Source organism: Myxocyprinus asiaticus, chromosome 2, assembly GCF_019703515.2.
Source record: "Myxocyprinus asiaticus isolate MX2 ecotype Aquarium Trade chromosome 2, UBuf_Myxa_2, whole genome shotgun sequence".
Classification (NCBI taxonomy): domain Eukaryota; kingdom Metazoa; phylum Chordata; class Actinopteri; order Cypriniformes; family Catostomidae; genus Myxocyprinus; species Myxocyprinus asiaticus.
This window is the reverse complement of record NC_059345.1, coordinates 17,223,740-17,512,097: the sequence shown is the minus strand read 5'-3', so window position 1 is coordinate 17,512,097 and position 288,358 is coordinate 17,223,740. Positions and strand designations below refer to the sequence as shown.

Below are 288,358 nucleotides of genomic sequence, written 5' to 3'. Positions count from 1 at the left end.
TAAACTTTCACCCCAAAAACACAAATACCAGATATCACACACTGTAATTAACACACTACTTTTTGGAAGCAAGGGACCCACAAAATTATCATATTAAGATTTGTTTTAAAACACATAAACCCATTTATTCTGACTTCTGATTTCATGCACATAGATAAATACTACTTTTCAAAATACTCGAAACCATATGTTCTTCCTTATGTTTGCATGCACATAGATAAATACTCTTTTCTTTTCATGGGTTACCCCACATCTCTGCCGGGCAGTCCCTCCTTCTTCACATTCACAGGTATTGTAGTCGAGGTCCCCTGATTCTTAAGTGATTACATTTTAAAAGCTCACACTGCACCACAATTCTGACCCCAATGATAATAATTAAGGTGTGATAAAACAGATTAAACTACGAGCACCTAGTTAAGACGATTGACGTGAATATAAAACTGACAACTTACCCCAAACAGGAGCGCTGGGTCTCCGCTAAAGGATGCGGGCTATGTTCCCCTGTCTGCGCGAGAGGAACAGCAGTGGCAGGCAGAGTAGGCAGTGCACGCGGGATCATCTTCAATCCATCACATTACGTCATTCCGCGCACACTGGTCTTTTCTCCTTCGCTTAACCGCCGAACGTCTCCATGACAACGCGCATAGTGAATACGCACGCTTCCATCTAGCGGCAGACTGTGCTACAGGAATAAGATTTTTTATTTTAATTTTAATTTTTAATAGACGTTAGTTATATCACACCAGTGGTGGAAAAGGTACTCAGTTTTCATACTTAATAAAAGTACAGATACCAAACAAATGTATTACTGAAGTTAAAGTAAAAAGTACATGGTTTTAAAGATACTTAAGTATTAAAAAGTAAAATGACTACAAATTCATATCTAATAAACTGGACCTATTTTTAAAACCATATAATTGAGTCTCATATATGAACTTTTATAGTTTATATATTCTCTCCCATTTTTAAATGCTTGTGTTTCTATTGTTTATTTTTATGTATTTTTTTATTTATTTTATTGTCATTTATTATTATTTTTTCTAGGGAAAAAGGGCCTATCTAGGGACCTGAGATGTAAAATATCATACGCTATAATCTCTAAGTACAATGCATCTTTTTTTTTTTTTTTTTTTTTTTTTTTTATGAAATTATGTTCTTGTTCTGTCCCTGTACAAATATATCTTTAAAAATAAATAAATACATAGTTCAGTGTACAATAAGTAAAGCTGAGTCGCAGGTGGATAAGGACTGGGCATTTTATTCATAAAATAAGCCATAGTTCATGTTAATGAACATGAATATGAACAGAATATAATCAATTCAAACAACACTGTCAATAATTTTATTATGTAGCTATTACTTTAAAATATTTACTTATTCTGTCCCTGAGCAATTTTGAGTTAAAGTTACCTTTTAAAAAGGTAATTACTAAATTACAAGCCATTAACAATAGGGCCCAACAAAACTAAGTATTACTTTTATTACAAAATATAATTATCAGTATTAAACAACATTTGAACGTATACACCAGTGTAAATAAATGTAAACACATTCACGTAAATAAATTAATCAAAAACAATGGTGAACACAACATTGAACTAAATATTCAGCATCTCTAAAGTAATTTAATATTATAATGGTATATTTTATTTATATATTAATATATTACTATTATAAAATGTATTTTATATACATGTACAAAAAAATTCACGTTCACAAAAATTACACTGACAATATTTTTTTTTCAAGCTTAAAAAAATAAGTTTTTAATTTTTTTATTTATTACATTGTTAGTGTCAGTATTTCTGTATTCTGTTTTGTTGTGAATATGAACAAATAAATGTTAAAATAATCTTGATTAGAACTAAATCCCTGGTTAATCGCAGCTTCTTGCATGAGAGTGCATTTGAAACTGGGGGGGGGGGAGGTGGGTACCACGTACACCCTGGAAAAAGTCTTGACATATTGTCTGACCCTTGATCAAGATTTTACCTCCCAGCCCCACTGTTGTAGTAGTCGTCGTAAGTCTAACTCCTCCCCCAGTCTAGGATCCTCCAGCTGTGATTGGTGGAGATACTTACGGGGCGGGGCGTGATGTAGCGCGATGTGTCCAGTATCTAGGCGGGATGAATGGTCAGACTGATCAAATCAACTTTTTACTATGTTGGCTGGTTGCATTAAACTTTTCTTCAGCTGTGCTTCGAAAGCAGCCTCTTTCCTTACATTCATCCACGTTTACGTTGATTTAGAGTCTAGAGTGTAGAGATGTAGAATTGCGAAATATTTGCCTGTCCTACGGAAATACAAGCACGTCTGGATTTGAGCTGAGTAGTATGTGGAAGTGACACATCTTTGTTTGGGTGAGTATTGTTTATATTTTGTCATGTTTTGTAGTTTTAGTACACGGAGGGATATGTTACGAAGGGTTGGTTGGTAGCTGTAAGCTTGTGGACTTGCTGGTTTCAAGCATGTTTGGCTTAAAAAAAAAAAAAAAAAAATTAAAAAAAACTATATGGTTGGTTAAATTCATCGAAAGCAAAAATTTCTCCGTTGTTATGTATTTTATTTTAAGCAATATTATCAATTTAAGCCACACGACCAGATTGGCGGCTTTTTGGGGACTTGAACCCGCGCTAACTGACTATGAAACAACCAATTTTTAGTGCTATGAACAAATATGACTGTGTTCTTTCTATAAATACACCCAAATATTCTGATATAAGTATATGTTTGGACAATTATTTGGTAATGGTTGTACAAATGTTAATTATATAGCATGTAAGCAAATGTGAACTGTAGGTCCCTATACAGGTTGGTACTTAGGTCAAATTAATGTGTGACGTGAAACTGTGCTGTTGAAAGTGGTTTAAGTAAATAGTGTATTTATTTTAACTCTGAATTATGCAAAATGCGTGACCATTAGATGGTTTTAAACTCTTTTATCAGTTGCATTAAAGTTAGCCTAGTAAGTTCCGGGTTGACTCATTTGGAGTTGAGATTCCGCACCAAGATTTCAAAAAGTGTGGAGGCGCGCGGGACTTGGTGAAGTCCCGCCTCCCAGCGCCGCGCTCATTGGCCACTGTCCGTTGGGGGCGTGTTATTTTAGAAATTCTCCGTCAGGATTCGATGGAACGCTCGTCAGTTATCGCTAAGCGCACAAAATCAATACTGGAATTTTAAATCAAAATATATATTTTTTTATTTATGCGGATTTCTGAAAATCTGTTAAATCACAAAATTCAGTTTTAGCTGAGCCACACGTTGATAAGTGTTACAGCTGAAAAATCTTCATGATGCTGTCTCCAAGATTGTATAATGCTGTAAAGAAACGGTAGGGCTCATTAATTCATTGTAAATAATATTGCTGATGGGCGTTAAATGTTGTAACATTGCATTGTGTGTTTGATTCCTTAGGTGGAAGATGAACAGTACATTACCAGACGGTCATAAGGTGGTCAAGAAACCTTTAAACAGTCCACTCAAGGCAAGATCAGCAAATGAAAATGTCAGTTACGCTGTTTTTGTGTAAACAAATGTCATTTTGTCTTATCAAATGAATAGGATGTGTTTACTTTGAAGAACATACAGTACGTCAGTGCTTTTTCCTTAAATAGTGCAAACGTAATATCCAATGTGTTTTCTGTGAAATAGGGGCATGTTTTTGTGGAACCACAAACACCATTAAAAAACTCAGGGAAATCTACATCTGAAGCTGTGTTACTGGAGAGCCATAAGACCATGGGACCTCTGACAACACCCACTAAGGGCCATGAGGCACAATCAAGCGAACCCTGGACGCCCACATCCAACCTGAAGATGCTCATCAGTGCAGCCAGCCCTGAGATTCGCAACCGTGAGAAAGAATGTGCTGTGGACAGCAGTGAATCTGAAAACTCACAGGTATCAGTAAAAGTCAACAGAAGAGATTTAATTACACTTAAATAGTAAATCAGTACTACTTTCCAGGTGACTTAGGGTAAAGAGACTTGTTTAAGGACATAGTGATCTATTTGGTAGTGCACCTGCAACCAAGATTAAAGGAATAGTTCACCCAAAAATGAAAGTTCTCTCATCGTTTACTCACCTTCATGCCATCTCAGATGTTTATGACTTTCTTTCTTCTGCAGAATTTAAGTTAAGATTTTTAGAAGAATATCTCAGCTCTGTAGGTCCATACAATGCAAGTGAATGGTGACCAAAAAGGACATAAAGGCAGCATAAAAGTAATCCATAAGACTCCAGTGGTTTAATCCATATCTTCTGAAGCAATCCAGTTGGTTTTGGGTAAGAACAGACCAAAATGTAACCCCTTTTTCACTTTACATATTTTCATTGCAGTCTCTAGGCACAATCATGATTTCAAGCTCGATTACACTTACTGGTGCTTGACGCATGCACAGATCACTAGATGGCGCTATAGGAAGTGTAGTCGAGCTGGAAATCATGATCGCTAAGAAGACTGCTGTCAAGATGTACAGTGAAAAATAAGTTATATTTTGGTCTGTTCTCACCCAAAACCAACTGGATCGCTTCAGAAGACATTGATTTAACCACTGGAGTCTTATGGATAACTTTTATGCTGACATTATCTCCTTCTTGGAGCTTTTGGATTTCTGATCACCATTCACTTGCATTGTATGGACCTGCAGAGCTGAAATATTCTTCTAAATATCTTTGTTTATGTTCAGCAGAAGAAAGAAAGTCATACGCATCTTGGATGGCAATGCTCATTTGCCTGTCCATGTGTTTAAATATTTGTTATCCTTTGTCACACAGGAGCCTGAGCAAGGGGAGGAGGTAGAAAAGCTTCAAATAAGTCGTAAAGACAAAAGCCTGGGTTTGCTGTGTTTCAAATTTCTGGCAAGGTACCCAAACTACCCCAATCCTGCTGTAAACAACAACATCTGCCTTGACGATGTGGCAGCCGAACTGAGTAAGTTGCTCAAAACACAACTACAGTTAATGCATTCGTAATCAAATTATGTTTTGTTTGATCAATCCTAATTGCTGCTATTGTCTCTACCCTTTAAGATGTGGAACGTCGTCGCATCTATGATATCATGAATGTCCTTGAAAGTCTAAGCATGGTCAGCCGACTGGCTAAGAACTGCTACACCTGGCATGGGCGGGCGAAACTCGCACAGACACTTGCTGTACTCAGACGAGCCGGCAAAGAGAACCGCTATGAACAACTGTTGCAACAGATCCGTCAAAGGAGCTTAGAGCAAGAAGAGAGGGAGTTCGACTTGGATGGAGAGGAAAAGGAAAATGAAGAAATGGCCAGTTTTGATATGGATGGAGACTCTGGTCAAGCAGAGCTTTCGGGAACAGATCCTAAAGCAGGTGTGTGAATGTGACATTCTGGCTGGCCCTCTGCCTGAAGCAGTCATTTCCAATGAGTACTGTTGTATTACAAAAGATAGTAGAAATGACTTATTTTGTGGTGTCACTGGAGCACAGAACACAAATGTATTGACTTTGTCCTTTTCTGTAGCAGCAGCAAACAGTCGGAAGGACAAATCTCTGAGAGTGATGAGTCAGAAGTTTGTCATGTTGTTCCTGGTGTCCAGCCCTCCTGTGGTTAGTCTGGAGATTGCTGCCAAGATCCTCATCGGAGAGGACCAGGTGGTGGATCAGGACAAAAACAAGTTCAAAAGTGAGTGCTGTTCTCAGCATGATATGTATTAAAGTTGTACCCTAAATAACACTTTGGAATTTGTACTTATGGTGAAAGTGTTATAATTATTCATGGAGATATTATTTTATTTGGTGGTTAAAAATCAACTACAAACGAAGCACTTAAAGGGATAGTTCAAACAAAAATGAAAATTCTCTCATTTATTCAACCTTATTCCATCCCAGATGTGTATGACTTTCTTTCATCTGCTAAACACAAAGATTTTTAGAAGAATATCTCAGCTCTGCAGGTCCATGCAATGCAAGTGAATGGGTACCAAAACTCTGAAGGTCTAAAAAGCATATAAATGCATCATAAAAGTAATCCATAAGACTCCAGTGGTTAAATCTATATCTTCTGAAGCGATATAAGTGTGGGTGAGAAACAGATCAATATTTAAGTCCTATTTTTACAATCAATCCCCACTTTCATTTTCACTTTTACTTTCACATTCTTTTGCTTTTGTTTATGGCAATTAGCATTCTTCGTGCATATCACAACCTGTTAGGCAGGGAGGAGAATTTACAGTAAAAAATGACTTAAATATTGATCTGTTTCTCAACCACACCTATCATATCAATTCTAAAGATATGCATTTAACTACTGGAGTCTTATGGATTACTTTTATGTGGCCTTTATGTGTTTTTTGGAGCTTCAAATTTCTGGTCACCATTCACTTGCAGTGTATGGACCTACAGAGCTGAGATATTCTTCTAAAAATCTTTGTGTTCAGCAGAAGAAAGAAAGTCATATGCATCTGGGATGGCATAAGGGTGAGTAAATGATGAGATCATTTTTGGGAGAACTATCCCTTTAAGTACAGTTAATCATTAAAAATGGATTTAAAGAACCTAAAAAACATTAGTAACTAAAACACATCTGTATTTTTACTGAAAGCCTTATTCTTTTTTTTTCTGTTGCCAGCTAAGATCCGCAGACTTTATGACATCGCAAATGTTTTGAGCAGCCTAGAGCTGATAAAGAAAGTGCACGTGACTGAGGATAGAGGTAGAAAGCCTGCTTTTAAGTGGACCGGGCCAAGTGACTTGCCATCTCCAAAGGGTTAGTGTTCCATACACCATTATAATCCTTTTCTGTTGTTTATGAAATCTGGCCTGATCACAATCAAAATTATTTTGCTTTAATCAATATGTACTTCTAAAAAATACACTTCTCACTTGAGGTCCTTATTCCTTTAATAAAAAAAAATTGTGTGGTAGGTTGGTGTTCCATCATTTATTGTTTGTTTGTTTGTTTATATTTGTTTTCTCACAGATCTAAAGATCTCCACTTCATCAGCATCAAGGCCTCTGGATTCTCGTTCCTCCATAGACAATTGTGCTAAAAATTTATTTTCCTCCCCTGGAACAAAACGAGGTTTCACTCGCCATCATTCCTTGGTCAAACTGGTCAAGAGCATTCAGGATGACCGCAGAAAAATTAATTCTGCACCATCTAGTCCCAATAAAATGACAGGTGAACCAGTTTACTGTCAATGTACCTTTAAAGAACAGTGACAAGGATGGTTAGATTTGATCTTTGTTCAATAACTACTATTAAATTTTGTTCTTGTTTTCAACATATTTAGCTGCATATTGTACAGTACTAATACAAAAACATTAACATTAAATACAAATGTTGCTTTAAAACAAAAATGGACCTGAAAGAGCACAAAGCACTCAGCATTAGCAATTTAAAGTCAAAACATTACTAGATTCTTTTTTATTTTACTGCAAAAACTAAAGTTTTTACCCTGAAAACTTAAGGTGATTCTGCAAATGGTGTGTTCTGTGCAAGCAAAATGGCCCACCTTGCTGCCATCTGCAAAAGGCATCTAGATGAGCAGTCCATGTAAGTAAACTTGTGTTCCTTAAAAAAAAGATAAAAAGAACAATGAAGTATCTATTTGAGTGATCAACACTATTGCATTGATTACAGAGACATCCATAGGCAATCTAAGAGGGAGGTGGCAGACTCACAGAATGGAAGCCCTTCAGTATCGTCTATACTATCTAAATCCACATCTGCTCATGAACATCAGCATAATGGACCTTCAGGAATGCAGATCCCATTTCTGCCTGTAGGGGCGATCCCATCCCTTCCTACCAAGTGCACCCCCGTCATCCCTGTTCTGATACCTCAGCACCAGACAGGCGGATCATATGCTGTTTACATGCACTCCACCTCTCTCAGACCACCACCCACCAGCCTAGCTGTTCGCTCAATGACATTTGAGAGCCCAGGGAGCACAAACACAAAAACATCACCCCCTACCGTGAGTAGTGCTGACCAAACCCTCTACTCATCATCACAAGACCAAGAATCAACAAGTCCCTCGAACCGTAAACGAGCATGTGAAGAAAAGGGCTTAGAGGGGAGTCCATCCAAAGTCCAACGGACAGAGCCAAAGGTAAGTTTATGTGAATTATTTGTATAACAGTATATAAGAAATGTAAAGTTAAAGTGTTAAACAAGGTGAACCTGTTAAACCAAACATTGGAAGAGATTGAAAAGGGTGGTAGAACTGTTTGGAGAACCTGTTTGCGTACAGTCATTATTTTTGCAAATAATTTTTGGCAGCACAGAAATTACACACTTTACTTTGAACATATTAAAGTACTTCAATTGAAAAATGAGTAATCATTTGAACAAGCTTTTAAGCCAGATTGCTAGTATACAGTTTGCCCAAAACAAATAGTCAGAAATGAAATTCATCAGGGTGTGAAATTGACACCCACCAAATATCTGTACTTTTTGTGCAGCAGAGGGTAGTTTTGCTTATCTAACAGCCAATGTGAGATGTACACTCACTGAGCACTTTATTAGGAACACCTGTACACCTACTTATTCATGTGATTATAATCAGCCAATCATGTGGCAGCAGTGCAATGCTTAAAATCACGCAGATATGGGTCAGGAGCTTCAGTTAATTTTCACATCAACCATCAGAATGGGCAAAAAATGTGATCTCAGTGATTTGGACCGTGGCATGATTGTTGGAGCCAGACGGGCTGGTTTGAGTGTTTCTGTAACTGATGATCTCCTGGGATTTTCACGAGCAACAATCTCTAGAGTTTACTCAGAATGGGACCAAAAATATCCTGAGAGTGGCAGTTCTGCGGATGGAAACACCTTGTTGATTAGAGAGGTCAACGGAGAATTGCCAGACTGGCTCGAGCTGACAGAAAGGCTACGGTAACTCAGATAACCACTCTGTACAATTGTAGTGAGCAGAATAGCATCTCAGAATGTACAACACATCGAACCTTGAGGCGGATGGGCTAAAACGGCAAGACCTCGTCGGGCACTTTATTAGAACCATTATATTCCTATTAAAGTGCTTAGTGAGTGTATGTAGTATATATTGATTTATGTTTTATAGTTGAATTGGAAATATAAAAACAACTGTTTCAATTGGGCAAAAAAGTTATTTTCCACCCTGAACTTCTTAGCTACGCATTTTATAGTCTGTAGCAGCCAGGTTGACCCTTTCTGCTGTTGTATCCTTTTAAAGAGCGCTTCTCCAAAGCTGTGTGAGATTCTCCAAGCTCGTCTGATGGCCCGAAGAGGTGCTTTTCTCTCTAACCGTCCATCCCCGAGAGTCCTGCATCTGGAGTTCTCCAAACCCTCTGAGAACCATTCTTCCTCGTTGCCCGCCAGCGCAGCACCTCTGGAGCACAGCGTGGAACCCTTCCTGGAGAAGGAGGACAAGGTTCAGACCTCAGACAATGAGAGAGGACTGACCCCTGTCAGAACAGCACAATCACAGGTCCAGAAAGTCAGCGTTCCATTGCAGGATGTGGTGCTGCCATCTGGACCCATACATACAGCGGTAGGAATAGCACTGCATGTTCTTGAATTCAGAAAAAACTGTACAGCACCATGTCCAATTAATCTTTTGAATCCTCAGGTAACTTGGTGGTTTAGATGTGATATTTTCTTTATAGTCTTGGCTTTAATTCTTCTTGTTTGTTTCTCAGACTTTGATCCCTGCAGGTTATTTGATTCCAATCTCCCAGCAGTCTTTTGTGAGCTTCAGAGATGTGCAGTGCTCCACTGGAGAGAGCTCCAAAGCCTCCACTCCAACTTATAATGTCTACCAGACCCCAACAGCAGGTATGCTAGTGCCCATTTTGCTTGCTGCCCATTAAGGGTGTCTCAAATCAGTAACTTATGATGTTTAATTTCATTTAGAATCCTGTTTATGTTGATATCTACCCATGTAGCCCAAGAAGTATGCAACCTGGACAGTGTCATCTTTGCTTATAGGCAAATCTTTTGAGCCACTCACCTGAGCCATAAATGCAAAACTTTTAGAAGCCAAGGGAAACGGGAAAAAACTATTTGACACTGTTTAGAGCCCTCCAAAACAATCAGTCACTGACAAAATATCTAATATAATATAATGAAACATTTACAATTTTTGAATATTTTGCTTTCAAAAACATTATTTTGTTAGAATAAGTGACTACTTTTTAATGGGCGTCAATGGAGAAACAAAGGTCTTGCCTGCATAACTTCTCTTCCTCACTCTTTATTTCCATTTAGATCTATTTGTGTAAAGCCTTTTCTGTAATGAATTAAATGATTACCCATATTTCTTTCCTTCATAGGTTCCAGACCCGTTCTTCCTCAAGAAGTCACTCCCACCCATCTCCCTATTCATCGGATACCTACCGTCTCTCCATTCTCTTCTCATGGCCATCGTATCCACAGCCCCAGTCCTACCATTCTCAACTTCACCCTGCAGAACCTAGGTCTTATCCCTGGCACCACCACACAAAACTCTATTACAGAGCGGGCCAGCCCCTTGCCATCCCCTCACCCAGGCCGGCCACCACGGGGCATGATATTTGTGAAGCCCCTCTCTCCTGCTCAAGCTCTGCAGCCAGCCTCAATACACGGGCAGCCCGTCTCCTTCAGCATACCCCAGGTAAGACCACTGTAAATGCTAGGGATGTGCTAATACTGTATGTAAAATTGGTAGCATAATGATAACAAATATAAAATGGATAGTTCTGGTCCTGGATACTTATTGGTCAACAGCCTTGCTTTATTCATGATAAATCACAGCACTGAGCTCTTCACAGAACTTCTATTTGTATCACTCTGCAGCACCCATAGCAGGGTATCCGCAGGTCCTTAAAACGTCTTAAAAAGTTAAAATTTAAGGACATAAAAAGTCTTAAATAAATTACAAGAAGTCTTAAATTTCAGTTGCTGAGGTCTTACATTTTGGGGCGTGAATAGAGGAAACGCTTAAAACAGCAGAATCAAAATAATCCCTCTCTCTCGTGTATCCATCAGTTAGCAGCTGACACTTGAGTTTAGTGCTAGCGCATGCAGGGAAGCGCATTTTTACTAAACTTACGATGTTACACATGTATAAACCTTCATAAACCTGTTAATCCGGAATGCAAATGCCGTTATTCTGCGTCTGTAAAACACTATTACTCCTGCTTGATATCTCCATCTCTCTAGAGCTCCATCTGACATATACAGGTATTTTCTCTGCCATCTGAATGTCAATTAAAAAAAAAAAGTAATAATATACAAAACAATAATAATATAATTATATAAATATAATATTTGTACATAATCTGTTTTCAATATATATCATAACTAATTATGCAGCACAGTTCTCTTTCATAATTTAATCTGTTAACATTTTCAATACATTTTGTCAACTTTAAATGGCCATCTTTAAGGTAGCTGACAAGTTTAGACTTTTAATTGAGAGATTTCACACGAAAATGTAAATTGTCACCACTTACCTTCATGCTGTTGCAAACCTGCATGACTTTCTTATTTCAGTGGATATCAAAAGGAGATATTAGGGAGTTTCAGTCACCATTCACTTTCATTGAATGAAAAAAATATGCAGTGATAGTGAATGAGACTAAACGTTTTGCTTAACATCTCCTTTTTTTGTTCCATGGCAGAGAAAAATTCATACAGTCTCAGGGGTGAGCAGTGATGACAGAAATGTCATTTTTAAATGAACTGCCCTTTAACTACCTGTTAAAGTATTTGTTAAAGGTATCTGCCAAGAAAAAAATATATAAATGTTATTCAGCACATGCTAGACCTGATTCATAGCAGTGCCATCTTTGATTTTTAACGGGAATGACAATGAGGCTGTGAGGGATAGATGTACAGCCTCTTCAATGGGCTGTACTGCAGTTTAAAGTGTTCTTAGATCATTCCGTGTACAAAACATTGAAAAAATTATTTTTCAAGGACACTCAGTAGACAAAACTCCAGACAGACAACGAGTTGTGAAAAATCAGATGGGATCTAGGAGCTTTTTACGTCTTTATACCGTGCATGCCTTTGAAGAGATGGTAAGTCTATCCTTCACAGCTTCATTTCCATTCCAATTAAAAATCAAACATGGCGCTCCTGTGAATAAGGTCTATAGACCCAATCCTCTTGTTTACAAAAATGTCAGTGCATGCGCAGTAAGTGGTTGCAGAAAGCCCGCTGACTGTTGTGTTAGATTTGACAGATTAGATGATTAAACGAAAGTATGACACAAAACCATCATAAATACAAACATATTCTTATCGATACAATTACTATAATGAAATGAGTTAATAACAAACATGTGATCATGTTCACTATAAATTTTTGCTGCAAAGTTGTGAGTTGAAATGATCTCCTCAGTCCAGTCAACTCTGTTGATGGCTTGAAGATTATGTGCAAAATGACAAACTGTCAAACTGTTAAAGACCAAATTTTAATCATATATTTGTTATTTATTAATTTAAACATGTTTCAACTAGGGCTGTCACGATTATAAAATTTGGCTTATATTTGGATTATAAAAGTTGTCAAAAATTTTTTTTATTTATTATGACGATTACCGGTAATTGTCGATGATTTAATTGCCTTTCAAATTGTCATACTTCTTAAGGTGTATGTGTGCTTTATCCATCTTAAAAAGTAATTTATTTATATTTAACTTGTAATCATATAATAAAATAGGGATATAACATTTCCATTAAAGCTTTAAATACTAACCAATTATATTTTAAATATCAAACTATTTCCAGATACTTAAAATATGTATCTTGGTCAACTTTAGTCTTGTTCCATTTTACATTTCCACTGTTTTTATTTTTTAATATTTTTGGAACCCAGCCTATTATACAGTATACTGTCCTAAATTCTTCACTTTCACAAGTTATTTTTAGTGTCTCAGAATAATCCCACAATTTCTCATAAAGGAAGACATTTGAGATTATGTGTGTATTTCAAAATATGTGTGCATTTGTTTTCTTCATTCTATCATTTCCACAGAAATAGCGTAAGCAGGCATGTCCTCTCTGTCACTGCGTGCATCGACCAAAAACATTTGCCACGCAAACGTTAAATTAAAGTGAAACAGGAGCGCTTTGCATCCACTATCAGAATCCTTACCTATATTTTTGCGGGAGTTTGCCGCAAACCATTGCGGAGAGCACGTGCCTCAGAGCACTTTAAGAGTGGTTAAAGGGATAGTTCACCCAAAAATGAAAATTCTCTCATCATTAACTCACCCTCTTGCCATCCCAGATGTGTATGACTTTCTTTCTTCTGCTGAACACAAACAAAGATTTTTAGAAGAATACCTCAGCTCTGTAGGTCCATACAATGCAAGTGAATGGTGACCAGAACTTTGGACAGAAAGGCAGCCCAAAAGTAACCCATATGACTCCGGTAGTTAAATGCATATCTTCAGAAACTATGAAAGTAGAATGCGAATTGCCAAAAACAAAAGAAGAAGAATGTGGAAGTAAAAGTGAAAGTGGAGATTTATTGTAAAAAAAAAAAAAAAAAAAAAAGGACTTAAATATTGATCTTTTTCTCACCCACATCTATGAAACTATCCACTAAAGGCATTCACTGATATAGAACTTCTGGCAGATGCCAATAATTATTTTTATCAAAGGCAGATAACCAATATGATGTAAATCTTGATGTCTAGATTAATTACATTTATCTAGCGTCTCACATGGCATCAAAGTAATACTGTATAATGTAGACAGAATAGATAACTATCTTCTTCCAAAGCCAGGCATCGAAACTGTTTACATTGAAATAAGACCTAATTTTGGCAGTCAATAATAAAAAAAATCATCAATATATGTCATCAGAATATCAAGCATTCCTAACAAATGCAATGTGTAGTATGCACCTATGTTTTTCTAAATCAAGTCAGTATGACATTTCAAGTCAGTTTTGCTATTGCTTGATAAGAATTGAGTTAATCTTTGACTGGTAAACAAAACAAACCCTAACCTAATATCCAGGTCAGTTTCTCAGACCCTCCCTGAGTTTCTGTAAATAGTCCTTTTTTTATTTTTTATGACCATTTGCATATTTGTTCTCATTCCTCCAGGCTTTAGTAACCACGCCCAAAGGCAGTCAACCTCTCCAGCAGAGTTTCTTCCACACCCCGGTCTCCTTCCCTACTGTAACCAACACTACAGTACCAAGAAACATCTACATCCCTCAGAGAAAGCTTGATGTAAGTTCAGAAGATACCTGAGGAGATGACTGAGGACAACCACACCTGCAGACCTAATGCTGCTAAAAAACAGTTCGTCTGTTTGAGCCATTATGTGTGTATCTTTTGATCAGTTTTTATGTTTCCCTTTTTATTATTTTACTATAGGGTCTGCATTAACTTCTTGTGTATCTGTGGTTCTTAATGCTTTTCATGGTGCTGAGACTTTGAGGAAGCCAGGACAGCATGCAAACATGGTGCTACTCTTTAACAGGAAGGCAATTGAGGGTTTATCGAGGAAAAAAATAAAAGCACAATCGAGGTGGCCTTTTTAAATGAGGTATTGCCTAAAAAAATGCTGTAAATGGATGGTTACAAAAGAATGAATGAACAAAACATGGTGCAAAAATTTGTATTAAATGTTAACAGGAAATCTAATTTCAGGGCTTCTAGGAATTGCCAAACCTTTAAATGTTTATAAGTACCACAGAATATTAAACTGACATAATTTGGCATTATGTTAAAATGTATTAATATGGGAGAATGTTGTTAAATTGAAGGTGTTATGAAATGTTGTAGATGTATTTTATGTTAATGAAATGTAGTAATATTACAATCTGCACATCATTTATATGAGCTGTCTCCTGTACAATGTGGTTTCTGTGTAATAAAGATAAATTAATGTGCACTAAAGATGCGTTTACTTTTGTCTGTCACTGTTTTCTATTTACCGTTAATGGCATAAATAAGGGAATTGCCCTCACCTGACTTTTCAAATCATCTATTCCCTAAAATTTCCTAACATTCCCAAATAACACAGCACTTGCATTGAGAAGTCTGATTAGTTTTAACGATTTGGTTCGTTCCAATGAACCGGTTAAAACTGGATTAATTTGAATCGTTTAGGAGTCACCATTGTAAAATAAATGCAATACTGATGTTGAATTTTGTATTATTGTAATATGACACTCACCTTTTATTCCCAAAGTTCTACTTGACATGTAAGTAATTGACAAAAGTTTTGCATGTTGTTTCAAAAGAACGATTCAAATATTAATCAGATGATATGCTTGAGCTGTGGCTCGACTACTATCTTATGCTGACGCACCACATTTAACGTCTTCCTGTGGAATAGTTTCAAATGTTTTATTTTTTTAATATAATGAAATTAATGGTATTGAAGACATAAATTAAACCACTGGAGTCATATGGATTACTTTTATGCTGCCTTTATATGCTTTTTGGACCTTCAGTAATCTGGTCACCATTCACTTGCATTGTACGGACCTGCAGAGCTGAGGTATTTTTCTAAAAATCAAAAGAAAGAAAGCCATACACATCTGGGGTGGCATGAGGGTGAGTAAATGATGATAGAATTTTAATTTTGGGGTGAACTATCTCTTTAAGAGTTCCATTCATTCAGAAATGTCGATTAAGCCATTAACTGATTAGGTAGTAAGTCAGCTGCATAGGTAGGTTGAAAATGGATAGTTTAAAAATCACTTTCATGTGTGGAAGAGAACAACGTAAACATTCTTCCATCTTTTGTATTCTGCAGAAGAATGTCATACAGGAGCAGTGTTGGGTGTAATGCTTTACTAAGTAATTAATTACTGTAATTTAATGACTTTTTCATTGAAGGGATTACTCTTAATTTTTCAGTAATTTAATTACAGTTACTTCTGATGTAGTTGTGTTAAATACTGTATAGACCATAGAACAATATATAAAACAATAGTGAATTTAAAATCGAAATTTAACATCTAATGTTAAAATGTATGTTTTCTAATTTAATGCAGCCTCCTTAAATTCTTTGGCCAGTTCATGAATAATTGATTTGATTTTACATGATTTATTTGAAAGAATTAAAAGAACAATTTCATGTCTATCCTTGTATTTTTCATCTGGTCGAGGTTGATAAGGGTTTTAGAAAGTAATTAGTAATAAGTAATGCAATTACTTTTCAGACAGAGTAATTAGTACAGTAATCTAATTACATTGTAGAAGATGTAATTAGTAGTTAGTAATTAATTACTTTTTAGAGTTACTAACCCAACACTGTACAGGAGGAATGATAGTGAGTGTTGATAGAATTTTCCTTTTGGGGCAAACTAACCCTTTATTGGAAATTATGGACTTGCTTGTGAAGGCCTTTTGGTAATCATCAAAAACTTGATTTAATTTTCTATCAGTATAATTCAATTTGCCATTGTTTTCCTGTCAAATTATTTTAATGTATTCCTCTGACCAAATAAAACCAGGTATATATAGCATGATTCTGTTTGGGATGTATTTAACCAATCAAAAACACACTAAACAATAAAACAAAAATCAAAATAAACAACTGGCTGAGTATACTTCTTTAATGTGTACACAAACACAGTCATGTCATGTGAAAATTAATTGCGTTTATTCATGTTTTATATCTGGGATCTCTGAGGGTGCAAATATAAGTAATGTAAAATAAATAAAATGTAAAAAAAGTTTAGATAAGATTAAGAAGTCTTTAACCTGGGCTGCTTCCCAAAAGCATCGCAAGGTTAAGTTGATCTTAGAGACCATTGGCACCAGTGGTTTCTATGATCTGCTTAGGCTTACGATGCTTTTGGGAAATGCTGCCCTGATATGTTAAGTGGCCTGTTAAAATGACCTTCCAGTCTCTTAGACCCTAAAAAAAACATAAGAGTTAAACTCACTGGAACACTCAAGCATTTTAAGAGCTAAACAAATGTTTTGGTGCTTGTAGTATAACCCACTTATGGATTGAATATCACTGTAATTGCATTTCATTTGTGTACTGTCAGCAGTTAATTTAAGAGCATGGCTTCATTTAAGTGTCAGCACGCCCCCCAGCTCCTTTCCAGTATATAAAGATCACTCAAAGAGGGTCAAAAATGGACATTGTCAGGTACCCTGAGCTTCACAGAGGTGAAACCATTATTTTCAGAAGATGTCTTACATAACCCGTGACTAAGTAAGTAGAATATAAACCTTTACATTTTAATGTCTTTCCATGGCTTGTTAACATGCTATTTATTGCATTTGCAAATATTTTTCATATTAGTGTTTTTTGAAATAAGCCTATTATAAAGTTATTCTTGAAGAATTCATCAGGATTGTAGTGTTGTGAAATAGAGAATGTGAAGCTTTGTGAAGAGTAACGATGATTGGGTAATACCTCTAATAAGTTTCAAATTATATAATGTAATTAACAAATCAATATTTAATGTACATTCAAATAGTAAAAGAATTCACGAAACATTGATTTATATATTCATATATATTCTTATTGATACACATGAACTAATACTCTGTTATGCATCACATAATGTTTGTAAATCAATGTTTAATGGAAGTTATTATATTATATATCATACAAGTATTATCGTTTATGTGAAAGTGTTACTGATTATTGTTATTTAACTAGCAGTCTTGACATTGATATGCTTTATTTTATCCGTACAAAATAGAGATCAGCAAATTAATTTAAACATATACAAAGAATATAATAACAATAAAATAGAGGAAGTTCATATTTAGATTCTTTTAGTGAGACTACACAGCAGACACCTATATACTTACATACGTGTAACCCAGCGGCAGTGTCATCATTAAAAGATCTATTTCTAGACCCTTATCATTACATTCCACACTAGTGAGGTGATACTCTGCCTGCTCAAAGAGAAGAGATAGAAAAAGATTAAAATGACTCATTACTTTGAGATAGGATACATCTATTTTTATATCTGACCATAAGATATATAAAGGAAGGTAGTCAGCATTTCTCCTAAGTATTTAACATTTTTAAAGATAAATGGCAGGTTGTTTTCCACAGTAAAAATTGTTAATGAGCTAATTCTTACACTCATCCCCTCAGGTCAATGTCTTTGGCATTTTGGCATAGCCTAACTGTCTTTCTCCCATCCCTGTAAATTTCAGATTCATTTCCCCAGCCAAGGATGCCAAATTGGGGTGGAGGAGCCAAATGTGCAGCCTGTGAGAAGACGGTTTACCATGCTGAGGAAATACAGTGCAATAGCCGGAGCTTCCACAAAACCTGCTTTATTTGCAGTAAGTCTGCAAGAGGTTTCGGGGTATTAATGAGGAACATGACAGTGAAAGAAACACCATTTGCTCAGCATTGGGCAGTGTGTTGAAAATGTGTTACTGTATATTGAAATGAACATTAACCAAGATTAATAATTGCTGTAAAAGTATTGTTCATTGTTAGTTCATGTTAACTAAAGTAGTTAAGTAATGTTAACAAATGAAAACTTATTGCAGATTTTTAACTAGACATATTTCAGAATTACTAATTTATACCAGATCACAACAGAACATGAACTGATTTGTGTTTAAATATATTAAATTAAATATATACAGGTGCATCTCAATAAATTAGAATGTCGTGGAAAAGTTCATTTATTTCAGTAATTCAACTCAAATTGTGAAACTCGTGTATTAAATAAATTCAATGCACACAGACTGAAGTAGTTTAAGTCTTTGGTTCTTTTAATTGTGATGATTTTAGCTCACATTTAACAAAAACCCACCAATTCACTATCTCAAAAAATTAGAATATGGTGACATGCCAATCAGCTAATCAACTCAAAACACCTGCAAAGGTTTCCTGAGCCTTCAAAATTGTCTCTCAGTTTGGTTCACTAGGCTACACAATCATGGGGAAGACTGCTGATCTGACAGTTGTCCAGAAGACAATCATTGACACCCTTCACAAGGAGGGTAAGCCACAAACATTCATTGCCAAAGAAGCTGGCTGTTCACAGAGTGCTGTCTCCAAGCATGTTAACAGAAAGTTGAGTGGAAGGAAAAAGTGTGGAAGAAAAAGATGCACAACCAACCGAGAAAACCGCAGCCTTATGATTGTCAAGCAAAATCGATTCAAGAATTTGGGTGAACTTCACAAGGAATGGACTGAGGCTGGGGTCAAGGCATCAAGAGCCACCACACACAGACATGTCAAGGAATTTGGCTACAGTTGTCATATTCCTCTTGTTAAGCAACTCCTGAACCACAGACAACGTCAAAGGCGTCTTACCTGGGCTAAGGAGAAGAAGAACTGGACTGTTGCCCAGTGTTCCAAAGTCCTCTTTTCAGATGAGAGCAAGTTTTGTATTTCATTTGGAAACCAAGGTCCTAGAGTCTGGAGGAAGGGTGGAGAAGCTCATAGCCCAAGTTGCTTGAAGTCCAGTGCTGTTTCCACAGTCTGTGATGATTTGGGGTGCAATGTCATCTGCTGGTGTAGGTCCATTGTGTTTTTTGAAAACCAAAGTCACTGCACCCGTTTACCAAGACATTTTGGAGCACTTCATGCTTCCTTCTGCTGACCAGCTTTTTAAAGATGCTGATTTCATTTTCCAGCAGGATTTGGCACCTGCCCACACTGCCAAAAGCACCAAAAGTTGGTTAAATGACCATGGTGTTGGTGTGCTTGACTGGCCAGCAAACTCACCAGACCTGAACCCCATAGAGAATCTATGGGGTATTGTCAAGAGGAAAATGAGAAACAAGAGACCAAAAAATGCAGATGAGCTGAAGGACACTGTCAAAGAAACCTGGGCTTCCATACCACCTCAGCAGTGCCACAAACAGATCACCTCCATGCCACGCCGAATTGAGGCAGTAATTAAAGCAAAAGGAGCCCCTACCAAGTATTGAGTACATATACAGTAAATGAACATACTTTCCAGAAGGCCAATAATTCACTAAAAATGTTTTTTTTATTGGTCTTATGATGTATTCTAATTTTTTGAGATAGTGAATTGGTGGGTTTTTGTTAAATGTGAGCCAAAATCATCACAATTAAAAGAACCAAAGACTTAAACTACTTCAGTCTGTGTGCATTGAATTTATTTAATACACGAGTTTCACAATTTGAGTTGAATTACTGAAATAAATGAACTTTTCCACGACATTCTAATTTATTGAGATGCACCTGTATATTAATTCATTCAATTCGGTCTAACCTGATGTTTACCAAACATTTAAATTTTACCTGGAGTAACCAAACATTTACATTTTCTTTCCAGTGGGACCATTATTTTATTTGGCTTAGATTAGAGTCAGCATGAAATCAAAATGTACCTTATTTACTTTCTTAATACACGTTCGTGGTCTCTGTAATCTTTCATCAGAATCACTTGGTAGCACACTTTCCATTTCCCCTTTCTCTCTTCACTTTCCAATCACGAAAAGGGCATAATAATAATCATTAAAAAAAATAATAATACATGAGCCTGATGAACTGTTATGTGTGGCACAACAGCCATATGGTAACCAGTCCATGAATTCAAAATGTCATCAAAAGCAAGTTTTAGTTGTACAAATGTTGCTCAGTCATCAAACAGCCTCTTTCAGTAATACATCATTAATCCTTTAAGGGCTGGGCCATGCCAAGAGGGTGACGATAGTTTGTTTAAGACTGGTAACACTCTAGTTGAGTTAACACTCCTGCATTTAGCTGCCAATCTAGGGCCTCTTTCCATCTGCTGTAGATGGCATAGGGCAAAAGTGCTTTGGTCTCCCAGTGCCTCTTGTCCATCCAGCCCAAAATTAGACTCAAAGCTTAGCTCCCATGAGCCTCTTGAGCTGCTTTGGCTGACAGTGGAGCAGCTGGCAAACACAGACAGGAGATGACAGCCCTCTGGAGGAGCTATGAGATCATAGCCCAACTCTAGACTCTCTTTATCTCTTGCAGTAGATTAAAGACTTTGCTCTTTTAGATTTTATATTAGTTTTAAGGTGTACTAAGTCATTTTTGTTCAATGTTTCCAGGTCAATAGGCAGTGGACTTTGACTTTATACTGACACCTATTCATTTGGATCAAAAACAACTTTTCAGCTACAGATGGCATTGTAGAAACCCCCTTTTATTTTCACCTATGGTTAATCTTTTTTGTTTGCCAGTGAAAGTGTCCGACAATAGGGGGTTAACCGAGTGAGAAGTATTCTGTTGGTCATGTAATCTCAACATCACATGTCGTGATTTTTATCATCTTTTTCTCAGCTCATTATTTGATCGGACAAAAAATGGAAAATAAACATCTATTTCCAAGATGTTAACTGGATGTATTCACAGAATTAAACATGCACATAATGATGTCATGTAACAAACAGTGTTGGGTAAGTTACTTAAAAATAGTAATCCACTACAAATGACTAATTATTTCTCTAAAATTGTAATCAGATTACTTTACTAATTACTTCATTGGAAAATTAATCACATTACTAATTACTTTTACTAAAATTCTAAATAACGTCTATATTTCTTTCTTGTTCATTGTTACACACAAGGCAAACACTTAGCGCCTCACATTTCTCCTTCACAATGACTCGTTATGGGGCTATAATTCAAGTATATTATACATAAATAATATATTAGAAATAAGCATAACCCTATAATGTACTTAAAATTAATTCAATTATTTGAGAGTCAGTAACTGTAATCTGATTACAAGAATTTAAGAAATTACACTACTTTTTTTTTTTTTTACTAAAAAGTAATTAGATTGCAGTAATTACTTTGTAATTGTATTACACCCAACACTAGTGACAAAATATGTAGCATACTGCTACATGTTTGAGGTGTTTATGGTTGTATCATATAGTATGTGTACATACTACTTAAAAAAAATAGTAGGAAGTATACAATAATTACTGCCCAGTATGCTGTATAGTAAGCAGTAGGCCAGTATTACATTTTGAACAGCTACATGCTCTTTCAAAAGTACTATTCATTTCCTTGGGAGTAAAATATTTTTTAATGTGGAAAAAAGTACTGTACATTAAACAAAATTTATTTAATCAAGGGACAAAACCTGAGCAAGCAGTTACTTGGGGATTTTAATTTTCATAGATGCTAATTTATAATGAATATGACTTACTGTTACCATGTCAATTTCTTATTAATACTTATTTCTTATGGAAAAACTATGGGATTGTTTAAAGTCATTTTACTCAGTCTTTTCAGTCATATATTTAAACAATCAAAACTGTTTCTATTTTGTAGTGGTTTGTCGTAAAGGTCTGGACAGCACAACAGTTGCAGCACATGAGTCTGAGATTTACTGCAAATCCTGCTATGGCAAGAAATACGGTCCGAAAGGCTATGGGTACGGTCAGGGTGCTGGAGCATTGAGTTCTGACCCGGTGGATAATGAAGAACTCCAGCCTCAAGAGTATGTCGAAGAGAAAGTACCAGTAACATATTCTAAGACAATATAATAACCAATTCATGCTAAATAAGATCAGATCAATAGGCAGAAAGAGAAATATTAAATAAAAAATCATTATTGAGGAAGTAAAGACATGAAAATCACTTTTATTGCTCCTGTTCTGATATCTTTGAAAATGGTAGTGAATAAAGTTTTATTTATATATATATATATATATATATATATATATATATATATATATATATATATATATATATATATATATATATACACTCACCGACCTTTGATAGGTACACATGTAAGCCTACTTATTCATGCGATTATCTAATCAGTCAATCATGTGGCAGCAGTGAAGTGCATAAAATCATGCAGATACGGGTCAAGAGTTTCAGTTAATGTTCACATCAACCATCAGAATGGGGAAAAATGTGATCTGTCTGGCACCAACAATCATGGCATGATTGTTGGTGCCAGACAGGCTGGTTTAAGTATTTCTGTAACTGCTGATCTCCTGGCATTTTCACGTGCAACAGTCTCTATAGTTTGCTCAGACTGGTGCTAAAAGCGAAAAACATCCAGTGAGTGGCAGTTCTGTGGATGGAAACTCTTTGATGATGAGAGAGGTCAATTGCCAGACTGGTTCGAGCTGACAGAAAGGCTACCATAACTTAGATAACCACTCTGTCCAATTGTAGTGAGCAGAATAGCACCTCAAAATGCATAACATGTCGAACCTTGAGGCAGATGGGCTACAATAGCAGAAGACCATGTCGGGTTCACCTTCTGTCAGCCAAGAACAGAAAGCTGAGGCTGCAGTGGGCACAAGCCTACAAAAACTGGACAGTTAAAGACTCGACAAACATAGTCTGGTCTGATGAATCTCGATTTCTGTTGAGGTACACAGATGGTAGGCCAATTGCAGCCTCAGCTTTCTACAATTTCTACAATTGTACAGAGTGGTAATCTGAGTTATGGTAGCCTTTCTGTCAGCTCTCTCATTAACAAGGTGTTTCTGTCCACAGAACTGCCACTCACTGGATGTTTTTTGTTTTTGGCACAATTCTGAGTAAACTCTAGAGACTGTTGTGCGTGAAAATCCCAGGAGATCAGCAGTTACAGAAATAATCAAATCGGCCCATCTGGCACCAACAAATATGCCACGGTCAAAATCCCTGAGATAATTTTTTTTACCTATTCTGATGGTTGATGTGAAAATTAACTGAAGCTCCTGACCTGTGTCTGCATGATTTTATGCATTGCACTGCTGCCACAAGATTGGCTGATAAGATAATCACATGAATGAGTAGGTGTACCTAATGAAGTGGTCGGTGAGTGTTTATATATATATATATATATATATATACATACAGGTGCATCTCAATAAATTAGAATGTCGTGGAAAAGTTCATTTATTTCAGTAATTCAACTCAAATTGTGAAACTCGTGTATTAAATAAATTCAATGCACACAGACTGAAGTAGTTTAAGTCTTTGGTTCTTTTAATTGTGATGATTTTGGCTCACATTTAACAAAAACCCACCAATTCACTATCTCAAAAAATTAGAATACATCATAAGACCAATAAAAAAAACATTTTTAGTGAATTGTTGGCCTTCTGGAAAGTATGTTCATTTACTGTATATGTACTCAATACTTGGTAGGGGCTCCTTTTGCTTTAATTACTGCCTCAATTCGGCGTGGCATGGAGGTGATCAGTTTGTGGCACTGCTGAGGTGGTATGGAAGCCCAGGTTTCTTTGACAGTGGCCTTCAGCTCATCTGCATTTTTTGGTCTCTTGTTTCTCATTTTCCTCTTGACAATACCCCATAGATTCTCTATGGGGTTCAGTTCTGGTGAGTTTGCTGGCCAGTCAAGCACACCAACACCATGGTCATTTAACCAACTTTTGGTGCTTTTGGCAGTGTGGGCAGGTGCCAAATCCTGCTGGAAAATGAAATCAGCATCTCTAAAAAGCTGGTCAGCAGAAGGAAGCATGAAGTGCTCCAAAATGTCTTGGTAAACGGGTGCAGTGACTTTGGTTTTCAAAAAACACAATGGACCAACACCAGCAGATGACATTGCACCCCAAATCCTCACAGACTGTGGAAACTTAACACTGGACTTCAAGCAACTTGGGCTATGAGCTTCTCCACCCTTCCTCCAGACTCTAGGACCTTGGTTTCCAAATGAAATACAAAACTTGCTCTCATCTGAAAAGAGGACTTTGGACCACTGGGCAACAGTCCAGTTCTTCTTCTCCTTAGTCCAGGTAAGATGCCTCTGACGTTGTCTGTGGTTCAGGAGTGGCTTAACAAGAGGAATATGACAACTGTAGCCAAATTCCTTGACATGTCTGTGTGTGGTGGCTCTTGATGCCTTGACCCCAGCCTCAGTCCATTCCTTGTGAAGTTCACCCAAATTCTTGAATCGATTTTGCTGGACAATCATAAGGCTGCGGTTCTCTCGGTTGGTTGTGCATCTTTTTCTTCCACACTTTTTCCTTCCACTCAACTTTCTGTTAACATGCTTGGAGACAGCACTCTGTGAACAGCCAGCTTCTTTGGCAATGAATGTTTGTGGCTTACCCTCCTTGTAAAGGGTGTCAATGATTGTCTTCTGGACAACTGTCAGATCAGCAGTCTTCCCCATGATTGTGTAGCCTAGTGAACCAAACTGAGAGACCACTTTGAAGGCTCAGGAAAACTTTGCAGGTGTTTTGAGTTGATTAGCTGATTGGCATGTCAAAATATTCTAATTTTTTGAGATAGTGAATTGGTGGGTTTTTGTTAAATGTGAGCCAAAATCATCACAATTAAAAGAACCAAAGACTTAAACTACTTCAGTCTGTGTGCATTGAATTTATTTAATACACGAGTTTCACAATTTGAGTTGAATTACTGAAATAAATGAACTTTTCCACAACATTCTAATTTATTGAGATGCACCTGTATATACATACACTACTGATCTAAAGTTTAGAAACACATACTCATTCATTATTATATATATATATATATATATATATATATATATATATATATATATATATATATATATATATATATATATATATATTTTTTTTTTTTTTTTTTTTTTTTCATTTTAGAATAATAGTAAAGTCATCAAAACTATGGAATAACATAAATGGGACTATGGGAATTATGTTGTGACTACACAAAATCCAAAATATATCAAAACTGTGTTATATTTTAGCATCTTCAAAGTAGTCACCCTTTGCCTAGAATTTGCAGACATGCACTCTTGACATTTTCTCAACCAACTTCTTGAGGTATCACCCTGGGATGCTTTTTAAACAGTATTGAAGGAGTTCCCATCTATGTTGGGCACTTACTGGCTGCTTTTATTTATTATTTGGTCCAACTTATCAATTTCAAAAACTTTTTTTTTTAATTAAATTTTAGTTTTATAATGAAATAAATTAATATGGTGGCACAATTATATTTTTGTCTACAAAACTAATAAACATTTAAGCATACGCCTTCAGATCAAAAGATTTTTAAGATCATGAGAAACATTTCAGTCAAGTGTTTCAAACGTATTGACCGGTAGTGTGTGTATATATGTGTGTGTATATATATATATATATATATATATATATATATATATACTGATCAGCCACAACATTAAAATCACCTGCCTAATGTTGTGTAGGTCCCCCTCATGCTGCCAAAACAGCACCAACCCGCATCTCAGAATAGCATTCTGAGATGATATTCTTCTCACCACAATTGTACAGAGTGGTTATCTGAGTTACCGTAGACTTTTTCAGTTCAAACCAGTCTGGCCATTCTCTGTTGACCTCTCTCATCAACTTGGCGTTTCCGTCTGCAGAACTGCCACTCATTGGAGGTTTTTTTGTTTTTAGCACCATTCTGAGTAAACTCTACAGACTGTTGTGTGTGAAAATCCCAGGAGATCAGCAGTTACATAAATACTCAAACTGGCCCGTCTGGCACCAACAATCATCCATGCGATTATATATTCATCCAATCGTGTGGCAGCAGTGCAGTGCATAAAATCTTGCAGATATGGGTCAGGAGCTTCAGTTAATTATCACATCAACCATCAGAATGGGGAAAAATTTGATCTCAGTGATTTGGAGCATGGCATGATTGTTGGTGCCAGACGGGCTGGTTTGAGTATTTCTGTATCTGCTGATCTCCTGGGATTTTCACGCACAACAGTCTCTAGAGTTTACTCAGACTGGTGCCAAAAGGAAAAACATCCAGTGAGTGGCAGTTCTGTGGACGGAAACGCTTTGTTGATGAGAGAGGTCAATTGCCAGACTGGTTTGAGCTGACAGAAAGGCTACCATAACTCAGATTACCGCTCTGTACAATTGTGGTGAGAAGAATATCATTTCAGAATGCCATTCTAAGATGCGGGTTGGCGCTGTTTTGGCGGCATGAGGGGGGGCCTACATGATACTAAGCAGATGGTTTTAATGTTGTGGCTGATTGGTGTAATCTATCTATCTATCTATCTATCTATCTATCTATATATATATATATATATATATATATATATATATATATATATATATATATATATATATACTGTATATATTTGTTGAAATTACAAACAAAATGAAAATGTTTCCTTTCAAATAATAATAAGAATTCAAAACCACTATGGTGAATACATCATCTGAGATGAGTAACTATTAAATAAAACAATTATTTTAGTTCAAACCATTTTGACCATTCAAACATCAGCACTTTCAAGAAATGTGTTTTTCTATTGATCAAATTGATGATTGAGCTTTAGTATGAACACAGCCATGTGTTTATGATGTTGTTGATTTATTGCTGTTTTGTGTAAGTTTTGTGTTTTTTTGAAGGCCCAAACCACCTCGTCCCTCGTCCGCTAACTCAAACCCAAACAAGTTTGCACAGACGTTTGGGAGCACAGATCGTTGTCCACGCTGTTCCAAAGCTGTATATGCAGCAGAGAAGATCATGGGTGCTGGAAAGGTAATGACTAGACCCAGAGAGTGTTTGGCAACAAGAAAATCCCTACTTTGAAATTATCCGCCCATAGACATCCAGACTTTTTTTGGGAAGCCCCGCTCTTCCCCCACCCCCCCATGTTTTGTGGAATATCTCAGGCTCTGAATGGACTATAAATGTGATATTGATGTCAGTTGAAAGCAAAGAACCTCCATTTGTAGGCCTATCATAGGACGTAATTAAACACTCAATATAAACAGATTTTAAGAGAACTGTTCTCATTCTCAGCACTCCTGCAATATGCTACTGTCAAACATGCTGTGTAAAGCATTTTTCACTACAGTAATTTATCAATCTGTTACTGGCTCTGATTCAACAGGCCTGGCACAAAACCTGCTTCCGCTGTTTATTGTGTGGGAAAAGCCTTGAATCCACCACAGTGACTGATAAAGATGGAGAGTTGTACTGCAAAGGTACCACCAATCACATCAGACTATGCCACCTCAATGCAAAGTCTCATAAATATCACTTAACCAATTGATAGACCGTCTGTTTCAGATAGGCCTATTTACTGCTTAATTGTTCAACTGCCTTTATAGTCCACCTAATGCAATCAATAACTTAAATACTGTACTAGTGATTAAACTCTAAATGATGCTCATTTAATGTACTGGATCTAGTGGAAGCAACCTGCTGACCGCATCTGATCATGCCAACACTAATTAGCATTAATAATAATTAAGATGTGGGGGATAAAGAGTTATCTATATTCAGGTTTTCCACACCTTTTGACCAATGAATTTCTAGTTGTTCCTTATTACTGGATGAATATAATTTATAGAGACTGCTCTCAGAAAGAGAATGATTTATTTTAGAGCCGAGCATAACTGGAAAAATATATTCATATATTCAGTATAGAAATTTCTATGACTTTAAAAGCTTACCAGGCCTGAAATTTAAATTTTAATGGTCCCATATATTTTCAGGTATACAGTACATGACCATGGGAACCTTAAGATGCTGAAATATATACTACTAGTCAAACTTTAGTCGCTTGTACTTTATTTGTAGATTTGAAAGACAACATTTGAAACTTTATTGACCTGTTTCTATCATTCTTTTCAGTTTGCTATGCCAAAAACTTTGGTCCAAAGGGGTGAGGCTTGGGGAACCCAGGAGTGGTCGAGGAGAATTAATGAAAAGTTTAGACCAGCATGTGCAGTTTTCACTAGCTGATGTTTTGTACTTAAACTTGTTCCTCTGGTGATGCTTTGCACTGAGTAATGCATACAACTTATATATTACAAATATTGTATATCAATTCAGTCTATTGTAACTTTACATCTTATGTCATAGCATAAAAACATAATGATGACATTAAGGATTGTATATGTGATTAAAGACAATTGACCATCTGAAAAGGGTGTAATAGTTTTGTTTTAAAAGAAGACCCTGAAGGCATTATACTCACCGACTACATTTACAAGATGTAAAACATCTGTCAATTTAAAAAAAGTTAAACAAAACAATGATGCTTTACTGGTCATTATCACTTATTTCTGTGCATTTCATTTATTGCAGGCTACTTTGATAAGAAAACATCTCTTAAAGGGATAGTTCACCCAGAAATGAAAATGCTCTCATCATTTATTCAACCTCATGCCACCCCAGATGTGTATGACTTTCTTTCTTCTGCTGAACACAAACAAAGATTTTAAGAAGGTAATTTCAGCTCTGTAGTTCCACACAATGCAAGTGAATGGTGACCAACATTTTGAAACTCCAAAAAGCACATAAAGGCAGCATAAAAGCAATCTATATGACTCCAGTGGTTTAATCCATGTCTTCTGAAGTAACCTAATCAGTTTTGGGTGAGAACAGACCAAAATGTAACTCCTTTTTTACTTTATATCTTGTAATTGCAGTCTCTAGGCACGATCATGACTTCAAGCTCGATTACAGTTCCTAGCGCCATCTGCGTCTGCTTCCAGCACTAGAAAGTGTAATCGAGCTTGAAAACATTTTCACTATAAAACTTCACATCAGCAGTCTCCTTAGCGATCATGATTACAAGCTCGATTACAGTTCCTAGTGCCATCTGCGCCTGCTTCAAGCACTAGAAAGTGTAATCAAGCTTGAAAACATCATGCCTAGAGAGTGCAAATGCAAGATATACAGTGAAAGAGGAGTTACATTTTGGTTTGCTCTCACTCAAAATCTATAAGATTGTTTAAGAAGACATTGATTAAACCACTGGAGTCTTATGGATTACTTTTATGCTGCTTTATGTATTTTTTTGAGCTTCAAAGTTTCGGCGATCATTCACTTGCATTGTAGTTGGATATATTCTTCCAAAAATATTTGATTGTTTTCTACAGAAGAAAGTCACACATCTGGGATGGCATGAGGGTGACTAAATGAGAGATTTTTAATTTTTGGGTGAACTATTCTTTTACAAATGTAAATGTAAACAGTTTTTAGCCCATTCAGGATTCATGAATATGGTGATGTTTGAGGCCACGTTTAATTGCATTGGCCTTCATAGGACTGAGAAACTGGCACATAAAAAGCACATTATAATTAATAATCTATAGTTTAAAGGCACAGACGATATACAGTCATCTGAATGGGAATTTCGCTGTGCAAAAGTAAACGTGACTGTGCCTTAAAAGTCTACACACAATAAAGTGCAAATTTTCACAGCAACAAGATGTGTAAATGAAACAATGCATCCCTATAGAGCTCTCTATAGAGCCACTCTGTGTGGAAAACAATCTGTGTGCAAAGAAACAATATTTTTTTGTCACGTTGGTCATTGTTAGCGAAGTGAAAACTCTCTAACCAATTAGAATATACTTTTAAAAACCCAAATATACATCAATCTGACCATCAAATTACAAAAGAAGTCTGATTTATTTAAAATCACGGAACAGTTTAAAGAAAAGTACATTTCCCTTGATGAAATATTAATTAATAAATGAAAAGATGAGGAATAGTATTTGAGAACTGCAGTCGATGCAGTCACACACGGTTTTGCACTATACAGTGGTTATAAGACTTAAGAAATAAAATAAAAAACTGATATTGAAAAAATCCTACTGATTGCTCTGGATAGGTATGGTGGGAAATCGTTATCCTAATAGCTCAAAATTATTCAATTTTAATTGTTCTGTACAGCTGGTATGTATTAATTAATAGCATCAATGTATTGGTAGCTCTGGAGTGTGGAGATACATCTGGTCATTAAAGTTTCAAGTAATATTAAATGTATCTTGATTCATGGTGTAGAAAAGAGATGTACGTTTCTCAAAATTTGTCCAGGAAATATGTTTTTCAGCTGAAGTTTCATATCAGCTACTAAATTCAGCATTTTTGTGTAATAGCCATTTCTAGTAGAGCTTTAGTAGCAGTTAATTCACAGATTTTCAAAGCTCTTTTACAATAGTGTAAGTACCATAAAAAATATTTCAGTTAAAAATATACCAGTATACATATAAACATGTTTTAATCCTCTTGTATAACTTAAAAGTTGTAAGGCAAATCTAACCTTCATAAGCGTAATTTACATTACATATATACTATATTTCGGCCAAATATAAAAGGTAGATGTTCTTGAAAAAAAAAACAAAAAAAGACAAGTCATCAGTCAATTCTCCATTTCCATCATTTAAAAGGCATTAAACTCAAATCAATGGCTCTGTGGCTGGGTCAAAGTGTCCTGAAGGAGACGTTTGCTCTCCTTGAGTGGGTGACTGGACAGTAAGGGTCAAACAGCATCCAGACCGCTGAACATGGGATGTTCTCTGCCATGACCCATAGGAAACTGCTGAGTCCAGTCTAGCACCACTGGCTTACATAAACCACAGCATCGCCACTGGAAGAAGTTCACCAAGTTCCTCACCACTCCAAGACTACAAGGAAAAAAGAGAGGAATGTTATGGCAGAAGAGCTACTGTAAATACATTTTCAGATTTATTATCAGTAAATGAACCATGACATTATAAAACGACCTAATGCATGACCTATTGTTTTGCCCTCAGAAGTGTAACCACTGTAACAACAGTTGAGGACCTGTGTATTTCTTTGAAACTTTTGGGGAGAGGTGATAGCATTATACTTAAATGCAGCAATTCCAGTTTTAGCTAAACTGATTATGTAAAAAATACAGTTGAGCGGAGATTACCACGTCTCTACAGACACATTGGAGAAAGAATTGCCATCGGCTAGTACATTTTTGTTTTTACTTGCCCGACTTTTGTCGACATGTATGCAAAATGCAACTGAAAAAGATATTAAGCAAACTGGGAAGGGTGCATCTTCATATATACAGTATATATAGTATTCATAAGACTTATTATGCTATAGTATGTAAGAGTGTATATTTTATTTTAGATTTCGCTTTTCATCATTTTAATCACATTTTAACTTTTCAAAAATTGACAAATTTCACATTCTGTTAATTTATATGATCTAATGAAATTGCATTTATAATAATGATACAAGCTGTTGTCACTGTTTGAAATTTAATACACATTTTAACTAAATATTAACAAGGCTGAAACCTAAAAATGAAAAAGAATTAATTGAGATCCCCAAATTTTCCACTTCTTAATAAGTGATTGAACAGTACTGACTGGCATTTTCAAGGCTTTGGATATCTTTTTATATCCTTTTCCATATTTATAAAGTTCCATTACCTTGTTACGCAGGTCTTTTGACAGTACTTTTCTGCTCCCCATGGCTCAGTATCTAGCCTGCTCAGTGCATCCACATGAGAGCTAACAAACTCATTGACTATTTATACACAGACACTAATTGCAATTTAAAAAGCCACAGGTGTGGGAAATTAACCTTCAATTGCCATTTAAACCTGTGTGTGTCACCTTGTGTGTCTGTAACAAGGCCAAACATTCAAGGGTATGTAAACTTTTGAACAGGGACATTTGGGTGATTTCGGTTATCATTATGATTTAAAAAGGAGCCAAACAACTATGTGATAATAAATGGCTTCATGTGATCACTATCCTTAAATAAAAGACAGTTTTTTGCATGATCAGTCATATTTTCAAAATCAATGCCAAAATTTCACAATTTCTTCCAGGGTATGCAAACTTTTGAGCCCAACTGTATACTGTATATACAAATGGTAGTAGATCCCCCATAGTCCCCTACTTTGGTTGTCTTTGGGCCACAATGTCCTCATTCTTGCCCAGTTCGGTGACTTTTTGACTGTTGATTTGAAATTAAAATTTTTACTGCAAATATATATCGGCCCCAAATATCGGTTATCGGTCTCCTGGATTGCTAATAATCGTTATCGGCCCTGAAAAAAAACCACGTCGGTCGACTCCTAGTAGCCATGCTGTAAAACAGAGAATGCTGTGAAAACAGTCCATGGAAAAGTTTAAGCCAGTGGTTCCCAACCCTGTCCCTGGAGCACCCCCAACACTGCACATTTTGTATATCTCCATTTTCTGACACACCCAATTCAGGTCTTGGAGTCTCCACTAACGAGCGGATGAATTGAATCAGGTGTGTTTGATTAGTGAGATATCCCAAATGTGTAGTGTTAGGGGGCCTCCATGAACAGAGCAGGGAACCACTGGTTTAAGAAAAATCTGAGTTAATTAAATGCAATGTACTGTACCCTTTCGAAAACAAAGTTCATGGCAAATTTGCGGCAAACTTACGGCAAATTGTCTATTGTTGCCAAAGGTTTTCCAGAAGTTCACCACTACCGGCGAAGAGCTGCAAACTTCTGGCAAACATTTGCAGCGAATCAAAAGCTCATTAGCATGTGAAAATAATGAGCGGCAAATTTGCTGCAAGTTTGCAGCTAGTTTAGATTTTTTGTTAGGGTAAATGTAACTATGGCATATCATGGCTCATCTGAAGCAATGGCGACACCGCAATCCACAACAACTCAGAACCCACTGAAGCCAAATAAGGTACATTTCCTAAGAGTCCGTGCTCTTGTGATACAACACAGTGAAAGGATCTCGATGCTACATTTCTTCTTCGCCTCTACACAACTCAATCTCTGGCAAGTAAAATCTGAATATTTACTATCAAGTGGCTCATAACAGAGATGTTTTAGTTGCATAGTACTAAATTTGGTTGCATATGCAAGTGATTAACAAAGTAGAAGGCTGATTACGTGTACATGTACAAGAGAGCATGCTGGTCTACAGTCTAACACTTTTTCATAATATAAATTAGAACATTTCCAACTACTCAAACACAAACACTGGAAAAAGCTCTAAATCTAAATTTGATAATTACTCAAATTTAAACAGAGATTATGTACACTCACATGAGATGAAGACTCATGTCATATCGGTCTTAGAAACAAAGCCTCATTATTGTACATATAGTGCTGGGAACACATTTATGAGTGCCGCCATGTTGCGAATGTTTGAATTGAATGTTTTCACAAGCAGAAAATAAACAAATCATGGCTGACAACAAATAGGACATTTCTACAATGGAACTGGTAACTAAGAATTTCTGCTTTTGCGTGACGCTGAATTTACACCACAAGGTGTCAGCACAACATAAAGGAATTACTGAGTGAAGCTTTAAGTTCTTTTTGTAGGAGCATTGTTGTAAACCTACATTGGTTTCAACTAGTTAAGATATTCTTTATCTTACTTGAATGGGTTTTGTCTGAGAGAGGAGGCTTGAGGAAGTTTCCTTTGTCTGTGCGTAAGGTTCGCTCTCTCGGCTGTCGTCAGACCAAGAAAAGCAATCTGAGGGGGAAAAAAAAGTAGAAATCTTAAGTATGTTTAGTCTGAATTAATGTAATGTGTTTATCCACACATGAATATTCTTCAGTGTTTAACCACATGAAAACACCTTAAGAAATTCTGTCTCCTGCTGAAGCACTTCAGGTCATTGAGTTTAAAGCCTTCCTGTCAAGTGCATTATTCACACTTTTTTTATTTATTGTAAGACACATTATTTGTATCTGTTCATCATTCAAAGCTGCTGTAAGGTTTTTCTCCTAGGAGGGTTTTTGAGAACTAGGGATGCAAAATACAATGGTAACAATATCAGTAATGGCTAATTTTGGTATTGGTATGGTTAGGTCACAATTGGAAGAATTTCAATTCAAACCGTATGCTCTTTTTCTATGCCAGGTTTCAAAAATACACGCTGTCAAGAACTCTGCACATGCGTCAAGCTTGGGGAGGTGTAATCGAGCTTTAACTAATATTAGCCAAGGAAATGTCAAGATTTATAGTGGAAAAATGAGTTATATTTTGGCCCGTTTCTCACCCAAAACCTATTGTATTGCTTCACAAGACATGGATTAAACCACTCAAGTCGTATGGATTCCTTTTATGATATCTTTATGTCTTTTTTGGATCTAGAAAGTGTTGGACCCCATGGACAAACCCCCTCATATATCCTTCAACAACAAAAAAAAATCTATGTTTGTGTTCCGCAGAAGAAAGAAAATTTTACGAGTTTGAGACAGCATAAGGGAGAGTACATGATGAGAGAATTATCATTTTTGGGTGAACTATTCTTTTAAGGTAACTACAAATTAAACCCATATTGAAGGGGCTGTGGTTTACCTGCCAGAGCTGCAACACAAGTAGGATGGAGGCCCAGGAGGTGTTCAAGAAAGCAAAGCAGAAAATGTAGAGCACCCAGGGAGAGCATCCCATTAGATTGGTTAACGTCCCCCATACGCCCTCCTCAGAGTAGTGTAGCGGGCAGTGTTTCGACCAGTCTACACACACATGCGCACACACACTTTATTTTTTATTTAACATTTTCTTCTGGACAGACTAAAAATGCCAGACATTATTGTAAATACATCAATTTTAATATGCTAACACATGTTTTGGTGACTTACACATAATACTGCCATAGAACATCCAGATGCAGTGGAAGTTCAGAGCCACCAAGAACAGCACAAAGAACGGGTGATTTCTGGCCCCTGTGAGAAAACACAAGAAAGAGGGATAAGTGAAGAGAGGAGAAATAGGCACATGCCAAACAACTCGCAGCTTGTGCACATTACCTATGCAGCCATTGATCCAAATGGAGTGGTGATCTTGTTTAGCGACACAGGAATTGCAGGCAAAGCAATGACTGGCTCTCATTGGCTTCCTCATCTGCAAAACAAAGACTATAAAAAGCAGTTCTAATATGCTGATTTGAGGGACAAACCTCTAAGAAACAGTACAATTTTTTAATATTATAGCATTGAGATAACTTACCATACATGAAGTACAAAATATCCGGGGATCCAAACAACCTGCCTCTGCCAAAACCACAATATTCTACAAAGACACAAATAAACCAGTATGAGAACGGAAAGAGTGTACACTACATACACCAACAGGAATCAAACAATCATTACCATTGCTTTTTTCTATTCCAGTTTACTATAGAGATTTGATTTTATGGCACTGCTAATATTGCTGGATTCTTTATTATTAATCTATTGTGTTATTCCTAATTTTTAAGTTACTTTAGATGAAAGTGTCTGTGAAATAAAAAGGATATATGTAAAGAGGCTCTGGCAATTCAGACCAATAAGAGCATACTGATCTCAACAGTTACACATAGAAATAGCAAGAATACCAATACTAAAGGGATAGGTGAGTAAATGAAAATTAGCTAATTTACTCTCATACCATCCCAGATGTGTATCACCTTCTTTCTTCTGCTGAACACAAACAATTATTTTAGATGAATATTTCAACTCTTATGATCTTCACAATGCAAGTGAATGGATACCAACATTTTGAAGCTCCTAAACCACATAAAGTCAGCATAAAAGTAATCCATATGACTTCGGCGATATGATAATTGTGGGTAAGAAACAGATCAATCTCTACTTTTATTTTCACATTCTTCTTCTTTTGTTTTTGGCGATTTGCATTTTTTGTGCATATCGCCACTTACTGGTGAGGGAGGATAATTTATAGTAAAAAAGGACTTTGATCTGTTACTCACCCACACTTATCATATCACTTCTGAAGGTATGGATTTAACAACTGGAGTCTTATGGATTACTTGTACGCTGCCTTTATGGGCATTTTGGAACTTCAAAGTTTTGGTACCCATTCACTTGCATTGTAAGGACCTACAGAGCTAAAATATACTTCTAAAAATCTTTGTGTTCAGCAGAAGAAGAAAAAAATGTCATTCACATCTGGGATGGCATGAGGGTGAATAAATGATGAGAGAATTTTCATTTTTTGGGAGAATTATCCCTTTAATGTCTACCCTACATATACAGTGGGGTTTCAAAAATCTGAGTCCACTTATGCAAATGCTTCTATTTTGCATTTTTCCAACTGCTTTTCCCCCCATTAAAATTATATTATCAGTATAACAATTTAAGTGAGAAGTTAAATAGAAAAATGTACATGAATGCTATAATTTACATATAGTTAACATGGTCAATGTCACAAATATGCTTATTTGATTAGTGACCTAGACATAGTACTACATATTGTTTTTTATTCAGAAACCCCACTGTCACATCTCATAATAAACAAACTGTTCAAAAATGTAGAATCTAACTGTAAAAATATTTTGTATAAACAAATCGTAATAATCTTTATGACACCTTGCCCTAGTTATTTGTAATTTAATTTAGTAAAGATTCAAATTGTTGTTAACACAAACAAGTGACAATCTCACAAAAAAACTGTGACAGCAAACAAACAAACCAATAAGAATCTCACTACAATCAACTGACAGTAGCAAAACGGCAGCCAATCACAGACAATGTCAGTCATTACCTTTTTCTTCTCCTCCTCAGTTGCCCTGACAATGCCAGGGTCTGTCCTACAGGAGCGCAGGTAATAATAGAGCAGAGCTGTTATGTTCACTGTGAAGAGCATCTGGACTGTAGCGCTGGGGTCATGTGAACAGCACTTATGTTAAGGCCATTATGAAAACCCAACAGATATAAATTGCATTTCTTCATAGGATTAATTTGACTCTTTTCTTTCTCATTAATGAGATAAGAGTAGAGATCCAATTCTTTTAACAAAATAAAAGCAAAACTGATATAAAAATCAGTGTGACGTAGTGGTTATGCATGCACTTACTGTGTTTCTGCTAGTTCACATTAGATACTATATTTGAGACCCACGTTCAGAAAATGTAATGCCAACTTTACACAAGACATAGTTGGTGTATGTACATATAAAAATCACTAAATCACTTTTTATACACAAAAATGCCATGAATATTTGTGATTCTGTACAGAATAAACCTGTTTATTCATCATAAGAGGAAATGATTTCATCATATCTAAATCTACAAGATTAATATTTTATCTTAGCAGAAGGTAAAGTTACAATGGCGACAATTAGCGATAATTAACTTCATAAAGCATCAACCCCCTGTAATGCACTAAACCTGCCCCCGGCCCCTCATTTCCTTAATTATTCTGTCATTAGGATTAATCTGCATTGTCTTGTAATCAGGAAGACATGCGTGTAAAATGAATGTATTTGTTTGCGAGATGTTTTGCATGTTGAATATGCCATGGCTGACATGAATACAAGATTGTGGTGTCTGGGTATTATAAAAGGATATCAGGCAAAAACCACAAGCCCCAGGTGACTACCATCCAGAAGACAGACGCCATGAGACTTGTCGAGGGAATCAAGGACTGTACTGCCACAGTCGCCAGCTGCCTGAAAAGTCAAACCACACAAATGGAAAAGCTTTGTTATGGCACTTCTCATAGTGGAAATAACAGATCTTCCAAATTTTCCCTGGACTCTGTGCCAACCTGAACTTTACCCTACAGACAATTAAAAGCTCACTCTCAGTTCTTCTTTTCTGCGCTTACAGTGCCCTCTTGTGGAGGTAAAAAAATCAAGGTCACTGCAAACTCAATTAGTTGCCCAGTTAAAATGTTTGCATTCAACAGACGTACCCAAAGAAAATTAAATCACCAGATTTCAGAAATAAAATTACTATCTCAAATAAAATCTCTGATGAACATTAAACTAGATTTTTTATTTTACAGAAATGCTTGCCTAGGGTGTTGCTTTGCAATTGTTAAGGTATTCTTTCTAGTGGGTTGCTAGGGTGTTTTGTGTTTAGGCACCAAATTAATTGATAAGGCCTATTTATACTAAATGCAAAATTGTGGTATGAAAAACATGCACAACAAGCCTTTAAAACAAAACATTGCGTGTCTATGAACATAAAATAAAAATAAATTTTAATAAATTAATAAAATTAAAAAATAAATTTTAATAAATTTAATAAATAAATACATTTTAATAAAAATAAAAATTATGAAAGAAAAAAAAAAAAAAAAAAAACATACTGCCATGATCTGTTGTTTATTATTTGGTGGCTGAAAGATTAATTCAGTTGTTCAAACATTTTCAGACAATTATGAAAACTCAGCATTGTATTTGGTTTGAATAGTTTTGGTGTCAAAAAAAGCTGTGAACATTTTATAGTGCCTGTCTGTGTTGTTTTGTCATAGAATTTAGCCCTATTTGGACGGGATTAGTTTTACAGGACATATGTCTGTAAAGTAATTATTGCTGTGGACGTCTGTAATGTTTACCATTGATTTGCACTGGATAAACAATGTCTGTATAAATAGCAGAGATGCATGTGTTTATTGCATTTACACACTGCCCTTCAGATGTAACTGACCAATCAGAAAATGTATAGCTGTGCTGATTAATTATGTAGGAAATATTAACCATGATCATATCTGTTATTATTAGAAATTGATTGGAATATCTGGCTAAATACAACATACCTGGTGACATAGTGAGCCTGTAATCCTATATTACACTTTTGAAAATTAAAAATATGGACAATCCCTTCGCATTATGTAATTGGATTTGTCCCTTCGGAATACACTGTATGTTCCAAAATGCAGGGCTCAACAAAACTGCTAATTTCTCTCTCTTTTACGTAGCTAAATAAGAGTAGAAAAGGAGTACAGCATAAAAAGCTTGAGAAAAACATGCATCAGTCCAAATGCAACAAACAGCATTATCTGAAATTGTGAAGCGAGTCTTACATTTTCTGGCGTCTTCTCTTGACCAAACATCCACTTCAGACACTCGGACAACTTAAGAGACTGCGATATTTAAAGGGCCGATTTACAGGCTTTTTACCAACATGTCAATTCACACGGGATTAATATTACTAGGGGTTGTTTTTACAGGACGTTTTATAGTACGTAAAACATGCTGCAATTTTTACCGGTGTTGTGTCCAACTCTGTTTCCCCGTCGGGATCTGTTTCCCCCCCAGCAGATCTGTATGGGGGGAAAAGTATCTGATGGTAACATTCTCTGCTGTCAGAATGCGTTCCCCCATGCACAAACCTAAGCCTAACCCTTCCCTACCCTACCTTACCCTACACTACCCTAACCACAACCCCATACCCTATCGGGGCTGGGGGAAACAGATTCCGATGGGGAACACAATTTGATACAACACCAGCACTGAAATGCACAGTCCATAAAAAGTCCTGAAAAATAACTGATATGACCGTTTCGCACAGAATAAAAATTACTGAGAAGCTCTGGTAATTACATGACCCCACGTCCACATGTAAAACTAATCCTGTCCAAATAGGGCTTTTGTATGAACAAGTTTCTAATCCAGGTAGCTATATATTAAGCGGTACATTAAGAGTGCTTTCCCACTTGGTTCAATTGCTTGGACCGAACAAGTGTTCATTTCCTCCCCCCTCCCCCTGCTGGTCTCTGCTCACATCATATTTTTTGGGTCCGAACTGTGGTCCGATTACGTCATCAACGTAAGTACAAGTGGCAGCTGTTTACTACTGTAACTAGTCAACAACTCAAGAAGACATCAGCTTCGCTGTGTTATTGAAGTATTCATCTCTTTGGATTTACCACCAAAACTTTACATGCGCAAAACAACAGTTATGTTTGTCTGCCACGGATGCATTGAATGTGCAATGATGTGAAGAATATTAGCGTTTGTCTGCCGTGAGCCAGCGGATGCGTTGCAAGAGTGAAGAATGTGAGCTGCTCTCTGAAGGTGATTTATTTGGACACAAGCTGGTATGAGAAATTAATTAAACCATAATAATTGCGATCGGGAGCCTGCAAAGACGTGAATTATACGTCATCAATAAGGGTTCACTTCCCTGATTTAGTACAATTGCATTCATATTTGCAGTGAACCGCACCGGAGTTCACATGAACCATACCCCAGACCACCTTTCCAAGTGGATTCGGGTGCGGTGCGCAGGTGCGCACCTGAGTTCGGAAAACAGCGTTCACACCCTACAAATGAACCGAACTTTGACGTCATTCAAACTCAGGTACGCACCGAAAGTGCTAGTGTGAAAGCACCCTAAAACAAACATTAAAAAAATAATCATAAATATCTTTACTATATACTCTGTCTCAAAGAACTTGCAAGAATCATCATTTATTTTAATTATTTAAATATGTACATGTTCAGTTTTTTGCAGATAGAGTTAAAATAGACAAATTTTTACATGTATAAATCACTGATACAAATATATGTATACATGCATTAAAATAAGTGAACATGCTGTAATTAAAGGATTGGCTAAATCCTTTTTAGTTTTCCAGTGGACATTTTTACTAATAGGATTAAATGGGCATATTCAATTCATATCAAGCTTTAATGGCAAGATAAACTCAATAGTTCATTGCCAATGCATTATTAGACACTATACATACAGATGCAAAACTAAGTTTAAAGTTTAATTTGCTGAAGTTTAAAATCCCAAAACTATCATTTTCTCTGGCTGCCATTCAGGCTCTATCACACACACGCTGGGTCTCTCTCATTCGGTTTCGCTTCTAAAACTGGTTCAGATGACATTGAGAGTGTGTTTTCGGGCGATGCGAAGAGATACAGTATGGCAGCTTGCCCATATCTCTCCTACACCTGGCTCACCACTTGCGGGTGAAGTCTCCATTCTACGTACAGTAAATCCAATACTGCATTTATTACAGTATGCCCTGGACATGCATCGCACATAATAAGCATACACTGCTCCACACAATCAGTTCCTGTCCTAGGATGTGGAGTTGAGTGTGTAGTCTCTGGAAATTAATTTATGCCAATTTTAGCCACAGGATGTGGGGGAAAACATTAGTGAAGTTTTAGAAAAAATGGATACGGCAGTAATTGCGTTAATTTTAACGTGTTAAACAGTCTACTATTAATCGCAGAAATTAACATGATAAATTTCCCTTCCTAATTTTAATGTATTTAAAAATTAGTTTTTTTTTTCTCTCTCAAATTTTCTACGGACTCCCTTGCATCCCTTTGGGTTTGTGAACCCCAGTTTAGAATCTTTAATCAGTTATTTCATATACTGTGACATAGTAATATTTTGAGTGAATAAAAAGATTTAGTCCCACTTTATATTAGGTTTCTTTAAAGGGGTCATGAAATAAAATTTTCCTTGATATTTAGAAATATAAGAGGTAACTGTACTATTAAAAACATATTGCAAATTTCAGAACTCAACTTCCTCCCCAGTCTAAAAAGAAAATTTATAGTTGCCACCCTGCTGAAACGTCTCATTTTGAAATCAGTCTGTTCATGATGTAATGAAACATTGCTCATTTGTATTTATACATTTACACATGAACTAGATGGATGTCTTTGACCGTTTCTATGTGTTTCCAGTAGGGATGTGTGCTACGACTAATTTGACTCATTTAAACGGAAGTTTTGTAACCGACTAGTTGACTGGTCTAAAGAGAAACCAACCTTCAGAAAACAGTAAAAAAAAAAAAAAATTGTTTATGCGACCCATTTAAAATACTTAATCTATTCCAAATCCGATGCAAAATTCCACAGAAAAGGGGCATTTATCTGCGACGTGCTCGCCTTGAATTATGATCATTGTACATTAACTATAGAACATGACACGCATTCACTGAATCAACGTGAGTGAATAATTAACAGGTATATTTATTGAAAACAATTGAATGAATAGTGCAGGATCAATGGAACAACCATTAAAAGCCTGTTCTAAACGGAAATCACCAAGTAAATGTTACTTAACATATTAAAACAGTCAGGACATTTTTGAAATTAATTAACAGGTAGACTAAGCCAAACCTATGAGAGAGAAAAAATGCGCTGAAAAGTTGCACGTATTTCACGACGTGCGATCGTGCATTAGCCATTGATCTAATATGACAGCTGTTCTGTAAAGAATGTCAACCAGTAACAGTAAAAAAAAAAAAAAAAAAAAATTGCTATAGGATAGAAAAAAATAGGCCTGTGATGTAGCCTACAATAAACCTAATGTATTCTAAACATGACGTGCACAAAGAATAAAAGATAGTTTAACCCGTTCAGCAGTCGGCTCCTTGTTGAAAATAGCCTTCTTAATCAGCAGATTAAAAAATGGCATACCTAGCCTAAAACAGTTATTCTCTAGGCTACTTACTCAAAAGCATAATTTTTTGGATGAGCAAAATTAACCTGTCGACATGGTCCCGGTGAAAGACGGGACTTGACTCACCTGAGGCGGCTATCCTGCGCTTGAAAAAGCCCGCTCAGCGGAAAAATAACGTACAAGCATGCACAGATTTAAAGAAGACTCAAATGTGAAAACATCCATAGGGACTTTCAAACGTTTGGAAAGCCGATTCCCGCACCACCGAAGTGATTTCATTACTACTTTGCTGAGTTCACTTGTCTAGCGAGAGGACATTTTCCTGCGCGTGCCAAGAGTGAGAGAGGGACTGTTATTGAAGAATGGAGCAGTTAAAAACACTTGTAATGTTGAGGGGCTTGTTCATTCTCTACCGATTGAGTTTGCTGAATTTGAGCGACTGCATGGTGTTAGCCAATCGTAACAGTGGTTGTTTTCGTTAAAGTTTTAAAGAGGCGCTTAGGCCAAAACTGAGCATTTAAGACAGAGGGTCAAAAACAGGGTGGAAAATGATCATATACAACTAAATTGTGACTGTTTTGGTGCAAAAAACTTGTATAACATTATCATTGGCCACAGGGAAGATAATACAATTTTAAAAAATAGCACTTCATCACCCCTTTAACTACTATGTACTAACATTAAAATACATACAATACTATGTACATATTGTTTAACTAAATGTTTTCCTGCAAAATTCTGCAAACAAATCACATTTGCTGCTACCGAGGTTGAAGTACGGGTGGGTTTAGGAGTAGGGTTTAGATTAGGGTTGGGCTAGGGTTAGGTTTAGGATTAGGGGTAAGGTAAACAGTGTAACTACAGATGTAATTAAATGCAGGTAATTTAAATGCAAGTACTATGCAACAACACGTATGTACATAAATGGTACATCGTATCAAATGCTTAAGTACATAGTAGTTAAAGACATGTAATATAAAGTGGGTTCATATCTTTGGTTGCAACAGAACATTTATATGCAGAACAATTGAAGTCAACAATCAGGAATCCTTCTGTTCAGGGTAAAGTGTGTGTGTTAGTTAGCATATTTGCTGACCTTGAAGTGAGGTTGATCACGGCCATAATACAAGCGAGTAACACTCCCTTCAGTAACCAAGACTCTGTCTTCATGTCCAATATGGCACCGATGGCACCGACCACAACAACACTAATTAGACACTGTAGATAGACCTGAAACAAACAAACACTCATAATATCAACACACTTTATAACACATTCATCCTCTGAATAATGAAGTCTTTTCAACTGCAATGAAAGTCTAAAACCAGGGTTACAGTGGAGGAGGAATGTGGGTCAAAGAATAAGTGGAATGTTACTTTCTTGTTTCATAAAAGTCTATAAAAATGGAGAATTCTCCAGGGACAAACACACATTATGTGAATGTGAAATTGCCTGCTGTTGTTTCTGAAAGCTTAATTCAAGGTTAAATGCAGCCCTGGGATTTCAAGTATCTAACTCACATCTTTCTTAATAAGGTTTGTGAAAGCGGTGTGTGTGTTAAGAGTGTTTGCATGGAACTTTGGAGTAACTGATTTAAATCCAAGCCATAAAAAAATGGGAATCGTATGAGATGCGACAACTGATGTTACGGGATTAATGGGGCGAAACATCCGTGATAGGTGGCTCCTGGCTGATGACCCCGTAGGCAGGCAGTAATGCCCAGCAGGTTTAAACATTTACCTGTGCATCAGGGGCCGGTTGCACCAGCTATACGTAAATTAAAACTTGGCATAAATGGACACTAATTCACAATTTATGCACTACATAATATGTGAGCATTGCACCATTAAACTTAGGTAGGATTAGTTAGGTAACCCTATGTATAAACTAAATATTTACGGAAGCCTCTGACTAGGAGTAATGGATGGAATAAAAAAGCAGACTCATTTAATGACATCAATGAGCTCATGTTTTGGTTGACAGGCTTCAGTCCTTTCGACATATATGATGAAGTTGGCATTTACACTAATTTACATTTACGGGAGAAAACATTATGTAAAAACCTTACCTCTTCAGCATGAAACCGATCTAACGGTGCACTTTCCTGTGTATGCCTCAAGGTGTCAAGTTTCAGCATATACTAAATAGATATTAAAATGAATAAATGTCTATTTTTCCAGCCTGTTGTATTAGTATTTATTTATCATCCCTTATTAATTTTATATACAGCTATTGAATATTGTTATATACATAGGCTAAATATACCATTAATTAAATCTTGTTTTATTATGTATCATATTTCAATGGAGATATAATTTATTACAGCTAACAGTAATGTGAGCAAACAAGGTTTAAACAAGTTCAAAGTGAAATTCACGGCTGTTTAACACCTCTGTGTACAAATTTCAAGGCTGCTTACTGGATAAATACAGGTAAATGTCATATTATGCGACTACGCATTACTTTACAGAGAGCTTATGAACTACTAGTTAAGTCTTGCCTTAAGAACAGGTGGTGCAACCAAATTAAGCACTGACTTAGTTACAAACTAACTAGTAGTTACCAAGCCCTTAGCATGAACTTTACATCTCAACTTAAGTGAGACCTTACGCACAGCTGGTGCAACCCTACCCTGATGAACACTGTGCAGTATATACAGTATACTGCCTACTATTTTTGAAAGCAGTATGTGTATGTGAACAAGTGCGGATTCTGCAAAGTTTCAAATTGTATTTTTTGACAACGTGATGACTTCACTTTGCATGCTTAATTTAGCTAACAGCGTAGTTACAGTATCATCTCTGAAAAAATATTTGAATTCCAATTTAAATGTGTCAAGTAACAGATGTTAAAAACTGTGGCTGATCGGCTCATTCATTCCAAACTGAAAATGGAGGTTCAAGTCAAGCACACTGCATTCATTCAGATAATCTGCATATTGTGTACAGTATACATATTACATGATGAAGAAATAGGAGTAGTATAGTAGTATGTTATTCTAAACATATTCAAAATTTTACCAAAAAGTATTTTTATTTCATTCAAAGTAATTTACAGTGACTGGTAATGAATCTACTTAGACCGGAATATACACAAACACATTATTCAAATAAATACAAAAAAGTTAATTAGAAAAATACTCTAGATACAAAGTATATAATGAAGGTCATAAAATAAAAATGAGATTTTTTTTAAATGTATGTGTGTGTGTGTGTATTTAAACTTGATATTGGAATAATCGGATTTTAAATATGTACTTTGGTAATACTGAGCCAGGCATCAAGTTGAACTTGTTGGTGTAAGCTCGTCCAAGCGTGAATACCTTATATTTATTGAGCACTTTCAGACATGCGGAGTTGGCTCTGATTCTTTCGGTCTTCACTACGTTGAGCATGTGAATGAGCAGAGGGCTGTGCACCTGGTGCGCAAGGTCGATGGGAGTGTGACCCTGAAAATAACAAAAAAATGTCAGCAAAAATCCAGAGACAAGGTAACACTCAACATACATGAATGTCTGAGTATGACCTGAGCACATCGCTCTAGGACCAGTTTGACAGCTATGGGGAAACAATGCTCTTTTGTTCTGCTGGGCCAAATATCACCATTAAAGCTTTGGATTTAGTGAGTGGAACTGTAATAGCATGTAATGAGCCATTTAATGTCTACATGGAATGAATTTGCAGAGTACTTTCAGAAAGGAATGAACAGTTATTGGTCACAATTAATCTGAAAATGTGATAACATTCTCCAGTTTTGAAACGAGTTACCTTTTCTGCTGATGTAACCAAGGCAATGCAGGCAGGGAAAATGAATATTATCCAACAAAGTTTCTAAATTTTCTAAAGAAAACGTGAGTGGTGTTTGCATGTGTAAAATAGAGATGTGCACGCATAGTCGATATTCAGTTAACTGTTCGACTGTATTCGAATACCAAAATCACTATTCGGTTATTCTACACAAGCAATAAAGTTCTTCAACCTGATCGGAGCCCGACGGTACCTGAACTGTCAAACTGTCGGGTTAAGGCCAGGCTCAGGACAGTTTTTCCAAGTATAGGGTGAGTTAGGGGCTGTTCACAAATGTTTTTGCATGCATTTGCTCTATGTAAATGCAGTACACAGAGCGTCCTCAACTTACAATTAGCTTAGCTGAAACAAGAAGGCCTTCATAGGACAAATGGAAACATAATGTATCATGGTTGCTATGACAGCACGCATAGCTATCAACCGGCACAAGCACTCTGAGTGAGAAAGGAATTTCTGAGGTAAACTTTAGGAGAGTTATATCACAGCAGTGCCCAACCGGTCGCTTGCAATCTACCAGTCGCTCGAGATCTACAAGTCACTCACGTTATCCCTGTGATTCAATTGCAAGATGGTTTGGCCAAAATATTAAAAAGCGATCTTATCCTACAAATGTTAATCATAAACATTTTAATAAACACAGATGATCACCTCCATTTAAGATTATCGCCTCATCAACCCGTGGTCATCTCTAAACACAGGTGTAAAGCGGGTCCTAAAGCATTCTGTGATCAGATCACAAAAAACACATATGGAGTCAAAATCGCATGTGACCACATTGCATTTGAGGTGTGAAACGCAATCCATCCTGAATGAATCCTGGACAGCAGCGAAGTGCATCCACTCACCTGTCAATACACCGCTGTACTAGAACAAGAGTATAAACTTTACCGGTTACGTTAAGTTTTTTTAAAACGAAATAATCGTCCGAATATCATCACAATTAAAAGAACCAAAGACTTAAACTACTTCAGTCTGTGTGCATTGAATTTATTTAATACACAAGTTTCACAATTTGAGTTGAATTACTGAAATAAATGAACTTTTCCACGACATTCTAATTTATTGAGATGCACCTGTATATGTATTCGGACAGATTTTCTTCAGTGTGTCTAAGACACACCCATGATGAGCACACATATCTGAAGCTCTGGTTAATACAGGTACTCTACTCAAATAACAGAGAATTCTGCTTGAAATATTGCGTTTGTGCTTTGATCAACTTTCAGCTGCATCTTGGGGAAATTGTGCTTTTTCTTTTTTTTTTTGCTTTCTTTGTCTTTCATGACTTTTTTGCAGTTTATTATCTTGCAGTAACACACTGAGATTGTGATTGATCTATGTCATCATGAAATCAGAGACCCTCCCCTCGAAATCCGAACACAAGTGCTCACAGGAGTCACATTTGAGATGTATGGTAATACCAGGTGGAAACAGCAATGCGTCTCGGCCGAACACTTGTGATCGGATCACCGAAAACGCATCTTAATAAAAGGTGGAAACAGGGTCAATGTGACTGTTACAGTGTTACACATGATTCCAGATTGTTTCACCTGGCAAAGTTTCAGCGCTTGATAAACGGCAAGTTGATGTTTTTTTTTTTTTTTTTAGCTCTGGTGTGCAGACAATAATCCACAAGTTAACTGCTAAACATTTAAAAACCAAAGCATCCCAAAGAGGCTAATAACCCGCAGCACTGTAACTCCACGTACATAACAATACTAGTGTTCAATGCCTCACGAAAATGTGAACCTCCCTGGGCAGAGCACATATGAGGTTTAGCAATAAATTACGTATTTTCCATTAGATTTCCATGACTGTTTGATTATTTTTTATGACTTTCATAGATTTGAAGATCTATGTATTGTGCTATTTAGGCTCATGGCTAAATGTGCACTTTATTTCCTGCTATTTTGAGTATCGTTTGACTCATATCCATTGATACCCCACTCACCAAAATAACCAAATAACTATTCGTGAATCATTGTGGTTAACCGAATATTACAAACGGTTACCATGCACATTCCTAGTGTAAAACTCTTATCTCTTATCAGACGCTTTTATCCAAAGCGACTTACAGTGCACTTATTACAGGGACAATCCCCCTGGAGCAAACTGGAGTTAAGTGCCTTGCTCAAGGACACAATGGTGATGGCTTTGGGGATTGAACCAGCAACCTTCTGATTATCAGTTATGTACTAGTGTGTTGCAAGGTGGTTAATAGGCTGTTGTTAGGGTGTTCTGGGAAGTTGCTAGGTGGTTATTAGGGTGTTCTGGGTGGTTGCTTGGGCATTGCTAGGTTGCTGATCAGGTGTTCTAGGTGGTTGCCTACATGCCCAAGTCAAAAGAGCCCACCCCATAATATTCTGGTTCCTAGATATGGCACAGGTCCCTCCTTCAATGCAAGTCTATGGGACTTTTTATGCCGTTTTATCGTCTGCCAAATTAAAATCGTAAGACCAATCGCTTAGAAAAGAAATAGCACACCTCTCCTCAACAAGCTACACAATTTAAGGTATAAAAAAAACAAGTCCCGCCCTACATTATTTCCAGCTAAAAATTTTGTTTCAATTGGAAATAAGTCACATTATGGAAGTTAAAGCTGAAAAGTATCACTTCTTCAGTGTTAAAATACTCTCCTATCACAGCCTAATAAGCAGAGACAACTTAAGTAAGCCATTCGTAGGCTCATTTTCTCAAACTGTAAACACTAATAAAAATGTCTGTTTTGAGAGGCCCATCCAGCGCGACACAACAACACTGACTCAGCCAATGGCATCAGTTGGGGGTGGGAATATCTGTTTCTTCGTTCAACAGCAGACAGGGGGCGTTCTCAAAAAACTGTTTGAAAACAATGAGATTTTTGCAATTCTGTTCAGTGGTGCATAAATTACACACTTCAGCTTTGAATGCATTATTACCGATAATAATTCAAACTGTAATGTTGCTTTTGACCACCCAGACACTTCTAAAATCTGGGTTGGAATTTTATCATGCCTAGTTTCTCTCTAGTGCTATTCTTAATCACATCAACACAAATGATTCATTCCCATCAGTGTACACTTACATTGGCATTTTCCAGGTCCACACTGGCTCCAGCCTCCAACAGGATGTTGGCTGAATCTACATTGCCAGCCAGCACAGCACAGTGTAAAGGGGAGTTTCTGTTCACTTTATCAACAGCATTCACTGAAGCGTTGCACTTCAGCAAGAAGTTTGTGGGTTCAGGTCTGTATTAAAGAAAACCACAGGGACAAAGTGTGAAAAGAGAGAAACATCACGGAAGGAAAACCACAGCTCTCGAGATAAAAACACTTCAAGCTGCATCTATTATACTAGTGATTCTCAATCCGTTTACTTCAGGACCCAGATTGAGTGGCTACCCAACAAAGTACTAAAATTGTTTATTGTACAAAAGTAATCAAAAATTTCCTTAAAATCAATCACTGAAATTATTAAATGACAATGACCTGCATAGGCTGAACGATATGCACAATGTTATCATTTATTATGGCTAATTATTTATTATATGAAGTCTACTGAGTCAATCAGAAGATTTACCCAATGATTTTTTGTGCTGCCAACATCAATGAAGTCTGTCCATTTATGTCTGGGTAATCCACTTCCTAAAACAATGTCAAAACAACAAGTGGATTCAATACAAGAAAGCGTTTTTCACATTTTCATTGTTAACCATGCAAGTATCTAGGGGATAGTTCTCCCAGAAATTTTAATTCTGTCATCATTCACTCAGTCATGTTGTTCCAAACCTGTTTGACTTTCTCTCTTCCGTGGAACAAAAAAGGAGATGTTATCAGCTTCAGTCACCATTCACTTTCATCGTATGGTAAAAAGATTAAAGAGGCTTTCATTCTGATAACATCTCCTTTTGTGTTTCACAGAAGAAAGCAATTCAATCAGATTTGGAACACCACGAGTGTGATTCCCAATGTGCTTTTAAGTCCTCGTGGTCACGTAGTGATTCGCCTCAATCCGGGTGGCGGAGGACGAATCCCAGTTGTCTCCGCATCTGAGATCTTCAACCCGCGCATCTTATCATGTGGCTTGTTGAGCGCTTTGCCACGGAGACATAGAGTGTGTGGAGGCTTCACGCCATCCACCGTGGCAACCACACTCAACTCACCACGCGCCCCACCGAGAACAAACCACATTATAGTGATCACGAGGAGGTTAGCCCATGTGAATCTACCCTCCCTAGCAACCGGGCCATTTTGGTTGCTTAGGAGACCTGGCTGGAGTCACTCAGCACGCCCTGGGATTCGAACTAGCGAACTCCAGGGGTGGTAGCCAGCGTCTTTACCACTGAGCTACCCAGGACCCTATGTTCCGGTGTTTATGCTGTCATGGCAACACAGTTGTAGAATTTAAAACTTCTTTACACAGAAGATGTTAGTAAGTGATTTTTTTCACACTAAAATCATGTTAACATGCTTATTGTTAATGGCTTGTGGCTATACTTTTGAAACAGTGAGCATTTTAATGTTTACAAATTGGCCCCATTCACTTCCATTGTAAGTAGTGCTGGGCGATATGGCCAAAAATATTATCACAATATTCTTTTTCATATCGTTCAATATCGATATTTACCACGATATATGAATTTCCAAGTTGGCAGAGGAAAAGAAGAAAAAAAATCCTAAACAGTCAAAATAGTCTATACAAAACTGCATTGGAGGCTCAGAGACAGCCAAAGCAGTGGTGTCTGAGGAAACTTCTACCAAAATATTAAAACATTTATAGAGTTTATCAATTAAGTGCAGTTGGATATGAATGTTAACACATCATCTGTTCATTTTTAAGCATAATGATAGCATATCATTTTTACATTCAAATTATTTTTATATTTCGTTACATTCAGATACCCAAGTATGAGGGCATAGAAGCCCTTGTGACTGAGGAATGATACTGTATAGGGGATCAGGGGTATCCCCTGAGAGAAAATTTAGAAAATGTAAAAGTCTGAATGGACCGTTTTTATATTTTCTTTAAAGTGAGAAAGACTAGACTACAAACTAGATATTTTATTGTATTTCCTTGTCATCCATGCCAGAGATGATGACATCTGATTAATTTCAAAAAATCAGAACAGAAATCTATTTGTTTATTATTAAAGGCTCATAACATGCGGATTAAAAAAAGCTAAATTTAGAAGGAAAAAAAAACGTTTTGGTCAAAAAGCGCTCTGGAACCACGTTATCTTATGCGGTGCCTCATGTCTACTCACATGTTGGGAAAAGAGGCAACACGTGCAGTGCGGGACAGGGCATAAATGAAGCGCGTTTGGTGCAAGAGAAAAACATTCAAGAATACAGCGCAGAAAAATCAGATATGGTATACACAGCACTGTTGTTTTGTCACACTGCTCACTAGAGACGATGTGAGTCTTGCAGTCACCGTGGTCCAGATTGACTGATTCCATCCGGACCACGGTGACCGCAAGGCAGCTAACGTTAGCAACTTCATACAGTCTGAGAAAGCCTGCTTGCATTTTGCACCCGATTGTCTAGATGTAGAACACAAGCTAAATGTCGAAAATTACATAAAAGCTTATCATCAATATCGTGGATTTTTATATCAAGATATGAAGATCGCCCAGCCCTAATTGTAAGCGCCTCGCTTTAACCAAGATTTTCGCTTTTTTTTAAGGAAAGAAGCGACAAGTCAAAATTAATTTTTGTGGTAATCAACATAATGACACAAATGCTTTCGATTGAGCTTAACTTGTATTGAACACAGAATATTCCTGTAAAATGACAATGTTTGTGGCACCTGTCCTTTGGCCATAAGGTAAGCAGCGATGGGCATATGCTGAAAGAGCACAGCCAAATGGAGGCCACGATACCCCTCTCCATCTGCTAATGACGGGTCAGCTCCATAACGCATGAGCTGAATGACCATAGACAAATGACCCTGTCTGTTCAGAGATAAGGGAGAACAATGTCAGGAGATATAAAAACAGAATTCAAAATCTCAACATTTCAAGTTAAGAACAGAATACAGCATTTTCTAGTACACCAAGGTTTTGTTTTTTTTTGTTTTTTGACCTGATGCAAGTTATGGTATTTTTTATTTTTACAAAAACTGTACAAAGCACATTTAATTGGTAATTGGGTGAGAAATTAATCATGATTAAGTAGTTAATCATATTGAGACTGCATTCCATGCTTTTGCCAATTGCTTTAGTCTATATCTGGGTCATTTTATAACAAATTTAGCATTTCCAACATATTGTACCTTATATGACATAATTCACCTCATTGTTTAAATGAAGGATTTATCTGATACTTACCGTATGGCCCAATGGAGTGGTGTAGAATTGAGGTCACCACCTAGTTGGTCTATGATGGCACCTTTAGATATATAGTATCTATGACAAAAATCAGAACAAATTACAATACAAATTAGAAAAATGTAAACATTTAATGAACTTTTACATTTATAACACCTTAAACATAATTTATAGTCTTGAACTTGTCCATGAAAAATCCATTTAACAAAAGAAACCCATCTTACTTGACGATATCTGCTCGATTATTGATTGCGGCCCAATGGAGCAGCGTAACATTCTCTTTATCAGGTTGTCTGACGTCATAGCCAGCCTCTATAAGCTCTTTACACCTCTCAAGAGCACCATACCTACAATTTCAAAGCACCACAATGGATAGATTAGTTTATTTTTGCATCAGAATTGACTTCCAAATATTTGTACAGCCCCATACACTCAAGTTTCCATGCATGAACATGAGATCTGTGTTTTCCAATGAGAATAACCTATTTGTGCAAGTGAGACAACAGATGAATAACAAAACTAAGGCTTGGGTTAATGGAAACCTAGCTATTACAAAAGCACCATGCAATGCTGTATTTGAACTTGTCTATATCAAACATTTTGTCTCTTCTACACCGGAAATATCAATGTTATGTTTACACAATTTCTTTACTCACTGCTCAGCATCATTACAGCTAGATCTCAGAATAGATTGACAAAGGAAGTGTGAAATTGCCTGAAATGTCATAACTCACACAAATACCTTACAATCTACAGCTGTGACCATATACATTAGAGGTCGACCGATAGTGGATTTTGAAAATACCATTTACTAAGGTGGTGGAAAAGGCCGCTAATTTTTTTAAAAATCAATTTATAGAATGATAAAAAAAATGTGTTGTCTTTCCTTACTATAAAGGGCACATACATTGAGGCTCCAAGAGTCCAAAATAAATAAAAAAATAAAATAAAAAAAGCAGTTAATTGTACAACCAAAATCTCCATAATAACTAGAAAAATTCAGATTTGGTGCACTGCTTTAAAAAAGTCTGAAATACACCGGGGACTCTTATTTTGAAATGACAGAGACTTGGCTAATTTACGATGCTCTATATGCAAGTATTTACCAAATGATGCTTTTTACTGCCTATATTTTCACCAGATGAAAAGACTATATGTATTTATTTACCAGATACTTATAATTGATGAGGAATAAAAAAAAAATTAGGGAAAAAAATAAACTATGGATATGGATAGTTCTAAAAAGTAACTATCGGCACCGATTAATTGGTAAAACCGATATATCGGTCTACCTCCAATATACATGGCTAGTTTAAGTCTTTCATCATCAACATTTTAGGTTAAAACGTACATGAATGTTTAAGAGAAAGTGTATATCTTAGGTCCTGTAACTTGTTACCATTTCTTTTGTGTTTTTCCACAATTTTTATCCAAGATTTTGACTACACTAGTTCATTGTAAATGGTCCTGCAGTGTGGCAAATACATTTTTAAAAGTACAAATGTCCCATGTGGTCTCTCAATTAATATGAGCTCATAAGCTGCATGCATAATAATTGAAACAAATCATGTCACATCGCAGGACATGTCAACTACCCATTTCAAAAGTATCTTTACAACATCATGGCCAGTTAAATATTCCCCTCTCATTATAAAACTATATACCACTGCATCGATTTCATCTTACTGTGTTGCCTTGACGATGTCCCAGGAGCTGCTGTCCTCGGGGTGTGAAAACTTCCTTGGCTGTTGCGTTGGATCAATAGGTCCAGGAATGATTGGGCCATGGAAGCTGGGCATGAAACCACCAAATCCAGGACCTCCATGCCCATGGCTGTGGCCAGTGCCATGTTCATGACAACTGTCACCCATATGACCATGGGAGTGGCACTACAAAATATGACAATACCCATCTAAAAGTTAACTGCCCAAACACAAAGATAGGATACTGACTATATGAAATATGATTATTTTAAACCAGACATTCATTACAAACCCTTAGGCTTCTGACAATGACAATTTCTCTTTTATTATCAGTTGTTATCTTTAAACGTCCTTGCTTTTCGTTCAATTAAACTATTCCAGTACTATACTGAAGTGGAAAAGTGAACATATTATCTAGTACCCTCTATTGCCCCTGCTGACACTTTAGAGGGTTTACGGTGCATGGCAGAAACAAAGCTACTGCACTGCTGCTGTATCAGTTCATATACAGTATGTTGTCAGTAGTCAACACCGACTGGTGCAGCATGTTTTGCTCATTGGTCATGTTAATAGAACCCCCCTATGATCTAAAAACTGCAGTAAATCCATAAGCATGTTCAATAATTAGCCACTTTATGGTCAATTATAGCGGATTAACCCCAATGATTACCAGTCTAACAAGTCTTACAATCATAATAACATCTGCTTCATATTACAATGTGACTTAGCTCGTCTCTAAATCTTTTTACTAATCGATTTGTCAGAATATCTTGTGTATCTGGAATGACTGACCGTTCAGCTCGACTTAGACACACACACAAACACAAATGTGATCAGTTAGCATTATAGGCTAAGTTAGCTTCACGTGTCTGTTTACACTGATCAATCCGACGAAACTAGAATATAAATATTTTTTTCCCCCACTTACGGCGTCTCTTTCGTTCCAGTCCATCACTTATGTGTGAGGTTATCCGTGAGTGATCATGAAAAATTGATCATCAACTGAAGTCGGTCGTGCATCCACTCAAGTGCATCTTCCACTTCCTGGATACGAGTGACGAATCGAGCGCTCTGATTGGTACGTTTGTTTCTATGACGTTGCTCAGGTTTACCTTATTTGGCGCGTTCACGCCCGACGAAGGAAGCTCACGTGAAATGTCGGTTATCACAGGATCAATTTATCTTACATGTCATTTACCTGTTCAACATGATGTTCCAGTTCAGTTTGTGAAACCTTGAGAAAGTTTATTGTGAAAATAACTTGAGAAACATGAGAAATGCATATAATGAATATAATTCAATATTATGGTCCAGTAACCTAAATACCAAAGCATGGTATTACCATCTGATACCATTACATACCATGGTACAGCCACATTAAATTTTTTTGTATGGGCAATTGGTTACATTCACTATTTACTTTTGGTTTTTTTGTGGTTAACTTCTTCTCTCACATATTTAGAAGCATATTTTGCATGTACATCACTCTTGCGTTTGCAGGTTCCTGAAAATCCCTCTCACGTGTTTAAAAATATAGGCCTACATAAAAATATATAACATTTTTGTTGATATTTAAGACATAAAGATCAATTTGTGTTATATATATACTTGCTGTAAATCAGGGGCATAGCTACAGGGAGGGCAGTGGGCAGCCGCTAAGAGACCCAGTGCTAACATTCAGAGCGGCCTCACAGTTGATTTCTGCTATTATCATATTTATCAGCAAAAAAATATTGATTATATAACTTTTTTTTTCTTTCTATAAAATGATTAACAAAGGGGAAGGGTTAAAGGAATAGTTCACCCAAAAATGAAAATTCTCTCATCATTTACTCACTCTCATGCCATCCCAGATGTGTATTACATTTTTATGCTGAACACAAATATAAGAATATTTCAGCTATTTAGGTCCCCACTATACAACAAAAATTTTAAGCTCCAAATGCACATAAAGGCAGCATAAAAGTAATCTCCAGTGACTCCAGTGGTTAAAACCATGTTTTCAGAAGCTATATGATTAGTGTAGGTGAAAAACATCAATATTTAAGGCCTCTATTACAATCAATCTCCTCTTTCACTTTCACATTCTTCTTCTTTTGTTTTTGGCGATTTGCTTTCTTTGTACATATTGATCTGTTTCTCACATGGGTATGGACTTATCAAATCACTTCTGAAAATATAGATTTAACCACTGGAGTCTTATATGTTACTTTTATGTGGCCTTTATGTTCTTTTTGGAGCTTCAGAATTTTGGTCACCTATTCACTTGCATTGTGAGGACTTACAGAGCTGAAATATTCTTCTAAAAATCTTTGTTTGTTTTCAGCAGAGGAACGAAAGTCATACACATCTGGGATGGCATGAGAGTGAGTAAATGATGAGAGAATTTTCATTTTGGGGGTAAACTATCCCTTTAAGTGGGTTTTCTGTCCAACAAATGACTACTACATGCTGAAAAGCAGGTACCCCTCCTATTACCGTTGACTGTTCATTATTTGAATGACTTCTCACAAACAGTATGTCCTTTTGAGATCATATCAGCAAGAGTGAGATACTGAGATAATGTTAAATTTAATGGGTGTATGAATGCTCCATCAAGGAAACATGTGAGGGTGCAGAATGTTAGCATATTTGAGTGAAATATTCTTCTCTACTGGAATGCACGACCAAGTGATCACAAGATGGCAGTATTTCCTATAAGTTACTAATGGCAACTCCTCAACCAGGAAAACCTCTTACAGCATTTGTTGCCAGTAGCAGTACAATTGATTATGTTGCCACAGATCAATCAAATCCTAAAGAGGTCCATCACTTAACACTCCTGTGAATTACTGTGTCTACACTACAGTGCTTTGTGGATTGTGTACAACTGAACTAAGAATAGTGACAATCCATTACAACAGGAGCTATTGCAGGCCCGAAAGGAATCTGCGCATGCAGAACTCTGCAGCCTCTGTCATTCACAAAAGATCTACACATCCCCCCAGCATGTTTGTTTATTAAATATTTTTGCTAATTTGGGTATGCTTTCAGCTAGCAATAAAGTACTCAGCGCCATGTAACACATATTATGTGTTTAAATACATTCAGCTGATTTTCCCTCAAAATCAGCACAGAAAAAGTCACCAGATTCCATCTTGACTTAGGAAGTGTTAGAAGAACAGTTAATATATCCATCCATCCATTCATTTGTTCCAGTTTTTCTGTTAGCATTCCCATTCATCTCAGTGGCAGTTGCTTGGCTGGCACATGACCCCCGGAAGTGAGGGCTGCCATCTTTGCTCATAGGCATTCAGTTCTGACACCATGTGTCATGTGAATGATCACTCGACAAAGGCAGAAAATACATAAAAGTAAATTTTTGCTCTTTTAAGAAAATATAGGTCACTGCGGAAACAAAAATGGGCATTTTCCAATCTGTGGGTGTTTTCAAACCGGGATGGGCGTTTTTCAACTATACAATGAAAGTAGGGAATCTCAGTGTAGTAATCAGTGGACGTTTTCAAACCAGGATGGGCATTTCTCAACTATCCAATGAAAGCAGTGAATCTCAATGTAGTTATCAGTGGGCATTTCCAAACCAAGATGGGTGTTTCTCAACTATCCAATAAAAGTAGGGAATCTAAAAGTATTAATCAGTGGGCTTTTCCAAACCAGGATGGGTGTTTCTCAACTATCCAATGAAAGTAGGGAATCATAATGTAGTAATCAATGGGCGTTTCCAAACCAGGATTGCTGTTTCTCAACTATCCAATGAAAGCAGGGAATCTCAGTGTAGTAGGCAAATCATTTAAAATCGTTGAAAAACACTCATCCCAGTTTGAAAACACCCACTGATTAGGAAACGCCCATTTCTGTTCTGCAGAGAACAAGTCTATTTTTAAGGGCCCTCCAAAAAACAATCAGTTACTGGAAAATCATATACAGTTATACATTGAAATACTTTAATTTATATTTGTATAAGTAATACTTACTAATTTACATGTGAATGATCACTCGTCAAAGGCAGTACATACAAAAGTCAACTTCGTTCTTTTAAGAAAGTATAGGTCTCTGCAGAAAAATAATGGCCGTTTCCCAATCTGTGGGCGTTTTCAAACAGGGATGGGCGTTTTTCAACTATCCACTGAAAGTAGGGAATCTTAATATAGTAATCAGTGGGTGTTTCCAAACCAGGATGGGCATTTCTCAACTATCCAATTAAAGTAGAGAATTTCAATGTAGTAATCAGTAGTCGTTTCCAAACCAGGAAGATCGTTAATGAAAGTAGGGAATCTCAATGTAGTAGGCAAATTGTGTAAAGCAATTGAAATATGCTCATCCCAGTTTGAAAACGCCCACTGATTGGGAAACACCCATTTTTGTTCTGCAGCAACACAAGTTGACTTTTAAGAGCCCTCCAAATAACAATCAGTTATTGGAAAAACGTATACAATTATATATTGAAATACTTTATTTATACTATATTTGTATAAGTAATACTAATTTATATTTTGCTTGGAAAAAAAAATGTCAGAAAACATGATTATTTTTGAGTGGCCATCAAAGGGGAAACATGCTTCTATCTGTCTGTCAGTCTGTCTGTCTGATCTGATATTTACATTCACAGTTTATTGATATTGAGTTCACAGTCAAATTCTTGGCTTGAATGAACTAGAATTAATAGGCATCTTAATAAACTTCGTCATGATGTAGATTTGAGAAGTTAAGAATGGTAGTAAGTCTACATACATACAGCTCATTAATACCTGTGGAAGACCAACAGTTTATTAGTATAATTAATTTAATCAACGGGGGCTTGTTCTCTCTTTCTCTCTTTTTTTCCAGGGCTGAGAGCCTCATTAACAGTAATGTATGCAACTGAGTGTTCAAACCATTGTGAAATGTATCTCTGAAGTCAAGGCCCTTTTGTCATAAAGAATACTGTATATGTATTATGGATTTACTGTATATGAGTCTTAAGAAAGCAGCCATGTCTATATGACAAAACGCTCACAGATACAACTATGATGTACAGTACCATATTAGTTTCCTTCGGCACACATCCCTTCCCTTCCCAATCATCTAATCCTCCCAAAACCAGCACAGTTCATGCATCTCATTAGTATTTAATGGCAGTACAGAGGGGTTAAAGAGAGTCTGCAGGCATGATGCTCTGGCTTTCTCTCCATCTGTTTAGGGCTCTCACATGAGCATGTGCTGCAGGGGAGCTGATGAACTAATGAGATAAAACAAAATAGTGTGTGCCGCTGCGCCACACTTTGAAATTTCTATGTTCCATCACACCTTTCCCTCTTTCACTTTGCTTACTACTACTGATTTCTATTGCCTGTTTACTTTGTAAGTCAAAAAATCTCTATTCACAAACAAAAAGTACCAAAAAGTAGCATGTTATTATCATATTTTTTGGACATGTACCATGGTAGTATCATGATATTCCTTGAAGAAAATTGCATCTGACACCATCACTGTACCATTGTTCCACCACAGTACTTTTTTGAAAGGATTCTTATTTGCTTTCAATATACATAGTGACTGATTGCTTACTTTTTCCTTTACATTCTCCCATTCTCTCTCCCTGACTCACCTGACTTTAGCCAGTGTTGCACAGGTCATTCCAAAACAGGGGCGGACTGGGAAAAGAAACCGGCCTGGGATTTTACAAAGAATTGTTGTCATTTTCTGCATATCGCTGCCCCCTTCAGCATATCGCGGTGCCGTTTTGTGGCCCATTCTGCATAACGTGGCGGCCCATTTCAGCTTATGCCCATTCGGCCCCGTTTCGCAGCCGGCCCTTTGGGAAAAGTCCCAGTTCTCCCGATGGCCAGTCTGCCCCTGCTCCAAAATGAACCCATTCAAGCTTGTCCTCTGGTTCATACCATCTCTCTTTTCTAGATCGTCCCTCATTGACTCTCTTTCAGTAACCCACACTAATTTTCACTTTTCTATACCTCTTTTTTCGTTGTTACTGTTGCTATTGCTGTTTATTATTTTAACATGTAATACATGTCACATGCACAGTACATGTAAGGTGTAACCTTCCTTGTAAAGAATACAATTCTTTTCACTGTAATACTCAAACTCAAACTTCAAACAGAATGCTAGTGAAAATCTTGAGAAATACGGTGTCTTTGTGTAAAATAGGCACTCTGCTAAGAGAAGGAATTTAGTTATTTATGGAGACACAAACAAACAAACCAAACAGATTAACCCACATGCACATAACGATCCGTCTCGGCTTAGTGTTTGTGTATATACATGTTCTCGATGGCTGATGTATCATCCCTCTTTCATTCATACTTCAACATAATGAGCCTGGTGATCCATTTTATGTGGATTGGAGTTCGGTGTGGGCTGTGCTGGTTAGATAAAAAGGGACACACATAACTCTGGGCAATTTGCCCAGACATCAAAATCAATACATGAAGGCCATTTGCTATGGACTTGAAAATAAAGAATGTCAAGTCCTCCCTAAACTACAATAAGGATTTAAGTTTAAGTGTCCCCCCCCCCCCCCCCACCAGATTATCACAACATAGGTAGATAAACTGATTATGAAACTTGTATATGAGGCGCCGAGTCAAGATCACCTTAAGACCAAAACTAATCCATTCCAAATCTAAAGAGCAAAAGATCAAATAAATTAATGTGACTCATTATCTATTGACAGCAGTGTTTTTGTTTTATAAAAAAGGTATTTGATGAAAGGCAAATATTCAAATTTAAAAGATTTTTATAAGGTGAAAGAATTTAAACAGTAAAACTGATGTAGGCAAGGGGGAAACAGATGTAAACAGGTGTAAATGGGTGCAGAATAGAATCAAAAGCAATCCGGTTACTAGTTACAAACATGTTGCTATACCTACATTTTTGCAAAATTATTTTTACGTGGCTCATTGTACGTATTCGGACACTTTCCTGGTGCAGTGAACACTTGAGGTGCTACAACAATAATGATTTTTATTCTCTTACACAAATCACGAGTAGGACAAACATGTAAAAAATTTTTGTGAAATGTCACTTTAGGGCTTCTGCTCAAAAAAGGTATAGTGCAAAGATAGCAGTTTCAACAACTCTTCTTCGGTGCTTTTTGCAGACAAAATAGCTTTCAGTGCATTAGTGCCACCAAATGCATTGGTGTAGTAGCAGTGGCTCTGGACATGTGGCCCAAAAGCTTATATCTTATTGGTCAGCAAGTTTTTATCAATAAACTATGAAGAAAATTTGATGCACTCACCTAAAAAAAAAAGACTCTGTCCAGTCATCAGGCGGATATTCCTCCCCTGTGTGAATAACTTGAAAATCTTGTTTGTGCTAAATATTCATGGGGAATATTGGCATTTAGAGTAACTATGTTGTGTAACCAGAAACCATCTGTTTACTCTCAAGAAACTGTCCAAAAATTGTAACAAGAAAAATAAAATGCTCATTATTGTTCATAAGAAATTCAAAGCCATCAATTTGTTTCTTTCTATCTTCTTTTGCTTCTTTCTATCAGGTCGCTTCTTTCTATCGTGTACTATATAGTTCCCTTTCAAATCGATCATTTCGATGCTGCGTCATTGCTGATGCTAAGGGTAATCCCCGTAGGTGTAACCAATCTCTGAAACTCTTAAAATCTCGCCAATTTTAACTGTCAGATAGATATTTGTGCTCCGCCTCCTTGCGCATATCATCTGGTATATAGACGGTGACACACAGCAATATCTCCTCAGAATGTAAACAATTTTGACCTGATTTTATGAAGCAGCTCATGAGAATCTAGAATAGAATTTAGAATATTTCACATCACCCTTAGGGATAAATAAATAATCTACAAATAAAATACCTTATAAAATGGCACTCCTATTGATACCAGAAACTGAAAAACGAATTGTAATCCAGCTGAATGTTCAGTTAATGAATGTAGGCCATCAGCATTCTCTGCTGCAGACATGGTTGTGGGGAGAAGGGCAGTAAAGCTCATTCATCAATCCATTAAAGAAGGTAGTATTCACTGGTATTTCAGCACGTCCATCAAGAAGACATCAACTCCCAGAAGACAACCGCTCTATCTCTCTTCACTAAGGAGAGAGCCCTTGACTCTAAAAGGTTCCAGTATGCCAAAAATTACTATTGACATTTCAATTTGGGCTGGATTTTTCAGACCAACTTCCCCCTCCTCTACACCCCCCAGAGAAAGGAAGGACATTTACATTTGAATAAGCCAGACAAAAACATGCAGACATTTGCATGTGCAGCACTTCATGCCGTCCATTCACTGGTTGCAATCTCTGACTGACAGTGTCAAAAAAATTAGATGCCTCAACATTATGATGCTTTATTAGCTGTGTGTTTTTTCATTACTACTCTTCTCACTTAACTGACCAAGCACTGTATTTTCCACATTTGTTCAAGCATTTGGTTGCTGTTTCACTGAAAAAATTAGTTAATGCATCCCTCATTTCTGGTCAACTCAATATGACAAAACTTTGTTGCAGGGATCAGATTAATGAAGCTAAAGGGGAAAAAATGCATTTCCCCAAGTACATTGAAAATGACATTTCTGCCAGTATTGATTTAAAGGAAGTATTTCCTGAGCTGTTTGGGAAAAGAAAACATCACATATGTTCTGTGATGCTAATAAGCTGCAATAGTCTGCTATGAGACCTCTTGGTGTGAGAGATGTTGGCTAAGAGCTAAAAATAAAACTTTGATATTTGGCTGAAATGTCACATTAACAGTTCTTGAAATTAAGAAGCAAACCACGTGTTAGGAATAAAGTTGGATATTGTAATACAAAGGCTTTGATTTGTATGATTAACTGCAGGTTAGTCTTAGATGGCCAGAATTTTATAATTAGCATTAAAGGGATAGTTCACCCAAAAATTGATTATTTACTCTCCCTCATGTCATCCCAGATGTGTGTGACTTTTTTCTTCTGCTGAACACAAATTAAGATTTTTTAGAAGAATATTTCAGCCCTGCAGTTCCTCACAATGGAAATACGGTGAATGGGTACCAACATTTTGAAGCTACAAAATGCATATAAAGGCAGCAGAAAAGTAATCCATAAGACTCCAGTGGTGAAATCTATTTCTTCAGAAGCAATATGATAAGTGCTGATGAGAAACATATTAATATTTAAGTCAATTTTTACCATAAAATTTCCTCCCTGCCCAGTAGGTGGCAATATGCACGAAGAATGCAAATCGCCAAAAACAAAAGAAGAAGAATGTGAAAGTGGAGATTGATAGTAACAGTTTGTTTAGTATTACGTGCCGTTTAGGGGCGGATGTATCTGAAATAGTTGATTACACAGTAATAGACTGGAATGGAAAATTATCAAATAATTTCAAATAATTGCACAGCATCATCGGTTCCCAAACGACTGTATAGAACACTGCAAAATGTGTGGAAATGTGTGCAGACTTTGTAAACAGAATTAATGTCCGTCCAAAAGTTAAAAAAAAAAGTAAAAGTAGTGATTATTTTACTGAAATAAGACAAAAAGCAAATCCAGTAAGCTTCCAGGTTTCAGTGAGTGCTTTACAGCCAATCAGATTAAAGTGAAGTGACAATCAATCAATCTATCTATCTATCTATCTATCTATCTACAACAAAAGTGGAGGAATTATTTAGCTATTCACTAAATCATTGGCTCACAACAGATTTAAACCACTTACATCAATCAAAAAATGCTCATAGTAAAGTACACTTACATGAACAAAAGCCAAAGCCTCTTTGCCAAAGCTAACACCCTTTTATGCATGCTAATATGGTACGGCTATGGAATGTTAGCCTGCTAAACCACAAGACACACTTGTTTAACACTGACACCTGTTTAAATAGTAAGTAATGTCTAATGCCCGCTTAATCTCCTTATGGATCTCTCACATACCATTTAAAGGTCTTCTCACTAAATTTCTCCTTCTCATACCCTGGTCAAGAGTATGTGTACACTGGGGGCAACAGTAGATACATTTCTATGCATCTTCATTTATGCTGTTCTCTTGTTACCACAGGGCGTAAGTAAAGAAGCTCTTCTTATTTTATGTTATGCATTTGGTAGTTTAGCATTCATAGGAGCCTGAGATACAAAGAGAGAAGAAAAAAAGCAAAGTGCACTGATTATTCGAGTTTTACACAGAGTCTCGAGGCTTAAAGCGCTTTTTTTCCATTATGAAGCTGCATTAATGCTCTGCGTTTGGGTAATTAGCAGAAAGTCAATTCCCATTACTGGTTAGGGCTATTGACCAGCTGCTTACTTTAATAAAAAGGCATGTCCCCCACATTTAGAGCGGCAAAGAATCAATACCCAGGATGCATTAAAAGAACCTGCCTCCTGACAACAGGGCAGCCAACCCATAACACAAGAGCCTTGCACTCTCTAACATTCATCTATTCAATCTACAGCGTGCCCTCTCTGAGGAAGTGAACTCTTAACTCCAGCTTTCAGTCATTTATTAATTCATTTCTTTTTCCATTTCATGTCTTTCTTTCTTTTCTCTTCAATCTCTTATTATACTGCACCTTTTCTAACCTTGTAGAGAGCAGCCCTTGAAAAAAGGACATTGTGGTGACATATAGAGGACAAAAAAGTAAAAAATCTATTTGAAAAAAATTGTCATGGCTCCTAAATATTGTAGGTCTTCTTTGGGGCTTTTGTTAGATTGTTGGAAAATTCTGTATTTTCATGTATAGCTCAGAAAGTAAGGGGAAAAGAACAGGCATTGAAGTCAAGAGTGCTCTGGTGCAGGCCTTGTCTTTGACCTCAGTTCAGCCATGTCAGCTCTCTGAAAGATTTATCATATTAATGTGGGTATGACATTGATAGGATATTGGTCTTGGCAGACTAGATCTGCCACAGTGCCACGGAGAAGAACAGGGCTACTGCTAGAACATACACAGACATACTGAGTTAAACATGTTGACATGCTGCTGCACAATTAGACAAAATGCAAGACATGCTGCATCGAGCATGTAAGACATGCTGCTGCACAAATACATACAATCCCCATGTAGCAAACTGGTGAACAAATCAAGTCCCCATGCTGACAGCATGCTGGAAAGAGACATTGGCATCATCACGATGGGATGTGGCAGGTGCTAAGTGCCTTCAACATAGAGGAAAGGCTGGTTTTGCTGATCCAAGCACTGTATAAGAACGTAAGCAGCGCCGTCCTCCTAAACTACAAAACTACAGTCGGCGTCCACAAAAGATGTATATTATCCCCCACACTTTTCAAACTGTTTCTGGAAAACATCATGCAGGAAACCCTGCAGGACCACCGCACCTCTATCGCTATTGGTGGTAGGCTCATCTGCAACTTGTGTTTCCCTGATGACATTGGCCTTATGGGCGAAAGCAACGACTGCAAGATCTGACAACATGTCTTGTTGAGAGAGCAGAGGCCTATGGCATGGAAGTTAGCTCGGAGAAATCCAAAGTAATGGTCAAAAGCACAACCAACACCTATGCAAAAATCTACAGTATATGAGTGGTCAGAGGCAAGAACAAAGTGACAAGCTTCAAGTACATGGGAGTGACTGTCTAAAGAAATCACCTCCACAGCAGAAAAAAATTAGAACTGGCATGGCAACAGCAGCAATGGCCTGTCTGGACAGGATATGGTGAAGCAAATCCATCAGCTTATCTACCAAATACAAGCTCTTCAAGTCACTTGTTGTCTCCATCCTGCTTAATGGTTGTGAGACACGGACCCTCCTGGCAGACACAAGAAAGATAATCCAGGCTTTTGAGAACAAGTGCCTGAGAAAGCTACTCCGCATCTCATACCTTGAGCGGAAGACCAATGAATATGTGTGGAACAAAGTAAACACTCTGGTTGGCCTGCAAGAATCACTTCTGGCCACTCTGAAGAGACGAAAGCTGGCATGGTTTGGCCATGTCTCCTGTCATAACAACCTTCCAAAGACTATTTTTCAAGGAACATTGGAAGGGACTCGAAGACGTAGAAGACCAAGAAAAACTTGCATGGACAACATCAAGGAATTGATGTCAATGACCATGCCAGAGCTTCTGGCAACATCCTCCGACAAGATGCAAGTGGAGGATAGTCTCAGCTGCAGCTTCCATTGATGATGTCATGACCTATTTAAAGCAATTACCAAGTAAAATAGTAATCTGATGAAAAAATAAGCTCAGTAAGTGAAAATATTGGTAATAAGTGGCAAAATATTATTAAAATCCCTACCTTTAACCACTATGCCGTACCAATCCAGTCATTAAGTGAAAAAAAACTTGTAAGCTGTAACAGCACTATTTTGACATACCAAGTAACTGAAATTCTCTCAGAGGGAAATATTATTGTTCAGAGGTTGCTCTTTCAGAGTTCAGGAGACTTCTGAAATTGGAATTCTCAGCTATGTGTCATTTAAGATTCAACTTTGTTTTAGATGTTTCTCCTAAAATCCTTGCAGAGAATTAAAAATGAGATGGAAGTTGACGGTACGAGTATAGCTCTTGTAGTTGTAGACTACAACTTTTGCTTTAGGCACAAATTTACCTGTACAAAGAATGACTGAACTCTTGATAAAATACACAATATACATTGTATTATTTTTTAAACAGACAGTTGTATGTTATAGCTAATATGTTTCCAAATATGGAAAGTTTACTGAGCTCTTCCTGTCAGTTTTTATTGTGAATGTCTGTAGTTCACGGAGGACTGTGTGTCATGTGTATCTTTTATCTGTCATACAGCCCTGTGGACAGTGGATTTGAGATCTGCCAACATTTTTACTGTCTGTCTTTTACGGCTCAAGCATTTCTGATTTTCTGCCACCTCCCAAAATTTATACATGTATTTATCCTCTCTCACTCTCTCTCTCTGGAATCAGAAGATATATGCAGCTGTCTTCCTCTGATTATAGTGATCCAGTGGAACGGAGAGATAGCCGGAGGGATGAAGAGAAGGGGGATGAGGGAGGAGGGAGAGATATGTCAGTGTGTGAAAAACATCAGACCCAGAGTGTCTTCATGTGCACTCAGTGTCCAAAAGTGGACATGACGAGCAAAAAATTGTGGGGAAGAGGGCAACAGGATTATGGGGGCCAAGATGCATAACAGAATGTCTAAAAGAAGCCAACATGTGATGTCACCGATCTGTCTGAGAGCATTCCTGTAGACCTGAAGAACAGACCATGTTCAACTTACAGATTACAGTGTTAACAGTGCAGCATGCCTAATTCTCTCAGAAGTAAATGGCTTTAAATACTTGCACTATAGCATGTGAGTCATATGGACTTCTTTTATGATACTTTTATGGTGCTTTTTTATGGTTATATCTGAATCTCACTGTCCATACCGCTTTACTTTCTTTGGAAAAAATCAGCGTGAACTTTATCATTCCGCCTAACAACTCCAAGTGTTCCATGCAAGAATAAAAGTCACATGGGTTTAGAATATAATGAGGGTGAGTAAATGATGTAAGAATTGTCACTTTTGGGTTAACACTTTAAATAACACAATACACAAAAGCTAGGCTGCAACCTTAAATTTCGGATGGCGGGATGTTCGCTAATTTTCAAAGATCCTTTGTGGTAAAAGAACTGCAGCTGGCATACCAATCTGTTCTGAATGCTTTTTGAGTATACCTGCAATGAATCTAGTGTGGAAAATGAACACAGAGGAACTGTAGTTCAATACAAGTAATTGTTCTACCACAGAGAAGAAAGAAAGAGAGAGAGAGACTCTAAGTATGATAATAATTTTTTCTACGTCATAAGCAACTTTTGTAATTGAAGGAAAATACTTTTTTGCACAGTCCTTATTAGCAGTGCTTTAAAGGAATAGTTCACCCAAAAATGAAAATTCTCTCATCATTTACTCACCCTTCCCGGCTGTGTATGACTTTCTTTCTTCAGCAGAACACAAATAAAGATTTTTAGGAGAATTTCTCAGCTCTGTAGGTCCTTACAATGCAAGTGAATGGGTGCCAATATTTTGAAGCTCCAAAAATCACAAAGGCCAGCATAAAAGTAATCCATAAGACTCCAGTGGTTAAATCAATGACTTCACAAGTGATATGATAGGTTAGATATGTGATACCCATCTGTGGAGGGAACTCACATCACCTTCTTCTCTCCATTTCCAACTACCACCAAAAAGCCACACATACAGCAGATGCCACAACACAATACCAGTCGGAAAAGCTTTCCTTTTTTCCCTTTATTCTGGATTTTCTTTCTTTAACCTCCTGAGACCCAAGCATGACTGCTGTGTGCATTTTCCATTTCCATTTTTGATTTGTAACTAGTAGCACCAAATAAATATGCAAACAATTTTTTTTTTCTAGACCAAACAGTTTTCCTAAAAATGTATGTCCACATATGTGGACAGCGGGACTTAGTTGTGATATTTTAAACAATACCAAGCTATAAGTCAGATTTTTTAAATCAAATTGTTTATTATGTTTCCAGAAGTGTTGGTTATTCATTTTTTTGAAACATTACAGACATCACAGCTAATTTTCTGTAAACTGTTTTACAACCATGTATACTGGGAAAAGCACAAATAAAAAAACTATACAAATAAAAATTATTTGACCTTATTTAACTTTAATGTTACATTTTTTTTCTACTTTTGTAACAAAATCTCAATATTCTCTCCTTGCACTGTTAAACAAACAAGTGATAGCCAGTGCTAAAGCATTTTACCAATCAGAAATTAGCATAATTAATTCTGATACAAGTAATGGCCAGCATCGTCCAATTACTGCCAACCATGTTAAAATAAAATTATACATTATACATTTTGAAACTAAGAACTGATTACCATTGTCCCATGTCTGCCAACCATGTTGAGTGGTTCAAGCATTGTCTGAATTCTAAACTGCATACTGCCATATTACTCTTACTATTTCTACCATAGACAGAAATAGCAACAGAAGTAGTAAGAGTAGTATCAGATTGCAGCCTGAATCTGAACTTTTGATAGGAAGGGATTGAATGCACTTGGCTTTATAGTTAAAGCTACACCATGCTCCCTTGCTCCCTATTTAGTGGATGACTTAATCACCAGTTTGCTGTCTGTCTGCACTGGTCTCAGAACAGTTTGAAATGCACCGTATTTTCGTCCTAACTCCTTATAAAGCCTCTGAATGCAAAAATGTTTTTCTTAATGTGAAAATGCGCAATAAATATAGGATTTGTTATGAAAAGCATGTGCTATTGTACACATTAGTGTACATTGTGTTTAGCAGCGTTGTGTTTCGCGATAAATCGCTCAAATTTTTAAAATGGCATATCGGATTATCGGATTTTATCGGAGACTCTAATCTTCTGACTCAAACAGGTTTCAGTGTAATTAGGATCTCTTACCAGATGTAGTTTTGTTGCCGTTTTTCCAAAGACAAACTCCGCTGTGATCAACGCCATCTTGTTTTGTCACATGACTCTGCACGTCGAAAGTTTAACCCTTTACTTACAGCCCAGAGTCTCCTGAACTGAGATCAGTCTACGCATGTGTACACAGGGGTCGCAAGAGGTTATGTCCAGACTTTTTGAGTTTAGGGAGCGTGTCACCTTAAGAATCATGGCGGATGCAATTTTGTATTAGTCAAAATTAAGTTTCAATTGCGAATGTTGTACAGTTGATCAAGAACAGTTTAAAAAGATTGCAGTTTATCTAGTTTATAGCTGCATTTTTCCAGATTTGTGGCTACACAAGAATGATCAAATGACATACAGCATCAGTTACAGCTTGTTACATCAGTGCTAAAAAAGCTTCCTGTTTTTATCAGTACTCAAAAACAAGAGAAAGATATGTGAACACATCTTATAATGCAGTACTTATTCTTACCAAAACCACTTTAAGGCATATCATATAACATATTGTTATTATGACTTCCCAACTTACACAACTACACTACATGACCACTAAAACAACACTAATAGTGAACATGTTTATACTCCATCATCAGAGGTGCTCAGATTTCACTGGATTTCATCCAGCATACAGCTTCCTGTAGAATACTGTATATTTATCTGTGAGGTCTGGAATTTTTAGCAGTATTAGAGAAAACAGCTTGATTTTTAAATTTTCTGAAGAAAATGTGTGTGTCTCTTGGCTGTGCAAAAATCATTGCTACAATACTACGGTGTTTTGAGTATTGCTATATGGTTGCTAGGGTGTTCTGGGTGGTTGTTAAGTGGTTGCATAATGGCCAAATTCAAAAGAGCCTACCCCCAAGTTTCGATGAAATTCTGGTCTCTAGACTCAAGTCCCTCCTTTAATTAGAGACTATGGGAATTCGACCAGTTTTAATCATCTGCCAGGCTAACATCATAAATTTGATATGATTTATGATGTTAGCCCTGCAAACGATTAAAACAGATAAAAATTTAAGCTGCACGATTTGAGGTATCCTTAATGTCTGTAGCAAAAACATTGTGTGATTTAACAAGTTAGGTGCAAAAGTTTAATACTGAGGGTCAGAGATATAAAATAACCCCTAATCCTAAATATGAGCAATAGTAATACAGATGCTTAATTACCCTAGATGCCCCTGATGGAGGATAAAGATGAGGGACAAGAGAGAAAAACAGTGGGCTTACTGGCCCCATCGCTAAACAGATACTGAGGTGCGCTTTTAGTGTAAGTATTTGATGCATTGGGAGTGAGAATGTGTTAAAAAAAAATTTAAAAATCCCTGCAACGGTGCAAAACCACCAACAATAACAGCTCAACACAAAGCACTGAACTCAATTAGAAGATGCTTGATGCTTTCCCCACAGTGAATATATTTCATTTGAACATCTCTGTTATCTTGTGGACAGAGCCAACAGCAGCAGCTGCAGGGATGGGAAACAGTGGAGGATGTGATGTCATGGCGCCACTTAGTCGTCATATGCTTGGCATTAACTCCCAAATCATCAGCAGCTATTAAATCAACCAATTTGCAATTATGTTCCGCTGTAATATGCAAGCGCCACAATTTATACCACACAAGTGTTGTAGATTACAGAGAATTATGAAACAAATAAATAGTTCACTCAGTGACCCTGAGATGTCTTGAATTTCTGCTAATTCAAAATGTAAAAAAGGTATGCTAATTAGTGGTAAGTTTAGCATGTTGCTGTCAGTGGCGTAGATTCCAGGGGGGGTGGGGGGGGGAAGGGGGGGTTGGGGTATTATCAAAACAAAATCTACGCCCTTGGTCGCTGTGCAGTTGCTAGCAGGGGCAGAAATGAACTTTTCCTTTAAAGGGATAGTCAACCCAAAAATGAAAATTCTCACATCATTTACTCACCATCATGCCATCCCAGATATGTATGACTTTTTTCTTCTGCTGAACACAAATTAAGATTTTTAGAAGAATATCTCAGCTCTGTAGGTCCACACAATGCAAGTGAATAGTGGCTAGAAGTTTGAAGGTCCAAAAAGCATATAAAGGCATCATAAATGTAATCCATATGACTCCAGTGGTTAAATCCATATCTTTAAGAGCGATATAATAGGTGTGGGTGAGAAACAGATCAATGTGAAAGTGAAAGTGGAGATTTATAGTAAAAAGGGCTTAAATATTGATCACACCTATCACATCTCTTCTAAAGATATGGATTTAACCACAGGATTACTTTTATGCTGCCTTTTCATGCTTTTTAGACCTTCAAAGTTCTGGCCAACATTTACTTGCATCGTATGGACCAACAAATCATAGGTATTTTTCTAAAAATCTTTATGTTCAGCAGAAGAAAGAAAGTAACACACATCTGGGATGGCAAGAGGGTGAGTAAATGATGAGAGAATTTTCATTTTTGGGTGAACTATGCCTTTAATTTATGACCCAGGTTGCTATGTTGTTCTGGATGGTTGCTAAACATGTTGTTAAGTGGTTGCCAGGGTGTACTTGGTAGAAAACCCCTAATCCCTAAATGTGAGCAATAATAGTGATGCTTGCAGTAGTAAGATTTAATAAGCCACCACCATTTATTTAAAAATTCAAACTATATTTTATTATGCTCCCATCCATTTTTTTAATCCTAGAGGTTGTGCTTTGTATTTCTGTATTATTTGTGTGTTCTATGTGTATTATATTGCTGTTTTTATCCTTTTGTGTTGTACAGCACTTTGGTCAACATCTGTTGTTTTAATTGGTGCTTTATAAATACATTTTAATTGAATTGAATTGAATCTGTACTGTTTACATACCAGCTTAACATAAAATATTTTTTTCTTATTAATTTATAAATTAAGGCTCTATTCAATCTAACAGTGAACATCTAATTGTGAAGATGTTCACAATTAAGATAATTTTTTTCTGTTTTTTTTTCAATGGTGGAAATTAATGTAATTTAAAATGAACAATTTATTGAGATATATGTATTATTTAACCTTGTGTAAATTGCATTGTAAATTTTGTGTAAGGTTTTCAAAAATGAGGGTATGTTATGCATCCTGTCCATGTTGGAATCTGATTATAGGTTGGAATCTGCCAATTTGGCCAGCTTCTACTAATGGTACTTACTATTTAAAAATAATAATCTGTCTCTTTCTTCTGTGCTAGCTTCTATACCACTATAGTAATTTTTGGAACTTGGCTTTTGTATTATTGACCTTTGTATGACAAAATTGCTTGTTATGTTCCTCATTTGTAAGCCGCTTTGGATAAAAGTGTCTGCTAAATGACTAAATTAAAATGTAATTATACAAAGTGACAGAAAAATTTGTGTCAAAACACAATACAGTTTGATAGGACACATACCCTTTGACGTTAACACAAAAAAAGATATGGGAAGCATGTTTTCCTCCCTTTTAAAAATTGATAAGCCTATTTATTTTGCTATCCTAACTATGCATGATTATAAGGTTAGTTAGTTATTATTTGCCTTTTTACCTGCTTTCCATGACCCTACCAGAACTGACCTGCGACCTGACCCAACCACTAAACTAAAGAACCCATGAAATGTCAGAGCTCAGCCTGGTACTAAAATACACTGATGCACAAAATGAGGATACTTGAAATAATCGACACGTTTGAGAGAATGTAATGAGACCATTTAATGTCTTTAAGGATCCAAGTGGGGGTAATTCTGTAAGAAAAAAAGGAGAGGATGCAGCTGATATACTGATGTTTATGTGACAGACTGATCACACAATGAAATCGGAAACAGTAGGTTGACTTTTCTTTAGCTAAATTTGGTCTGTGCTTACTGAAATTCGAAACACTGCCCCCAGTGGCCAAAGTGGTAAGTGTTTTTGGGCATATGGGCATGTTTGAGCTCCATTTTCTGAGTGAAATGCCCAGGGAGAAGTGCCAAAAGCAAGTTGTTTTTAGTTGTACAGGATGTAATACAGTGAAGATGAATGCATATATATACAGTAAACTGTACCCCCCAACACAAACCTAAACCAAATAGCACTTGTCACTGATTATGCAAATGCGATTACTTCCTGGTTTCAATACGGGATGCAATACTGGGTCTCCCACACTGCTGACACAATGTGCTTCTGGTCGTGCCACAAGGGAACGTAAACACTGATTCAAATATGTCTGATAGGAGTTGCCACTTGTCAGTAAGTCGGCATAATGTGGCTAATACTAGGGTACTGGAACTCTCGGAAACAACATGCCAACTCGTGTGATGATGTTGTACGTGAAAACTCTGATTGGATGAGCCGCGTTCGAAGTCATAGTAAACTGCTGATAAACACACACCTGTGACTGCACATTCAGTTGCTTGGTGACTGTAACCAGCCTACAGTTAAGATAATACATTTTGTAATACTTGGTGGAAGAATTTGTATTGCGTTATGGTGACGAAAAACTCAAGGAAGAGAAGATTTTGAGCTAACACGTTGTTCTTTTGTTTTCTTTTTCCAACCCAGCTATGACTAATCTTTAAATCATAATTGACACAATAAAATAATATCACATTAAAAGAAATGTCTTAGATAATTTGTAACATGTGGCCAATGAGGAAATGGGCAACAAAGAGACCCAACACTTCTCTGCTTACCCCACATTTTACTTCATTATTTAATGGGTGCCTCAAATCGTCCACAAATGAAGTCCAGATTACAATAATAGCAGGACTGGCTTCAATTAGGAGAGCGTAAACACTCCATACTGGGCTCCCAGGACCAGAGTAAGTCTTATGGGGACTGGTTTTACACTCACTGAGCACTTTATTAGGAACACCTGTACACCTACTTGTTAATGCGATTATCTAATCAGCCAATTGTGTGGCAGCAGTGCAATGCATAACATCATGCAGACACAGGTCAGGAGCTTCAGTTAATGTTCACATCAACTATCAGGAAAAATGTGATCTCAGTGATTTTGACCGTGGCATGATTGTTGGTGCCAGATGGACTGGTTTGAGTATTTCTGTAACTGCTGATCTCCTGGGATTTTCACACACAACAGTCTCTAGAGTTTACTCAGAATGGTGCCAAAAACAAACAAAAAAAAAACATCCAGTGAGTGGCAGTTCAGCAGATGGAAACGCCTTTTTGATGAAAGAGGTTAACGGAGAATGGCCAGATTGGTTTGAGCTTACAGAAAGGCTATGGTAACTCAGATAACCACTCTGTACAATTGTAGTGAGCAGAATAACATCTCAGAAAGCACAACATGTCAAACATTGAGACAGATGGTCTACTACAGCAGAAGATCACATCGGGCACTTTATTAGGACCATAGTGTTCCTAATAAAGTGCTCAGTGAGTGTACATTTATACATATACACACATAGTAGTATGCAACAAATATCAATCAGTACATTTACATTTAAAAAATTTTACATTTTGATTTCAAACAATAAATGTCGGACTAAATGTCCGATTTAAGTCAGACTAAAACAATAATTAGTCTGTAAACACTTTAGTCTGACTGTGATCATACCAGTCCGATTTTTGCTAAGTCAGACTAACAGACCTATACAAGACATAACCATTTGGTTTTAGATGTTTATTGTTATGTTTGTCTTTTCAGTCTTAGCTTTACCTTATATTCTATATATTATAGTCTAGCATCACACACACACACACACACACACACACACACACACACACACATGTTGGTGCGGCTATGCTTATGAGGACTCTCCATAGACATAATGATTTTTATACTGCAGGAACTATAGATTATGTCCCCTAACCCTAGCCCTACCCCTAAACCTAACCCACATAAAAAACTTTCTGCATTTTTAAATAATAATAATAATAATAAACATCGTTTAGTATGTTTTTTAAGTGATCTGAATTGTGGGGAGACTAGAAATTTCCTCATAAACCACATTTATAGCATAATACCCTTGTAATTACCAGTTTGTAACCTAAAAAAATGTCCTCGTAAACCACCCAAACCCGCCCACACACACACACACACACACACACACACACGCACGCACACACACACACACACACACACACACACATTTACACGCAATCTCTCAAGTGGTGACAGTGGGTATTAGCCTTCAGAGCTGCACGTCATCCATCACAGTGGCATGAAGGCTAAGTTGACAAATTTCCGATATTAATAGAAGCTGTCGGGGCATCATAGGGTAATAGTAGTCCCTGTCACGGGCACCTATTAATGCCTAGCCCCTGCTGCAGGACAAGGTAATTAATACACTCACACATGCTCCCAACACAATTTAGATTGACATACACACTTTCACCTTCATTTGATGCAGAGACGAGAGAGAAATCGGCAGTTAAAGCTTCTTTGCGAGGAATAGGACATGAATATGCAGTATGTGTGTCAGTGTTAATGAAGCTACTTTGAAACTGTAGCTATAGCTACAAGCCACTCAGTTTAAAGTAGGTAAAGATTATGTGTATTTTTTAAAAAAAAAATTTTTTAAATTTATTTTAAAACACTTTCTCCTATACCAGCTTTCTCCTTAACAGCTGAGCTACTGACACACTATCGAAAACTGTACTTAGCTTAGCAGTGTCTCTACATAGCTATTCGTAGAATAACCTAGCTAGCTATTTAGACACTCCCCAAAGTTACGGCACATCTTACATTTCTTTGACTTCCTAAATTACATGTTGGTATGTAACTTGTCCTGCATCATTTGTGCTACAAATGTAAATGATAGATTTTTGTGGCTTTTGTTACTGTTATTTATTTTATAAGTGATCTAACTTTTTCCAGTCGGATGACAAAACAGGTGTAAAAACCCCATAGACTTACATTGAAGGAGTGTCCTAAGCCATATCTAGGGACCAGAATGTCATAAAGACTTGGAGGTGGGCTCTTTTGATCAACCACCCTAAACACCCTAGCAACCACTCAAAACACAATGCGCAATGCATTAGCAACAACATCTTAGCATCATTATGGTGAGTTTTGCACAGGCAAGAACCATTCTTTTTGTCAAGAATTGTAAACTCTAGTTGTTTATAAGCGTTGTTATGGATATTGTACATGCTTCTATTAATAGAGTTTGAGTAAACAACAATGCCAGTGCCAGCTCACAGGGTTACGCTAATATGATTATTGTGGATTATGCCAGCGAGCTGGTCTATATTTCATGCTCTTGTTTGGGGGAACTGTTGATTGGTTTGGAGCCTTTGATGTGACTGCTGGTAAGCTAGATGGGGGAGGGTTAATAAGCATGTGCGGATCAGAAGAAAGTGTATTCTTACATTTCTTGGCCTTGGAGGGATTCAGATCTATGAAAAGACTTTGACTTCAAGGCCAGAGCACTGCTGGTTTTCTGTCTCTTAAAGTACCATTGGCTTACATGTTTGTGTATTTAAATTGGATTACATAGAGATAAATGTGAATGGGGTTTCTGCACAGGTTGTGGACTTGCATTCACTGAAAGTAATTTTTGAAGATGACTAAAAGGGAGAAGTTTGAATAACTGTATATATTGCAGTCATAAAAGAGGACTTATATCTCAGTTAAAAGAGATGTATGAGAAGTGTAGTTTGTAAGTGACAATGTTAACGCTATGACAATAATTTTTAAAATTGTGTTTATTTAGATGATGGAACTAAAATTGCTGTGTTCCTGTCAAAGTCGGATGTGGGATATTCCAACTTGATATCTCTAAATTACAACCATAAATGTTTTCCATTGGCCGGTTGATCAGAAGTTGAAGTATAAAGAAATAAAATGGCAAATCCTGGCAACCATACTGTGGAAGAATGATGTTATGCAATGCATTTGTTCTGCAGGTGTACAATTATCAACAGAGTTCATTAGTCATATTTAACACACTTGCCTCTGCAAGCCTTTGCTAAACTGGTCTCATTATTATGTAATGTAGGAACTATGATTCATCAATAAATTTTATTTGCTTAATGTTAAGTATTATTTTTTTTTTTTTATATTACTACCATGGGTACCATCATGTTCATGTGATGTCATATATCTGCATCTTGGCAAAGTAAATCTAAGCAAAAGGTCTTCTTTTTTACTTTAAATATTCTGTTGCACTTGTCCATGTAGGAAGCTGGAAATTAAAGCAAGATAACATCACAATAGCTTGTAATTAAAAACAATGATATCTTTATAATGACAGAGCAGCCTGCACATAAATACATATAAATATCAGTTCCCACTTTAAATATATCTCATAAAATGTCAGTATTTTTATTGTAGTGGGCATGAATTTAATATAATGATGTTTCAGAGATGTATCTCAAAAGCATGTTGTATCATATTTTATGCATGCATTACAATGTGATTTTTCTGTAAAAATAATTTACAAAATTTTAACCAAGCACAAGTTGCTTCAGTTCAGCAAATACTCATTTTGAAATATCAGTTACAATATAAACATTACTGTTACTTTTTCAAAATCAGGAAAGATTTCACATCAAAAAGACTTGTACATCAGAATATGACATCAGCCATTTTGGAAATTATATTACAAGGTCTTCTACTTCCAGAAGAGCACATAAACTTTCACCAGGAGGCAGTAGATGTCTAGTACGTTGGTTCAGCAAAGTATTCATCATGTTTATGATGCAGAGGCTTTAGAAAATCACGCATCAAACACGACTCACACGGCTTTATAGGGTTAAGACTTTACAAGTTGTATGGGATGCAGCATGACTAGAGCTGAAATAAAATGAATGAAACATTGAGAAGTAAAAATCTTGCAATTTATTTGCATATAAAGGCAGCTAAATATATCACAATGAAACCTGAAGAAAAAAAAACTAAACTTTTCCAGAAACAAGGCTGAAACTGTAACTGAAAGAAAAGCCGAGAGGCATTTACAGAGGCAAGAGTTGAAACAACTATTGGCAAAACATTTTTTGTGCAAGCAAGACTGCATTTACACAGTGCAAAATCAGAAAAAAAAGGGAGATAGAGAAATCTATCATATGCAAGATATCAAAAGACAACTAAACCTGGTTTAGGCAGGTTTTGAGAAGAAAACAACCTTTTAGATTGTACATTAAAGTAACTTCAACTTGAGTACTTAGGCAGTGAAGTAGGCAACACTGAATTGACTTTAAAGGAACATTTCATGAGAACAAAAAGAGCATGTGTGCTTTATGCACATACTGTATAGGTCATCACTTACAAGCAAAATTATATTCTTCAAGAGGCTTAGAACAAACACAATTTTAGTTAAAGATTTTGCAGCTTACACACATACATATAGATATACTCATATTTTAAGACATTTTCCAATTTCTATGCAGAATGAGGCGCTCTAGAATAAACATGAGTTCAAATTAATCCATATCTTCCCTGCGCTTGTAAGAATGTGTTCTTTAAATGCAAAAAATCCCCTTCATTTTAGATAAAAACAATAAATATCAGGCTTTCTTTCTACTAGCAGAAAGAAGGGGCTTTAGCTGGGGAACTTAAAGCTAGTTTAAGGCATTATTTAGCTGACAACTAAAAGAAAGCTTAATTAATCTAGAAAAAAAAGAATATACAAAATGAACAATGGCATCCTATACCAACATACTTTGAATATTGACAAAAAAGAGACAATTTACAAATTCACAAAGCTTAATATCTTACAGATTAAATCAGATCTTTTCATAAGATTGTTCACCACTTCTAAACATAACACCTCAACCAATTCCCCCGAACCCACCCACCATCATAAACGTTCACTGAACTTTTTAACAAAAGACTGACAATTTTGAAAGAAACATTCAACTATTTTCAAAGTATTGTTATAAAAGATGAGAAAAGAAAAGGAGGATGGTAACGTTTACAGGCTTCTCAAGAGCTGGAGGGATTTGGGAGGTCGAACACGATGGGAGGGTTGGTGGGCTGAAAGCTGACTGTACAGGTAGAGGCGTTGATGAATGTTGTGTACCCGTCTGTCATAATGCCGTAACCTATAGGGGACGAAAAGGGGAGGAGTCAACACTTTAACATCATAGACATTTTTGGAGTACAATAACAAAAAAACCCTCAACATTTTGTCTTCTACCTTAGTAAAGGCAAAAATTAAGAAGTAGAACCTTTGAAGACCCTCTTTTAAACAAATCTCTTTTTTTATAGTACTACTGGTAAAGTGGGACAGAGGAAAAATGATTCTCTATGAAATATCTACAAAGTGTTTGGAATTATTTTTATATTTTCTAATACACTTTCACATCATAACATTAACTTTTACTTTTTTTATAACCTTAAGATTTACCTCAAATTTCTGTCATTTTGTTTACCATTGCTTTTCCCACCAGTGGTCATGAAATAATCAATTTAAAACCTCAAAAAGATAAAGGGATAGTTGACCCCAAAATGAAAAGACTCATCATTTATTCACCCTCATGCTATTCCAGATGTGTATAACTTTCTTTCTTCTGCCGAACACAAATTACAAATTTTAGAAGAATATTTCACCTCTGTAGGTCCATACAATGCAAGTCAACAGGGTCCAAAACCTTGAAGCCCCAAAAAGCACATGAATGCAGGATAAAAGTCCATAAGTGGTTTAATCCATGTCTTCTGAAGTGATCTAATCTGTTTTGAGTGAGAACAGACCAAAATATAACTCCTTTTTGACTGTGCATCTTACAATTGCAGTCTACAGGAACGATCATGATTTCAAGCTCGATAATACTTACTAGTAGAGCTCGCAAAGTGCTAGATGGTGCTGGGAAATGTAATGGAGCTTAAAATTATGATTGCCAAGGAGACTGCTGATGTCAAGATTTACAGTAGAAAGGACTTAAATACTGATCTGTTTCTCACTCACACCTATCATATCGCTTGTAAAGACATGGATGGACTCGTGAGTAAATGATTTGAGAACTTTAATTTTTGGGCGAATTATTCCTTTAACTGCATATTCCATAAAGATGAATTAGTAAAGATTTATAATAATTTAAGGAAATACATATGGATACAATGTGGATCAAGATTAAATGTCCTTTGTCGCTTTACCCATATTCACCATATATTATTAAATTTTCAACATTTACAATCATTAAACATGAAAATACCAATAGACAGAGGTAACATAAGACTGCCCTGAAAAATGTTATGTTAGACTTTTTAAATTACACCAGTAAACACTCAGCTTTGCAGCCATAAAAAAATACTAAAAGTAAAATAATAACCGACTAAACTGAAACTACAAAACAATAAGAAAATGAAAACTAAACTAAAACTAACAAACTAAAAACTAATGAAACACTAAATTGTAATGACAAATTGAATATCAAATAGAAATAAAAACTAAATTAAAAATACAGAACTATAATAACACTGACCCAAAGTATACTTCGGTTTTGACGCGAACTCTTAGCATCTGCGTACAGTCGAACGCAAACCTGTCAAAATATACTTCATTTTACTGTGCGCATACTCAGGTGGTTGGAGCATGCGAGTTTAGACACATAAAGATGTCTTTATAGTCCTTTAGACTTGAGTTATACAAATGCAGGTATCTTCTGACCTCTTCACAGATGCATTCTTGATGTGGACATCCACTGTTGTTCTTTCCACATTCATCGCCTATTGTTTACCGCCGATTATATCTTCTTCAAGCGCTTCTTCACAGCTCAACTGTGAGAGTTGCCACGTTTTGGACCCACTAATTAGTCCAAATAATTCCAGATGCATGCGCATTCTGTGCGTTCAAAGATGCACGATCACGAAAATCAGGCTGGGTGCGTTCAGTGCTCGAGCACTCTGCTGATGATGAAATTTGCGTCACGCGTCCTGTCGCGTCTGACCGAAGTATACTTTGGGCTTAATTAAAACACTACTGCGCATGTCTGGTCCAGAAGCATTTCCGGTAACATAATTTTTATAACCCAGAACTGTTAAAGCAAAACTACTAGTGCGTACGTTTAGAGTCTAGCTAAAACAGAAAACATAAGATATATGAAAATAACCTGAAAATAAACAATGAGGTGTCATTACCGGATCCTTCAAATAAGACTCTGAGTCAACAACTTTTCTCAAAGTCCATCAAACATTTACCTGAATTCACTTACCCAGACATGCACCATTATCTTTTTGATACTGAGCGTGACTATGAGAGAGGCGATGAAAGTGTATCATAGTTTAGATGCTCATAATTATTTCCTCAGCGAAAGGTCTGGTATATTTATTTGGTCCCAATATAATCAATGAAGCTGTAAACAGACTTTATTAAGAACAACTGTACACCTACTTATTCTTGCAATTATCTAATCAGCCAATCATGTGGCAGCAGTGCAATGAATAAAATCATGCAGATACAGATCAGGAGCTTTAGTTAATGTTCACATCAACGATCAGAATGGGAAAAAAATTTGATCTCAGTGATTTCGACCGTGGCATGATTTCTGGTGCCAGATGGGCTGGTTTGAGTATTTCTGTAACTGCTGATCTCCTGGGATTTTCACGCACAACAGTCTCTAGAATTTACTTAGAATGGTGCCAAAAACAAAAAACATCCAGTGAGCGGCAGTTCTACAGACAGAAATGCCTTGTTGATGAAAGAGGTCAACGGAGAATGGTCAGACTGGTTTGAGCTGATAGAAAGGCTACGGTAACTCAGACAATTGTACAATTGTAGTGAACAGAATAGCATCTCAGAATGCACAACATGTCAAACCTTGAGGCAGACGGGCTACAACAGCAGAAGACCATGTTGGGCACTTTATTAGGACCATAGTGTTGAATAAAGCAATACTCTGACTTAACTAGCCAGCTAGACTCTACCCATCAAACTTAGAATTAGTTGGCAAAAATTTCTTTCACCTACCAGAGATCAAATATGTGCTGGTACATAAACTACAATTGTTAGTACTGCATGTATCCAGCCGTCTCGCTTCAGTGCTGCGGCCCATGCGTCTATTTGTGGCTTCTTTTTCGGAAATCTAAACACTTTAATTTCCATTAGTTTCAGGCATCCAGGGACCATCCAGCCACTAAACATGATCTAAATTTGAATGATGACATTTTATGACAGCCATGGTAATGTTACCGCTATGGCTCACTATATATGAAGCGACTCCCACTGTTGTTTTGAATGAGATTAACAACTAACCAGAAATGTTGAGGGAACAAAGATGTCACTTCCCATAGCAATGAATATAATAATTATGAAATGGTCTATAGGTAGAGGTGTCGTGCATCTACTTTGTTTGAGGGGACACCAGTGAATGCTCTCACCCAGGCAAAGCAAGACATGACCATATAAAAAGTCACAGCATCTACTTTTTGTTTATTCTACTTGTATTCTACCAGTAGTGTAACATGACAAAACACCACATATTATGTGACATTGTATTGTGCACTCCTCTCTCATAGAAAGTCTAAAACATTGAAGTGAATCGGGTTGTTCGGACGGTTCATATAAGTGAACTGGTTAAAACTAATTATTTACCAATCCACTTATACGTTGCTTTGGGAAGTCCAATTAAGTTTAGTGAATTGGTTTGTTTTGATGGTTCATGTAAATGAACCAGTTCACCATTTCACTTGGGCCCATGCATAGAAGTCACTAGGTCTTTTTTTTTTTTAAGCAAAACATTTAGGTAATTGCAGCTGTTTATCACTATGTTTACTCAGTTAATATAAAAGTGTTTTATTCGTTGTATTTAGTATAAATTAATTGATGTTGAATTTAATATTTTTGTTCAGTATGAATTTATTTGTTTAATTTAATGTTGCCACCCTATTTGTTTAATGTCACCCTAATTGAAATCGTCATTGTTTTGTGCCACATACATTTTGAATAATTAATTTATAGTTGTATAATTTGATAGTTATATTATTAAAATATTTTCTTCAATTAATAGTTAAGTAACTTTTCTGGTGAAGTGGGGTGGGGGGCGGCCCACTATGGTGTTTCTCTGAATCTCAGAAACTTGCTGAATCCAGTGTTTCTGAGTCAAAAGCACATAACTCTTTAAACTTGTTCTCAGGAAATAAAGCAACTAAATTTTCAAGCAGCCTACAATTTTGTTGAGCAGAGAGAACATTACATCGACCCTGACAACACACTCAAGATTTGGTATTAGCAAATCAGACATCAGTCTCGTACATGTTCTTTGTTGAAAAGCTACTAGTGGGCAATATTCGCATATTTTTCAAGTGCCAGAAATTAAACGTATTGTAACTGCACACATGCAAGTGGGTTAAAAATTGACTTCGCCTATTATAATTTTTAATTGCAAATGTGACCAAAATGTTCACACTGTACAGACAATTTTTAGAGCACAGCAAAAAAGAAGAAGAAAAAAAAAGGAGAACAGGTGACAACACAAGGCAATAAGTCAGGGTTACTCATATCAAACACATCTTTAGTTCTATTCAGCCTTCAAAAATATGCCATCATTAGTAAATTCAAAAGAAAGCCTGTATTCAAAAATAAACACAGAAAAAAAATCTTTCAGCCTAAAAAATTCATTATGTATTTGCTGCCTTACTGTGTCCTTATTGTGAAACAAACACTGGCTCCAGTGGGTTTAAAAGTGTCTGTGCATAGCAAAACATTCAGTAAACACAATAAACAGTGCAAGGCCTTCCTCGAGTGGAGCACTTGTCCTAATTAGTCCCTGCGCTGAGAGACCTTTCTGTTTTTTAAACATGTTTAATTAAAAAAACCCACAAAACTGGAGGGGGGTTTTAACACATCTGGTGAACAGTTTCAGGTTTAGCTGAAAGGCAGATCACTCTATACCTTATCCCTGAACACTTTGGTGGAATCCTGCAAACAACATGCGGCCAAACTTCAAACCTTGTGCTAAAAACTGTAACCTCAATGCCATATTGCTTGTACTGTTTATGCCTACGCTATTCTGAATAGGAGCTGCACTGACTAGTTGATTGGTTCTGTCACTAATCGACATGTTGGGTCTATTTTAACTAGTTATAGATGATTTCAGTCACATTCTACATGACGACAGCAGGAGAAAAACTCCTCTGTCCACAAACTGAATACTACTGTAATTTTTTTCTTTTGTCTTTATAACAGCTTTTCTCTAACGCACCTACGTATAACTTTTTTAGGTGTGTGAGATTCATTTTATTTAAGATCTGTGAGTAAAACAATATGCCTGTTGTATTCTATTCATTCATTAACGTTAGCGACTGTCTATCTGTGGTTATTTCTGATATTTGCAACCCTCTTTGCTATGCACATTTATCTGGTTCACTTACTGAATGTTTTTACTACGAGTCTGTTGAAACGTCATTTTGTGGGCATGTAAGGAGTTAGTAGAGAAAGGACAGGAAATCAGGATAAAAGGAAATAACAGGACCAGGATACATGAATCAGATCTGTACTGGCATCACCTGCATGAATATTATGGCTCAATGGGCAGAAGCACATGGCTTCAACATGTTTTAAACACTAAACAAAATATGGGTAATTCTGCAGTTCTTCAAACTTCAAGTGTAGTAATTTTTGCATCATTTAATAGTTGCAAATCTTTATGGGTGAGCTAATGAGTCTTTGTGGTCTTTGTACATACCTTCATGTATTCCCCCGAACACATGGAGTTTGGGTCGAACTCTCCTCTGTACTGTGTTTAGCAGCTCAACACACCCAACTCTCTGTAGCTCCTTCGGTACCCAGTCCCTAAAACCTGCAAACATACACACACTCCTCTGTAAATCAGTTTTTAATCTAGGTTGAAGAATAGCTCTCACTTTGTGACTCATGTCCAATCATGTGCAGTTTGCCAAGTCTTAGTTGTTCTGAGATTTTCTACAAATCACCCACAGCTTCAAAAAAAAAAATCACTCAAAAGTAGGATTAATTTTTTTCATTCAGTGGGGTTCAAAAGTCTGAAGCCAATATTGAAAGTCTTCTATTTTACATTTTGCAAATTTAATACAAATGTCATTACGAATTCTATTATCAGCGTAACAATTTAACTGAAAAGTTGAATTGAAGAATTCTCCACAAACCTGATGACCCATGTTACGCCAGCATGAACTGATCCAAAGAGCATCTCATGTGCTTCAATGGAAGCAAGGAAATCTGACCTTTTGTACAAGGTCATTGTTACAGATTAACATTGCAACAATGTTACAGATTTAACAAGGTCACAGATCTGGTTACATTTGATAAGTGACCTATATAAATAGTGCAGAATCTTTTTTTTGATTATTTCACATGAAACTTTTTCTTGTTTAAATGTTTAAAAATCTTAAAACTTTCAGTTAATTTCCACATTCAAAATACTGTAGATACTCAATGCAGTCACAGACTTTTGGACTCCAGTGTATATACAATAATGTCACTTTTATATTTAATATGACTTCACATGCTTAAAAACAGGCAAAAAAACATTTAATGTATTTGTGAGTATTTCCATAAGTGGATGGAACTCCATTAGGATTGGTTAATTGAACTCACCTAGGGGAGGCCCATGAGTCATGAGAATATCAACACCCTCTGGGATGAGGTTCCACTTATCGAGCAGGGACTGTCCCCTGGGCAGGTTAAAACCCCAGCCATTAAACCACGGTGTCCTGACGGGAGACAGAAAAAAAAAAAACCAATCATAAGTGTGGAACCAAGCGGCCAGACAGAGACGTACACACGCTGTTTAAAATATCAGCTGACGGCAGATGTGGAGAAACAGTCTCAACCTGTCAAATTGATCTTCTTCTCCCCGTCCTTCCCCAAAGGAAGCTTCAAAGTGTGAAATGAGAAGGGCTTCACTAAAGGCTGCCGTAATAAATGCAAATGCTGAAGGAGATGCAGCCCTCCGAGAGAGCAAACAGCCCACTATTACGACTGCTGTGGATTGATAGCTCAAATAAAGCCACAGGGTTAATGTAGGTGTGACGCCCAAATGAAATAATGTGAAAAATGAGCTTGAGCTTGCTTGGTGTGTCAAGCTGAAGGTCTGATAGTGATGATAAATTGATGGTCCATTTGTCCCAGGTCTGGTGAAAAACACTCATTATAGTCTGTGGAAATCACCAGAAAAGGAGGTCTGCTCTCTTTACAGAAAATTACAGTCAACGCAAAGCACGTTTCATGATGAAATGCTTTTGAAGCTCAGTAGTGCTGCATATACTGTAAACGCAAGTTAACAGTTCACCAAAAAATAACATTCTGTCATTACTCACCCTCATGTCGTTCCAAACTATTTATTAAAATGACCAAGGCTTTCAAGCTTTAAAAAATACAAGTAACAAAATGAAAGTACCGTAAATGTAGTTCATTCGACATACTATATATTCTGAGTCTTCTGAATACCACAAAAGCTTTGTGTGAGAAACAATTCGATAAGGAAAATTTTCCTCTCCACTACAGCTCTCAAATGTCAATTGGTATCCCGCATATAAAAATTGCCCTATCACATGTGAAACAATGGAGTTTTGGCATCAGTGACACTAAACCTGAGACGCCCTTTTTGAATCTGAATGGAAACGCAAATTAGATTTTAGAGTTTTTGCGAAGGAGAAGATCATCAGTGTCTAAAAGCCTATTCACACCAAATCCATATAGAGTCCGTAAAAAAAAAAAAAAAAAAAAAATATTTCACCCCTGTACTGTAGGCGGCGCTGTTACTGTTCTACAAAAATGCATACCAGTCTCCTGCCCGCACCTTAAGCTGTTAGAGATTCATATATTGAATGCTGTTAAAGCTTTTATTGACCTAATTTGGTATAACTCTTTCATTATGTTCTTTCCATGGTGTTGATGCATTTTGAGGGGTACGTAATCTGTGAGGTTAGTCAAAAGCACTATTGCATATTTATTTGCTCATGTATTTTGCTACGAATATATTTCAAATGGACTCCCAAACCCAACTTCTCTTTTTATAATATCTGGATTAATGCCTAGATAATATTTCACGAGGTAGAGTGATATAAATACATGTGGAATAATGTACATTAAGAAAAACAATATAGTATAAAATAGGCATATTATAAAAAAATTATATAAAAGAAAACACTGGCTCAAGGTCTTTTCTTTATTTAAATTATTGCAATACTTTGTTATATTGACCTTGCAATAAAAACAATAGGGATGGTTCTGCAATTCGTTTGTCTACAGTAAAACATTGCATGTAACAAATCTTTTAATGGCATATTTTACGACGAGCTCAGAGCAAACGAATTGACGAACCTCACTGCTATTTTTAATGCCGTGAGTATATAACAGGCACAATGATATACATATTAAATAATGTACATTAAGACAAAAACCATAAGCAGACTTTCAAAAACAGACTGGGTTTATGTTTGCATTACAAAGGGTTCATTTATTTTTAAGTATATAATTTTCGGGGTGTGTATCAGCTGCACGTCCAATGCCCGTGCTTGGCAGTTGATTAGCACCACCAACTTCCTGGACTGAGAAGCTGCAGCGACTCTGGAAAAATGACAAAAAGCTCTTATCTCATTGGTCAGTCAGTTTTAATCGCAGTTCAAAAAAATAAAATAAAAATAAAATAAAAAGGGACCACTCTTCATAAAAAAATAAATAAAAATAAAATAAAAAAACTTCGGGTTGTCAGCAGACGATTTTTTTGGACTAGGTATGAATAGCACCATCGGAATACATTGTTCCCGTTAAAAAGCTAGTTTGGAATGAACAATTGCACCGACAAAACTTGGTGTGAACAGACCTTAACGGTGAATAAAAATAAAAACAGTAAATAAAAAATTTAGCTTGAGTTGGAATAAGAACTCCAAAAGGTTGAATTCTTATTCCAACTCAAGTCGTATGAACTTTTTTATGGTGCTTTTATAGTGTTTTTGTCCTTTTTGGAGCTTGACAAGACATGGCCACTATGAACTGTCATTGAATAGAAAAGAGCAGTAAACGGATTTTGAATGACATGAGGGTGAGTAAATAATGACATAATTTTAATTTTTTGATGAACTATTCCTTTTATAAATGCACAATCCCACATTACTTCATTCATGGTGTAAAAAAATTACATGTGGGTTGTCAACAAACAGATTCTGAAAGAAAGGTTTTGGGTGCTATTTTTGACTCACTTTGCTGCTGCGATTGTGAATTGAATTTGATCAGGGGGGAAATCAGGGCTCAGAAACATCAATAGGGTTTGGTACAGTAAGGGACTGCTACAGCATCGAATGACTAACGAACGGCAGCCGAGCAGAGGTGAGTCCTGACACGAATATACGGTTCCTGCAGTCATTCAGTTCTCAATCGGTAGGAAAACAAGTGGGAAAGTAAAGAGAGACTTGATGTTGTTTCTTTAACAAGGAACTGAACCCAGCAATGAGGGGAACGGATTTATAATAAATTGTCAAAAAATGTGTAGGAAAATAAGTATGTTAAGCTGACAAGAGTGTATTGGGTTACATCCTTGCAGTGAGGAAAAACAGGAATATGTCTGGGGGAAGTACAACTCTTAAACAGCTCTGACTTGACATAATTCATAGAGAACCAGGCCATTCTGTACTGCGGAAGCAATTTGTCACAGACACTGCACATGGAGCTTTCTTGAAAAAAATCCTGCAATATTGTCTTTTAAAAATGAGAAAAAGACAATCCATAAGAGCACACCAAGAAACAAACAAAGAAAAAAACAAATCTAAAGTATATCTTATTATCTGAGCATATTTCAAATATTCTTAGATAAATATATTGTCTAGAGAGCATAACGTTCATTCATGTTCTGTAGTACATGGCTGGAATGTTGAGGCATGTTCTACATTGTCTTTGTCACTTCCTGTTCCTGTTGCTGCTGGCACCTAGCTCGAGTTTGTTTTTGTAGCCGGCTAGCCTTTATAGCATTGCTTATCTTTCTGTTTTCAGCGTTTAATCTTTAATATCTTCTATTTTTCAGTGCACATAATTTTTTCTGCATTATTCTCATCGCAATTCAACTGCATGCATTTTTCCCTGCGCATCCGCTTCTATTTTTATCACGATTAAACTGCGTGCATTTCAACGCGCACACCCATTTTCTCCTCTGTGTTAACATAGATTATTGCATCGATCTCAAAGCACCACTTATCAAGAACCACCGCAACAACAAACAACTGCGTGAGGGATTCACATCGATCTCAATCCCACGCTGCCCGAGAAGCACCACAACAACAAACAATTGCGGTAAGTCATGGCATCAGCACACGTTATTGCATCTTGCACTGCATGCCACATGTTTATGATAGCTTCATCTGTCAGCTGTGAGGGATTTACATGTGATAAATGTAAGGAATTAGTCAGGCTGACGGAGAAGATTAATGTGTTAGAGACATGCATCCAAACGCTAATGGAGGTCAGTGAGAAGCCTGTAGATATTGTTTTGGATGCAGTTTGTACAGCGAGCAACACTGAGCCCCTGCATCAGGGAGTTTGGGTGATATAGAGTATACTCGTAAGGCAAAGCGATACCACTCTCCCATTCCTATTAGGATTTCCAATAGATGCACCCACTGGGAAGCCTGTTGGAAATGCCCTAGTTATAGGTGAGTCTATTGTAAGGAACGTGGAAATAGATACTCCAGCCACCATAGTTAAATGCATTTCAAGTACCAGAGCATCTGACATAAAATCAAATTTACAAGTGCTGGCTAATGCTAAACGTGATTTTCTAAGATTGTTATTCATGTCGGCACTAATGATGTCTGGCTTCGCCAGGCGGAGATCACTAAAGATAATTTTAAAGAGGTGTGTGAACTTGCAAAAATTATGTCAGACACTGTAATATGCTCTGGTCCCCTCCCTGCTTGTTGTGGTGATGAGGTTTATAGTAGATTAGTGTTACTGAATGGCTGGATGTCTGAATGGTGTCCGCAGAATAGCATAGGATTTATAGACAACTTGACGAGTTTTTAAGGTAGATCTGATCTGCTAAAGAGAGATGGACTCCATTGCCCAGGGAAGGTGCCGGTCTCCTCTCTAGTAATTTGGCTCATAGTCTTAATAGTAATATTGTTTGACTAACTGGGGCCCAGATCAGGAAGCAGACAAACTGGCTAATCCAAACATCTGCTAGCTGCCTTGAGACGTCACACAGATCACATAAACCACAACACATAGAGACTGTATCACCTAGATATCATATAGAGACTGTGTCTGTTCCCTGAAGTACCAAACACAAAACCCTCACTAAGTCATTTAGAAAAAAAAAATATTGATATCAAACTTGAAAATAACAACAAAAAAATTGAAGATAAACATCATATAAAGGTAGGGCTACTAAACATTAGATCGCTTTCATCAAAAGCACTAATTGTAAATTAATTTTTTACAGATCATAGTTTAGATTCACTCTATTTGACTGAAACCTGGCTTAAACCGAATGAATATATAAATTTAATTGAGTCTACTCCCCAAAATTATTGTTATAAACATGAGCCTTGCCTGAAAGGTCGAGGAGGGGGTGTTGCTAAAATTTACAGTGATGTTTTTTGGTGTCACTCTCACACTTTGAGGTCAGGGTATAAATTCAATTCTTTTGAACTAATAATGCTTAATGTGACATCATCAGATACAAATAAAAAATCTCTGTTGTCTTTTGTTCTTGCTACAGTATATAGACCACCAGGGTCATATTCTGATTTCCTTAGAGAATTTGCTGCTTTTTTGTCAGATCTAGTAGCTACTATGGATAGAGCTTTAATCGTTGGTGATTTCAACATTCACACAGATAAAGAAAAAGATACACTGGGATTAGCATTTATCAATATTCTCAACTCTGCTGGGGCCAGACAAAATTTGACAGGATCAACTCATAGCCATATGTCATATGGTATTGTTGTTGATAATATAGCAATTCTGCAGCAAAGCAATGACATCTCAGATCATTACCTCGTCTCTTGTATGCTGCGCATAGCAAAGGTCACTCCATCTACACCATGTTGTCGATCAGGTAGAACTATTCTTTCGACCACTAAAGATAGCTTCACTAATAACCTTCCAGGTTTGTCTCAAATACTCAATAAACCAAGAAAAATTTACAAGAACTTGATGTAATCACATAAAATATAAATACAGTCTTCTCTAGCACTCTTGATAGTGTCGCCCCCTTCGATTAAAGAAAATTAAACAGAAAAGTCCTGCACCATGGTACAATGAACACAATCATGTTCTCAAGAGAGCAGCTCGAAAAATGGAGCGCTAGTGGAAGAGTACAAAATTAGAGTTCTTTTGTGGTGCATGGAATGATAGTGTCTCTAGTAACAAAAAAGGCTCTAAAAGCTGCCAGGTCTGCATATTTTAGAAAACTCATAGAAAATAACCACAATAATCCTAGGTGTTAATTCAGTACTGTGGATAAATTAGTAAGGAATAAAGCTTTGACTGAACCAGATATTCCATCGAAGCACAGTAGTAAAGACTTTATGAATTTCTTTAAAGATAAAATTGAAATCATCAGAAACAAAATTTGAATTATACAACTATCTGCAATAGCACCTCTGAAGACAGTGTCTGATATTATTCCCCACGAGCAACTTCAATCCTTTGCTGTTATAGGACAGAAAGAGCTAAACAAACTAATCAAAACATCAAAATCAACAACATGAAAGTTAGATTCAATACAGACCAAGCTATTAAAAGAGGTGTTTCCTGTAATATCAGAACCTCTTCTTAATATAATTAACTCCACATTATCCTTAGGGCATGTCCCAAGAAAATTTAAGATAGCAGATATTAAACCACAGCTTGATCCTGGAGAGCTGGCTAAATATAGACCGATCTCAAATCTCCCATTTATGTCGAAAATACTTGAAAAGGTAGTGTCCTCCCAACTATATTAATTGTTACAAAATATACCGCTACCACTTTGCCTGTGTAAACAAGGAATTGTCAGATCAAACTAAATTTAATTATGGAGTGCCACAGGGATCAGTTTTAGGGCTTCTCCTTTTCTCCTTATATATACTTCCCCTGGTAGACATTATCAAGAACCGTGGAATTAGTTTTCACTGTTATGCTGATACCCAACTTTATATTTCCTCAAAACCTGACAAAATTTAAAATTTCTCCAAGTTAGCAGTGTATCAATGATATAAAAAATTGGATGGCTAGAAATTTCCTTCTGCTCAATTCTGACAAAACAGAGGTACTAATTATTGGACTAAAAACCTCTAAAAATAAAATGGTAAAATATAATTTGACTCTCGATGGATGTACTGTCTCGTCGTCTTCTACAGCGAAGGACTTAGGTGTTCTATTTGATAGCAATCTGTCCTTTGAAAACCACATTTCCAATGTTTGTACAACAGCATTCTTTCATCTCAGAAATATTGCTAAGTTACGACACATGCTCTCTGTTTCTAATGCCAAAAAACTAATTAATGCATTCATAACCTCAAAACTAGATTACTGTAATGCATTACTGGGAGATTGTCCTGCACGTTCCATAAATAAACTTCAGTTAGTTCAAAATGCAGCAGCTAGAGTGCTGACTAGAACCAAGAAATATAATCATATCAGCCCAATCTTTGCATCGCTACATTGGCTACATGTTAAATTTCGTATTAATTTAAAAAGCTTCTAACTACTTACAAAGCTTTGAATGGTCTAGCTCCACAGTACTTCTGTGACCTTCTATCATGCTATATTCCATCACGTTCACTAAGATCGCAAAATTCTGGCCTGTTAATACTACCTAGAATTTCAAAATCCACAAAAGGAGGTAGATCCTTTTCCTATTTGGCTCCTAAACTATGGAATAACCTTCCGAAGGTGGTTCAGGACTCAGACACACTCTCTCAGTTTAAGTCTAGACTAGAGACTCTTCTTTTCAGCCAGGCATATACCTAATTTATCAATCAACTCATAGTTATGCTGCATTAGTTAGGTCTGCCGGAACCAGAAACACTTCTCATATTCTATAATCATGTTTTAAAGTGAATGGCATTTACACTAATATTATTCTATTTGTTTCCCTGTCTTTTTCAAATTGTTTAATTTTCTCCCCTTTTCTCCCCAGTTTGGCATGCCCAATTCCCACTGCTTACTAGGTCCTCGTGGTGGTGCGGTTACCTCAATCCGGGTGGCGGAGGACAAGTCTCAGTTGCCTCCGCTTCTGAGATAGTCAGTCCATGCATCTTATCACGTGGCTCACTGTGCATGACACTGCGGAGACTCACAGCATGTGGAGGCTCATGCTATTCTCTGCAATCTACACACAACTTACCACATGCCCCACTGAGATTGAGAACCACTAATTGCGACCACGAGGAGGTTACCCCATGTGACTCTACCCTCCCTAGCAAGTGGGCCAATTTGGTTGCTTAGGAGACCTGGCTGGATTCACTCCGCACATCCTGGATTCGAACTTGCAACTCCAAGGGTGGTAGTCAGCGTAAATACTCGCTGAGCTACCTAGGCCCCCTGTTTCCCTGTCTTAACCTCAGGATACATATCTGTCTCAGAGCCAGACAGATCCAGCTCTGGTCCTGCCTGATGTTTGACTCCGGTCCTGCCTGATGCCCGACTCCCAGTACTACGTGTTGCTGAGTGATGATGACTAACTGCAGTCTGTGCTAGCCAGATATCAATTCAGTCTACTATGATGGACTTCACAGATAAACTGATGCCAGCACCAACCGTTAGACATGGGATACTTCATTGGACACTGCCTGAAACTCGGACTTAAAATGGACTCCACACGAAATTAATCTGCCACAAGCTTACAGTCGAAATGCAGTGCACCTTACTGACCTCTGCCTGCATCACCTTGGTCAAAGGATGGGCTACACTCTTAAAATGGAATACATACACTACCGGTCAAAAGTTTTGAAACACTTGACTGAAATGTTTCTCATGATCTTAAAAATCTTTTGATCTGAAGGCGTATGCTTAAATGTTTGAAATTAGTTTTGTAGACAAAAATATAATTGTGCCACCATATTAATTTATTTAATTATAAAACTACAATTTTATTAAAAAAAAAAAGTTTTTGAAATTGATGACTTGGACCAAATAATAAAGAAAAGCAGTCAATAAGTGCCCAACAGATGGGAACTCCTTCAGTACTGTTTAAAAAGTATCCCAGGGTGATACCTGAAGGAGCTGGTTGAGAAAATGTCAAGAGTACATGTCTGCAAATTCTAGGCAAAGGGTGACTACTTTGAAGATGCTAAAATATAACACAGTTTTGATTTATTTTGGATTTTGTTTAGTCACAACCTAATTCCCATAGTTCCATTTATGTTATTCCATAGTTTTGATGACTTTACTATTATTCTAAAATGTGAAGAAAAAAAATTGTAATAAAGAATAAGTGTTTCAAAACTTTTGACCGGTAGTGTAGATAATAAAGTAATTGCAGCCTTTATTAGCCAAATGACAAAGGACAATGCATCTATTTGCATTTCCGCAGTTAAATAAGAATGTAAATTCTAAGACATTAGTCATTAATCTTACAGTTAATACGACAACTTTTTGTTTAAACATTGGCCCCAAGCACTTAGTTTACTAATTTTAAATCTTGACTTGTTCTACACATAAATAACTAATATTGGCATTATATTCAAACCAGAGGGGAATTGGGCCCCACAGTGAGCCTGGTTTCCCACAAGGTTATTTTTCTCCATTAACCAACATCTTGTGGAGTTTTGTGTTCCTTGCCACAGTCACCTTAAGCTTGCTCACTGGGGGTCTAAATATAAATATAATTATTTTCTGTTATTTATTTTAAAGCGCAGTTTACAATAATGTTTTTAGTTATTTTTTATTTTTTTATTAAACGGCACTATTATGACTCAAATACATTACTATATTACAGTCTTTTCTGTTAAAGCACAATTTTCTGTAAAGCTACTTTGAAATTATGTGTGTTGTGAAAAGAGCTATACAAATAAAACATTACTTGACTTGACTTGACATGTACACTGGAAGATCAGACTTGCACAATGGCCCCATTGTTAATGTCTGTGAATGAAATACACCTTCTATGTGAGTGCATTTGTTAACCTCCATAAAGGTTAATGACATATCAGTCATATAAAGGAAAGCTTGTTTCCTCTATGGGCCCATGCACATGTGTCGTCTTATACTGTACAAAGAGTATGAGTATGTGTGCTTATGTATTTTGAGTGAGGACGGGATGTGGTCTGGCAACACCGATGTACAAGATTAGATAGTACTCTTGCTGGTCCACTATCTGGACAATGTCAAAGCATGGGCAGTTTTGACACATGCAGACAGATCTGAGGTGTAAAGTGTTGCTTAAACTCAAAAAATGGAACTGAACATGGAATAAACGAGGTGTAGATCTTATAGAGAAAGCACTTGAAAACATAAGCAAATCTGATTATTTATGACACATTCAAAACAACTAACATATTACTATGAAATATAATTCCCCCTGAAGGATAAAAAAGATAATCTTGACATTTCCTAAAAGCAAATAGAGCTAGCATCATAACATCACAGTGTACACTGTAAAATATTAGCTTAAAGATCTATTTCTTCTTGATTTAACACTTAAAAATTAGTTTTGCTTGTGTAACCTAATGTATTCAGGTTGATTCAGTCATATCAGTCAGTTTATTTAGATGTTCCCACATGAAGCAAATTTTGTAGGTGACCTGACAAAACAGGTAGAATTTTGTAGGTCACCTTTTTTACAGGATAGAAATACTGCTCAGTTTCGACTTGCGACAATATCCCATTTAGTTACACTCCCTCCACAAAGATGCTCTACCCTGAGCACCTAATAAGGTCACTTCCTGCACACTCCTACCTCCTAAACATTCCAATTCTCATTGGCAATTGGAATTAACAACCACATTTACTAACAGGTGAGAGTCTTGAATTGTCTTGTTCATACAACAGCTTACAGTCGCATCTGAAATTCTGTCTTTAACCACGTGCAGTCCCACGTACACATACGTGGACGTTGTATTTTTGCTTTGTTATACGCAACGCATAATTTTATTTTATTTAAAATGACTGATCTCAGTTCAGGAGAATGGGCTATTAGTAACATAACTAACATAATGTTATGTGACAAAACAATATGGCGCCGATCACAGTGGAGTTTTTCTTTGGGAGAAACACCAACAAAACTACATCTGGTAAGAAACCTTATTATAGTTTTCCATTCAACCTATTTGAGTCAAAGGATCATAGTCTCTAGTTTAATCCAATATGTCATTTTTAAAGTTTGAGCGATTTAACGCAAAACGCCATGCAGCTGTACCCTAATGTGAACAATAGCACAAGGTTTTCATTAGAAATCCTATATTTTTTACTTTGCATTTTCACATTGAGAAAAAATTTTTTGCTTTCAGTGGCTTTATATGGAGTTAGGATGAAAATATGGTGCATTTAGAACTGTTCTGAGACCAGTGCAGACAGCACTGTGCAGACAGACCGCACACTGGAGGTTTAGTCATTCACTAAATAGGGAGCAAGGGAGCATCCTATAGCTTTCCTATGAAGCCAAGTGCATTCAATCCCAACTTCCGATAAAAAGTTCAGTTTCAGGCTGCAGATGATGTTTGAACCACTCAACATGGTTGGCACACATGGGACAGTAGAAATCAGTATTTAGATTTAGAATTTATCATGTATAATATTATTTTAACATGTTGCTAGCGATTGGATGATGCTGGCCATTACTTTGAATCAGAATTATTTATGCCAATTTCTGATTGTTAAATGCTTCATCACTGGCTATCACTTGTTTAACAGTTCAAAGAGATAACATTGAGATTTTGTTGCCAAAGTAAAAAACAACAACATTGTAACATAAAAGTAAAATCAAGTCAAATAATTTTTATTTGTACAGTTTTTTATTTGTGCTTTTCCCAATACACATTGTTCCAAAGCAGCTTTACAGTCTCAATATTCTCTCTAACGTCTCAAAAACATGAATAACCAACACTTTTGGAAACATAATAAACAATTTGATAAAAAAATTACAGACTTTCTATAGCTTGGTATTATTTAAACTTTCACAACTTAGTCCCACTGTCCACATATGAGGACAGAAATTTTTAGGAAAACCATTTGCTCAAAAATTATATATATTTTTTGCATATTTATTAGGTGCTACTAGTTACAAATCAAAAAGGGAAATGGAAAATGCACACAGCAGTCACGCTCGTGTCTCAGAGGGATATGAATGAATAACCAAACTCAATCCCTTATTTTATTCTCACGATAGCCGTGAGTAGCGTCTGTAACCATAGTCACAGTGACTAAAGTAAACATCAAAGGAGGCGACTTTCCTAACGCCAGCAAGTCTCATCCGAATATAATAAATGAGTCCAATGGAGACGCGAGTCCATCCGTCAAACATTAATTAACCGACAGAGACTTCTAATGCATTTTTTATTATTAACTGAGAGTAGAGTGTATCACTTGGGTCGTGCCCACACAAAAAAAGCACCTCTGGTGGAAGACAGACAGTGTCTGGGTCTAAAAGAGTGTGAGAGAGGCTCTCGCTTTTATGACGTGACAGATAACTACTGGTACTTGTCCAGTGCCGTTCCATTCACACAGGTTTCAAAAAGGTTTCCGGAAAGTGCAGGTTTGCGTCCTGAAATGTTAAGGGCATCAGTTCGGTTTTTGAATGCGGTGTCAGTCCCGTTTATAACCTAACTATATGTGAAGGTTACTGCTTTTAGAACTTAAAAAATAAATAAAAGGAATGACAACGGTATTCTGCTGGGAGGTGGGGGTTAGATATGCCTACTCACCAAGACAATAATATCAACATTAAAAAACATATTTATGCAAAAAAAAAAAAAATGTTTTCATGAGATTTACCCAACTAGACTTCTATGAAATCCACATTAAGTAAGATCATTGCACACTGTCCAATGTGTCCCCTTCCAATGTACAGTTCTTTGTTCACGTGTGCGGAGAAGACGGAATTACTAGCTCCAGCTGTCAGGCAGCAGGACATTACACTGAGCAATGCAAAGGTCAGAGGCCCACCAATATAACAGACAGAACCAACAGAGAGCAAGAGGGTGGTAGATAACATTAAACTCTCAAAGCACACTGCTCCTCTGACCCATGCTGCATCACGAGAGAAAATCACAGTGTTCCTGAGTGTTTATCTCATACACTATTGCAAAGGAAAGTCCATAGAGCTTATAAACACAAACACTCCACCCACACTCAGCATGAGCTCTGCACTTGAACCGGTAACACTATTAAAAACTCCATGAGGGTTTGAGGTCTGACCCTGCCATACCCTAAGAAAAGGCACTATTTAAACTCTGTCTGCCGCCAGCACAGGAAAAGAGCAGCATGTTTTGTCAATGGTGAGTGGTGAACTCTTACTCCTCTGTGCTTCAATGAATTTCAGCATAATATTTGGACTCTGGTGTACTGGAGCATGCAGAACCTCTAGGCCGTGTTGTGGATTACAGCATGTTATGAAAGGGTAGAGTTCAGGTCAGAGCTGGAATCTGCTTTCCTCTGGTAAGATGTTGCAGATAACCCAATATTATTCAAAGAATCTGAGTTCAAGAAGTCTTGAGGTGAAAAGGGGTGCGTGTATTCACATGATACATGCAGGTTAGCGTGCCTTTGTTTGGCCATGTGGAGGACTGAGATAAAATCTGATATTTTGTGAAAATGAAGAGATATACATCTGAGGCACCATTACACTGCTTTAGAAAGATGACGGACAACAGAAGAGTATACAGAGGGGACTAATGGAAGCATTGGAGGGTGAGAAAAAGAAGAATGTGTGAGAGGGAGACAATAAGAAGTTAGAAAAGAGGGAAGGCATAAAGGAAGGAACAGTAAGGAAGGAGGGAAGAAGAGGAAAAGGAAGGAAGGACAGAAGAGAGGATAGGAAGGATGAAGAAAAGGAAGAAAAGTGAAAGAATATATAAGAATGAAGGAATGAAAAAGGAAGGAAGGAGGGTTAAAATGATGAAAATAAGTAAGGAAGGAAGGAAGGGATTTTTTTTATAAACTAGAATGGAATGACGGAAGAGTGAATAAAAAGAGGAAAAGAGAAAGGAAGGACAGAATGAAAAGGTAAAATGATAAAAGGAAAATAAGGAAGAGAACAAGAAAAAATAATAATGAAAGAAAAATAAAAAGGAGGAAATAAAGAGGAAACAAAAGAGGGAATTATTCAAAAAGGAAGAAAGTAAAGGATGGGAGAGAGGAAAAGGAAGGAAAAAAGGAGAAAGATAGAAAGGAAGTAAGGAAGAGAACATTAAAAGGAGGGATCAAATTAAGAAAATAAGGAAGAAAGAAAGAGAAAATGAAGAAAATAAATAAGAATGGAATAAAGGATTAGTGAAAAAAGAAGAGGAAAAGAGAAAGGAAGGACAGAAGAAAGAGGTAAAATTATAAAAAAGGAAAAAGGAAGAGGACAAGGAACAAAGAAATTAAAAGGAAGGAGGAAATAAAGAAGAAAAAAGGGAATTATGAAAAATAAAGAAAGTAAAGGAAGGGAGGAACAAAGGCATAGAAAGGAAGGCAGAGAAAAATTAAGGAAGGAAGGAAGGAGAAGAGGTAAGGATGTTTGGAAGAAAGTAATAGGAAAATAAAGAAGGAAAAAGGGAAAAAATAAAGGAAGAAAAGAAAGAGATTACCAGGAAGAAGGAAGAGGAAACAATAAGCAAGGAAGGAGGGGAGAGGGAGGAAAGAAGACCATAAAAAGGAAAAAGAAAGGAAGGAAGGAAGAGGAAAAGAGAGGAAGTAAGGAAAAGAACATGAAAAAGGAAGGAAGAATGGAAGAAGACTAATATTAAAAAGATTATAAACTGGAGGCAGAGGTAGAAAAATTAGAGCAGGGAGTGGAAGACAGGTCATTCTGAGACAGTAATACAGCACAGAGCGGCATGATCAACTCCCTGGAGAGAGTACAGTGACCGCTCTATTCATCTGCTCCCTCAACTCACTGTCACAGCAACACAGAGGTCACCTAAAGAGGAACCTAATTGATTTGCCTGTCAAAAGCAATGAAGGGTTGGATGTTAATAGGGGTTTTATTTGTCCCGGGGGGGTGGGGAGTTTGCCACAGGACAGTATATTTATCTATCCCCACTTACCCTGTTTCAAAGTGCTCATCTCCAGTTCATAAAGTACCTCGAGTCCCTGCTGTAATGATAACCAATGTGTTGTCCCCTGTTAAGTGACCACTCTGCCCAAGGCCACTATTAGGTTAACTTAGGGGAAGAGACAGGGGATGGTAAAAGGAGGTTTGTCTCTGTTTTGGATGGAGCTGTGACACTGATAATGACCTATGTCAGATTGTAATGGATGAAGGCGGGCAGAGGGCGAGGAAGAGACTGTGTTTATGGGGGTTCTGGAGGACAACAAAGGTGGAAAGGGAATAGAAGATTAACCATAAGGCAAAGAGGTGATGTGGTCCTCAGGAAAAGAGCAGGCCATGTAACAGAATTGTATGGTAGTAAACAGGGAAGTGCAACGGGATACTTTCAAAAACGACTCTGTTAAAGAAATCCTGTTTAATTAGGCTGGTTAAGAGTCATGATAACCAGACACTTACTGTATGAATGGTTTACTTATAGTTGTCTCTGCATATTAAGCTGGGAAAAGAGAAAGTATTTTACTGACAGATATTCAATAAATAAATAAATAGGGTAAATAACTATATTCTTTTATTGTGCAAAACTACCATAGTCCTTACCCAAATTAAAAATGGAGAATGGATTATGCATAACAACAGGAACATTGCTTACAGCAGACAATTTGAAGTCTAACTGTAACTGTCTTGAAATTAATTGTTGATGGCAGTGAATGTGTTACAAAAACGATGCTTTGAATGCTGTAGCTGCTCAAAATTATTTAAAATACTGTAAGTAGGTATGTCCCAATACTGGTATCGGATTGGTCTGATACCACGCTCATGTACTTGTATTTGTGCTTATAAAAATTATCCAATACCAAAAACGGATACCATCTGACATACGAATGTCATTCCGTAAACATTCAGCACACAAATTAAAATCACATTATGTCCTAGTGTGATTATTAAACCGCAGAGGCTGTGATTTAATGAGATATATCCAGTATATATAGTCTGCATGTGCTGCGTGCTTCAAAGTGAATGCTGCTCATAACTTTATGAGCTCCTTGGCTCATACACGGTGTGGAGAGGTTCATTGGGTGGGAAAGACCTCTTAATCTACGCCCCTGAACATAGGCTGTGCATTGCTTTTATGAATACTTTATACCAGGGGCGTCAAACCCATTTTGGGTCACGGGCCGGTTTGGACCAAGCGACATTGCTTGGCGACCGAAGTTTATATTTATAAATTATATATACATATGAATTTCCATCGGGGCCAACGGCGGTGGGGCAAACCCCCACGAACGGGGAGCTGGTTTTGGCGGCACACTTCCACGCCTTCGGGGAACCAGGATAGGCTGTAGTGAAGGGACAGAGTGAGAGGAGAGAGAGGGGGGAAACACAGGGGGAGGGGAAAGCAAGTGGGAGGGCTCTTCCACCCTCTGATGCGCAACATATGGTCCTCCGCCAGTTGGATGGCCTCCTCCTCAGCCAGCAGCCACTTCTGGCAGGCGTCCCAGAGCTGTTGAGTGAAGGCAAACAGGTGGCTGCGCACATCCATCTTCGTCAACCGGAAGAGTTGTCGGCATTATTCAGGGCTGCAACCGACCCGCTGCAGGATGGTCTTCCTCAGATCATCATACACCAGAAGAATTGCTGCCAGTAGTTGTTGCGCTGCAAGCTGAGCTTCCCCGGACAACAGTGGAGTAAGTCTGGCCGCCCACTGCACACACGGCCAGCCCCAGATCTCGGCCGTCCTCTCAAACAAATCCAAGAAGGCCTCGGGATCATTTTCTGCCCCCATCTTCATGAGGGCGACTGGAGGCATGGGGCTGCTGGGTCCAGGATCATGGCCGGGGCTTTCTCATGGTGCAGTAAGCTCCAGATTGCGTTCCGGTCCTCTGCTTGAGCTTGGAGCACCTCTTGGAATCGGCAGTCCTGGTCCTGGCATAGCAGGGCCTGATGTTGTGCATTGTGCATACTGGCAAGGGACTTTATGACTTCTGGCAACTGCAAGGACTCCATGCCGGCGTATTTCCTCCAATTTTCCCGAGTTTCACCACCAGTGTGGAGAAGTTCGTTGGGTGGGATAGGAGGAAACGGGAAACTTGGGATTTCAACTCAAAGGTAGGACTTTAATTAAACAAACTCAAAAATGGCTTTTCAGGGGCCTGGGTAGCTCAGTGGTAAAAGACGCTGACTACCACCCCTGGAGTACGCTAGGTCGAATCCCAGGGTGTGCTGAGTGACTCCAGCCAGGTCTCCTAAGCAACCAAATTGGCCCGGTTGCTAGGGAGGGTAGAGTCACATGGGGTAACTTCCTCGTGGTCACTATAATGTGGTTCGTTCTCGGTGGGGCACGTGGTGAGTTGAGCATGGATACCGCGGTGGATGGTGTGAAGCCTTCACATGCGCTATGTCTCCGTAGCAATGCGTTCAACGAGCCACGTGATAAGATACGCGGGTTGCCGGTCTCAGACGCCGAGGCAGCTGAGATTCGTCCTCCGCCACCCAGATTGAGGCGTGAGGCTTTTCAGCACAATATTCAAATGATCACGCAACAGGCTTGCTTTTCAGCAGTCACAGCTCAACACAGTCTTTGTTTATGTGTGGTAGCTCTCTCTCTCTCTGTCACTGGAAACAGGTGTTAGACATTATAGCGCTCAACCACGCCCCCACCGCCACACATGGAAAACACCATCATGAGCATTTTGCGCTCTGCTGTAGCAGATGACAGCGGAGAGAGCGCAAATTCACATACAGACTATATATTCATTTAATTAAATAGCAGCCTTTTGGGTTTTAATAATCAGATAAGACCTGGCTGGAGTCACTCAGAACACCCTGGATTCGAACTCGCGACTCCAGGGGTGGTAGTCAGCGTAATCGTTGAGCTTGATGAATGTTTTTAAATAAACTGTTGATAAGGAATAAAATAAAATACAAATTTAGCGGTATCAACGAGTACCGAAAAGGAAGTATCAGTACTCAAACTTTTTCTCAAAACAATGGTATCAGCACATCCCTAAAAATACATAGTGCTGGGAAATTCAGAGTTAATTTCTGCTATTAATAGTTGACTGTTTAACGTATTAAAAAAAGATGAATGCAATTAATGCAGTATCCATTTTTTTCACTTTGTAAAACGTCATTAATGTTTTTTCCACTTTTTGTGGCAAAAAAAAAAAATGGCTTATATACATTTCATGGAGGTACACGCTCGATTTGAAAGCACATCCTAGCACAGAAACTGATTGTGTGGAGCAGTGCACCCTAATTCATTACTCGATAAACACGTCCCAGGCATAATAAACACTGGAGCGGATTTACTGTACGGAGGATATAGACTTTGTGTGGGAGAGATATCTTCACATCGCCCAAATTTTATTTAAATCTGTATGTTTAGTGTCTACTAATGCTTTGGCAATGTACTCTTAAGGCTAGCTTGCCAATAAACCTTGATATGAATTAAATCTGCCCATTTGATATTAAAAAAGTCTACTGGATAACGGCAGAAGATTTTGCCTAACTTTTAATTACAGCATGTCCACTAATTTTATGGCATGTAAACATATATTTGTATCAAAGATTTATACCTTTAAAAATGTGTATAATTAACTAAAATATCTTTTTAACGTTTATTTTTAAATAATTAAAATAAATGATGAGAAACCAATTTTTTGTAAGTTCTTTGAGACAAAGTATAAAGTAAATACATTTATCAATATAAATTAATGTTTGATTTATTGTACCATGCACCATGACTAATCGTGATTAATCACAGAAAACTGTGCAAATTTTAATCTACTAACCGTCATACAACAATTGTGAGTCAGAGGAATAGTTTTGATCCTGGCTGAGAAAATACATGCCTTGATGCTCCTAGTTTCTGGGAGGAGAGGGCCTTAAAATATTTTCTAGGGCAATGGGAGGCCTTGGAGTCCAAAAGGTTGAGAACCACTGGTTCAACAGAAACTGTTTTCTACTACCCATCCCTAGTATAAAATAATAAACATTGTGAATGTTTCATATTTTCTGTTCACATTTTTATTACATCTTTATACCATTGTGCTTTGTTTAATATGTTTTGATTCTAAATGGCTTTCCTTACTGTTTTTTATATTAAAGTTACTTTTGTTCATTAATTTAATAGAAAGACTTTATTATCTTTATTCAAAATGGCTTTCGTGTTCACATGAGAACTTGAGCTTTTTAGCACAAAAACTACTCGCTACTAAAGCTTTAGGACTCAAAAGTTTTCATTTGAATGTGTGTCACTTTGCATAAGAAAGAAAATTATACAGGTTTGGAACAACATCAGGATGAGTAAATGGGTGAACTATTCCTTAAAATTATTCTGCCCAGCCAACAGAGCTTTGTTTACATTAGCTGAAAATTCATTTCAGATGAAGAGAAATAAAGAGGGAGTTATTAAATTTTGATAAAAGATTATGATTACTTGTACTATGAATAGTGCATAATAAGACCAGGAACATTTAGGAAAATAAATATTAATTTTGTTTACATGTCTGTGTTTGTCTAGCTCTTATTGCCAGTAGGGAGAAAATCTCACTAGTTCACAAGCTCAGGTGTCATTATGAATGGAGCTTTGTATGAGTGCATGAGCAGGTGTCAGCAGTGATATATGTTGCATGTTCCATTGAGGAGAATTCCTGCTCTCATCACCATGACTGCTCTTGTATTATCATGGCCTGCTACCCCAGTTAAGAGCAATAATGTTGGTCATGGACAGTTCTGTCTTATCCATCCATGGTAAGAAAATGTTTTTTTACTGTTTTGAGTGTTGATGTTTCGAAATATACACCTGGTATTAACATGTGACTTATGCAGTTCCATTGACTAGCCTTCTAGTAGTGCAGAAATTACACACTTCACCTTAAATAGCAGGTTTAAACATACTCTTAGAAACACATTCTCCAAATTCAAAAATGTCTGTGTGTTTTAAAATTTTGGACACTGGAAGAAAATGAAAAATGCTGAAAGGGAAACATGAAGATGGCTGCATAAGAACTGAGAAAGAAAATATTTTTTTACTCACAAAATACTAGTTGCAGGTTTCCGGAAGGGGTGAAAAAAAAAAACTGAATCAGGCATGACCCAACTGTAGTCTTCACAGAAAAAAAATGGCTCATTAAAACACATCTGACACGCACACACTCACGCATCCCCCGAGAGCCCCCCCTGCAGTGCGCCATGAAGGATTAAAGCAGGCATCAAAGGGCACGGTGCGGCAATGAAATATTCAGCACTCTCGGCGGGAATGGGGCGCTCTCGCACATGCACACAGAAGTCAAAGCTGAGGGATTCTGTACCTGAACCCTGTAAAAGGAATGTGTCAGACACATATTAAATATTTAACCAGCTCAACAGTGCTGGAAGTGACTTCACACTATGCGTATAAGCTTGACATCTGAGGTGAGAGACATTAATGCTAACATTCAAGAGGAGACAAAAGGTTTACAAACTACAGCAGAAATATTTGAGTAATTAATGTTTATCCAGGAGAGAAAACATGCACTGTGCAAAATAAAGAGAGGAGTTTAAGAGCAAGGGCAGTAGATAAATGTCTGGGAAACACATGAAAACTTGCCCCGATCACTTTTTTCCAGATCGCAGCTTTCTCCACAGCAACGTCATTTCCCCGCGACTTTTGTGTAAATAACAAACATGGCATCCAAGAAAGACTTCCCTATTTTATTCTCCATTGCTTTTATTTATTTCCAGATATTCCAGAGTTGTAGCTGTGTTTGTTACATTAACTTTCAATCACGACCTGCAATTAAACTGTGCTGCAATAGTGGGGTTCACCTCTTATATAAAACTCTGGGATTACCCCAGTGTACGAGTGCATATATGCGAATGTGAGGGACAGTTGATATTTTATATTGTTGTGTATAAATGGGTATAGTTTATAGTGTATGTGTTTTTCCAACTGTACTCCCAGAAGTGTTGAATTCTATCCGCGGTGTTGACTAGTTGTTGGGCTCCATCCTATGAGGTTATTTATCCAGTCTGTTCCAAGCACTTGCACACTCTTTAAAAACCTGTAAGAATGCTGCTTATGCATTTGCCGCATTTGGTGTGATAAACCACTTCTTCTTAATCCCTTAAGCGTGTAAGTAAAAAATGTAAGGGTGTAAGGGTCTGCAAAAACCCTGGAATAAACCAATTTCTTAAGTGCATGTAAACGTGGTTAATGTCTGTGGAGTTCCCAGTGTACACTATAAAAAAATCAAACTTCCATTTTGTCTGGCAAGCTCTCTTTTAAAAGCTGAACTATCAAATGTAGAAAAAGTTGAGATTACTTAAAAAAATCAGTAAGCTGAACTTTTATGCCATTCAGTGTGATCAACTTAAAGTTTTAAACAGCAAAAACATACAATGTCAATTTTGGTCTTGAAGGTTCAAATTACTGTCATTTGTGCATGCTCAGTTTTATCACTGAGGAAGCCATCTGTGGCAGAAAACGTCCCCCCTGCTTATCATTGCCACCAGTGTGCATTCACTGCTAGTTTGGCTTGATACTTTGCTAACATTCAATATTTTCTTGTTTAATATAATCTATTTATGTTATGTAAATATTGATTAGTGATGTTTTTGTCAGAATGTTGGATTGCTGTATTGATCTTACTAGTTGACAACATAATGCACAATAACTGTATTTGTCTATTTAGTAGATTTTCTGTAGAATCTTTGTGAACGTCTGTGCAGTAAAAACCTCATGTTACTGTAGTAAGTCAGTTAAGGCCAGGGCTCCCACAGACACAGAAAATCATAACATATCAGGTCATTTAAATTTTGTGTTTTGATTCTTAAGAATCTTCTCCAGTAGTCTTGGTATTGTCCTGAAAATTAAAGTCAAAAGATGTGTGTTTTTCATTTTGTTGCATCTGCCACTGAGCATGCCAATTGGAGAAGCAATTTATGTGGAGGCAATACCTATAATCCCTTGCTTTTGAATTGTTTTATGTGTCTTTGGTCAAAGCATGGCAACATAAAAGTACATGAAACTAATTACTGTTTAGAATTAATAGATGCTTCTTGTTTTTTTTGTGTTTTAGTGTTTTAATGATGTCTTGCTGTAAAAAGTTGTGTTTTATTTGAAGTCACCATCAGGGTGATTAGTGTTCGCTCTGGTGAAGTTTCTTCAGTTTACCAGTTGTCTTTGTGAAAGTTTTAGTGGTGGTAACATACACTGCTTTTTAAGTAAGTCCAGCTAAACAGTATTTTGGTATGGCTGACACATGAACTTTACCGGAAATAAAAAGCTGCATGACAAAGAATATGTTGCTAGATACTTAAAAACGTGAGATTGTTGAACTTGGGTATACATGTAGAAATCACTGTTATTTCTGAGTGTGTTGGACTTAATTTATTTAGTTAACTCAAAGTACAGACAATCTTAAATGGTTAAGTTGATACAATTAATTTGCCCTTAAGTTGAGAAAACTCAAAAAAGTCCTGAAGCTAGTTGCCTTAATTTTGTACGTTTTCTCAACTTTTAATTTTTTACAGTGTATGAGCGGTCAGCTTCACACATTCACTTTAAAGCACGCAGCTCATGCAGACTAAGACTGCAGCCTTTTGCGATTTATTAATCACACTAAGACATATCACGATTTTAATTTGATTAATTATGCATTCATTTTTTCCCAAATCTGTCAAATTTGTGTGCGAGTGTGGCGAGGGCATGGTTGAATGTCCATCCAGGGAGAGGGGAAATGGTAAGGATTCATCCCTGGGTGATAATTATGTCTAACAGCTGTTTCTTGTTGCAGTAATTCAGGACGAGCGATAAGAGGAGCCCATGCCAGAGCTCCTGCAGAGAGAGAGAGTTACCACACACACCCCGAGGCTGTGCTGTTTATGTTGGTCATTGAGAGTGAAAAGCGAGTTTGAGTTCATAAAAATAAATTACCTGTTTGAGTTGGAACATTGCATCTCCCACTTCCTCATTTGGGGGTGAACAAGAGCCTTGTCACAGAGAGCATTTGGAGACAAATGTGTGTCAGTCAGACAGCGTGCGGGTATCAAATTGAGTCGGTACTACCGGTACTGCAGAAACACTGGTATTGTAACCAGTGTTGGGTAACGTTCATTTTAAAATGCGTTACTCCTTAAAAACGTAATTTAATTAATTAACAAGTTATTTTTATGGACAGTAAAGCGTTATTTTACTTTTGCGTTACTTTTTTCTCACAGCCACTTTCTCTTCTGCAATGCTATGCATTCCATATATAAGCCATGCACTGCATACAAGAGACATTACAGATCATGCTAGCTGCTGTACAACACTTATGTCAAAACAACATAGTAAACAAACAGATATTTAGAGAGTAGGTCTTCCACGTCATATTTATAATAAAGAATCAATAACATGAATATGCATGATTCGTTTTTCCATCAACATGGCAGCCAATATGAATGAAGAATAACCACTGTCTTACCTAAAGCAGCAAAGTCCAACACTTGAACCTGCATCATATCTGTTATCATATGCTGTGCCTATCAACAATGCCAGAGACAACTTAAGATGTTCTTCAGAAGTCAGAATAAAATTCGGTGGGGAATGCCAGTCTAACATGTTCAAGGAATAAGTCTGATGAATAAATCAATATTTTTCACTCAGTGCACGCTTGTTTTGAGTTGATCCACAGTGCGTGCAGATGCCACAACTGTATCAAATGTATCAAACTACTTGTTTATTATAAAACAAAAATGTAGAATATTTTTAGAAACTAAGACATTTTCTCTGCGTACACAATCAATGTAGAACGTTGCTCAGAGCCACTGACCCAGAGTCTTTTCTCATCCCATTCTCCCAGTTACAGGGAGCAGTAACATGGAGCAGTTCAGCTGCATAAGTCAGTGAATTAAGCGAGTATTTCACCCTGTGTATCATGTCGTGGCCAGTGGAAGACTAGTCTTATAATCCCTCTGCCTAAACGCGTTTACTGATTTTGAATACAGTGTGTATTAACACATGAATCAACTGCATTTCACTCAACCGAATGTTGACCTCATATTACTTTAAAACACGAAATGTGCATGCACGTTAGTAAGTAATCTAAAAGTCACGTCTTTTAGAGTCACATCTCTAAAAGGTGATTGGCTCTTTTACCTGCAAGGTGGGACTTTCTTTCTACATCCACTGACTGTTGGGCATTCCAATTTCTCCCATTCATTTAAATAGAAGTGACTTGTCTCTCTCTGCTACATAGTCTCTGGCCTCACACTCTATAGAAATACAATGGCAATTATGCACTACGTCTCCTCCCCGAAGTTTGCACACTTTTACTCCTGATTTCTCGGAATACAGGGACAGTAGAGGTGTACAAAAGCAACGCGTTACTTTATTTAAAAAGTAACTCAGATATTATGCTCTAAAATAAAAAATATTGCATTATATTACTCGTTACTCGAAAAAGTAATCTGATTATGTAATGCGCGTTATTTTTATCGCGTTACCCCTAAAGCTGATTGTTTTATTTTAGTATGACTTGGTACTGAAGTACCAGTTCTTTTGTCATCCCTAATCATAATGTATAAATAATTTAGAGTTTAAGCAATAGATTATTTTTCCCGCATTAATGAGAATAAGATTTTTTGCATTATGGTAATGATGATTTTTGTGTAAAATTTGCTTAGCTGTAATTAAAAAATGACATTTATGTCTTGTATAGAGTAACATTTTTGACCCCCTTGACTTACATTGTATGAACAAAAGCACCTCATACATACTCCAAAATATCTTTGTTCTGTTGAGTTTGAGATGGCTTGAGGGTAAGTAAATAATGAGAGAATTATAATTTTTTGGTGAACTCATTATTTTAACAAGTTTTGCGAGGTTCACCCATGAGCTCAACGTTTGAGGTGTTGAGGCAAAAATACACAAGAGGTGAAAAGGACACTGATTTACAAATTACAGCAAAATTATATGAGTAATTAATGTTTATTCTGGAGGGAAAACATACTGCGCCATGCAATATAAAGAACAGTTCAAGAGCACAAGTTGTAGATAAATGTCTAGCCATGCCAGAGAGAACATGTGTGTGTGTGTGTGTGTGTGTGAACACACAAACTGTAGGTTTTCAGGTCATGTAACAAAGAGCAAGTGTGCTCTCGCTCTCTGAGTCCATACGTTCCCATCTCTAACTCCTTTTCTTCTCTCTTGGCAGGTATAAAAGGCCTCACGGAAAAGAAAATGAAGACCTGTGCATTCACACATCAATGCGGGACAACGTGACTTTGAAATATGGATCATTTCAGGAAGCTGATGAGTAATGAGAGCCTTCTCTGATAGACAGATGGAGAGAGACAGTTAGCCCTATTCACCCTCCTCGACCCTATTCACACACTAAAGCCCTTTCACACACACAAAAGACACACACAGACCCAGGGCTACGGTCTGTTTAGCTAAAAGAGCACCAGAGGTGCGGTAAGGTTACCTGACCAACCAGATGTGATTTACAGGAAAATGATAAAGGTGTAGGGTGAAGATCTGGACGTACTCACAGTTAGTTCCCTGAGTGAAATCTTTATCTTAGCGTTTTACAGTATACTTATTACAGGGAGAATCCCATGGAGTAACTTGTGGTTAAAGGAACAGTTCACCCAAAATTAAAAATTCTCTCATCATGTCATCTCAAACTTGAATGACTTTCTCTCTTCTGCGGAAGACAAATAAAGATATTTTGATGGCGGTATCATGTAAATATACACTTACAGAACATTTTATTAGGAATATTATGGTTTGACTTGTGTGTTCTGAGATGCTATTCTGTTCACTACAATTGTACAGAGTGGTTATCTGAGTTACCGTAGCCTTTCTAACTAGTCTAGCATTCTTCGTTGACCTCTCTCATCAACAAAGCGTTTCTGTCCACAGAAGTGCTGCTAAATGGATGTTTTTTGTTTTTGGCACCATTCTGAGTAAACTCTAGAGACTGTTGTGTGTGAAAATCCCATGAGATCAGCAGTTACAGAAATCCTCAAACAAGCCTGTCTGGCACCAACAATCATGCCACGGTCGAATTCACTGAGATCAAATTTTTTACCAATTCTGATGGTTGATGTAAACATTAACTGAAGCTCCTGATCTGTATCTGCATGATTTTATGCATTGCACTGCTGCCACACGATTAGCTTATTAGATAATCGCATGAATAAGTGGTGTACAAGTGTTCCTGATAAAGTGCTCAATGAGTGTATATATCCAATGCAAGTGAATGGGGAGCAAACTTTCAAGGTCCAAAAAGGACATAAAGCCATCATAAAGTGATTTAATCCAAGTGATTTAATCCAAGTCTTCTGAAGCAATATGATCGGGTTTGGGTGAGAATAGACCAAAATGTAACTCCTTTTTCACTGTACATCTTGCCATTGCAGATCATGATTTCAAGCTTGATTACACTTCCTAGCACTCGACGCATGAATAATCACGTAAACATAATCACATTACTAATTACTTTTAAGTTACATTCTAAAACACTTCACAGAATAGCTTTTGTTTTGCGCTAAACACATTAAAAATAATGTCTATATTGCCTCTTTATTCACTGACACACCCTTCAGCTGTCACAAAATGTAAACAGATATTAACATATTAAAATGTAAAATTAAAATGTAAAATTAAAATAACATATATAATATTTATTCTAAATAAATAATGTTATTTTAGAAATATGTGTTACCCAAGTACCCTTTTTGTACCAATACACTGTGTAACCCCAATTCGCTGTCACAGTTTCGGTTGGTCCACTGGTCTATTTCTGTGTGTCTGTGTGTTTTTGTTTCCCTCATGTGTTTCCCTTGGTCTCATTGGCGGCGGAATTAAGGCCCAAACATACTCTACGCAAGTACGTGAAAGCAGATGCACCTTGCTACGCAAGCTCGATTTCACGTGGCGTTGCGTTGTGAAATATGTCAGCGCTCAAGTACGAGCTGCATTCTCAGCGTTGCCACAAGGGGTGCTAGAGTAGGTTTTCTTCTTTCAAACAACTGTCATGGCGGACATGGGCAGCAATTTGAGGTTTGAATAATATGTATGACTTTTTGTCCCCAGTCCATTCAAACGAACTTGTTTTTTGTCCATGTCTCCCTGCACTCGTCAACTATCAACTCATTTACCACATCCGGGCTGCATCCGAAAATGTAGACAGGCAGCTGACTTGCTGCCTAATCAGTTAATGGATTATTCGACAGCTGTTTTGAATGAATGGAATGCTTATGAAAACTGGTCTCCAAATAGTTTGAAAAGCACCTTATTTTCATCCTGCCTCTGAAGGCAGCATTTTCGTGGTTTGCTACGCAGCATCGGTTTCGTGGTATTGCCCTCTTGTGGTCTGAGGTTTGTAACCGCCAGAGCAACGCAAGAGCGCACGTAATGTATGTACAACGGGACCACGCGTTGGCCAAGCACTCGCGTCTGCGTATGTTCGTGAAGTATGTTTCGGACTTTAGCGTTTCCTGGAAACGCTCCTTTGCGCAGCTCACGAGACATTCACCTCCACATGTTGCTCGTTACCACTGTATATATATTCTCCATTGTGGGTCGTGTCTATCACCAGATTGCTGAGCTTTGTCAATGGAGTCTTGCCATCCAGTCGGTCTTGTGTCTTTGTTTTGTTCTCTCCCAGTTATTTGTTCCAGTGTGGATTATCTGTCAGGATTCATTGCTTTTCTCTCTGCTCTGTGGATTATATTTACTGGATTGTCACTTCACTGATCGGTTACTTACCTTTGGATTACTTATCCCGTTGCTGCAGTCATTTTCACATCGCCATTCATCACCTGGGTGTTCCACGCTGTGTCTAACCATCTCCTCGTCTATTGCCCATGCCATTACAGCCTACTGCAACCAGTGCTGTGGATTTATTTATCTTTTTATTGCCATATCTGCTCTGTGTGTTAATAAAGACTCTAATAATTGTACTCCCTCTGCGTGTGGGTTCTTCCTCAAAACAAACCGTGACATTCGCGTCCATTCTAATTCATAAATATTGCAAAAACATCTGCTATCATTTTAACATCTGCAAGGAAACGAAATATGGCAGATTTTTTAATTATTATTATTTTTTACACATTAAATAGATGTGTACATGTGCTACCAGGGAACTATGGTATTTTGTGTAAAATGTTTTAGTTTTTTATATGGTAATTTTTTGTGCCATAGTGGTTGGTCATGGGATGCCTCTCACAGGGTTGAAACCTACAACCTCAGGCCGCAACACGTTATGGTCTGTAGACATTAAACCAACATAATAGAGTACCTACAGTCTGATTATCTCCAGAGTAAAGCTAACATGTGATGCATTTCATAGAGATGCTCTTTTGTGTACCTATTTCAAATATTCATAGAAAAGCATTAACTAGTCCTTCAAAGAGTAGAGAAATCAAAAAGATGCACAATGCCGGGAACCACCCAGTAGGATCATGCTTGTATGAAGCTTGGATACAAAAACAGTGGTTCCACCTTGATGTTTATCATAAAAAAACTCAAATATGAAGTGAACACAAATCTTCAGGAGCAGGTATAGGTCTCCACTCCCTCAGCTGAATGCATTGTTGCAATGATGGAAATATTTCACGAGGACTTTGGAAAGAGACCATCAGAAATCCCTATTTTCATTCTCCTACTGTGTGCCAAAGATCAAAAAGAGGCAGATGAAAAAGGATTATAGAGGAAGATGAGAGCGGCTCACAGATTGAACCAATTAGCGTTTTGACATCTGCTTCCCTTTATCGACCTGAGCTTGTGCACTGTACATCCTTTACCATAGAACGTGACTTACCAACCAGACCAGAACGATTCAAATATCTACAATAAATGGAACATAAAAACATACCCCTTTGAAACAGTAAGAGGCAAATAGAAGCCCAATAAGAAAAAGTGACATTGTTCGTTCTGCAACTGCTTCAGCAATACAAACAAAGAGTTAATTGTAATGCCAACAAAACTTTGCATACTTTAGGGTTAGGACGCTGGTCAAAGTAGAGATTTGGAGTAAAAAAGTACTTAAATATTTATGTTTCTCACCCACACCTATCATATCGCTTCTGAAGACAAGGATTTAACCTCTGGAGTCATATGGATTACTTACTGTATATGCTGCCTTTAAAAGCTTAATGCAGCTTCAAAGTTCTGGCCACCATTCACTTGCATTGAATGGACTGACAGAGCTGAAATATTCTTCTAAAAATCTTTGATTTTGTTCAGCAGAAGAAAGAAAGTAGTACACATCTGGGATGGCATGAGGGTGAGTACATGATGAGAGAATTTTCATTTTTGGGTGAACTATTCCTTTTACTCTTAAACATGATATTTTTCCTCCACTGACGTTTAAGTTTAGGATTGGAGTTTGGGAGTAGGGTTAATAAAATATGCATTCCTGTTGACTGTATCACATCATTTACAACAAAAAATACAACTCGCTCTTGGCGCCACCCTGTGGTCATTTAACCCTAACAACCCTGAGGTAACAGCTTCTGCCAGTGGAGGCAGTGGTTTGAATATAAGTAAGCACAGTAAGATCAGTAAGATCTATTTCAGCAGCAGAACTTTCAAACTACTGATGCCGAATACACAGTGTGATCAGTCTGAAGCTTTCTGCCTGTGCCGGGAAGTGAAAAATAAATAAATATGAATATACATCCATTTTATTCCAGCAAAAAACACTTGATCGCACATTGACTTCTGAACTCGTAACAAGGAACTACCCAGGAGGACCTAAAGGCAGCACTATTCACACAAGTCTCCATTCAGTCACAAAAAGTGGCTGCTGGGAGGGAGAGATTATAATCTACTAAAGGCTGAGAGGAGGGGTGGGCAACATTACAATACACTAAGCAGCACACCTTATATCGCTTGTAAAGAGTCTGGGGCAAAGGTTTTAGTAGTCAACAGGAAAAGAGGGTAAGTGAATAAATGCCTGTGTGAGTGAGAAAGCAAGACATGGTGATAAAGGCTATTGTCTTAACCTTACTATATTGGGTGTTTGCAGGGTCACAGAGAATATGTGCTTACAATGGGCAGGATGTCATATAAAGGCCAATTGTTTTTTTTTGTTTTTTAATCGTCTTGTGTGTATGAACAAGATTGCCAGAAACAACACAAGTAAAAATACACACATACATGCAGAAAATGGCACAACCAAGGCTGTCACACACAAGCAATTTTGTGGATGCTTTCTGATTTGAGAGTACTGTTTCAAATTAATCTGCCCCATATATTAAAAAAAACAATTTTATTTTTATACAAGTCAACTTCTTTAGTGCCTTAAGGCAAAGTGGAAGCCATATTGCAATGTTTTAAACACCCAAAGTATTAAACAAATCTGCTTTTAAAATCTGCTTTTCACTTTTAAGCTTAATACATTTGCCCCTTTGAAAAATATCTCAAACGCTTTTGCTACTACAAGGCTCTTCTCTTAAAAAAATGCCTAAACAATTTTAACGGAGATTCTTCATGCAAATATGATTTTATTCAGACACAATCCAAACAAAAGAGGACTGTTGCAGTTCCATGGTACAGTGAATAATTTCCATATTCAGGTACATGTCCATAAAATGTTATTACAATGTTGGTATCAGATGGTAATAACATGGTACTTTTATCCATAACATGGTGCTAAATGATTACCATATTCATATACAGGGGAAAAACTAACACAGTCACACTACTCTTGCGTATGATATGTATAAGAATAACACTGTCATAGAATTGTTAAATAGAAGACTAATAGAGATAGTTTGGTTCAGTTTTATTACATAGAGTGTCATCCAAAAAATTGGAAAATGGCAATTTGATCAGAGTTGAAGTGAAAAATTTACTTGAATTTGGGGTTTTCTTAGTAGTGTAATGCCCAAAGTATACTTCGGTTTTGTCGCGAATGCTAGTCTTTCAAATTATACTTCATTTGAATGTATGCATGCACAGGTGCTTGGCGCATGCGCGCTCTGACTGCTATGAGAGACTGGACCAATTCTCTTCAGGAGTTTAGACCATTAAATATGTCTTTATTGGGGCTGTCAATCAATTAAACATTTTTATCAATTTAATTACATGGTATGCCGATTAATTAATGGAATCAATCGCAATTAATCATATATATAAATATTTGCTGAGAAAACCCCTCAAATAACACTAATTCAATATATAATGATTAAATAATTATAAAGTTATATTTAAATTATATATGTATATATATATATATATATATATATATATATATATATATATATATATATATATATATAAAATACACAAAATTAAAATGCATTACATTATTTAGGCACACAAGTTAAGCATTAAAAAAGATAATACATAAAGTGGCTTTAGTATGTAGTACGTATATTGTTTATTTCCATATTATCAAACATAAGCCTATCATTGGCCTACAGTTCATAGCAATCCATTTTGCAACTGAATTCGTCAATCAGTTCGAGATTTATTATAAGGGCTTGTCTAAGGATGCGTCAATATACACCTGCATATGCTTTTGGAGTGTCTCGGTTGCACTGCATCATAAACATACCGTTTTTAGGTCGCTGTGTCAAGTTAAAGTTTGAAACACATCTTGAGATCCCTGCCTTCAGATTTGCACTCTATCACGCTGTGTTTGTACGCAAAATCGAGGTCTATTTGAGCTGAGCGTTGCCAATACAGCGAGTTTTGCTTACTGTCCCCTGGAGAACACAGGTGGCACTCCATGCTTGAATTGCTTATATGGAAGGAATATTACTTATTACAGTCCAGGGACATGATTAATTGCATACAATTTTTATATAGACTTGAGTTATATAAATGCAGGTATCTTCTGACCTCCTAACACATGCGTTCTTCATGTGCACATCCACTGCGTTCACTTCCGTCTGCTGATGTTCAGTGGCAATTTCATCTTCTTCTGCTTCTTTGTGACAGCAACAGCCACCTTGTGCACCCACTAATTACTGCAAATAATTCCAGGCGCATGCGCATACTGCAATTTCAGAGTACACAGTGTTAGAAAAATCAGGCTGCACGCATTTAGTGCTCAACCACTCTGATGATGATGAATTTGCGTCACACGTCCTGTATGCAGACGACTAGCATTCGCGTCTAACCGAAGTATACTTTGGGCTTAGTTGTATCCTTTAAGGATACATTTTTATTTCCTTGGTTTACATTAAAAAAAAAAATAAATGAAAGATTAATCTCTCATTTCATGTTTTCTGTCAATTTCTGGAATTTTTTAATATGAAATAAAATTATATCATGAAATATGTGAAAAGTCTGGCAAGGGCATAATAAAAAAGGCAATTTAGCAGGTGGAATACCTACTTATTTACTTTAAACTTTTACTATGATACATCTTCAAAAGGGTTATGCCATATACATATCTAAATTCATGGTGTGAATTCAGGACCTTTGCCACAGATACAAGCACCATTGAAATCTAATAAATGTAATGAACGGGAGAGTCCTGTGAGGTCACAGCACTGTGGTAGTGTCTTGTGTTTGCATTGTACATGTAAAATCCCTGGTGTGTATGACAAACAACGGTCTGGTCAACAGCAGCACCACAATGTTGCTTGTTTCACGGCTAATTAGATTCATGCAACTGTCCTAGTTCTCATTACAGCTAATTCTCTCTCTCTCTCTCTCTCTCTCTCTCTCTTTCTGGCTGCTTGGTCCAGTGACTGAATTATCAAGGGGGGTCGTGGTGGAGTATGGAACTCATGGCCCGATGCAGGGAAGGTTAGCATTTAACACATGTGCGTACATGTAAACAAACACTGGCTCCATCTAACATCCTGTCAGCACAGAACTCTGTCTTTCTAATCACAGATCATCGATGCTCTTCATATTTTTCCCTTCACCTTTTCAGAGATGATGCTAAGCAGTTTTTTCTACATCTATGAGGTTTAAAAATGAAGAAAGACGCCAGGAGACGTAAAAATACGTTTTTAAGCACAATTAGCAGAGTGCAGCTACACAATGACCTATGACACCAAAGGAGAAAAGAGTCATTGAAAGCTGAGAGGGAGTTGCAACCCCTTGGTCACCCCACCCACCGCTGTGGGTCTGTCTGTCTGACGGTCATGGGCGAGGGTCTGTGGAGCATACCCAGACATGGGCCGCTAATTAATGTTGACAAGCTGCCACTCCTCCCGGTCAAGGGTCACCTTGCAATCACTGACAAGTGCAGGTAGTGTCTGCCCCTGGAAAGATGACACAAAGATTCCCAGACAACCCCCTCCGATCCTCCTGCTTCTGTTGGCCTGTTCCTACACCCATTCTTCAGTACTTGCTGTGGTTTCTATCCCCCATAACCGCCCCTCGTTCCTTGTTGAACAGAGGACAAAATGTTTTTGTTCTTCCACTATGTCTCTTAAACACAGAAAGCAGACTCCATCCCATTCATTGACTCAATGAAAGGAGGAAGTGTGAGAAAGAGGGAAATAAAAAAAATCTTCTACAAAATAAAAATACATAAATACATTATATGTGTGTGTGTGTGTGTGTATATATATATATATATATATATATATATATATATATATATATATATATATATATATATATATATATATACATACATGTAACCGTATATGTATAAAGTCACAACCTGCAAATGTTACCTTAAGGAGTCCTTCCTATCTGATGTTGATTCCTACCTTTTTTTGGTCTAAGCTAATCTATTCAGGTTGATTTAGTGATGTTAAATAATATTTTTGACTTGAAGAAAACCTGTTAATAAAGATGTTACCACATAAACCACATTTTTAAGATAAAATGTTTTCAGTCTGTATATACGGCGTATATATAGTGATTTTTCACTTTATAGACATTATAAGGTTAAGGATATGGATTCAGCAGGTTATGAGTGATATGACTGAAGGTAATAAAACAGCATGTATGCACTTGTGTAACAAGAAGGAAGTTGTTTGGTGTTGTTGTCTAGTAATAGACCAGTAGATTAATAGGCTGATATTTGGCCATTTTAAGATTATCTGCAACATGGGAAAACCATGCCCACTTGACCAATAAACAGAAGTTGTTTCCATCCGCTAAAATGATATCCTTGTCTATTGTGAATATAGTGTAGCTGTGAACGAAGCAGCGCCCACACAGAGGTCACTACCAAACCAAGCAACTTCCTATTGGTCAGCACAGCAAATTCATCTGTCAAACTACACCAAACTGGAAGTCCGCGTGAGATCTGCGAGGGGAAATTGTTCACTATCAGCAGTCCCATGAGCGAAATTCTCAATCGCATCGATTCTCATTGAGATGACCCGTGGAATTACACTGTGCAAAACGTAAATGTGACCCTGCCTTAAGTGTTCATTCCACTTCAGCAATTGTGTGTATATCTCATGTGCTGTCATTAAAATGTATTATATATATATACATTTAGTCATCATGCTCTTTAGATATCCGTATTGGCATCGGCCATTGCAAAAACGCATTCTGGTCAACCTTGTTGTGATTTGGTCCAAATAAAAAGATAAATGTATACTTTGGTTAAAAGTGAACAAAGTACAGTGTGAAACTAAATCCAAAGAAATCTCAGAAGATGATAATGAAAAAATATCGATAACGAGTCTCCTGCTTCTCTGGTTTTTCTCCCACATGAAAGCACCTCCCATACAGAGGTCACTGCCAAACCATGCAACTTCTTGTTGGTCAATGCGGCGAATTCGCCTGTCAAAGTTCACCAAACTTGAACTCCACGCGAAATCAGTGAGGGGAAATTCTTTGCCTCTGGAAGTCCCTTGCGCGGAAATTCAGATTGCACGGATTCTCATTGAGATGACTATATTCCACCTGCAGACTTTTGCCGTGCGAAGGTAAATGTGACCGTGCTTTAGTTGTTCATTTCACATTAGCAACTGTGTGTATATCTGATTTGCTGTCATTAAAATGTATTATGTACATATCTGAATTATATTGGCCAATAGTCATCATCCTTTCTAGATATCGGTATTGGCATCGGCCATTGGAAAAATGCATATCGGTCAACCTTGTTGTGATTTGGTCCAAATAAAAAGATGAATTAATACTTTAGCTGGTCAGTGTTTCCAATTAATTACCTAGACTTACCTAGACCTAGATTACCTCATAACGAACTGAAAATATTTTTACACTTCTCATAATAACGACACGCACATGCTCACACACACACTTCCTGGAACCAATTATCTAACGTTAACGTTATTACCAGCGGCTCTGACAACGTAACTATTTTCAGCATCTGATGAGCAAGTTCAACACAGGTAACCACTTTTTCTTCATTTCTTTGATGGCTCACAGGGCTCGACATTAACGCTTGTCCGGGACAAGTGGATTTTTGAAGGGGCAAGTGAAAGAGAATTTTACTTGCCCGACCAGACAAGCAGACTGATTAAAACGTCAGTAACAAAAAAATAACAAGCTATATTTGTGATAGCCTAGGCCTGTTTCACTTATTAGAAAGTTCATATTCTTATTCTTATTCTGCTGTTGAAAATAATCCAGAGTGCATAATTTTATAATTCACTATCGATCTAGTAACAGCTGCGCCCTCTTTGATTGACAAGCGGTATATGTATGTGTGCTGAACATGAGCGTGTTCCAAAAATGCTCATGCCAATGCGCACCTGAATGGACAAATACATTTCAAAATTCCGCCAAAATGCCCGTCTTGGTGAGGTATTCATGTAAACACATAGAGTGATGTCTAAAGTTAACGTAAACAGCAGAGAAAAAAGCAGATTTGTATTAAAATGTCAGCTTGTAAGTATAAATGTAAGCTAATAAATATACCTGCTGCTGTTGAGTGTAGTGAGTCATTATAATAATAAACAACCATACCAAGAAAATGAGAAAACACTCACTGCTCTTGATTGGGTAACTTTAGTAGCTTTAAAAAGTATTAATGTATTATAATCATACAGTGAAGGCCAGTAGTAGTTTTATGTTGCATTTCATTCTGAATGTTTACTTGAACACTTGATAGCTCACTGCTGTTAAAAACTTTAAAGTTGTTAAAAAAGCACTGAATTTTCTTAATTTGAATTTTTTGTTCTATTATTTTTAATCTATTTCTATTCATTGCTATTTTTTTTACTTTATTTTATTACTGACTGTTTACTAGTCTTGAATAATTACTTGAAACACTTAAGAACTTGAAACCATTCTTCCATAATTAACAATTTAGTCGGTGTTATTATTTGTTGTGGTTTTGAAGCTGGTATTGAGAATCGTCAAATTTCACTACCGACTACTGAAATTTTGGTATTGTGATAATGTATAGCCTATATTGTACATGGTAGATCTTGTTGCAATAACATGATGAAAAAGTAGACCTCATTCCATAGAAATGTGAGCACCCCTGCTCTAAATGATGGTGATGAAGGCTTTTCTTTATTTGACTATTATATGTGACATAAAATAATTATCATATGACAACAGCCTCCTCCCCTACCCAGAGCAGTTCACATTTCTGTTGCAGAGAATTGAGTAGACTGCATAGGTGCACTATTAGGTTGGCCATCGGTCGTCATTTTTAGAAAAATATACTGAAATATATTGAAGTTACTTGAGCATGTAAGTTAAATATCCTTTTTTCTCTCCGGATAAGTTACTTTTTTACTCGGACAAGTGAATGACCAATTTACTTGTCTGGAGGACCTGCACATGACAATGCTTAATATCAAGCCCTGGCTCAAATATATGCTCTAGTCGATTTTGTGTTTTTACCATTTGTGAACTGCGTTAAACTGTGTCTCATTTATGCTTTGTGGGTGTGACTTTTTTGCCATGCCATAACCATTCATATCTATACAACCAATGTGTTTATGATTAAATTACTACTAGAGCACAAAATTGGTTACAAGAGCACAAAGCTCTTCATAGATCTAGCCTCTTAATTTTGCTCTCAAAGTGCACCAGATTGATGCATTTAAATGCATCCCCCTAGAGGGTCCAAGGTCCACCCAACACAGTCGGTGGGAAACACTTCTGGTTAAAAGTGAACAAAGTACAGTGTTAAACTATATAAAATTAAAAATCTTTAAAGATGATAATTAAAAAATATTGATAATGAGTCTCCTGCTCTTCTGATTTTTCTCCTAAGAAACAGACCCCTAGTATCCTGCATGTGTATTCTCTAGAGAAACATTTGAGACAAAGTTGATAACTTCAATGACACATATCTAAGACCTCCATAGTGTTTCCTATGCTATGAAAAAGCAACCTCTGAGCAATAAACTGTTCCTCCAGATACATATTTTTTTGATAAAGCAAAAAAAAAAAATTTTAATTCTAGAAACTCAAAGGTTTCTTTTCACAATAGGGTTAGAGTTCATTTGTAGTATTTCTAATTAGCTTTATATAAAAACAACTGAAGTCCATGGTATATCCTCATTTAGATTTAGGTAACTGTGTATGTACTTCGCAATATGTAACTGTGTGCATGTACTTAGCAATAGTTTGGAGGAGAAATTGTCCACAGAACATGGCTAAATCTAACAAAACCTGACATCTGGGGACAACCTCAAAGGTAAAAATGATCAATGAATTGTAAATATATATATTTTTATATATATATTATTATAAAAATGCTCATTTTTATTATAAAACATTTTTTTATAATTTGGGGGACAGGTTTGGGGTTAGGCTTAAGGTTAGTCTGTAGTAATTATAACACATGAACTGTTTGGACGTAGCGGGAGGATCTCAAACAGTAGCTCCTGTCACAGACCCTTCAACTGATGGAGAAAATGTGATGGAGGAGTTACTCCAGAGAGTCAAGACGTCAGATGATGAGCCAATAATGGAAGAATGGAGTGTGTGAGCGTAGTATACATGAGAAGGTCTGTGGGAGTTTTCTAAGGGGGAGCTCTGCATCCCGTCACACTCCGTGGGGCAAAGGTGATGACAAATGCACCATTTAAAACTCACTCAGTCAACCGAGCGACTCAGCCTGGGAAAGCCATTCACACACACGCATAGAGACCCTCCCCCTCCTCAGTCTGTAGGCTCCATAAAGTCTGTATGAAGTCCGACTGCCTAAATCCCCCAGCATCAGTAACCTGACTACATTATGATCCCCGCTTTAAGCTTTCGGCTCAGCAAGGGAAGGGGGGGGTTTAACCATAGAGCACTGGGGCTGTAAGTCCAACACCTGGTGTCACCATTTCAAAGCTCCTCAAACTAAAATTACCTAGTTATTAAATCATAGGGGACACATAACTCTCACACCTTCTCACTTGAGCAGGTTGTCTGTGTGTGCTGATCCAAAATCTGAACATAAAGCCAGTTAAGGTGATCTATCAACCATTTGTGAAAGGCAAAACAAGATGAAGCTGGAATATTTATTTACTTAATGTTATGGGTTTGCGCTAAACCTCAAACCCTGAGTATTAAACTTCAGTGTGTAATTGTCCTGTACCGTTTGTTATGTGTACATCAATGATACCTCAAATCTTGTGGCTTATTGAGTAGAGGTGTTCAATTACTTTTTTAAACAGTAAGACTTACGATTTTCACCTGGTGAACAACAAAATGAGCAAAACAAAAAAACCAAAACACACACGCACACACACACACAAAAAAAGGTTACCCAAGTTATATCTAGGGAGCAGAATATCATATAGACTTGGGGGTGTGCTCTTCTGACTTGGTCCAGTAAGCAACCACCTAGAAACCACCTTTTCAAACTTTTGATGCCATGAACCAATGTGAACAATATGATGATCCCCTTGCGAGGGACCCTTTCCAAAAATATAAAGACAGCTATATATTTTCATGTATAAAGACCCATTTATACTGTGAGAGAAAAATAGTTAGCGTGATATTGTTAACACAACATTGTGTTTAAATAATTGGCTTTTATATTGCCATTATACTAAATCCAAAATAAATAATTTGGAAAATATTTATTTTGCATTTCGATAGCATGTTAGTGCTATGTAAGTTGATAGTATTTCTTTTTTATCCACTATTATAGTAACATTACATGTATATAAACTTTATTTGTAGTATATGACATTTGTAATATATGTAATATACGATATATTACTGTTTGCATAATCGACAGATAATAATGTCAAAATAAAAAAAATAAAAATAATACTTTTTAGTTTTTTACACCTAGCACCCAGTTGCAGCCCCCCTGGGGGTCTCAGACCCCAGTTTGAAAACCCTTGACCTAGAAGACACTAGCAATCTCAGACAAATCCACTAAAAAATAATCAAAACCCCTTAGCAATCACATAGCAACACCCTGGCAACAACCCACTATGGCAGCCATTTTTGCACAAGAAGGCATCATTTACATATTCTTCAGAAAATACATAAATCTAGTCTTACTAAAACTATGGTGTTTGGTGGAAACTTACCATGGTGCATTTTACTAACTGAGGGTATACCGGCTCTACTGACTGTTTGTGAAATCAGTATGAAGCTACAATATCCACAACATTTCTGTGCACTTCAAATAACAGGATTGGTTATCCCATTCCATTTAAATTAAATTTTGTCGTTCACTTCTCAAATATACAAAATAATCTGGAGATGGGCGAGAAAAGTGATCATTTCTTTCTCAGGTTCTGTGAGGTCTTTTTCCAGAGACTATCAATCACTCTATGCAGATAAGGGGTAAAGAAGACAGAGATTATGAACGGTTGAGGATTAATCACACAGCGTATGAGAGCAGTAGAATAGGATAAGTGTCTTTGTGTGTGCATGTTTTAAAGTACGACAGAGTAAGCATATACAAATGGAGTCAGGGGATTTTCACATTTTCGTACAGAACTGGATGTGGCTTCTGGCGCTGGGCCAATACAAACGAGAGAAGAGCCTGGTGCCTGTACCACCAGCCCCATTTGAGCCACAGAGAAATATTTACCCAAAATCTCACAGGATCCAGACTCTCTAGAGCTGAATACACTTGAGCAATGCTAGGTTAAAATAAAATCACACAAAATCTGGATGACTTTCTATAACCTATATCTTTTAAAATGTTGGTCTACTTTACTATTGTGGTCTGGTCTACTACTAATCTTTTTTTTTTTTTTTTTTTTTTGGAGTTCTCCCCTTTTTCTCCCCAATTTGAAATGCTCAATTCCCAATGCGCTTTAAGTCCTCATGGTGGCGTAGTGACTCGCCTCCGCGTCTGAGACGTCAATCCGTAACCATGTAACTCTACACACCCTAGTAACCAGGCCAATTGGTTGCTTAGGAGACCTGGCTGGAATTATTCAGCATGCCCTGGATTCGAACTCGTGACTCCAGGGGTGTAAATGCAAATTAGTTAATATTTTAGGTATTTACGTTATGTTAATAGAGAATTATTTGGAAATGTCAGCCTGCCAATTAATATTTTTTCAACATGTTACGCAAGTGTACATTTTAAGAATAATCGACAATAAATTGCACAAAATCTGGAAAATATTTTATCGATCAGTTCTAATTTTAGGTATTCGTGGTAATAGTGCGCAACAGGACCCACACTTTTTCCGCCGTCTTGGTTACGGAAGTGTTTTTTCCATTAATGTTTTCCATTGGGATTTCATAAAATCCTTCATAAAAGACTTCTAAGCCACGAACCAAACCAACAAGCTCCCAGGTGAATCACACGATTACAAACTTTAATTTAAAGCAAAATGTATTTGAAAATTGGACAAAGAGATAAAGGTACAAGACTGTGTACTTAACGTCTTTTATGAGGTAAGAACTGCAATCACATGAAGCACTGTGAATGACGTAATCGAATTAAAAACAAAGGAAAATAAAAAAACTTTTTTTTAAAGTTGTTGATTATAAGTATAGAAGGTTAGCTTTTATCTTCAGGATCATGGGTAGCATAGTTCTTCACCAGGAATTTCGCTATTAAACATGATTTCTTAAAAATGAAGTTGAAATAATGTAGACTGATGGCTTTAATGAAGCATGTACCATCGATTAACAACCTCTGAGCTCAAGGTAGGTCTGTCTTTAAAGGTATATAAGTTATCATAAAATCAATTGCCCTATAGATTTTTTTTTTTTACTTCTGGAACCAGACTGTTGATCTCTAATACCATAAAGATTTTCTAATTAATTTTGTTCTAAATATTGCATTTACTGATTTACGTTATTAATGTTAATAGTTAGGGTACTTCAAAGGGTCATTAATAGATTAGAGATCGATAGAGACGGGTCAGCTTACTTCAAATCGCTTCTCAACGTACATTTCCCTAAATTGAGGACAGGTACATTCCAAGCTGGTACAAAAGAAGAGAATTAGACCCGTTTACCTCCCTAGTACTCTAATGCATTGCCTGGTCTAGGGATGTTTGGTCCAGATGAACTGGTCTAGGGCTGTGACAATACAACCATATATCTACTGTTTATATTGAGATAATTTTTTTCAGTGTAAGCGTTCTAGCAGAAGACTCCCAGCTGTACATCATCATGCCATTATCTAGTTAGCTCCTAGCCAATCATACATCAGCCATTGCTTTAAAAGCCTGCTTTCAATCTACCTCTTTGCTGTTTCAGTGTGCCAACACAGCAATTCCCAATTCTGGACATGGATTTAGTCACTTGCTCCTTACCTTATATCCAGGATCAGCAACTCCTCGTCGCAGTGCACATCTGCAATTTCCGGAGTCTCAGTGGGATCACTGTCCTCTTGGAATAATAATAGAAATGTTAACCTGGCATCTCCATCAACCCTGATCTCTCCAGGCCACAGGTGAACCAGCTCAGACATAAAATCTTGGGAAGCCTCAAGATTAAAAGCGCCGAGTATGGCTGCTGCATTGCGAGCTCTGACACAACATGGCAGTGTTTTGTTTGTTTTGTTCACAATTCTTATGTTTTTTGTCTTGGATGTTGTCTGCCTTATTGTCTACGACAGACAAACACTTTTGGACATTGGTTCAGCAATTTCACACCATAAACCGGACTTCAAATTCCTCAATGCCGACCCGCTGTTTACAAACACGCAAGCGGAGCCCTTTGTCTGGGCAGTCCGGACGCGGAAACGCAGGAGGAAAAGGGGAAACAGAGCCGGCGTTCTCATCAGAGTAAGATGCCGCACAAATCGACCCCCGCTACCCAGTATTCTACTGGCAAATGTTCAGTTTCTGGATAACAAACTCTGCGAGCTGAAAGCACAGATCTCTTTCCAACGAGAGACGAGGGACTGCTACATTATCCGCCTAACAGAAACTTGGATGTCTGCGGAGATTCCAGACTCAGCCATTGAACCTGCGGGGTTCTCCGTGCACCGAGCGGACAGAGCGAAAGACCTCTCAGGTAAAAGCAGAGGTGGTGGTGTATGTTTTATGATCAACAAATCCTGGTGTGATCAGAGGAACGTACATTCTATCAAGTCTTTCTGCTCTCCTGATCTGGAATTTCTCATGCTTCTGTGTCGACCATTCTGGCTACCGAGGGAATTCACAGCGGTCATTATCACAGCTGTGTACATTCCCCCACAAGCCGACACAGACCGGGCAATCAAGGAACTGTATGGGAGTATAAGTGAGCAGAAACTGCGCACCCTGAGGCCGCGTTCATTGTGACCGGGGACTTTAATAAAGCCAGTTTCAAATCAGTCGCACCAAAATACCACCAGCACATTAGTTTCAACACGCGAGGGGACCGGGTTTTGGACCATTGCTACTCTCCCTTCCGGGATGGCTACAAATCTCTCCCCCACCCACCATCGGACCACTCTTCCATTCTGCTTCTGCCCGCTTACAAGCAGAAACTGAAACAGGAAGCACCCACCATCAGAATGATCCAGTGCTGGTCGGACCAATCAGACTCTACGCTACAGGACTGTTTTTATCACACGGACTGGGAGATGTTCCGGTCCGCCTCTGATGACGACATCGAGGTTTACACTGATAGCGTAATGTGTTTCATCAAAAAGTGCATGGAGGACGTAGTTTCGACCAGAACAATACGGATCTACCTGAACCAGAAGCCATGGATAAATAGCGATGTTCACGCGGTACTTAATGTGCGGACCTCCGCTTTCAATTCCGGGAACGCAGAGGAGCATAAACAAGCCAGTTATGCACTCCGAAAATCAGAACAGCAAAATGTCAGTACAGGAACAAGATTGAAGGACAGTTTAACACCACCAACTCTAGAAACATGTGGCAGGGAATTAACATCATCACGGACTTTAAAGGGAATAAAAACTCCATGTACACCGCTGCCTCTCTCCCGGATGAGCTAAATACTTTTTATGCTCGTTTTGAGGGAAATAACACCGCCCTCGCGGAGAGAGCTCTCGCGGCCGAAGCTACGGAGGTTAGTTCACTCTCTGTCTCTGTAGCGGATGTAACCCAATCCTTCCGACGGGTGAATATCCGCAAAGCCGCGGGCCCAGACGGCATTCCGGGCCACGTCATCAGAGCGTGCGCGAACCAGCTGGCTGGTGTTTTTACAGACATTTTCAACCTTTCCCTCTCTTTGTCTGTAGTCCCCACATGCTTTAAAACATCCACCATTGTGCCTGTTCCAAAGCAATCAAAAATAACTTGCTTAAATGACTAGTGTCCTGTTGCTCTGACCCCCATCATCAGCAAATGCTTTGAGAGACTAATCAGAGATTACATCTGCTCAGTGCTGCCTCTCTCTCTTGACCCATTGCAGTTTGCTTACCGCAACAACCGCTCCACTGATGATGCCATTGCATCTACACTACACACTGCTCTCTCCCACCTGGAAAAAAAGAACACTTATGTGGGAATGCTGTTTGTAGACTACAGCTCAGCATTCAACACCATAGTGCCCTCCAAGCTAGATGAGAAACTCCGGGCTCTGGGCTTAAACAGCTCGCTGTGCAGCTGGATCCTGGACTTCCTGTCAAGCAGACGCCAGGTGGTTAGAATAGGCAGCAACATCTCCTCATCACTGACCCTCAACACTGGAGCCCCACAGGGCTGTGTTCTCAGCCCACTCTTGTATTCCTTGTACACACATGACTGTGTGGCAACACATAGCTCCAATGCCATCATTAAGTTTGCTGATGACACGACGGTAGTAGGTCTGATCACTGACAATGATGAAACAGCCTACAGAGAGGAGGTGCACACTCTGACACACTGGTGTCAGGAACACAACCTCTCCCTCAATGTCAGTAAGACAAAGGAGCTTATGGTGGACTTCAGAAGAAAAGACAGAGAAAACAGTCCCATCACCATCAATGGAGCACCAGTGGAGAGAGTCAGCAGCTTCAAGTTCCTGGGTGTCCACATCACTGAGGAACTCACATGGTCCATCCACACTGAAGTCGTTGTGAAGAAGGCTCATCAGCGCCTCTTCTTCCTGAGACGGCTGAGGAAGTTTGGAATGAACCGCCACATCCTCACATGGTTCTACACCTGCACTGTAGAGAGCATCCTGACTGGCTGCATTTCCGCCTGGTATGGCAATAGCACAGCCCACAACCGCAAAGCACTGCAAAAGGTGGTGCGATCTGCCAGACACATAATCGGAGGTGAGCTTCCCTCCCTCCAGGAAATATATACAAGGCGGTGTATGAATAAAGCTCGGAGGATCATCAGAGACTCCAGCCACCTGAGCCATGGGCTGTTCTCACTGCTACCATCAGGCAGGCGGTATCGCAGCATCAGGACCCGCACCAGCCGACTCCATGATAGCTTCTTCCCCCAAGCAATCAGACTTTTGAACTCTTGATCTCCCACGATCAAAATACATCAGCACTGCACGTTATTACTCTTACTCTTATATCTCACACCGGACTGTCATAAATTATATTATTATTATATATATCTCTCTTAACAACTTACTATCAACCGACAGCCTGAATGTCAATACAGTACAATACAATATATTTTATAGTCCAATATATATACTACTATATATACTTTTTTATTTTTATTGAATAATGTGTATCTATATTGTGTGTATTGTATACTGTACAGTGTATGTTATTATTTGTATATTGTGTTGTGTGTAATTATGTGTATATTAGACTTTAAATTGTGTTGTGTTAATTTGATGTTATTCTAAATTGGTATATGTCTCATCACTGTCACGACTGCAATATTGATCGGAACTGCACCCAAGAATTTCACACACCATTGCACTTGTGTATGTGGCTGTGTGACAATACATGTGATTTGATTTGATTTGAGCCCGTCTTCCCTCCCTGACGATGCCGCCGCTCCTGCCCTGCATCAAACCTATGATTTGACCCATAAACGATCAGCAAATCTGGACCTTCATCTAGATCTCAGTCATGTAGGAGACCTCCCTCAGTCAAGCCACCACATCTACCGCAACCGGAATGCACGACCCGGTGCTGGAAAGCCTGCGATCCTCGCCAAGTCCGTCAAAATTATCACCTCAAGGCAGCAGCTGGTCCCCATCAGAAATATACTAAGTTCTCAATCATCTTAATCAAATGCATTTAGAGGATGGTTTATGGGTCCTAGGCTTTCTGCTGCCAATATTGTCATAACCCTCATCTGCATCAATATAAAATTCAAGTGGCAATATTTCATTTCAATAGATCATTTGGTTCTCATAGTTCATGGTAGGTGATCACGCGTTTCACAGCGTGACGGCCACACCTTGCGGGTAACTGAGTTTAAGGTTCACAATGCTGATTCATTCATTGTGTTGCATGCCCGAGTGTACCCCTATCGGGGAATCAAGATCTGTTATTCATGCAAGTCATGATGCATAAGTACTTATTGTATGAGGTCTTATTACTCATTCAGTTAAGATGATGCTTTGTTTTGTTGGTCACTCCTATCGCACGTTAAATGATGAAGTGTTTCATTCTTCATACGTCTACTTCCACGTTCTCCAAATATGCAAGCACCACTTGTTGTTGTGCGCCTCTGACACCTAGCAGTAGGCTCCACTCATTACATTTCCGTTTTTCAACAGCACATTTCATTACCAGCGCAATGCATTTTGCTGCCTTTATATGATCAAGTCGAACAGGGGTCTAATTCCTATTCCACAGTTATGTTTATGTTGTATTACTCATTAAGGCATCATTATAGTGCAGAGATTTGTATTATATGGATCTCCAAAAATCATTTATTCACTGTTTGGACCATGTTTCAATCAATGGGGACTTTCTAAGCATTGGGGCTTTATCAATGTTCCAAATTTCAAAGCTCATTACGAATTTAACAACTACGTTAGCCTAACTACATTACATTTTTATTTTAAGTATCAGTGCATTTAATTCTTTGCTCTGTTCGCTTTTAATGTGCTCGTGGTTGGGAAAAAAAACATTAGCCAATGCACCAAAACATTATGACCACTTACAGGTGAAGTGAATAATGTTGATCATCTTCTAAAAAGGCCACATGTCAAGGTCTGGGTAGATTAGATGGTAAGCAAACAGTCAGTTCTCATAGTCAACGTGTTGATTGCAGGAGAAATGGGAGGAGTAAAGACTTGAGCAAATTTGACAAGGGCCACATTGTTATGGCTTGATGACTGGGTCAGAGCATCTCTGAAACAATGCCACACTGCATTCATTGTTCGGGAATGGTTTGAGGAACATGATGAAGAATTCAAGGAGTTGCCCTGGCCTCCAAATTCCCCAGACCTCAATCCGATTGAACATCCGTGGGATGTACTGGACCAAAAAGTTTCCCCACCTCTCTGTAAATTAGACAGATCATTAGTTCGTGCTTCCTTCCTCCCGCCAGTTTCATTTTCCATATGTAATCTCCTGTCCCTTTGAGTCACCTTATTTCGCCATGCCATCATTCATCAAGGCCGCTCCAACTATCGCCTCCTCACGTTAGCCCATTCCGTCGATTACTCTCTGACAACGTATCTATTGACGACGGCTGCCGATCGAACCTCCAATTTTGGTCCCGTTACTAATACACTGGAACAGAAATTCCCTTTTCCATAACAAAAACCCCAAAACCTCAGATGGCATGTCATTTTTCACGGACGCGCGCCCTCCGTAGGTCTTGGAGGCTACTTTATAGGAACATGGTTTGCAGGGAAATGGACGGATTCATTTCTCACTCTCGCACTCAGCTCCCCTTTATCCGCATCTTCAAAATTTACCTCATTGTCATCGCCAGCGTATTATGGGGTCCCCTCAGGGCACACAAACGTGTCGTGCTTTTTTCAACAACATCACTGCCGTCACGATCATCTATAAGGCCGGTCCTCCTCCAGGCTCATTATGCCTCTACTGAGACATTTGACATAGCAGAGCATCAACTGCACTTCATTCTCTCAGCCGACCACATTCCTGGGTTTTTCAATTCAATCGCAACTCTCTCTCATTTTCAGGAGTTTCATCGACTATGTCCCTCCACCAGCATACTTCCCGTCCCCTGCCCACACCTTTCGGACTTTCTGCTGGACTAAGCCCCTCACTCCTCCCCCTTTTAGATTCCACTAAAACTCATGCAGAAAGGACTCGCCTAGTCCACGCTCATTCATAATCTCCAGCTCCTCCTGCCCACACACCTTCACGGTTATATATCTGCAAATTAGTTCACATTTCGCATCTGACCCCTCAAACATTGAGGTCTCGCACAAGATATCGCACAAGCAATGGTCACCCTCGTCGGAGGGCTCATAATCGTACGTCATCATCTTTTGGCAATAACCGCCCTCGTTGCATGGCTCATACCATACGTTAATTATCTTCAGCAAAGGGATTGCACAATGTTGCCCCATCATAGGGCTCAAACTAAACGTTGTCCATCCTCTGACAGATATTACACAATTAACATTCATACGCAAGCATCGCTATCCTCAAGCAAGAATATCACACAAACCATGCCCCCTTTCTCATAAGGGCCATCAGCAAACGCAAGCACGGCTTATCCTATTGTTAAGGTATCGCACAACCATGCCAGGGATATTGCATAATTCACGCACCAATGTATTTTTTAGTTATCACTTCTCTTTTTCTCTTCTCCAGACTGAAACTTTAGCCACGAAGACCTGGTTCGTAATCATCTGGAACTCCACTCTTTGTTGGGTTGTATCTGGTTTCTCCTTTTGGGGTAGGCTCCTTGGCCCCTGCCTCCTATCTGACGGTTCGAGAAGCAATCTCATCGGACTGCCAGATGGGGCTTACTCCAAAAGAGAAAATATATTCAGTGGTTCAAAATCATTTCATCAAATAATTGTCAAGTCAACTTTAACAAGCCTGCAAGTCTTTCTGATAGAACAATACTGCATCGATACTTTAGATCCTTGTATTGATACAACTTTTTTTATTTATGTCTACCTTTACATTTCCTAGAGTTCAATTAATGAAGTAGCAGTTTGGCAAAATACTTTAAGGGTAAAATCTGAAACAAGCATTTTTCAGTGTCGTGAGGCAACGTTCCGGAGAAACGTTTTTTTTTCTTTTATTTTTCGTGAAAGGAACTTTCATCATGTTTTCTCGACAAATGTCTTTTTAAATTCCACAGTGAGTCGTCCTCACACTCTTATTCACCCTCTATATCATTTAAGGTGAAGTGTGTAATTTATGCACCAAAAACGTGACCAAGCGTAACTGCAAAAAAATGGCTGTTTTCAAAAAGGTTTCTCGAACATTTCCTCAGTCTTCTATTGATTGGACAAAAAAGATAGCCCCGCCCCAAACTAACACCATTGGTTGAACTAATCTTGCCGGATCTGGCTTTTTACAAAAAGAGCAATATTTGTATAGCGCTAGAGAGACACAATGTTCACACTTTTTGAGGGAATCAGCTTACAAATGGCTTAATAATAGTAAGACAGATAGAAAAAAGACACAGCTCAGTCCAGATGCACTCCAAAATGTTCAAACAGCTTAAGGTGATGTAGATCGCAAAGTATAAGGGAATTAGGCTAAAATACAAAAAATAAGGAAAAGCAGAATCAGTGTTGTCATGAAATAAAGCGGAGCTGCGTGGCGTTTCCGCTTGAGCAAACCTTGTGTTAGAGTGTCTAAAAGGGAAACAATTTGGCGTTATATCTTTGATGTAGTGTTGTAAAAATACCAAAATTTCAATAGTCGGTACCAATACCAGTAAAATTTCACGATTCTCGATACCACATTCGATACCACAGAAAAAAAAGAAGAAACAAAAAGGTCATATGCTATTGAACATGTAAAAAATTAATTCTAACAATTACATGTTTCCTTGAAGATTTTCTTGATTAAGTGAACATTGCTTCAAGTTTTAAGGACCATATGAAATCAGTTTTTATTCATTTTAACTCAGTAAGTTTCAGTAAAGATCCCTACAGCATAATCCAAAACCCAAAATTGGTCTTATTTTTGTCAAATAAAGTGCTGCACAACAGAGCATCACATTATAAATGAAAACACTGATGAAACTTCTATTCAGTACAAGAGCACTCTTGAATGTGAGATATAGCTTAAATATAATCATTATTATTATTATTACTACAGTAAATACTATAATGCACTATACATTAGTTATATATTTCCATCAAGCTTTTATTTTGAATCAAACTTTTATTTAGATGTGATGGCTTTTTCGTTCTGTGTTTTTCCATAGTAGTTTCACACCTACAGTTAAGACATTGGTTATATGGTCCAGTGTGATTATTAAAGCGCAAAATGCTGCGATTTAATTAAATATATAGTCTGCAGGCATTGCACACTTTACAGTAAATATGCACTCTCTTTTGTCATCTACTACAACAAGCACAGCGTGTGATGCTCATAAAATGTGGTGTTTTGATCAGTCTGTGTATTCAGCTTATAAGCAGCTTCATACATTTATGTGTGCTGAAGCGCGCAGCACATGCAGACTGTATTTATTTATTTAAATCGGCAGTTTAATAATCACACTAGGACATATCACTGTTTTAATTTTATTCATTGTCCATTTCAGTGTAAAAAGAGCAACAGACCGTGCGCTCTGAGCAAATGATGGATTGGTATCGGAGCAATCTTGTAGCAAAAGAAAACAGACTTCTTCAATCAAAATCATGCAAAAAAAAATCTTTTTTTTCCCTTTTTCTCATTGGAGAATGAGTCAGCATGCTTGTATTGTAAGGGCTGGTCTGCCATCATGACATTCAGTAAGTATCTGACTTATGTTACAGATTCATCACTGTGACAATATGGTAATACAAATTAGCTGGCTTCTCAAATTTCTCAGCCAGATGAGGCACACGCCGCAATAGGCCACCCAGAATTTTCATAGAAAGACCTCACACTGCTGGTCAACCTGACCACCTCACGGGCCATCTGTGTATGTGTGTGCTGAGTTATCACAGTATCCACTTGCCCACTGACCCCCTCACCCCGTTTTCCACAAGACCCCATGCTGTCACAACAGACATTTAGCAGCTTTCACACTAAAGGCCCACAGGGGACTTTCTTCCTTCCTTCTGCACTTCCTCCCTGGTTTCCTCTTCCCCACTGTCTGTTTCACTACATTTGAGGGATGCCCTCCACAATGGCCTTTTTTAACTTAGTTTCACAGCTAATTATAGACATTAACAAGACTACAATGGGTGAATCTTACAATTGGTTTTAAGAAGAAAAATACTGAGGTAAACAAAGACTAAGGGGCGAGAAGTAAAAAAAGAAAATGTCAGGAAGCATTAAAGATGTAGTGAGGGGGATAATTACAGTTCAGGGTTGTTTTATCTTTTTAGCTGGATGCTAAAAAAACAGGAAGTAGGGCAGAGGTGCATCCATATATGGGCGGCCCAACAGAGAACAAGAAGCGAGCTATTCCCATAGCAGTGCAACAAAAACATGGGTTTCAAGAGGATCAGAGCATCTGAGGAAATTCAAACACAGAGAGCTGGAGTATGGGAATGACGTAGAGGTGCGTTCTCAGGCTGTCTTGTTTACTAGTGTGCAGTGCCATCACAGAAAATACCTTGTACAGACATTAAATCAAAACTGACCCTATTTCCTTTCTTAATACATGTTCCTTATCTTACTGTGCATGATTCATTATTGCAAGCTATTCTGAAGGTAAAAAATGATTTTAATAGTCTTTCATCAAAATATAGTATCTTTCTTTGCCTCTGAATTACTTTCTTTTCTGCTAATGTTATCAAGGCTGAACAGGAACAAAAAATATCTTAAAATCAATACTTCTGACTATAAATTCTGCTTGTAAGAAACTGTATAAAAAGCATGAGAAACTTACCAAGGTGTCCCATATATTCGAAAGCCCTTAACGGTGACGTCAGAGTCTTGCAGGTAAACACAGTTTGTGAGGAGAGACTGAACATTGTCAAAGTCCTCGGGTTTCAACTTGGACACGGAGGGAAAGCGATAGTAATCCTGCTTGACCAGCTCCGTCATGAAATCCTTATCGAAGGTCAACTCGTGGTTCCCTGCGATCACCACTTTAAACTCGTATGGCAGGCTGCCTGCAACACCAAACAAATGTATACATGTTAGTTAAATTTGTATAGAACATTAAGTCTTTATCAGAAGCAATTTTCACATTTTGCAAAAAAACTATTAGTTTATTATAATCTATTGAAATTGATCTATTGAAATTGAAGTGAAATGAGTTTTGTAGACAAATAATAACTTAACACTTTATTAGGAACACCTGTACACCTACTTATTCATGTGATTATCTAATCAGCCAATCGTGTGGCAGCAGTGCAATGCATAAAATCATGCAGATACAGGTCAGGAGCTTCAGTTAATGTTCACATCAACTATCAGAATTGGGGAAAAAATTTGATCTCAGTGATTTCAACCGTGGCATGATTGTTGGTGCCAGACGGGCTGGTTTGAGTATTTCTGTAACTGCTGATCTCCTAAGATTTTCACGTACAACAGTCTCTAGGGTTTACTCAGAATGGTGCCAAAAACAAAAAACATCCAGTGAGCAGCAGTTCTGCGGACGGAAACGCCTTGTTGATGAGAGAGGTCAATGGAGAATAGCCAGACTGGTTCGAGCTGACAGAAAGGCAAAGGCTACAGTAACTCAGATAACCACTCTGTAAAATTGTAGTGAAGAGAATAGCATCTCAGAATGCACAATTTGTCAAACCTTGAGGCGGATGGGCTACAACAGCAGAAGACCATGTCTGGTACTTTATTAGTACCATAGTTTTCCTAATAAAGTTCTCAGTGAGTGTAAATTGTGCATACATATGAATTTGTTTACAAAAAAAAAAAAAGCATCCCAGGTGGCACCTCATGAAGTTAGCTGAGAGAATGCCCAGAGTGTGCAGAGCTGTAAGTTAGACAACGGGTGGATACTTTGAAGAAGATAAAATATAAGATCGTTTTGATTTGTTAACATTTTTGGTCACAGCATAATTCCCATACTTCCTGTAATTTCATAGTTTTGTTGACTTTTCTATGTGGAAAACAGTAATAATAAAGAATAAGTAGCATGTCCAAACTTTGGACTGGTAGTGTATGTCCTTTAGGCTAAACCAAAAAAAATACTCTGTAGAAGTTCATGTAAGGTTACTGTCAGGGGTTAAATTGGGAGGAACCCTAAAATAGGGTGATGTTGCAACCCCCCCAAACATTAGATGGCATAAAAAACTTGATTAAGATGTATTTTATACATTTTATAAAAGTCAGATGACAGCTGGGACAAGTTACCTTCTTCTTTCCCTAGGTTGGGGGTCAACTTACAGAACATTCTAAACTGAGGCTATATTTAATTATGTTAATTTAAAAGTAAATGCACATTGTTCTTAACAGGGGAATCAAAAATCTTCTACACAACTACCTTTTACTCAAATTGTTGTTCTGATAATATTATTTGTAATGAAAACATTTGCATTAAATTATAAAAGAGTTTAAAATTCTTCACTGTGACGTGAAGAAACATTTCACTAGTGAATCCCACTGTACATTTCCTAGAAAATGTTTTTTTTTTTTTTTCAAAAGAAAAACACACATAATAAAAATAAATGCTGAATCAACAAAAATGGAGTACATTCCATAATCAAAACCCCTTTGTGTATTTTTTAATAAACTAAGCAAAATCGCTACTGCATATCAGTGGATCTCAGAAAAGGGTGAGCAGTTGATTCTATGCGATTTCTACGTGACACAGAAGCGGAACGTGCATCTATATGCAGGGGTGTGTGGTCTCGTGCCACTCTCAAATATATTGCCTCTACCAGCGTCCTCTACTGAATAGAGTGAATCATAATGAACTTGAAATATTTTTGAACAAGTACACATTACACTCGCTAATTAGAGAAGGAATGTGTCAAATGGATCAAACAAAAAACACATCATAGAAAACAAGAAACGGAAAGGACTGACAAACAAGCATTTCTTTTTCTGGAGGTGCCGGAATGCCGTTCCGGACCGTTCCAGTCCAATTTAACCCCTGGTTACTGAGATCCTGAGGAAAAGTCAGATAATGAAAAACAGGGTTCTGTTCCCTGCAAGCAGAAACAGATAATTACAACAAAACACCTGAAAAAGGTTCTTTCTTTACCTCTCTATTCAGGTTGCTGTCAATTTCCAAACAACTGCTGTTCTTCTTTTTTTTTTTTTATGTTGAAAGCTAAAGAAATATCAGAAATATTTTCCTTCTACAAAAAGTGTGCTGAAGCACAGTGTCCGACCTGAACAGCACCGAACATCTATTATAGTTTTTCTCAAACAGTCTTAACATTCTCTAAATTGTAATTGCAATTGTCACAACTGTTTTATGGGACATCACAACACTATTGCATGTCTGCAAAATGTAGTAACTCACCCAAAACGGCCTGATCTCACAGTGAAATCGTAAGGAGTAGACTGACTTTTCTTTCATGAAAATCAGTATATGTTGACCGAAATTTCAAAACACTGCCCCCAGTGGCCAAAGCGGTAAGTGTTGTAGGGCACATGGGCATGTGTGAGCTCCATTTATGTCCAGAAGAGGTCGCCAAAAGCTAGTAGTGAAGCAAGTTGTTTTCAGCTTTACAGGACGTTATACAATGAAGAGAAAAGCATATATTTATCAATTCTATCCCCCAACCCAAACCCAAACCCAAACCTTACCTTAACCATCAGTGGAGTAAAAACCTAATGTTAGAGGAAAAAGTGAAAACTCTGAATCATGCTCAACATTGATTATTCAAACATGGTTACTGCCTGGCTTTGAACCTAGTCTCCCACACAGCTGATGCAATGTGCTGCCAATCGCGCCAGGTGGAAAGGTAAATGCACTGAAACCACTGAAAACATGTCTGATAAGAATGCTGCATGTCAGCGTGTCGGCATACAGTCGCCGATCCTAGGGTACTGAAACTATCGGAAACATCATGCTGACTTCACGTGTGATCATGTTGCCCAAAACATTTAATTCATGCTTCAAAACCTAGTTATTGTGTCAGTAAATTGGCCAATGCCACCAAAATGAAAAGTGTTTTTGTCATCGTGTGAGCCGTACTGGTCAAAATGTATTGATTTTACAATCAGTAGTTCTGTACAAAAACAATAAATTGTACCTCCTCACAGTATGTAACACTACAAGTTCCCATCTTCTTGGTGGACATCCTGTCGCTCTTGATGGTCTGGCCAGAGATTTAGCAGACATCACAATCATCCCATGTCATAGATGTTTATGGATTATACATGTATGTCTGACAGATTTTGATGATTGAATGGATCATTTTGCATGTGATGGCTCACACGATGAAAGAATGTTTAGAAGTTGTGAAGAGTGACAATTTCACTGAGAATCAACTCAGTTTTGATCAGCAAGCCATGTGCATTGAGTTATTGTGTAAATTGTAGACAATTGTACTTACTCTTTTGCACGCTTGTGCCAAAACATGTGCAATTTGCTTAAATAAATAAGAAATTAAAATCGGGTGTGAACAAGAAACTGATTGTTCAGAGATTTGAACTTACTGTTTTGAAAAAAATAATTCTCATTCGAGAACTGAGCCAAAGCAATTGAGAAAAACTGTAAAGTCACGGCTGCTACATTCTTCCCTTTTTCCTTTCTTCACCTTTTCCTCCATCCTAAAAGCAAAGCAGAGGAAGTTGTTCTTCATACACGTCAAACAAAGAGAGCACATTCTCTCTCTCTACTCCAATTTTTCGAAAGTAAACACACACACACACACACACACACACACACACACACTTCTCTCTCTCTCTCATTTGATATGGCTTTTCACTGGATTGCATAACGCACATGGAACTTCAAAGGCAGAGTGATTATAACACAAAAACAATTCACAATATTATATCTACCAAAAGATCAAAAGATGCCTTTTTACCAAAAAGACACTCAATTTTAACACAAAGCAAGAGTCTGGATTGAAAATGCAATGGGAAAACAACAATGAAACTTAATGAAATTCTGAACTGTAAAGGCATTTGAAAGGAGCAAAACAATTGACCAAAGTATAAAGAAAATAAAAAGATAAACTGATTTAAAAGCAGTTTCATTTACTCTATGGTCAGAGCAGCAGTCTCATATGTTTCCTGTTACCCCCTTTTGAGTTAGCGCTCGGCACTGGAGCAATATCATAAATCCCAGTCTAACTTAATAACGAGAGCCCATCTCTCAGTTCCACGGTCTGCAGTCATCCAAATGCCATCACGGATCCATTTACATGGAGCTTTCCCATCACACAAAACGAATCACAAACCCCCGGCGGACGAGCTTCGTGCCAGCCTTTAAACTGCAGCGAAAGGCCCAGAATCGAATTACCGCCCAACCGGCTGCATCTTCTGCAACCCCACAGGAATTTTTACAACATTTTATTGCAATCAAAATGTATTTTTCAAAGAGCACTGCAGATATAAACTCTGTTTATTACTTTGAAAGGAAACAGAAGGAACATATGGAAAGGTATTTGGCGTGCATGAAACAGCTAACAGTCAAAGGAACTTCATTTAGCCTCAATGTTTGAATTTGTTTTACATCAGAGGACCAGCATGGGGCACAGTTTGGCAATCGCTGTGCGTAATGAATGTAAATCAAATTAGTGAAAATAAACTATTCACCATAAACATTCATCTGAAACTGAAGGATGGCTATTAGGGAACACATGTATTTTGTTGAAAACAGGGCAGCGCAATCACATTTGTCAAGTTGTTGACCACTGTGAAAAAAGCAACATGTACGATTGATGAATATAGTTAAAAACAAAGCACAACATGGCACCACAAAGCCCAACAGCAAAATCACAAAACGTTTAAACGCAAGTTAACTGCTGGGGTGAAACACATACTGAGTGTTGATCATTAAAAAACTTGCAAACACTTTCTTTTTCTGAAAAACAAAGGAACAACCTGATTATTGGACATCAACAATATTGGCTGTCCTGCATTGATCAAAGGCACAAGCTGTGAACTCAAAAAACGAAGTCAGGACCTAGGAAAGCTCTGTATTTACAGTACGCAGATCCATGTTTGCCTCCCTGAATCCTGAGCGGCGAAGCTTAGGTCAGATCTCGCAGGCAACATATCGAGCAGAACTGAACTTTAAGCAAATGAACTGCCTTCCTTCAGAATACCTTCTAAGAATCAATCCCACTTATCAACAAAAGCGTGATCAATGACACTGATTAGCACAGCTGGACTTCTGTGCCAGAAAAACAAACAAAAGTCAGCTATGCTTTGACCAATAAAGAAAAAAGTACTGTTTGGGGAATGATGTGAATGTAAAAGACAGACAATGTGGTGGAAAAACAAGAAAAAAGAGAGAGGGACGCCAACATCGAAAGTATTTAGATACACATTTCCTCTCGTTTAGTTTTATTTAGAAAAGGCCACTCTGGGTTTTTTTTTTCTTCTGAGTACCATTTAGCCCCCACTGCTAAAAAAAAAAAGGAGTGACCTTGGAAATAAATGCAAGCAGTTATGCATAAACGGAAAATATAAATGGAATGCTTTGACTCGGACACTGAAAACCTAAAGATCCATTTTTCCCTTTCACTATATAGAGAGCCACAAAAAGACCGCATCAAAAGACTTCTGGGTAGCTGATTTATCAAAATCGAGATTTAAGTGTGACAAATTAGTTTTTAAAAGTACAAATATTCCATGTTAGTGTTTCAATATATATGAGCTCATAAAACTGCATGAATAATAAACAAAGAAAAATGAGCAAAATGCTCTTTCAAATCGTTTTAAATGGACTATGGCATGTTACACAGCAGAACATACAAACTTTCCAAAAGTATTTCATAATACACAGATAAAACATGTGTAAAGTACTTGAGACAGTTAAAATATAAACAGTGTTGGGTGTAATCCAAATACAAAGTAATACACTTCTGAAATCTAATTACTTTTTAGTCAAAAAAGTAGTGTAATGCATTACATAAATTCTTGTAATCAGATTACAGTTACTGACTTTCAATTAATTTAATTACTTTTAAGTAAATTATAGGGTTATGCTTATTTCTAATATATTATTTATGTAGTATACATGAATTATGGCCCCATAATGAGTCATTGTGAAGGAGAAATGTGAGGTGCTGCATGTATGACTTGTGTGTAACAATAAACAAGAAAGAAATATAGACGTTATTTAGAATTTGTTGATTGGAAACTGTTTTAGAAAATAACTTAAATGTAAAGTAATTAGTAATGTGAATACTTTTTCAATGAAGTAATTAGTAAAGTAATCTGAATATAATTTTTAGAGAAATAATTTGTAATTTGGTGTGGATTACTATTTTTAAAGTAATTTACCCAACACTGGATGTAAAATAAATAAATAAATAAAAAAACACGTTACTAGACTGTTTTTTGGTAATTTGCACATTTTGTATTTTGTGTAGTATGTGTATATAGTGCATATTTGTATATTGCATGACTGCAGTGTGTGGACCACACACCAAAGCTTTTCACTCATCATTACACTTGTGTATATGGTGGAGTGACAATGACATGAATTGAGTTGATTTGAGAACCACATCCTTAGAGTCGTCAACAGGCTTATACAAACCACTCAATCATCATGTCTTATTTGATGGAGTATTTTGTTTTATGGGGACTAAATTCCTCTTTTCTAAACATATTTTGTTGGACAGAAGACAGCTTTCAACCAGCATGAGATCAATTTATCAATGCCCAGCTGCGTCCATGTGTTGTGTACAACAAAAATGATGATGTGTAAAACATTTTATCATCCAATGTGAATACTATGAGTGTCAAGGACCTGAGCATTCTCCGGCCACTAGGAAGTTAAAAAACTGACCATGCCACATGCCGGATATAAAAAAAACAAAAGCAGCAGCGTCAAGTAAGTTGATTGATGGAGCGATGGAAAGACTGCTGACAGCCCTCTCCGTTTCATCCCATCTAATGCACTATTTCAACCAGTGTGACATGGGTGTATGCAGGGATGGAATGACTGAGTGAAGGACAAACTATGAGTCTGCAGCAAACACTCACACAATACAAGCTAATTTGATATTCTAGCCAAGTTACTAACACATAGATGCAAACTACATTGAAGCTACTGTATTTAAAGGGACAATATCTCGTTGATAATTATCAACAGATGAGCTACTTAAAAATGTAGTTGAGCTAGTAGTGGCTCTTATTGTTGTTAGTTACTCCCCAACACTAAATACAATCACTCAGCCAAGGCTTGTGTGGAGAAACCACATACATGTTAATACACCGGGCTCATTGGTCTGAAGGTCAGTGGTTTGAGTAACTCCACAGGTCAATGTGATCTCTTTATGGACGCGTCAGGTGCCAACATCCCAAAACCTCGGCCCAGGACCCCCTGGCGCCAGTCTGGATGTCAGAGTCGGCAACCTGATTTAATCACATGGGTTTTGACCTTTACCTCAACAAAGCACAGGATCAAAAAGGATTTGAGATGCAGCCTTTTTCGAACTACATACACAACCAAAACATTAAATACGTTAAAGAAATAGTTCACCCAAAGATTAAAATTCTCTCATGATTTATTCAACCTCATGCCATCCCAGATTTGTATGACTTTCTTTCTTCTGCTGAACAAAATGATTTTTAGAAAAATATCTCAGCTCTGTAGGTCCATAAAATGCAAATGAAAGGTGGCCAGAACTTTGAAGGTCCAAGAAGCATATAAAGGCAGCACAAATGTAATCCATGCGACTCCAGTGGTTAAATATCTAAAGAAGTGATATGATAGGTGTGGGGGAGAAAGAGATCAATATTTAAGTCCTTTTTTACAATAAATCTCCACTTTCACATTCTTCTTCTTTTGTTTTTAACTTAACAATTGATGTGTTTCTCACCCACACCTATCACATCGCTTCTGAAGACATGGAATTAACCACGAGTCGTTTGGATTACATTTATGCTGCCTTTATATGTTTTTTGGACCTTCAAAGTTCTGGACACCATTCACTTACATTTTATGAACCTACAGAGCTGAGATATTCTTCTAAAAATCTTTGTTTGTGTTCAGAAAGAAAGAAAGTGATTCACATCTGGCATAAGGCTTATATAGCATAAGGGTGAGTAAATTATGAGAGAATTTTCATTTTTGGGTGAACTATTCCTTAAGTGCAATGGAATAACTACTGTTTAGTGTTTAATTAGGTAATTTCTTTCTTCTGTGTCTTTCTTCTGCTCTGTCTTCTGTATTACTCCAGCTATGATTAGAAATTAGCAGTGCGATACTGCGGATATTTTTGGCTTTTGTATGACGAATTGCTTATGTTCCTCATTTTGCAAGTCGCTTTGGTTAAAAGTGTCTGCTAAATGACTAAATGTAAATGTATATGAGTGAGTGAGACTTTGAGTTACATTCTAAAGCTTAATGAAAGAACAATCAACATAACATTAACAGCAAAATATCATGGTATTAAAGTACTTTATTGGACATGGTACTCTGATAATACCATGTTTTTGGATATGTACCATGGTAATGCAGTTGGAGTACTATATAAATACCATGATACATGAATCATTCAGTGCTATGGTATATATCAAAGTACTATGGTATTACTATGTGTATAACTGTTTTATGGTACCAACACAGTACATTTTTGTAAGGTCTGATAAAGTACTGTATTCTATATTCAGCCCTTTTTTTTATCTTCTGTAAACCAAATATCATATAAAATTAACTAACATTAAAGCTAAATATAACAAAAAAAAAAAAAAAAAATGCAGTTTAACTTCAGTGAACTTCATGATGCTCTATACATGAAATCATAGAGAAAGTAAAATCCTTGGAATGAAAAACACTTAGAATGTTTGTGAATAAAATACATAAGGTTTAGTCTAAATATGAAGTGCATTTCAAAATTCCAAAAGAGACCTTATACTGTAAATTACAAACTTCATGCACGCTACCACACGCAAAATATCGGCGGTAATTCCATTATCAGTGCAATAAAAATATTTAGATTTTCCTGGTTATCGGCCAATAATATATCGCTAGCTGATATATCGTGCATCCCTATTTCAAACCCCATAGAAGGGACATCAAAATGGAGATAAATGTAATAAAAAGACAAAAAAGGGAAACAGAAAAATGCAGAAGCAAGGAATGAAAAGGATAAGGATGATAGAAAACAGAACATAGGTTATGTACACTGGGAGATGAAAAGAAGTGCTCCTCTAAACTAAATGAGGTTAGCTTCTGTGATTCCTAAACAAAACTGTGGGGCGAATTCACTAAACAGTTGCGCCACTTTTGCACGTGGTATTTCAGTGCAAAAATGTGCTCCTCTTATTCACTAACCACCCGCAATCCAATTAAGCAGGTGTAATCAGAGCTGTCATTGCAATGGGCCTTGAGTATTTAAATTAAGTCACTGTCATTCCTGGCCATGCAAACACGCCTCCTTTCTATGTAAAGTAGGATTGCACTTCATTCACAAAAATTGCCTGCAGCAATTTACACCGCGCTATTACCGCCGAATAAAAGCTTTTGATTGTGTACATTTTCTATCTATCATATCAGTAGTAATTCATCAAATAATGAACATATGATGGAGAAGAGCATTATAACATGGCATACAGTATATCCAGATGCGCGGTACAGTCAAGCGATTTGTTTTCAGAGGAATGTTTATACACATAAAAAAGATGCTTAAATGTACCCATACAAAAATACGCATAATAAGGTGCTACAAACGTACCCATTGCTGTTTAATACATTTTTATTTAGAATGTTGTGTAGAAAATCTGAAATAATTCTTAGTGAGTATAAATTCCATTAAATCTGAAATAAGGCTTAATCAAAGAATTTTAAATAAAATTCAAAGTTCTTGAAATAAGCAGTTTCCCTAATTGAAAGGGTAAATATCATTATTATTATAAATAATCATTTCTATCCAAATCCAAAGACAAAGACAAAAGTCTGAGGAAAAGCTACTTAACAAACCCAAACCAACATTTAGCCCTCTTAAGACATTAACACTAAACGACACAATGGCTTTAACCCAGAAGGTGAGAGAGTGGGTGAGAGAATAATGTGTTCCCAGAATTCCTCACTGAATGGAAAAAATACAGAAGTTACTGCATGATGCACAGAGCCTAGTGAACACACACCTTTTAGATTTCTTGTCTTTTATGCTGACTTATTCTTTATAAAGTGAACAGCAACGCTGAAAGGAGAAACTCAGTTTCAGTCAGTAAAACCTGTCAGCACCAACTCACACATCGCTAAAAACGTTCTGTGTGTTCGTGTGTGTGAGTGTCAGCTGTGATGCACAGGGGTTAAATGGTGGTTAATCGTAGCTCTTTACCTAACCAGTCGTTAAACTTCTTGACCTCGGAGGGCAGGCCCAGTTCGGTGAAGTCCCCCGTGTGCAGGAGAACGTCCCCGTAAGGCATCTGGATGCCATCTGTCCGTGAGTGTGTGTCTGACACACATACAAAGCGCGTGTGGCCAGCCGGCTTAGGAGTGTCGTACGATATGGGGTCCACCCTGAGAGTGAGAGAATGAGTGACAGACAGACAGATGCATGGAGAGAAAGAGAAAAAAGGGTTATTCTATTAGCATGAAAATCAATGTTCTAAAATCAGCAAAAATAACATTTATATGAGTTTGGCATTTATTTGCTTTCAGTTAAACTAGCGAATGAAAAGGAATAATAATTATTATGATTATTATTATTATTATTATTATTTAATCTAACTAAATTTACCCAACAAATTAGGTTACATCAACAAAAGTTATTTTTTGGTTTAAATAAAGTAGATCCTGGAGGTAACAACTGGAGGTTACCACTTTTTTCAGTGTGTAATTCTTTCTGAAAAGAATCATAAATGAAATTGCTACAGTAACGATAGATAGATAGATAGATAGATAGATAGATAGATAGATAGATAGATAGATAGATAGATAGATAGATAGATAGACAGATAGATCTAATCCTATATATGATACAGAACAGATATATAAATAAGATAAAACAATAAAAAAAAAAAATGCAATTTCTATAGACAATGTGGTTAAAAAGACTATGAACTTTAGAATAACTTTGCAAGTACAATTAAACAAATACTGGTATACCCAGCTTTTAACATTCTCAAAAACAAACAAAATTTTGCACTGAAAAAAAAAAATTACTGCGAAAATGTTTTGCTATTTGCATTCACAGTTTTTGCAGAAAAATGGGAGCAGACCTTCAGAAATCATTCACATTTGATTTCTATTTAAGAGAATCACTCTCCTCTCGTCTGAACATCCTTTTATTTATTTTCTCAAAGATAGTTTGGGGGGAAGGAGGGTGGGGGTGGAAGAAATTCTCCACTATTACACAAAAGGAAAGCAAAAAAAACCAAAAAAACATCTTGGCTGTAATTGAAGTCAGAAACGTGCAATAAGCCGCACTGTCTCCCAACCTATTATTTCATTACTAAAAGGGTTGTCAGTCGACAAAAAAGCCCTCCGCTCTCTAATTAACACTTACATCTCCTGTCCGACTAAAAATATAATGGACCTTAGGAAGGGAGTTGGGCCGCCATACAGAACACACACATCCACACACACATGCACACACACAATTCCATTAAGGAAAACAAGTATGTTAAGCAGTTAAATAAAAGGGAATCTAGTCAACATATGAAAGAAAAGAAAATAGCATTGGATGGCAAAGAGTAAGGGTTGGAAAAGAAAATAAAAATGTTGAAAGAAAGAAAAGATAAGCCACCCATTTTCCATTGTCAGTGGTCTTGCATCTGTCTGAACTGTGGTAGTGCCTGTTCACGTGTGTGTGTGTGTGTGTGTGTCTGAATGCGTGTGATATTTGAGTCATATCTGAAGTGAACCAGCTGCACAGAAAATCATGACACTTTAAAAAGCAGAGAGAAAGAAACAGGGGGTCAGAAAATAATATTTGTTATTGATCACAATGCAGTAAATAAAAGCAAGTGCACACACACACACACACAAACACACACACGTATTGACTGAATGTGGTCTGTCGTGGTCAGGCCAGTTATGGAGATAAAAAAGACCCGACGGATCTAGTTATGAAGGCGGTTGGTGTGCTGAACTCTGTGGCATACACACACAAACACACGCACCCCTTCAGCTCACACATACACTTGGACATACAAATGGTCATGTGAATCTATTGCAGTTGGAATTAACAAGATTTTGCACCAAATCTGTCTGTTTATTGTCACCTGAATATACAACTCCCCACATCTAAGATTTGTTTCAGGAAAAAAAAAAACAGTTTAAAGTTTACATGGAATCCAAATGTATTTATTATCATGATACATGTTCTGGGTCTTATTGTGAACGATTCATTGAAGCACGTTATTCCAAAGAACAACCATAGTTCTTTTTGTAACCTTTCATCAAAAGGAGTTTTTCCTGCACTGAAAATCTTTATTTTTCCCATGGCACATTGTCGGGCTGAACGCGAGATGAACACCATTAAATTTCCATTCGGCCCGAAATTCCGTTTGGACGGCCACAAATGTAATGATATTCATCTTGCATCCGGCGCGACATTGTGACATGTGCCAAAATAAAGATTTTCAATTACTTGTGATAACTAAAATATTTAATAACTTGCCTCGTCTCTAAAACAATTTTTTGGCTTACGTCACCAAGCCCTCTTATTTTGTAACTCCTTCCAACCACCTGTTGTATAAATACCACTTTTCCCAATCCAAATAAATTCCTGATGGATAAAATTAAAGAAGAATTGTGGGTTGCAAACGGCATTTCATGCTGACATTAAATAAATGGTGTTTCATAACAAAGTTCGGGAGGAGCATGTTCATTTAATCCAACCAATCACATTGCCAGAGTAAGCGTAAATAAACAGATGTTTACATCCATGCTGTGAAGATTCCTCCAGAATGTGGCTCCATCCACTTACCCATGACAGATCCACGCTACAGTTTTGGATGACACACAACTCTGCGCAAAGCATTTGCCCTCATCAGATAAGCTCTTCCATCGAAATCGTTACATTATTCACCAAGCTGCCGCAACAGCCTCTATTGATATTTTGTGTCAACGCTGGCTGCCAATTTAACCATTGTTTTTGCACTGTCTTTCTTTTATTCTCATCTTTCGCTGTATACTTGTCGTACAGCCCCTATGGCTCTACACAGGTCCTCTCATCCTATTTTTCTGCCCGGAGCGGTCCCTATAGGTGCTGCCTCTGTGAATGGGCACTGCTCTGACTTCATGCCACTTGAGCTCTATTACAACTTTAATTTAATGTGAGGGAATCAAAAGATTAACAATTTAATTCAAACATTATTCCAACGCACTCCAGCGTTTCAATCACAGGTGATTCCTGTCAGCCTATTACGTGCAGCCCATTTAGGGCGTGTTCCATTCAGTGATCGTTCTCATACCCTATTCCCTTCGAAGACTTTACCTTCAACCGTGAAATATTTGGAGGGCTAAGAAGTAGGGGGCTCAAAAAATTCGTAACTCACTTTTAAGCCTTTATTATCAAAAATTCAGTTTGAAGTTATTTTCCAACATGACTATCATGACTGTCCCTTCGAAGTGCCCTTCGGAGTGTGATTTATTCCATTTGGAACACAGGGGCAATCGTGCAACAAGAGAACTTCCTTTCAAACGACCGCTATTCTAATTACAAACATTTTTCAAAATCAGTGCAGACATTTTAGCCCAAGGTCGCTGCCACAGCAGCATCCGCTCTGACCATGCTACAGCTCATTACGGCTATATACAGATTCTGTCCGAACAGACCCGAGCCGAATTCGGCTCCACAAGTTGCGAGTCGCACTCCGCATCACAACTCGTTCATGAATCATTCCGCAAAAGTGTCTCACCTCCTCGCAGCATTCGAGCTCACCTCGCCTTGCAGCTCTGATAACTATGAAGCAAGCGCTTCTATAAACTTCTATTCATCTCTAGACTATAACATGATTTTCTATCCTGCTGCTCAGGACAAACGTTTCACGCAGGTGAAATCAATCAATCATTTTAATTTGACAGACAAGTCTTCTCTACTTTTGCCCATTGGATTACAAACTCTTAACAAGCTTGACCAACCTAACTGCTGTATGACTTTAAAGTGTTTCAACAATCTGTCATAATCTTGCACTCCACTTAAGCTTAAAGTAATGAGTTGAAATTGGCGCCGGATGTTTTGGCTTCGCATTTTGCTTCATCCTCACAATATTTCAGTTTTTCTGCAGAATTTATTACAGGTTATCAATATAAATAAGTCGTATTTATTAACCACACTACTGCAAAACTTCGCCCATTTAGTATCAATTAAATCCAATTCACAGGCACAAACTCCAAATGATTTCATACATCCTCAACAAAATGAAACAAGTCACTCCGTTCCAATAATACAGAGTTAATTGAATTACTTGCATTACGTTGGAGAACAATCTACAATGCTTCAAACCATATGCTTAAGTTAAATAAATATCAGACTACGGTATTCATCTAAGAATGAGTACGGTATTCATCTAAGAAGAAGAAGCCTTTATTTTGTCACACATTATACATTTTACATATATAGGAGTGGTGGTGACGTAGTGGACTAAAGCACTGAACTGGTAAGCAAAAGGTTGTTGGTTCAATCCCCACAACCACCACTATTGTGTCCTTGAGCAAGGCACTTAACTCCAGGTTGCTCCAGGGGGATTGTCCCTGTAATAAGGGCACTGTAAATCACTTTGGATAAAAGTGCCTGCCAAATGCATAAATGTAAATATACAGTGAAATTCTTTTTTTTTTTTTCGCATATCCCAGCTAAGCTGGAGTCAGAGCTTAGCTGGGATATGCTTAGTTTCAGGTGCCTTCTAATTTAATGACAAATCACAACTTTAAACAACTCCACAACAAGCGTTGGTACAAGCATGTTCTTGCAACACCTAATCGTGAAAAAAATCCTCAAACTCAAAGTTCGAAATATCTTCATAGAAGCGCTTTTACAGGGGATCCCCTTTTACAATCTTGGCTCAACTATTCGTCTGGTACCCCAGTCACCAGCGGCATTTAATGCTAAGCGTTTCTGCAAATGCATGTTTTACAAATTACTGTTTACATTATCCATAAATGTTATATTATCCACAAACCTGTCCCTCTAGGAAGCAGCAGGTAGTGGTAGCCCTGCTTCCAATGTTTCCAACAATGTGCACCCACAATCAGAGTGCTGGGCTAGGCCGTTATCTCAGCAGAACGCAGATGTCTGACCAACCTTGAGCCCCAGCTAGCCGCAATGTTAGGCACTTCAGGTTCCTTCGGCCACATTCACTAATGGCTCTAATAACAATCCACTGCAGCCTCAGCATTTTACCATGCCCCTTTCATCTATGCCTCACCGAAGCTGTAACAAGCCCCAACTTTGCAACTGCAAGTCCCTTTCTCCTCTAACTAATATGTACCACCCCGGTACCTCACCATAAATCCTCTCCTCGGGCAGTGTGCTCAAGCTTGTCGACAGCGCAACCGCTGCGCCCCTGCTATTGGCTCAATACATCTCCGAAGCAGCACAAATGCACCGTTCATGTGCCACAACCTCGGCACATCTTTCAGGCCATGCGTCTAAGCATCCATACCGTGACGTGTTTTTTCTGCTAAATCATCCCATGTTATGCCACTCATACCAAACAAACCATTACCCACCTAGTGATTGACAACAATCAGGCTGTTTCAGGTATTCCCTAAACAGTTCACCATAAGCCTGCATCTCTGCATCAATCAATTTCATTCGAATAGAGCCTACTATATGCCCTCCCATCAAATGCAGTGCTTGACGACTCAACCCATTCGTATCGCAGAGTGAATTCTTGTTCATAAGCAGCGTAAACTTTTCACACGTAAATATTGGCTCTTCCTGTTAAACGCCATGTGGTTCCGCACTCGAGGATTCAGCCCGTTCGTTTTGCATAGGAAGTTCTTTTAAAATGCAGCATATATCACTTTCACAAGAATCATGTGTTCTACCGTTGAATGCTGTGTGGGCCCACGCCTGCAGATTCAGCCGCTCACTGCACTGAGAGAGCTCAGTAAAATACAGCATAAACACCCCCCCGTTTCGAGGCATCATAGCGACTGTCGTTCAGCATCTCAATATCCCTACCTAAACACATTGCTTTCTGTGTTTTACGAGGCTCCAACACTAGTGACTCACTGCCCGGTCTTGGCTTCTTTTGGGAGGTATTCAAATTCGGGTCAAGCCTCGAGCCTCGAGTCCTCCTCCAGGGACAGCCAGCCAAACATGTTTACACTGTCCTCATGACAGGATTACATTAATTTACGAACTACTGAAATGGTGTTTCATAACAAAGTTCGGGAGGAGCATGTTCATTTAATCCAACCAATCACATCACCAGAGTATGCGTATATAAACAGATGCTTACATCCATGCATGCATGCAAATAAAATTTATAATCCATTTTGTGAGATCAACTGAATTCAGAATATGTCAAAGCATGATTTACCTAAAGGTACAGTATATGCACACTGTGTATAAGTGCCACTAAGGAGCTGTTTCTCCCTAAATTTGTTCATTTGGCAGACACTTTTATCCAGAAGTGACTTACAGAGCAATCAAGATATGCATTTTATCAATACACTCATTTATTATTTTATTAGTAACACCTGTTGTACACCTACTTATTCATGCAATTATTTAATCAGCCAATTGTGTGGCAGCAGTGCAATGCATCAAATAATTCAGATACAGGTCAGGAGCTTCAGTTAATGTTCACATCAGAAAGAATGGGGAAAAAATGTGATCTCAGTGATTACACCATGGTATGATTGTTGGTGCCAGATGGGCTTTGAGTATTTCTGTAACTGCTGATCTCCTAGGATTTACATGCACAACAGTCTCTAGAGTTTACTTAGAATGATGCCAAAAACAAAAAACATCCAGTGAGAGGCAGTTCTGAGGACGGAAATGCCTTGTTGATGAGAGAGATCAACGGAGAATGGCCAGAAAGGCTACGGTAACTCAGATAACCACTCTGAACAATTGTAGTGAGAAAAATTTCATCTCAGATGCGGGTTGGCGCTGTTTTGGCAGCATGAGGAGGACCTACACAATATTAGGCAGGTGGTTTTAATGTTGTGGCTGATCGGTGTATAATGTTAGTAAAGTTTAAAAAAAATAAAAATAAACATTATAATTTTGTAATATATGATAATTTTCCACCCTGTCTCTGGTCCTCTGTCATTAAAGGAATCGTTCACCCAAAAAAGAAAATTTGAACTTTGTTCAATTTCAGTCACTATTTTCTGATGTTGGGATGCTTCAACAGAGGCCAAATCAGAGACACTGGTCTTCACAGGCACGACATCTCACATCTTCCATCATCTGTTTACTCTGGACAAGATGCAGTTCTCCCAGCCAGAGGAAGCAATGGAATGGCAGAACAGACGCATTTTTAAAAGTTTAGCTTGTACAGCTCATTGCCGGAAACGTATCAAAACAGTCAAAGACATCCATCTAGTGCATGTTTACATAGACCAATAATGAAAATAATGCAGATGGGTGTAAAAACGTATCCAGGACGTGTTTATACTCAAAACAGCAAGATGCAGAATGGGGGTTTCCTTTCAAGAGTTATAATTTGACATTGCGTCTTTTAAAAGCGGCGTGAGATGCATGTTTATGGTTAATTTTTTTAAGAAATAGTCCAGATGGGCACAATAAGGTGTCCTGTGTAAGTCCCCTTTGGTGTAGAGGAATAGGAGGCCCATCTGTCTCGTTCTCTCCTCGTTACCTTTCTGACTGAGCACCAGTGGGTGGGCCAAGGGTGTGATGGTGTAAAAGTAGGCGTTTATGTCTTACTGAAGTGGCAGTCATGTGCTGATGTATTAATCCATGTGTGTCACAAAGTAGGGAAAATCCAAACAAGCTGTTTTTGCAGCTTGGTTTAAATAAATGCTCTTTTTGTTTTGAGGAGGAAGTTTTGAGTTCTGAAACTTACTGTATGTTTTTTATAGTACAATTCTTACATATCAAAAGATCAAGGAAAATTGTATTCCTCCTCACACTTAAGCCACACTTACATTTTTTTTTTTTTTTTTTTTTAGGGTTTTAAAAGATAAATCAATATATATGTTGTTCAGAAAGCAGACAAAAAGTATTTGGACATTTTCTGGTTAACAAATGTTAGTGGACATATGTCAGGAAAATGTACAGTATATCTTTCAGCATTATATCGGCCAACGGCCTCCTTGCTCTCTAGATATTGGCATCAGCCATTAAAAGTAAACAGAGGAATCAATCAGGGTTCTGCACCAACTAAAAGGAAATATTTTGCATTTCTCTCTCTCCATGTAAAGATTCCTCCTTAAATTAAATTGGAGTTTGAGTAGGAATTCGTTGAGGGAGCACAAGTGAGAGAGAGAGAGAGAGAGAGAGAGAGAGAGAGAGAGAGAGAGAGAGAGAGAGGGAGAGATTGAACCCTCTGTGTAAAGTATAAATATTTCAGAGGGCCGTGTTGTGTATATGTGGGGCAGAAGGCTGTGAAAAGAGTGCCCTGCAGTCAAGCCTTTGATGCGGATAGCACTGCCACTGCACTGATCTGCAGCAGGAAATGGACTTTCAGGCTTATCTGCTTCATTCGGGGCCATGTGTGTGCATGTGTGTGTAAGACAAGCAGGGGCAGGAAGCTTCATGAACCAGGGCCAAATAAAAACCATTATAATGATAATCATCAAGAGAAACCAAATATTTACTGGTTTTTCCACTCGTGCTGCTCAACTTGTACTGCTGTTGGTCAAGAAACATCAAAACGTATGTGCAAACCCCACCTTCACTCATACATAGCAATGCAATCCATTTTATAGAGAGAGAGAGAGAGAGAGAGAGAGGGAGACCATCTATCTTATCTTGTGCTTCTCAGCTGTCGGCACTAATTCAATAAACTTCAGAGTAACAGTGAGCGCAAAAATGAAAGGGGAGGGGGTAAAGCTGGAGAAATAGGATGGAAGATAGGGATAAATGAAGAATCACTTCAGCTGCAAGAACAAACATTTCAATTAGAAGATGACAATTTGCAGTCTTTTCTAAAGGTGCGTTCAAAGGCTTATTCAAGTAATGTTCACACTAGGAGAAGGAATCAGCAGGGAACCTGGCGCTACAATATTATACCGAAATCTGGGGATTGATACAATAATATTGTGATCATTTAATCTTTTATCAGGAGCTCTTTCAAAACTGGTTATTTGTAAGCTTTCTGCTCACTTTCATTGTTAGCGGAATTTCCCTCTTGGTAATATCATAGTTGTTGCCTAATTTTTGCAAACAAAAATAGGTTGTAGGTTGGTTAACTGATAATCGAATAAACAAACACTATTCATTTTTAGACCTGAGACCCAAGCGTGACTGCTGTGTGCATTTTCCATTTCCCTTTTTGATTTGTAACACCTAATAAACAATTAAAAATAAATAAATAAATAAATAAATTCTACAGCAAATAGTTTTCCAAAACATTTATGGCTACATACGGGAATAAGTTGTGAAATTTTAAATAATACCAAGCTATAGAAAGTCCGATTTCTTTCATCAAATTGTTTATTATGTTTCCAGGAGTGTTGGTTATTCATGTTTTTGAGACATTACAGACATTACATCAGAAATTAGCATAAATCATTCTGATACAAGTAATGCCCTGCATCATCCAATCACTGCCAACCATGTTAAAACAAAATTATATATTATCAATTCTAAATCTATGTACTGATTACCATTGTCCCATGCCTGCCAAACATGTTGAGTGGTCCAAACATCATCTGCAGCCTAAAACTGAACTTTTGGTCAGAGTGAATGCACTTAGCTGCATAGACAGCCATAGGATGCTCCCTTGCTCCCTATTTTTTGAATGACTAATAAATTATTATTTTTATATAAAAATCTGCCTTTTCATTTTGTTGAATATTGGTAATATAAGTTGCTCTTTCACTTGTTCCTGCTGGAGCTTTAATGAGGGAAACACACGCTCTCTCATGAGGTGAAGAGATGAAAAGGAGAATGGAGAAAGAGCGCATGCTAGTTGCAAACTCAACAGGTGTTGCTGTAAATGCCATTTGCTCAGGAGTTATTTAAAAAAGCTGTTTGAATTATACCTCATCAGTTTTAATCCATGTTAGTATTATGATACCTATGGCCGGCAAAGGCCACTGCGTACGATAATACAGACCATTTTACAGCAAGCGCCTGTTTCCGCTTGGCCGCGCTGCGTGTATCAATCTAAGCATCCCTAGCATTTCAGAAATGGCTCATCCAATCAGATCTTAGAGCAGGAATGATCTGTTTATAACAGCCATTTGTTTACATTTTCAAAGTTTACCCTGCTACTAGCTCAGCTACTCTAGCAATTCCAATGGACTACCTCATCCACTACGACTTCTATGATGCTCCACCCATGACATCTAATGTTGAGTATGAAGCCAAATTTGAGTCTGAATAAGTCCTGAATGATTAATCTGTTTACAACAAGTAGATTAAATGTCTTTTATCTGTTAAAGAAGAGGGAAATTGAAGCCTGTAGATTCTTAGAAATCTCGGCTGCTTGAGTAAACTGGAGCGGTGTTGATCTTCACATCTCTCTCTCTCTCTGTACTGACCCCAGTGCCGTTTGTTTGGAGGAGAAGTTTACAGATGACTGTGCTAACATAAAAAAAACAAAAAACTTCAAACGAACAGGTCCCAGACCTGCCCAATGTCAATTGTCACTTGACCTCTGTGACCTTCTGCAGTGTTCGCCTCAGCGGACAGAAGCTGTGTGAGTTTAATCAAGGGTTCTCTCATTTCAAAAGCCTTGAGAACTTCTGTGTGACCAACACACACACAGATGAAAGCTAAAAAAAGTTTCCTCAAAAAAAAGAGTTCAGGCCTTTTGGAAAGAGGAAAAGAGAGAACGAGGGAGAAAAGGAGGAGAGAGAGGAGCTTAGAGATCTCCTGATCTAATCTTGCGGGACATTTGCATTACAGGGGTGCACCAGAGTGCTTACTGCAATTACCATCCATGCAAAGCCCCGCTAGTTCCAATATTTTCAATCCTGTGCACTTCCATTACATGCACCACACATGTGTGTATGTACTTCACTTAATTCCTGTCATTTGTCCCCTAACATAAATCTCAAAAGAGAGGTGCAGTAAAACCTGTTCGTATACAGTATGTCAATGGATCTGAACAGCTAGTTACGATAACCTATTTTAGAAGAGAAAAGGAGAATTCTTTGCATGCCTTTCATGAATGAAAAAAAAAAAATACAAAGATACTCTAAAAAAAGAAAAGAAACAGGCTTTTTAATGCAACATTTTTTTTTTTTTTTGCGAAACAAGCTAAATAAACAACAAAATTCAATCAATATTAAATTCTAAGTCTTTCTGCACTGTGGTTTATTGTACATGTGTGTGTTAGGAAAGCGTACTGCATTTGTTTAACTCACATAAACAAGTTGAACATTGAGTTGAAAATCTTAAATGGTTTGCACTTTTATAAGTATTTTAATTATTCAGAGGTTGAGCAATTAAGGAGGCTATAAGAAGCCGATGAGAGCCACACAATGAAAACTGGGGGGGAAAAATGAGAGGAAAAAAATAGGTAATGTAGTCTTTCTGTTATAATACAGCGAAATCAGTGCTTTAGCACATAGTACAAAATGAACTGACCATTAAGATTTTTGCATTGTGACATTATTTTCAGAATTCTAAAGCATATTTTACCCCCTCCAAAGTAACGCATCAGTACATTTACTTTTACTATTCCCATTGTTTTTAATGAAGATTCTCATTACCTTCTGTGTACTGTATTACAATAAAAAGTGTATTGTACAATGATTTTTTTAATTATTCAAATCAGTAAAAAAAACGAAAAGTAGTACCAATTTTTTCACATTGCGGTAAAGCGAGTTGGAGGGTTAAATGTGCGCAACCGTTATGAAGATAATGTCACAATATAAAAAATCTTAACGACCCTTAAAATAGACTTCTTTTTCTAAATGCAAAATATAATTTCTTATTTGTTTCTTCTATTTATGGAGTAAAACAGGACCAGGACATGTTCCTGACAAGTTTTGTGAGAATTACATGTAAATGTACTTGACTTGGTGTACATATTATTTGCTGTCATTGAATTGTATTATGTATATACAATTATATACATAATTATAGCATTATAGCAGCTACCCTGCTTTCTAGATATCAGTATCTATCAGCATCGGCCATTGAAAAACCCATATCAGTTGACCACTAATCATGCAAGATTTAAAAAACAAATTAAGGTCCTGCAAGCAATTTTCATCTGCTGAATCCTTTAAAGACATTTTAACTAGTGTCTCTTTGCATGTTCTCTTTGTGATGTCATAATCAATCTATTTTGTACTGAATCTTGATGTGACAGGGTTTTGGTTTTTTGATTGAAATCTGTTCAGACCTGAACATGTGCACATGGGCATCAGAGCCAAAGATCAGTTACACTGTTATTAAGGAGGGCTGCTGAAATAAAGGCACAGGAGCTGTCGGGTCACGCTCAGTTATTTCTGCTAGATCAGGTTAAACAGAAAAAAGGCAACAACCAATTTCAGATGGAAGGTTGAGGTGGGGGTTGGGGGGGGGGGGTAATGAGGGAGCAGGTGAACAACCAATTTTAATCACAAAGAGGAGAGGGGGATAGAGAGAGAAAGAGAGGGGACAAATGAGGTTTAGGTTAGCTAAGCTTACTAGGTTTCAGGTTTTGCGTAAACGAAATGCTGAATCAGAGCAGCCTTAAATTTAGCCATTTAAGTGCATACATTATTTTCAGTCAGTAGTGCACGAGAATAAACACATAACATTCATAACCATCTTTGCAGTGTAAAAGCACCTATTTGGTTAAATAGATGCAAGAAAAAAGAACAATCATGATTCAGGATGTAAATAAATGCAAAAAGAAGGCCAATCACAATTTAGTATGCACATTTTATAATGAAGTCACAACTTTTAATTCGATTTTGAATGGCCAGACTTCAACAATGTAGCTCAATGGAAGATTTTTAAATTTTAATCTTAAATTTCTTAAAAAGTGTAAAGTTTAGGAAATGCAAAAGTAGATAGCACACCTATGACTGAAAACTTAATTGTTACCTTAAGAAGTTATTTCTACTTGATCTAAAACTAGTTTTGTTATGGTAACCTAATGTATTCAAGTTGATTCAGTGATGTTAAATAATATGTTTTTTTAATAGAATCAAACCACTTAATTTAGATTTTTAGGTTAAGATTTTTTAAGTGTGCACTGCTATTTTTTATTTTCAGGTAACGTAAAAAATGTGCCTCATGTGGTAACATCTACATTAATTGGTGTTATAAAATTCAAAATTGTTAATTAATATGACTAAGTTTAACTGACAATTTAGGTAACACCAATGAAAGTAATCTTAATGGGATAGATGGGGTAAATAAAGTAACAATTGCAGGTGACCAATTTTTTCCAGTGTAGACAAGGAGTATAAGAAGTTTTAATACAGTGCTGCCTTGCAGGCACTGTTAAAAATAAAAAAAAATTGAATTCAACACAGAAATAATATCAGCTTTAGGAATGGTTGTAAAATGTGCCTGCTGCCTAACATTTCCTTTCCACATTTCAGTTACCCAATATCCCACAAACTCCACAAAAGTTGATATGACACGAAATAGCAGCAGAACATATTAATTATATTGATTTGCGTTTGCTCCATGACAACAAGATAAAAGAAAAGTTGAATAAGTACATAGAAGAAGGGGGAGGGAATCAAATCTGAAACGGAATGCTGCAAAGAGGAAAAAAGTCTCCCTTTGACTCACAAGGTCACGTTGTAATGTCTTAACAAGGACAATTGCTGTTGATGTCTTTATGCCATGTGCATACAGTAACTCCTTTATGAAAAACACAGCCCCATTCATCATGAGCACACATCTCCTTCTGTGTGCCATAACAAAATTCCTCGCTAAAACACCTAATTGACGCAGTCTATTTTTTTAATAACTGGTCTTATAGTACACAATACATTAGTGAACTTTATTCCAAAGGAAAGAATGTTCGTTTTTGTAATTTTTTTCTGAAAAATGGGAAGTAATTCTCCCCTTTAAACTCTGGTATGGAATGGCTACTTGTCAAGATCTAATCGATTCCAGATATGGCTGTGTGATATTTTGAATATTAACTATATAATCGCAATGATTTTATTAACATAAAATTAAGGGGCATGTAAAGGGGGGGTGCTGGCAGCTCACTAAAGGGGGCGCAATCAGATGGAATTTTAACTTTGTATAAAATAATCTAAAAAAATTAGAATTGTATTTTAAATGGCAGATAGCAGTTTCTTCTGATTTCTGTTTAGCCATCAAATTTTAGTAAATTATTTGCACATGAAGAAATTGTTAATATATTAGGAAGAAGGAAATGACAGTACACACAGTAGTCCAGCAACCATAGATGCCATGTCCACGTTAGCAATCGCATTTTCTAAAAAAATACAGAATCAAACCATTTGTACATACAGTGCGTAGTGAATAAGACATTTACTTATAGCACCCGTCAAGTGCTTTTACTTTGAAGTTACTTTGAGCAGCAATCTCCTGACAGTTTAAACGGTCTGGATCACCTGCTTGGACTGCCACGGAGTGACCATCATGATTTGTAAATCAGAGGAACTTTTGATCCTGATCCTGAAGTTTTTGATTCTGGCTGATGGAATACAAGCTTCAGAGGAAGATATTAGATGAGCCCTCGATGGGAAGAAAATGCTGGATTTTCGTGAGGTTTCATCTTTTTAAGGCCAGTTCACACTGCACCGACAGACACAGACCAACGCCGACAGACACGTCTGTCGGGTTTTGTCAGATCAGTGTGTTAACCCTGTCGCCGTCTGTCGGCGATTGTTGGCGTCTGTTTTCGGTTGTCGGGTCGTGGAATATCTGAGCAGTGTGGTATGATTTTCCAACAAACTATGAGGGAAGCGTCCCTGAAAACTCCATGGAAACGAAAGCGCGTGAGCTATGTGCTATTATTAAACTAGATAGTGCTGAAAGCTTTGGCCTTGTTCAGCACCACTGGACCTGACAGCTCCGTAACGATGTGCATACTTAAATTAAAGCACAAGAGCGGACACCGACATATTATTTGAGAAAAGGTATCGATGTGTTATTTAAATAAATTTGTTTATTTTGGTCCCTAGTGAAGATCATCTACCCTTGTGTTTTGGTATCAATCGGGATCATCCACTAAACCATATGCCATTTTTAGTATTTTGTTGTATGAAGTAAGAGGCGGGATCACAAATGTTAAATGTTTATAACTTACATTTGAGTAAAACTCTTGTTCACAACGTATGACCTAACAATGATCTTATCTTATCACATAACCTACCTTAAGATGTCTTTCTTGGAGAACATGGTAGATGGCTCTACATGTTTCGGGAATAAGCTCAGTTAAAGTTGAGCATCCAATTCGAAACAAGTAGTGCAGGTAATGAAAAGATTCCCCTAAAACAATTCAATAGGTACAACATAGCTGTTAGAAATAGCAATATTTATCATTTCCACTTAAATAGCTTAATTTATCTTGTTTCATTACCATAACAAATACTGTTAGTTGCTTAAATTAACATTTCAAGGGATAAAATATGAGATTATTACCTGTTGCCAGGAAACGAAGTGTAATCATTAGGCGTTCACCGGGTGAAATGACATCTCTAAAATTTTTTGTTTGCCTCTGAATTATTGGTGTCACCATCTGAAGTAGTTCTTGAAACTGATTGGGGACAAACCGAGCAAAATTTTGAAAGCTCTGGACATCGTCTGTTTGCAGTTCTCTGCATAAATTTAAGTAAGCGCCCCGTCTTTCACGTTGCAACAACCAAGGCTTCACCCACAACCTCTTTCGTTTCATTCGTCGTCTTTTCAGGCGAAGAATGACACGTAAAGACATAAGTAAAAGTAACATTTGGATTGAGGTAAAAGGATCATCCTTTTTTTAACCACTCTGACTCTCCGTAATGAAGTCTGTTGGTGTCTGTTGGTGCAGTGTGAACATAACCGTTATGTTTCCAACATTCTAAATCCAACGGCCGACTTTAGAATGTTGGTGATCGTCGGCATTGGTCGTTGTCTGTCGGTGCAGTGTGAACTGGCCTTTAAATGAGATACACTATACTGCCAAAAGTATTTGCTCACCCATCCAAATAATTGAATTCAGGTGTTCCAATCACTTCCATGGCCACAGGTGTATAAAATGAAGCACCTAGGCATGCAGACTGCTTCTACAAACATTTGTGAAAGAATGGGCCGCTCTCAGGAGCTCAGTGAATTCCAGTGTGGTACTGTGATAGGATGCCACCTGTGCAACAAGTCCAGTCGTGAAATTTCCTCACTACTAAATAATCCACAGTCAACTGTCAGTGGTGTTATAACAAAGTGGAAGCGATTGGGAATGACAGCAACTCAGCCACGAAGTGGTAGGCCACGTAAAATGACAGAGCGGGTTCAGCGGATGCTGAGGCGCATAGTGCGCAGAGGTCGCCAACTTTCTGCAGAGTCAATCGCTACAGACCTCCAAAGTTCATGTGGCCTTCAGATTAGCTCAAGAACAATGCGTAGAGAGCTTCATGGAATGGGTTTCCATGGCCAAGCAGCTGCATCCAAGCCATACATCACCAAGTGCAATGCAAAGCGTCGGATGCAGTGGTGTAAAGCACGCCGCCACTAGACTCTAGAGCAGTGGAGATGTGTTCTCTGGAGTGACGAATCACTCTTCTCCATCTGGCAATCTGATGGACGAGTCTGGGTTTGGCGGTTGCCAGGAGAACGGTACTTGTCTGACTGCATTGTGCCAACTGTGAAGTTTGGTCGAGGGGGGATTATGGTGTGGGGTTGTTTTTCAGGAGCTGGGCTTGGCCCCTTAGTTCCAGTGAAAGGAACTCTGAATGCTTCAGCATACCAAGAGATTTTGGACAATTCCATGCTCCCAACTTTGTGGGAACAGTTTGGGGATGGCCCCTTCCTGTTCCAACATGACTGCGCACCAGTGCACAAAGCAAGATCCATAAAGACATGGATGAATGAGTTTGGTGTGGAAGAACTTGACTGGCCTGCACAGAGTCCTGACCTCAACCCGATAGAGCACCTTTGGGATGAATTAGAGTGAAGACTGCAAGCCAGGCCTTCTCGTCCAACATCAGTGTCCGACCTTACAAATGCGCTTCTGGAAGAATGGTCAAAAATTCCCATAAACACACTCCTAAACCTTGTGGAAAGCCTTCCCAGAAGAGTTGAAGCTGTTATAGCTGCAAAGGGTGGGCCAACGTCATATTAAACCCTATGGATTAAGAATGGGATGTCACTTGAGTTCATATGCGTCTAAAGGCAGATGAGCGAATACTTTTGGCAATATAGTGTATCTGCATATTTGCAGATGGTATATAACAGAAGTTTTATTGATATTTGCCTTTTATCATTAGAAAAGTAACAGGGATCTGTTGAGGAGAGACTGTTAGAATACGTGCTTCAGAGGAAGATTTATGAGCGTTCCAAAGGATGCTGGATCTGCTGAAGTTGTGTGAGGTTGGTTTATTACATCTGTTTAAACAAGATATGCGCATATTTGCAGGCGATATATGATACTATTTTTATTGATATTTGCCTTTTTATCATTAGACAAGACAGTTAAAAGTTACAGGGAACTATTGAGGAGAGAGAGGGAGAATGAAACAGGTGGGCACTTTAACATTATGAGCTCAAACGCGTCTGCCACGGCTCTAATATGTGGGCCGTTTAAATGACACTGTGTTGCACACTGGTCTATTATTGTAGTAACACGATGGCAAATAACAACAAAACGAACCTTGACTGGTCGTTTACATGTCTCAGTCGCTTCATATGCAAGCAGGCGATTCCAAGCGCCCTCAAGAAACAAATTGGCCAAAGGGGAATATTTATCAGCCTCTGCGATATATCGGTCGACCAATATTAGTAACTAGGGATGTGCTACAGTGTTTGACTAATCAAATAGTCATCCAACAAATGACTAGTTGATTAGTGGGGTCGACTACAGAACTAACATTAATATATTTAGTGGTGGTTTAATAGGAGATGCAATTCTCAAATTAATAAAGAGACGCTAATTCTTGGAATGTGTTTTTACGTGATTATAGCTTGCTGTGCTTAAAAGTAAATAATAATAAGCACAGTAAAACCATCTGCAAGAACTTTCGTCTCTTATCTTTTAATGTTTAGTCCATATATGCACCGCTGCTGTTACAGCCATCAAAGCGCTGCATCAGCACATTACAAGATGATCACTGTCGGATGTTAAATTCTCTGCCTTGAGTAATGTTCTTGTATTTATGAGTTGCTTTAGAGATTTAAAGACTTTTGCTGATTATGTCTGACACTGCTTAAATAAATAGCTGCAGTTAGAAAGGTTAAACTGCTTGATGTCGTAAACTACAGTAGATGTGTACATGCATCCTTATCTTGCAGTTCTGCATTTTTGAATGTGCAGCGAGGATTGCCCTGAGACTCCCAAGCTCTCTTACATTGAAGCATGTCACTCTGCGTTCAGGATGCGCATATGCGGTTTTGCATTCCATATCCAAATTGAAAAGACAGCCTGCTGACTTATTAATATTAAATGAGGGTACAATGTGCACTGCAAAGAATACTAGTGCTTTCAATCAGTCAAAATCCCACTTAAATATTTAATGGTACTCGAATTGGAGCTATTTTTATGAATTTCTGTCTTTACACTGTGGAGTTTGGAAAACGTTAATAAAGCATTTTTGTTACATACTGTATTGTTTTGTTCTATTGTATTGTTCTTCCCAAAGAACAAATAAATGCATTTTGACAGGAAATAAGTATATATAGAGTCAAGTTTTACTATTAAAATCTGAGATTAATCGCGATTAACTATGAAAAATTATGAGATTAATCGTGATTACAATTTTTTATCTACTGACAGCCCTACATTTGAGCCATTTCAGAGCAGATACATTATTATCGAGATACATATTAAATACCATCAATAGGCTGAAAAATATCGAGTTATAATTTTTGTAGCCATATCGCCCAGCACTAATTCCAGATAGATTAAATCCCGCCCCACGATTTTTATCATTTAATATCACGTTTCACTTCGAAAACACATTACATTTCAGAAGTAAAATGCTCTCTGAGTGCTGTTTCATGCTGACTTTAAAAATGAATGTCGAAAACAGGCCTTCTCTAAACGTTTCATATTTCTTTAAGTGAATGTGCAGCTTTGTGTTTATGACCAGCGATGCAAGCCTCTGGTAAACACGATCATTATCTCCCAAATCTAAACAAGCCTTTGCTTTACCAGACCACACTGCTCTATAAGCAACAAGGTGATTAAATAGAAAGCAGTGAAGGAGAGGGTTGCTGCAAGAAAGGAAACACAGGAACCATGGGCCATCTAAAGACCACTGGATGTAAATAATGATGCAGCCTTTTTAATCTTATTCATGTGGCAGCTGAAGAACACTTGCATCTATCGGTGTGTTGAAACAGCTCAGTCTCCACAGCTAAAGTTTATACTTATATTTAACCAATCCTATGAAATTATGGTCCATCACACAGAAAATGACAAGTTGTGTGGTGTAAAAGCTTTGTAATAACACCATCATGCCAGAGTAGAAATTGTAAAATCATAATCAGCAGTCCGGAAGACCAAAACCGAGCCCTACACAGCTACCATGATGATGAATAATGCTTGAACAGTGCGTCCGCACTGAAGACTTTTCCCTTCAAACCACAAACCACTACAAGTGGAATGAACAATCTGGTTTTAAATTGCACAAAATGCAGCACATGACAAGGTATTTTGATAAAGCATTTGGTGTACGCTTTCCTTAAATATGTAATACTGCGATTCAGGGCCAGAGCTGAGGCCAATGTAAAAAACAAGAGCCTTAAAATCACAATACTAACTATGTATTTCTGGCTGACCTGTGTAGACCATAATGCTATCAGAGATATTTTGTGTCTGATGGAGTCCAAACCTATTACAAAGCATCCTAATTCAGGACCAAATTTCATGTTAGACATATAAGGAAAGTGTGATTCTACTCTGAGTGCATCTTTGGAAAAGTGTATGAATTGACAGATTAGCTCATGTTATTTCAAACGTGTGCACAAAGATAAAAATTAAATGTACAACAACTCTCAACCACAAAGTAAGAGCATAAAACTTATATTGAAACAAGCCAAGTAAACTTGTGCTGGACAAAGTTTTGCATCCATTTTCCCCTGGGTACTCACATATGCACGTGTGGCGGTTGAAAGCGGCTCTGGTTAATGTTGTAGTGGGTGAAGGCCTGTGTGGGGTTGGAGCTGTACTCATCCACCGAGATGGTCACTTTGCCTTGTGACGGCATTCCGTGGGCCATTATTTCTCCGCGTCACACATGAGACAGTTTACCAGGATCCTGGAGTAACCCACGCAGTCAGCATCCTTCAGAACCACCACTTAAACGTGGAAAAGAATCCTTGATAGCACCAAAGAGGAGAAAAACTACTACCTGTAAAGAAAGAGTGACAGTTAAAAGACAACATGATGAGTAATCGCTTGCGTGAAATGACCGTATGAGTAATACAAAGAAAAAAATAGATGGAAAATTACCAAAACTCCTTTAGTAAACTACAGGGAATAAATAAACTGCAACAGTGGAGAGCAAGAGCTATCACTTTAATTTGGATTGTGGAATATGTGTACATTTAAAATACATTTGTTTTCTGGAAACCCTATTACTGTAATAAAGTGTTGTATATGCTTTGTATCCGGCTTACTTTAATGAAGCAAATTGTTAGGTTACCCGACAAATGTTTTTTTTTTTTTTTTACAGATTTTCTCAATTTTGCTTTCTACATCTATGTAAATATTGTTGTTCTACATCTGTGTAAATATGTTGATCAATGTGTTTTACCAATTTTTTCAGGCAAAACTGTATTGTGCTAAACTGCACACCAATTCCATAAAAAAAAAAAAATAAATACATTTAAAAAAAAAAAAAAAAAAAAAAAATATATATATATATATATATATATATATATATATATATATATATATATATTTCTAATGATAATTTTCATTAATTACTGAAACAATGTATTAATCTATGTAACACTATGGTCAAAAACAAATAATGAAAACTGATACCACTAACCACTTGACCACAACTGTTGAAAAAAAAACAAAAAAAAACATTATATTTATAGATATTTCAATATATTTGATTTAAGCATTTATTTTAAGTAAATGGGGTTGTACTGGACAAAATATAAAGTTTTATTTAGTTAAAACTCCATAGCAGTACATTAATCGCGAGATAGAGAAACAGAAACTGACACACAAGGTGAGCAACGGGGCAACATCTCCAGCCCTGCCGCCGTCTGCATGTCAGTTAACCGCGACCTGTCCCTGTTTCACCAGTACTGAACTACCGTTTCTTAACCCTCTCAAAAGACCGTTCATTCACACAATAACACAAAATTATGTTCTAAAATGTCTAAATAAGGACTTCTTTTCGGCGCGTTTGTTACATTGTAACTTTTGTTTGTTACAATGTTACACTGTTTCCATTCGGTTATGTAGGCAATAGAACGCTCACAAAGCAGCTAATAAAATCTACCGTAACAGTATCATTTTATTTTCTTCAAAATATCTCCTTCTAACGTAACAATCCTAAAATATCAATTAAATCCCACATAGTATATAAAGTTATTTTATATATATATATATATATATATATATATATATATATATATATATATATATATATATATACAGGTAGTTTTACGGGCAGTATACTAGTTTGTTTAATGTGAATAAATAAACAGAAACGGTAAACTGAATAAAAGTGCACAGAACTGCATAATACATGTTCATACTCGTTACTTGACTTATTCTGCAAAAACATCCTCACCTTAGCTAGCTAGCCACCACTAGCATAGCTGCCTAGAAACCTGCATTTATAATATAAAGCCCGTATACCCCCGTTTTATTTACGCTGAACTCTTTACTGCTTTCCAGCAAAATAAAGCGCGTGGAACGATAAAAAAACAATAAAGGCTAGAACTGATTTTTCAAATACGGGCTACACTTTAGACCAGTGTCAGTGAGAGCAAAAGACATCAAGTTGAACCTATGTCACCCCACACTAAAACATCACCGACATTTCGAGTGAAAAATAAATAAATAATAATAAAAAACGCACCAAACGCGCAAACTCGCGAGTATTTGTGTCTATCGCGCCTGCCGCGAAGAGTGCTCACTCCCCGGGTGAGTGGCCGCGCTGACACCGCTGCTCTCCCTCCGTCAATGACAAGCCACCTCTAACCCTTTTGTGTCTATTTTTTTTTCTCTCTCTCTCTCTCTCTCTCTCTCTCTCCCAGTCTAAACGCGAATTTCCGAGCTGTACAACACATAATACGTGAATTCCCCCGTCTCTGCTCCTTTCTCTCTCGCCCACCTCTAAAGATGTTGCTCCATACACGCCGGGGAATGCAGATGTCGGTAGACGAAACGGTGGCACTCGGAGCCGGGCAGGGGCAGGACCCTCGACCCTGGGAGACCCTCCGGCGAGCTGGAGGAGCGCAGCGGCGAGACGCGGGAAAAGCAGCGCGGGCAGGCGGCGAGTCTCTCTCTGACTGTCGGAGAGGGGGGGTAGGTCTAGTCCGCAGTGAAGGAAGAAAGGACTGCCACTGGGGTCAGAGAGCACCGACAAGAGCATAGCCTTCGTACAAGCATGGCGGAGCGAGTGTATGCGAGTGTGAATGTGTGTGTTGTTACTCCTCCCCTCTTTAAAAAGAGTCTGCCATGATATGCGTTCACACGTGGAGAGAAGAGGGACCTTCTTCTGCAGTGTATATTCTCGCCTTTTTCTACAATACACTTTATTGTTTATTACATTATTTTTTAAAATCTAAATTAAAGGAGCACAGTTAAAACTAAAAGGACTTTAAGGTACAACTAAAATGAACTGGTTATTTGGGCTACAATTTGATGGAGACACCAGGATGTAGATTGTGTCAAATACATTTTTAAATAGGGTGTAAAAGAGGGTTTTTATTTCTGTCAATATAAAGTGGTGTTTGCAAAGTTTTCCATCTACACTGATGGTAAACTGAGGTGTTGTCAGCTTTTATTAAATCATTTTCAGTTGAATTGAAATTTGTATCCAGATCTGAATGTAATATCCATGTAACAACATGGTTCATTTATATATTTTCTGTTATCACCAGATAGCTGAATTGAACATATACATTTGTCTCTGAGCAGAACATATCAGCATGATAGGACTGCTTCAAAAAAAAAAAAAATTATTACTCAGATTGAAAGCTTCCATTCACTGTATGCTTGTTCTTATTAATTTATTGCTTTGCATGCTTATGGATTTGAGTTGTGTTCATAAGCTAAAATCACAATGCAAATTCTGTACAAAGGGAAATTATAGTATTAGAGATTCCTTAAAGCTCTGATGTGCCATGCATTATTGTTACATATGGCAAGGCTAAAATGGATTGTTTAGAAATGTAGATTTTTCCCTGACATTTTTCAATTTCCACAAACCCACACACACTCATACACACATACCATGCACACTAAGCAACATTTCTATTTGACTTTTCTCTTATCTCTGGAAAATGTGTTTTCATCGACTAGCCGGCGGACAATAATATGCAGGCAGAGTTGAAATTTTATTCGTTGAGGCCGCGGTTAAACACTGCACCATCATTTGTTCCCCCGACTGCACAAAAGAATGAGAGAGAGCGCAAGAGAGTGATGATAGATACAGCTTCAAATGTCACTGAAGAAATGGCCCCTGACATGAATGTTTTATTCAGTCTTCATCCCCTGATCACATCTATACAATAGAAAATGTAAATGTTATGCAGAATGCTTAAAAAATGCACTATATATTTTATGACCTTCTATAAAAGAGGGGCAAAATGACTCCATGAAAATGGAAATGGAACAGAAGGGGGGGGGGGGGGTTAAATTATGTGTGAGGAGTCGTGGGTGATTTTCACTTAACCCAAATCTGGTAGCAAGGGCAAAGAGGAGCTTTGGGATACTTAGTGGTGCGCGCGTGCACACACACACGCACACACAGATTTATGTTGATCACATATTGTCACCCTCTGAGTAAGAAGATCTACAAAGGGAAACTATAGGGTAGAAAAGAAAAAGAATACATTGCATAATATTCCCATTACTGGTTAATAGTGTACTATGTGGAGGTGAGGAACTATTGCTGTATTAATTTTTCATTAAAAAAAATTACTTCTCTGCTCAAAGAACATATGCAGATTTGTACACTCACTTAGCACTTTATTAGGTACACCTATTCACCAACTTATTCATGCAATTATCTAATCAGCCAATCCTGTGGCAGCAGTGCAATGCATAAAATCAAGCAGATGTAGGTCAGGAGCTTCAGTTAATATTCACATCAACCATCAGCATGGGGAAAAAATTTGACCTCAGTGATTTCAACCGTGGCATGATTGTTGGTGCCAGACGGGCTGGTTTGAGTATTTCTGTAACTGCTGATCTCCTGGAATTTTCACGCACAACAGTCTCTAGAGTTTACTCAGAATGGTGCCAAAAACGAATAACATCCAGTGAGCGGCAGTTCTGTGGACAGAAATACCTTGTTGATGAGAGAGGTCAACAGAGAATGGCCAGACTGGTTCGAGTGGACAGAAAGGCTACAGTAACTCTACAACTGTAGTGAGCAGAATAGCATCTCAGAATGCACAACACGTCGAACCTTGAGACAGATGGACTACAACAGCAGAAGACCACGTTGGGCACTTTATTAAGACCACAGTGTTCCTAATAAAGTGCTCAATGAGTGTAAGTTGAAATAAGAAATTAAACAAGGGTTCTAAAGTCCTTATCTTCATCTTAACTAAGTCAATATGAAACCAATTTTACTTAGTAATGTGAGGTATTTCAGAGTAAAACACAATATTGTCATACACAATATTCAACAAGAGTTTCTATGGCTCAATTAGTAGTGCATGGTGATGTTGATTCCAAGGAAGCACACATACTGTTAAAAGAAAATAAACATAACTAGAATGCACTGTATGTTGCTATGCATAAAAGTGTCTGCCAAATGCATAAATGAGAAAAAATGTAGGGTAGGACTTTTTCGATTTTATCCATCAGTACTTGATTGGACTGTGAAAAGTGGATATTCCAGGCCACAATGAAGCCAGACCTGGATGCGAGTTTGCAGCGGACTTTCAAGGACTACTACCCTCCAGAAACTCTCCATTTTGACGTATTATAAAGGTATTACAAAACTGATCTTTATTCAGTATTATTGACATAACCTTTAATACATTTACCAGCATTACATTTTAATATAATTTTCTCTTCAACTCAAATGTATGCGCAAATCCCAGGTGGCGTCAACCAAAACAACGTTTTAGGATAAGTAGTTATGTAGAGTAAGTTATAACATTTGATGAAAGATTATAAAGACTTTATTTATATATATATATATATATATATATATATATATATATATATATATATATATATATATATATATAATAATGTGCACTGGTGAATCATGCATAATAAGACCAGGAATATGTACAATGAAAGTAAATAGGATTGATTTTGTGTTCATATTGACTTAAACACTGTAAATAATGAAACAAAATGTTTACGTGTTAAAGGTGCACTCAGTAATTTTTTTTTTCCTCATTAAAAAAGTGTTACTCCTGTCTCCTAAAGAAATTAAATGTAATATTGAAACATATGTATAATAAAATCATGAGCACTCACATGAGTTGAAGACTACAGTCATATCAGTAACCTTATAAAAGCTAGTTAAATCTGCATGGAGAGGGTCTCCTCATGAGGGCTGTCATGTTATGATTACATGACCAGCCGAATTATCCTGTGTAATCTTAGTAAGCATCCTGTTACTGAACACTTTCACTCATGGATTAAATTAATCATGGTTGACTGTGAATGGTGACTATCTACAGTGGCATTAGTAACTGAAAAGTACAGACAATAAAGCAGTAAATATATTTAAATTGAACTATACATGTTTACACTATTTATCCTTTTAAAATGGTCAAGCTGCAGAGGGTTTAACACAGGTGTTTTCTTTTTCAATAGGTACTGTTGCTTCGACAGCTCTGCACCTGTTACATGAGGTGTACATTATGTTTACGTTACCTTTTATTCTAGTGTTTCCAAGTATGGTACAGTGCTGCTGCAACAAAAAGTGGATTGGCCTCTTGTCATGTTTTGACAGGTTTGACAAAGGTCTGTTGTTCTGTAACAGTACATCTCATAAAAAGAGCTCTATGCATGACTGAGACTGCTCTTTCTAGCCTGTTTGCTAAGGTGCTGCTGGCATTTGACCAAAAACTGTGTCCTTGCCACATGAGAGTGCCAAACCCTTTGATGGCAGCAGAAGAGGCCTAATGATCACAATTAACTGCACAGGACAGGATTTTTGTGGCATTCTGATGTGGCAGAATTTTTTTTACTACACTAGAACAATAGAAAGGATAGACAGACAGAAAGACAACATGATAGATAGATAGATAGATAGACAGACAGACGGACGGACGGACGGTCGGTCGGTCGATAGATAGATAGATAGATGACCTTTTCCTCACCTCTTGCTTCTAAATATTTAAAATGTCTCTGTAACAAGGAAGAACAGAAAACCAGTTTATTTTGAAGATGGGATAATGATAGCAATTCCAGTGAAAAACAACGACAGCTCAACGTGGTTGTTTTTTTAAATTTATTTATTTATATATTTAATTTTTGCATTGTGCCATTATTTTCATGACAATTTTGCACATTTTCACAAATTTTGCTCATTACGATAATGTACAAAAATGATGTATTATTAAATTGTAAGGTATTCATACATAATGGTAGTTTCTGGTGTATTATTTAATTTATGCTGATTTTAATAATAAAAAAAATCTTTGTATTACAGTATTTATAATAAAAAAAAGTACTATTTTATATTAACGGTTAGAATCATCAATGAGTATAATGAGAATTAGGCTACTAAATAAAAAAATAAAAGTCGACTCATTGGATTTTGTGGTGTTAATGTGCTTAATTGTCATGAAAAAAATGTCAATATGCAAAAAATTGTTGTAATAGGCTTCATTTTCTTTATGGAAAATATGTAATAATTATACATATTATTATTATTATATATATTATAATATATAATTATATTATAATTACTTTTTCCTTTATTTACATACATATTTATTTACATTTTGGGGTGAAATATTACCTGGGCATGTTCTTGACAAATTTCCTGAGATTCACTCAATGAGAGGGAGCAATGTGTGGTAATGCTGCCATCTGATTTTGAATGAGAATTTCATTTTAGTTGTGAACCAACTACACTTTTACTACATTGTCATATACACTTCAAATTTATGCCTTCATATAGCCTATACATATGCTGCATGGAATAGTCTCTCTTGTGAATAATGTATGTGTATCATGAATATATGTATTTTGTTTAGCTTCCACATAGAAGTGTGTAATATATCTGGAGAGTAAAGACAGGAAATATCAAAGTCAGTGTGTTTGTGTTTTTGCTTGTGCATTTCAGGTGATAAAACGGTCTCATTGCTTTCCACCCTGCTGTGGTTGTTGATGGCGTTTTGCACTGAGAATGACAATTTTGTGTGCATGTTTTCACCAGTGTTTGTGTGCCTGGCAATGTTTGTCACTGTATCATCTTTATATTTCACTCTTTGTAAAAAAATTCATTCCCTCAATCACTTAACAGACCTGCAATGAAACAAACAATGCTGATGTCTTCCTAACAGTCATGTCCCCGATAATCAAATTGATCAGGCTGCAGGCCCATGATTGCACATTATATACTGAGAGGAACAAATATGAAAACCAATTTGATTTAGAATCTATTGATTACATCTTTATAGTCTCTACATGTACTGACGGCAACAATGAGGAAAGAGTCTTGATGCTCTCTGGCTTTCAGCTCTAATGAAATTTCAGACTCATTACGAGTGAAAGCAAACAAATGGCCCTGTTTGACTTCATGAAAGCATAGAGCTCTAAGGATTTTGGATGCATGTTAGAACTATTTGGCCGCAAACACACCACAAAGTTTTGGAAGTTACAACTGCATTAAAAGGTGCACTCAGTAATTTTATCTCAACATGGAGGCTTCCAAGGAAGCATAGCTCCATGTAAAATAAAAATAACTTGTAAAAAAAAAAAAAAAAAAAAAAAAAAAATGCCCTGTCCCGTGTTTGAGCTCTTCCATTACAGACATACCTGAGACATATTAAGGGGCATTCACACTGACGTAATATAATGTCTCTTACATTAACGAGGGGCAAACTATTTTTCTCACCATTCAGCTTACACCAAGTAATGTTACAGTTGCTAATAAAGTTACCGGACAATGACAACTGACTGATTTTATTGAAGGATGAACTCAGGTGCACATTCATGAGCGCCACCATGTTGAGATAATTTAACCAGCCGAATATTATTAATTGGATGCTTTCACTTGTGGAATAAATTTATCATGGCTGACTGCGGATAATGCATTTTTACAATGACATCAGTATTTGAGAAGTGCATGCCGCTAAGTGTTGGATAACATAAACAAATGCTACTGAGTGCACCTTAAACTGTTCAAAACTCATTTTTATTTGCATTTGGCACTTGCTGAGTGTTAATTTTGGACCCTGCCTATGTGACATCCAACTGTCCACACTACTTCCTGTGTTGCATACTTATCCTATCTCTGCTTCCTGTTTGCCTCCATTTACCCTTCTCTCCATTTCTATACATCCTTCTTCAGTTTTTACTTCCCTTCCCCCATTCTTCCTCTCTTCCCACTTCCATTTAACTCTCTATTCCATCAAGACAGGAGATGGTAGATGGTCTCTTCATTATGTGGAACACAGACAGTGTGATTGCAAGTGTGTGGTGGATGGGTGAGAGCCAACCAAGTACATGCAATGTTTTATATCCTGTCAATGACATTCCTAGTCGCTGTCCCGTGGCCATGATTTACCATGTTTTAGCCAACTCCTCACAGCAGAAAATGAAAGAGAAGTTTTCCGCCCCTCTTTCCCTCCTCCAATTCATCTCTTTTTCTTTCTCTGTCAATTTTTGAGCTAGAAGGATGTTCATAGCTCTTTCATAAAAGCATTCCTCATTGGTTCGGTCCAATCAGAATCAGCCAGAGCCCTAAAAGCATATTACTCAAATATATGCAAAGCCTGTGCATCATTTATATGAATAACACAGATCTGTTCACACACACGCAGTCAGATAAATGAAAAAGAGAGTTTTGGCTGAATGAGGTGGTAGAAGATGTGTTTCTGTCCTCTTGGTTTATGTGTGTGTGCAAAAGCTGAGAGCAAGAAGAAACAGCAGGAGACAAATAAAGTCTGTCTCCTAAATTGATGGCCTAATGTATCTGTGGCACACACCTCTCAGAACCTCAGGGCCATCAAACACAATCAAAGTTTGCAGCTCAGTGATGTTACATCAGGGCTTTTACCGCTTCTCTCTCTCAAACACGCAATATACAGGGCTGAATTCACTACATTCACTACTGAATTGCGCCACTTTTGCGTGCAGTATTTCAGTGCAAAAACCTGCATCATATTCACTAACCAACCATTTGTGCATTAACTGCATTAAATGGGACACTCTCCTTTTATACACAAGGTAAATGTGGGTTTTGATTGTATGTGTATGTGGATTTAATTGGCACGCACTTCTACCGGTCGATTTTGATTTTGCAACACAAAAAAATTAAACAAAAAATATTTCTAAATTCAAATTACACTTGAAACAAAATACAAATCTAATCAAAATAATGAAGTGGTAAAAAAAAATAAATAAATAAAAAATCATGCCAAATCCAAACAGTTTACCCTCTCCCTTTTGCAGTGACTTAAAAATCACTATGATAACAGGTGGAAAAATACAAACACAAATTAGATCAAAAATATAATTGTAAATATACAGTAAACATTATAATAATTTAAAAGTAATCCATGACCTATAGATAGTTTAACACAAATCTCATACATTTTTGTTACATAAGCCTATTGTCAGGGGAAAATTTGATGTTCCTCCATATTTCAGAGTTTGTAAATGACATTTATTACCACCTGCTGTTGGAAACAAATGTGGTATTGAAACGTCTTAGCACAAAGACCTATTTCTCAGGAAAATAGCAAAATGTGCTATGCGCCACTTCATTACCATACAATACACCCACAGTTTGCGCACATACACCCACAGATCGCACGAACACTCGCACACCCACTTGTGCTTTGTGCAGGCACGAAAATTGCGCTTAGAATTAGCATTCTCACGAAAATTGGGTAAGATCTAGTGCAAAGCTTCGCGAACTAATGAAAATTGAGCCCATTATGTTTTAAATTCTTGTAATCAGATTACAGTTATTTTAATTTTTAATTAAGTGAATTACTTTTAAGTACACATATTTCTAAAACAATAGTGTTTATGTAGAATGCGTTTAAAACATGAATTATGTTCATACTGTATGTTTTCATTTCTGTGGTGGCTGAAAGGTGTGCGTCCGCTAACAAGTCATTGTAAGGGAGAAACGTGTTGCTGAGTGTATGACTTGCGTCAAACAATATAGATTTTTTTTAATTCGTCAAGTAGAAAAACACAAATATTGTAAAAAAGTGTAATTAGTAATGTGATTACTTTTTAAACAAAGTAATTAGTAAAGTAATCGGATTAAAATTTTAGAGAAGTAATTGGTAATTTTTAATGGATTACTTTTTTGTGTAACTGACCCAACACGGCCGGTGTGGAAACAGTTATTTAAAAGAAAAATGGTGCAGCAGTGTCTGTAAACAAATTTACAGAAAACATGTGGAAAAATAACTGAAAATACAGTAAAGTACAGAAAATAAGTACCTATTTTACAAACATTGCTAAGAACACAAAGCAGAGTATACAGCTTGTGGATATCTAGTTAACTTGCTACTAATCAAACAAAACCTCAAAATCGCGCTTGTTGTATCAACACAACTATTTGTATTACTTTTAAACATGACTATGCTTCCAGGTGGACTGATATAAAAGTCTGTTTTCTCTTAATAATGCAAGTTGCATAAAGCCAGCCAGTCAGACTAGAGCTCACTAGATCGAGAAAGCGCTTTCCAATTTTGTATAGAATATGCATCAGACAGTCCGTGAAAAGACCATGAGCATGCCACCTGAGACTAACCAGGCACTATCTGGGCTGGTATATTGCTGCGTGTTTTACAGGGAATTTTGCACATTTTCTTTTTACCTGATGTGCCTTATTCCATTTAGTGAACTGGGTGCTAAAACAATGCAGACAGCATGTGCAAATAAACAACACTAACAGTGGGTGCAGTTTATTAGTGAATTCACCACTCAGTGTTCTGCATACAAATGCTCTCAATTTAAATAGTCAAAAAAGAAAATAAATAGAGATGACATAGCACAATCACAAAGACAAGCAATGAACAACACACATCTGTTTATGTTTAGTTTTCAAATGCTTTATTGTAATGTATCCACAGTTCTAACTGCCAATCACTCACTCAGTAGGGGCTCCTTAAAATAGTATAATTTTCACATCTGTATGAGAAGCGTTGTAGCATTGCTTATGGATCCTGAAACACATGAAGTCATTTTTTTTTTATTTTTTTTTTTTACATCTATGCTTTTGTGTTTTAGTTAAGAGGGAATGTAACATTATTCTAACCATCCAACTATGGTTCTGAAACTGTATCATTCTTTCAGGTTCTAATTAGAACATTAAAATTGTTTTACAACTTGGTGCAAAAAAAGAACTTGGCTTAAAGAACTTGGGAAAATGGCTTAAAGGGATAGTTCACCCTAAAATGACAATTCTGTCATCATTTACTCACCTTTGTGTAGTTCCAAACCTCAATTACTTTCTTCCATGGAACACAAACCTGACATAACACATTTTATGGTGCCATATTTGGGGCTCTTTTTTCGTGAGTGCGTAAAGCTACGTGCTATGATTATGCGCAATGTCTTATCCAATTTTCGTGAGAGCGCTTATTCTAAATGCAATTTTCATGCCAGCGCTAATGGCAATGGGTGGGAGTGTTTTCTCTACTGTGGGTGTAGGCACGCAAACTGTGGGTGTATTGTATGCAAATGAAGTGCCGCAAAGCGCACATAAGTATCTGGTCATTTCGCTAAGACGTTTCAATACAACCTCTTAGCTCAGCGCAAAGTCCAAATTCAGGTCCTACATTTGCTGTTTGGAGATTCCACCAGCAGGTGGTAATAAAGTTCATGCCCAAACTCTTAAAATATAGCGGAACATTAAATGAAGTCTATGACAATCACTGTCATAGCCATTTTGATTGTGTTAATCTGTCTAAATGTCATGGCTTATTTTTCAGTCATTGTCATTATGTTTATATTTACAGGTGTTTTTATTATCTAATTTATATGTTTTATTTGTTTATTTATTTTATTTTTTATTTTATTGAGTGATTTTAAGTCACTGCAAAAGGGGCCATTGGAAGAAGTTGGACAGATTAAAATGTTTGGATTTGGTATGATTTTTTTGACCACTTCGTTATTTTGATTAAATTTTTGTTTCGTTTGAAGTGTAATTTGAATTTAGAAATATATTTGATTTAATTTGTTAGTGTTTCAATAAATGAATGTATTTTTTCTAAATCAAATTCGACCGGTAAATGTGAAGTGCGTTCCGATACAATCACTGTTAATACTAGCATGATTTGTGTGTCAGTAGATGAAAATAATTAATAATACTTACATTCTCTATAATTTAAAGGAGTATACATCCTAATTCTGAAGAGAATTGCATTTTCCATGCATATAAAGGAGCGTGTGTCACTGTCATAGAAATATGCCTGGCATTCATCAAGGATGTAGTTAATGCACAAAAGAAGTCCATATTTCTATTTTTTAATTCATTGCATACAGTCCATTTACACTACCAACTTCTTTTGAATGTGCTGTCTTAGTTTATATCACTGGTGCTTGAGGGAATGGACTATATAATAAGACGCAGACACTGGAATAAGAACGGAGAAGAACCTCAGAATTAAATTGCACTTGGTCCAGCCTTTTGCGCGTTGCACGCATGATTTTGCCAAACCCATTTGCACCTAGACTTAGCGCATACTTGCATGAAAATACCAAAACTTCATGGCCATGCCCATTGAATTTGCACTTATGACTTAAGGCATTGTGCTTAATGCTTGCACTCTTAAAATAGGGCCCTTGATCTTAGAGCTACAATGGAGGACAAGATTTGTGAATATCAATGAAACATTCAGCCTATTCTTCACACAAAGCTATAGCTTCAGGAGACTTGCATCGCACAAGTCATCTGGACAACTTTTATTATATATATATATATATATATATATATATATATATTAGTCATTTTGGAGCTTGACAGCTCCAGTCTTTATATACTTCTATTCTTCACACAAAGCTATAACTTCAGGAGACTTGCATCACACAAGTCATCTGGACAACTTTTATTATATATATATATATATATATATATATATATATATATATATATATATATATTAGTCATTTTGGAGCTTGACAGCTCCAGTCTTTATTTTCTTCATTCTAAGTAAAAGAGCAGTAAAGATAGTCTTAAAAAAATCTTTAAAAATTGACCTTTTATATTCCATGACAAGAAAAGTTAAACAGGTTTTGATAGAGTAAATAATGAAAAAATTAAAATAATTTTTTGGGTGAATTATCCCTTTAAAAAAAATCTTAGTAGATACTGTTAAAAAATGTACAAAGATATGATAATTTAACCTGGATTAGTCTTGATTTATAGTAAATTGTACATGGCTTGAATAAATATACAAAATATTATACTTAACTGCCTGCTAATTTAGTGTAGCCTATATATCTAACTTCAGTCTTTACTACAATGACAGCAAAAGGACAAGCTTACATTCCTGATGTCCTTCACAGTTCGCAACTATTATTATTATTATTATTATTATTATTATTATTATTTTCCTGTATTATTAATTATTTCTGTCATGTACAATACCATGACCACATTTTTAAAAGTAATTAGTGGTGTAAAATTGCTAATATTTGATGAACTAAATATATATCTATCAGCCACAGTCTACACTATGACAAAGTGAATGTGGCCATTTGATGTTCTCCACAATAAACATAATGAAAAATTCATTTTGATCATAGTAAAAGGTTGGAGGAACTTAAAGATGTATAAAGCCCAACTATATTGCATATGGATTTGTATTGGCCATATGTATTTATGCAGCGTTTCATACGGGATATTTCTACAATATCCATTTGAGATTTAAATTATAATATAAGCAGTTCAGTATGTTCAATGATGCTAAGTCTATTTCCATTCATGTGCAGTGTGGGCACATAAATATGTATGTGTGACCTTAAGACAAAATTGCACAGAATTGGCCAAACTGTCCTAGACCTCACTGCAGTTTATGTATGTTGTGAACTTAACTCTGCTGGTTTAGAGTCTAAACAGTCCGTAGGCTGTGTGTGAACGCTTTACACAAGAATAAAGAGGAGCGAGCTCTTTGAGTGGGCCATGGCCTGGCCGGCTGTGTTTGGGGAAAGCCCCGGAGGACTGGTAGGCGCGTGGCTAGCTTTATGCAGTATTCATGGGATGTTAAGAATGGCCCGTCTCAGAGAGAAAGAAAGAAAGAGAGAGAGAGAGAGAGAGAGAGAGAGAGAGAGAGAGAGAGAGAGAGTGTTAGAGAGAAAAATGGAGCCATTATTCTAGACCTTTAACGGGAGCTGTTTGTTTTTGCAGCACAAGCATGAGAGCTTGAATATTAGTGTGTAGAGAGGAAGCAAAACACCTTTGTGTGTGGATGTGTGTACGTCCAGATGTGTATACACAAGGGGTCATTATACTGAGAACTGCAGCATTTACATTATATACTGTATAAGCAGGAGTCTGTGTGTATGTGTGTGTGTGTGTGTGTGTGTGTGTGTGTGTGTGTGTGTGTGTGTGTGTGTGTGTGTGTATGTAAATAACCCCAAGATTAGCCATTCTAAACTTCAGTTTGCAGCTGTGAACATTCCCTCCCCACCACACACACACACACACACACACACACACACACACACACACACACACACACACACACACACACACACACACACACACAAACTGATGCAGTTTCTGAATGGTTGTGAATGAGAAATAACCAGGAATGATTTGACTAATATAATCTGTTTATTCCAGGAAAGTTCCTTCCAAAGTTTATTGACACTAAAATTAACATGCATTCATGCATACTCACAGCAATCACAAACTATTTCTTATTTCCACAGTCATTCATGATAGCCATCCTGCCATTAGCGCTATTATTTAACACATCTATATGAATGTTAATTTTTTATGTTAGAGATTGAGTACAGAAACAAGATGGGAATGTCTCTTCAAAGCTTGCATACTGTATTAAGAAGCATTTCCTCCAACAATGAAAATTCTGTCATTTATTCACAGTCTGTTTGGGTCTGTTCCACATACTGTAGGATTCTACAAAAGATAAAGTCTGGGGTTGGGAATGGGTTTGGAATTACATGCTCAAATTTAACTAATATAATTTCTTGACAAGGTGAACAGGGATAGTACAGGTTAGGTACAAAAGAAACAGATGTCTTCCTACATTAATTCTTAGATTAGGTTCACATACAGACTGATCTCATGAAAGAATGCAGACAAGAGGTCAAATTATTTGTCTGCTAAAAGTGATGTATGATTTCAGAATGGTCGAATTGCCCTCCCAGTGGCCAAAGCTGGAACTACAGTTGGACGGATTACACAATCACAAGAACATTCGCCACATGGCAGCACTTGTCAGGAATTCTGTACATCGGGCCTAAATATAGTTGATAAACATTCTGAATTAATGTCGAATTGCAGTTTGTTCAAGTTGCCACTGAACGTTCTTAAAAACATAAGCAGAGTTGGGTGTAATCTGATTACAAAAGAATGGGTTGCTGTAATCGAATTACTTTTTTAGTAAAAACAAAAAGTAGTATAAAAAATAATTTTAATATTTTTGTAATCATATTACAGTTTCAGATTACTTAAAAGACCTCCAATTAAGTGAATTGCTTTAAAGTACATTACACAGGATACACATATTTTTAAATTAATGTTAATTTTGTAGAATACATTTAAAACTTTAAATTCCAAGGAGGAAATACTCTACAGACATTATTTTGAATTTGAAAAACAATATTTTTTTTGTGAAAAGTGTTTTAGAAAGTAACTTAAACAGAAAGCATTTTGTAATGTGAATAACTTACCTAACACTGAACATAAGTAACTTGCCAGTGTTTACCAAATTATTTAATATTTAAATAATTATTTAAATTATTCTCCAGCAGCAAAAAAAATAAATAGAATCATTTCAATTCCATTTTTAGGTTACTGTGTTAGTTGCATTCACAGTACTTGATTTGTGGGCAAAACTGGAAGTATATTAATATATTGTCGTGTTCGATATAGGTCACACAGCCCTAGGAGTATAGGGGAAGCTCCCAGAAGTCCTTATGTGACATTCAGACAATTAATTGAAAGAAGTCTATGAATATTATTGGGTTATATATTAATAAGGATGGGCTACATATATTATAGATTAATAAGTGTCAAAATACAGGCTTTACATTTCTTCTTTAAAACCATCTGGAATCCCTTGCTCCATAGAATTAACATAGATAATAAAGATAATATATATAAACATAGATCATTTTTTGTTTTTATGTCGAAAGGACCAAAAGACATGACTTTTTTATGGTGTCTCAAAACACAATAAATAAAAAACAAAAAAACAAAATTCATGATCATGTGTCTGAAATTGCCCATGACAGTATGTTTTCTGTACAAACAAATATAATAGTGAGTACACAAAGAAACTAAATGTGTTTTGTGGAGAAGCTTATTACTTCCAAAAGAGCAATAACACCCTGCTTGAATACCTGAATCAAGAGCATGCAGGGGTCCTGCATAAATTAGCAGCAGGTAGCAAATGCGCAGTTAAAGTTGTTATTATAGCTAGCTAGCTAACAAGGTAACTGAAGTGCGAAGAATGAAACTGTGTTAATGAAAGTCATGAATTTCACTGTTAATAAAACATTCTTGTAAGAAAAGTTCAATGCTGCCTTTAAAAATTGCTTTTTTTTAAATTGTCAACTTAAGATGGAATTTGATTAAACCGAGCATAATGTTAATGGAAATGTATGCAACTTGATAATAAGCATAGGCATTTTAAAAATAAACTTAATATTCTAAGTTCAAATCATATAAGAATTCAATTGAATGATTCCTATTGTCTTATGTATAGATTATGTACAGTATGTAACCTTGATTCCATGTGTAACATCAGTACTGATGTTAAGTGAACCTATGAAAGGGAACAATTGCTTACACTTGATTGGTATTTAATTCAAACTTGTTTAAGGAGAACATTTAGACTGCAGCTGTATAGCCTAGGGTGGTCCATTTTATATGTAGCCACCATAGAGCCCTAACTACTTTTCTTTATGAAATAACAACAGCATAAATAAAAGTAGCAAATAGTAAAATAATAAAAAGTGTAACAGTAGCACTCTAATCTGCATAAATTATGCTACAGTGCATACTAGTAATTTAAGTGGACTTGAGCATGTAATGGCTTACCTTGACTTATATTTTTGATTTTACTAAAATTTTCTTTCTAAGTTTGTAACTTATCATGAATTTAGCCAACAAAGGCATGGATAACTGAGATGTCCAAGACGTCCATCTAGTGCATGTTTACATAGACCAACAATTAAAGAGATAGTGCAAGAATGTGTCCAGGATGAGTTTGTGCTCAAAACAACAAGATACAGCGCAGCTGAATGAAACAGAATGAGGTCTCCTTTTCAAAGTTGTAACTTGAGATTGTGTCTTTTAAAAGCGGCGCGAGATACATGACAGTGGCCAAAGATGTCTGTCTAGTGCATGTTTATATACAAACATAATTCAAAATAGCCCAGATGGGTCCCCTTTGGTGTTCAGGAATAGTTAGTAGGCCACACCAGGCCTGTCTGTCCTGCTCTCTCTCTATTTATGACTGATGTTGTTGCTGTAGAGGTGGTCATGAATTAATGGGCCACCTAGTGACGTAGGGAAGTCGCAGAAGTAGAGAACAAGGCATTTTTGCAACTTGGTTTCAATAAATGATGTTATTGCATTGGGGATTAAGTTTTGAGGTCTAAAATTTACAGTATGTTTTTTTATAGTAGAATGACATCTTATATGTCAAAATATAAAGGAATATTTGATTCCTCATGACTTGACCCCCTTAAAATGTCCAATCCAGGCCAGTTATTATAATCCTAAAGTTTAAAGTATATCAAATAGGCAAAATTATTTTTGTGTTGTTATGCTTGTCTCTGATTAAATATTTCTTGATAAGCTTTACTCTTAAAAATAAGTGTTTTTCTTCCTGTAATCAGAACTGAGTACAGCAAATTCCATGAAATGAGGTTAATGACCTTTTGAACCTTAATTTAGAACCCATCTGATACAATATATGCAGTCTGTAAAAAGTATGCCCTCATCCTAAGACAGATATGTGATGTAGTATATCACAAATGCTTTTAATCAGTTAATCAAATAATTGATTTTTGTATGAAGATGATAATCAATTAGCATACAATTTTTAGCAACAGACTATATTTACAGGTTTTATTGTTGAATTACCTAATGCCTCATCTTTAGTCACAACTGGCTGTTACAACATGGACTGCATTTATTCTGAATAAGATGACATTCTGATTAAGTTGTTTACATAAGTTTTTGATTGTTTACACAGGTTATTTATTAAACTGTTCCATTTATATTCCCATTTATGCTGCAAAGCATGTTCTGATTAATGATTGTAAATAAGGAATGTAAAGCACGTACAACAAAGTGCTTTGATTGCCATATGTTTCCAATTGCTCAAAAATGTAATAGTCATTGCATGGTTAAGGAAACTACATGTTTTAAATAATATGTTCCAAGTTTCTTAATTGATAAAAATGCTGCTTATACATCAATGCTTGTATTCAAAATATTGTCTACTGTCATATTGTAGCTGCCCATGTAAACATAGCCACTGTTTGTTTTTTTAATCACAAAACTGACACCACTTGTGGCAGAACTCAGGTGCACAATCGCGGCACCTCACTGTACCAGGTATAAATCATCTCTGATTGCTGTAACAACTGCTCGCCCTCAGCCAGCCAGGTAGCCTCTGGCTTTATGTACAGAGTTCTATTTATAGCCCTCTATGTCATTGCCACTGCTCTTTGCTGTTTTGCAGTGCACTGCCAATCTCCTTCTGTTCTGTTCTTTTTCTGTTCACCACACCCCGTCCACTGCCATCGATTACCATGCAGGCACATTCATCCGATCTCTCAAACCAGTGCCACTGTCATTCTGAATATTAATTCTGAAGCTGAAACAGAGTGTTATGCTTAAAACATACAGATGGAGTGGATGAAACATATCAGAGAATTTTTGTTTTGATTTATCTTCCATAATTGCCTGCCAGCTGCAGAATTCACAGAAAGTGTGTTTGGTTTGAATCATGCATTTGGAACTATATATACTATATATACACACTATTACAGACATGGCCTGTATCAAAGGATATACAGGTATATACAGTATATATATATATATATATATATATATATATATATATATATATATATATATATATATATATATATAAATATTGGTTCCTTTGATACAGGTCATGTCTGTAATAGTGTGGAATAAGTTACATGCTTAAGTTTCATAGGTAACTCTTCACATTCATTTCTTTTGTTAGGGTTTATAAAGGGTTTCATTAATGACTTATAAGTAATTTAAAAATGCATTAAAATCTACTTATATGCAGTTATAAAAGCATGAATAAAAAATATTTTATACAATACTTGCAAAACAGTGAGCATTTTAATTTTCTTGTTATAAAAGCTTAATAAATACATTTTTTAATACTTATATTATTACAAAACATAATTAATAAAATAGAATACTTCATGATTTTTTTTTTTACACAATGAAACAACAATAGATTATTTGGTGATATTAAAAGGAGGGATGATGTCACTTAGTTACAGTCCACTTTGTGTTTCTATTAATTACTGTAATGACTTTTGTTCACACTATCCTTATCACGTTAATGTCAAAAGATTGGTGCTACTCTGAGTGGTGTCCCAACGTACCTAATCATAGTTACCTAAAGTCCTTGGCAAAACACTTTTCAGGTCTTCATGCTCATTCACAAAATATATACTGTATCAAATAATTTAGCCTGATGACCATTAAACAATACTGAACTTTACATTTCTAATGTTGATAACTCATTAATACATTTTTTTATAAGTGTCCACTTTATATTAAGGTACATTTTCATAGGTTACAAATGTTGCATTGTTATTAAACATTTATAGCATGTAAGGTTTAATGGCTCCCTTTTTGGCAGGTATTGCATGAAAGTCACCCATTTTATTCACGTTATTATAACCACATATCAGTGATTTATAATACATTTGTAAATTACTTATTAGTCATTAATGAACACCCTTTTTAAAAAAGGGAACGTTACCCTAAAGTGTTACTATTTTATACTCATACAATAAATGTGAGCAATAATAATAGTGATAATAGTGCCATAACAAACATCACAAAATGCATAAATGGTCAATTTCATAGCCTTACATCCCTTGTAATAAGATGAAGATTTTTGGATTTTCTGCACTTGAACAGGTACTATAATATATTACGTATATAGTATTATCTCATTTTGTATTTGATGCACTGAAGATCTACCGTACATTAAAATATAAGTCCATAACAGCTAACTAGAAGACCATTACAGTACTGAAACTATGAAACTATAACAAATCCTCAAAATCCTTATTGTGACTGCTTCCATATGTTTTAAAACACAATCCTAATTCTACATTGCCAAGTTGCAATTCCCAAAACTCGCCAACAACGGTTGGGAGGCTTTGGGCATGAAATCCAAACATTAGGCAGTGTAATAAAATTATTCAGTAATAATAAACTGCAATATTTGACATGGATAATTTTTTGTTTGGTAATTATGTGATATATGTGTAGGGCTTTACTGGTTGTTTAGATCAGTGTTGCTATCAGAAATAATTAATAATTATTTCTGTAGTTATTAATTAATATTTAAATTAATCAATTGAATCTAACTCATTAAAACCTCATATGGGGCTCCAGTAAATGTAGTGTGCTACGTTTAGGAGCAAGTTTGGTTATTAGCAATAATTAATAATTATCAAAGATAATTATTAATTATTAAAATCAATAGAACATTGATGAGAATCAATGTTAGCTTTTTAAAATCCTTTAAATCAACAATTATCAAAGATAATCGTTAATTGTTAACATCGATGAAACATTAATTCAAATTAACACTAGCATATTGATCATTCAAATTCAATCATCAAAGATAATTATCAATTATCAAAAATCAATAGAATATTAATAAGGATTAACATTGATGGGGCACCACCCTGAAATCAGGGACTAATAACCAAATAGTAAAACAGTCTCAATATTAGATTGTTTTCTTAGGAAAATCGACATCCGAAGAATATCGATTTTCCGGAAAAAAAACAATGAATGAAGGTTTGAATCCGAGCACTGACATCCCGTCAGCACGACACAGGCGTATGCAAAACAAACCAAAACACTTCTCTTTGTAATATAACAAAGTTTATTTATGCAGTAATATAAATTAATAATTAATACAATGCATTCAATAAACTAAACAGTGATATGATTAGATTTGGAAATAAAATAATCCTATAACACATAAGGTGTGTGTGTGTGTGTGTGTGTGTGTGGGTGTGTGGTTAGTAGAGAGAGAGATGATTAAGTGACAGCCCTAAAGCCGATTTCGCGATAGTGGGAGAGAAAACAGCTGTCAGTTTATCACTCAGAGACGCGGTGGACGGCTCGTAAAAGTCCTGCGTTATTTGACTCTTTAATGGATAAACTCAGTTGCTGTCTCACCCGCGATGGCGAAATTGCACAACAATCCAATTTGGTTGGACCACAATACAGCAAAACAAATTTGTGATAATTAATACCCTGAGTATTAATAATGAGCGGACATGGCGGTCCGTAAACTGTACAAGCAAAAACCTTGAAACACAAGAATAACACACTATAATATTCTATCTCTGCCCAGACGTAAACCTCTTACTTGAATCGCATGAGGACACAGGTAGAATGTGTCTTCCTCCATCCTTTAACTCTGACCCGGTTCCTTGAGGCTCGGGTGATGACGGGAGGCCGTTTCCTCGCTCTGTCGGCGGGCGGTACGGCTGTTGATTCTCGGCGGGCTGGCGGAGAACTCAGAAATGTCGACTTGATTGAAGATGGAAGAGAAATCTTTAATCTCTTCACTTCTGTAGGCAAACGGATGAAGATGCGAATTGCTCAGTGGTCTCTTTCGGATCCGTTAGAGTGTTCGGTTGAACACAGAGAAATCTCAACTCGTCCAGTTGTATGGCCACAGTTTCAAGTCGGACGTTACTTCCTTGTGCAATGAGGTTGCACCGGAGAGCAGCGAAGAGCTGCGTCCACACACTACAAAGTCGCTGGAAGCAACTCACGAAACATTTCAGAGGTATTTCAACTCCTGATGATGTCATGTTTGAGGGATGTTCTGTTGTGTGCCTCATCCAATTGGAGTTGAGAGTTCGATCCTTTAGTGAGCAAGGCTTCATGGATTTGTAGTCTGTTTTGGACTCCCTTTGTTTGATTTTGGCACGATTTTTATCAGTAAGATTTACGACTTGGAAGGTGGGGGCTTGAGTTAGGTTTTTACGACTGTTAGGCCTGCCTTTGTCTTCTATCTGAATACATGAGGCCCAACATATGCAGTCCCTTTTAAGTTGCCTTGATAAGAAGGAATCTACCAAGAACATATCTGTAAATTATGTAAATTAGATACATGTAAATGTAAGTAGAGTCAGAAATTAGAATTATGTTATGATAAGCAAAATGAAAAATGTGCTTAACACAACACATTCCTCCAAACACTATGGAAATGGTTAAATGTTCTTTTATTCCATACTTTAAAAGAAGAATAAAGTCTTTCTGTAGTCTGCCAGTTCTTTTGCGGATGAGGTCAGAGGACTTTTTTTGTGTCAGGGAAAGAAAAAGGGAAAAACATCACAAGGGAAAATTACCTGCCTTAATGCTAGTGGCAGCCTGTAATTTATGAGAATTTTTCATGAGAGCTTTGAGGTTAAGTAGGCAGGCAGGCAGGCCTTTTCAGTTCTGGTATTAATGTTTTTTGCCATTCACGATGAGTGACTAAAATGGCAGTTCCTTTATGTCCAGTCCACGCTGATGCTTTTGAATATACATTTCCCATAAAGCCTGTTAACGTACTTAAAGTCTCAAAAGCAACATTCACAACTGTTACAGAAACGCAGAAAAAAAGGTTGAGCGAGAGACAAGAACAGAAAGGAGAGGGTATTTTATTAAGCGCCCTTATAGACTAAAATGTAAGTTTAGCCTACAGGACTACAAGGGTGAGTTAGAGGGTTGAGATGACATCAGCAGAGGTCACAGAGTGAATTGCTCAATCAATTTAAAAACTATATGAGAAAATTAAAAATACAATATACCTGTATTTTATACAGTAATTATTTTCAATCAGCTGATCAGCTGCATATACTTCTCAAACCACCATTATAAAACCATTTCCCATTTCCCATGTCAGTACATTAAATCCAATTTCAGTGTGTCCAGCAAACCTCTCCTACAGTAAATAGTCACTAAGGCTCTTGTGGTACTCGCTGTATGTGTGTGTGTGTGTGTGTGTGGTCAACTCTTGTTGTGACACTTTCTGCTGCCCATGTATGGGGCACTTTCTGCTACCATGTGCTGGGCTTCCTGAGCAGTGGGCATGACCAGAATAAAGCAGGATGTATGTCTTTACTCATATTGATTGAAGCCAGGAAGATGTGCTGCACTTCTCCCAAACACTACCATGGAAAACGTAAATGGGTAATTTAAGGGATTGGGTAATATTTCAGTCCCCTAGATTTTTAAAGTGGTGGTTCACCAAAAACAAATGTTGAAATCTTTATACAAGATGTTGAAATGTCCATTATAATTCATTAAAATAATTTTTGCATTAAAATAATCTTTATCATTAAATAATGTCTTCTTTCTACCTTAAACCAAGCATTTTGTCATGTCCCTGAGGCACTTTACTGAATTTGTACCTAGAAAATAATGAATAAAATGTGCAGACTGTCTATAAGTTTTGTCATTAATGTTGACATTTATTTGTCTACTTTTGCTGAGAAAGATATTTTACCAAATATTAATTAATAGGCTATAAAATTTTGTCCCTCAGTCTGAACTTAACCCCATCACACCAACCATTTTCAGGCCATAAAATGTTTTTAGTCCACCCATATGTGAGATTATTAACCAGAAGTGACATTATTCAGCTATCTACAACAGCGTGGTGCAGAAACATGTAAGAAATGTCATAATTTGTATTCATATTTTGAAGTGAATAACAGTAAGATGGGTTTAATCAAGCAAAACAACTTAACCCTGTCACATGAAATTAAGATATTACATCAGCACTTTTCTAAATTATATTTTAATCCATAAATAAGTGTAGAATTTATTAATTTCATGCATGCTATGTGGTCTTCTGTCCTACACCACATGAGAAACAGTGGCCATTTTTTGGCAAAAATCCACATCCCTGTCACACTCAACACTGTCACATTTTTTCCACTGTAGACCTGTGATGGGGTTGAGTTATTTACAAAATGTATGAATATTGTAACAACAATATGCAATAGTCAATATAATATGCATTGCAAATTCTATTTATTGATTTTAATTAAACATGGTGTTAAAAATACGTGGGTGTATAGCCAATTGGTTGGAAAGTTGTGACAGGGTTGAGGCGAGAGTGATAATATTGGATAATTAAAATGGAAACACAATTAAAAATAAAAGTATTGTTTGTTGAGCACAGCCTGACATGTTAAAGGTTAGCACAAAAAAGTTGGGGTTTTAATTATAAATCTAAATGTAATACATTTTTAACAAAAATAATGAGACCACAGATGTGCAATTTGACACATCTGTGCATTTGGCAATTTTGTAGCTTCATCACATAAAAATAAGAAAACTGTCATTAATATTATATTGTATTTGTTATTATTAAATTGGTCTGAGGGACACATAAGCAGCAGCTTGATGTTTATTTTATAACAAGTATTGTGTAGAATAATTTTCAAACCACTTACACTATGTCCAGGGCCGTAAACACCATAGACATTGAGGGCGACATGTCCCCCCCAGTATTCATAATAGTGGTCTACTGATATGAGATTTTTTCCATGGTTAATTATTAAATTATTACATTTGGTCCCCCCCCCCACCCAATCCTGATATGTGGTTATATCCTTGACTATATCCATGACAGGGTTGAGAAAAAAAAAAAAAAAAAAGGAAAAAATAGAAGATAATAAAAGGGCTTTGAGGCCTGAAGTGGGAAAATATGATTTTTTGGAGGTTTAACATGTGCCTGATATTGTGGTGTTTTCAAACAATGAATCAAATGTTGTTGATTTTTTTTTCCCAAGTTGAAATGTTACAGAATTTCACGAATGACCCAAATTTACTATAAATATGACCTGTAAAAGATTAAAGATTACATAATAATACAGTGAAATATACATGGAGAGATGGAGATATCACTTTATCTGATATATTTCATGCTTTAGCATATATACAAATATATTTACAAACAGTATTGTTGTGATGGCTAAATTATTCTGTTTATCGAGTGTTCTATTGATTCTTTTTAGCTATGAATTGACTTAATTGGTTTGTTTCATTTTTTAAAGTCATGTTACTTTTGTAATAACTGAATGTTTAACTATTCTTCTGTAAAATTGTATCTAATAAAAATATTTAAAAATGAGGGAAAATCAATTGCGACTTAATTTTGGCATCAGCATTGTTTATTAATGGATTAAAATGTATAGCTTTTCAATCGCTGTGACACAGATGAGTCAGTTGAGTTGGATCAATATGCATAGTTTAATCAAAATAAAACATATTCAACAAAACAATAGACAAGCATCCAAGATCAAAGCCAATAATAAGGGGCCAATAACAATAATCCAAAAGTTCCATGTACAACAGATCAAGAGGATTATCCAAATGAAAGCAATGATCTAAGATACCAGCAAGGGCTAATTTGGGGCTGCACTAATATGTCGTTTTAAATTCACACCAAGATATTTCAGAAAGAAAAACATAGATGACAAAATGTTAAAACAAAATAATGCATCTCTATGAACTCCTGCACACTGAGTATGTAATATCGGATTGCAATAATCTGATGTTTTTTTTTTTGTTTTTTTGTTTTTTTCAGAGGCTAGGTCAGTTTTGTATTGATTTTATAGCAGTGTCTTTAGTTTGGTTGATTGCTTTCAATGGCTAATCGAGTCATCATATACTTAATTTGAATGCAGTAAACTTTATCTCTGAATGCCTAGAGTATACAGTATATAGCAAAGCTTTACATCATGCCATTTTATGAGCTTTTAAATTATGACAGATGTCACACAGCCTTGGCTTGTCACAGCAAGCATTTTCACTTCCACTCATTTGCATAAAGTTCAGAATTTCCCAACTTCTTCTCACTCTAACTGCTTGCTTTACTATCAATTCCACAATCCCCCACCGTGCCAGCCCAGACTGTAAGACTAAATGTATGGGCCATGTGAGCTCCATCTTCCAGGTAAAATGTCCATGGAGGGGTGCCAAAAGTGAGTTGTGAAGCTAGTTGTTTTCAGCTGTACAGGATTTAATACAATAAAGAGGAATGCATATTTTATAAACTGAACCCCCAACCCAAACCCCAAACCTAAACCTAACCATCAGTGGAATAAAAATGTAATGTTAGCGAAATGCACTTCCAGTCGTGCCTCAAGGGAAGGTAGACATGTTGGAGCCAATGCAAAAATGTCATCTGGGTGCAAAAGGGTGATGGCGCTTGTCATTGAGTCAGCATAATGTGTGGCCTGTTGTAGGGTACTGGAACTCTCGGAAACAACATGACAACTTCCCATATGACCATGTTGGCCAGCCAGCTGCCAAGCTCTCATAGAGAATGAATGCAACACTAGTCACACTGTGCTTTGATGAATATTGCGGACCATGTTTTCAATACAATGGCAGTGGATAGTGGCTCACTTTAAAGCTTAATCCAAACGTATCATAACAGTAGTCCAGGCGGCATGTGCTTCATAGTCCAAATCTTCTGAAATCTTAGGATTTAGTAAGAAACAATCAGATGTTTGGGTAATTTTTCAGACTAAATGTTGACATCCACTGCAAGCCTATGAAACATCACCAAATTCATTCAAGGATTATTATTTTTTTATTATTATTCCATATTACTAGCACACACTAAAATGTCCTGGTTACTTGCGTAACCTCCGTTCCCTGATAGGGGTCACTCTTGGGAGCCTGAGACACCTCTGTTCTTTGATAAAAGGCCAATGAAAATTGGCCAGTGGTATTTGCATACCACTCCCCCGGACATACGAGTATAAAAGGAGCTGGTATGCAACCACTCATTCAGGTTTTATGCTGAGGAGCCGAGACAAGGTCCCGGCCATTTCAGTGGGTAGTTCAGCATTGTGGCAGGAGGGACACAACGTGTCATTCCCTCCATCAGGGAATGGAGGTTGCGCAAGTAACCAGGACGTTCCCTATCTGTCACTCACTCGACGTTGTGTCGATGTAGTGAAACTAGGGGTCCCTATACAAAACGCCGCAACTGGCTGAACTTTGTGTTGTGAACTGGCGGTGTGTGACAGGCAGACCACTGTGTGCCTTGTAGCCAGCGAACCAGGCCGACACGTAACCTCCCTTAACACAGTTATGAGTGTCGAATGGCCCTTTGGGGACAAGTCGACTACCCAAAAAGATAGAGACGGGCAAGTCCAGTCATGGAAACGCATGTTTGCGAAGTCCAGGGGGCCAGCTGTGTGCCAGCGCGTCTATACCGAGAGGTGCCTCGGTCAGGGCATACCAGAGCAGGCAGTAGGAGGATTCTTGGGAGGCGAACAGGCCTACCTGTGCCTGTCTGAATCGACTCCAGATCAGCTGGACCACATGAGGGTGGAGTCTCCACTCTCCCCTGAGGGTAACCTGCCGTGACAACGCGTCCGCTGCAGTGTTGAGGTCTCCCGGGATATGAGTGGCTCTCAGCGACTTGAGGTGCTGATTACTCCAGAGGAGGAGACGGCGGGTGAGTTGTGACATACAACGGGAGCGCAGACCGCCTTGACGGTTGACATATGCTACCGTTGCCGTATTGTCTGTCCGAACTAACACGTGCTTGCCCTGGATCAACGGCCGGAACCTCCGCAGGGCGAGCAGAATTGCCAGCAACTCGAGGCAGTTGATGTGCCAACGCAGCCGCGGGCCCGCCCATAAGCCGGCGGCTGCGTGCCCATTGCAAACAGTGCCCCAGCCCATTTTGGAGGTGTCTGTCGTAACCACGACGCACCTGGAGACCTGCTTTAGGGGAACGCCTGCCCGTAGAAACGTGAGGTTGGTCCAAGGGCTGAAGAGGCAGTGACAGATCGGCGTGATGGCCATGCGATGTGTCCCGTGGCACCATGCCCATATAGGGACTCGAGTCTGAAGCCAGTGCTGAAGCGGTCTCATATGCATCAACCTGAGCGGCCACCGCTGAGGATGCCATATGCCCCAGGAGCCTCTGAAAGAGTTTCAGTGGAACCACTGTTTTCTGTTTGAACGCCTTCAAACAGGTCAGCACTGACTGTGTGCGCTCGTTCATGAGGCACGCCGTCAATGAGACTGAGTCCAACTCCAAACTGAGAAAAGAGATGCTCTGAACCGGGAGGAGCTTGCTCTTTTCCCAGTTGACCCGAAGCCCTAGTCGGCTGAGGTGCAAGAGCACCAGGTCCCTGTGTGCACACAGCATATCCCGAGAGTGAGCTAGGATATGAATGCCCACTTCCCTTAACGGGGCAAGAGCTGCCTCTGCGACCTTCGTGAAGACACGAGGGGACAAGGACAGACCGAAAGGGAGGACCTTGTACTGATACGCTCGAATGCAAACCACAGGAAGGGTCTGTGTTGAGGTAGAATCGAGACGTGAAAGTATGCGTCCTTCAGGTCTACTGCCGCGAACCAATCTTGATGCCGGAAGCTCGCCAGAATGCGCTTTTGCATCAGCATCTTGAATGGGAGTCTGTGTAAAGCTCGGTTCAGTACTCGCAGGTCCAAGGTTGGCCGCAACCCACCGCCTTTTTTTGGTACAATGAAGTAGGGGCTGTAAAACCCCTTCTTCATCTTGGCTGGAGGGACAGGCTCTATCGCATCCTTCTGTAGGAGGGTAGCGATCTCCGTGCGCAAGGTAGCAGTGTTCTCGCCCTTCACCGAGGTGAAGTGGATTCCGCTGAACCTGGGCAGACACCTGGCGAACTGAATCACGTAGCCGAGTCAGACGTTCCGGATCAGCCATCGCGACGGATTGGAAAGCGCAAGCCAAGCTCCGAGTGAGGGGGACCAAGGGGACAATCTTGTCACAGGTGGGGCCTCGTGGCGGGGCGAAGCCCGTGGTGCCACACCATGGTGTGGCTGTGCTGAGTTCAGGGACATCGAAGCACTTACCTGGCTCCTTGTGACCACCCCCAGAACAGCCTGGGACGGGGGAGGAAGAGGCCTGTCCTCATCACCCGTGGAGACTGTCACATCGGGGGCAGATTTGTGCCACAGCTGGGCGTGCAGGGGTGGGGAGACCGCTGCTGGAGTGCCAAACCTGCAAGGATGGAAAGGTGGACAGTGGTCGTGATGATGGCCGTGCACACTGGGTACGTGACCCAGGGAATGAGGAAACCGCTCTTTTGCTGAACTGTTGGGTACTGCAGCCACTTGGGCATGCAGCGAAATTAAATGAAAAAGCAACAAAAGATTCTCCTCCCGGCCCTCCATCGGGGGATGGAGTGGTCTGCTTATCATCTCCAAGGTGGGTTTCATCATCCCTGGGTCACCCGTCTCAGGGGTGCTTCGAAGCCTTCCAAGGGTTCTTGGCGGCCGGCCGTGAGACAGGTGGTATCTGCTTCCTGCGGTGGGCTCCACGCCGGTGTCGTCACCGCAGAGGGATGCCCTTGGCGACGAGCAGGTGGGGTGCGGTATCTTGAGCCGTGCCGGGGCAGGATGTGCCGAATAGCCTCCGTCTGCTGCTTCACTGTTGAGAACTGCTGGGCAAAGTCCTCGACGGTGTCGCCGAATAGGCCAACCTGGAAAGCATGTCCATCATTTCCACATCAGCCTGTGACTGGGCAACCGTACCCGAGGGGGGGGGGAGCCCAGCTGAGGCTTTTGCATCTGACTGGACGAGCCCACTGTCCGATGGTGCGCTCGAGAGCTCATCAGCTTTGCGGGCTATGAACAAGAGGTCGAACTCGCCGCGAGACGAGCCGGCGGACTCATCCGGAAGCCTGATTGGGGCAGACGAGCGTGCTGGGGAATGGGTGGTCCGTGGGGGGATACCCGGTGGAGGTGGTCCCATCGGGGTCCCCAAATCGCCCCCAGTGCTAGCCGCGCTGGCCTCATACCCAAAGGTAGAAGAACCGAGGTGGGGAGCCGCTGAGGAAAGCAAGCCGCGACCACAACGTTGCCATGGTCATGTTCTCACAGTGAGTACATGATCCATCCACGAACGCTGTCTCTGCATGGGTCGCGCCCAGACACGAAAGACAGCGATCGTGACCGTCAGAAGTTGAGAGGTAACGACCGCAACCAGGAATAACACACAAACGGAAAGGCATCTTTAAAAAGATGCATCTTTAAAAAGACGTTCTGTGTGTGCCGCTCTTTAAGGGAAACATACTCTTTCAGAAAAATATACTCTCTTTTTTCTACCGAAGCACCCAGGGGCGTTCTCTGCAGTGCACCAGTGCAGAGCAGGGAGAAGCCGCTGAAATGCGCCATCAGATCCAGCAGAGGTGAATGAACAGTCAGCTCAGTAAACATCGACCATTCGGCTCCGAAGAGAAAATCTGAATGAGTGGTTGCATATCAGCTCCTTTTATGCCCGTATGTCCAGGGGAGTGGTATGCAAATACCACGCGCCACTTTTCATTGGCCTTTTATCAAAGACCAGAGGTGTCTTGGGCTCCCAAGAGTGACCCCTAGTGTCACTACATCGACACAACGTCGTGTGAGTGACAGATAGGGAACAAAGAATACATGAACTAACAAAATACCCAAACATTCATTAAAAAATCTCATTCACAGTGGCTCTTTTGTTCACTCGAGAACTTGCATTGATTTTAGTGCTAACAATACAAATTCTCAGGTGAACACAAGCAGCTGTGAATGAACTTCTCACATGAATTTATGGGTATTTTGTTAGTCCAAATATTCTTGGTTTTAGTGTTCTGTTAGTAATATGGAAAAATGGAATAAAATAAATAAACACTGAGTGAATGCCTTGGTGACTTTTTATTCGTTCATTTATTTGTTTGTTCATTTATTCATTCATTGTCTCTTTTGTTCTTTTGTCTCTCTGACTGGGCATATCTCGGCTCTGTTTATCCTGTCAGTGGGGTCTCAAAGAGATTGACATTTCTGACACTGCCAATCAGTTGCTCTGCAGCAAGGTCATTTGTCAGGAGCAGCCTCTTATTGGCTGTAGATAAGGAGAGCCTTTTTTCATTGGTTATACTTCCAAATCACCAAGAGCAACTGGGTGCTATAAAATGTAATTAAATCTTTTGCAAGAATTCATGAGATTTAGGGGTGTATGTTTTGTGTGTGTGTGTGTGTGTTCTTGCACTATATGTTTATAATGCTATGCGTATGATGGTAGTTATGAGCTGTGTGCACATTTCTCCAGACATTTCACATTTCTTGCTTGTGTAGGGGACAGGAAGTGGCATATATATTTGTCAGTATGTGCTTGTGCACTTATATAATGCATTGACTATTCTTGCCTCAGTGATGCTGTTTGAGTGTCAGTGGCAGGAAAGGGCTGTGTAGTAGAAAATATCAGAGAGACAGAGAGAGAGAGTGGGACTTGATTGCTTTAAATAAATTCAAAGTGAAACAGTTTTACCCATTTTATTTCCATAATCTGGCCTATTTCCGGGAGAAACAGGATATTCAGTAGGAAAAATTGTAGGAGGGATCTTGATTTTATGCATCTGGAATGCAGAAAAGTGAAGCTGTTTCTTGATGTTTGACTTGATGGGCTCTGTTTTGAATGCATATGTATTTGAGGGACCTGTATCTCATTCTTTCACACACAGGCACGCACTTTGATTGGCTTGTTTTATGTACAAGCAACAGGTTTCTGTCTTAAAACTGAAGTGTGTAATTTCTGCACCACTAGTGGCACTAAATGGAAAAAAATAAATTACTGTTTCCAAGCAGGTTTCCCAAACATTTTCCCTGTCTTCCATTGTTTGGCCAAGCATGTACTCCCCCTCCAAACTTGCACCACTGGTTGCGCCAATTTCACTCTGCCAGGCTGCTAACACAAACTTTACGGGTCAGCCTATGAATGGCTTACACATACTGCCAAACAAAGGTAAAATGCAGTAACTGCAGTAAAAGAAAATGAAAGAAAAAAGTGTGGAGTTTGTAGTTACTGCAATTTTCACACAGTTTTCTCTGAATATAAGCTTAGCTGAGCCAAACATGTCTGTCACAGGACAGATCATAGTATAACGGTACATGCCCATTTGTGCTGAGTGGACATTTTCGGTTCATTTCATTGGGAGCTGAGTGACACGCTCGTGCAGGGAATTGAGGGATTGACAAGTGTTACGAATGGTTGAGATCATAAAAAAATTTGAGAAATGCACGAATTCTCTGTGGCAATGCTGTGGCTGGGAAAACAACAAAAAAAATTTTTAATAAATCAACACTGTTTATGTACTTTATGCTTTTGGTAATAAAGTTTGTGCATATCAGACTCACTGTACATGTAACATAGACACACCCCAAAACGGAAACTTTTTAGCTTTGTTAGCACCACTGAGATGATCTCTTCCATGCCAGTAACTGTAATCAGAATCAGATTGAGCTTTATTGCGAAGTATGCTTGCACACGCAAGGAATTTGTCATGGTGACAGAAGCTTCCAATTCAAAAAGAATACAGAAAATATACATATACAACATATACATACAAACATTTGAAATACACATATAAACACATATACATAAACAGTGAAATAAGAATAAAAATAAGATACAACAGATAAATACTGTATATAGAGGAAACTACAGTAGGGCAATAATGTTGTTCAAATATGTTATATACAGACAGGGCTGGATTGGTAATATGGCATATCGGGCATTTTCCCGGTGGGCCGACACACTTTGGGGCCGATCAGGGGCGGGCTGGCCATCGGGAGAACCGGTCAGGCCGGTGGGCCATGATAAGCTGAATTGAGCCGCCGCGTTATGCCAAACGGGCCACAATACGGCGCCGCGAAATGTCAGCTGAAACAGTTTTCAGCTGTTCATAAGGTGAATGGCCTGAGGGAAGAAACTGTTCTTGTGCCTGACTGTTCTGGTGCTCAGAGCTCTGTAGCGCTGGCCAGAAGGCAAAAGTTAAAAAAGGTAGTGTGCAGGGTGAATGGGGTCCAAAGCGATTTTTCCATCCCTTTCCTCACTCTGGAGGTGTACAGTTCTTGGAGGGTGGGAAGGTGAGAACCAATAATCCGTTCAGCAGTCCGGACTATCTTTTGAGGTCTACTGATGTCTGACTTGGTAGCTGAACCAAACCAGACAGTTATGGAAGTGCAGAGGACAGATTCAGTGAAGACTGCTGAGTAGAACTGGATCAGCAGCACCTGTGGCAGGTTGAAATTCCTCAGCTGGCGAAGGAAGTACAACCTTTGCTGGGACTTTTTCACAATGAAGTCAATGTGGGTCTCCCACTTCAGGTCCTGTGAGATGGTAGTGCCCAGGAACATGAATGACTCCATTGCTGCCACAGTGCTGTTTAGAATGGTGAGTGCAATCAGTGCTGGGGTGTTCACTATCATCTCCACTGTTTTGAGCATGTTCAGCTCCAGGTTGTTTTGACTGCACCAGTGATCCAGCCATTCAACCTCCCTTCTGTAAGCAGACTCATCGTCATCTTGGATGTGGCCGATGACTGTAGTGTCATCTGCAAACTTCAGGAGCTTGACAGAGGGCTCCTTGGCAGTGCAGTCATTTGTGTACAGGGAGAAGAGTAGTGGGGAGAGCACACATCCATGGGGGGCACCAGTGCTGACTGTACATGTGCTGGAAGTGAATTTTCCCAGTCTCACTGACTGCTGCCTGTCTGTCTGTCAGACAGCTGGTGATACACTGACAGATAGAGGTGGGAACCGAGAGCTGGATTCATTTATTCCATAGGAGAGCAGGGATAATGGTGTTGAAAACCGAACTGAAGTCCACAGATAGGATCCTTGCATAAGTCCCTGGTCTGTGTAGATGTTGCATTATGTAATGCAGTCCCATATTTACTGCATCATCCACTGACCTGTTAGCTCGATAGGCAAACTGCAGGGGATCCAGAAAGGGTTCCAGTGATGTCCTTCAGGTGGGCCAACATCAGTCTCTCAAATGACTTTTTGACCACAGATGTCAGGGCAACAGGTCTGTAGTCATTAAGTCCCGCAGTCTTGGGTTTCTTTGGGACAGGGATGTTGGTGGAGTGTTTAAAGTAGCTGGGAACTTCACAGTGCTCCAGTGATGTGTTGAAGATCTGTGTGAAGGTGGGGTCAGCTGGTTAGCACAAGCTTTTAGACAAGTGGGTGAAACATCATCTGGGCCCTGTGCTTTCTTGTCTTCAGTTTCTGGAATTTTGGGGCTGAAATCACAGGACGAAGATGAGGGTACTCTACATATTTGCTCTGGTTGCTGTGGTTGGTCTGGTGGCAGGAGAAGAAGGGGCTCATCTGTTGGCCTCCAAGTCCCTGCTGAACTGTTATGCTGTCGAGGAATGAGAACTTACCCTGCAGTATAACATCAATAATGTGGGCACCAGTGCTGCCCTGGAGGTCGAACTGTCTGATGACTCCTTCCCCCCTGAAGATTTTGGCATTGTCTCAGGAATTCTCAAAGTGAAATGGGACCATATTGCCCCTGCCAGTAATGTTTCTCACACAGTAGTTCTGTGGCCACTAAAAGCTGGCTACTTCAACTTCACCTCTGCTTCTGATAGCTACCTGGCCCAGGAGGGCGGATAGGTTGTGGTTGGTTATACAGGTGCACCGGGTCAGGCAGGCATTCTTGCCCAGAGAGAGTTTGACAGATGCTTTTCTCAACATTACCTGGACTGGGCTGCTTTTGGTGTTATGACCCTACCCTTCACAGGAGTACAGTACAGTAAGACACCCGATTTACTGTAGTCACTCAATATTGTTTTGCCTTTCCACAGTATAAATGACTCCACACATTTAGATAGGACAGAATCCGACTCCACACATTTAAATGGGATGGGATAGCAACCCCCCCCCCCCCCCCCCCCAGCACACACACACACACACACACACACACACACTTCTCGGGCATCAACCACAATGAGGATCAAAGCCAGTAATACATGGATTAAATCAACCACCCACCAGAACATGACCACCTCTCTCCTAGACATGTCTTTAAATAGGAACCAGTCCTGCAGTTGCTTTTAATTTTGAGTGTAGTAGGGGTTGCACGACTGCTGGTTTTTAATAGTCAGCTAGTCAAGACCATTAGTTGAGATGGTTACAGGTGGCCACAAGATCTTGCGTGCAGGCAACAATGGGGATGTATTTCCATATTTACCAATTTGCATGTATTGCAGGTTACCATAGCATTTGTGTCATCTGTATCAAAGTCGATTAGAGCCACCATGCTCCACATGCACTATATTTCTTCTTTTTTTATTTTATTGTGCAATTCAACTAGTCGACTAGTCTGTGCAACCCCTAGGGTTTAGAAATCGATTTAACCAATCAAACCAATTACTATTCATGAAGCAGGAATAATATTTTCATCCAGAATTAAAACAGCTGCAAATCAATGCAGTTTTAACATCATAGACATCGACATCACTTAAATTTCAGTCTGTTCCTCACACAAACTTCTTTTATGGTTATAGAAAACTTGTAATATAGCACGTTTCCTTTTCTTTTTTTTTTTTTTTTGCCATAAGTACTCTCACAGCACTCCTAGTAAGGCTCAAGTACCCCTTTATTGACATAAAACCAAAGATGTGTAGGGGAAAGTGGGGTAAGATGAGCCTGTTAGGGGTGTAACGATCCATTGATCTGGATTGATGCATCGATCCAATAACCAACGATCCAGTGTTATTGATACAACGCATAAAGATCGATATAGATGCACCTTTATTTTAATATTCTCATGTCAGCCACGTCCGTACGCATTTCCCTCAGGCGATGAAACAACCTTATTACATTCATTTCACTTTATGAGCGCTAAATACGATTTTCATGTGGGACAAGGTTGTGCGCAGGGTCTGTGAAGCCAAATTGCGCTCTGCTATCCCGTGAAACGCGAGCTCCAGACCAATGACAGGATCAGTGTGAGCACATCAGCCGGGCTTCCTGCGAAACTATTGTGGGAACTTTTGCTATTTAAAAGTACCATGGAGCATTCCATGTGAAAAGTCTTGACAACGCCGACATTCTGAACAGCACTAATGTGGGAAAGAAAAATCACCTGCTCAGCTCCAGCATCAGTTATAAGACTTACAAATCTACACATCAGCACCCTTACTAACATTTATCCCAGTTAACTGTAACATAATTTTTCATTACAACTGTGGAAGTTGTAGCCAAGAAAACCGCGGATAGCACGGATAGTTGGAAACAAGTCATGGGTATGTAAGTACTTTGAATTGGATTAAACTGAAAAATAAGATGTAATCAAATGATTGATGATCACTTGTGTGTGACGTTATTTTTTTAATATTATTATCTGTGTAATTTTTTTCAACATCTGAAGTATCTTATTTTGTTGTGGCTGTCCCAATGTGGATACTAAATTTGCACTTTTCAGAGAGCTCAGATTATATTCAATATTCAGATTATATTTTGGTTGCATTTGAGGGCAACATTTTTTTAACTGATTGTGTAAAAATAGGCACATAATATCGGAATATCGATCGCAGGGCCATGAATCGAATCAAATCTAAATCGTATCGCAGCAGACTTTGAAGTATCGGCAAATATCGGATCGCAGGCCAAGAGAATCAATATAAGGGTACGTTTACACGACACTAAAAACGGAAAAGTTTTTCCTTTGCATTTTTGAAAAGTTTCGCATACAGACGACAATGTTGCCAAAACGATCCCTGTTTACACGGATCCGCGAAAACGACTAAAAACGCTGTATTATGCATGCCAAGCCAGTAGTTGGTGATGTCACTTTGTAAAGAAACACTATGCACCTGCGCACATAAGCATTCTTCCACAGAGCAGTGAATACAAACAATGAAGATGGCGAAAGCATCGAGCAATTTTGTCTGAACGGACGATGAGGTTACTTTATTACTACAATTACTTTGCTGGAAAAGCATCAATAAACTCAAAATCTTGAGCAGCACAAACACAGTCCTGTAGTCTGCCATTGTAGTTTTGAATGTCTCGCGCGTTGTTTTGAAGTACTCGCGTGCATGCCTATAGACTGAACCCTCAAGATTATTCAATACACTCTGCTCATTTTTACCATCACTTCGTCTCCTGCCTTCCACTGTATTCCCCCTGCTGACTCTGGGCTGGTAGGAGAGTAAGTTAACATAAGTTGTTGATGTTGACTGGTTTTGGATATCAGACAGAACTCTGATATATGGATATCTTCTGACGGAGAGAGAGGTGTTGTGTACATTGGATCTAACATGCATTTTCACTGCCTCATGTTTTCATATTCTAAGCATACCATTGAATACTGTACATGGCATCACATCTCTGTCTATAGGCTATATACATAAGCGGTGGGTGAATGAACTGCAGGGTAAAGGTACATCAAATAAAATTAAGTAAATAAATAACATTTAAAATACAAATACATTTTTCCTATCTGAATCCATACATTAATTTCAAGATTTTCAAATTGCAGGTTCTGCCTACTGTACAATGTTCACACTCCATACAAAACATTCCAAATTAATAAATCAGTGATTATTGTTATTTGCATAGACACCAGTATTCATACTGATAATTATGCATCTCAAATCGATGCCTATCAATCCATCATTATTTATAGAACATGTAATATGTTTTCACAAATTTGCGAAAAAAGTTACGTATGTTCTTATTAGTGCTGTCGTTTTAACGTGTTAAATTGGTGCAATTATACAAAAAATAACATGTTAAAAAAATGTACGCAATTAATCATGTCCCCGGACCGTAATAAGAAATAATCCTTATATAAGAGCAATTCAAGCTTGGAGTTCCACCTGTTTTCTTTAGGGCGTAGTAAGCGAAATTTGCTGTATAGGCAATGCGCAGCTTATACAGTCAGAGACCTAACCACACTTACTGAAGGCAGACAACAGGATGAGAACATGTTCTTGCATTCAAACACAGCTTGATGGAGCACAAACACACGCGTGGATCTCAAGATGTGTATTTCTAGGTTACAAACTTTGTTTAACTTGACACAGCGACCTAAAACGGTACGTTTATGACGTGACACAACCGAGACAGTCCAAAAGCATCTGATTCAGATACAGTTTACTGTACAGATATAGTATATTGCATTCTAAAGCAACTTTTTGTATTGTCTTTTTTAATGCTTTACTTGTGTGCCAAAACAATGTAATACATTTTAGTTATCTGTATTATTTTTTTATAATATATATGTTTTATTTATAATTTAAATATAACTATTTATAATAATTTTATCATTATATATTAAATTATTGTTATTTGAAGGGCTTTCTAAGCAAATATTTATGAATGCTATTAATTGCGATTAACTCAATTAATTAATCAGCATACCATGTAATTAATTTGATTACAAATTTGAATCGATTGACAGCTCTAGTTTTTATACAAAGTGTTTGTTTGCTGGCCTAAGTAAAAAATAAAATAAAATAAATAAAAATAAATAAATAAAAATACACTGTTGTGCCAAAGAAAATTATTTAGGTACAAAATTATATATCATTCATGTTGGTGTACAGTGTATACCCATGATTTGAGTAGCAAAATATTAGCCCTGAAGTTCTAAGTTAGGTGCTTTTTTCCAAAATGGTCACTATTGGACAAAATGAACGGAATATTCTGGGGAAAGTTGAGCCATTGGTTTTTACTGAAATAAATTTGTTCTAATAACTAACTGTTCTGTTCATAATGTTTGCAATTGAAAGAGGACATCATTGCAACTTAAAAATAATTTGTTATTTAAATTATAAAATTTGGAGTTAAAAGAGGCCATAAAGGAGTGAGTTTTTGTTTTGTTTTTTTGGCAAAGGCTCAAGGTACTGTAGGCTATACTAAGTGATTGATCCAAATCGATCCATCATTAATATGCAATTACAATCCTCAGTGGAAAAGGAAACAATAGGAAAGTGGTAGATGATAATTTACAAATAAATACATTATAGATTAGAAATTATAGCTAATATATATATATATATATATATATATATATATATATATATATATATATATATATATATATATATATATATATATTATATTGACCAAAATTCAATTGGTCAAAAAGTTGACCAATTGAATTTTTCCAGCAAAACACAGAATAATATATATATATATATTATTCTGTGTTTTGCTGGAAAAATTCAATTGGTCAACTTACCACCAGATGGCTCACTGAACAGGAGCAACCTACCCTTAACCTGGGGCAAGTTGAGCCAATGGAGCATTATGTTTGTGGCTTTCTGTCACATACTAATTTTTTATAATATCAAGTAATAGCAAGCACTTTGAAATAAAGACAGCTCTATTAATTTTACTGTCTGATTTTTCTTTGTATAGAAGACAACATATGTAAAAATCAGTTCATCTTACCCCACTACCCCATTACCATTAATATTTTAATATCTCTAATGTACAAAATGAAAAGATGAAGTTACTAGTTATGACGTTTATTCATCAACAAAAACAAAATCAGGCCATGTGAGCTTTAAAACTTGCAATTAGAGCAGACTAATTGTGTAAATTATACAGGGGACCTTCTAACTTTGTACATTTAGAAATATTTTTATATTTATTTTTATTTTATCATTAGTTTTCCATCGTTTTGTTCATTTTGGTCACATATATAATTTTAGGCCTTCAAGTTTATTCTTCACATGCATACTTTGCACTACATTTACATTGACCTGAAGAACAAGTGCTAAAACAGTACTTTAAGACTACCGCCTGTTCAGCATTTTGTTTTGGTTGAGTGCATAGTAAAGAGAGTGGAGTCACAAGGCTTCTTTATTAGAATTAAAAGACTTTTTGTGGTATATAAACAACAACTGACTGTACAGAACAGAAAGGATATCAGAAGAGACATTATTCAATGACATTTGGATTGCGTGGATCTCTTCTTTGGACACATTACATGGAAAAAGTCAAACCAAACTTTTACTCTCAATACACAGTTAAAGAATCTTGGTGCCAAACTTTGCATATTAAAAGATTTATCTTGGGATTTTAAGAATAGATACTGACATTGTTAAATGAAAATCTCGATTAATAGTAAAAATTATATTTTTACTAGGGATGTGCCCGAAACAGAATACCTTATGCGGAAAGGCATGAATAATGACTTCAAAACAAATAACGAATTCTACCGAATAATAGAAAAAATATTCGTTAGACTGATTATCCAACAACAAACACAAGGATAAAGCGATATTTTAAATAAACATATCTAAAATGACAATGAAATGGTGAGTCTGTTAAGCCAATATAACTAAAGTATAAACTTTATTAATTAAAATGTGCATGATGTGATCTCAAATTTAAATCACATGGCCATGTTGCAGTCTCCATTTATTGTGCATGTCTCAGATATCTGTAGGCTATATTAACCAAAATACTATATCAAACATATTTTCCACTTTTTAAAATGTCTATATTAATGTTTAAAAGCTTTTGAGCAAGAGATATGAGAACATGCACCTGTATCTCACTCGTGTGTGAGATGAGGGAGGGTGAAACGTGCTTTTAAATGGGCATAGCTCGCCCAATTAGTTACAGCAGATTTAGTCAGAGACTCACAACGTGGCTGGCATTCCACAGGTGGCTTTTATTTGCAGATAGCAAACACTCCACTGTCAACCACGTTACTTAAAAAAAAAAAAAAAAAAAAAAGAAAAAAGAGCAACAGAAATGTGAAAAGCTCCTGTGCCCCGCAGACATGCGCTGTGCACAACTTGTGTTCACTCCGTAGACTGAGCACTCAACGGAAAAGGAAACAGTAAAAGAATGCGCTGCTCTTAAAGGGGAAGTACCCAATTCTACCTGTTACAGAGTTACGCCTGCTAAATAAAGGCTGACCTCAGCCATACACAATCAAGGAACAGGCCTAAACTTAACAACCGTTCATACATGTTTTAGTTGTAAAGCTACTAGGGTAGAGGAATAAATATAACACCAACATTACTGTGTCATTTGTCTTCATTTCAAGTCAATATTTTGTGTATGGAAGGGGTTAGTCCACCTAAAGTCAGAAGTAATTCGAGGGACCCATCTTGGTCTTAGTGCATAACGGTCAGTACCCTGGACAGAGTCAGAAGAGACTGGTTCATGAGTATCAATGTTAGGTATCATGTCACAGGAATCAGAGTCTGCAAAAACATCATTACCGTCAGGTGTCATTTCAAGTGAATGTTCAGGTAAGTGTTCATGTGAGAAGTCTTCACTAACTCTAGGGTCAGCATGGACAGATTCTTCTGTGTCGGTCTGAACACTGACATCTCTATTCAGTGATAGTGGCTCATCATCATCATCATGGAAAATTTTCTTGGACAAGGCTGTATCCCATGTGAAATGGCTGTAGATTTACTACATGAAACACGCAAGCATTTTCACCAGTGTTTACTTTGGAGAGTCTGTAATTAACATCAGACAGTTTCTTTGTGACACGGTATGGTCCTGAGTATACTGCAGCCAGCTTGGCTGTGAAGTTTGCTAGGGCATCTGATTTGGGGTGAGTTTTCACCCTGACCAAGTCATCCACAGCATACAAACTGTACACCTCTTCAGATCATAGTAGTGTTTTCCACGCTTATGGCTGTTGTCCAGAGCTGCTCTGGCATAATCATGAATGCAAGAACGCTCTCAATTTCTCTGGGTAAGGCACATTGGGTCATCCATTCAGTGGGGTTTCTAATTCCTTCCATATAACATCAACGATGGAGATAGGCTTGTGATCTCATGAGGTGCAATACGAAAAGCGAAACAGATCTGGGGTATGTATCTGTCCCATAATGTGTTTTTGTCTCCAACATATGCGCGGATTGCAGTTTTCAAGGCATGGTTCACTCTCTCTGTGGCGTTTGTTTGTGGGTGATATGCCATCGTCAGCCTGTGGACAGCCAAGGACAGCCACCACATGTTCGAAGAGGTTGCTCACAAATGGCGTGCCTCGATCCGATATCAGGTTAGTTGATGTGACGTGGCAGGCAAAGGTATCGTTGAGGAATTTACTTGCTGCAACTTGTGCTGTCGCTGTCCTTACTGCATTTACTTTGACCCATTTCGAGAAATAGTTGGCAAAGACGAGTATGTACTCATTTCCATTCTGTGTACAAGGCACAGTGCCTACAAAATCCACTCCTGTATATTCCCAAGGTTTCTGTGGTTTGATTGGGACCATCAGACCTGCTGGTTTTCTTTGGCTTGGCTTTGTCAACTGACACACAGAGCAGGAAACAATGTATCTTTTGACATCTGCTTCCATTTTTGGCCAAAAGAACCTGAGCTTTAGCCTGGTCAATGTTTTCATGACACAGAGATGGCCAGCTGTAGGGTGGTCATGGTAGTATTTCTGCAGAGTACCTCAAATGGCTGTCGGGGAATAAAGTTTGAGCTGCTTCATTGGATGCAGGCCACAAGTTACCTTAGAGTCCTTGAAATAAAGAAGACATCTTAAATTACATTTCGTCCGTGTCTCGCTTTTCATTACTCTCGAGGTCATGGAGAATATCACTGACCACTGGGTCATTACTCTGCAATTGTCTCAACTGTGCTTGGTCTGTTAGCATGACTGAGGAGAGGTTACAGAAATCCATTCCTCCTATGGTGGCATAGTCTGGTAGGATGTCATCATTTGGAAGAGGCCTGCGGGACAGAAAAACTGAGACTTTATTTTAAACACCTGGCTTGTGGACGATACTGAAATTAAAGTCCTGTAGGCACAAGGACATCTTGCTAGTCATCCTGAGGGGTTTGGGCAGTTCATCAGCCATCTCAGACTGCTGTGTTCTGTATAGACTGTCACATAAAGGCCCTCTATGTAAGGTCTGAAATACTCCAGATAACTCCTAGGCATTCTTTCGCTGGTGCTGAGTAAGGTTTATCAGCCTTGTGTAAAGCTCTGTTTAAAAAGCTACAACAACATCTCAGCCCATGTCATCTTTTTGCATTAAGGCTGCCCCAAGACCTAAGTCTTCTGTATGAATGAAGAATGGGCGGTTGAAGTCTGGCAAGCACAAGATTCGTGAGGAACTCTTCAAGAAATCCATGGAATCTTGAAAACTCTCATCCCAGCTGAACGGAATCTCTTTCCTGGTGAGAGCGAAAAGTGGTTCTGCTTTGTGGGCATAATTTGGTATGAAATGTCTGTAATAACCTGTGAGGTCAAAAAATCCTCTGATTGTTACATGTCTTTTGCTGTTTTGAACTCTCACTTTCATGGGGTCTGGTGATATACCCTCTGGTGTGACACAATAGCCAAGGAATATGAGCTCACTTAAACAGAACTGACACTTGCTCAGCTTCAGAGATAGACCCGCTGACTTAAGTCTTGACAGAACTTCCTGAAGTTCTTCCAAGTGCTGTTCTAAGGTCGGCAAGGCGATGACAATGTCATCCAAGTACCACAATGTGGCCACAATGTGATATGAAAGCTATTTTTGGTCTTGAATTCTCAATGGGCACTTGCCGGTACCCTCGAGCTAGATCCAAAGTGGTAAAGAATTTCCCACAAGATAAGAAGTCCAAGGATTTGTCAACAGGAGGTAGAGGATACGAATCTTTCAGTGTGAGTTGATTTATACCCCTGTAGTCAACACAAAACCAGGGTTCACCACAAGGCTTTTAATGATCATGACTACGGCAGCCCATGGTCCTGAAGATGGTTCAATAATGTTCTCCTCCAGCATCTTTTTAATCTAGTCTTCTATTACTTGTTTCTTGGCTGGGGAAATACAATAGGGTGGGAGGTTTATAGGCTTAGCATCGCCAGTATTGATTGTATGTTATGCTAATGAGGTGTGGCCCAGGTGACCATCAAACAAGCTCCCAAAGTCCTCAAGAAGGTCTAGTAATTGTGCTTTTTGCTCCTTTATCAGGCATGTCTCCTCGACTTTCTCACATAAAGCAGATGGCTGAACATCCAGAAACATTAAGCTTCCAATCACTGGCTCCTCCATCCACTCACTCCCTAACTCACATGGAAGGGGGGTTGTTACACCGATAGTTACAGTCCTGGATGGAATATGAATGCTTACTGATGCTCTTAACATGAAATACACCCCCAAGATGAGTGGTGAAGAAAGATCGGGAATAATGACAAACCGGTGGTAGAAGCATTTTCCTTGAAATACAATATTCAGCCAGATAATGCCAGTTTGACTGCAAGCTGCACATATGGCAAGTTGAATTGGGGGTGATGTCCAAGGTTGACATTTTTCTGAGTGTTCCAGGACTTCAGAAATCATATTTGTTCAAACCGCAGAGAGGGAAGCACCTGTATCCAGTGCTGCGTCAACAGCTTTATTGTTGAGGTTGACTTCGATGATGAATGGTGTGTTCCAGAATGACGGAGACGTTGGATCCTCCACATGACCAAGGACAGGTGGCTCAGGTTTGGGCACAAGAGAAGGTTGAGGCGTATTTATCTTCAGGAGGGAGGATTGCCTATGTAAAACGTCCTCCCTCCCCTGAAGTTTCCCTCCTGCCAGGCAAAAGTTTTGCCCTGCTCACCCCTGCTGGTGTTTGTTGAGGTCTTGCCAACTTGACTGAGATTTTGTGCATCATTTCATACTTGAGAGTTCTGCTTTACAATGGCAGGGAATGCACTGGCTTGTGAGACAAAGCTGCAGTTTGGACAGTTTCGAGATGTGAGCCCAGCTGCAGAACATTTAATGCAGTAAGTTTCCCATATGTGTTTGTTTTTTGGTACTGAGGGCTCATGACGGCTGTCAGGGCCGAGAACAGAATGAAGCTCATGTGCATGCATAAGGAGGTCTATGACTTAAGTAATATGTGTGCCATAAAGTGCAACTCTGTATCGCTCAAGGTCAATTTGTTCTTGTTTTGGTGGGGGAGACTTTAGCTTTTTGAAGTCGCTCAATAAGTGTGCCACAAACATTGGAAAAGGTTCATCAGAAGCTTGAACATGGTCTAGGATGCCTCTCAAGACACGTTCTTGGTTGTCTGATGGAAGAAAAACTGTTTTGAAGAGAGTGCAGAATTGTGTCCAAGCTGTGATGTGTGCACTCAGTACTGTAAACCACTTCCTGGGCTCTTTGGCTAAGAAGCGAGGTAGTTCAAGGAGAATATGAACATCTTTCAGGCCAAAGGAGGTTCTGAAGATGTCCACAAGTTGAAGCCAGTCATCAGGTTGAACTTTCCCATCACTCATAAACACAGGGGGCTCAAGTTTTGATTGATTCAGGACTGAAGCTAGAGCTCTGGTTGTGTTATTTAGCTCCAAGGAACTTTGAGCAAGGTATGTCACATTTTCAGATCTGACGTTCCTGTCTGTGTCCACTATTGGACGTTTTGGCATGCGAACAGGTTGGGCCTAAAAATACACAGTAGAAGAGATAGCAAACACTCCACTGTCAACCGCGTTAATTAATAAACAAAAATAAAAAGTACAACAAAAATGTGAAAATCTCCTGTGCCCCGCAGACATGCAGCACGCACAGCTTGTGTTCACTACGTAGACTGAGCACTCAATGGAAAGTAAAGAAAGTGCTGCTCTTAAAGTGGCATTTCTCAATTCTACCTGTTACAAGGGCGTTATTTTTTTCCCACCTGTATTCCGGCAACTCCCGCAATTGATATATTTAGACGTCAAATGATTGGTCAAAAGTTGTCTACATGTCACCAGCTTGACGATACCTTCTGATCAGATGGTTATCGATTCTATAACTTTTGACACTTTGTTGTTCTGGCAGTAGAAAAACTATATGTGTTTTTCTTTTTATTAAAAGTAAATGGTGTGGCGGTAATGCACTTGTGTTTGCGATCCGCCGTAAAACAAGAAGAAGAAATGTAAATGGTTGAATAAATGTACTGGAAAGAAAATAGTTAGTTACAGTATATGCAGGGTTGGGGAGTAACGGAATACATGTAATGGGATTATGTATTTAAAATACAAAATATAAATAACTGTATTCCACTACAGTTACAGTTTAAATCATTGGTAATTAGAATACAGTTACATTCAAAAAGTATTTTGATTACTGAAGAGATTACTTTGCATTATATTGTCATTTGTTTCATTTAATATTTAGTCCTTTCAGATGGAAAACATTTATACATATAAATGATGCGATCCAAAGTGCATTTGAACAGCGGTGAAACACTTTCTTATGATGTGTCACATTCATATGAGCAGACAGAAAAGTAAGTTTGAAGTAAGTTTGGAGCAGAAGAAATAGAAATAAACCTTGTGCAAATTGTCAGCTTAACGCTAAGCTAAAATACTATTTCTAGCCATTTTACATGCACATGTTAATAATGCGTTACAAGGGGTTAAGTGATTTCTTTATGAAACAAAGCAAACTGAAGGGGTTTATTTAAGATTCCCACCCTTTTATTTTATTATGCATTTCTCTATGGTTTAGTCGATTAGTTTAATAAAATTACTAACAATGATTATTATTAATTAATGGTTTTATGTTGTTATAATTCTATGTTATATAATATTTATTATATGTCACAAGTGTACATTTAATCTTTGAGAAGTGATTGAGGGTCTGATCCATGTCAGGAGTGCAGTAACAGTGTTTACTCATTTAGCTTGGCTTTATCATGAGAATATATATGCACTGAAGTTGTACTCTGGTTTATTAATAATTATTGTGTATATTATGTGCCTTTTTGTAGTACATTCATACGAGCAGTGTGAGATATTTAAGTGTTTGTGTGTCCTGTGTTACTTGTGGGTAAAAGGAAGGCCATGTCTAGGTTATAATGTTCAGTGACTGAAAGAATAAATTCATAGAAAAACCCCTGACACATTATTGTGAACATGCTTAACTCTTTCTAGATCCCTTAATCAATGTTTATCACTCTATATCAGTGGTTCCCAACCCTGTTCCTGGAGGCCTGTTCCTGGGTGTGTAGGGAGATATCCATAATGTGTAGTGTTGGGGGGCCTCCAGGAACAGGGTTGGGAACCATTGCTCTATATTATGTTTGATTTACTTATTTAATTATAAATGGAAGCTTTACATAGAATCCTGTTCTGTTTCTCTATGTTTTCTAAATCTCCTAGCAGGCCCTGCATTCTAAATAGGTCTGGGTACCATGCAGCCTTATATAAATAAGATCTGTTTGTTCTCTTTAACCACCTTTTCCTTCATGTTTTTGTTAATGGAGTGCTTCATAGTCATTCAATTTCCACGGAATGGATGTTTCATGGATATCACAAGTAAAGAGGCCCCACAACTCATGATACCCACCTAAGTGCTACAGTAGAATTAATTATGGTTATGATATCAAATGTTATGTCTTAAATAGTACTGTTCTCATGAAGTCGGATAAACATAAGCAGTTTCTGTAATCTTACTATGTTTGTATCAACCAGAATGTAAAAAAAAAAAATACAATCTGTGATGTAAATCAAATCTGAATATGCCTATAAATCCTACACTCTTAGAAAAAAAAAAGTTATTTGGAGTTCTATATAGAACCTTATGGTTCTTTATTCAGCTCCAAAGAACCCTTTATGCCAAAAAGGTTCTATTTACAAAGATTTACAGATAAAAGAACCCTTTTTGTACAAAAAGGTTCTTTAGGCTGACAGTTGCTTAATATGAATATGTATGTATGTATATGCATAAATTACATTATTGAAAGTTTTGTTTATAAATAGTTTTAAACAATACACAACTTCTGCATTTGCATTTCACACTGCAGAAAAATAAAACTTTTACAATGTACTTCCACAGATTTGTGTTTGATTAGAAAAGGATAAATGACAAATGATCAGATCCAATGTCTTTCTCTTTTAGACGATAGGTTTATCTTAGTATCAATATACAGTCTATGGTATAGTCTATTCTTGTCTCATAATTCAACAAAAGATGCATAAAATTGTGTTTATCATAAACAGCAAATAACTTGATCATGTAGCGCTGGTAATTTTTTGTCCTGTCTACATAGCGCAAAGGCATTTAAGCCACACGCTCTCAGACGCAACTCGCACAAGTGATCAAAACGCGCCAGCATCCTATATCAAATTTTAACGGCTTATAGGCTTATTGACAGTGCCTAGGTGGGCGGGGTTCAAACACCATTGCCAATCAGCAGACTGGCGTTATGGCATAATTGCTTCAATAGGTTGTCGGAGAAGGAATTCCCCATAGCGCCAGCTGACGCAATGTAAGTGAACCGTAATCGAAAGGGAACGAAACAAGTTTCCAGGAGCACACTACAGCATTGAATTAAGCCAACTGCACTGATATAAAGAGATTAATTAAATCTCCAAAGTTAAAGAGAGGAAGTGATGGAAATGTTTCAATTTCTCAACTTGAATTTTGTGTTAGTAGTTTTATTTTAACTTACAAAAATATGATCATTCTGTATTTTATTTATTTTTTTTTTTTTATTGAAGATGCCATATTAATTTAACATGGGTTTTAGCAAAGACCTTCACCTAACTCAGAGAGCACTTCTGAAGTTCTGGCCATCAGCATCATCAGAGCCATGAGAAGTAGAATTCTAAGGGTACATTTGACTTTAAAACAATGGCATAAACATTGTCATAAATGTTACATATTTTTCTATTCTTATTATTTTGCAATGCACAAGATTTGTATGATACTAAATAATGGTTCATTTCTGTTTGCAGTGGCTCTGGAGTGCAGCATTACTTATTTCTTCTTACAGATAAAATACAACATTCCTATTCATGTAAGTTTTAAATGTAATTTAGAGAGATACCAGTTTCTTTCTGTTTTTAATTACGCTGCATATTGACAGCAGGTCTTTTACAGTAACTGTTTCACATACTTACAGGGATCACCACATCCATCCTCAACCTGATCTTTCATATGGTGTCCAGACCCCTCAGAGATTGCAGAGAGTCGGCATTAAACTGATGACATGGAGATGGCTGAAGTGGTTTTCTTTAATTTGTTCTATCCAAAAGACCTCACTCAGTTTGTTAGACGAGTGGCAACAAAATGATTCTGTATCTGCCTCAGTGCTAACATTTTTAATAGCTTTTCATAGGTCCTTTGTTTTTATTTATTTTTACTTAGTTTTTACTTTTTTATTAATCTTACTTATGGTTATAATGTTAACTTATGGTTAATGTTAAATGATAAAATTTTTATGATTTTTATAAAGATAATATTACTACTTATTAACTTTTAGGTTATTATTACAAACCTGTGGATTTATTAAGTCAATTCACATAGCTATTGCATTTTGAATTGTGTTAATTATCACTTGTGTTGTAAATACAAACTATTAAAAATGCTTAATAATACTGAAATATCTTTTATATGGTTATTTCACTTTCTTAGTGATATAGTATATGAACTATTCAATTCGCATATCCATTAAATGTTCTTATGGTAATAAAACAAAAACTACATTTAAAAATGAAACAAAAACTAAATGTTACAGTTGCATGTTGGGAACCCCTAAAAGGTTCTATATGGAACCTTTCCATCTGGCATTCTTTTTAGAGAACCCTTAAAAAGGGTTCTATATAGAACCTTTTAGGGTTTCCAAACATGAAGCGAGCAATAGAACACTTTTGGGTTCTATATGGAACCTTCTCTACTAAGAGTGAAGTATTTCTATATTTTAATTTAGTTTGCTCCCTGAACTCATCTGTAGCCTGCCTTTCTGATTGTTACCACTGGAATTGTGGAGAATGGAAAACACTTTGTCTCTAAAAATTGATTGTAGCCTCGACTCTAGGTCTTTGTTCATGGATGGTAATTCACACTACCAAGCTCCAAAAGGACAAAACAGCACAATGAAAGTACAATAAAAGTAGTCTTCTGAAGACACAATAGCTTTGTGTGAAGAACAGACTGAAATTTAAGATGCTATTTGCCAGCTCTCAAATATCTTCCACACTTTCACACATTAACATTTTTATGGTTCTGTAATATATATATATATATATATATATATATATATATATATATATATATATATATATATATATATATATTATGCTCTTGGAGTTTGGCAATGTGAATCACCATCCATTTAAAGCTGTATGGAAAAGAGCAGATTGGACATTCTGCAAAACATGTTCTTTTGTGTCCCACGGAAGAAAGGCATACTAGTCTGGAACAAAATGGTGACAGACTCCTAATTTTGAGCGGACTATTGCTTTAAAAGTGAAGGGAAAGAGCTCTATTATGGCTAGGATATTACTTCATGGGAGCACAGAGGACTGTTGTCTGCTGGTGTGTGTCAGATTTGCAAAGAAAATAGACCAATCCTGCATTAAAAAAAAAAAAAAAAACATCAAAATTGTGTGGTGAACTCATAGACTAAAGCAGACAAAACATCTGGCTTAAGAGATAAAATAAACTTAATCTAGAGAAACATGCCAGGGCACTGCATGTGACTCATTATTTTGGCCTTTAAAAGACAGCGAAGTAGATTTTGGACCCAGACTGATATTACTTATTGCTCGGTTTCCTTCACTAACCATTTTGAAAGCCACAAGGTTTTTACCCATACGTTCGAAAATATAACTTTTACTTTTACCTAAATGTTAGACATTGCTTAGCAGTGTGAGTCTGAATTTGATTTATACAGTATATTAACAGATAAGTATAAAATTACATATAGATTGTATAAAATACAACAGTATGTTAGTTTTAATGATAAATTAAAGTGTACTGATACAAAAGGCACTGTACAACAACGTTGCTGAGAAAGTTTTGCTGGAAGCATCTTTGATACTTCCTCACTCATAGTGTACAGCTCTGCAATTGCAATTGTAAAAGATGCCTTTAATCAACAGTTTAAGCCTGTAAATAAAATAAATTGAATGACAAATGTTACCTACTCTATGTAAACCATAGCCCACAATGAATGTGATGTATACTCTGAAAGCACACTTTCAATGTAACACCCAGGACAGCATGCTTTCTTTCTACCGAGAACAAGGTTAAACCTTAACGGTACAAGATGAATACAACATCTTGAACTCATGAACTGAAGAAACTAAAATATTTTTTTCTTCTGTGATGACCTCTGGATTGTACCATATGATTACTATAGATAACAACTTTGGGAAAATGATGGAATATATCAAACGTCCATGCAAGTATCTTGACCCAAGCGACCCTAAAGGCTTAACCTCTGACCTCTGACATTGGAAAAGCACTCATCGTCTTCTGATAATAAAACTGTGTTGTTGTTGAGTGGCGAAGGGTTCAATGGCCATGAGGTAAGAGGCCTGAAATACATCCGAAGAAAGACTGCAACCTGGGAAATTATATGCTTAAGGGTGAGGTCACTTTCAAGAGGGACACAGTTGCAGAGGAACTGCACTAATGTCTGCCGACTTCAGCTCTTCACCATAGTGACCACTTGCTGCCAAGAAAAACCTTGAAGACACAATGGCAGGATAATATGGGTGGATGGAATGGCTTCTAGGATGTGACAGTCATGCAAAATAATTATGACTTCATTTGTGCTGCTACTGATTTTTAATTTTTTTATGGAAAAGATAAACATCAGGTTTTAGAATAATACACTAGTATTTTCCCTCTAATTTTGTGTTTGTGTGTCCTCTTTATTAAATAAATAAGCACTGAAACCTTTGTAATGTCTGGTGCTGAACGGTGCCAGAATTCTAATGACCCCTAAAAATGAAAAAAAAAAAAAAAAATGAAAATGAAACCCTTTAAAACCATTTTGTTTCTCAGAAAAATACTCACTGCAGTTTGGCCTCTGAGTGAAACAAATTTGGGCTAAAGCACATAACTGCTGGTTCGATCCCCACAGCCACCACCATTGTGTCCTTGAGCAAGTCACTTAACTCCAGGTTGCTCTGGGAGGATTGTCCCTGTAATAAGTGCACTGTAAGTCGCTTTGGATAAAAGCATCTGCCAAATGCATAAATGTAAATATAAATGACTTAATGTTAATATGAAAAACCCTAAGTACACTCACTGAGCACTTTTTTAGGAACACCTGTACACCTACTTATTCATGTGATTATCTAATCAGCCAATCATGTGGCAGCAGTGCAATGCATAAAATCATGCATATACGGGTTAGGAGTTTCAGTTAATGTTCACATCAACCATCAGCATGAAAAAATGTGAGCTCAGTGATTTTGACCGTTGTATAATTGTTGGTGCCAGATGGGATGGTTTGAGTATTTCTGTAACTGCTGATCTCCAGGGATTTTCATGCACAACAGTCTCTAGTTTACTCAGAATGGTGCCAAAAACAAACAAAAAAAAAAAAACATCCAGTGGGTGGCAGTTCTGTGGACGGAAATGCCTTGTTGATGAGAGAGGTCAACAGAGAATGGCCAGACTGTTTCGAACTGACAGAAAGGCTACGGTAACTCAGATAACCACTCTGTTCAATTGTAGTGAGCAGAATAGCATCTCAGAATGCACAACACATCGAACCTTGAGGCAGATAGGCTATAACAGCAGAAGACCATGTCAGGCACATTATTAGGACCATAGTGTTCCTAATAAAGTGCTCAGTGAGTATATGAGCAATAGTTATATTAATGGCCTCAGCAAGAACTACTAAATATACAGGGCCAAGACTACTATTTGGTTTTGTGTTTCTGTAGCTCAACTGGTATAACATGTAATTTAAATGGCGAATGTGAATTAACTAAATTAATGTGATTATGACAAACTCCTAAATGTTCCCTTTACTCATGGAATGGATGTTTGTCTTTTATTTTGATTTTTTTTTCTTTAATCAATCAAATAGGACAGTTGGTAAACTAATGTGTGATCTTTAATTCCCCATCATTCTGTTCTTCAACTTTCTGTCATTAAAGGAATGAGAGCAACAGGAAGCATCAGAGAAGAGGGAGAGTATGTGGCAGCAACACAGGGACTTATGGTACAAGCCTCCTGACATTTTTCATTTTGTGTAATTGCCATTCATTCACTAATGGAGTGCATTGTGTCAGTAATGACAGGAAATGTCAAGTCCCCTATACCCGAGTAAAGGTTTGCCGCAATTGTTTGCCTTTTCAAATGAAAATACACATGCATTTCCCTTGAAAGAAAGAAAGGTATGATGTTGTCACTGGAGATCCTCACTCCCATTTTCGAGATTGTGTTAAAGAGCCCATATTATGCTCATTTACAGGTTCATAATTTTATTTTGGGGGTCTACAAAACACATTATTTTTCTCATACTGTACATTGCTGCAGCACTTCTTTTCACCCTCTGTCTGAAACGCGCTGTTGTAGCTCCTGTTTCTTTAAAGCCCCCTTTCTGAAAAGCCCAGTCTGCTCTGATTGGTCAGCTGGCCCACTCTGTTGTGATTGGTCAACTGCTTAGAGCGTGTGTTGGAAATGTAACGCCCCTTACCATAACCGAGTTTCAGCTTCTGAGACTTCCTGAGCAGTGCATTCCTGAGGCGGGTATTATGCAAATGTGTTACATAGTGACATAGCTATGTCACGAAAGTAATGGCTGGACTGCAAACCAGGCATTTCAGGCAGTTCAGGAGCAGTGTTTTCTGTGGGAGAGATTAACTCTCTTTGCCGTGTACTTTGTGCTTTGTAACTTTGCAGACCTTTGTAAACCTTTTACATGCAAAAACAGATATATTACACACTAAAGGTAAAATCCCAAAAAGCATAATAGGGCCTCTTTAAGCTTTTTTACTTTGCCTTCATTATATTTAATTATGCTGTGGTATGCAAAATCAGAGCACAACCCATCATTTTTTCCACTGTCTCAGTGAAAGGTGAAGGACATCAGGCAAGAGTAAATGTCATCTGTGAAGTTTGTATTTATGTTTCGAGACCTTTCAAACTATTTAAACAATAAAAGCTATAATTTATTTTATGAAAATGAAATGAGAAAAAATAGAAAATAGACAAAAACAAATATGTACATATGTTTGCCATTATTAAGTAAATTACCTATAATGTTCAAACCAAACACACCATTTTAAAGAATTGTACTGCAAGGGTTGACATCCGAAACCATATGGTACATTATACCATATCTTGAGCTTAAAATAAAGTAAAATGTTTTCTTTAAATGTGTACTGTATCACCAGATACCTCTAAGTTTAAAACCTTTATGGAGCTATTTCGTGGCTTGATGACATAACCCTGGCCGACATAGCCCATTGGCCCTAAGCCAAATTGGTTTGTCCTCTGTTCTAATGCATGTGAAGAAGGAATTGAAAAGAAGGGGCCGAGAGGTACCAAGGTCCACTTTGTGGTCCTGATTGCATTGAGAATGAGACCCCAGCAACATGCACTTCAGCACAGGCTACAAACAGAAAATCAATACTGTGCGATTAAGCACAAATCAAAGCTCAGAGGAGAAGCAGCGAAATATATTTATTAAATTCAAACTCCTACGGCTACTGAAGTTAATTTGACCTGGGTGCTTGGATAGCACTCTTAAGTCCCTCGGTCCAGCAAAGCAGACGATAAATACTTAGAGAAACATGGTCACGCATGTGAAGGGTATAAAAAGTTGGGGGAGGATTTTGTTTTTAAGAGAAATCAAGTTTCAGCATGAATGATAAAATAAGTGGAGAAAAATGCCACATCCCATGAAGATAAAAGATCCAATTCCAGCTAAAGCAACCTGGTCTTATAGAATCATGTTATTATACAAAATGTTTTGCAATTGATTATTACGAGGCTCTTTGTAGGTATCACAGCAGTTTCCTGGTGTACATTTGTACATTGTACATTATATTATTAAATGCTGCCAGGAGATGTCGCAGAATAAGTGAAATAGCTCAAAAAATGAGGGCTCAAATGGCTATTCCCATTCGCCGACAGCCTCCGTATACCTGGGAGAGCCCACGCTCACAAGAGTTCTGGTGGATTGTGAGGACCCACTTTAACGACGATCTGTGGGTGAAGCAATTTCGACAAACAAGGACTACGTTTGAAGAATTGTGAGCCATGGTCAGGCCTTTCGTTGAGCCAGTCACGTCAAGCTCTCGCACACCTATACCATCCGATGAGCACATTGCCATCATGCTTTACAAATGGTCATGACATGTCATCGTTCATGCAAATAAGCAGTTTCCATCACTTTAATGTGCATTTTAACTAATGTGCAACTCTAGAAAACCCCACCTCATCCTAGCACTGCATGTGTGTGTGTTTATGTTTGTTTTTTGTTGAGTTTTACATTAAACTTTATGTTGATTGTTCAGCCCACCTCCTCCTCGCCCATCCTTTAACTGTTACACACAAACTCACACATAGCAACGAGAGTTTATTGTTTACATGTCAACAAATAATGTAGATGAAGGGCTTGCAGTTGTTTCTGCACTGATTTGCACAGAATGGGGGAAAAAATAAGTAAAAGAGCTAAAAATGTGGATGAGTGCTTGGTGAGAATTGGGAAGCAGTTTGATGACTCCCACCTTCTAATGCATCACTCTTTCTCTCTCTCTCAGTATTTTATTGGCTGTTGTTCATTGCTACTGTCTCGCTCGTTGGGATAGTACGCACATCTGATGACTGGCTGGCCAGATTTCATACCCGTTTAAGCCAATTGGAAATTTGTTGTAGCCTCTGCAACTAGTCATTCTGTGTCTGACAAGTGTGCAAACCAGAAGAGCTTTGGCGACGATCAAGCCTCCAGATGTGTTACATAAGTGATACCTGTAAGTATAGAATGGTTGAGTATAAACATAAAACAAGCTTCATATGCTTCAGAGAGTGTGCTAGTCATAGACCTTAGTCAGGGTAGGTGCTCTATTTAATCATTTGAAGGTGCCCTATTAAATAATTGTAATAAATTGCCATTTGACAAAAAACTTCAGAAAACATGAGTTGAGAAAATTAGACTTTTAGACCCAAGACCTTAAGACAATACAACATTTCAAACAGCCTATATGTCTATCCCTTCAGCCTCATTTTTATTGGTGTCAAATTATATATGGCATCAACCCTGGTATATTGGCCCTGTCCCAAATAACAACCTCAGCCCTTGCGACCCTCCTCTGTGAACCGTCTGTTTCGTAGTAGACCCTTGTGAAGTCCACTGCGGGTTTCACAAAAGTGAACATTGAGCATGTAATTTTAACCATAAAATTACAATTGGGACACCCTGTGGACTTGTGGTCAGAGGGCCAGGTGACCGCATCAAGTCAAAATCAAGTATGCCAATTTGGCCTCTGATGTCTCTGACTGGTGGAAGAATTTTGGATGACCTGAGATAACGCTGGAAAATATTAAGAATACTCCATAATGTCTGACATTCACTGACACGGGCAAACATGTCAATTTAAACTCTAGCTTCCAAATACTTCGACACCTGTACAGAACAATGGCTGGACTAACCTTTTTCGTCAGACTCATAATGAAGTTGACACTGGCCATTTCATTTTTCAGCTGGTATTGAAGTGAAAAGACCATTTTGTTGTCGAGAGGTTGATTGACGTGTGTTTACCAATGGAGTTCTAATGGCTCTGTGCCTTTCTCTTTGACAGTTGTGCGTAATGAATGACCTTGGGTGTACGCTCACTAACCCGCCCCACCTCCACCACAGCCAACACCCCAAGGAAATTAGAGGCCTTTTGTAGTTGCTTTCATGATCCTTGTTTCTTTTCATTCTCTCGTCTTCGCTCTAAATGTTGTCTTTCTCCATTGCCTGGTCTTTTTCCCATCTTCTACAACTGGCTGTGAAGAATTTGATACAGGTCTGGGTGTGGAAGCAAGGGGCGAGTAAATGAAATATTGATCTGCTGCTCCATGGCCTTGCCTTCACCTTGTCCCAGCACTGTGAGTTACCGACTTTTTCCGTTCTGCTTGTAATAGGAATTATTATAGAGGGCCAGGGCGAGTAATTACTGGGCATGGCGAAGGGGAGGGCCCCTGTCGTATATTTCTGTAAAGAAGTTATTTACCGTGCCTTCTCCAAGACCAAGCTGGCCCTTTTTCTTTCACTCTCTGTCTGGCCCCTGTCTTTCTTAACCTTGATTCAATTCTGTTAACTATCATTAATCATCCGCGCTGTCTTGGGAAGTTTATCAAAAGCAAAAGGTGTGTGAAAGGGCTGAGCTGAGGAGGAAAGATGTGTGTGTTGGTAGTAGGAGGAGTAGAGTCAGAAATCAAGCATGGGTTGTTATTTAGAACCAGATCCATTTTTAACCTTTTTGCACGTGAGTTTCTCCTGTCCTAACGGATCTCCCAGTGTGAGTTCTTTAATATGCACTGTCATTAAAATTAATCTTACCTCACACTTCACAGCAGATGCACTGGAGGACAGATTACATCACAGCGGGTGCACTGAAGGTCAGATTATATACGATCAAACATAATATGGTTTTTAGATGCTTATAATGAATAATTATGATAGATAAGGTGTGATCACGAATGTGCTTGCCGGCTATACTCGCTGCCATATTTACGTTGCAATGCAAGATGGGATTCTGAGTTTGTATCATCATAGAAGCATAAAAAATGGAGGAGCATAGAAGGTTCTTAAAACCTAACCCATCCACTCTCCCAGCCCACAACAAGTGGTTGTGACAGACAGAATGGGAGAAGGCTCGAGTAGACTGACAAGTTTGTATATTCTTTGACGTCAGAAAACATGGCTGCAGCGCTGCATCTAAACAGTGCGCTCCGACTTTAACGGCTTTATACGTTCATTTAGTGATTGTTTGTAACATAAAAATAAAGATATTGTGATGTTGAAAAAACATTTGAGCAGCTGGTTCAATATGACAACTGATTTTGCTGGTAAAACATACGCGTCTGAGCCTAGCCTAGTGTAATCACACCAGTTTGATCGTACATGCGAAAGGGTTAAAAACATAATTAAATTTAAATGATGTTCTTGATATTTGATAATAGTTAATCCAAAAATGATAATCCTCTCATTTACTCACCCTTATGCCATCCCAAATTCTTATGACTTACTTTCTTCTGCAGAACATAAACGAAGACAGCGCTCTGCGTGTGCATCAAGTGCAAGACAGTGTAATCAAGGTTCAAATCATGATCCACCAAGTAGATGCAGATGTCAAGATTTATAGTGAAAAATGAGTAACATTTTGGCCAGTTTCTCACACAAAATTTATCGTATCGCTTCAGAAGACATGGATTAAACCACTCAAGTCGTATGGATTATCTTTATGCTGCTTTTATGTTCTTTTTGGAGCTTGAAAGTTTTGGACCCCTTTGACTTTCATTGTATGGACAAATGTGTGTGATGGCATGAGAGTGAGTAAATGATGAGAGAATTATTGTAACGTGTGAAAGGAAGTCACGAGAGCTGGATCTAGGTGCGGCGAAATAGTAATGGTGAAAACACAGGAACAAAGTAAACAACCATGATGGGAGAGCACAGGAACAAAGGAAACATCCACGATGGGAACAGGTATACACAGGAGGTCAAAACACATAACAACTGACCAAGACTAAGCAAACAACAGGGCATTAAATACACAATGGATAGTGAGTAATGAAACACAGGTGAGGACAATCAGGGACAGCTGGCAGTGATGAGGGCAGGGAATTATGGGAAATGTAGTCTGGGAGGAACAGATGACAGGAGAGAAACACAAGGCAAACAACAGTGAATCATGACAGAACCCCCCCCCTCTAATGTGTGGCTCCTGAAGCCCAAGAAGGCTGGTCAGGGAGGCAGGGCCAAGATGGAGCCAGAGACCAAGGATACCAGAGCATAACAGGTGGCAGGCCAGGAGACCAGGGAGACCAGATTAGATCGGGTGAATGGCCGAGGGACCAAGGAGACCAGTGCAGATCAGGCAGGTAGCCATGAGACCAGGGAGACCAGAGCAGATCGGGTGGATGGCCGAGAGACCAAGGGGACCAGAGCAGATCAGGTGGATGACCAGGAGACCAAAGAGACCAGAGCAGATCGGGTGGACGGCTGAGAGACCAAGGAGACCAGAGAAGATCAGGCAGATGGCCAGGAGACCCAGGAGACCAGAGTATATCAGGCGGACAGCCAGGAGGCCAAGGATACCAGAGCAGATCAGGCAGACAGTCAGGAGACCAAGAAGACCAGAGCAGATCAGGCAGATGGCCAGGAGACCCAGGAGACCAGAGTATATCAGGCGGACGGCCAGGAGGCCAAGGATACCAGAGCGGATCAGATGGATGACCAGGAGACCCAGAAGACCACCTCAGGGCTGAAACAGGTCAGGAGGCCTGGATGTCAACCACAGACTAGAGACTGGAGCCGTGGAAGACTCGGAGGGCGGAGCTGTAGTAGGCTTGGGGGAGCAAAGCCATGGCAGGTGGAGCCGTGGGAGGCTCAAGGGGCGAAGCCATGGTAGGCGGAGCCGTGGGAGGCTTGAGGGACAAAGCCATAGAAGACAGAGCTGTGGCAGGCTCGAAGGGTGAAGCCGTGGAAGGCGGAGTCGTTGGAGGCTCAAGGGGCGAAGCTGTGGAAGGTGGAGCCATGGGAGGCTCAAGGGGCGAAGCCGTAGAAGATGGAGCTGTGGCAGGCTCGAGGGGCGAAGCCGTAGAAGGCGGAGCCGTGACAGACTTGAGGGGTGAAGCCGTAGAAGGTGGAGCTGTGGCAGGCTCGAGGCTAAGAGTCCAGGATGACTGGGAAATGACCTCAGTGGTCGTGAACATGAGCAGAGTCTTGGGAACGACCTCTGTCATCGTGGGCATAGATAGAGACTTGGGTACAACCTCTGTGGTCGTGGGCATGGACTGAGACTCAGGAACAACCTCTGTGGTTGTGGGCGTAGACAGAGACTCGGGAACAACCTCTGTGGTCGTGGGCATAGACAGAGACTCGGGAACAACCTCTGTGGTCGTGGGCATAGACAGAGACTTGGGTATGACCTCTGTGGTCGTGGACATAGGCAGAGACTCTGAGACAACATCTGTGGTCGTGTGCATGGGCAGAGACTCGGAAACGACCTCTGTGGTTGTGTACATGGGCAGAGACTTGGAAATGACCTCTGTGGTCATGTACATGGGCAGAGACTTGGAAACGACCTCTGTGGTCTTGTACATGGGCAGAGACTTGGAAATGACCTCCGTGGTTGTGTACATGGGCATAGACTCGGAGACGACCTCTGTGGTCGTGTACATGGGCAGAGACTTGGGAACGGAAGCCTTTCTCCTCCTCCTCCTCCGGGAGGCCGAAGTTGGCAACGCAGGCTCTGGGATGGACGAGGCTGGCAACGCTGGCTCTGGGATGGACGAGATTGACAATGCTGGCTCTGGGACGGACGAAGATTCCAGCTTGTTGGCTGTGGCAGGCGTGGGTGTCGGCTCGTTGGCCGTGGCAGGCGTAGGTGTCGGCTCATTGGCCGTGGCAGGCGTGACGTCGGCTCGCTGGCCATGGTAGGCGTGGGCATCGGCCCATTGGCCGTGGCAGGCATGGGCGTTGGCACGTTGGCCGTGGCAGGTGTGGGCATTGGCACGTTAGCCGTGGCAGGCAGGAGTACTGACAAGCTGTGAGGAAGGGTCTTCATGACCCTACGCACCGACATCAGGGGTGGATAATTCAACTTGGAGACAAGGGCCAAGGCTGAGGTGTTGCTGTGACATGGCATGGAGCAGGTTGAGGCGTTGCTGTGACATGGCATGGAGGAAGCTGAGGCATTGCTGTGACATGGCATAAAACAGGCTGAGGCGTGGCTGTGACATGGCGTGGAGCAGACTCAGGCGTGGCTGTGACATGGCGTGGAGCAGACTCAGGCGTGGCTGTGACATGGCGTGGAGCAGACTCAGACGTGGCTGTGACATGGCTTGGAGCAGACTCAGACGTGGCTGTGACATGGCGTGGAGCAGACTCAGACGTGGCTGTGACATGGCGTGGAGCAGACTCAGACGTGGCTGTGACATGGCATGGAGCAGAGTCAGACGTGGCTGTGACATGGCGTGGAGAGGAATCAGGCATGGAAGGCTCGGAAGCCGGGATCGGGACAGAGAGAGGAGGATCCTCAGAAGCGAGAGTTTCCTGGGTTAACCTCATGTACTCTCTCCAAGTGTGGTCTCCCGTCTCTGGCAAATCCCTCCACCATTGAGCTAATAGTCCAATCCGGCAGATCGACTTAAGATGGGAGTCCACAAATCCCGAGAAGCTGGCAATGGCGGTCAAACGAAGGGATTATTCCTGTATGGGCAAATCCTCCCGGCTCAACTAGACGAACATCGCCGCTAGATCCATTTGTGCGGTCAGTTGTTCTGTAAAGTGTGAAAGGAAGTCATGAGAGCTGGATATAGGTGTGGGGAAACAGTTCTTTAATAAAATAAACAAAATACAAAGTAATGGTGAAAACAGGAACAAAGTAAACAACCATGATGGGAGAGCACAGGAACAAAGGAAACATCCACGATGGGAACAGGTATACACAGGAGGTCAAAACACATAACAACTGACCAAGACTAAGCAAACAACAGGGCATTAAATATACAATGGATAATGAGTAATGAAACACAGGTGAGGACAATCAGGGACAGCTGGCAGTGATGAGGGCAGGGAATTATGGGAAATGTAGTCCGGGAGGAACAGATGACAGGAGAGAAACACAAGGCAAACAACAGTGAATCATGACAATTATCATTTTTGGATAACCCATTCCTTTCAGGGTTCCTGAACATCTGCATTCTCCCGCCAATGCTAACAGAATACTTTGACCATGGATTTGTCCATCTTTTGATGAAGTCTGATTCATGAATGAGTGACTCTTATGAGCTGGTTCTTTTTAATAATTCGGTCAAAAAGTCACCTGATTTATTGGTTTGAATCATTCTAATGAGTCACTCACTCACTGAATTGGTTGGAGTCATTACGGCATTTCCAACTTAAATATATCAAACATGTCAGATGTCAGATCCACATTCAGAACAGAGTTTTGTTGTAATAATAGGGTACTTCAACAGAGAAAGGATATTAAAATAGATTACCACAGATAGTATTGTTTTTGTTTTCTATTTTTGTTCAGTATATAATGCAAATTTTAATCCCCTTTCCATTCCAAGTATGGAATATAAATTGGTGGAGGGTGTTTTTGCCTGTGTTCATTTGATCATGTACTGTATCGCTACAATGCATGTGGATGTACACCTGCTGCCGTGCATTTGAAAAAAGACCAGAGCTGGAATAAAAGTACTGCATTGGTTTTGATGTATACAGGCATCACTTTTAAAGGAAATGGCCGTTTATTTGGCTGATAGATAAGGTGCACCAGTGCCCTTGACTTTCTTTTAGTGCATGTTGGATCAGGGAGCACTCCTTCCAAAGGTCACTGTCGAGAACTGATCTATATTTAGTGGGGATTCATCTTGCGTACATTTCCCTGGGGAACCAAGACATGACATACCAACTTAACCTTTTCCTGTCTAACTACACTTTGCTTCTTCAGAATAGCATGCATTTATGTGGTACGTAATCCAGACTAAACGGGTTCGGATTTGACGTGGCAAAGCAGACATGACTCATTAGATTAAAAATGCTAATGCCCCTCTCTGGTTTTAAGTTCCTCTTCTCCTTGCCCAAACAGTCTATCTTTGTTTGATTTCTGTGGCCTTTGAGACATTATACTCGCCCAGACTGCCATCCTCATTGAAAATGTTTGTAATATACATTCAACTTGAAAGTTTAAGAGAGAGAGAGAGAACAAGAGCAAAAGAATGAAATATGCTTTTTACCTAATGCAATACTAAGAGGACAAGACTTGTTTTGATTCATTTAAAGAATGAATGAGAGGATAAAAGCAATAGAAATGGAAAATGAGGGAGGGGGAGAAAGACAGGGATGTGAGTCAATAAGGTATGAGTGATGAGTGGAGAGCAATGAGAATCAAGGGCACACAAAGAAAAAGACTAATGGATATAAAAGAAGGAGAGAAACTGTACAAAACTTTGTTTAACATTGATAGCTGAAGTCTTCAAGACGTATAATGGCAAATTTGCAGATGACCTAAAGCCATATAATGCAGTATTAATTAAGCTATTTTATGTAACTACAAAGACTTTTCATAATGCTTTCTGAAGTCCTGTATGATCACCTGTGGTGTTATCAAGCTAATATCACTGACAATATTTGTGGACAGCAAAATAGTTTAAAATGTATAAAAACTTAGAGTTTATATAAATAAATATATTAGTAAGTTAGCAGGTAATATGTCAGAACGTGAGTGGTGCTTGCTCATGGAAAACTCACTGCCACAACGCTAGGGTGTTCTGGGTGGTGGCCAGGACTTTGCTATGCGGTTGCAAAAGTAGTCTGAGTGGTAGAATAAAAATGATGTGATCTCGAGATGTGGGGCTCTATTTTCGTGAGTGTGCAAATGTCTTATCCAATATTCGTGAGAGCGCTAAATCTAAGTGCAATTTTCATGCCAGCACAAAGCGCAAACGGGCGTGGGTATGAGTGTTTGTGCAACTGTGGGTGTAGGCGCGCAAACTGTGGGTGTATTGTATGGAAATGAACTGGCACAAAGCGCAATTTTCCTAAACATTTGGGACATTGGGACAATTTGGTACACTAGGACAATTTTAAGATATTGTGTTAACTCAGTGCAAAGTTTCAGTTCCTGCATTTGCCGTTTAGAGATTCCACCAGCAGGTGGCAATAAAGTTCATGTCCAAACTTTTAAAATATAGTGGAACAGTAAATAAAGTCTATGACAATCACTGTTGTAGCCATTTTGAGAAAAAAAAAAAATAAATAAATAAAAAAAAAAAATACACTTATGAGATTGTGTTAAACTATCTAAAGGTCATGGCTAATTCTTCAGTTATTATCATTATGTTTATATTTACAATTGTATTTATGATCTAAATTATATTGGTATTTATTTATTTATTTTTTGAGTGATTTTTAAGTCACTGCAAAAGGGGATGGTGGAAAAAGTTGGAGAGAGTAAAATATTTGGATTTTTTTTTTTTTTTTTTGACCACTTCATTATTATGATTATGTTTTCATTTCGTTTGAAGTGTAATTTGAATTTTAGAAACATATTCTGTTTAATTTTGTTTGCGTTTCAATAAATTAATTTATTTTTTCAAAATCAAAATCGACCGGTAGAAGTTAAGTCCATTCCGATACAATCACTGTTAATGCTAGCCATGATTTGTGTGTCAGTGGATGAAAATTATTAATAATACATACATTATGTATAATTTAAAGGAGCATACATCCAAATTCTGATGAGAATCACATTTTCAATGGATTTTCAATGCATATAAAAGGAGCGTGTGTCACTGTCGTAGAAACATGCCTGGCATTCATCAAGAACGCAGTTATTGCGCAAAAGAACATAAATCCATATTCATATTCTTTTAATTAATTGCATGCAATCCATTTACACTACCAAATTCTTATGAATGTGCTGTCTTTGTTTAAATCATTGGTGCTTGAGGGAATGGACTAATAGGACACAGATGCTGGAATAACAAGAGAAGAACCTCAAAATTAAATTGCACTTGGTTTAGCCTTTTGTACGTTGCGCACATGATTTCACCAAACCCACTTGCGCCTAGACTTAGAGCATGCTTGCATGAAAATACCAGAACTTCATGGCCATGCCCATTGACTTTGTGCTTATGAGTTAAGGCATTGCATTGCGTGTAATGCTTGCACTCTTAAAATAGTGCCTGTGGTCTCAAATTTGATCTGAAAATTACATATCTGCAGAGGGTTGGAACCCCACACAGCCCCCACATAGACTCTCCATTGGAAATGAATGACTTCCAGACTGTCATTAGCAGTGAAGAGGCGGCTTTAGGATTAGGGGTTTTGATAACACCCCTAACCCTAAGTATGAGCAGTAGTAATAATGATAATTGCCTTAGCAAGAACCATTAACTACATATTAATGTATCTGCTAAACTGAAAGGAAATTCTTTCAGCATACATCTTCTATACATAACATTGTCCAAGTTTATTAAACAAAAAAAGTAGCTTAACCTTGAGCCAATAAAAGAGCCAGCATAGTTGCATGACAACTTGTAATAATTCATATGAGATGGCGAAATCATAAGATATGTTACAACCAATCAACAAACAGAATTTTAAATCGATACAATATCAGCATCAAATTTTAGCTATCCTCCTATCCAAAACTTTATTCACAAGAAAATGTCAGTGAACAAATTTGGTTACTCATTCCATATTTATTTATGCAATACAGACGACTGATGTCAATAACCTGTAATATGCTTTCCTCGTCTCGTTCCAACAACATCTACAGGCAGAACATAGTAATAGGGGTCAAGACAGAAAGAGATAGAGTGAGAGAGAGATTTTTTTTTCCTATCTCCTTGTGGAGCCTGTCCATAACTTGCCCTTCTAACAAGATCAAGTCCACTGCTCATAGATTCCATTACCCTCTTCTCAATTAAATTACATCTACATTTGTGCAGGTTAAGGACCACTGCACACTGCCAAGGCTGCAACTTCATTGGACGGAAACTGATCCTGGCATTCGCCCTCCCTGACACGAGAGTGAGTAAAAACAAGCCAATGAGACAAGATAGCAGAGGAGTGCAAGAGATGGAAAGAAAAAAACAAGACGAGAATAGAAAATCAATAGTGCAGGAAAGCAGGGATGAAGATTGAAGCATAGGATAGAAAGGGTTTGGTGGAGAGAGAGAGAGAGAGAGAGAGAGAGAGAGAGACTGCGAGACTATGAAAGTCTCAAAAGTGAGTGAATGGCAATTGCTGAGAGCATATTGATGAAAGCCAGCAGGCAGAGGTTTGGTAGAGGTGACACAGTGGCAGTGAATGTCTCTGGGGATGCGAAGAAGCAGTCTGCCCTATCAGATGGGTCTGGAAGTAGGGGTTATTGAGGCCTGGCTGTCTCCCCTTAGCAATTCCCATTGCAACATTCAGGTGTGTGTGCATGTGTGGGCTTTTGGAAGCACTGCAGACTACCCTTCAGGGACATCCAGAGCCCATTCGGAATCCTTTTATATGGTCAAAAGCTTTAACGCTAAAGCAATGAGGTGGAATTCCACCCAAAAATGTCATTACAGTATTTACTCACCCTCATGTTACAATCAACATGCTTTTCCATACAACAGCATTTCATAATTTAAGTCATTTTTATTTGTGTAGTGCTTTTCACACACATATTTTTTCAAAGCAGTTGTACAGAAATCATGCTTTAAGCCCTGTAGCGTGGGGGGGGGGGGGGGGGCGTGGGGGGTTGGGGGGTAATATAGTGACCATAGCAGTCAAGCTCCAAAAATTTCAAAAATAACACACCATAAAATTAGTCCATGTGACTTTGCGTAAAGATCAGATCGAAGTTAAGACAAGACACAAAAAATTCTTCATTCTGCATAATCAAACCTGCATGCCATGTTAAATTACTACACACGCAAGCACAAATGGCATTTGTTGTCAATGACATCAACTCTGCTGTGGTGAGGTGCCATTTATTTTTTTACCTGGACACAAATGTGAATCAGATTTCATAGATTCAGCAGATGGGAAAATGATCAGTTAATGATATATTCAATTTCATATGGCTTAAGAAGACTTGAAATATACTGTAGTGCACAAGTAATATGGACTACTTTTATCATGTTTTTTTTTTTTTTTTTTTTTTTTTTGGACCTTGACAGTCATGGTCACTATGCTATTTTCCCTTGCTACAGGGCTTAAAGACATTAAAGCATGATTAAACTGCTTTGAAACTATATGTGTGTGAAAAGGCCATGGCCAATATTAACTTTCCTAGTATAAACATTTTGCCTTTTGTTTTCTACTGGTATATAGAACAAGGTGAGCAAGTTTTTCCTTGCCATCGTCACCTTTGTCTTTTTCACTGGGGGTATTAAGCCAGTGTTTTCTGTAAAGCTGCTTTAAAACAATATGTGTTGTAAAAAGTGCTATACATATAACATTTGAATTAAGAAATATTTTGATTTCTATATGACGGACAGTGGAAGTGCTGCAGGAAGGCCTACTTTAGGATGGTAAACATTAATATTACACTATAAACATTAGGTGATATTTATTTTAGTGTGCTAAACGGAACATTTAACATACTATTCGTTAGATGTTAAAAGCTGTTTTATCATTAAGACTTTGAATTGTTGCTTGTGGTTAGCACAGTGTTTCAGTGAAGTCAATAACTGTACCATCATTCGGCCAACGATGCATGCAACAGGATGCAAACCCTGTTGTGCACATGTTTGTGGCTAGTGAATTTAGTTAGCAACAGCAGACACTTTGGCCAGTTGCCACAAAAATAATTTTTAAAATAAAAATAAAATACAGTTATGCATTATTTCCTTAATGTACTTACCTGGTTTTACTATGCAAGATTCATCTATGCATGTTATTCCAAATGTAAAAACATTTTAATAATATTTTATCAAAATGAAATTACTTGCTCTGCCTCTGAAATGACTTTATTTGCAGCTGACATCACAAATCCCTAGTACTTCAGACCCCTCCTTTCCAACCATCTGGCTCAATTCTAGTACACAACGCCCATTTTTCACTATTCAATCCATTTCCAATGGCTAGAATTAAGTCAATACTGGCAATCAAAGGGTGTGTGTATTAAACAATTAATACTGGTTCAATTAAATGACAGCTAGTTTTATCCCTTGTCTGAACACCATTAGAGCTAATGAACACTAATACTGAAGTTTAGTAAACTTTAGATGTCAATCTGCAGGTTTTATCACAACCTTTTGAAGGGAGAAAATGAGACACTGCTGGAAACATCTTAGGAGTTTCATGGCCTACATTCACCATCCTGCAAGCAAACTTCCAAGGCAGCACTAATGATTATTTCCCTTTGAGTGGGAAGGCAGAAAACATAATCCCACTCTCATTTCCACATGAAGCCACTGCATTCAAGCTTGATCGCGTTTGGAATCCAGATGCACAGGCAACATTTGATAAACACCTTTCCCTGCATGTTTGTTCAGTTGGTTGTCTCAACCACACTTCAGCCATTCTACTAGATGGCAGCTACCAAACAGCCTGAAGGAAGGTGAGAACCATGACCATCAAACCTACTGGAATCCCCCAAGGCTCAGTTGTATGTCCTCTTCATTTTCCTGATGCAGTCCTTATTCTGCTTTATCAGAAGGATCAAAGGGGGCTGGTTGAGATGATTACCCAATAAAAAGGCTTGCTTGCCAGGCCCAGGAACAACTGGTAGATGGGTCACGCAGGCATCTCTGGAGTCATTCTGGTGGCAGAAATTGGGAATTGGATGGATAAAGATGATGAAATGGGCCTGTTACTGATAATCTTACTCAGAAATGAAGCACATCCCAAAACCCTAAGGGCAAAAGAGCAAAGATGCAATGAAACCACATCATATGTTTGTTGAAACTCTATTTTATGTTTAGACCGACTTGATATTGGTAGTCATATTTGTACCAAACCTGTTCCCAAGTTGATGTTCATAGGAGAATGGTTTCAAGGGGAAACATTAGCCACACATGATTACAACTGGAATAAGCGCTATGCAAGTAAATGCCCCATTTTTAATCATTTCAGTGATGGAATATTGAGCCTTGCAGTTGATGCTGGATGAGGAAAGTCATTGAGACAGAGGATATGGTCAGAACTGAATACTAATGAACTGCCTACAACCTGGGGGAGACTAGGGCTAGTTGTCACATTTTTTACTTCAGCAAATATTTCTCATGGTGGGTTTATTTTTGAAAGTCAATTTCTGTTTTAGAACATAGCGTAAGGTCTTGGCAAAAAAAAAACAAAAAAAAAAAAACAACAATTGGAAATTTTCACCATTATTGCACAGAAAAAAATAAATAAATAAAAAAGAAAATTAATTTAACACAATTTTAACAACGGTGACAACATGCCTGCTATTAGGGCAACATGCCACATATGGGGCATTTTGTCACAAAGGGTACCTGCTTTTTAATGACACTGATTTGAAAAGACCACCTTTTTTGAAAAAGTAAAAAAAAAAAGCAAGAAATGCAGCACACAAAACACAATTACAATCGGTTTGTTTGGGCGGCCTGACTGGACCAGACATAACAATACTGACTCAACCTACAGCATGAGTTTGAGATGGGACAACCTGTTTTGCCAAACAATTGAATATGGGAACAGTCTTTATTTTTGGAATTTTGTTTGGTTCCACTAGAGGCACAGAAATTGTACACTCCACCATTTGAAAAACACATCTTCCACAACATATGAATTTGAACTGTAATGTAAGTTATTCATGAGACAGCAAAAAAAGGAAAAATAGGATAATTTTGCATTTTTTAATCAAATATTTGTAAAAATGTCATACTACAGTGCATACTGCATTTCAGGCAGGAGTAGTGTGGTAGTATATAATTCTGCATCCAATGTCCTATACTTCAGGCAGAATTCAAAGTGTCAGTAGTCACACATGGCACCTCATCACTTTCAGCTGTCTCCCTTGACACACTTTCCTTGTGCAGGAGACAATTTAAAGTGAATCGATAGCATTTCTCCCCCGTAGCATGATAGCCAGGTTAGCGATTTCCCTGCCTCTCCCTGTCTCACCTCATTGGCATTTTCTATTTCCATTTCATTTTCAGTTAAATGCCGTTTGGCCTGTATTAAGCCCTGAACACAGCGTCACTAATTCTGCACAGAGAGAGAGAGAGAGAGAGAGTTGGAACTGAATTCAATGTTAGGTTGAGTGGGCTTACTGCTTGGGTGGAGCGCAAATGGATTTAATACCTTTCCACCAGGAGCTAGCTACTTGTTGGGCAGCATTTTAAAACCTCAACGCCTGTTCTGCATCCCAAAGGCAGGTTTGTTGGGGAGCATGATACATTTAACCCTTAAATGTATGAGAATTTCACCAAACACTCTTACATATTCAGGTCTTTAGACACCCGGCACTTACACTCACTGAGCACTTAATTAGGAACACTATGGTCCTACTAAAGTGCTAGACGTGGTCTTCTGCTTTTGTAGCCCATCCGCCTCAAAGTTCAACGTTTGTGCATTCTGAGATGCTATTCTGCTCACTACAATTGTACAGAGTGGTTATCTGAGTTACCGTAGCCTTTCTGTCAGCTCGAACCAATCTGGCCATTCTCAGTTGATCACTCTCATCAACAAGGCGTTTCAGTCTGCAGAACTGCCATTCACTGGATGTTTTTGGCACCATTTTGAGTAAACTCTAGAGACTGTTGTGCGTGAAAATCACAGGAGATCAGCAGTTACAGAAATACTCAAACCAGCCCGTCTGGCACCAACAATCATGCCACGGTCGAAATCACTGAGATCAGATTTTTCCCCATTCTGATGGTTGATGTGAACATTAACTGAAGGTCCTGACCCATATCTGAATTATTTTATGCATTACACTGCTGCCACATGATTGGCTGAAAAGATAATCACATGAATAAGTAAGTGTACAGGTGTTCCTAATAAAGGGCTAGCACAAATGGATCTACAAAATGCACAGATAGTGTAACATTTTCTAAATATTTTCAAGACAATTAGAAAATAATAGAATAAAATATATTTTTATGTTTTATTTTTCATATATCAGAGAGAAAAAGCAACAAATCAGGACAAATCTAGAACAGAAATCATTACTTTCACACTGAAATTTTCTGAGACGCAACTGGCTGTCAAACACATATTGAGATACACATAAGATACACATAAGCTACACTTAAGTTTCACATAAGTATTTTCTCAGGCACTTATTAAGTCTGCACAACTTACTTAATTTCAGTAGTACACCCAAATGACACTAGACAAATCATACTGCTCAAATGTAAATGTCAAATGTAAATTAAGTCAGTCACTGAAACAACAGTGCCACCTTGAGTAAGAAATAACATGTATAATATGTATGTGTACAGGTGCATGAAATACTGATAAATCACCATTGTTGTTAATTCATTGTTGCACAGAAAATCAATGTGATATAGTATTAATTTGTATCAATATAGTACTTATTCCTCTTGTAATAAACTAGGAAATATATATAATGTGATAGTAAACTTATAAAGATATGAAATAATCAAAAAAATATAATTTATGGAAGTGCACAAAAAAAAAAAAAAAAAAAGACACTATTACATACCTAGGGTTTCTAATGACCGTATATGCTTTTGATCCTTAAACAATTATGATTTTGTGTGTCTGTGTTGATGACCTATTTTGCATGCAAAAGTTCAATGGTTTTCCCATGGAATTATGGAATTTTTAATCTGTTGCCGTGGGTTGATATTTTGCTTTGTGGTTTGAGATTTTGACATATTGTTGAGGTTTTTGACTTATTACACAATTTCGTTTTAAATGTAAGGGTTTTTGACCACCTAAAAACAACCAATATTCTAGAACTCAAATAAGGCAAGATAAATACTGTTTTTATGGAAACAGACACTGCAAAATGTGCTCTGGCCAACAGTTTTTGGGGCTGGTTTATTAGTCACTGGGTTGTCTTTTTCATATATACCTGGCAACTTGTTCAATAAAATCCTCTCTAGAATTCCTTTAAATGAAAAATACCACATCACCAACAAGCAATAACAAGTAGCAGATCATGGTGTTAGTGTTCATCTTCGATTGCCGTCTCTGTTACTTTACTTCCTTTCCCAACATTGTTTGAGGCTGAAATTAATTTTGAAAGTGTATTCATTGCTCAATGTGGTTTTGCAGGGCGGTTCCATCAATTAAAAGCTATTACTTAACTTATATAACTCACACAAGCAAAAGTGCTGGTTTAATACACCAGTTTAACAAACATATTTACTTGTTAATATTAAATAACTAAGGCCTATGTTTCAGACAAAAATTGACCAGTTAGGCTATGTAATTCTTCTCTGCCAGCGAAACTAGTTCCAAAAGAAGCTAAAGCATCAAGCACTGCTTGCTCTCTGCACTGTTCTCACACTCGGTTTTGAACTAGTGGTGTTTCATTAATAAATGAATTAGTGTTCTTAAAACAAATCTTGAAGGGATCGTTCTCATTCACGACCATTATTTTGGTGGTGAGCCTATTTACATGTCTGTTATTACACCAATTATGCTTGATAAGCCATTAACATGTAAAGTCATGTAAACACTTTACATGGTGTTCTTTAATACGGATTAGGTCATAAAACTGTTTAAGGAAAAAAAATCGATCAACACAGGTAGATTTTTGCCCATTACCCTGATTTTGCATTGCATGTAAACACCTTTAACTGCATTCTTACCGACTTATCCAATGTTTGCAAAGCATGTACATGACTGTTTATGTTTAGCTATCAAAAGCAGAGAAAAATCGGATCATGTAAATGTAGATTTCCTACATTGTAGTTTTTTTAATAAGCTGATTTGTGATAGTTATCAGTGTATTGTTCTGCATTTATACATTAAATTATTGAATGACCCACTCATACAATAAAAGTTTATCATTTGCTGCCACCTACTGGAGTAAATATGCAATCTCAAAAAATGGTCACCGGACGAATCACTGAATGAAATCAAAATGAACAATGAATCAAAATCATCACCACTATTTGGAAAGCCACAAACAGAGGCAGAATGATACAATTAGTAAGGCATACTAATGATGTGTACAGCAAACTTGAAATTGGCACTCATCCAAACAAATTAAACTGAGCATTTTTATTCCTTTTTTTCTGCATCCTGTATGCTGTGTGTGTCTAGAGTTGGATTTCTTTATAAGGACTAAATTAATTGATATTCTCATGTTAACAGCAGCAAGATTTTTGTTTTTCAATCTTGTTTGTCTTGTTTTATCAGTGAGTCTAAATGCTCAAGAGTAGTGTGAGGGGATGTTGTATTGACAAGCAACAGAACTGCATGCTGAAGAATGCAAGGACACAAAATATCATGGATGCTTGTATCCTAGCAATTCACACTCTGGTCAATTAACACAAACTTTTCAGGTTTGATCCCAGGAAGGGAGACCCACGAACTGGAAAGTTTTAGAGATTCACAACTGAATGTAATTGTGATTCAAGTACTGAAAGTCACATTGAATGAAAAAGAATCAATGCTTAATATCAGTAAGTAACAAGAAGCCAGTGAAGTCATTTTTATTTGTATAGCGCTTTTCAAAACACACATCATTTCAAAGCAGCTTTACAGAAAATTATACTTTAACAGAAAAAAAGAAAAAAAAAGAAGCTGTAACATCTGTAATGTCTTAGCGTCATAATTGTGTGGTCTGATAAAAATACAAATGTGATTGTAAATTGTGCCTTACATTAAATAAATAAATAAATAAATAAACCCTTACTTACTTGAAATATCCTTTCTCTATTTCTTCCAGAGGCTTTAAAAGCTATGAAATTCCTTGTGTATGTGAGAACACTTGGCAATAAAGCTCATTCTGATTCTGATTCATTGTGATTTAATAGTACTATAATTGGGTAGAAGATTATCTTATGGACATTCAGTTATGACGGTGTGACATAATATTATGAATCCAGTGTTTCCCCTAGGATTTTTTTTCAGCAGCAGTGCTGTTGTGCGTGTGTCCACAAGCCTGCAATGCTAGGCCCGTAGTAACATGTGTTGGTTGAGGAATAGCTTAAAACAGGGGTGTCAAACTCAATTTCAGCCTGGGCCACATCAGGGTTTATTTGTGCACTCAAAGGGCCCTTTGAAAATGTGGCACCAGCTCATGCTTTGGTAGCACCCATGCAATTACCAATAATATTACAAATTATGTGCATCAAAATGCACATTTTACAGTACGGCATTGATTTTGAGGTTGTGATGCAGATGAAAATTATGATATTAACAACATTAACATCTGTGGAAAAAATTAACACCTAATTTTTATATGGCTAAATTGAAATATTCTGACAGTGTGACTAAGGGGGCTTTCACACTGGCAGTTTAGTCTGAAACGGAGCACGGTTTGCATGAAAAGTTGGTAATGTGAAATCTGTTTTGCGGACCGCAATACCGAACCCGAAACTACCTGTAGGAGGTGGTCTGAGTTTGGTTGCACTGGAACTGTGGTACGGTTTGCATGAGTGAGAAAGCAACCTGTACACGGGTCTGCACTTGCTCAGGAAGTAAAATGACTTGCGCATGCGTTTTTGCCAATTTAAGCATGATGACATCGTAGTTGCACAAAAACAAACACACACGTGCATTATGAGTGGCAGGGAAATGTTGTTGGACACAACATAGTGAGGTGCCTTTTATATATGTGAGTGAGTGAGCGTGTAACCAGCTGTGTCCTCAAAAAAGATTGTTTGTGAGCTTCAGATATAGTCTCCTTCCCCTGGACATGTACAACTGCTGAATTACAGCATGAGAAGCACAGAGGCACAAGTTTCACTCACTCTGGTGTTTATAATGACACAAAATTAATAACAAACACAAAAATATAGCGACCCGCGTTGTGCTTTTCATCATGTGCACGTTTGTAATGACGCAAGTTGATGACGGAAAAGCACCAGGGTTCGACACAATCATACATGTGTCTGAAACCAGACCAATGCTGCGGGGGGCACCGGGAACAATTGTGCTCAGATTCGGAGCGCAGCAAACGTGCCCAGTGTGAAAACCACCTAAGTTGGGTCTTCTTTACAGATTCCTTTCATCAGGCTCCTACTGATTAAACAACAGTCCTCTCTTGGAATTTATGTAGGCAAACAAATCTACTTACATTTTCCTACAATCAGAGAGCATTAAAAGAGTATAGATTTTACACAGATGGAAAACTGATAGCTTGGTCCATAATAATTATGAATATTTACCATAATCCTTCCATAATATCCATAGTTTTAACAATGATATTTGTAATAGTTCATGGTAACATATGTAAAATCATGCCTGGCTCCTTACTACCATAATTAGCAACTATTGTTTCTATATAAAGAACTATGGCATTTTTGTAATGAAATACATTTAGAAACTTTTTCTGCCACAACTACCATAGTTAGTAGGCTACAGTTAGTTGCTACAGTATATCCATGGTAAATGTTTGTAAGTGTTGTGATTTGAGAATTGAAAAGCCTTCTAAGTTATGTTTTCTCCTGTTTTATTTGTCAGTGCCATTTAGAATTCTGTACTGCATTCAAACGGGTTTCGCAATACCCGGCGCACATCTCACTGGTTCATAAGTGCATTTGAAATAGGCTGTTCGGTTGAGACTAGTCTGCGAGTTTGACGTGTTGTTATGCGGTGACATCACTGTGAGTATTCACATGTATTTGTATGTGTGTGTGTGTAGTGGGGTCTCTTTCGCAGTGTACAAAGTGCACAGCTGACTGGGGCTGGCAAGCACTGTGTTACGTCAAGAATATTAAATGAACCATGTTAAATCCCAACAGCGGCACTCATAATTCAGCAATGGTGCAGTGCCACTGCTAAATGCATATAGGGGAAACACTGGAATCATTCAGTTCTTGTACATCATAAGCAGAGAAACAAATAATATTTAGAGTTGTTGATATAGGCTATATACGTTTTTTCAATTTGTGGTGTTTGCTCAAAGGGGCTGCATTGTATCTCATCTCAGTGCATGCAATAAATTCTGGATGCCATGCAAATGCTATTATGCATGAATACTACATCTGATAAGTGATTCAGCTTAACAATGACTCTTTAATTCAATAGATGCAGCATACAGCAATACATTTTCCCACAAGGCCAACAGCCCTGTGGTGTTATCATCACAGGCTGTGTGATGTAGAGAAACTGAGGGAGGAGACGAAGGAGTCAAGGATGAGTGAACAGTTGCGGTTTAGTCAGTAGCCTATCTCTCATGTGTTTTAGACTATTGCAGTCCAACATTAGATTTTAAGCTATAGCTGGCCTGTGTCCTCACAACACATATGCTGTTAAAAATTCTTGTTAAATTTAAGGTACAGAAAGGCACATGATGACATGAAATACATCAATAGTGACCCTTCCAAGAGCAATGACCAATAAACCTGTAGAGACAGTGCTCAGTGTCACTCACACAAACGCTAAACACCATCAGGGTAACACGTGTGAAATTAAAATAATGCAATACACATGAACTAAACTACATCAAATATAATGCAGAACACCCCAAAGTACATAACTAATATTAAACATAAGAAGAAACATAAATATTCCCATAAAATATAATGAAATGTGATGGGTCACGCAGGGAATTTTGGGAACGCCCGATAATTTTTTTAAATATTTTTTTTATACTGATATTTTAACAATAATTTACCATAAAAAGTACATGTACTCTCTTGTTAAACATGATATAATTTTTTACCGTTAATTCTGTTAAAATCAGACTTTTTACATCTAATTATTTTTTTATTTTTTACAACATTTTACCATAAAATTACATGTATTGTCTTTTTAAAAATATAAAACATTTTTACAGTATATTTTAAGGTAACTGCCCATTAACCAATTAAAGTTTTTTGACTATAGCATTTTTACAATCTTTTACTGTTAAAATTATGGACATTTTTTACAGAGTAGGTTTAGGAAGGGAAACATTCCTTTTAAAAGTGAGCATCACTATGCCCCACAGTCATATATGTTACTGCCACTTTATTTTGAATTTGAAGTTTGAATGTTACCTACAGTAAACAAGCAAAAAAAACATGAAAATATGTACAGTAAAAATGCAAGAAATGTTTGTCCTTGGGTGAGGGGTTTAAAATCCCAAGTAAGATTGTCAATAAATTACCCCAGACTTCAATATCCACTCGCCATCCAGGATCACGTGATTATAAACAGTAGAGATGGGTGATATATAAGCAAACATTTTGTATATTGTGATATTCTTGATATTTTTGGACAATCACAATATCTATATACACATTTTTAGAAAAGTGATTTATAAATGTCTTATTTTTATTCTTGTTCTTTTATTATTTTTAATAATTAGTTATCTATTATATCTACTCAGAATTGATTTTAAATCTAACAAAAAATGAGGCATAAAAAAAAACCAACAACATTAATATGTTTAACATTTAAGCCCTTTGATTCTGAAGCAAACCCCTTCATCACATACTTGTTTTGGATTTAGCCTCCCATTGGATGCTGGGAAGTGATTGGAACCAAAGGTTCTGTTAACCAGTTTTTTTATTATTATACATAAAAAAAAAAAATTACAAATTCAAATGCTGTCCGTCATTTTAACAGATTTAATAATAATAATAATAATACAAATAATAACTAGCTGAACTGTGTTACGTGGACTGGCGGTGCGAGACGGGCAGATCATTGTGTGCCTTATAGCCAGCGCACCTGGCCGTCACGTAACCTCCCCCAACACTCCTACGAACGTTGTACGGTCCCCTGCAAAATGGGGACAGCCGTGGCCTCTTCTCTTCTTTTTTCTCCCCAAAAAAGAGTGGAAATCGATTGACTGGGGGCCATAAGTGTCCACGTCGGGGGGGTGTCACTCCCAAGGGGAAGATACCACGGAGACCACACCCTGCCTGAAGGGGAGGTAATGTGTGGAAATACATCACATGGTCTTACCGAGTTTTGTCGGCAGTGTCGCATGTGGAGAAGTGCCCGTGGTATGTCCTACCCAGAGGGGACGGAGCTCTACAAACACGGCGACCGGTGGCAGAGGGGACTCTGCCCAAGGAAGACGCGGGTTTACCAATGGGGAAACCGTCTCGCGGAAGATACATCACCCGGGGTTACAGACAGGCAACCAGAGCATGTGGAGCACCTACCCCAGTACAGGGCCTACTAGCACACGTACTGGGCTGGCATTGAGTTTCTCCATGAACTCGTCTGCCACAGGGCTAAGGAGGAAAGACATCCAGGGCCACGGTCACCAGAGCGGGCAGTGGGAAGATTCTTGGGAGGCGAACAGGTCTACCTGTGCCTGTCCGAATAAACTCCAAATCAGCTGGACCACCTGAGGGTGGAGTCTCCACTCTCCCCTGAGGGTAACATGCCGTGACAGCACATCCGCTGCAGTGTTGAGGTCGCCTGGGATGTGAGTGGCTCGCAGCGACTTGAAGTGCTGCTGACTCCAGAGGAAGAGACGGCGGGCGATTTGCTACATACAATGAGATCGCAGACCGCCTTAGCGGTTGACATATTCTACCGTTGCCGTGTTGTCTGTCCGAACTAACACGTGCTTGCCCTGGATCAATGGCTGGAACCTCCGCAGGGCGAGCAGAATTGCCAACAACTCGAGGCAGTTGATGTGCCAACTCAGCCGCGGGCCCGTCCATAATCCAGCGGCTGCGTGCCCATTGCAAACAGCACCCCAGCCCATTTTGGAGGCATCTGTCGTGACCACGATGTGCCTGGAGACCTGCTCTAGGGGAACACCTGCCCATAGATACGAGAGGTCGGTCCAAGGGCTGAAGAGATGGTGACAGACTGGCGTGATGGCCACGCGATGTGTCCCGCAGCGCCATGCCCATCTCGGGACTCGAGTCTGAAGCCAGTGCTGAAGCGTTCTCATATGCATCAACCCGAGCGGGGTGGCCACCGCTGAGGATGCAATATGCCCCAGGAGCCTCTGAAAGAGTTTCAGTGGAACCGCTGTTTTCTGTTTGAACGCCTTCAAACAGGCCAGCATCGACTGTGTGTGCTCGTTCGTGAGGCGTGCTGTCAATGAGACTGAGTCCAACTCCAAACCGAGAAAAAAGATGCTCTGAACCGGGAGGAGCTTGCTCTTTTCCCAGTTGACCCGAAGCCCTAATCGGCTGAGGTGCGAAAGCACCAAGTCCCTGTGTGCACACAACATGTCCCGAGAGTGAGCTAGGATTAGCCAATCGTCGAGATAGTTGAGAATGCGAATGCCCACTTCCCTTAACGGAGTAAGAGCTGCCTCTGCGACCTTCATGAAGACACGAGACTTCACGTCTACCGATGCGAACCAATCTTGATGCCGGATGCTCACCAGAATGCGTTTTTGCGTCATCTTGAACGGGAGTCTGTGTAAAGCCCGGTTCAGTACTCGCAGGTCCAAGATTGGCCGCAACCCACCGCCTTTTTTCGGTACGATGAAGTAGGGGCTGTAAAACCCCTTCTTCATCTTGGCCAGAGGGACAGGTTCTATCGCACCCTTCCGTAGGAGGGTGGTGATCTCCGCACGCAAGGTAGCAGCTTTTTCGTCCTTCATCAAGGTGAAGTGGATACCGCTGAACCTGGGCAGAGGTGGCTTGTCCAGCAGCGCTGTAGGCTTTGGCCGTCAGGGATGACGTGAACCTACAGGGCTTGGACGGGAGCTTTGGGCGTCCGCGCCAGGTGGCGGTGCTCTGCGGGCATAGGTGCACCACGAGCGCCTTATCCACAAGGGGAATCGCCATATAGCCCCTGGCCGCCCCGCCATCGAGGGTAGTGAGGGCGGGGGAACTGAGAAATCGGGACTGGGCAGTAAAAGGTGCCTCCCACAATTTTGTCAGCTCCTCGTGCACTTCCGGGAAGATGCACTGGAGTGGGGCGTGGCTGCTTTGAGTGGTGCCACGAGCCCAGGAACCAATCATTGAGCCGTGAGGGTTCAGGGGAGAGTGGAGTGTTCCACTCTAGCCCGACGCTTGCGGCCGCCCGGGAAAGCATGTCCGTCATCTCTGCATCAACCTGTGACTAGGCAATTGACCCCGAAGGGGGGAGCCCAGCTGAGGCTTTTGCGTCCGACCGGACAAGCCCGCTCTCCGATGCTGCGCTCGAGAGCTCATCGGCTTCGCAGGCTCCGAACAAGAGGTTGAACTCGCCTTGAGACGAGCCGGCAGACTCATCCGGAAGCCCGATCGGGGCAGACGAGTGTGCTGTGTAATGGGAGGTCCGCGGAAGATACCCGGTGGAGGCGGTCCCACTGGGGTCCCCAAATCGCCCCCAGTGCTAGCCGCGCTGGCCTCAAACCCATAGGTAGAAGGACCGAGGCGGGGAGCCGCTGGGGTGGCTTGCTTTCTTACGAAAGCAAGCCACGTCTACAACGTTGCCATGGTCATGTTCTCGCAGTGAGAACATGAACCATCCATGAACGCTGCCTCCGTGTGGGTCGCGCCCAGACACGAAAGACAGCGATCGTGACCATCTGAAGTTGAGCGGTAACGACTGCAACCAGGAATAACACACAATCGGAAAGGCATCTTTAAAAAGATGCGTCTTTAAAAAGACGTTCCCTGTGTGCCGCTCTTTTAGAGAAATATACTCTTTCAGGAAAATATACTCTCTTTTTTCTGCCAAAGTGCCCAGGGGTGTTCTCTGCAGTGCTCCATTGCAGAGGAGGGAGAAGCCGCTGAAATGCGGCATCAGAGGTGAATGAACAGTCGTGATAATTCAGCTCGGTGAGCATGACCGTTCGGCTCCGAAGAGAAAATCTGAATGAGTGGTTGCATATCAGCTCCTTTTATACTCGTATGTCCGGGGGAGTGGCATGCAAATACCACTCGCCAATTTTCATTGGCCTTTTATCAAAGACCAGAGGTGTCTCGGGCTCCCAAGAGTGACCCCTAGTGTCACTACATCGACACAACGTCGAGTGAGTGACTGATAGGGAACATTGTATTAGCATTAAGCATAAATATATTTTTTTTTCATCAGGGAGACCATTTTAAAATTGTTTGAAGCATTTTGTAACAGAATCGATTTTTTCCCCACCCCTAATTTATAGTGTATGTTAACATTGTTTAAAAAAAAAAATTCACACCCATACATGAGCATGCACACCTCAAATCTCAGGTCAGGAAGCTGTGGCCATCTATTCTGTACTTTTTCCAATGATTAATGGTTGTCTTGACTGAAGAAATATAAGAGCAACTGAACAGCTATACTGCAATATTCACCACCTCATGGACAGGCATACATGAAGGTGCAAATGTTTTTCTTAATAAAAAGTCAAGAAAAGTCAAGAGCTTTCACTCTTTCTGTTTATATATATATATATATATATATATATATATATATATATATATATATATATATTTTGTTTATTTTTATTTTTTTCTTCAAAGCTATTCAAATAGCTATTCAAAGGCTTTTTTTTTGTGGTAAAGACTTTCTTTTCTTTATCAGCATCTGTTGGCCTCAGTACAACTCATCGACCTTCTTATTGAGAGATTTATTTATTTTTTAAAAGCACACGAGATGGGTGCTACTGTGTAAAAATGAAAAACGTTTTTATTTTTATTTGTCTAACATAATGAAGACTAAATTTGAATGCATGAAACCTTCATGCTGGCCAAAACATACTGTACTAGTACGTCTGTGCCTGTGTCTGCATGTGTACAAAATGATTTATTCTGATCATTTCATTCCAATAAACCCCATTCCTCTCAGAATACACAGCAGATTGCTCTTGAAAGCATGGCCGAGAAAAACTGTCTTATTAGTGCAGTTAATTAAAATCATTAATAGTCATGAAATGAGAGTCACTGGAGTCCATAAGGCTTAATGCCCTTTCCATATTAATTAGGCACCAGCAAATCTGAACAGAAAAAGAAAAGGATAGAGAGAAAGGATGGGGGGATGAAAAAAAGAAGGATAGCGGCTACACTGACAGCACATAGATTATGCTGCACTAACAGCCTCCCTTGCTGGATGCCACCCCCCCCCCCCCCCCACCCACTCCGATTAAAATTCAGTTTAATTAAAATTGATTATATTAAGGGACTCATGTGCTTAATTAACTGCAGTCCATTCTGTTACAACTGACAGAGACATTGTATTACACCTAGCCGTGGAAAGGTAAGGACACAAAAGGAGGAGGGCAAGTGAGGTATCATGATTTGTGTTAGTGTCTAACCATAGACATTTATTTCACCTTTAAAGGTGGTGTGTAATTTCTGCCTCACTAGTGCCACCAAACCAAATTGCAAATATAATGAGGCCCAGACTGAATCTGCAGATTTTTTTAATATTTTCTGCACTGATTTTGAGGGAAAATATGCTGATTTCTGTGGAACATACTAAAATGTATCAAATGGAGCTGAAAGTATTATACTCTTATTAGTAGCTTAAGGAATAACCAAATTAGCCCAAAAATTTAATTAACAACAGGGATGTCAATTTAACACCTTAATTTAATGCGATTAATTATATGAAAAAAAAAAACGTGTTAAAAAAATGAAAGGGATAGTTCACCCAAAAATGAAAATTCTCTCGTCATTTACTCATGCCATCCCAGATGAATATAACTTCCTTTCTTCACATTTGAAGAAAAATAAAAAAAAGATCTCAGCACAGTAGGTCCTTATAATGCATGTGGATGGTAATATGATTTTTGATGCACCAGAAAGCACAGACAATCAGCAGTAACATCATCCATATGACTCCAGTGGTTAAATGAATGTCTTATAAAATGATACAACTGCTTTTGTTGTGAAAAAGATATTTTCTAGTACAATATTTCAGTACTTTTTAACTATAAATCAGTAAGCAGCAGTATGCGCGTTCACGAAAAGGCTGAGGGTCACGCAGTCTTTCCAGCGATGACATGGCAATGTTCCACTCTCTACCCCTTTTGGCATTGCCTGGCATTGCCTACATGTCAGAGGTGGAAAGTAATGAATTACAAATACTCTCGTTACAGTACTTGAGTAAATGTTTAATATTTTCCTGCTTTTTTAAGTATAAATAAATCACAATCAGAATCAGAACAATCAGAATACACAGAATTTGTCTTGGTGACAGAAGCTTCCAGTGCACAAACAATACAACAACAAGACAGATATAATAAAAAATAAATAAATAAAAATAAATAGGTGAATAGAAAATATAAGTGTATATAGAAATACACAATAAGACAATATATATATATATATATATATATATATATATATATATATATATATATATATATATATATATATATAGAAATTATTATTATTATTCTTATATTATTTTAGTGTATTTAGTGGTGAAATATTGTCTGGTTTGAGTATTTCTGTAACTGTTGATCTGCTGGGATTTTCACGCACAACAGTCTCTAGAATTTACTCGGAATGATACCAAAAACAAAAAACATCCAGTGAATAACAGTTCTGCAGATGGAAATGCCTTGTTGTTGAGAGAGGTCAACAGAGACATGCAATTCTGAGATGCGGGTTGGCGCTGTTTTTGTGGCACCAGGGGGACCTACACAATATAAGGCAGGTGGTTTTAATGTTGTGGCTGATCGGTGTGTGTGTGTGTGTGTGTGTGTGTTTTTATATATATATATATATATATGTATGTATGTATGTACAAATACAAATACAAATACAAATACAAATCTGTTATATAAATATGCAAGGGAATGTATGGCAGAAGAGGTAGGGTATGTTGTACAAATATAAATAGACTAAGCTGTGTATTGCACATAATTATTGCTCAGTGTGGCAGTTTTAGCTGTTTATGAGATGGATAGCCTGAGGGAAAAAACTGTTACTGTGCCTGATGGTTCTGGTGCTCAGTGCTCTGTAACACCTGTTCAAAACAGTTCAAAAAGGTTATGGGCTTGGTGAGTTGGATCCAGAGTGATTTTTCCAGCCGTTTTCCTCACTCTGGAAGTGTACAGTTCTTGAAAGGAGAGCAGGGGGCAACCAATAATCCGCTTAGCAGTCCGAACTGTCTTTTGTAATCTTCTGATGTCCGATTTCGTAGCTGAACCAAACCAGACAGTTACTGAAGTGCAGAGGACAGACTCAATGACTGCAGAGTAGAACTGTATCAGCAGCGCCTGTGGCAGGTTGAACTTCTTCAGCTGGCAAAGGAAGTACAACCTCTGATGGGCCTTTTTCACAGTCAGTGTGGATCTCCCACTTCAGGTCCTGTGAGACGGTAGTGCTCAGGAACCTGAATGACTCCACTGCTGCCACAATGCTGTTTAGAATGGTGAGTGGGGTCAATGTTGGGGTGTTCCTCCAAGTCCACTATCATTTCCACTGTTTTGAGAATGCTGAGCTCCAGGTTGTTTTGACTGCACCAGTCAGGCAGCCGTTCAACCTCCCGTCTGTAAACAGACTCATCGTCATCTTGGATGAGGCTGATAACAGTAGTGTCATCTGCAAACTTCAGGAGCTTGACAGAGGGGTCCACTGTGTTTTCACCGGCTCAACCCCCGTGGACCTCCCATCCCCAGCACGCTCGTTCTATCCAGAAGAGCTGTCGAGCGATACAGGCGGTCCGCCACAGGGCAGATTTAATGTGTTGTTCGCGGTTCGCGACGAGGATAAGCTTTCGGTCGCAGCATCAGAGGGTGGGCTTCTGCTATCGGAAGTGGACGAATCTTCTGAGCTCCTGTCCAGGGGCGATAGAGCACAGGATGAGGTGGATGCTGAGATGGCAGCCGTGCTTGCCCGGGCAGCTGTGAATATCGGGCTGAAGTTGAACCCTCAACCCTGCCCTGAGTGTTCGTGGCTGGATGACTGGTTTCTGGGCTCGAAGCGTGATTCACGGCCACGCCCCGCCCCCATGTCTTTCTTCCCGGAAGTGCACGAGGAGCTAACGAATTTGTGGAAGGCACCTTTAAAAAAAAAAAAAAAAGCTGTCTATACACGCTTTGTGGGCTCGTCCATCCTAACTACCCCGATGGCAGAGCGGCTAAGGGATATGTCGAGCTCCCCCAGGTGGAGCACGCCATAGCATTGCATTTATGCCCGCAGTGCGCAGGCACCTAGCACGACCGACCAAGGCTTCCTTCCAAGGCCTGTAAGTTCTCTTCCTCATTAATGATGAAGGCTTACAAGGCTACGGGTCAAGCCGCTTCCGCCCTGCACGCCATGGCCATCCTGCAGGTCCACCAGGACGAGGCACTGAAAGATCTGCTCGAGGGTAGAACCGACCCAGGGCTGATGCAGGAACTGTGTACTGCAACCGACCACGCTTTAAGGGTGACGAAAGTTACGGCGCGCGCCCTGGGCCGGACGATGTCCACTCTTGTGGTCCAAGAGTGGCACCTGTGGCTCAACCTTGCGGAGATGCGTGACGCTGAGAAAGTCCGCTTTCTCGATGTGCCCATCTCCCAAGGGGGGCTTTTGGTGACACCGTCGAGGATTCACCCATCAGTTCTCAATGGTGAGGAAGCAGACCGAGGCGATTAAGCACACCTTGCTGCGGCGTGACTCGGCCACCCTTGCGGTGCCGGCCCTGGCTCCCGTACCATCGGAGCCCATATGCCAGCCTCAGAGAAGAAGATCCTCCCGCGAGAAGTCGGCTCCACCTGCCTGTCAGCCAGCCACCAAGAACCCCAGACAGACTTTGAAGAGGCCCTGGCACGGGTTGAGGTGACTGACTCCGACCGGTCTGGAATCTCCACGTCTGGCTCCTGGATGGGATGCGGAAGACCTAGTGGGTCTTGCACCAGCGGTGGCAAGCATGATCATTCAGGCCTCTACGAGGCGGCTGTGTGCCTTGAAGTGTCATCTCTTCACGAACTGGTGTTCTTCCCGTGGGAAGACCCACAGAGATGCGCCGTTGGGTCTATGCTGTCTTTCGTTCAGGAAGGGCTGGAGAGACGGCTGTCTCCCTCTACCCTGAAAGTGTACATGGCTACCATAGCAGCTTACCATGACACACTGGATGGGAGGCACTCACGACAGCGCGACCTGATCAACAGGATCCTCAAGGGTGCGAGGAGGTTGAATCCTCCTAGACCGCGCCTGATTCCCTCTTGGGATCTCTCTGTGGTCCTACCTGCCCTACAGAGTGCCCCCTTTGAGCCCCTGGAGCAGGCCGAGCTCAGCACTTGTCTCTGAAGATGGCCCTCCTGGTGGCGCTCACTTCCATCAAGAGGGTTGGGGGAACTGCAGGCGCTCTCTGTTACTAGCGAATGCCTGGAATTTGGGCCGGCACATTCTCACGTGATCTTGAGACCCCGGACACGTGCCGAGAGTTCCCACCACTCCTTTTCAGGACCAGGTGGTGAACCTGCAAGCGCTCCCTTCATAGGAGGAAGATCCGGCCTTGTCGTTGCTGTGTCCAGTTCACGCCCCATGAATCTATCTGGATGGCACGCAGAGCCTTAGATGCTCAGAGCAGCTCTTTGTCTGTTTTGGAGGACAGCAGAAGGGGAAAGCTGTCTCCAAGCAGAGGCAAGCCCATTGGATTGTGGATGCCATTTCTCTTGCATACCAGTCTCAGGACTTGCCGTGCCCCTTGAGAGTCTGGACACACTCCACTAGAGGTGTTGCATCCTCCTGGGCACTGGCAAGGGGGGCCTCTCTAGCAGACATATGCAGAGCTGTGGGTTGGGCTACACCCAATACCTTTGCGAGGTTTTATAACCAACGCATAGGCGGGTTGGGTGTACTGCTTACATTGTGCCTTTCCCCTTTTTTCAAAGGTGATAATGTGCACCTTTTCGTCCACAACAGATCCCCGTATCCGGTGAACCCCGGACACCTCTTTAAAGCACTGTTTGGTATGATGTGTTTCCACTGTTCAGTTTCCCCTTAGGTGAACCCTGTGTTTCCCCTCGCCAGAGCTTTCTCTGCCTCGGCCACTGTGGCTGCGTACCCTCTCTGTAGATAGGGTCCTTCAGTGGTATCATTACATATGTGAACTTCCCCGTTGGTAAGTCCATGTGAGGTATTCTCCACATGTTAACCTCCCTCTAGTAGGATGTGGTCTCCATAGTGATCTCCTTCCTGGAGAGGGAAGAGCACTTTCCAGCGCTATTCTAGAAAGTGCTCGGTGGGAAATTGCTTAATAGCAAATCAGGAAAGGCACCGCCGGTAGCCTACTTGGGTAAGTGCCTCCTCCCTCCCCTTAACGGGACTAGGGAGACGCCTTACCTAACACAGTTCAGCGCCTGCAGTGTTTCCTATAGGAACCCCTAGTGTCACTACATCGACACAACGTCGAGTGAGTGACAGACCGGGAACGTCTTGGTTACTGATGTAATCTCTGTTCCCTGATGGAGGGAACAAGATGTTGTGTCCCTCCTACCGCGGCGCTGAACCGGCCGCTGACATGGCCGGGTCTCTCTACCAGCTCCTCAATCTCCTAAATCTGAATGAGTGGTGCACGCCTTCTCCTTTTATAACTGTATGTCCGGGGACTCTGATTTCCTTATTCAGTGTGTTCCTGGCTTGACTGTACAAGATATTATCCCCACTTCAGTAAGTATCCTCTTTGGCCTGATGAAGTTACCTGAGTTTTGCTGTAAACCATGGTTTGTCATTGTTGTATGATAAATAAGACCTAGTTTGAATGCACATATCCTCACAGAAACTGATATATGATGTCACAGTATCTGTGAGCTCATCCAGATTGGTGTCTGCAACCTCAAATACACTCCAATCAGTGCAGTCAAAGCAGGCTTGTAGTTTCAGCTCTGCTTCATTGGTACATCTTTAATACAGGTTTAGCTGATTTTAGTTTCTGCCTGTAGATTGGAAGAAGATGAACTAGACAGTGATCAGAGAGTCCCAAACTGCTCTAGGGACAGAGCGATATGCATCCTTTACTGTTGTGTAGCAATGATCCAGTGTATTTCTGTCTCTGGTGGGGCATGTAATGTGCTGTCTGTATTTTGGCAGTTCACGGTGAGGTTGACTTTGTTAAAATCGCAGAGAATAATAATAAGTGAGTCTGGGTATTGTTGTTCCGTGTCTGTGATCTGATCAGCCAGCTGTTGCAGCGCTGCTTTTACGCACGCATGTGGAGGAATATAAATACTCACCAGAATAAATGAGGAAAACTCCCGCAGCGAGTAGAAAGGCTTACAGTTGGTAAAGAGTGCTTCTAAATTAGGACAGAACATCTTCTTTAATGTTGTTACATCTGTACACCAACTTTCATTGATGTAAAAGCATGTTCAACTGCCTCTCGTTTTCCCCGTTAACTCCGCAATGTGATCCGCTCTGAACAGCTGAAAGTCCGGCAGATGTAATGCGCTGTCAGGAATGGCTTCACTCAACCAGGTTTCTGTGAAGCACAAGACAGCAGAGTTTGAAAAGTCCTTGATTGTGGGGGTGAGGAGATGTAGTTCGTCCGTTTTGTTAGGGAGAGAGTGGAGAGTCGCTAGATGAATACTCGGCAGCGCTGTTCAAAAGTCGGAGCTTGACCAGCACGTCGGCTCGCTTCCCTCACCTGCATCTCATGGCGCGCTTAAACAACACAGCTGCGCCTCCGACTAAAATGTCCAGCAAAATGTCAGAATAGTGCAAAACCAAGAAAAGATTGTCTGGTATGTGCTGGTATCAGCAGTTCTTGCCTGGTAAAACTGATTGGAAAAAAATTACTAAACACAGCACAAACAAACAAAAGCAACACAAGAATTGGAGAGCTCCACACTGAGGCTGCCATTCGCGGCGCCATCTTTGAAATATGTAATACATCTTTGTATTATTACAAAATAATAGTACTTTTACTTTTACTTTTACTTGAGTTGATTAAAAATGAAGTATTCAACATCGCTACAGTTATTTTTCACAACAGTTACAAAGTACAAAAAAAAAAAAAAGACATAATATTTATGAATTTTTGGGAAGAAGAAAGTTATAAGCTCTAAATCTATTTATAAACTAAATGCATTGTGTGCAGCACGATGGGAGTCCACAGGGTACAGCATCATGAGCACAGCAGCTTGCATAATCTGCCGCTGGTGTCCTTTCATCTCTAACTTCTTCAAGGCTTTCTGCTCTGTTAACTATACTGTGATTTTCTGCATATTTCATTTTATTCTGGAAAGTAGCCATTCGTTAAGCTATGAGGGAACCGTCTGAACATGTTTAACCACTGATTAAACTTCACTTGTTTTTAAGTTAGGCAATGTTTTAAGTGTGTCAAACATTAACACAGTGTAGTTTGACATATATTTGGGGATATCTTGTTTACTTGCTAATATATGTCTAAAACAAACTTTTAAATACCGTAGAAAGATACAATGACAATAGTGTCAGAAATGAATTGGGACTCGGGGCAAAAATGCCACCGAAATTAACATAAATATCCTCATACTTCAAAATATGGAGGCAAAAAATGCCGACGCAACGAGTTCCCATGTTTTATTAATAATATCTGATATAGTTACAATTACATACATTGTGATTTTCTTTTGACTTTTCACTGAACAAAAAATTTTTTTTCCCGCCGTTCCTCGCACCATCGCGCGCACAGACGGTCTCTCCGCATCTATCAATCCGCATCAGTTAGGTATTGTACTCCCGTGTTACATTCCATAACCGTTCGCTTGTTCAAAATAAATTGTCCTAGAGGGTAACACTCTCACTCATGGTGCTGTACTGTACTTCCCTGCTTTGTGCTGCTGTTTATCTGTCTGAAAAGCCTCACCCACTAGAGGCCAAAAGTGCGCAAGGGATGGATGCTATATTAAGAAGGTATGAGAAATCACAAAACATAATGGAACCAAATGTTACAATTTACTTATTAATAATATCTTAATATGTTACTGTAAATAATCATAATGCTAATTAAGACTTTATTATTACAACTATAATACAATAATACATATACTTATCAACCACTTTTAGGGTTTGGATCAATCATATCTCTCACTAAACACTGTGTGAAATGTTTATTTTTTGCCTTATTTTATTCAGTTGGCATGCAGGAGTTGATAACAGTTTGCTTAATAATCTTATTCCATATCTGGATAATTGCTGCAATATCATAGAGGATACATTTCCTCTTCTATGATATTGCATTATATTAGTTTTGTACAGTATGTTAACTTAATAGCCAAAATACTTGGACATACGTGAATGAGAATAAACCTGAAATGCGTTTCAGTCACAATGAACATTATGTAGTTTAGGGATGATTTAGAGACATTTAGAATGTTACAAATGGCTATTTCTATTCGTATTCTTAACAATTTCTGTTTGTCCAAGAATCCTCTTGCAGCAATGCAGGTCTTTGGCATTTAGAAGCTGCTAATTTAGGACCTGTGAGGAGTCTGCTTCTCAAACTATAGACTGTGATTTACAGGAACTTATCTTTTTGTTGTGCATCTGGGCTGTCCACTTCTCTCTCTATCCTGGTTAGAGATTATTTTTTCAAAACAGTAATGCATGCAATAGCCTTCATCTCTCTAAAACAATAGACTTTAGGAGAAAATAGAATTTCAGGAGAAATATGTTTCTTTTTGCCTACTTTTAAAACCAAAATTTGACTTGAAAGTGTAAATCAACTTGTAAGAACTCAATACCTCAGCTTAAGGGGAAATAAATCCCACTGTATTGTGGTTTCCGCATGGTAGCGCAACCAAATTCAATTGTTCTAATAGTAAGAAAATTTTCTTGAGTACCAAATTAGCAATTTAGAATGCTTTTGTAAGGATAGGTGATTTTTTTTAAGAAAAAATTGAATAAATACCACTTAAAACATTATTTCAAACCATAATAATAATTTGCAAGTAATGATTTTGGCAGTATTTTTGATCAGTTTAATGCATCCTTGGTGAAAGGAAGCATCAGTTTCATTCAGGAACAAAAATGTCTTTATGTTCTAAAAATGGAAGTGTATATACTATATATAATATAATTTTCATAAAGTAACTTTACTTGAGTAGATTTTCGGCAAACTACTTATTTACTCTTGAGTCATAATATTTCTCAGTATTTCTACTTGTACTCAAGTGAATTATTTCTTCAGTAGCAGTACTTTTACTTAAGAAAAAAAATCTGTACTCTTTCCACCACTGCTACGTGTGCACCACCACGTCTCCTAAGCTCTCTGTCTCTTTGAGACTTGTTGTTCCAGCCTCCTCCATCTTCCTGTGCTCCTGGTCAGAGTACTCATGTTCAAATAAATATGGCTGTGCAAAAACTTGTTTCTCCTCTTCTCCTCTTAAATCAAAATCTTCTGACATCTTTCTTTAAAATTGCTTCAATTTGTTTACAGCATTTGGTCTGTACAGCGTTCCTCCTACTCAGTTGTAAACAGCGCTGCTCTTCCGGGTGTGCCGCGCATGTGTCACTTCTCGTGTGAACACGCCAACGCCAATACGTCACAGAAGACCACGTGACATCAGCCCTCTCATGAACGTGCATACTGCTGCTTAACGGAAGCTATTATTTATAATTAAAAAGTACTTAAATATTGATCTTTTTCTTACCAAAAGTGATCATTTCATTTTTAAGACAATTTAACCACTGGAGTCATATGGATGACGTTAATGCTGATTGTCTGTGCTTTTTGGAGCATAAAAAGTTGTATTACCATCCACATCCATTATAAGGACCTACTGAGCTGAGATATTGTTCTATTTTTCTTAAAATATGTTCTGCTGAAGAAAGGAAGTCATATACATCTGGGATGGCACGAGGGTGATGGCGAGTTCACACAACCTCCGTGAGCAGGGCATGAGCGACGCGTTTTTGTTTCAGTGATGCGGCAGTGAGCGGATAGTTTGGGCATTGAGCCTATTTTTGCTGCGCGGCTCACACTGAGCTCAGCAGCTCTGGGTGCAGTACAACACTAAAATAATCAGGAGATTATAGAAAAGACACAAAAGCAAATCAAAATTGTTCAAACCAAACACTACAATTTATATGTCTGCATGCAAGTAAACTCAATAAAATAACTTAGTAAAGGAAAGAATTAATAAACTGCCAGATCTTTTGCCATTCTGTGAATATAGGTGTACAGTTTAGACACAGCCTTAACCAATCACAACCAAGTGTGCTGATAAAGATGAAGTGCACGGGACTGCCCGCTGTTGTCCTTGAAGCAGCAATAACCTCAGCTTATAATGACCTTATAAAATATTTTTTTTTGGTGTAGGACCCCATTGATAACTTTATTTTCTGCGCAGAGGTGCTGCTGTTTCTCGCGGAAGAGAGGCGGCCAATGTGAACTTCCAATGTGACCACCACACTTGTGCCACGCTCACGCCATGCTCACAGAGGATGTTTGAACACGGCGTAAGTAAATTATGAGAGAATTTTCATTTTTGGGTGAACTATCCCTTTAATCTTGCCCGCTACCTGTACATAAATTCCATAAACATTTAGAATTTAGATAGCTCCGATGGTAGGTGGAGTCTGGGGGGAGGAGTTGTGGGGCAAAGGTAAATGAGGCCGTTAGGTGGGCCAGGCTCGTAATTGGGTTCGCCAGGCTTGTGATTGGGTCGGCCACTTTTTGTATTATCTAAATGCTTCACTTGTCTGTTGTCGCAATATTATGTAATGTATTTGAATGATCTGGTTTATAATATTTATTAGGCCTAAATACTGTATTATATGTATAATTATTTTAATTATTCAGGGGCCTTTCTAAGTAAAATATTATGTGATTAATTGCAATTATGTAACTGCGGAATGCAATCATGTAATTAATTTGATTAAAGATTTTAATCGATTGACAACCCTAATAAACATCTGCAGAAAGAAGTGAGTTCTGCACACACAGATTCCGTCTGGGCCTGTATGACTGTTCTCAAGCAAGTTTCCCGAATACTCTCTGTCTTCCATTGTTTGGAAACAGAAAGTCACAGCCCAAACACATGCCTAGGCCAATGTTGCTTTTTCAGGCTGGTAGGTTAGACAAATAGAGCTTTTTTGAAAGCACCCAACATGATCACATGGCAACTCAGTGTTACTACTGAATGTTCTTTTACCCTGACATCAGCCCCGTTTTGATGAGTTACATGTGCCTTTTCTAACAAGTGAAATTCAAATGTGTTTCAGGGCTGTCAAATTAAAATTCGAAATCTGAATATGCGTCGAATTTAAGAAAGAAAAAAAAAGTGCACATTAGAATGCTAAAACTTTGCATTCGAATTTTGGATGTGTGCCAAGCACTGACGATGACTTCAGATCGATCGCATTCTTGTGCTATAAAAGGCTTGACACAGCGCAACAAATACAGTTTAACAGAAAGCAGGTATCACAAGATGCTTTTTAAAGTTCTTTTTAATTTGACACAGCATCTAAAAAAACAGCTCTCCTGCACGAGATGCTGAATTAACAAATACAAAGGGAAACAAAGACATTCGTCTAGCACGCGTTTACATAGAAATACAAATGGTAAACTGGATGATTGCAAAAGCATGGGGTGTGAACAGCCCTTACAGTAGGTGGAGGTTTTTGGCCGTTGCGTCTTGCTCTCTTATAAGGGTTTCTCAGATTAAGCAATGAGTTTTTTTAAACGCTTTTTTCAGGGAAGGATTTCAACCTTGCATTCGGTTCCATTCTGTTGTGTTCTGTCTGTTTGAACAGCCCCTGGCCTGAGCTCATAATCTGAGCCGCTTCACCACCGAAATATTGGGAATATTGTTACCCTACATACAACTGTTACAATGTGGTTTTTGCTGTTATTATGAAGCTTGAGTCTGGGGTAGTATACTGTGGCATCTGTGCAAGTGTAACACCATGTGAACCCCCCCCCCCCCCCCCCCATTTTACTTTTGACTTAACATTTGAGAATATGGACTAACTAAAACTTTTTATTTATTTATTTTATGCACATTAGTTGAAAATGGAATGCTCTTTTTTTAACAGCCAGGAATTTTCTTTGCAATAATATAGCACTGTGCTGTATGGTTTATGTATTCAATGTGCCCTCTTGTGGACTAAGGAAACAATGTAAATTTTAAAATCAGCTGACTTTAACATTTTTATTTAATTCGAATTGTGAAAATATTTAAGTTAAACATTTTAATGTATTTTCTCTACCCAGTTGACAGCCCTAATGTGTTTACCTTTTCCTGTGGCATTACTGATAGCATGTTGCAGTCTCAGAGACACAGGTTCTGGTCCCATGAAAACCAGGAAGTAATTGCGTCCACATAATCAGTGATGAGTGCAATTCAGAGGTTGCATTTTCCTTCGTAAAATAACATTATATATATATATATATATATATTTTTTTTTACTTTTGGCAGATCAAATGAGTAAAGAAGAGAAAAAAATCATGACTGATATTACTTCTGGTTCATTAGTAACATAGAAATGGGAGGTCAAGTCAAGCGCATTGCATACATGGATTCATTATTCTATGCAGTGTTGTAATCATCCATGTATCCCGTGCATACAAAAAATATGCATACTGTACACAGTGTACTGCAGAAGAAGTAAGTGTAGTATGGTAGTTTGCCAATTGTAACCCTTGTCACTAATCTGAAGAACTTTCAGCAACTTAAATAAGATTCACCCATGCTTACAAAATACTCAAGCACAGGTCCCTAGTGGAGGCTACATGAATAACATTCACTCTCTCTCCATTACCCTCATCTATTTTCTTCCCTCTGCAAAGTGAGAACTTATGGTTTCTGGCCAGCAAGATGACAGCAGTACAAACACTGGATAGATAAGGCTGTGACCCAAAGGGCCGGTCAGAGGATGAGATGAATACATTACTCAAGACAGTGGCTGGGGACTTGGGTCAGTGTGGTTCAAGGTCCAGGGCGCCTTTAACTAAATCTGCTGCATCTATAACAAGGAGGGCCGTGGGAGCAGAGGGTGCCAAGCATGTAGAGAAGGAGAGAGACTGAGAGACATGGAGAAGGAGGGGGTTTGTCCTCCAGAGCCCCCTATGGCAACTCTTCGCACTAGAGCAAGGTCTGCAAAATTGGTTGGCGTCCCAAAAGCAAGACCTCTTTACTACAAGGCCCCACTCTATCAAGTGAATGCGGTGAGATGATGTGTATGTGTGTGTGTGAGAGAGAGCCAAAAGCATCATTTATCCAGCAGGGCAGACAAAAACAAGTTGCTGCCAGTATTGATGGGCACTCCTCAGGGCCCTCTGCGGATTGGGGCCACCGGGTCAGCGGTCGCCAGCAATCTGGAGGTGAATGGAAACTGGGGGCTGTTAGATGTATGACCAGCCACCACAGAGCAAAGCCCAGGTGTGTGCGTATGTGTGTTCATCTAAGAACAAGTGCCTCTCTTCTAATCCTGCCCTCTGTAGGTAATTGAATTAAGTTCTTGTTTATTGCAAGGATTTTGACCTAATTTTGACCCTCATAACTTCATTGTACTGCCTTTCCAGTGTAGTGTGATAGCAAGCCAGTTGAAATCAGCCAATTTAAAACAATAGGACTGGCCTGAGAAGCATGCATTTGAAGAAGTGCACCTCTCTCATGCACTCTTAGTGCCTCTGAATGGGTGGCAATTGCTTTAAAACAACACATTTCTAGGGATGCATGATATATCCGCAGCCTATGTATTATTGGCGGATAACCAAGACAATCGAAATATAATTATCGCATATTTTTGCTGATAATTTTGTTGATAATTTGTTACGGTTTATTTTTATTTGCGGCTGAGAATCTCTGACTGCCTGCGGGGTCTTTCCTTCAGGCAGGAACTTGGGCAGCTTCAAGTGCACACACAACATGTCTGTGTGAGTGAGAGCCAAGCACATGTCGCTCAGTGAGGATTATTACAACATCTCTGCACCTTGCTACTTTGTTTTGGGGCTTGTTTTAGTCATTTGCTGTAAGTAACGACATGCCATTTCCCATTGTGTTTGTTTCATGAGGCAATAAACAAAACGTGACAAAAACATATTTCAACATTACTTGGGGGCAATCATTTTCGCTTATTACTTCATGAAACATAAACAGACTGTGGGAAATAGCACATCATTACTTACAGGACAGAATTGCGATTAACAACACAAACAACCACTGTACTAGCAGTCTGGCTGCTTGTATAAATATTACACCATGTATACAGAGATTAGGGTTAGTATTGTATGTTTTGTTGTTTATAGTTCGTTACACGCAGTTTATAGCCTCATTTTGGTTTAATACATTATTACAGCTGTTTGAAGTTAATTATTCTCTCTCTGTTAGCCATTACCATTAACACTCCTATAAATGGGCAACATACAATTTATGCAAGTGTATTGTTATTTATTTCTCATTCAAATTAGCAAACATCTGTTATATAGGCACATTTCTGGCTCATGTTACATCCACCAAACCTTAAATAGCAGCAAGTCCAAATTCCAAACTTTTAAATGACAAATTTTTTCAAATGAGAAGATTTTAATTAATTAGATAACAGTTCCAGGCTAAAGGATTAAAAATTAAAACTTTAAAAAAAATATTGGTTATCGGTATCGGCCACAATGAGCTGTGAACAGAAATTCAATATCGGCGCACCCCTTTGCATTTCATAAGAAATGTGGCAATGATGAGATTAATAAATGTATAAATGATCTATATACAAACGGTTAATAATTGAAATTGTGATGTACGTGATTGAGAGTGTATGAAATGTAAAAGCTCTGATGTTGAGCACAGAGTGCTTTGTAGCTCAGAGATTCATGTGCAGTTATTTGCACATGAATTGGATGTAACACATTTATTTTAGCTTTCATAATTGGATATTTTAGAGCTTAATTATTATCGCTATGCAATTTCACTTTTTGAGTAGTAGTTAGTGATGGGAAGTCCGATTCATTTCCACAAACCGGTTCTTTCAGACAGTTGAAATGAACAGGTTCAAAACCCGATATGCCAGTTCTTTTACATCATCATGTAATGACATCTCTAGCATGTAATTCTAATATCCCAGAGTCATGATTTTCACGCTCAAACATTTAAATAAAGCCACATGTTAAAACACATGCCTGATTATTACCTTTTATTCAATTAAGGTATAATAATAATTGCATTTATTGTCATCAGTGTTTCATTTTGTGATCCTGCATGTCAAAATAACTGATATTGATTACATCAAGTTTTCTACATTAAAGTTTTGCACCTAAAGCACCCAAAACAGACATTGTGCACAAATGTGGATATGTTCTACGTGTCTTAAATGTTATTTAGAGCTACACTATGTAACTTTTGGCCCTCTAGCAGTTAAAAAAATAAAACTGCATGCGTCTTGCGGAAGAACATGGTTTTGGTAATGACACAAGTTGTGCTTCGGCTCTGCTCCTCTGCACAGATGAATGTGGTTCGAGGCACCAGTGTACACATGGATACAGGACATCTTATCAGAGCGAATGGACAAATAAATAACGAAAGAAAGGAAAAGACAGATATTCGAAAACGCATCTGAGCAGAGTGCCATATCTTATGCTGTTGTTTTGACTTATTGGAAACACTGATGTTTTGAAATAAATGACGTTACAAAATATAGGCAACGTTCGTTAACATAAGACATAACGATTGTTAGTCTGATAAGGTCAAATTTTGTAAAGTTTTTATAACTTACAGGATATTCTGGCCAAATAGACCATGGTAGTAACTAATTTATAGATTGTCATAGTTGCCAACCACGGGTCAACATAATTTCAAGACTAAAAGATCCTTGGCAAGCCTAGGACTAAAGGATTTATTTATGTAAATGATTACCGTTATAAAGAAAAATGCACACGTGTGCTAGCAAGTGAAAAGTTCTGCACCGATTACAGTATAATTATTGTATTTCACTACACACACACACACACACACACAGATGTGTGTGTGATTACACAGTTATACATAAACCATATCAATAAAATATCTTACCTGTTGAGTAAGAAAAAAGCCATCTCTGGGTCGCTTTTAAATCCTTTCAGATATCTGAGTTGTCGCCACCTCAGAAAAGCCAAGCCGATGTTGATTCGGGTTTTATTTCGGATTCTGTCGCTTTCACTTTTTGCTTGTAGACTCTGCTCTGTTCGGGGTTTCTTTGTTTTTACAACCGGTGATTTCCCGGGGGTTTGCCGTTTTGAATGATCCATGGTAAATTTTTCTTGTTCGTTGTGACAACAAACTTTCAGCTTCACGCTACTCCCACACCATACACGTGCTACAGTAGCCGAAGCTTATTTTCTCTATGTACGGATAGAACACACACGGGCGAGTGACGTATGTATGCAATTTCCCGCAAAATCCATCCCGACAGCTCTAAAATATAAATCAGGATTATAGGTTTATCAAAGTATATTTGGGTAAAGTAAAGACATGGTTTGAAAGATGGATTTTTGTTGCAGTCTCTCATTTATAACATTTTGTCATTTATATATATATATATATATAAAAAAAAAAGGTACATAGTGTAGCTTTAATAAAACTAGACATGAGAGTATTTCCGGTACTTACAGTTTGCCCCAGGCTCGTTCATGTTCTCGGTACATGCATGCTCATAGGATTAGCAGCTCACTCATCAGACCGCTCGGTAATCCTCTGCAAACTTCGACAATTCATGGACCAGCTCTTTCTGAGTCAGACATGACTGAAGAGCTGACTTTCAATTCTGCCTGTAGGTTTGATTCCTTCCTTTCGAATGGGTTCTTTGGTTTAATAACTAATATGTTGTTAATAATTTGTATTTGCAACATAATCAAGTAAAAATGCCTATTTAATTCTCGAGACCTTCATTTACAAATATTTTTAAAATGATTCAAAAATAACACAGAAACAAACTTCTGTTTGTTTTATAAATGTTTTATTGGGATACTATTAATGTCTCAACGCATTGCAAGTCCTCAGTAATCCTCGATAAACTTCGACAGTTCATGGTACCGGCTCATTTGGTTCTTTTTAAGTCGGACAAGACCGAAGAGCTGACTTTCAATTCTGCCTTTAGGTTTGATTCCTTCATTTCGAACAGGTTCTTTGGTTCAATAACTGGTCTAGTAACTTGTAAGAGCCGCCTGCCTGTATCAGTAACATCATCAAGTAAAAATGCCTACTTAAGTCTCAAGACCTTCATTTGCAAATATTTGTAAATAATTCAAAAATAGCACAGAAACAAACATCTGTAGGTTTCTAAATGTTTTATTCAGCTACTGCCATTAACATCTCAACACACAGCAAGTCCTCTGTAATCCTTGACAAACTTCGACAGTCAGTGGGACCGGCACATTCGGCTCTTTTTGAGTAGAACAGTTCGACGTGCTTCGTAGCCAGTACATTTACTTCAGCTGTGCATCTTGCGTCATCAACCCAGAACTAAAGTTTGATTCAGTTCAATGTTGTGAACCGGCACGACTGGTTACCTGCTGAGAATCGGCTAAAAAGAATGATTCGTTCAAGAATCGGACATCTCTTGTAGTAGTTTGAACAGCTTTAACTCCAACACTACAGGTGGCAAAAGGGGGATGAGGGCTTTTAATGCTCTTAAAAGCATGAAATGGACTGCAGCCTATCTGCTGCCTAGAACGACACAGCTAAGGATAGTCACTAGTAAAGAACTTGGGACGTGCCATTAGCCAATCAGTACTCTCAACATGTCATTTTCTTGCGGCTCCAGAGTGAATAATCATATGGCGTTCATGGCTTAGGTAACCGCCGCAAAATAAATAAATATCTGAAACTGAGTGCCCATGATCAAAGATGACAGCATTCAAACCACATACTTCAGGGGGTCACCTGCCAGCCGAGCAACTGCCATTGAGATTAATGGGACTGCTAATGGATAGCTTCCTCCAGGTATACCTTCTTGCCACATTACAGTTTGTGGTGTGTAAGAAAATGCTTAAAATGACAGAGGAAAACGTCATGGTTACTGGTGTAACCTCCGTTCCCTGATGGAGGGAACGAGATGTTGGTGTCGATGTAGTGACACTAGGGGTCACTCTTGGGAGCCCGAGACACCTCTGGTCTTTGATAAAAGGCCAATGAAAATTGGCGAGTGGTATTTGCATGCCACTCCCCCGAACATACGGGTATAAAAGGAGCTGGTATGCAACCACTCATTCAGGTTTTACTCTGAGGAGCCGATATAAGGTCCGGCCATTTCAGCGGGTAGTTCAGCGTTCTGGCAGGAGGGACCAATGTCTCATTCCCTCCATCAGGGAACAGAGGTTACACCAGTAACCATGACGTTCCCTATCTGTCACTCACTCGACGTTGGTGTCGATGTAGTGACACTAGGGGTCCCTATACAAAACGCCACAAGGCTGAACGGTGTTACGTGAACTGGCGGTGTGCGGTGGGCAGGTTTGCTGTGTGCCTCATAGCCAGCACACCAGGTCGACACGTAACCTCCCCCAACACAGTTATGAGTGTCGAACGGCCCTTTTTGGGGACAAGTCGACTACCCAAAGATAGAGACAGGCTTAACCCAGTCGTGGCCTCTTTCCCCTTCTCTTTTTCCACTCCCTTAAAAAGAAGGGGGATTATCCGACTGGGCCACCAGGTCTAGTCGGGGGGTGTTCCTCCCAAGGGGAGGACACCGCGGAGACCACACCTCGCCCCAAGAGAGGGGGGGATATTTAAGTGGAAGAATACATCACATGGTCTTTCCAACCATGTGGAGGGCCTTCAAGGTAGATCCTGCCCAATGGGGGAGGAGTTACTACAACATGGAGACTGGGGCAGAGGGGCTCTGCCCAAGGAAGACGCAGTTTGCCAGCAGGGAAATGAATTAGCGGAAGATATAGATCGCATGGGGTTAGCCTTACAGGGAACCGCCACACGCGGAGCACCTACCCCAGAACCGGGCTCTTAGTTAGCACGTGTACTGGGCCGGCAGCGAGTCTCTCCAAAAACTCGACTGCCACAGGGCTCGGAGGAAGTCAACCAGGGAACAACTTTTGTGAACACTACTGGGAATTAACAGCGCATGTCTTCAGCTCAAAAGGAGGTGGAAGGCGCTATTTGCAAGTGATACACCCAGCCGGCTATCCCGGGCTTATCCGCTTGTGTTGCGTGCCACTACCTGGGATGAAACCGGTTCCACCCGGAGGTTGTAGAACCTTGCAAAGGTGTTGGTTGTTGCCCAGCCCGCTGCTCTGCAAATGTCTGTTAGAGAGGCACCTCTGGCCAGGGCCCAAGAAGCCGCTACACCACGGGTAGAATGGGCTCGTAGCCCTACCGGGGGCGGCATGTTTTGGGCGAGATATGCCATAGTTATGGCGTCAATGAGCCAGTGGGCGATCCTCTGCTTGGAGACAGCGCTTCCTTTCCGCTGTGCACCAAAGCAGACAAAGAGCTGCTCAGAGACCCTAAAGGTCTGCGTGCGATCCAAATAGATGCGTAAAGCACGCACCGGACACAGCAACGACAGGGCTGGGTCTGCCTCCTCCTGGGGCAGCGCTTGCAGGTTCACCACCTGGTCCCTAAAAGGAGTGCTGGGAACCTTGGACACATAGCCCGGTCGGGTCTCAGGATCACGTGAGAATAGCCCGGACCGAACTCCAGGCACGTTTCACTGACAGAGAACGCTTGCAGGTCACCTACCCTCTTGATGGAAGTGAGCGCAGTCAGGAGGGCAGTCTTCAAGGAGAGTGCCTTAAGCTCGGCTGACTGCAAAGCTCAAAGGGGGTTCTCTGTAGACACTGAAAAACTACAGAGGTCCGATGAGGGAACGAGGCACGGCCTGGAGGGATTCAGCCTCCTGGCGCCTCTTAGGAACCTGATGATCAGATCATGCTTCCCTAAGGACTTACCGTCAACTGCGTCGTGGTGTGCTGCTATGGCAGCAACGTACACCTTCAAGGTGGAAGGGGACAGCCTCCCTTCCAACCTCTCTTGCAGGAAGGAAAGCACTGATCTGACTGCGCATTTCTGGGGGTCTTCCCGATGGGAAGAACACCACTTAGCGAACAGACACCACTTAAAGGCATACAGGCGCCTCGTAGAGGGAGCCCTAGCCTGAGTGAACGTGTCTACCATCGCAGATGGGAGACAGCTTAGGTCTTCCGCGTCCCGTCCAGGGGCCAGACATGGAGATTCCAGAGGTCTGGGCGCGGGTGCCGGATGGTGCCCCTTCCCTGAGAAAGAAGCTCCTTCCTCAGGGGAATTTGCCCAGGGGGAGCTGTCGCGAGGAGCGTGAGGTCCGAGCACCACGTCTGGGCGGGCCAGTAGGGTGCTTACCAGGACGACCTTCTCCTCATCCTCCCTGACCTTGCACAGGGTCTGTGCAAGCAGGTTCACTGGGGGAAAAGGCATATTTGCGAATGCCAGGGGACCAGCTGTGTGCCAGCGCGTCTATGCCGAGGAAGGCCTCGGTCAGGGCGTACCAGAGCGGGCAGTGGGGAGGATTCTTGGGAGGCGAACAGGTGCACCTGTGCCTGTCGAATCGACTCCAAATCAGCTGGACCACCTGAAGGTGGAGTCTCCACTCTCCCTTGAGGGTAACCTGTTGTGACGGCGCGTCCGCCGTAGTGTTGAGGTTGCCCGGGATGTGAGTGGCTCGCAGCGACTTGAGGTGCTGCTGACTCCGTTGGAGGAGACGGCGGGCGAGTTGTGACATACAGCGGGAGCGCAGACCACCTTGGCGGTTGACATATGCTACCGCTGCCGTGCTGTCCATCCGAACTAGCACGTGCTTGCCCTGGATCAACGGCCGGAACCTCCGCAGGGTGAACAGAATTGCCAGTAACTCGAGGCAGTTGATGTGCCAACGCAGCCGCGGACCCGTCCAGAGGCCGGCGGCTGCGTGCCCATTGCAAACAGCGCTCAGCCCATTTTGGAGGCGTCTGTCGTGACCACGACGCACCTGGAGACCAGTTCTAGGGGAACACCTGCTCGTAGAAATGAGAGGTCGGTCCAAGGTCTGAAAAGACGGTGACAGACCGACGTAAGGGCCACGCGGTGAGTCCCGTGGTGCCATGCCCGTCTCGGGACTCGAGTCTGGAGCCAGTGCTGAAGCGGCCTCATATGCATCAACCCGAGCGGGGTGGCCACTGCCGAGGATGCCATATGCCCCAGGAGCCTCTGAAAAAGTTTCAGTGGAAGCGCTGTTTTCTGTTTGAACGCCTTCAAACAGGCCAGCACCGACTGGGCGCGATTGTTTGTAAGGCGCGCTGTCAAGGAGACTGAGTCCAACTCCAAACCGAGAAAAGAGATGCTCTGAACTGGGAGGAGCTTGCTCTTTTCCCAGTTGACCCGAAGCCCTAGTCGGCTGAGGTGTGAGAGCACCAGGTCCCTGTGTGCGCATAACACGTCTCAAGAGTGAGCTAAGATTAGCCAGTCATCGAGATAGTTGAAAATGCGAATGCCCACCTCCCTTAACGGGGCAAGGGCAGCCTCTGCGATCTTCGTAAAGACGCGAGGAGACAGGGACAGGCCGAAAGGGAGGAGTTTGAACTGATACGCCTGACCCTCGAACGCAAACCGCAGGAAGGGTCTGTGTCGAGGAAGGATCGAGACGTGAAAGTACGCATCCTTCGGGTCTACCGCCGCGAACCAATCTTGATGCCGGACGCTCGCTATAATGCTTCTTTGCGTCAGCATCTTGAACAGAAGTGTAAAGCCCGGTTCAGTACTCACCAGTCCAAGATTGGCCGCAACCCACCGCCTTTTTTCGGTACGATGAAGTAGAGGCTGTAAAACCCTTTCTTCTTCTCGGCAGGAGGGACAGGTTCTATCGCATCCTTCCGTAGGAGGGTAGCGATCTCTGCGCAAGGTAGCAGCGTTTTCGTCTTTCACCAAGGTGAAGTGGACACCGCTGAACCTGGGCGGATGTCTGGCGAAGTGAATCGCGCAGCCGAGTCGGACGGTCCAGACCAGCCCTCGTGACGGATTGGAAGGCGCAAGCCATGCGTCCAAGTTCCGCGCAAGGGGGATCAAAGGGACAACATCATTGGATGTACCGGCAGGTGGGGCCTCGCGGTGGGGTGGAGCTCGAGGTGCCACACCACGTCGTGGCCGTGCTGAGTCTAAGGACATCGAAGCACTTACCTGGCTCCTTGTGACCACCCCCGGAAATGCCTGGGACGGGGGAGGAAGAGGCCTGTCCTCGTGACCCGTGGAGACTGTCACATCGGGGGCGGAATTGTGCCACAGCTGGGTGCTCGGGGCGAGAGACCGCCGCTGGAGCGCCAACCTGCCAAATGGAGTGGTGGATGGTGGTCGTGATGCCAGCCGTACACACCGGATATGTGACCCAGGGAACAAGGAAACCACTCTTGCTGAGCTCTTGAGTACTGCAGCCACTTGGGCATGCAGCGCAATTAAATGCAAAAGGTAACAAAAAGATGAAGATCTGCTTACCAGCTCCAGAGCAGCGGGATTTGTTGTCCCTGGATCGCCCGTCTCAAGGGCACTTTGAAGCCTTTCACGGGTTCTGGGCGGCCGTGAGATGGGTGGCGTCTGCTTCCTGCGGTGGAGCCAGTGCAGTCACCGCAGGGGGACGCCCTCGGCGATGAGTAGACGGGGTGCGGGATCTTGAGCCGTGCCGGGGCAGGATATGCCAGCTAGCATCCATCTACTGCTCTACCATCGAGAACTGCTGGGCAAAGTCCTCGACGGTGTCGCCGAATAGGCCCACCTGGGAAATGGGGGCAGCAAGGAATCGTGTCTTGTCGGCCTCACCCATCTCGACCAGGTTGAGCTTAAGGTGGTGCTCCTGGACCACTAGTGTGGCCATTGTCTGCCCGAGAGACCGCAGCATGACCTCCGTCGCTCGGAGAGCGAGGTTGGTCGCCGAGCGCAGTTCCTGCATCAATCCCGGGGCGGAACTACCCTTGTGCAGTTCCTTTAGCGCCTTGGCGGACTTGCAGGAGAGCCATGGCGTGCAGGGTGGAGGCGGCTTGTCCAGCGGCACCATAGGCCTTGGCCGTCAGAGATGATGTAAACCTACAGGCCTTGGACGGGGCTTTGGGCACCCACGCCAGGTGGTGGCGCTCTGCGGGCATAGGTGCACCACGAGCGCCTTTATCCACCGGGGGATTGCCGAATAACCCTTGGCCGCCCCACCATCGAGGGTAGTGAGGGCGGGGAAACTGAAAAGATTGGGACCGGGCAGTAAAAAGCGCCTCCCGCGACCTTGTCAGCTCTTCATGCACTTCCGGGAAGAAAGGAACGGGGGCGGGGCATGGCTTTGAGCGACTCCGCGAGCCCAGGAACCAATCACCGAGCCGCGAGGGTTCAGGGAAGAGGGGTGAAATCCACTCTAACCGATGCTCGCGGCTGCCCAGGAAAGCATGTTGTCATCTCCGCGTCAGCCTGTGACTGGGCGATCGACCTCGAAGGGAGGAGCCCAGCTGAGGCTTCTGACTGGACAAGCCCGCTCTCCGATGCTGCGCTCGAGAGCTCATCACTTTCGCGGGCTCCGAATAAGAGGTCGAACTCGCCGTGAGACGAGCCGGCGGACTCACCCGGAAGCCTGATCGGGGCAGACGAGCGTGCTGGGGAATGGGAGGTCTGCGGGGGGATACCCAGCGGAGGCGGTCCCATTGGGGTCCCCAAATCGCTCCCAGTGCTAGCCCCGCTGGCCTCAAACCCGTGGGTAAAAGGACCGAGGCGGGAGCCTCTGGGGTGGCTCACTTTCTTACGAAGGCAAGCCGCGACCGCAACGTTGCCATAGACATATTCTTGCAATGAGAACATGACCATCCACGAACGCTGTCTCCGCGTGAGCAGTGCCCAGACACGAAAGACAGTGATCGTGACCGTTAGAAGGCGAGAGATAATGAGCACAACCAGGAATAACACACAATCGGAAAAGCATCTTTAAAAAGACGCGTCTTTAAAAAGACGTTCCGTGTGTGCGCTCTTTAGAGAAATATATACTCTTTTAGAGGGGAAAAATGCTCTTTCAGAAAATATACTCTCTAGTTTTTCTGCCGAAGTGCCCAGGGGCGTTCTCTGCAGTGCACCAGTGCAGAGGAGGGAGAAACCGCTGAAATGCGCCGTCAGATCCAGCAGAGGTGAATGAACAGTTGTATTCAGCTCAATGAGCATGACCGTTCGGCTCCGAAGAGAAAATCTGAATGAGTGGTTGCATACCAGCTCCTTTTATACCCGTATGTTCGGGGGAGTGGCATGCAAATACCACTCGCCAATTTTTATTGGCCTTTTATCAAAGACCAGAGGTGTCTCGGGCTCCCAAGATTGACCCCTAGTGTCACTACATCGACACCAACGTCGAGTGAGTGACAGATAGGGAACACAAGGGTTTACAAAAGTGACCCTCCGTCATGTAACCAAAAGTTGAGAAAATGTTAACTTCTGCTGCAATGCAGTCTGATGGAAACATGCACACACTGACATACATTGACCAATGAGAATTTCAGACAGATGGGTCAAGTTCAAATCAAATTTGCTGAATTCCAGCTTATTTTCAACCTGACTCTGATCTTCTCAAACCTTCAAAACACATTTTATGCATTCCTATCTGTAAAACACTCTGTTGGAGCTTTCTCTGTGTGTATGCACACTAATACTTGGGGTTGGGGGTTTTGAAGTGATTCTTTGGCTTAGCAAGCAGCACTAAAGAAAGGAAAGGATAGGGCACTAGAGATGAGGATAGTAAGATGGCAGAAGAGGAGGAAATGCTACTGATGGGAATGAGCCTGTGCCCTTCCATTCACTCCAGTATCATTGTACCACATCATCCAATTTTCCGAGTGCTGGAGAAAGGAATGGGCCTGCATTTACATAATGCTGTGTCCTCACTATTTTAATTCACTTCAGTCGCAACTATGTGTGTGTGCTGGTGCTATAGCTGTTTGTGTGAGTGTGTGTGATTGCTGGATTTTTCTATTCTAATGCCAGATGAACTCTCAGTTAATATAAGCATATTGCTCTTCAGCTGAAGTAATGCTTGATACCAACACACAAATTAGGCCTAATCTGGGTCTAGTCTTTAGATAAAATGGAGACTAATAGGTTTTCTCTACTGAAAAAGTAAACATGAGCTTGTTTACATGGATACCTGAAAGCCATTTATTGCAAGAAAGCTGCTGAAGAAAGCACCGTTTATGTGCACTGTATTATTGGCTTTCTCTTTACAGCCATATACACTCACTTAGCACTTTATTAGGAACACTATGGTCCTAATAAAGTGTTCGATGTGGTCTTCTGCTGTTGTAGCCCATCCGCCACAAGGTTCAACGTGTTGTGCATTCTGAGATGCTATTCTGCTCACTACAATTGTACAGAGTGGTTATCTGAGTTACTGTAGCCTTTTTGTTAGCTTGAAACAGTCTGGCCATTCTCCGTTGAACTCTCTTATCAACAAGGCATTTCAGTCTGCAGAACTGCCGCTCACTGGATGAGTTTTGTTTCTGGCATCATTCTGAGTAAACTCTAGAGACTGTTGTGCGTAACAATCACAGGAGATCAGCAGTTACAGAAATACTTAAACCAGCCCATCTGGCACCAACAGTCATGCCACGGTTGAAATCACAGAGATCACATTTTTCCCTCATTCTGATGGATGATGTGAACATTAACTGAAGCTCCTAACCCGTATTTGCGTGATTTTATGCATTGCACAGCTGCCACACGATTGGCTGATTAGATAATCACATGAATATGTAGGTGTACAAGTGTTCCTAATAAAGTAGTTCAGTGAGTGTACGTGCAGCTCAATCAGCAAGCAGCTTTCTCCACTGCAAAATAATTTCCCCTTGACACTTGTGTAAATAACAAACATAGCATCTGAGAACAACTTTGCTATTTTTATCCTCTGTTGCTTGCTTTATTTCCAGATATTCCAGAGTTGTTGCTGTGTTTGTTTCCTTAACTTTCCATGTCGACCTGCAGCGGAATTGTGTTGCAATAGTGGGGTTTCCCTCTTACGTCAAACTTCGGGATTCCCCTGATTGACCGCATATGTGCAGAGATGAGGAACAGTAGTCAATATTTTAAATTGGCGTGTATAAATTGGTATTGTTCATACATAGTGTGTGTGTGACTTTCCTTTTTCCTGCTGTTCTCCCAGAAATGTTTAATTATTTCCCTTTTGTTGGCTTGTTGATTTGATGTAGGGCTACATCCTATGATTGTAGTTACCCTGTTGGTTTCACACACATGTGCAGTCTCCAAAAACCTATTAGATGTTTACATGGCTGCTTTCTTCAGGAGAAACCTAGGTGTGTGTGACGTGGAGGAGGGCATGGCTGGGCCGTAAGGACACACACCTGGCTCTGAATTGTCCTAATCAGCTGGGAGGGGGATAAAGACAAGCCAGAGGCGCAAGTTTGAGAGAGACACACGCGGCTTCTGTGTGTGTGTGTGTGTCTTTGTGCTATGTTTCAGTTTCTTTATACCATTAAAAGTTTACGTTGACTGCTCAGAGGGCGAGCAAGTTTTTTTTTCTCTCTCTCTCTCTCCCCCTCACTCTTTCCCTCTTCCCTTTCCCTCCCCTCAACTCTCCCAGGGCTCCAGAGAGGCGGGGAAGATCTGTCAGCAGAAGGACGGCCGGAAGGGCAACACCTCCCCTCCAGGAAGGGAGTATGTCATGCCGCTGTGTGTGCGTGTCCATGTGTTTTATATTATGTTTCAGTTTCTTTATACCATTAAAAATGTACGTTGTCTGCTCAGCCGGTTCCCACCTCCTTTTCCTTTAGCAGAGACTTTACCCTTTACAGTGTGTTAAAACCCTTTCTCTTAAACCCTTAAGTAGCGAAAGGTAAAACAACGTTTGCGTTTCCATGACGTTTAAGAATGCCGCTTTCTGAAAAAATCCTGGAATAAACCGTTTTCTTAAGTGCATGTAAACGGGTCCATGTCAAGGTATGTTTTCATTCTGGTTTTCAATTAATAAATAATTAATTTATAATTGCATTAGTGAAAAACCCACATTACATAGCAGGTTTTCAAGTCTATGAATTGTGTGGCAATAAAATAGATATCTTTTGAAATTTTTTGAACCTTCTAGAGACAGCTACAGGATCACTAGAGGGTAAATATAACTTCATTCTTGCCACAACGTCTAAGATACTTTTGTAAAATAAAACTTAAAAATAAGATATTGTATTGACGCTGACTACCACCCCTGCAGTCGCAAGTTCAAATCCAGGGTGTGCTGCGTGACTCCAGCCAGGTCTCCTAAGCAACCAAATTGGCCCGGTTGCTAGGGAGGGTAGAGTCACATGGGGTAACCTCCTCGTGGTCGTGATTAGTGGTTCTCGCTCTCAATGGGGCACGTGGTAAGTTGTGCATGGATCGTGGAGAATAGCATGTGCCTCCACATGCTGCGAGTCTCCTCGGTGTCATGTACAGCGAGCTACGTGATAAGATGCGTGGATTGACTGTCTCAGAAGTGGAGGCAACTGAAACTTGTCCTCCGCCACCTGGATTGAGGTGAGTAACTGTGCCACCATGAGGACCTAGTAAGTAGTGGGAATTGGGCATGCCAAATTGGGGAGAAAAGGGGATAAAATAAATAAATCAGATATTGTCACTTATTGGAGTGGTAATATCTGCTTCACTCTTAGCTGTAACTTTCTAGAGGAGGCAAAACAGAGTATGTCAGCACACTTTATTTTGTGTCATATACAGCATTCCCACTCCTTTTAACCAAAGAATTACCAGGATAACTGGATAAGCATTACTACAAATATTATAGAGACTGCATTAAGAGAGCAATTTCAAGCTGATGAAATATTTTAGATTTGAGCATAATTAGAAAACCTTACTCACTATAGAAATTTCCATGACTTTTCAAGGTTCCATTCATTTCCATGACTTTCTCAGGCCTGGAAATCCAAAAAGCCTAAATTCACCGATATTACCAGGACCCTGCATATCACTTAGATTAAAAAAAAAAAAAGACTTCAGCACCATCTGCTGTCTGTAGAAGTGAAATGTGACAAAAGATAAGGTTATGTTTGAACAAAGCTTTAGGTTTTATGCAATGCTTTTGTAATATGCAATAAGCATGCAATTTATTTCTAATTTTTTTTTTCACTGCAGGAACATTTCCTAGTTCCTAGAACTCTGCTGAGCATTTCTAGAGAAGCAGCATGAATTTGAAATGTCGACCAGAAACAAGAAGTTGTATAAATAATATCTGAACGTCTCATCAAGTTAGACTTTGATGACCATGACATTAAACTATGTAGATTGAAAATAAAGAAAATTAAACAAGACTAAAACAGAAGAAACAATCATAACATGAATTACATTCCTTGTTTATGATGTACAGTTGTGCGCAAAAGTTTGCATACCCTTGGAGAATTGGTGTAACGATGCGCTGGTGCTGGCAGTGACAAAGACAATGATGTAGGAACCCAGATGCAGTTTATTTACAGTAGTGCAATGCAAAAACCCGTAAATCCACATGTGAACAAAACACGAACATGAACTTGACTTGACATAAACTAGACTTGACATGGCATGAACTATCCAACAAAGTTACAATCACAATACCTGACCAAAAAAAACAATGGAAAACATGAGGGCTTAAATACAGGGACATAGGAGAACATAAACCAATGAACAAACAGAACTCTAAACAAGATAATCAAACAATGAACCAATGAAAACAAGAAACATGAACATGGAGGGAAAACAGGACATCACATGACTAGGGAACACATGACATGAAACAGGAACTAGGATACAAAATAAAAGACATGATATACATGAACACACACATTAAACATTACAATTGGTAATATATGTACCATTTTTAAAGAAAACATGAGTGAGCAGGCAAAACACACTTCTTTTATTTTTTATGGGATTCATATTCAGCTGTAGGTTATAACAGAATGGCACAATCATAAAACAAAACATGGCAAAAAAAATAAATAAAAATGAAATGACCCCTGTTCAAAAGTCTGCATACCCTTAGTTCTTAATACTGTGTATTGCCCCCTTTAGCATCAATGACAGTGACAGTCTTTTGTAATAGTTGTCTATGAGGCCCCAAATTATTGCAGGTGGTATAGCTGCCCATTCGTCTTGTCAAAATGCCTCCAGGTCATGCAAAGTCTTTGGTCGTCTTGCATGAACCGCACGTTTGAGATCTCCCCAGAGTGGCTCGATGATATTAAGGTCAGGAGACTGTGATGGCCACTCCAGAACCTTCACCTTTTTCTGCTGTAACCACTGGCGGGTCAACTTGGCCTTGTGCTTAGGGTCATTGTCATGTTGCAAAGTCCAAGAGCGTCCCATGCGCAGCTTTCGTGCAGAAGAATGCAAATTGTCTGCCAGTATTTTCTGATAACATGCTGCATTCATCTTGCCATCAATTTTCACAAGATTCCCCGTGCCTTTAGAGCTCACAGACTCCCAAAACATCAGTGAGCCACCACCATGCTTCACAGTGGGGATGGTATTCTTTTCACTATAGGCCTTGTTGACCCCTCTCCAAACATAGCGGTTATGGTTGTGACCATAAAGCTCTATTTTGGTCTCGTCACTCCAAATTACAGTGTGCCAGAAACTGCGAGGTGTGTCAAGGTGTTGTCAGGCATATTGTAACCGGGCTTTTTTGTGGCATTGGCAGAGTAAAGGCTTCTTTCTGGCAACTCGACCATGCAGCTCATTTTTGTTCAAGTATCGTCGTATTGTGCTCCTTGAAACAACCACACCGTCTTTTTTCAGAGCAGCCTGTATTTCTCCTGAGGTTACCTGTGGGTTTTTCTTTGTATCAGTTGGCAATTGTGGCTGAAATTTTTCTTGGTCTACCTGACCTTGGCTTGGTATCAAGAGATCCCTGAATTGTCCACTTCTTAATACGTAATTGAACAGTAGTGACTGGCATTTTTAAGGCTTTGGATATCTTTTTATATCCTTTTCCATCTTTAGAAAGTTCCATTACCTTGTTACGCAGGTCTTTTGACAGTTCTTTTCCGCTCCACATGGCTCAGTATCTAGCCTGCTCAGTGCATCCACGTGAGAGCTAACAAACTCATTGACTATTTATACACAGACACTAATTGCAATTTAAAAAGCCACAGGTGTGGGAAATTAACCTTTAATTGCCATTTAAACCTGTGTGTGTCACCTTGTGTGTCTGTAACAAGGCCAAACATTCAAGGGTATGTAAACTTTTGATCATGGCCATTTGATTGATTTCTGTTATCATTATGTTTTAAAAAGGAGCCAAACAACTATGTGATAATAAATGGCTTCATATGATCACTATCCTTAAATAAAAGACAGTTTTTTTTGCATGATCAGTCATATTTTCAAAATCAATGCCAAAATTTCACAATTTCTGCCAGGGTATGCAAACTTTTGAGCACAACTGTATATAGTTTGTATATTGTGCCTTGTTTGTACCTTTTAAAGGCTTTCCTAGTTTTCCTTTATCTCAAAGCTACAAGTGATTTATTTTTTATTTTTTATGTGGAATACATTTCAGCGTAAAACCACTGGCCTAATATTGTGTAGGTCCCCCTACATGTACATGGAGACTGCACATGTGTGTGAAACAGACAGGAAACAGACAATCAAATCAAATCAAATCACTTTTATTGTCACACAACCATGTACCAAGTGCAATATTGTGTGAAATTCTTGGGTGCAGTTCCGAGCAACATAGTAGTCATGACAGTAATGAGACATATACTAATTTACAATAAACATCAGATTTACACAACACAATTTAAAATCTAATTTACACATAATTACACATAACACAATATAGAATACATATTATACAATATAAATAGTATATACAGTATATATAAAATATACAGTAGGTTGTATTGTACTGTATTGACATTCAAGCTGTCGGCTGATTGTAAGTTGCCAGTGTGTTGTTAAGAGAGAATATAATTTATGACAGTCCGGTGTGAGATATAAGAGTAATAAAGTGCAGTGCTGATGTATTTTGATCGTGAGAGATCAAGAGTTCAAATGTCTGATTGCTTGGGGGAAGAAGCTTTCATGTAGTCGGCTGGTGCGGGTCCTGATGCTGCAATACCGCCTGCCTGATGGTAGCAGTGAGAACAGCCCATGGCTCAGGTGGCTGGAGTCTCTGATGATCCTCCGAGCTTTTTTCACACACAGCCTGCTATATATGTCCTGGAGGGAGGGAAGCTCACCTCCGATGATGTGTCTGGCAGTTCGCACCACCCTTTGCAGGGCATTGCGGTTGTGGGCGGTGCTATTGCCGTACCAGGCAGAGATGCAGCCAGTCAGGATGCTCTCTACAGTGCTGGTGTAGAACCATGTGAGGATGTGGCGGTTCATTCCAAACTTCCTCAGCCGTCTCAGGAAGAAGAGGCACTGATAAGCCTTCTTCACAATGGCCTCAGTGTGGACTGACCATGTGAGTTCCTCAGTGATGTGGACACCCAGGAACTTGAAGCTGCTCACTCTCTCCACTGGTGCTCCATTGATGGTGATGGGGCTGTGTTCTCTTTCTCTTCTCCTGAAGTCCACCACAAGCTCCATTGTCTTACTGACGTTGAGGGTGAGGTTGTGCTCCTGACACCAGTGTGTCAGAGTGTGCACCTCCTCTCTGTAGGCTGTTTCATCATTGTCAGTGATCAGACCTACCACCGTCGTATCATCAGCAAACTTAATGATGGCATTGGAGCTGTGTGTTGCCACACAGTCATGTGTGTACAGGGAATACAGGTGTGGGCTGAGAACACAGCCCTGCGGGGCTCCAGTGTTGAGGGTCAGTGATGAGGAGATGTTGCTGCCCATTCTAACCACCTGGCATCTGCTTGACAGGAAGTCCAGGATCCAGCTGCACAGTGAGCTGTTTAAGAGAAGAGCCCGGAGTTTCTCATCAAGTTTGGAGGGCACTATGGTATTGAATGCTGAACTGTAGTCTACAAACAACATTCTCACATAAGTGTTCTTTTTTTCCAGGTGGGAGAGAGCAGTGTGTATTGTAGATGCAATGGCATCATCAGTGGAGCGGTTGTTGCGGTAAGCAAACTGCAATTGTTCCAGTGATGGAGGCAGCACAGAGCAGATGTAATCCTGATTAGCCTCTCAAAGCATTTGCTGATGATGGGGGTCAGAGCAACAGGACGCCAGTCATTTAAGCAAGTGATTTTGGATTGCTTTGGAACAGGCACAATGGTGGACGTTTTAAAGCATGTGGGGACTACAGACAAAGAGAGGGAAAGGTTGAAAATGTCCGTAAAAACACCAGCCAGTTGGTTCGCACACACTCTGATGACGTGGCCCGGAATGCCGTCTGGACCCACGGCTTTGCGGATATTCACCCATCGGAAGGATCGGGTTACATCCGCTACAGAGACGGAGAGTGAACTAACCTCTGTAGCTTTGGCTGCGACAGCTCTCTCCGTGAGGGCGATGTTATTTCCGTCGAAATGAGCATAAAAATTATTTAGCTCATCCGGGAGAGAGGCAGCGGTGTTCACGGTGGAGTTTTTATTCCCTTTAAAGTCCGTGATGATGTTAATTCCCTGTCACATGCTTCTAGAGTTGGTGGTGTTAAACTGTCCTTCAATCTTGTTCCTGTACTGACGTTTTGCTGTTCTGATAATTTTTCGGATGGCATAACTGGCTTGTTTACTGTTAACTACAGTAATGTTGTTAAATAATGTTAACAAATGTAACCGATTTTGTAAAAATTGGTATCTGTATCGGCCGATCTTCATGTTAAAAAATCGGAGATCGGTATCGGCCTCAAATTTCCTGATCAGGAGCACCACTAATTGGCACCATACTGAGTAAACTCTAGAGACTCAGCAGTTACAGAAATACTTAACCAGCCCATCTGGCACCAACAATCATGCCACGGTCCAAATCATTGAGATCACATTTTTCCCCCATTCTGATGTTGATGTAAACATTAACTAATGCTCCTGACCTGTTTCTGCATGATTTTATGCACTGCACTGCTGCCACATGATTGGCTGATTAGATGATCGCATGGATGATTGTTGGTGCCAGATGGGCTGGTTTGAGTATTTCTGTAACTGCTGATACTTGGATTTAATCTAAGCGCAAACACGACGTTTAGTGTAGAATTCTGAGTTATTTTAGTGGAGTAGGCTACCTGTATTATTCAGTTTTAGAAGTAGGCAACGTCCTTCTCATATATGTCACACTGTCAGTGCTTGCATGTTGATAGCAGACATGCTGAAGAAGTCTTATCCATGTGAATGCGCTTTAAAGCCGCATGTAGCAAAGTTTAAAAATCTTGTTTTTATTGCTGTAGTTGATTGACAGGTTGAACTTTCAACCTAGAAGTCCTTGGTTTCACCAGACTTGCGCTTTGGGAGTTGAAAAATATCTCTCACATATCCACTATCGTGCATATACAATTATAACAGATGCTATAGCCCCCTAAATGTCACCCTAGAACTGAAACGAATGCAAGTATGACAAATGAAAATAAACCATGACGGAAATTTTACAACTTGATAAAGTTGTATTAAAGATTGTTTTCTAGCGCAACCCATATGGCAAATGATTTGTTTGAAGAGCAGAGAACAGCATGGCATTTTGTAGAATCCTTCCCAGTGATGTGGTCATTAATAATTTGGGAAAAACACAGTTTTAACACAACCATTTTCTCCAAATGTGTAAAGGCTTCATGAACACTCAGTTTTAATTGATTGTGTGAGTTGTAACACCTTCTACTAATTGGTCAACTTCAGGTAGATTGCCAAATCTGCTTTTTCAACTGCACACACCTCATGAATTCAAGCCGACAGTGCCCATTTTTTTTAGACATTTTTAAAAATTATCGGGAGGTTGTGAGCTGCTCGTAAACCGCTTAGCTCTGCTCGTAATTCCTCTCACACGATGTGATGAGGATGATTTCCATGCGATCTCTCCCAACTGGAAAAAATCGGTCGGGAGCTCACACGACAGGCGAAAATCGCACCATGTATGCCCGCCTTTAAGACGAATATCGGCCGATTTAGATCGGTGGCCAATTGATCGGTGCACCTCTAGTGCCAAAAACAAAAAACATCCAGTAAGTGTCAGTTCTGCAAACGGAAATGCATTTTTGATGAGAGAGGTCATCTGTACTTCCTCAAACACAGAGAGAGAAGAGACCGCGATCAAGTAAATTTCCTCAGGTACTGTATAATAGGGTAGACCAAATACAGATGTAACACTGTACTGCACAAATACTGACCAGAATAAACATTCCATTTTTTACACGAGATACTAAACAAAATAAATGACAAATTATAAATGACAAAATAAATGTCAAAAACCCTCATACATTATTCCTATTTTCCACATTTAGTGTGTAAAGACAAGGAGCGCATTCGCACCAACTGTCCCCATGCCAGATACTGTTTTTCTCACTCATTTGTATGTGCTAAAAAGGCATTATGCCTAACTTTAGATTAATATATTGACATTTTATACACTGTGATTGTTTTCAAATATGTCTAATGTACTGTGTAAATTCTAATATATCAGCTGGAAATACTCTCTTGGTTTTCCTAACCCAGATACGAGGCATCCTTTGACATGCACACACATGCACAAACAAAAATACACATTTACAATCATATTTTTGGACTAAATAAACTTAAATCATTTCCACTGTGTAATGTAATGATCTATCTATCTATCTATCTATCTATCTATCTATCTATCTATCTTTTCTGTCTACTCTTCTACTGTACTGTTAATTCTTCCTGCCACATCAGAACGTCACAACAATCCCAGCCAAATCCTGTCCTTTGCTGGAAATTGTGATTATTAGGCCTCTTCTGCTGCCATCAATGTGTTTGGCAATCTCATGTGGAGAGGACACAGTGTTTTGGTCAAATTCCAGCATCACCTTTGTCAACCCTGTCAAAAGATGACAAGAGCAGCAGCATTGTCACACAGTTAGTTCTCACAGTTATCAGTGCCCAATACTCCATAACACTAGACTAAAAGGTAACATAAATGTAATGTACACCTCACATTAGTGGAGCAGAGCTGTCAAAGTAACATTGCCTATTGTAAAAAATGTAAGTAAATCTATACATACATGGATACACAGATTCATACATACATATATACTGTTACACCTGCAGCATCTGCTATCATCTCCGGAATTCTAGCTATCCTTTCACGAACTACATTTCCCATAATCCCCTGCTCAGACTGATTACTCACTCACCTGTTTCATATTATCCCAGACTATTTAAGTTCTCTGTTTACCTGCATTCAGTGTGAAGTCTTGTTTTGCCTAGTCTGCAATTCTGAGCATTATTAACATTCCTGTTCTTCCTGTATTTTTGACTCCTGCCTGTTTATCATATTTCCCTGCCTGCTTGTGAGTTTTTGGACCTTTTGCCTGTTTATTGGATTACCCCTCTGTCTCTCAGATTTACTTGGTTTGCATTTCTTGGACTGTCTCCTGTGTACCGGACCCTTGCCTGTTTTGTCGTTTATCCTTTTATTTGCTACTTTGTTGTACTGTTCATACATTTATTAAACTGCACATGGATCTTAACACAACTGCCCTGGCATCCTCGCTACACATACATACATACATACAATACATACGTATAATATACACTATATTGCCAAAAGTATTCGCTCATCTGCCTTTAGATGCATATGAACTTAAGTGACATCCCATTCTTAATCCATAGGGTTTAATATGACGTCAGCCCACCCTTTGCAGCTAAAACAGCTTCAACTCTTCTGGGAAGGCTTTCCACAAGGTTTAGGAGTGTGTTTATGGGAATTTTTGACCATTCTTCCAGAAGCGCATTTGTGAGGTCAGACACTGATGTTGGACGAGAAGGCCTGGCTCACAGTCTTTGCTCTAATTCATCCCAAAGGTGCTCTATGGGGTTGAGGTCAGGACTCTGTGTAGGCCAGTCAAGTTCTTCCACACCAAACTTGCTCATCCATGTCTTTATGGACCTTGCTTTGTGCACTGGTGTGCAGTCATGTTGGAACAGGAAGGGGCCATCCCCAAACTGTTCCCACAAAGTTGGGAGCATGGAATTGTCCAAAATGTAGCAAATTAGCTTAAAAGGGAATTATTTATAATTAATTATAACTGGTTATAATCAATAATAAATATTTAGATTAGATCTTAGAATTAACTGTAGCAGAATCGATATTACAATTACTTGATCTGTCCGTCCAGCGAGCAGACAATATAATTATTTATCAACTCTTGGAAGACTACTTTCCTGGCCAAGGAACAATAGTCTTCCTACTTATACAGTGTTAGCAGTAGTTTAGCATGTAGCAAGGAGCAACATTCGGTGACTTTGAATTGTGAGCGGAACACAGAGACAATCAATCGTGAATATAAGGGATTTAATAAATGAAACTATAACTAACAAACAAACTAAGCAAAACATACATATATAGAATGAAGGAATGTAAGGAAAAGAGAGAGAGAGAGAGAGAGAGAGAGCAAAGAATGGCAGTATTTCAAGGGTTTTAAAACTCTCAGTTAACCACAACCTAAATGAGAATCATCAGAGGCACAATTCACCTTAAAAGGGGTTCAAACTTAAACGCGCATCTAATCAGTTGTAAATTGTTACTTGCATTGGTTTGTTGCTGAATAAGAGTCTTGATGCGGTAGACGAGGTTCTCGATGATTTCTTTAGGAGTGAGTTGAAGAAGTCCACAGGAAATCCACAAAGTTACTTGAAGGTAAACACTGCCAGAAGGTTAAACTCAAGAGAGAGTTTTGGAGTGGGTTGGTCTCAAGAAGAAGAAGTTTTGAGCGATGATTTCTTTGCGCTCTGGAGTTTTGATAGTTCATTGCCGCACCCATTTTGTGGGTGGAGTGGCCAATCAGAGGCATGCATTTTGAGCGGGAGAAACATCCTTTGTCTCCGTTTATGGCCCATTCGCATTTTATTGCTGATCTGGACCGCTAGTGCAGCTTTTAATTCAAAACATAGTAAGAATCGTTCGATGCATTTCACGATCACATGGTGTACATTATTGTGTGAGAAATAAAGGGAAGATCATTTTGATACCAAGAAGGTAACCTCCAGACGATATTAAAGCAGAGAAACACTCATACACTTGAATATAGGCATTTAACGTCTAACTAATACAAGTAAAGGGTTTTAACTAAGTTAATATGATAGGGGAATATACATACAACACATGCATATAGCAGATACGTTTATAACTGCTTACTATGGCCTAAAATAGAGAAAATGTCTTTAGGTGTGTGTGTGACGTGTATTGGAATTACTGGAGACAGACAACTGCTCTGGTGCCTGGCACGGGGGGGGGGAGTCACCCTCCTCTCTGTGGAATGTGTTTGAAGCTTGATGGAGACACTTCAGAGGAGACCTGTTTTAGCATCCTTTTGATAGTGATAAAGACCATCTGCAATTTAGCACCCATATAAATGTAAACGTGGAGACCAGGTCAGTAATTTATATGCAAATGTCAAAAGGCTAAAAGGTTTTTTCAAACAAAGTGTAATTAGCCATCACTGATCTTACACAGACGTTACAAAAATCTCTTGGTATGCTGAAGCATTCAGAGTTCCTTTCACTGGAACTAAGGGGCCAAGCCCAGCTCCTGAAAAACAACCCCACACAATAATCCCCCCTCCACCAAACTTCACAGTTGGCACAATGCAGTCAGACAAGTACCGTTCTCCTGGCAACTGCCAAACCCAGACTCGTCCATCAGATTGCCAGATGGAGAAGCATGATTCATCACTCCAGAGAACGCGTCTCCACTGCTCTAGAGTCCAGTGGCAGCGTGCTTTACACCACTGCATCCGACGCTTTGCATTGCACTTGGTGATGTATGGCTTGGATGCAGCTGCTCGGCCATGGAAACCCATTCCATGAAGCTCTCTACGCACTGTTCTTGAGCTGATCTGAAGGCCACATGAACTTTGGAGGTCTGTAGCGATTGACTCTGCAGAAAGCTGGCGACCTCTGCGCACTATGCGCCTCAGCATCCGCTGACCCCGCTTTGTCATTTTACGTGGCCTACCACTTCGTGGCTGAGTTGCTGTCATTCCCAATCGCTTCCACTTTGTTATAATACCACTGACAGTTGACTGTGGAATATTTAGTAGTGAGGAAATTTCACGAATGGACTTGTTGCACAGGTGGCATCCTATCACAGTACCACGCTGGAATTCACTGAGCTCCTGAGAGCGGCCCATTCTTTCACAAATGTTTGTAGAAGCAGTCTGCATGCCTAGGTGCTTCATTTTATACACCTGTGGCCATGGAAGTGATTGGAACACCTGAATTAAATTATTTGGATGGGTGAGCGAATACTTTTGGCAATATAGTGTATATCTGGCTGACTGGCTTTCTACCAATTAATTCCTTCATTTATTTGTCTTACTTATCTAAGCTTTCTGTCTGAAAAAAATCTAGAAGGCATGCAACCATGTTTATTATGCAGTGGGTACATTTGCCCCCTGTTGATCACCTTGCATGTTTGTCTGATTCTCTCAGTGACCTTGCATCCTAGCATGTCCCAAAATATGGGGGAGTGTCCTTCTTCACAACCAAGTTGAAACCTCTCAACAATAACGGCAATTCTAATATTGGCTATGGTGTTTGAAATCCGCCCTTTTAGGTGCGAAGCTGTCCGCTATAAAAGCGGGCGCGCAAACACCATTCCTCAGAATTTTCTGACTAAGGGACAAAGAGCACATTGCTCACACCTCAAAGACCTCTGAGTCTTGTAGTGTGGCCAGCTCGTTTCCCTCGTCTCAGGGAACCAAGGTTACGTATGTAACCAAGACATTCTATTATGACTCAGTACACTTGACAATGCGTCACTAAGCTGATGCATATGGGGAACAGAGTCCCATCACACCACACTACACGACATAACCTTCCAGAGAGGAAACATGATGCTGCAGTCCCACGGGACGGCGACTGACATGAGTATGCCAAAAGTGAATGACGCTCATAGTCAGCCAGGAGGGGAACACTCAGAATATATATATATATGAACTATGGTCATTTAGTATGGATTAACCCCTTCACGAACCCAGTTGGAAAGGAAGTTTATTTGTAATGAAGTGCCTGTAACTTTGGAAACACAACGGTCCAAGTGCGGTTGTGTAAAGTGACGTACTTAAAAAGAGGGGCATAAGTATATATT

General features: G+C 38.7%; 4 protein-coding genes and 1 pseudogene across 9 annotated transcripts; 3 read left to right on the top strand and 2 right to left on the bottom strand.

Moving 5' to 3' along the window:
• Nucleotides 1–2,104: 2,104 nt before the first annotated feature.
• LOC127413311 (transcription factor E2F8-like) lies at nt 2,105–14,851 on the top strand. 3 transcript variants are annotated; one of them, XM_051650358.1, is made up of 14 exons: nt 2,105–2,360; nt 3,415–3,484; nt 3,652–3,900; nt 4,777–4,933; nt 5,032–5,343; nt 5,495–5,656; nt 6,602–6,739; nt 6,953–7,153; nt 7,444–7,528; nt 7,616–8,087; nt 9,192–9,509; nt 9,658–9,793; nt 10,291–10,610; nt 14,061–14,851. In XM_051650358.1, the coding sequence occupies exons 2-14, from the start codon at nt 3,422–3,424 to the stop codon at nt 14,208–14,210; spliced, it is 2,763 nt and encodes a 920-aa protein (XP_051506318.1). In that variant the 5' UTR covers nt 2,105–2,360; nt 3,415–3,421; the 3' UTR covers nt 14,211–14,851. The 3 variants fall into 3 exon arrangements, with proteins under 3 accessions (XP_051506318.1, XP_051506309.1, XP_051506299.1); XM_051650349.1 differs by having other exon boundaries at nt 3,415–3,505; nt 5,498–5,656; XM_051650339.1 differs by having other exon boundaries at nt 3,415–3,505.
• A 2,153-nt stretch (nt 14,852–17,004) lies between these two features.
• Nucleotides 17,005–28,754, top strand: LOC127413475 (cysteine and glycine-rich protein 3-like). Its single transcript, XM_051650664.1, has 6 exons — nt 17,005–17,142; nt 18,108–18,239; nt 22,198–22,366; nt 27,225–27,357; nt 27,713–27,806; nt 28,459–28,754. Exons 2-6 carry the CDS (start codon nt 18,128–18,130, stop codon nt 28,491–28,493), a joined length of 543 nt encoding a protein of 180 aa, XP_051506624.1. The 5' UTR covers nt 17,005–17,142; nt 18,108–18,127; the 3' UTR covers nt 28,494–28,754.
• A 1,473-nt stretch (nt 28,755–30,227) lies between these two features.
• Nucleotides 30,228–55,597, bottom strand: LOC127413502 (putative palmitoyltransferase ZDHHC13). Its single transcript, XM_051650689.1, has 17 exons — nt 55,462–55,597; nt 54,517–54,719; nt 53,055–53,177; nt 52,831–52,908; nt 52,311–52,455; nt 50,082–50,146; nt 49,588–49,750; nt 46,040–46,165; nt 43,814–43,947; nt 37,906–38,006; nt 37,101–37,225; nt 35,565–35,627; nt 35,366–35,459; nt 35,198–35,281; nt 34,914–35,071; nt 33,985–34,082; nt 30,228–31,244 (listed from the first exon to the last, which is right to left on the bottom strand). Exons 1-17 carry the CDS (start codon nt 55,483–55,485, stop codon nt 31,100–31,102), a joined length of 1,929 nt encoding a protein of 642 aa, XP_051506649.1. The 5' UTR covers nt 55,486–55,597; the 3' UTR covers nt 30,228–31,099.
• A 22,993-nt stretch (nt 55,598–78,590) lies between these two features.
• LOC127413421 (metallophosphoesterase MPPED2) lies at nt 78,591–170,213 on the bottom strand. Of its 4 annotated transcripts, none has more exons than XM_051650571.1 (7): nt 169,657–170,213; nt 167,447–167,706; nt 147,473–147,654; nt 136,972–137,197; nt 86,286–86,401; nt 85,396–85,509; nt 78,591–79,815 (listed from the first exon to the last, which is right to left on the bottom strand). In XM_051650571.1, the coding sequence occupies exons 2-7, from the start codon at nt 167,572–167,574 to the stop codon at nt 79,697–79,699; spliced, it is 885 nt and encodes a 294-aa protein (XP_051506531.1). In that variant the 5' UTR covers nt 167,575–167,706; nt 169,657–170,213; the 3' UTR covers nt 78,591–79,696. The 4 variants fall into 4 exon arrangements, with proteins under 4 accessions (XP_051506531.1, XP_051506538.1, XP_051506546.1 ...); XM_051650578.1 differs by lacking the exon at nt 169,657–170,213 and adding an exon at nt 169,402–169,520; XM_051650586.1 differs by lacking the exon at nt 169,657–170,213 and adding an exon at nt 169,111–169,389.
• Nucleotides 170,214–202,260: 32,047 nt separating this feature from the next.
• On the top strand, nt 202,261–202,782 carry LOC127415017 (translocon-associated protein subunit beta-like; annotated as a pseudogene).
• The last annotated feature ends 85,576 nt before the right edge of the window (nt 202,783–288,358 follow it).

Excerpts from the sequence above, each read along its gene's own strand:
- LOC127413311 (XM_051650339.1), top strand. The coding sequence starts at position 3,422 with ATGAACAGTACATTACCAGACGGTCATAAGGTGGTCAAGAAACCTTTA. Across the intron at positions 3,506-3,651 it reads CAAGATCAGCAAATGAAAAT|GGGCATGTTTTTGTGGAACC; the intron begins GTCAGTTACGCT and ends TCTGTGAAATAG. Across the intron at positions 7,154-7,443 it reads TAGTCCCAATAAAATGACAG|GTGATTCTGCAAATGGTGTG; the intron begins GTGAACCAGTTT and ends TGAAAACTTAAG.
- LOC127413475 (XM_051650664.1), top strand. The coding sequence starts at position 18,128 with ATGCCAAATTGGGGTGGAGGAGCCAAATGTGCAGCCTGTGAGAAGACG. Across the intron at positions 22,367-27,224 it reads GAAGAACTCCAGCCTCAAGA|GCCCAAACCACCTCGTCCCT; the intron begins GTATGTCGAAGA and ends GTTTTTTTGAAG. Across the intron at positions 27,807-28,458 it reads TGGAGAGTTGTACTGCAAAG|TTTGCTATGCCAAAAACTTT; the intron begins GTACCACCAATC and ends CATTCTTTTCAG.
- LOC127413502 (XM_051650689.1), bottom strand. The coding sequence starts at position 55,485 with ATGGACTGGAACGAAAGAGACGCC. Across the intron at positions 37,226-37,905 it reads GGGCTTGTGGTTTTTGCCTG|ATGACCCCAGCGCTACAGTC; the intron begins ATATCCTTTTAT and ends AGTGCTGTTCAC. Across the intron at positions 35,282-35,365 it reads TTGGATCAATGGCTGCATAG|GGGCCAGAAATCACCCGTTC; the intron begins GTAATGTGCACA and ends GTTTTCTCACAG.
- LOC127413421 (XM_051650571.1), bottom strand. The coding sequence starts at position 167,574 with ATGGCCCACGGAATGCCGTCACAAGGCAAAGTGACCATCTCGGTGGAT. Across the intron at positions 137,198-147,472 it reads GAAGTTTAACGACTGGTTAG|GCAGCCTGCCATACGAGTTT; the intron begins GTAAAGAGCTAC and ends TTGGTGTTGCAG. Across the intron at positions 86,402-136,971 it reads CGAATATATGGGACACCTTG|GACACCGTGGTTTAATGGCT; the intron begins GTAAGTTTCTCA and ends GTCTCCCGTCAG.